The sequence below is a fragment of the Pan troglodytes genome, chromosome 3, assembly GCF_028858775.2.
Source record: "Pan troglodytes isolate AG18354 chromosome 3, NHGRI_mPanTro3-v2.0_pri, whole genome shotgun sequence".
Classification (NCBI taxonomy): Eukaryota; Metazoa; Chordata; class Mammalia; order Primates; family Hominidae; genus Pan; species Pan troglodytes.
Window position 1 is genome coordinate 119447193 of NC_072401.2, and position 240147 is coordinate 119687339.

The following is a 240147-nucleotide window of genomic DNA, read 5'->3' on the forward strand; positions in this document are numbered from 1 at the left end:
GTAGAGGATTAGAACTACTAAGAACCTTGGATTTGATGAGAATTTTTAAAAGAAAACTCTCAAACTAAGATTTAGCCAATCTTCAAATTTTAAAAAGCTATAATTAATAATATAGTAAGTTCAAGTTTGCGTAACTTTTAAGCTAGTGATAGAGTTTGGCTTTGTGTCCCCACCCAAATCTCATCTTGAATTGTAATCCCATAATCCTCATGTGTCATGGGAGGGACGTAATAGAATGACTGGGGCAGTTTCCTCATGCTGTTCTCATGACAGTGAGTGAGTTCTCATGAGATCTGATGGTTTTATAAGTGTCTGGCATTTCCCCTACTGGCGCTCATTCTCTCTCCTGCCACCCCATGAAGAGGTGCCTTCTGCCATGATTGTAAGTTTCCTGAGGCCTCCTCAGCCCCACTGTGAGTCAATTAAACCTCTCTTCTTAATAAATTATCCAGTCTTTGATATTTCTTCATAGCAGAGTGAGAATGGACTAATACAAATCTCATTTGAAAATATTAGCAAAATTACACCATATATATGTACAAATTTAAAAGTTAAGTAATGACCTGAGATGCGTCAGTGAACAAACACAAAAAAATCTAATTTGGGTACCTAAAATAAGCTATATTAATAGCCAATTGTTAGAAATCTGACTTCTTTTATGTTCAGTTATTGAGGTCAAATTTCTGAACACATAAATATGTGGTCTAAATTGACTTTTTAAAAATACTTAAATTTAATGAAAATAATAAATGGGATATTTTCCCTCTTTTATGCCACATGCTGGTTTGATTGGATTTTTATATCACCACCAGATGTTTTAAAGTAATTTGACAAAAACTTTGTCTTATAAACCTAGAAGCCATGACATTTAAATGTCACAAATATTTGCTACAGAGGTCTTCATTTTCAAAATGTTAGATCAAAATACTAAAAAGAAGTATACCAAAATATTAATAGTGGATGTTTTTGAGTGTAAAGTAATGGGTAATATTTCTTCTTCTGTATATGTTGTACTTTCCAAATCACCTATAATAAACATGAATTCTTATTATAGTAAACAGTAAAATAAAACAAATGCTAATTAACAGTACTTATTGTATATTTGGAATAATTCAGCATCATGTGATAGAAAATGCAAAATAACAATGGCTCAAACAAGATAAATGCTTATGTTTAGATGAATACCCTTCAGGAACCTGGATCTCTTTCAGCTCAAGGATTTATCATCTTGAAAATGACACTCCAACTTCTTGATTCAGTAAGGCTGTAGCAGAATTCTAAGCAACAAGATGAAAGAAAACATGAAAAAAGAAAAAGGGCAAAGAGTATGTGCCAGCTGCCTCTGAAGGACTGTATTAGTGCCACGTAACAAATTGCCACAAACTTAGCAACTTAGACAACAGACATTTATTATCTCATAGTTTCCCTAGGTCAGAAGTACAAAAACAGCTTAGCTAGTTACTATGCTTAGGGTTTCATGATGTTGCTATCATGGTGTTGACTGGGCTGCATTACAATCTGGGGTTTTGACTGAGGAAGAATCCATTTCCAAGCTTACTCAAGTTGCTATCAGAATTTATTTTTTGTGGCTGTGGGACTGAAGGCTTCAGGTTCTTGCTGGCTGTTGGCTGGAGGCTTCCCTGATATCCTAGAGTTCACAATTCCTAGAGGCTATCCATTATTTATTAAGGCCTCTTGCAGTTTCTCGCCACATGAGCTTTCCCAATGTGGCCATTTGCTTCATTAAGCCAGAAAGGAGAGCCTCTAGAGTTAGTCTGGTAGCAAGATGAAGTCTTATGTAACATAACATAACATAACATAACATAACATAACATAACATAACATAACATAACGAGTGAAATTCCATCATATTTGTCATATTCTATTAGTTATAAATAAGTCACAGGTCCTGTCAACACTCCAGGGGAGGGTATTTTACAAGTACTGAACAGCAAGGGGTGGGTACCATGGGGGCTTCTCCAGTGTCTGTCTGTCACAAGACAGTTCCCAGAAACAATAGCACAATCCTTCCTCTATAACCCATTGGCTAGAGCTGAGCCATACCTTGTTGGAAAATGTAGTCTTTCTTTCTGCATGGTTACGTGTCCTGTTACAGATGCTATTATTGTAGAGGAAGGGGAGACTAAATATTGAAAGACAACTAACAGACTGCCTTCCAATCAGAGATCTTCCAATCAGAAATTTTGTAGCAATTAGGTGAGATGAACACAACAGCACCTGGTAATCTCAGAGGTGGTCAAATGATGTCCTATGATTGTAGCTACTAAATTTACTACTAGATTTAGCATTATTAATAGAATAGAAACTAAATTTCCTTAAAAAAGAAAAGGGTTTGAATAGAAAATTATGTTCACTTCATTTTTACACTAAAATGTAAGTCTTAGGTAAGACGATTATATCTTATCTTATAGTTAATAGTTTCATTCTTATAAATATGACCAATCTGATAATCCCATATTTTAAAAAATATCATTTATCTACATATCTGTGTGCCAATTTCATAGCATTTTCTCACATGTTTTATTCTCAATTCATTCCTCTGAAGGGTCCATTGTTCTCATTTACTAGGTGAGGTGAAGCAATCAGCCCAAAGTTAAGTAACTGGCAAGTAGCATAGCCAGAGCTGGGCCCCAGGTCATGTAGCTCTACATAGATTCCATTAAACTATGTTGTCGAGAAATTGATTTCATTGAAGAATAAAAATGTGAATATATTAAGCATTTGGACAAATATTTGATGTTGGTCACACTCCAGAAACGTGGCAATATCCAGATAATTGGTGACTTTGCATTTCATCTCTCTCTCTCTGCTTGCTGTGCTTGATGTAACCCCAACCAAAAAAAAAAAAATTGTTGCCCCCCAGCATAGATAGGTATAAATAAAAAATAATTCTATTACCACCCCAAATCCTTTAACCCAGTTTAAATTTGTTTTCTTCTGCTGTAAGTACAAAGCTATTACAAGTTTTAGAACTCTAGAGTGTCTCTGCTAACCTTATACTCCTGCCCTGATCAATAATAGAGTCTAAATTTGTAACTTATATATAATAAAGTCTAAATTCATAACTTATATGTAACACCATAGGCACAAATTACTAGTAGAATCTTTCAAAGATTAATTCTTAAATATACTTTACCTAAAGGGCTTAAGGAAAATAAAATTTCAAGAATTGAATTCATTTGGCCAATCAATATTATTTACCTTTACCTTTTCCAGAGAGCTGAACTTTATCGTGGGAAAGCAATATTAAATGATTATGGTTCCCAATAATTAAAATGAGACTTTGTAGAAAAATATTTTGTGCTTGACCATTAGTTCTTGTAATTTCATTTCATTTAGGTGTTTGAGTGCTTGAGCTCAAGTGTGAGTTTTTCTTATGTTCCAGAATGCAAAAGATGTGGTGCAACACTTCAATTTAGCGCTGTGTGAACAGCGTCTCCATTGTCTATTTCTTCTGTTACTACTAAGGGTACTTGTTTGTGTGTTTGAGGGAGAAAAACCATATGCACAGATTGTTCCATTTTCCAATTAAATTTTCGTGTTTTATACTCACAGTACTCTAATTCTAATTCAAATGTTTGGTGGAGAATTCAGTCAAAAAGCCTCAAGCCTAACAATATTGGATTTGTCAATTCATAATGTACAGGGCATCTCAGTTTTCTTTGTTATTTCTCTTTTTTCTAACAACTTATCATATCACTTTTTCAAAAACATACTTTCAAAGGAGCTAAACTAAGTTAATTCATACAACTCCTACTTCTTGAATATTTATTTTCTTCAACCTCCTGAAATCCAAGGATGGGATATAATGGAAATACATCATTGTAATATGGTAGAGAAAATATTCTGGAGTGTTTATGAAGCCTGTTTTCAGACAAAATGAGAGAGAAATCATCCATTTTATTCTCACAATAAATCTCTCTTGAACTACATGGCATAAGGCCAAGCTATAAAATGATGTTTTAATGTTGCAAACTAGATCAAAGAAACACTTTAATGATATTTGGTCCTGCCTGAATATTACAAGATAGCTTTGAAGAGTCAAAGTGTTCTGCAATCTGATGATTGCTTCTATTTCCCCATTAAGATGGAACAAAACGACAATAATTTCAATAGTTTATGCTAAACTTATAGGTACGAATATGTTTTTAACTACCAAAGAGTCATCACCCAAGGCTTGTAATTAACTACATACCTATGATCAGCACATAAGAGTTTAAAATAGCCTCACATAGGGAAAATAACTATTCTTGAGGAAAACGCATTCAGAATTTAAACAGAAAACAATGTGTAGAGGTAATTTTTGGCTTAGAATTTTTTTTTTATTAAGACAGGATAAAATAAGGTTATTTCCTTCAGCAGGGACAGTGTAAAACACTACCTATTCTACTAAGAAAATAATTTCTTTCTCTTCTTTAGTGTGTTTTAAATGATCATTGATGTGCAAGGCAGTGCCCCTGGAGCAGGGAGAAACACAAAATGAATCGGTAACAGAGGCAGCACTCGAGGTAAGAGTCTGGCATTCATTCTCCCATTTCCAAATTTTGCTATTTTTACCGTGACAAAGGCTGTATATTTTTGAATAAGTCATTTTATTTTCTTTGGTAGTTTGCCTAATTGATTATATGAAAAACTAATTAGAATACTGAATTTACTGTATATTTACCATGATAACTATAAAAGCAGAAAATTAGCTTTGAAAATCAAATAACATATTTAGTAACACACATTCATTTTTATAAACACACATAAAGACACCAGGTTCTTAGTAATGCTCTGGTCCAGGGGTTCTCAAAGTATGGCTTCAGACAAGCCCCATTTGCATCACCTAGGAAATTGCTAAAATGCAGATTCTCAGGCCCTACCTACTGATCTACTGAATCAGAAACTCTGAGGGTGAGGCCAAGCAACCTGTGATTTCATAAGCCCTATAGCGATATTAAGGCACACTAAAGTTTGAGAATCACTGCTCTAATCTAGTATACTAAGCTTTAAAGTGGTGTTTCATAAAAATAAGATGAGACTTTAATACTACTAATTCAGCCTTCATTACTTTTCACAGGAAATGTCTGCAAGGACACTTAGAAGCAGGTGAAATTTATCTTTTTGTGGCTTTAGGGCAGCCAGAAAGGGGCATACCATCTCCTTCCTCCTTCCTCCTTCCTCCCAACCAATCATTTTGCTGAGATTTTTGGTTTTGATGTGTTTTCACTTTGCCACCTCTTGAGACAATCAAAGTTGGAGTACATTTCCTTGGGCTGAGTTAGCAGTTCCTAGCTAGAATACGATTTCTATTAAATCTTCACCCTATTACCTTTAAGCAGCTTAACAGTGTCATTAATTACTATAAAGTCCAGGCTGAAGATTTTTAAAGAAATTGTAATCTTATAGCTTATTAGCTGTTTCAGGTTAGAAATACTAACATGTCCTATATAAATACTTGTACTTTTTAATATTTGTCATAATAGAATAATATATGGCTTTAAACTAGACATTGAAAAATAGAAGAGACCTCTGGAAATTGAAATTAGTTTCCCAAAAGTCTTTTATAATCAGCACCCTCCACATAGAAGCATTTAGATAAAGGACAAAAAACCATCAAAAGATATAAATAATTTTTAACTTATATAAAGCATAAGTTATTAAATCTCTACATCACCATGAGTTGCTATTCAGTGCCTTTGGCCTCAGTGACTAAATACAAGGATGACTTCAATATTAAAAGTACAAGTTTTACTCTTTTTTCTTCTTTTTAATGATTTCTTTTTTCTTTTCTTTTATCTTTTTTTTTTTTTTTTTTGAGATGGAGTCTAGCTCAGCTGCCCAGGCTGGAGTGCGGTGGCACAATCTCGGCTCACTGCAATCACCATCTCCCGGGTTCAAGCTATTCTCCCGTCTCAGCCTCCCGAGTAGCTGGGATTACGGGCACCGCCATCATGCCTGGCTGATTTTGGTATTTTAGTAGAGACAGGGTTTTACTATGTTGGCCAGACTGGTCTTGAACTCCTGACCTCAGGTGATCCGCCCGCGTCGGCCTCCCAAAGTGCTAGGATTACAGGCGTAAGCCACCACGCCCACCCCTTTTTAATGATTTCTATAGGGATGTAATTTACAAGCAGATGCTTCCTTTTGTGTCTGAAGCTGGGATTCTAATAAAAATATTTCATATTGTTTCAAGGCTTCTCAGAGTTTAGCAATAGTTGAGCCTCTTCCATTTTTTGAGATTCTCAGTATTTATGTAAATAGTAATAACAGAAATGCCAAAGGTGGTTACAAAAACTGTAGTATATCCCAAAAGGTTAAACTAAACATAATCAATTGATCCTATTAAAAAAATATTGCACAAGTTCAGTCCAGGCACGGTGGCTCACGCCTGTAATCCTAACACTTTGGGAGGCTGACGCAGGTGGATTACCTGAGCTCAGGAGTTAGAGACCAAGCTGGGCAACACTGTGAAACCCCGTCTCTACTAAAATAGAAAAAATTAGCTGGACATGGTGGCATGTGCCTGTAATCCCAGCTACTTGGGAGGCTGAGACAGGAGAATCGCTTGAACCTGGGAGGCAGACATTGCAGTGAGCCAAGATCGTATCACTGCACTCCAGCCTGGGCAACAGAGTAAGACTCCATCTCAAAAAAAAAAAAAACATATATATATATATATATATATATATGTATATATATATATTGCACAAGTTCATTTGGAGATGACTCTATTTGAAGTGCTTCACAAATGTCTGGCCCTGAATCAGATGGCCTTCTCCACCTCTACTTGGGCACTGCCACAGTGTTAGACTAAATAGGAATACCTCTCTGGAGGAAAATTTTTCGCTGGCCTTAATGTCCCTGGGTTAGGAACAGAAGATTGGAAGGGAGGGCTACAGGGGGCAATGGTTGGCCCTGATGTCTGTCCCTTCTTACCTCTCTGCTGGGCACGCAGCCCAGGAGTGAAAGGAAATATAGGCAACATATCAATCTGCTATTACACTGGCTTAGACGACATATGTGTGCAGATGAGGACTTCTCTAATAGAGGTGTAAGATTTGAGGATCTCATAGGAAAAGACAGCATGACCCTAAGCTGTTTGTAATTCCAGATGGATGGTTGGAAGGAGCAGTAGCTGGTAAAGGTAACAACTCTCCCAAAAGCAATGAGAAATTTGATTATGTCTCCTATCCATCTTAGCTGAAGAAAACCCCAAAATACAGTCATAAGAACAGTAAGTATCTTATTTTGTAGAAGAAGTTTTTCTGGTTTTGTGTTTTTGTGCAGAGGAGGTAGAAAAAGAAAAGAAAAAGTGAATATCATTTCTGAATCTGCCTACATTCCCTGAAACATTTAGGAATTTATGAATTCATGAATCTTGTCTATTCTCTGAAATCTTGTAGAAGAGCCTGACCTCCTACAGCTATATCAATATAAGCGACTGAAGGGCAGAGAGTGGTCCTGCTTTTCTTTTTTCAATATTATTGTATTCCCAGAGCCATTTAGTAGGTGTTCAATAATTTTTTTGATTACTAAAATGATGAATGCATGGCTGCTCGGAAGACAGAGCAGGCTCTCTCTTGGGTAAGGAGTACATAGAAAAATAAATGTGGGTTCTTAAAATTCTTAAAAGGCACAAGACTTCCGGGGAACACTCCAACTAAAAAATAAATAAAACCAATCTAATACATGTTACTTGGCCAAAGAATTCTAGCATCCTGACATTTTTGTGGGCTTCCAGAAGGAGCAATTGGTTCAGTCACATCTGTAACCCCTCCATCACATAGAACAAAAAGGATATATAACTTTCTGACTTTTAAAACACAATTCCAACTAACCCTTTCAGGACGCTGGGTTCTAATTGAAGGTCTTGAACTACGAATCCAAATACCCTGATAAAGTTAATAAACAACCAGAATATTTAATTTCTGTATCATCGTTTGTGTCTCTTTCAGTTTCAATGGACAGCAAATGCAGTCCAAGCTGCCTTAAGACAAAAGTGAATGTGGCCAGTCGCGGTGGCTCAAGTCTGTAATCCCAGCACTTTGGGAGGCCGAGGTGGGCGGATCTCGAGGTCAGTAAATCGAGACCATCCTGGCTTACATGGTGAAACCCCGTCTCTACCAAAATACAAAAAATTATCCGGGCCTGGTGGCGGGCTCCTATAGTCCCAGCTACTCGGGAGGCTGAGGCAGGAGAATGGTGGGAACCCGGGAGACGTAGCTTGCAGTGAGCTGAGATCACGCCACTGCACTCCAGCTTGGGCGACAGAGCGCGACTCCGAATCAAAAAAAAAAAAAAAAGTGAATGTATTTGTTTATGAATGAAAATATCCAGAGATAGAACTTATTTCAGCCACAGCTCGATTCCAAGCTCGAAAATCTCCATCTGGGTTTCACTTTTCTCCAACTCTCAGTTCTGCCTTCCTGAGTATCAGCTTTATTTTCAGACTTCTCATGGAAACACGAGAAGCTCTAAGCTCACATCTTCATTATGCAAAGTCCAGTAGAAGAGAGTCCACTTTCTTAAGAGAGGGAGGGAAAAAAAAAAGTCCCAGAATGGTGGTTTTTGTCTGTTTTTCTCTCTGATTGGCCAGACCTGGGTTACATACCTACCCATGCTACCAGGACAGAAAGCTATCACTGGCCAGACCTGAGCTGTGGGTCTACCAGTGAGTCAGCAGCGGCTGACATCACCTAAAGCAAATGGGCTGCGGGGTGAGATCAAGTGGTTGGATCTTCCAAAATGAACAGGGGTACTGTTTCAACAAGAGTGAGTGCTGGGAAGCAAAACCACAAATGGCCAATACAAAGTATCATTAGTAGACCCCACTTAATACAATTCACATGTTAGTGGAACCAAATGAAATTTTTAAAAATATATATCATTCGATTCACACTTCTAATCAAACTATAGTTCTGGAGAGGGTAACCTCACACCTTGAATCCAAAATATCTCTTCAGTTGCTGGCCTTCCACTTGTCTTCAGGAGCTGAAACACATGGCATTTGAAAAAAACTGGCGAACAGAGGAAACTCTTGCAGCCTCGCAGCCGCCCTGGTCCAGTGCCAACGGCAGGAGCACGACAGGAAGGGACCGCGCGGGTGCGCCCCACCCTTCCAGCGTCGCCTCGGGGACTCGCACCCCTTTCCCTGGCCGCACAAGACGTTTCATCCTTGGCGGCCGCCGCCAACCCGCCGGGAGGGGCGGTCGGAACTGGCAGGCCGGGGCGGAACCCCCGGGGTCTCCTTGTCGAGGCCCGGGCAGCCAGATCCTCAGGGCCGGTCCGGGCGGGAGCCCGGCCGATGGAGGCGGCTCCCGTCCTCAGCTCCCGCTCCCTCCCCTTCCCCGGGGCGGGCGCGCGCGGGCCGGGAGCTGGGAGGCGGCGGCACCCGCCCCGGGAGGCGGTGGCGAGGGCGGCGGAGGCGCGGCCGGGCGGGTCCCAGGGCCGTGGTTCTCCAGCGCAGGAGTCCCCGGCGCACCCGCTGCGCTCGCCCCGCAGCCGCAGCCTGAGCGGCCGAAGTCGCCACCAGCTGTGTCCGCGCAGATCCCGGGCGCGGAGGGGAGAGGTCGCCCGCTTGTCGCCCCCGCCGGACCCCGGGCACCGCGTAGCACCCAAGCGCCACCCGGACGAGGGGCCCTGGGGAGCGGCTGAGGCCGAAGACCCGAGGGAAGGAGGAGCCCGCGGACGGCTGCAGCCCCAGGTAATCTCCATGGAGGACGGGGCCGGTCTCCTCGCCCAGAAACCCGATCCGGGCGCCTTGGAATGCGGACTCCAGAGGCGGCATCTCGACCAGACAAGTTTCTCGCGGCTTGGAATGAGGGAGTCCTGAAACCGACACTCGTTTTATTTAACCAGCTTTTTTCTCCTGTTTTAAATAAGTTTATTTAGACAATGGAAAGAAAAAAACAGCCTCTTGAGTGACTGTGGGTTTGTAAATATAATCCTAAAAGTTTTTCATGGTGTGGTTATTTGCTTGCTCATATTTATTAACCTGTTAACTCTTCCGCTAGTCAGAAAATTGACATGTAAAATATTCTTTGAGGAACGTTACAAGTTTGCTGTTGTATTCGGGCATCCTGTTATTCATCAGCTTAGTTAGCATCTGTCTTCCCCCGAAGTGGTACCAAAGCCGGTCCCTTGGCGACGGGTCTTGCATGTGACACTCTTGCCCTCTAGTGCCTCACCAGCTTGGTAGCAGTTTGATGGCTAATATTAATAAGATGTTACATAACATGAGAGTACTGGGCCAGGACTGGTGTTGCTACCACTTGTAAAGTCAAAAAGCCTGAGCCGATGGTAACGAGTGGTACTGTTTCCGTTTCTTTTCCATCTATTGCAACTTTCTCAAGCATTTTCAGCTCTGAACTTTAATTCCAGGTAAGTGTATTTATTTATTTATACTGTGCATTAATGCCTCACTCATAAATGTAGGGGCTTTTAAGAGATAACAACTTTGCTTTCAAATAATCTAAAAATTTCAAGATTGAACAAGTGCTTCATTTTATTCTTGAAGAAGAAATATAGAGTATTTTGATTAAATTAAGTGAAACAAAGGACTGTCTCATTCAGGGATGATTTTAAAGCTTCCCTTTCATAAGATTATGGTACTAAAGAAATGACCTCTTGTAATTGTTTAAGATATTCACCAACTTATAATGATTCTGAAGTAGATTTGTTTAACAGAACACATGTCTGTTGCCTTGACAGAATTTTGTAAGGAATATCAGAGACTTTAAACTACCTGCCTATCTACACAGTAATGATCCTCAAAAGGCTTTCTATTTGATGCAGTTTATAGACATTATTTAAAACTATACAATTAATAAAATTAAATGGAAATGGAAAGAATCAATCTAGGTATCAAATACAGAAACTTTAAATTTAAAGAAAACAGATATATCTTCTATTTAATATATCCATTTTGTGGGGGCAGGTAAAAGCAAAGTTACATCTTTAAGGGGTTTACTCAGATCCTTTTTCAAATAGTTTTTCTAATAGCTGGATACTGTTTAAGCATCAGAGTTATTTAATGTTGAAAATGTATTAGTATCTATATTCTTTATAAACATATTGAAATATAGCAACATGTAATCTGGAAGAGTTTAGAAGAAACCCCTTCTAGACAATGCAAACAGCTACATTCTTAATACATTTGTATTAAATTAAAATACAAATCAAATATTGAGATGTGTGCAACTGATCTGGGACACACACTTTTTTGTTGTTTTTTTTTTTTTTTGCCCTTAGAAAATTTCATGTTATCAACTACTGAGCAATGCTGTTCACCACCAGAGAGCAGGATGATATGGCAGAGAAACTCTAGAATATCCGATATTCAGCTGAAGGGAATTTTTTTCCCTTTTTCTTCATCCATACCTTCCTATCAATATTATATTTAAGATGGAGATTTCAAATATAAGTTTGAAGGAGGCTCCTTTTTAAAATAGTACTGAACATATAAAGAGGCTTGCCTAAGATAAGCTCTTTTTTTTTCTTTCTCTGGTTAACACAGTATCTACCATTTCTAATTTTGTATTCATTTTTCTTTATCATCTTGATGGTAAAACAGAAGATTTGTTTCTTTGTGTAAATAATGTTAATTTTGAGCTTGTCACATGAGTTAATTTTCTTCGTAGTCTTTAAAATGAAGAATTCTTACATTACTAAAATGTTTTAGATAAAATAAAACTTTTATCTCTTTCTGGAGATATTTGTTATAGTTTAGTTTGGTGGAGTTATATATACCCTCTTTTTAAATTAATTTTCTTGAGAAAAGCATTATTTCTGAACATTGCGGCAAATATTAGAGTAATTTTTGGTGTGACTGAAAAGTTTGTTAAAAAATATATAGTAGAAGAGATAATCAGGCATTGGAGATTCTTTTTCTAAACCATATATTCTGCTAAAGAAGTTATTATAAGCTAAAATGTAAATATGTAATTGTCTACCTGTCATTTCAAAATTTTAAAACTGTAAAGAAATTACAATTTTTTTTCTTTTAATCTTGGGACTCTGATTATATGACTTCCTTGAAACCTGATTGAGTTTCAGCTGCTTTTTGGTGATTAGAGCCTTAAGTGTGCGTTTGTTAAGATGCAAAATATTTTTTTAAACTATATATAAATACTTTGTGATTTATATACACTATAAAATCAGGGAAATTGAATTAAGGATAAAAACACTATTCTCAACTAAATGAATGCCTTGAATTTCTAATTGCTTAACAGTTCTGACAGTAAGGGAAAACAGTAGAAGTTTACTTTCCCTGTGCTGTGTCTATTATAAATGAGCATTCACACTGAAATGCATGAACTCTGAACACCTGTCCAGATTAGGAATGCTGCCAGGCCACAAAAGTAACGACCTACATTATAAAGATAATTAGTCTGAACAATCCTCAAAACTATTTCATGACTGAAGTTTCTCGTAAAGGGGTGATTTTAATATTTCTTGGTTTGTCTGTTTGTTTGTTTATAGTAAAAAACTATACTCTTAGATACCTGGATATCACAGTGAGTGATTTATTCTTTCATGTTACTCTAAACATTTTCATCGATTTCATGTAAGTTACAGGACAAGAAAAAAAAAGTAGTCAGGACCTACTACAATTAATTAATGTCTCTAAGAAATTATTTCCCCAAATCTTCTACAAATTACTGAGGGCTATAATTCTTGATTACCTGTTGCCAAATAAGAGCTTAAAAATCAATTATTGCAGTCCTATCCTAAAACCTTTAAGCATCTCAATTATGGGTATCCATTTTACATGTATTTCATTGCTGAATGTTTTTTTTCATTAAAATATTTGAAAATAACATGAAAGTAGACCTAAATTCTAGGACTGGCTCTGCCAAGACAGGAGTGGCCTTGAACAGCTCCCTTGCTGGCTCTGGGGCTTGGTTTCTTCACCTGAAAAATGAGGATTCCAGAGACCCTTTTTTATCCTGTTTGTTCAACATTTTAGAAATTGATCTGGAGGCCAGGACGAAGACAGATGAGAAAACATCAGTGAATAATACAAAATTTAACTTGGTGATAAGTACTATTGTCTAGATTTCTGCTAGTAGAGATGTTACAGTTTATACTCATAGAATAGTTACCTTGTACCAGGCACTGTTCTACTTTACATATTAATTTTTAGCTCATATAATCTTCACAAAGATTATTTAAGGTAAATATTATTTTTCCTGTTTCACAAATGAGGAAATTGAGGCACTGAGCGGTTACCTACCTGCCTAAGATCACATCCCTGGCAAGTGCTGAAGCTGGTATGCAGTTTGAGTCCGGCTCCAGCACACATTCCTTTAACCGTTATACTACATTGTCTCTCTATAGGTTTCAAATATTTGTTCTTGATATGCCTCTTGATGGAACAGAGGTAATCCATATACCACTCCAACAATTTCCACCACTTCCCTTACATATGAAATACTCATTCATTCACCCAGGAGGTATTTACTAAGCATCTACTTTTGCACCAGGCATAAAGCAGTCCACAGGACAATTAAATGTGGTGCCTTCCCTAGCTAAGTATATACAGTCTAGTTCAGGTGATTTCTTTCTCCTCTTTTGCTACTGCTGTTAGGTTGAGTCTCACTTGTTCTAAAATGTGCCCAAGGTAACAGAAGAATAATTTACCTGACGCCTTTATTGATGTGTCCATAGAATAGAGAGTAATAGAACCTTCAACCTCCTCAAGACTCCCTATATCATATTTTTTCATTATTCGTTTCTACTCTTTTTGCATCATCTTCTCTCTGCAGATTGGCTGTCTTTCCTTATCTGGTTCATGTAACCTGCCCTAAAACATAGCCAACACTGATCTGTAACTTTACATCTAATGGTCCAGGCAACCAATGAGAGGCCAGGTTAACACTCTCTTGTTCCATGAGTCTAATGAAGGACAAAGAAAAGGTTTGGATTAGACCCTAAAAGCTGCATTGTCAGCACTCACATATGTCATATGTGAGCATGTGTGACAGAATATGTCAGCGTATTTTGATGCATGCATTCTGGTCCAATCTTAGAGGGTAAAGGCAGACATTTTCCCCCTTAAGTCATATAGGGCAGAATAAACAGCAAACAGCAGTGGGGTAGTTTTCTTCTCTTGCATCACTGGATGGCATAACACTGAGGGAGGTGAATAAAACATATTCTTCTCTTCATAATTTCTAATACAAAGATGGAGGGAGAATGATAATAGAAAGTCATTTTCCATTTAATGTACCAAACAAAGCTAATGCCCTCAAGTGCAGCTTTTCTCCCATCCATCTTTTAAAAATTGCAGTTCTAGAGACAGAGTGTATTCTTGGTCATACTCCATGTAAATCAGCTTCTTACTTGCCTACCACAGCAGGGTTTAATTAACATGACACAATTTCACACATTCTTTCCCAAAGAAAAGCTTGCCCTTGTCAATTTTTAATATTATTACTAAATTACTTTTAGCAAATCCATGTAACATATTTGAGGCCTCCCACTGCATTTTTCAACATTATAAAATATAGTTTTATAGTTCATTCCTTTTTCAGAAAAAGGAATATTGTCAGGATCTTTTAAATATCTTTCATTTATGTTAGAACCTGAAGCTCTTTAGTTATTAATACTCATTTTCCAGATGGTAATCTTTTTTCACTTTTCTTGTACTGCCAACTTTAACATGATTCTATTTCATTTAGAAATTGATTTTTACTTTGGGATGATGGTGGGTGTTAGTGGAAGAGAAAAGATAGGTTACATTGACAAGCAGGCACTTCCCCTTGCAGATATTGCAATACTTTGCAAAATATATGTTTGTATATATTGAGTTCTTTCACTATGTTATGGAATTGTCTGTGATTCCAAAAACTAAATGCTTCTTCTGCCTTTTGTTAATGGTAAATAATTAATGGTTAATATTTGCTTGGTGGAGTCTTTTTAAAAACAGATGCATTGCAAAGCAACTCTATTCATGCTGAATTCTGAAAAATCTCAGAATGGAAAAAATAAGTAATTGAGTAAATTTCAGTGAAAAGCACATTCTGGATATGCCTGATTTATGGCTCTGATCAAGGTGGTCACTGCTATTCGCAATGTTTATATTATCGCCTTGACTGTTTGAGGCCAGTGTGACTGATGAAGGTAGCTGTTCATAGAAGATGGTTTGACTTAAATACTGCCCTAGTTTGTGAGTGCCAGCTGCTATTTGTAAAATTTAGCAGAGGCCTTTTTTCATTCATTCAACAAATATTCAATGGGCTATTCTCACTTCAAGCACTCTATTAGACATTAAAAATATAGAAGTGAACAGGACAAGTACTTACAGATGCTTCCAAGCTATGGAGAAAAAATGCATAACTAATTATAACAGAAAATCACATAACTAATTATAACTTTGGAACATACTACAGAGGTAAAGTAGAAAGTGATGTGAGAATGTGTAACAGGGAGGCCTGACAGATAAGGGGGATCAGGGAAGACTTTTGTGAGGCAGGGATATTTATACTTAGAACCATAGGATTTGGAAGATGAAACCAGATGGGGAAGTGGAGAAAAAACTTTCAGACAAAGGTAGCAGCATGTGGAAAGACCCTGAGATAGAAAAGAGATTATCTCTTTTGGGAACTGAAAGAGGACCCACTTGCCTGGAACTTAGAAGGGAGAGCATCATCTAACCAGGCCTGAGAGATAAAAGTGGGAAGCATACCACTCAGGGTCTTGTGGGACATGTACAAGAATATGAATTTTAACCAGCAAGTAAAATAAGCAATCACTGACAGGATCTCAGCTGGAAAGAAGTAACAGAGTTCCACTTTGATGCCGCATTGAGAAAATGGTAGAAGGAGCCAAGAACATTTGGTGGTGAGATTAGTTGCTGCAAGTAAAAGAAGGTGTTAAGGATGCACGTAGGTGCTTGTGGGACCATGAGGATGGTTTTAGCGGAAAGATCATAAATTCAGTTTTAGACAGGTTAAGTTTGCTTGTGACATGATTCTAGTGGAGCCAAATAGTGGCTGGAATATAATAAGAAAGGGCACAGTCTATGTGAGTTGTTGTTGCTATTACTTCAAGTTGATAGTTCAATATAAAATCCTAGAGCTTAGAGGAAGGAGGTCTGAGTTACGAATGAACATTCAGAATTTACTAGAGTGTAGATGATAATGAAAACCAAGAAGTATATGAGCTCATCTAAGGAAAGGGGGAGGGGTGAAAAGAAGCCCAAGGACATGGTGCTGGTAATGCCTCTGATTGAGCCTCTTTCTTTCTTTGTTCTAAGATCCATCTGACTTTAGGTCTCTGCACTAAGGGTGGGCTTATGTGCTTCCCACAACTCTACTTAAGCTAAAATGCTTGTAGCTATCCCTTTATGAACCCTTAGTGTACTTTCATTGGTCATCTTCAGGATATTTCCCTCATTTCCTGTGTTATTTCTATTATCATCATCATAGCAGATAAATTTTGTTTGTTCATTGTATGTGCCAAACACTATTATAAGAGTTTGGTTTTTGTTGTTGCTTTTGAGACAGGATTTTACTCTGTCGCCCAGGCTGGAGGGCAGTGGTGTGATCATGGCTCACTGCAGCCTCCACCTCCCAGGCTCAAGCGATCCAACCACTTCAGCCTCCCAAGTAGCTGGGACCACCTGCCACCATGTCCAACTAATTTATATATATATATACACATATATATATATGTGTATATATATATATATGTATATATATATATATAATTTTGTATATTTTTTGTAGAGATGGGGTTTCGCTGTGTTGCCCAGGCTGGTCTCCACCCCTGAGCTCAAGTGATCTGCCCACCTCAGCCTCCCCTCGTGCTGGGATTATAGGGGTGAGCCCCTGCACCCGGCCTCTAAGAGCTTTAACCCTCATTAAAATCCCCTTAGGAGATATCATAGTAGCCCATTTTCTTAGAAGGAAACTGCAGCATCTAAAGATAATAGCTGCCCAATATGCATTTCCTACTTGTTCCTAGCATGGAAGGATCGTGTTGCAGTTATCTTCCCAGGTGTATGGTATCTTTGATGCAGGCTGTTGGAGTTCATATTTCAGTTCTACCTCTACTAGCTGTGACATCATGGGCAGGTTACTTCACCTCTAAAGGGTCCAACACAATTTCAGTACCTATGTAAATGTTTATTAATATTAGCTGCATTACTATTGTTATTCTATATCTTCCCATATCATATTATTTCCTTCAGGGTGCCTTATAGGAAATCTTGATGATGTGTTGACATTTATAACTGATCCAACTTTGTAACTTTCTCGAACCTAACTATTTCAGAATGCCTGTCTAAGTGATTTGTTGATTTTCAAAATTTAAAATACAGTTTCCTGATCAGTCAGCATAGTCCTCATCATAGGTTGAATTCGGAGCAGAATTCAACCACAACTGTCAGTTCTGTACTGCTGATCAAGACAGTTGTGTCTGTGGGAACTCTCTGACATGCAGGCTAGTGTGCTTGTTCTGTACTTATTCAGAGTACCCTACTGACCATGCAAAAGTCTTCAATTTTCTATGTATTTTTGTGCAAGCATTTCAAGAACATATTCATCACTATACTGAAATGTTTACATGTTGATCTTTTTGGCCTTTAAAAGTGTTTTCATCTCATTTCTTTTTGAAAAATTTGAAAAATTACTGGGAAAAAACATGAGCCCTATGCCCTTGGAAATTTCAGTCTAACAAGGAAGACAGACATTAGACAAATAATATTGTTAATAATATTTCATAAGAGTTATGATAAAGTCTCCAAAGGGAGCCTCATCTAAAGGGGAAGAATAGAGTTGGTCAGCAAAGGCTTCCCTGAGGAATTGGGTTTTTGTAGCACATTCAGACGTGCCTGTAACCTGTCAATTCCAAAGATTTTCTTGACATTTTGTATTTGTCTACATCCAACTATGTTATATAACATTGTGATTTTGTTATCTAATCATGTATAACTTAGTCCATCTATCTATCTGAATCTGAAGTGTGCATCACTGAGTCAAGCCAATTTCCCCTCTTAGTTTTATGTTTCTATTATACTGGCATCTTTATCTTCTAGTCCCCAAGACTGCTACCTCCCCCAACCATAATTTAACAGTAAGCATGTTTTTTTCTTCTTTCTTCCCAAATATCTCTCATTTCCATTCTCTCTCAAAACCACCTTAGTCTGGACCTATACCACCTCACACATGGATTACAGCAGCAGCCCCTTAGCTGGGACTGTCTTGACTCTGCCTACTTCTTCACTCTGCACAGTGTGGCATGTTCTCTCTCTGTTCATATTACTGCTGTTCATCATTCTGGGTGTCACTACTACACTAATCATCTGTAAACACTGTCTTTATCAAATCCCTCTGTTCAAATGCACCCAATACTCTTTATTTTCAAGCTCATACTCTTGTACTTCACAATCACTTTCAAGGACATTCATTAATCTGCACCACTCTTTTAATCAAATATTATTTCCATTTTCAACCCCAAACATAGTATCCTATATTTTAGTTAATTTCACTCTGAGCTAAGCACATTGTAACCATTTCATTTCTTCAACCTTGCCAGGGAGTTTTGCCTGGCATGTTGTCCCCATCCTCATATTCAAACCCAGTGCATCATGGCATGTCACTTTCAAGCACCATGTCTCTTAGAAACTGCCACTGACTTTACTAAGCTTCACTAATCTCTCTCTCTCTCTCTCTCTGCCTCTCTCTCTCTCTTCTGAAACCTGTAACAGATAGTCTATACTGCATAAATCACTATTTACTATGTACAACATACTGTTGGCTGCTGTTTCACAAGTCTCATTTCCCTTAATAGAGTCCATTATCTAGGGGAAAGGATTATTCCTAATATCCTAATATACTTCCGTGGTGTCCACAGTATTTACTACAGCACTAATTCCAAAGTAGGTGTTCAGTAAATACCTGATCACTAATTGCATAATGATAAGTATTTTTGGTGGGTGAAGGTTTTTTCTACCATAGATATTATGATATTAAATTTATCCCATGTTGGGATGCTATGATTACATTAACTTAACATTGAATGTAATAGTTATTTGTAACTTCAAAAGATAAGTTAAAGCATTAGAATACAGTAAAAGTGTCAAATTAACCTACAGGTGTAAGATGCCATTGTATTCCATTAATTCCACAAAAAGTCATTGCTCCTGGCACAAGTGGTGCAATGATAGGCAAAAGAAAGGTACTATCTCTACCCTCTTGGAGCTTCCAGGCATACAGAAAGTCTGACTTTAAACAAAATTTTAATTATGGCAATAAGTACAAAGGAGATGCTCTTTTCACAAAGACCATGTATACCCACTGGTCTTACCAAGTTTGGAAAGTCAGAGAAGGCACCACAGGGCAATTGTGGTGAGGAGCTTAATTTTCCATATTCATCCATCTGCATGATGCCTCACAAGTGAAGGGCTCAGGTGAAGTCTGTAACTTTGCCTTTGCCTACTGCTACGGTGCCACCTTCCACAGGAGGAGTGACAGCAACAGGTCAGTCCATCCTGAAGTTTTCAGAGCTAACAGAAACATGGAAGAGAATGGGAAGTAGCTGTCCTTGGATGAGTTTGTAGTATGAATAGAAATCTCTGAGAATCTGCACCAGAGACTGAAGTTGGCATGGCAAAGTGAGATGTGCAATTGAAAAAGGTTTGCAGAAAACAGGAGAATTTTAATGTATGCATTTAAATATGTTAGACCAATTCCTCAGGGACGTGCACTGGAATTTTTTTCTTTAGCTTCAGAAGGAAACTTGAAGAGCTTAATAGAAAAGAAATGTCCTTCAGCATTTTATAATGGCTTACAGAGAAAATAACTTTGATAGATTCCTAATATCTGTCCTAAACAGTGAGAGCAAATACTCTTCACCACTCTGCCTCATCACAGATAAGAATTGTATAAGTTACACGCCTTTCACTTTTGACAAAGGGGACAAATTGTAAAATGCTGCTATCTAAAATGGAAAATGTAGCAATACATTTTATGTCTAGTCAAAAACACCTCACAGGTAAAACTGAAACGTAGAAATGGGAGAATATGAGATTTTGTATTCTGCTGTTATGCTCCAGAATATTATAGTCATAAGAATGTACATAACTGTAAAAGCGCAATTACTTATCAAAATGAAATAACTATAATTACAATGAAAACTCTGTTGTCCAGGTAAATTTTTATTTGCTTAAATATCATCTGTATCTATACCAGAGCATTTAAAAGAGACCTCACATGGCATGCCAAGTTCTCGTCCCCCTTTCTCTGCAGTGTTTGTAAGATTTGTCCCTTCCCTACAATTCTCCCTCACCTATGATGATTAACAGTTTACGACTACATTGTGAGAAATGAGACTGCACTGGCGTGCCAGATCAACTCTGTAAGATTGCTCTATGATATTCTCCATGTTATTAATTCTTGTCCCAGAAAAATCTGTTATGTTATCCCCCTAATCAAGAAAGTTGTGTGTCTCTAACAGAATATCACAGACTGGATAATTTATAAACATTAACAATTTATATGGCTCACAGTTCTGGAGATTTGGAAGTCTAAGAGCATGGTGCTGGCATCTGGTGAGGGCCTTCTTACTGTGTCATCTCATGGTGGAAGGTTGAAGGGCAAGATAGCATGCACAAAGGGGCAAGAGAGCAAGAGCCAGCCAAACTTGCTTTTATGACACTCTTGAGATAAGTAACCTGCTCCCAAGATAATGACATTTATCTATTCATGAGGGCAGACCCCTCATGACCTACTCACTTCTTCTTAGGCCCCACCTCCCAACACTGTTGCATTGGGAATTAAATTTCCAGCACACAAACTTTGGCGGACACATACAAACCATAAGATCTCCCTACAATCTTTCACAACCTCTGTACTCTCAAGTCTTACCATAATCTGGGTTACCCATACATAGTCAAATTTATTTTTTAAGTATTTCTCACTCTTTCCTCCCACTCGTTATTCATCATCCTTACCCAATATTGTGCTCATTCCTGCCTCTGTAACATTCCCTCTATCTCAAATGTCTCTTCAAATTACTCCCATCCTTCAAGGCTCTACCCAAATCCTACTCCACAGTACAGCCTCACCACCCCCTGGAGCATTCCACAGACTCCCCCACTTGCCATGGTCTCTTTCTTCTCTCATCCTGTTATAGTCATTGTCTCTAATCCACAACCCTCACATTATTATCATTCTTGTCACTATCTCTGCTTTATAATTTAGAACATTTTAAATAAATTCAGTCTGCTGAACATTTATATTTTAAATAGCATGAGAGCTACCCCATAAATATTTGAATGCATGACATATATACCCTAAATATTTTAATGAATCAACTACAATATATAATTTAAAAGATAAATAACACATTTATCCTGTAAATAGAATATACTATAAATATCCTACAATTCTATTCTAGAATATTATATCATTCATAAAGATAAACATATTGTTCAAAATATTGTTCATTGTTTATGTCATAGAATTTTGGAAGCAGAATGTTATTCGTGATCATTTATTCTAACTTCATCATTTTACTTGGTACAGAGGCCCAAATGACACAATAAGTAAGAAGCAGATGTGCGATAGACTCTAATCTTATGACAAACACTAAATACAGTATTTTTCACCTGTGCTTGTTGTTGTACCAGCTAGCTTTTAGCCTGCCTTATGTACAGTCACAAGACCTGTCTTAATTTTTTTATGTTCCATTATAATTTCTTGCAAAGTTCCAGGACCATAAAACTCTAATAAGGTTTTGCTCTAAGAAGCACCCAGGAATTCCAGAGGGGGAAGGCAAGATGGCCAACTAGATGCAGCAAAGAAGTGCTACTCCCACGGAGAAAAACCAAGGGTTTGAGTAAATCAACATAATTTGGACAGATCTCTAGAGAGAAAGTGCTTAAAGTAGATGGAGATGCAATGCAGATGCTGAGGCTGAGAAGGGAGAAGGCAGGCACAGGGTACTGGAGGCAGGGCTAGTCCCTGGCCCTCAACAGCTCCGGGGGAATAGGTTCATGATGGGACTGTGGGACTGCCCACCCTCACCATGTGCCTATGGGATCCTGGCTTAGAGGGCCCCGCATCCCCCATGGACACTTGATCTGACAAGGGGATCTGATTGGAGAGTAGATAAAGACAGAGCTTCATCCAGAATGGAACAGGAGCCTTTGTACATGGTGCAGCTCTGGCAGAACATGGTAATAGGCGTCCGTAACCCAGGTCTCTCCATCTCCCTCCAAAAAGCTCTAGCCACAGCTGACCACTAGGCCAGAAGAAAGTAGAGCTGACTTCCCTGTGGAACTGGATCATGTCTGTTCTGCAGGCCTTCCAGCCTGCCAGCCTCTCTCAGGGCCACACCCTAGCAGCCCTGCAGGAACATATGCACAGTACAGCCTCTGCTGCCCAGCCTGGGTGCCTTGCTCCACCTGATTATGTTCCTCGTGGCTTGGGAGCACTTTGGATTCCTCAGAGCACCCAGAATCCAACTCCAAGTACCTGAAGGATGGAGCCCCAATCCCATCCAAGTGCCCGAGGGCTGCAGCAGCCACCTCAGGAATGCCAAGCCAAGTTCTGTGGCTGGCACTCAAGTGGGAGAGGAGCTCACACTCTCAAAGCACTGAGAGGGGTGAGATGCCTATCCATGGGCTGGAGTGGGAGGGGGCATGCCTCCCTCCACAGGATTTGCCAGGAAAGGTTGTCTCCCATCTACCTGCTGCAACTTCGGACCAGGGAGCCCTGCAGCACAGACCACCTAACAAAAGAAATGCAGACACACTGTCAGTGATCAGAGGGACTCCCCCAAGGTCCAAGAGTGGACATGGTGAGGAGGTCACCTCTCTCCCTGCCCACTGCAGAGCACGGCTGCAAATGTGAGAAATACAGAGGAGCCATGCAGCTAGATAAGAGGCTATCTACTGCCCATTACTCTTCAGCATCATCTACTGGATCCCAGCCCAAACTACAATGCCAAAAATATTTTGCTACTATACACCCCTGTGAAACCAAGGGCAAGAATTCAGCCACAAATAAAGGCCCTATAGAGAGGCTTGGGCATGTGAAAACATCCAGAAACAAATCCAACTGAAGTACTCAAATTACGTCATTGTTAAAGAAACACTGGACTTCTTAGATGCGAAAGAATCATGGTAAGACCTCTGGCAATTTAAAAAGTCAGAGTGTCTCCTCATCTCCAGATGAATCCACTAGCTCCCCAGCAGTGGTTCTCAACCAGTCTGAAATGACTGAAATGACAGACATATTATTTAGAATCTGGAAGGCAAGAAAGGTTGAGATTCAGAAGAAAATTGAAACCCAATTCAAGGAATTTATTTATACTATCCAAGAGATGAAATATGAAATATCCATTTTAAAAACGAACTAAACTGAACTACTAGAGCTGAAAAATTCAGTATAATAATTTCATAATACAATTAGAAGTATTAACAGCAGAATAGACCAAACTGGGAAAAGAACTTCAGAGCTTGAAGACTGGCTCTTCGGGCCAACTCAACTCAGACAAAACTAAAGAAAAATAATTGTTAGAAATGAACAAAACCTCTGAGAAATATGGGTTATGTAAAGACACCAAATTTATGATTCATTGGCATTCTTGAGACAGAATAAGCAACTGGGAAAATATATTTGAGTATATTTCCCTAATCACACTAGAGAGGTTGAGTTGCAAATTCAAGAAACACAGAGAACCTAGGCTGCATACTATATGAGATAACCATCCTTAAGGCACACAGTCATCAGATTCACCAAGGTCAATGCAAAAGAAAAAATCTTAAAGGCAGCTAGAGAGAAGAAGGGTCAAGTCATGTACAGAGGGAACCCCATTAAGCTAGCAGCACACCTTTCAGCAGAAACATTACAACCAGAAGAGATTGAGAGCCTATTTTTAGCATTTTTAAAAACAAAATTTCCAACCAAGAACTTCATATGGCACCAAACTAAGCTTCTTGGGAGAAACAGATATAAAATCCTTCTCAGATAAGCAAATGCTGAATGAATTAATTTCAACTAGACCGGCCTTAGAAGAGGTTCTTAGGGAGTGCTGAACATGGAATTGAAAAGCAACACCTGCTACCCCAAAAACACACTTAAGCACACAGCCTGCAGGCACTATAATCCACCTAGACAATCAAGTCTTCATAACAACCAGCTAACAACATGATGACAGGACCAAAATCTCACAGATCCATACTAATCCTGAATGTAAATGAGCTAAATGCCCCACTTAAAAGACACAGAGTGGCAAGCTAGATAAAAAGACAAGACCCAACCATTTGCTGTCTTCATGAGACCAATTTCACATGTAATGGTACCCACAGGCGCAAAGTAAAAGGATGGAGAAAGATCCACCATACAAATGGAAAATATAGAAAGATCAGGAGTGGCTATTCTTATATTAGGTAAAACAAACTTCAAACCAATAAAAATTTAAGAAGACAAAGAAGGGCAATACATAACAATAAAGAGTACAATCCGACAACAAGACTTAACTATCCTAAATATATATACACCCAACATTGGAGCACCTAGATTCATGAAACAAGTTCTTCTTCACCCACAACAAAACTTAGACAACTATACAATAATAATGGGAGATGTCAACACCCCACTCACAATGTTAGACAGATACTCAAGGCAGAAAACTAATAAACTCCGGACTTAAACTTGACACCTGACCAACTAGATCTAATAGATATCTACAGAACTAGTCCACCCAACAACCACAAAATACACATATTTTTCATCTGCACATAAAACATATTCTAAGACTGACCACATGTTTGTTCATGAAGCAAGTCTCAATAAATTTTAACAAACTGAAATCATACCAAGAACATTCACCAACCTCAGTGCAATTTTAAAAATCAATATCAAGAAGGTCTCTCAAAACTACACAATTATATGGAAATTAAATAACTTGCTCCTGAATAACTCCTTGGTGAACATCAAAATTAAGGCAGAAATCAAAAAATTCTTTGAAATTAATGAAGGCAGGGACACAACTTACCAAAATCTCTGGGATGCAGCTAAGTTAGTGTAAAGAAGAAAGATTATAGCATTAAATGCCTTCATCAAGAAGTTAGAAAGATCTCAAATTAACAATCTACCTTTGTACCTAAAGGAACTAAAATAAAGGAACAAACATACCCCCACAGCTGGCAGAAAAAAACAAATAACTAATATTAAAGAAGAATTAAATGAAATTGAGATGCCAAAATCCATATAAAAGACCAATGAAACCAAGAGTTGTTTCTTAGAAAAAAATAAACAAGACCGATAGACCACTAGCTAGAATAACAAAGAAAAATAAAGAGAATATCCAAAAAAGAACAATCAAAAATGACAAAGATAACATTACAACTAATCCCACAGAAATAGAAATATCCTTAAAAATACTATGAATATCTCTACTCACATGAATTAGAAAATCTAGAGGAAATGGATAAATTCCTGGAAACGCAATCTCCCAAAACTGAATCATTAAGAGATTGAAACTCTGAAAAGACCAATATCAAGCTCTGAAATTGAATCAGTAATAATAATAATAATAATAAACCCTACCCACCAAAAAAAGCACTGGAGCAGATGGATTCACAGCCGAATTGTACCAGACATACTAAAATGAACTGGTACCAATCCTACTGAAATTATTCCAAAAAATTGAGGAGAAGGGGCTTCTTCCTCACACATTCTGTGAAGCAAGCATCAGCCTGATACCAAAATCTGGCAGAGACACGATGAAGAAAAAAAACTTAGGCCAATATCTCCGATGAACATAGATGCAGAAATTCTCAACCAAATACTAGGAAAACAAATCCAGCAGCACATCAAAAATTTAATATGCCACAATCAAGTCAGCTTTATTTCTAGGACGCAAGGCTATTTCAACATATGCAAATCAATAAATGTCATTTACCACATAAACAGAATTAAAAGCAAAACCATATGATCATCTCAATAGATGCAGAAAAGCTTTCAATAAAATTCAACATACCTTCATGATAAAAACCCTTAACAGTCTAGGCATTAAAGGAACATATCTTAAAATAATAAGAGACATCTATGACAAACTCACAGCCAATGTCATACTGAACAGGCAAAAGCTGGAACCACTACTCTTGAGAACTGGAACGAGATAAGGATGCCCACCCTCACCACTCCTATAGCACTGGAAGTCCTAGCCAGAGCAATCAGACAAGAGAAAGAAATAAAGCATCCAAATAGAAAAAGAAGTCAAACTATCTCTCTTTGCTGATGATATGATTCTATACCTAGAAAATGCTAAAGATTCTGCCAAAAGGTCCCTAGAACTGATAAATGACTTCAGGAAAGTTTCAGGATACAAAATCAATATACAAAAATCAGTAGTATTCCTATACATATATCAATAATGTTAAAGCTGAGAGTCCAATGAAGAATACAATCCCATGTACAATAGCCACAAATAAAATGAAATATCTAACAATACAGCTAGCCAAGGAGGTAAAAGATCTGTACAAGGAGAACTAAAAAACACTGATGAAATAAATCAAAGACAATACAAATAAATGAAAATACTTTTCATGCTCATGGATTAGAAGAATCAGTATCATTAAAATGGCCATACTGCTTAAAGCAATTTACAGATTTAACACTACTCCTATCATATTACAAATGCTATTTTTAAATAAATATAAAAAAACTGTTCTAAAATTCACATGAACCAAAAAAGAGCCCGAATAGCCAAAGCAATTCTAAGCAAAAAGAACAAAGCCAGAAGCATCAGACTACCTGACTTCAAACTATACTACAAAGCTACAGTAACCCAAACAGCATGGTACTGGTACAAAAGCAGACACATAGACCAATGGAACACAACAGAAAACTCAGAAATAAAGCCACACACCTACAATCATCTGATCTTTGGCAAGGCCAACAAAAGCAAGCAATAGGTAAAGCATTCCCTATTCAGTAAATGGTGCTGTGATAAATGGCTAGCCATATGCAGAAGAATGAAACTGGACCCTTACCTTTTACCATATACAAAAATTAACTCAAGGTAATTTGCCTAGGCTGTAATCCTAAGCAAATTAAGTAAGCAAGTTAATTCAAATGCAGGACATCAAACTATAAAAATTTTAGAAGTAAATCTAAGAAATACTGTTTATGATATCAGCCTTGGCAAAGAATTTTTGGCTAAGTCCCCAAAAGCAATTGCAATGAAAACAAAAGTTGACTAGTGGGACCTAATTAAACTAAAGAGCTTCTGAACAGCAGAAGAAACTATCAGCAGAGTAAACAGACAACCTACAGAATGGGAGAAAATATTCACAAAGTGTGCATCCAACAAAAGTCTAATATCCAGAGTCTACAAGAAACTTAAATCAATAAGAAAGAAACAACCAACCCCCTTTAAAAACAGGCAAAGGACATGAGCAGATGTTTCTTCAAAGAAGCAATCAGGCAAGAGAAAGAAATAAGGCATCTAAATAGAAAAAGAAGTCAAATTATCTCTCTTTGCTGATGATATGATTCTATACCTAGAAAATGCTAAATATCCTGCCAAAATAGTCTCTTTATTAAAAGAAGACATACAAGTAGCCAACAAACATGAAAAAATGTTCATCATCACTAATCATCAGAGAAATGCAAATCAACACCACAGTGAGATATCATCTACACCAGTCAGAATGGCAATTAGTAAGAAGTTAAAAGATAACAGATGCTGGTGAGGCTGCATAGAAAAGGGAATGCTTATCCACTGTTGGTGGGAATGTAAACAAATTCAGCCGCTATGGAAAGAAGTTTGGAGATTTCTGAAAGAACTTAAAACAGAGCTATCACTTGACCACAGATTCCATTACTGGGTATATACCCAAAGGAAAATAAATCATTCTACTAAAAAGATGCATACACTTGTATGTTTATCACAGCACTATTCAAAATAGTAAGATAAACAATCAAACTAGATGCCAATCAAGAGTGAATTGGATAAAGAAAATGTGGTACAAATACACCATGGAATACTATGTGGCCATAAAAAAGAATGAAGTCATGTCTTTTGTAGTAACATGGATGTAACTGGAGGACATAATCCTAAACAAATTAACTCAGGAACAGACAACAAAATGCCACATGTTCTTACTTATAAGTGGGAGCTAAACCCTGAGCACACATGGACATATACACAAGAACAATAGACACTGTGGACTATTAGAGGGAGGAAGAAGGAAGGAGGACATACACGGTGGAAAAACTACCTATTGGGTACTGTGCTTACTGCCTGGGTGACGGGATCCATACCGTAAACGTCAGCATCCCACAGTATCCCCAGGTAGTAAACCTGCATGTGTACCCTCTAAAATAACGGTTGAATTTTTTTAAAAGGAAAAGAATTCCTTAGGTGCCCAGGTAAATCCAAGCATGGCTGTACATTATTTTGGATTTGACTAGCCAGGAAATATGTGTTTGTTTCCCATTAGTTCAACTATCTGAGAAAAAATATTGTTCAGTTGACAGAGATATATACACAGTTTGCTTAACCTTCATGCACTCAAAATACTCTTAACAGTAAATCTGTATCCGTGTGCTGTGATACCAGAGGAAGTGTAATCCTAATAAATGTAGAACACCCAAATAAAAAAAGAAGCACTCATGTTTCTTTCTTATTATTTTTCAAAGTTACTAAATTTTCAAAGGTTACTAAGACTTGAAAGGGATTTCAAATTATTGCACAACAAAGTGTTTCATGAAGCCTCAGTTGTTTTCATTACATTTTTAAAAACATTTTTGGAGTAGTTTTTCACATAATTACTAAACTCCTTCTCAAAAAGCGGAAATAGAATGGTATAGAAAGTGAATCAATAGGTAAATTTGCTCTTCTCCAAGAGTATATGGTTCCCAATGGTCTCACACCAGATTTGCAGAAACCCTGGGAAGTATTTTATTCCTCATATTCATCTTACCACATGACTGTTTTGATTTTTGGAAAATGCTACTATGAAAATATGCAGTTCTAAAATAATTAATTGCATTGTGGGACCATATATGCATTTTGAAAGGGTTATTTTAATGAGAGCAATTATCATAAGGTTGTTTCTCTAATGAATGTAAAATGTGTATACAATGATAAAACTGACTGTGCCATCGACTTTGCAGAAAAGAAAAACATATGTTTTAATTATGGCATAAACATTCAGTACCTGTGATTAAAAACAAACAGCTTGAGTATGTATTACATAATGTATAGCCAGATGGCAAGAAATGGCAGTGTATGACTTAGGTGACCTCTCCGTGGTCTTTGTTGTATAGTATCTACAGAGTTTGATGCAAAGCACAGTGAATATCATGAAATTTTCTGTTAGCCCAAAGTCTTTTTTTTACTAGGAATAGAGGGCTCAATGGACCCCTTTTCCTCTTTCTATCAGTCCCATGTCCTCACACAGATCTGGGAGAAGAAAAGGGAGGGCTTCGAATTTACTATACACCAGTTCATCTGCCAAATACTCTGCCACTTATGCTAGTCAACAAGATAAAAAACTTGTTTATTTTAATGCTGCAAACTGACTGTTTTATATTCTTTTCTATTTTTCAGACTGTATTTTCTGTGAGTCCTGATCAAGTGATACAAATGAGCTGCAATGGTGACATAAACTCTTGACAGAGATTGGAAAAGTAGCTGGAACACCATCTTTTCTTTTAACTTTTTATGGTGCTTCTGTTGGCATAGTTGGGGAAAGCACCTACAACATGAGTTTTATCATGAAGCTTCACAGACACTTTCAAAGAACAGTCATTCTGCTTGCCACTTTTTGTATGGTGAGCATTATCATTTCTGCTTACTACCTGTACAGTGGCTACAAACAGGAAAATGAACTCTCTGAGACGGCTTCAGAAGTTGACTGTGGCGACCTCCAACACCTACCATATCAACTAATGGAAGTGAAAGCAATGAAGCTTTTTGATGCCTCAAGGACAGACCCCACAGTCCTAGTATTTGTAGAGAGCCAGTACTCATCTCTTGGTCAAGACATCATTATGATTCTAGAATCAAGTAGATTCCAGTATCACATTGAAATTGCCCCTGGAAAGGGAGATCTCCCAGTGCTTATAGACAAAATGAAAGGCAAATACATTCTCATTATTTATGAGAATATTTTAAAGTATATAAATATGGATTCCTGGAATCGAAGCCTTCTAGATAAATACTGTGTAGAATATGGTGTGGGTGTCATTGGATTCCACAAAACTAGTGAGAAGAGTGTACAGAGCTTTCAGTTAAAAGGTTTCCCTTTTTCCATATATGGAAATCTTGCAGTAAAAGATTGTTGTATTAATCCTCATTCTCCATTGCTTCGTGTGACCAAATCTTCCAAGCTTGAAAAAGGTTCTTTACCTGGAACTGACTGGACAGTTTTTCAGATTAATCATTCAGCCTATCAACCAGTAATATTTGCCAAAGTAAAGACCCCAGAAAACCTTTCTCCTTCCATCTCTAAAGGTGCTTTTTATGCCACTATTATACATGACCTGGGGCTTCATGATGGAATTCAAAGGGTTCTTTTTGGCAACAACTTGAACTTTTGGCTGCACAAGCTCATCTTCATAGATGCCATCTCCTTCTTATCAGGGAAGAGGCTGACATTGTCCTTGGACAGGTACATTCTTGTGGATATTGATGATATATTTGTGGGAAAAGAGGGAACAAGAATGAACACCAATGATGTAAAGGTAAGGCTCTATTTTCTCAAGTTTCAAAGTTCAGTTCATCTCCCAGCAGGGATACAACTATCCCAGTTTGTACTACAACTGGGTTACCCAGGACATGGGATTTATTGGGAAAGTCTGGGCAATCTAGGATTATCGCTCACCCTAAATCAACTAAGAAGATTATGTATTTCTATCTGAATCAAGAAAAATAAAGATTTTACTAAAAGATTGAGTGTGGCAGGATCCTGAAATGGTTTTCTACATGTATTTACAACTAGAGTAGAAGTCATTTTGTTTAATTACTTTCCAGAAACTATCTACCTCAAAAAAAAAGCTATTACTAATCTCAGACTTAGCTCATTTAAATATGAAATTAAAGTGAATTTGTCTTAATGATAATAAATATTTCCACAAATTTCAAGAATTACAGATCTCATTGTAGCAAGTTCAGATACTTTTGGAAGTCAAATATGCAGTGCATTTTCTCTTATCATATTTTTCTGAAACTGAAAATCAGTACTACTAAATATGAAGATCAATGACTGTATAAGCATATTTATTCACATTTAAACATGAGGATTTAACTTGATTTCAGTGAACACTTCTGACACATATGTGAAGCCAATCATGCCAAATTTAAATTGTATTACATTTCTTATTGTGTAAAACTGCTGCCCTTAAACAGAAAACAATTATTTGAAATAGTTTGTCATTATTATGAGTTGATTGTGTTACATAAACAGCTGATTGTTTACTATTAAAAAATTTTTAAATTAAAGTTATCTACATTTGTCTTAGTTTCCCATTCAAAATGTCATAGGATTCTATCTCTGTTATACTACGTATTGATTTCTCATAAAAGTGAGACTTTTGATACATAGTTTTTATTCTACAGTTTTGACCTTTTGGTAGAATATCTAGAATCAAATCAGAGAGCAAAAAACACATCTTGAAAACTTTGTTCTTTTCTCTAGTCACTAAGCATCTGGCAAATAATAGTAATGTTCATCACACTAGTTAAGTGGGCTAAGAATACCAGAAGGACCATTAAATGTTACTGTAAGAGAGTGTGAAGACTGAAAAGAAAAAAAACTTCCATATTCTTGGCACTATTTTAGTCTCTTCCTTTTAGCTAAACAGAAATTAATAAAGAAGCTGTATTTAAGTTTCCATTAAGTCTTTGTACTTACTTCTGAAAATATAGCTAAATTAAAACCAAGCTGGTAGTTTAAGCATTTATTAGGTGTTTGAAGATTACAAGCAATATATAATTCTTCCATTTTTTTTTCCATTTCAAATGACTTTGGTGAGAAATGTTTTCAATATGAATATATTTCTGAAGTGAAATTGTTTGAAACTGTCAAATATATATTTTTATGGAATTTTAAAATATGGTAAATAAATCCCTGAGTTTTGTATGTAGCCCCCTGTTTCCCCTAATATTATACAAAATACAAAATGCCATTTGTGCTCCAGAAGTTAAGCCAGTTTTCAGGGGTATGAAAAATTAGAGGCTTATTGAACACATTAAAGAAAAATTTGGCATGTCTACTTTATGAACTGCTCATATTTAGATAGAAATATATTTTCTAAACTACCTAAATGCTTTTTTTAAAAATGTGTTTTGAATAATCTGGGTTTTTTAATTACTTCTAAATTGCATCTGTGATTGTGTCTCAAAACACTAATTTACTGCAGTCAATTGCCCTGAGAGTATAAACAGTCATTCATGTATTCATTCTGTAACTAGTTATTAAGCGTGTACTACATGTGAAGCACTTTTTGGAACTTACAGATAGAATCTTGAACTGTAGTCCATTCCATAGAAGAGGGGCAGGGGAGAGTAGAGTCATAGGAAAGCACATTGTGCTGAGCATCTATCCGTTCAGTTCTTGATATGGCTATATCCCATTCCAGGCATAGAGGCAGGCTTTAGGGATACAATGATAAAGTGGGGGTGATAAATAGGTAAATAGCTTGCAACATGGTAAGCACAATAGCAAACATATCGACACAGTTTCATATAAATTATGTTGTGGGAAACACTACAGTGTGTGCTGTGTACCTGTAACTTAAGTATGTACTTAAGTATGTACTTAAGCATGTAGGACAGAGTTCAAAGGCAAGACTAGATTGATGTGATGATTTGGAAAGATGTAGCAGTAATTCAGACAAAGACAGCAATTTCTTGAAACCAGGAAATTGGAGTAAGAATGGAGAAGGAAGGACCAAATTAAGATCTATTTAGGAAGTAAAATTGAACAACTTAGTAATTGGCTGAATGGAGATGAAAGAGAATATAATCATGACATTAGAATTCGTCATGAAAGAGAATATAAGGATGACTTTAGGATTTTTGGCATAGGTTGATAATTGTTGATGATGTCAACAACAATAAGTAAGAGGATCATAGTGAAGATCATTAAAGGTCATAATAAAAATTTCAGTTTTATTAAAGTCCATGTGGGATGCAGAGCATTTCACAGGTAGTTGCCTCACAGGAAAAGTCTGGGTAGGAAATACAGATTTCAAATTCATCATCCTATAGGGAATCATTCACCACATGAAAGTGTGTGAGCTCAGCCAGGGAAAAAATTTAGAGTGATAAGAGAAGATGATCAAATGTAGAATATTGAGGAAAATCATCATTTAGAAGACAAGTAGAGGGAAATATCCCTTGAATAAGAGTTTGAAAGAACAGTCAGAGACCAGGAAGCTGAGATGCTATAGCTTCAGAAAAAGTGTGATCAGCAGTATAAAACCCAACAGCAGGGCCCACTGGGCTAAGGACTGGAGAGTCTCCTTTGGGAAAAGACAAAGATCACTGGGGACTCTTGCATAATCTATGTGAATGGAATGATAGAGACCGAAGCCCATTTGCAGTAAGTTGGAGTCAGGAGTTGACTAAGGGGGTCAAGATGTGAAGAAAGAGAGTGTAGAGCACTCAGTGGAGAAATTTTTGTATGAAGGAAAAAAGAGAAATTATACAGTAGCTAGAGGGTAGACTGGTTCTAGGAAGACCAGCTGTCCTGGTTTGTCCAGGACTGAGAGTATTTGTTGCTAAAATGTAGAGTCCAAGAGTTAGATAGGGTGACCTAACTAAATCAGATAAGGAAGAATAATCAAAAATCATGAGGTCTAAAAAAATCATAAATTTTGTGATTAAGAGTATATAATTAGTATAAATGTTTAAATCAATTATTTTATTTAATTATTACCACTTATGAGCAAATATATTTTCCCTATTTGGAGTATTGGGAAAATTTAAAAGAATGTGAGAAAATCAAAAGTTACATAAACTGTTATGTACAAAATTGGAAGGAGATTGCAAGACATAAATTTTAACTAGCAAACTAATCACTGCATGGATGTTATTTTTTTTCTTATGTGGAATAGAAAATGTGCTTCCTTATTTAATGGGAAGATTTGAATAGCAATGCAATATCAGCTTTACCCACCTAGATGTTGAATAATATGAGTATATTTTAAAGATCCTCAAAGCCACAGAAGAAACTGTGACATGGCACAAAGTGTTTCATTCTTTGTGCCACAAAAATACAAAAAAAAATACAAAAAACAGACCTAAGTTGAGGTCTTTGTTTGTCTAGGAATATGCAAGCTACAAGCCATAGCCTGTAAAGAACCAAAGAAGAAAATTGTTTAGATAATTCAAATATTCCTTTAAAAAGGCAGGACAAATTTCAGTGAAATTGAAGTCAGGAAAAGGTGTGTGTGTGTGTGTGTGTGCACGTATGCATGCAAACGTGTTCCATTGGACTATTGGATGAGTTTTAGTGACGTTCAAAATTTCAAGTTCCTTGTGATCTACAACCTACCCTCAAACTTCCCGACTAAAGGTTTTGGGAGAGAGAAAGTGATGTTTCTCCAATTAAAAAAAGCTTCTACCATTAAAGCATTTTAGTTTTACATGAAAGCACTTCATGACCCAGTTACCACTAATAACCCATATGATCTTTTAGGCGCATTAACTCACTCTTGTTGTAAGATCCATTATACCTTTAGACCTACCATTTCATATAACATTTATCTCCCAAGACATCTGAGAAGTCAAATGAGAAGATTCTGGAAAAGGTGGTCTTTCAGGGTTTTACTGAACTCCTTGCAGTTGAATACTCTCAATGCATAAAAGAGGTTACATATCACTCCCTCCTGCATCTCTCCCTTCCTCTCTCTCTTCGATTTCTGTAATAGGTACACATTCCTTTCAAACTTTGAGAAAATTCCTAACATTCTTCGGAAAATGAAGAACCCGCCCAGTCACATCTGAGCTTACTGAAGAGATAACTGTGGCTCCTCCTGGAGCACCTTGTACTTCTTTCTGGAGGTACTCAACAGCCACTTTCCTTTTTTAACTACCCCAGACCTTTCTCACTATTTTCTTACATTTCAATATACCATAACTTGTCTATTTGTGGATTAGCCCTTAAAAAATCTACATTTTTAACAGAAGAAAGGGAAGTTCTTAAATTTTTAATACAATGTCATGAGTGGCTATATCATTATTTTCCTCTCTAATGGAAGATCCCAGAGTACCTAGAGGAAAGAAAGTGCTGAAAATAGAAGTGGGAAGCTAGAAAACTGTGAAAAATAAGAGGTATCAAGCTCAGAAGACAAACTCGGCTGACTTTTCAGTCTTGCTTGGGGCTGACTGTGGGAAGCTCTAATTGGAATGTAAAGGTGTGCTCTGTGCTGCTTGACTTCACCACGAATATTCACCACCCCAGCTAAGCGGAAGCCAGAGGCTTCATAAAATCACTAAAAAATAACAACATACCAAATATTGGGAGGAGGAGGAAAACACAACTGCAATCAATTATTCTGTCATAAGTACACATAAAAGGGTAGCAAAAATTTCTCCGGACAGTTCACTATTCATGTGCTCTGTATGAATGTCAAGATCTGTACACTGTACATAGTATTAATGTTTTGTCATTTTTCTCCTAAACTCGTATTTCTTGAGTTCCTTTCCATTATATCTGATGTTTCTTATCTCTTATTTACTGATATTCATTTAATTTTATTATGCTATAGAAGCATGTATCTGCTTGATCCCATTACTTCAAATTTGCTAGATTTACTTTATAACTGGATACAGTATGCCTCATGTACTTGACAGGAACATATATTCTCTAATCAAGGTATACCAACACAACCTTGTTAACTACATTTTTCAAATCTATCTTCTTACTGTATTCTTTTTTGGGGGGTGAGGGAATGGAATGGTATCCCTGATGCTACCAAAAGAGTTATGTTTAATTTTCCAACTCTGATGGTTGATTGTAAATATTTCCTTGTTCTGAAAATTATTGCCTTCTATATTTTGAAGCTATGTTAAGTGCACATATTTTGAAATCGTATTTTAATATGTTTTTTCATTCTGTTATCTTTTTAACTTTATTAATGTTGTTTTGCCTTTGTTTTGCTTAATGCTAATACAGCTATACCAGCTTTCTTTTGATTACTATTTGAGAAATATATCTTACTCCTTTTTTATATATTTTTGATCTCTCTCCTGTCTTTGCACTGTAAATTAGCTTTGAAAACAGCTCCTAGGTGAACTTTGCTTTTTGTCTACTCTGTCAATATTTGTCTTTTAATTAACAAGATCAATCTACATATAGTTAATTGGATTATCAATGTATATGGATTTATTTCAGCTACTTTATTTTGTGCTTTATATTTTCCCCACTTGTTATATTTCTTCTCTTCTTTCTCTCTCTTCCTTTTTACCTTCATTTGAATTGTCAGTTTCTTTCTTTTTTTTATCCATTCCTGGTTTAAATGAATGTATTTTATCTCTTTTTTTTTTAGTAGTTTCTCCAAAAATTTAAACACATGCACTAAACAAGTGCCAATATCTTCATACCTCAGTCAAAATGTACAAAGTTCTTTATCTCCAATAATGCTCTCTCTCCTTTGGCGGTTGGGTTATTCTTGTTCTAGATGTTAATGTTGCTGTTTAACACCGGATATTAGGCACTGTTGTTTTTACTACCATCAAAGTTTTATTAGATTTGCCAGATTTCTACTGTTTCCTTTGCCAACCGTTCACCTTTTCTCATCCGATGTGATTCTCAGCTTCTACACCTTACCCCTTTCTGTAAAGAGCAGACAGTCATGCCATTTACACGTAATTTTGATCATGACCCCCCTCTGCTCAAAACCCTCCAGCAACTTCCAGTGTCTTTATCTCTGCTACACGCCCTGCTCCTTTTCCCTCACGCTACTGCAGCCTCTCTAGTATCTTTGCTGTTCCTTGCTCCTGTTTCAGAATTTTGCACTTGCTGTTCTTTCTCCCTAAAGTGTCCTTCCCCCAGATTGGTGCATGGCTCTCTTCTTTGCTTCCTTCAGATCTTTACTCAAATGTTACTTTCTCAGTGAAGTCTTCTCTGACCATTCTCTTTAAAGTTGCAACCTCTAAATCTCCCATCTTTCCCTGAGAGTGTTTTGTTCTGGCACTTATGATCACCAATGATGTGCTGAAACTGGCTCACATTGGCTTACAAGGTCAATTTTGTGCATCTCCTCCTAGCTTTATGGAAGGAGTATTTACACCGTAAAATAGACAAATGCGACAAATCTGGGCTTTTTATTCACACAGACCCAGTTGTTAAAGGCTTCACAGCATGCTACCAGACATACCATGTATTTTACTAATTTATTAGGTTGGTGCAAAAATAATTGTGGTTTTTGCCACTACTTTGTTATTTGGACTATTAAAATGTAAGCTTTATTAGGGCAAGATTTTTTTCATCTATTTTGTTCACTGATGTATCTCCAGCACAGAGAAATGTGCCTGGCTCAGTATATATTTGTTGAATGAATGAATTGCATTCTTTCTGAAGTATATCCTTTAGACATGATAAAAGAAAAACATCAGCTGAATTAAATTTAAAGGAGTTTAATTGAGCAATGAACAATTCATGAATCAGGCAGCCTCCCGAGCCAGAGTAGGTTCAGAGACTCCAGTGCAGCCACATGGTGGAAGAAGATTTATGGACAGAAAAAGGAAAGTGACATACAGAAAACAGAAGTGAGGACAGAAACAGCTGGATTGGTTACAGGTTAGTGTTTGCCTTATTTGAATATAATTTGAACACAACTGACTGGCCAAAACACAGTGATTGGCACAAGTGTAGACTACGGTCTGCTTACACCTCCACTTGTTATAGCTCACAATGTACAGAAAAACCTTTAGGCTGAACTGAAATTATGTAAGGAGGTGGCTTTAGTCCAAACTTTATTTTAAAGACTTCCTTCAATGAGAATCTATTCATGGTAAACCTCAGATTTTATGCATTGTAAATGTCTTTATTTTCCCTCATCCTTAAAAGATAGTTTGGTTGACTTCACAATGCCTAATTAAGTTCCCTCATATATATCCATTGCTGCTCACACTGGGAAGATTGGTCCTCCCTGGAAGTCACCTAAACATTTTTGGTAATAGAATGTCCAGTTCCACTGGTCCCTAATAGTTTTATGATTGTCACAATATTAGGCAATTTGAGACCATTCTTCTCTCCCTCCCTCTCCCTCACTCTCTCTCTTTGTTTGGTGGAATACTTACTTATTTCTACATTTGATATAATGTGATCATATTAAAAATACACAGGAAAATAAATTACTGTCAATATTATTATCACATTCAAATAGCCATAGTGTGCTAGCAACTATACAACTATACAGTTATTTTAAGGAAACAATTTTATAATTTAACATGGGGAAATCATAAAATAGATTAGCAAAGGGAAAAAACATTTCATATTCATATTTACTTTTAATATATTGTATTAAATTTGTTGTTACATTGTGAAATGGAATGTTTCTCTACTATTAAGGAGTGATTTGTTATGCAATGACATTCTAAAAGAATGAGTTATAAATTATTTAAAGAAAGCAAAATGCTGTTACTGAACACATGAATATGTAAACAGGATACTTGGTGACTGATTACATTTTTTAAAGGTCTGATACAGTCTGGGCACAGTGGCTCATGCCTGTAATCCCAGCACTTTGGGAGGCCGAGGTGGTCAGATCACCTGAGGTCAGGAGTTCAAGACCAGCTTGACCAACATGGAGAAACCCCATCTCTACTAAAAATACAAAATTAGCCAGGAGTGGTGGCACACTCCTGTAGTCCCAGCTACTCCGGAGGCTGAGGCAGGAAAATAGCTTGAACCCGGGAGGTGGAGGTTGCAGTGAGCCGAGATCTCACCATTGCACTCCAGCCCCGGCAACAAGAGTGAAACTCCGTTTAAAAAAAAAAAAAAGGTCTGATGCAATGAATCCAACCCACGCATGATACAGGAGGGCTGTCATAAATGGTACCAAAGCTCAACCAGACAATGATGAGTTCTACACACTGTAGTAGCAGAAGAATACAAGAGGCAAATTCAGAACAGAGATTTAGGTTCTAGAGATATTAAGAAAATTATGCACATTTACTCTGTTAAAATAATGTCATAAGATTTCAAAGGATATGCTGATGAATAATGAAACACATTTTTGATAAAGGAAATCAAAAACCTTGGAGAAAATTGTACTATTTGCCAGTTACTGGATTATGTCCTTCTCTTGGTTAAGAGAATTTATTTCTTCTAACATTCCATGTTTCTAGAAAATAAATCAGCATGTAAAAAATCTTTTTTGTATCTCTATGCTGGTGATTTAAACCTGTACAGACTGCAGTAAGTTACTCCCAAAATAGGTAACACTTACTGAGTATGTATGTTGTTTTAAGTGCTTTGCTTCATCATTTAATTATCGTAGAAATCCTATAAAACAAAGATTATAAGCAGCATCATTTTACATAAAGAAACTGAGGCTGATAGATTATGACTAACTTGCCCAAGATCTTACAACTAGTAAGTGGCATTCCTAGAATACAAAATGCAGATCTACCTGGCTCCAAAATCTGAGCTTTTCCACCTCATGTGCTTCACAGTTATGAGCTTAACACAACTGGTGTTAGGTGGAGTCCATAAAAATTTCTTCCTACCAAGCTCCACTTTACGGTAAATTACATCCTATCAGATTCTGTTATAGTTTGATGGGTTGTATCTAAAGCTTTGCCCTAGATTTACCGATAAGTCTGGAACAAAAATTAATATTAGTCACTTCTTGAAATGTCTTGGGCTGAAATAAATTTTGGATGAATTAGAGTGGCATAGTGACAGCATAGTGACAGGCCCTTCTGGCACTCAATCAATTAAAGAACCAAAATTGCCCATAATTCTGATAATCTCACTTTTTCTATCTGTATGTACTCAGATTTTAAAGTCTGTGTGATGTTGTAAAGTGCTTTATGAAGGCATTCCTAACATTTTTTTAAAGCACACAAACAAAATAGAAAAAGTCAAGGAAATTCTGACATATTGTCACTTAGTCTCTGGGAAACATGAATTAGTAGCTAAAGCACTTTTTTATTCTTAACTTTTATAGGCTTCCATGAATAATGAAACTGGAGACTGAAATACAAAATGGATCTTAAAATCATGATGTTAATATAAAATAAATCATGAGATCTACTTGACATAATTTATAAACTGTTTATAACCAAAGAAATATAGCCAACTTATTAAACTTCTAGATAAACTGAAATTTTTAAAATTAAAATTAAAATTTACCTATAAAATACATATTAGAATTTTACCTTAAAAGATTATATGCTTTCTCATTTTAATATTAATAGTTATAATGATTATACAGGATTATTAATAGTTATTAGTTACACCAATTACTAAAATAGCTATGTATGGTTTTCTATTAATGCCAAAGCAAATTACCACCAACTTAGTGTCTTAAAACAACCCAAATCTGTCATTTTGCATTTCTGAAGGTCAGACATCCAACATGGGTCTTACTGAGCTAAGTTCAAGATGTCCACAGGGCTGTGTTCCTTTCTGGAGGCTCTAGGGGAGAACCCATCACCTTGCTTTTTCCATCTTCTAGATTCTGCACACATTGCTTGGCTCATGTTCCCTTCCTTCATCATTAAAGCCAGAAATACTCTCTGTGCCTTATTTCATGGCCACATCTCTCTCAAACTGGAAAAGGTTCTCTGCTTTTAAGGATCCGTATGGCCCACCTGGATAATCCAGAATAATCTCCCCATATCAAAGTCCTTAACTTAATCACATCTGCAAAATCTCTTTTGCCATGTAATGTTCACATTCACAGGTTCCAGGGATTAGGACATGGATTTCTTGGCGGGGGAGGTAAAGGAGATATTATTCTGTGTACCACAAGCTATGCTCTTCAGGTAATCATGCTACAATTCTTACAACGACTCAACTCCCACAAGAAACTCTGCTACTCTACTACTGTTTTCCTCACTGGGAAATGAAATCTTGATGGCATATACATGCTCAAACAATTACTCTAGATCTCTGAGTCGACAGTAGTTAACTAGGGAAAATTAAATTATTGTGCTGTTAAACGCTTCATATCCCTTACACACAGGAGGTTAAACACGGGGGAGCAAGTAACTCTTCCTTCACTTAGATGTCTTAAGAAATGTACCTCACCAAAGATTGCTTGGTTGGAGCAGATGTGTGACTATCATCAATTCACTACTTTAGGAGTTTATAATATCATGTTTCTAGAAGTGCATCAATTATGAGACTAGAGACTGTTTTGAAAGCCAGTTGATTAGGACTACCACATAGTCACCTAAGCACAGTTTACCATTTTCATTGTTACCATTTCATTATACTTTTATTTTTCTATTTTGTTCTCTTTGATTTATGTTTCTGCATCCACCTCAGTTTCAGTGCCCTTATTGTATTGGCCTTTCCCCCTTTGGAATTTCTATTCTAACTACCCCAACCTAAAAACAACAATGGTGTTTTATCTGTTCATCCCTTCTGTCTTTATCTCCCCTGCTTTGATATCCTGGTGCCTGGTGCAGTAATGTACCTTTTTTCCCCCTTCATACATAGATCTTTATTTTATGTAACTACTTGTCTCTATTTTCTTCTCTGACTATATAAACTGAGTAGAATCAGATTTCTGGGAAAGAAAAATATTGCATGTAGAAATTAGACCAACTTGTTGAGGCACTGAACAAAGAGCTATCCCCAAAAATAATAATAATAAGTTCTTCACTATTCTTTTGGATTAAAATATATATTTTATATATAACATATTATATATATTTTATATATATTATATATTATATATTATAAATATTTTATATATAATATTTATATATTATATATAAATATTATATATAATATATTATGTATTTTATATATTTATTATATATATTATATAATATATTTTTATATAATATATTTATTATATATTATATATTTTATATATTATATATAATATTATATATAATATATTATATATGATATATGATATATAATATATTATATATATTTATATATAATATATAATATATATGATATAATATTATATATATAATATATAATATATATTTATATATTATATAATATATTATATATTTTATATTTTATATATTATATATATTATATATAATATTTTACATATTATATATTATATATATTTTATATATTATATATACATTATATATATTTTATATATTATATATACATTATACATAATATTTTATATATTATATATACATTATACATAATATTTTATATATTATATATACATTATACATAATATTTTATATATTATATATACATTATACATAATATTTTATATATTATATATACATTATACATAATATTTTATATATTATATATACATTATACATAATATTTTATATATTATATATACATTATACATAATATTTTATATATTATATATACATTATACATAATATTTTATATATTATATATACATTATATATAATATTTTATATATTTTATATACATTATATATAATATTTTATATATTTTATATACATTATATATAATATTTTATATATTTTATATATATATAGTGCTAGAACAACATACAACAGAGCCATTTTTATCTAAGAATCCTAAGAGACAAAGTAGTTGAGTTCACAGAGAAAGACAACTTACTTGATATTCTTGAATAAATGAATTCAAGTGGTTTTGACAATAAAATGAAGATTAGAGTTGCTGCCAATGGGGTAATGAATAGTTATATCCTGCCAAACTCAGATTTCTGATATGCTGAAAAATACTTCTAGGAAAGTTTGTATAACATTTAACAAAAATTATTTGACAATATTTTCAGGAAAAAGACATTATAATGAAAACCCATTTTAACTCTAGTGTGATTGCTTTAAAAAAGTAAGTTAGGTTAATATTCAAAGGATCTCGACATAATTTGCTAATCTGCTCTAGAAATGCAATAAGTATTTAAAGGAAGTAAAGGGAGAAAATACTTTCCCAGTCTATGTCATTTCTTATGTGATACAGGGACACTGTCATTGCTCTAACTGAGGGGCAAATGAAGAATGGAAAACTAAAGACACATTTTTCCTTCTTGCTAGGACTGTCCTGCTAGAAGCATATCTCCAATAGCATTGTCATTTGCACTTTGCAAGAACTAATTAGCACTCAGTCACCATTCTCAAAGAAGACACAGCTGCTCATTGTATTCAAAAAAGTTATGTTTACCTAAGTGGAATCTATCTTTAAGGATGCCAGTGGCAAGAGGCTGTTCATCAAACTTCAGAATAGTTCAGAGCCTCTGAAGAGGCCTAGGAGGGCCTATGTTCACTGCTCCGTACTTAGAAATTGACACAATGTCAGTGTGGAGGGTGGGGGTGATGGGAGGAAGAGCATCAGGACAAATAGCTAATGCATGCTGGGCTTAAAACCTAGGTGACGGATTGATAGGTGCAGCAAACCACCACGGCACATGTATACCTATATAACAAACCTGCACGTTCTACACATGTATCCTGGAACTTAAAATAAGTAAATAAATAAATAAAAAGAAAAAAGAAAAAAAGAAAAGAAATTGACACAATTTCAGTGCAACATCCTCAAAAGCAAGGAAAGTCTATGAGAGTAATTAATTATCTTTGTTTTCAAGCCATCAGCAGACTTCAGATTGTTTCTCTATTGTAATTGAATGTCTCTAAGGAGCAAAGTTATTACTTAATTAAAACTAATCCTTCTGGTCACTTACATGTGACATAGTCAACGGCTTATACTTGATCTCTTTTTTTTTTTTTTTTTCTGAGGCAGAGTCTCACCATGTTGCCCAGGCTGAACTTGAACTCCCGGGCTCAAGCTCAGCCTTCCAAGTAGTTAAAACCACAGGCCCATGCCAGCACACCCAAGTATACCTGTACTTTTATTGTTGATGAACCTAAAACACAGATATTACTGGGCACCAGTGATGAATCTACTGTTAACTTGTAAATGAACAGAAAGCAAAGTCCTACTGTATTTTTTTTAAAGAAATGGTCCAAGAATTCGTCACTAGTTTCCTCTTAATCATTCTTTTACTCTGTGATGTTCAGATGCATTTAATCACTTATCAATACAAGACAATTTTCATGAGTTTCCAAACCACGGAAAAGCCAAGAAACATCACTTTAAATGTTTGCTTAAAAATGCAGATTCCCCAATTCCACACTCAAAGATTTTTGTCTTGGTAGATCAGGGGGAAGTGAGGGGCCCAGATCACCTAGATGATTCTAATGCAGGTAGTAGAAATGCACATTTGGGGAAACATAGGTTTAAATAGACTACATTTGATATTATTGTAAAATATGAAGACCTGGGTCCTATTATTTTTTCCTGTAGAAAGTATCTTAAAATCATGTTGTATAAAAATATTTAATTTTACATATATAAGCAAATATATAATGGAAAGAGGTCACAATAGAATTAATAGTTTTGTGACTGAGTTTAATCTGATGCTGGAAGAGTTCTTACATTTAGTTATTTTTAACCATGTACCAAGACACTGTGATAATATTTTGGCAAATATGTGTACATGTGAAACTGCCTATGGAGATCAATAGAGTGGATTTTACATGAAGGGACAGAAACAGAAGATTGAAGAAAGTAATTCCAATAAGTGGATGACTTGTTAGTATTGCCTAGTAAGAGGACACTGGATAATTTTGACAAAGTAATGAAAGGTACATTGCTTCTGTGATCTTTCAGGAACCTGTGCATCAGGTCATTCAGAAGAAAGATTCCAGCAGAGAAGGTTATGATCAGGAGGTGTAAGAGTTAGGATAGAGAAATGGGAATTGTTTTCCTAAAGGGGAAGGAACGGAGAGAGAGAGAGGTTAATTATACTTCAGGTTTAATTGAATGTGCTTCTAATGAAATAGCAAATAAATTACAAAAGAGATCTGAGGTTGAATTATACAGGTGGGATAGAGTACCCCATTAGGTGATTTTTTTTAAATGTTAGCAAGAGAAGTAATTTTGAATGAAGAAATTTTACCTTGGGAAGCTTTAAACATTCGCCTTTGAGAAACTACAATTAGAGTGAGCCCTGTTTGGGGTTTTTTGTCTAAATGTCCAAAATGAAAATAAATTTTTATTATTTTAAATATATAAACAATCCACACACTTTGTAATGAAAATAATTAATATAGAAAACTACAAAGAAGAAAGCAAAAAGCAATTCTCTCCTCAGTCTCTCTACACGCTGGATTTAGTCAATCTTTAATGTTTGCAAATCTCATAGGTAAAATTTTTTATTTCATTCATTTTTTAATTCTTATTTGTATTTGTAAGAAAGAGTTAATATGGTCACTTATGTTTATTGTCCATTTGTATTTCCCTTTTGAGAATTGTTTCTTGTCAATCGTTTTCCATTGGAGTGTTTGTTTTTGACCAATCAGTTATTATTTTTCCTCTTATTTCACACTCCATAAATGGAACAGCATGTTCCTTTGTTGTTATTTAACTTTTATGTATTTATATTCCCAGGAAGTTTTAATTATTACAAATTAAGTTTAAAAGGTTTTATTAATATCATAGAGGGGGAAGGCTGATACAACCTCTTTCAAAAGATACCAGGTTGTAGCACCTGGTACAGTGTTCCTGCAGTGAGCAACTTACTGAAATGTGTACTCTCAGAGCTCATTTCTCCCCTGCAAAGATGGCAATGAAATAAGAATGCAGCAAACCTATGAGTGTGAAAGCACTTTACAAATCATAAATCTTTATCTCTGGGTTTGTTTCTTTTCCTGGGATTAGACAATTAGATTTAATCATTGCTAAGGTCTCGACCAGTTCTAACTCTGTGAAATTCTTTAAAACATTACTAAGGAAAGCCCAGCACCAATTGACTTGAGCAGAGTAATTATATGGTGAAATAGGGTGAACAGAACACTGCTTCTGAGAATTAGGATTCCCATCCTTCCTCCACATGGTATGCTTTACATAACAGCCCCAGTGAATGCATGTGTGAGAAGGCTGGTTGGCCTCCCTGACTTCTGGTGAGGCAGAGAATTCCAAGACTCTCTGGTTTCCCTGAATAACATTATCTATCTGTTATATAACTTGTTTAAAATATTCTGTAGGTATTCATATGATTACTCCCTACAGTCTATTATTTTGATACAGTCCATAAGCTTACTTTTAATTTGAAACAAATTTCCCAGCCTGTGGTTCTTATCAAATCCGTCATCTATGTGTTCAACCCTCAATTCTGTAGACCTCAACCATTCTTTTTTTTTTTTTTTTTTTGGTACACTTTAAGTTCTAGGGTACATGTGCACAATGTGCAGGTTTGTTACACATGTATACATGTGCCATGATGCTGTGCTGCACCCATTAACTTGTTATTTACATTAGGTATATCTCCTAATGCTATCCCTCCCCACTCCCCCCACCTCATGACAGGCCCCAGTGTGTGATGTTCCCCTTCCTGTGTCCAAGTGTTCTCATTGTTCAATTCCCACCTATGACTGAGAACATAAGGTGTTTGGTTTTTTGTCCTTGCGATAGCTTGCTGAGAATGATGGTTTCCAGCTTCATCCATGTCCCTACAAAGGACATGAACTTGTTTTTTGTCCTTGCGATAGTTTGCTGAGAATGATGGTTTCCAGCTTCATCCATGTCCCTACAAAGGACATGAACTTATCCTTTTTTATGGCTGCATAGTATTCCATGGTGTATATGTGCCACATTTTCTTAATCCAGTCTATCATTGATGGACATTTGGGTTGGTTCCAAGTCTTTCTATTGTGAATATTGCCACAATAAACATACGTGTGCATGTGTCTTTATAGCAGCATGATTTATAATTGTTGACCTCAACCATTCTTATCTTGACTTTCATATTTTCATATAACTTTTATTTCAGCTTCAAGGGTTCATGTGCAAGTTTGTTATATGGTATAGTGCATGTCACAGGGGTTTGGTGTACAGATTATTTCACCACTCAGGAAATAAGCATAATACCCAATAGTTAGTTTTTTGATCCTCACCCTCCTCCTACCCTCCACCCTCAAGTAGGTGCTGTTGTCTATTGCCTTCTTCTTTGCTTTCATATGTACTCATTGTTTAGCTCCCATTAATAAGTGAGAACATGCAGTATTTGGCTTTCTCTTCCTGCATTAGTTTGCCTAGGATAATGGCCTCCAGCTCCATCCATTGGGGTGTTCTACAAAGGACATGGCCTAGTTCTTTTTCATGGCTGCATGATATTCCATGGCATATATTTACATTTTCTTCATCCAGTCTACTACTTATGGGAATCTAGGTTGATTCCATGTCTTTACTATTGTGAATAGTGCTGCCATGAACATGCACATGCATGTGTCTTTAAGGTAGAACAATTTATATTCCTTTGAGTATAGATCCAATAATACGGTTGCAATGGTAGTTCTATTTTAAGTTATTTGAGAAATTGCCAAACTGCTTTCCACAGTGGCTGAACTAATTCACATTCCCACTAGCACTGTATGTCATCTTTTCAACCTCACCAGCATCTTTTATTTGTTGACTTTTTAAGAATAGCCATTCTGACTGGTGTAAGACGGTATCGCATTGTGGTTTTTATTTGCATTTCTCTAATGATTAGGGATGTTGAACATTTTTTATATGAAGATCAGATGGTTGTAAGTGTGAGGCTTTATTTCTGGGTGCTCTAACCTGTTCCATTGGTTTATATGTCTGTTTTAGTACCAATACCATGCTGTTTGGGTTGCTATAGCCTTTTAGTATTGTTTGAAGTCAGGTAATGTGATACCTCCAGCTTTGTTCTTTTTGCTTAGGATTGCTTTGGCTATTCAGGCACTTTTTTTTGTTTCGTATGATTTTTAGAGTTTTTTTTCTAATTCTGTGAAGAATGTCATTGATAGTTTGATAGAAATAGCACTGAATCTGTAAATTGCTTTGGGCAATATGGCCATTTTAACAATATTGATTCTTCCTATTCATGAGCATGGAATGCTATTCCTTTCTTTGTGTTGTTTTTGGTTTCTTTCAACAGTGTTGTACAATTCTCCTTGTAGAAATCTTTGACCTCCCTAGTTAGCTGTACTCCTAGGTATTTTGGTTTGTGAATGGCTATTGTGAATGGGATTGTGTTCTTGATTTGGCACTCAGCTTTGATGTTGTTGGTGTACAGAAATGCTACTTATTTTTGTACATTGACTTTGTATCTTGAAACTTTGCTGAAGTTGTTCATTAGATCTAGGAGTTTTTAGGCAGATACTGGGTTTTTCTGTATATAAAATTATATCATCTGCAAACAGAAATAGTTTGACTTTCTCTCTTCGTATTTGGATGCCTTTTGTTTCTTTATCTTGCCTGATTTCTCTGGATAGGATTTCCAGAGAATATGTTGAATAGGAGTAGTGACAGTGGGCATCCTTGTTTTGTTCCAATTGTCAAAGGGTATGCTTCCAGCTTTTGCCTGTTCAGTATGATATTGGCTGTGGGTTTGTCACAGATATCCCTTATTATTCTGAGGTATGTTCCTTCAATGCCTAGTCTGTTGACGGTTTTTAACATGAAGGAAGTTGAATTTTATCAAAAGCTTTTCTGCATTAATTGAGATAATCATGTGGTTTTTGTTTTTAATTCTGTTTATGTGATAAAACACATTTATTGATTTACATATATTGAACCAACCTTACATCCCAGGGATAAAACCCACTTGATTGTGATGGATTAGCTTTTTGATGTGCTGCTGTATTTGATTTGCTAATATTTTGTTGAGGATTTTTGCTTCTGTGTTCATCCTGGATATTGGCCTTAAGTTTTCTTTTTTACTGTATCTCTGCCAGGTTTTGGTATCAGAATGATGCTGGTCTCATAAGATAAGTTAAGGAGGAGTCCCTCCTCAATTTTTTGGAATGGTTTCAGTAGGAATGGTACCAGTTCTTCTTTCTATGTCTGGTAGAATTCAGCTGTGAATCCATCTGGTCCTGGGCTTTTCCTGGTTGGTAGGCTTTTTATTACTGATTCAATTTCAGAACTCATTATTGGTCTGTTCGGGGTTTCAATTTCTTCCTCGTTGAATTTTGGGTAGTTGCATGTTTCCAGAAATTTGTCCATTTCTTGTAGGTATTCTAGTTTTTGTGGATAGAGGTGTTCATAATAGCCTCTGAGGGTTTTTTGTATTTCTGTGGAGTCAGTAGTATTATCCACTTTGTGATTTCTGATTCTGCTTATTCGGATCTTCTCTCTTTTTCTCTTTATTTGTCTAGTTAGCTATTGATCTTATTTATTTTTTCAAAAAATTAACTTCTGGTTTTGTTGATCTCTTACGTGCTTTTTTATGTCTCAATTTTATTCAGTTCATTTTTTGCACATCTCAGTTTCATTAATTAAGTTCCAATATTGGTTATTTCTTGTCTTTTGCTACTTTTGCAGTTGGTTTGCTATTGTTTTTCCAGTTCATCTAGGTGTGATGTTACATTTAAGATATTTCTAACTTTTTATGTGATGTTACATTTAAGATATTTCTAACTTTTTATGTGAGCATTTAGTGCTAAAAACTTTCCTCTTAACACTGCTTTAGCTATATCCCAGAGATTCTGGTAGGTTGTATCTTTGTTCTCATTATTTTCAAATAGTTTCCTAATTTCTGACTTAATTTCATTGTTTACAAGAAGTCATTCAGGAGTAGGTTGCTTAATTTTCATGTAATTGTATGGTTTTGAATGATCTTCTTAGTATTGATTTCTATTTTTATTGCCCTGTGATCTGACAGTTTGGTTGGTATGATTTCAGTTTTTTTAAATCTGCTGAGAATTGTTTTATGGCCAATTGCATGGTGATTTTAGACTATATGCCATGTGCAAATGTGAAACATGACGTTCTGTCGGTTTTGGGTGGAAAGTTCTGTAGATATCTATTAGGTCCATTTGGTCAAGTGTCAAGCTTAGGTACTGAATATCTTTGTTAGTTTTCTGCCTCAATGAAGTCTCCCATTATTACTATGTGGTTATCTAGATCCCTCCATAGATCTCTAAGAACTCATTTTGTGAATCTGGGTGCTCTACTGTTAGATGCAAATATATTTAGGATAGTTAACTCCTCTTGAATTGAACCTTTTATCATTATGTAATGCCCTTCTTTGTCATTTTTGATCATTGTTGGTTTAAAGGCTGTTTTGTCTGAAAGAAGGATAACAACTCCTGCTTTTCTTGTTTTCTGTTTGCTTCACAGATCTTTCTCCATCCCTTACTTTGAGGCTGTGGGTGTCACTGCATGTGAGATGTGTCCTTGAAGACTGCATACAGTTGGGTCTTGCTTCTTTATCCAACTTGCCATTCTGTGCCTTTTAATTGGGGAATTTAGCCCATTTATATTCAAGGTTAATATTGATATGTACAAATTTGATCCTCTCATTGTGTTTTTGGTGGGATATTATGCATACATGATTGTGTACTTGCTATATAGTATATTTACATCTGTTTTTGTGGTGGCCAGCAAAAGACTTTCATTTCCATATTTAGCACTCCTTTAAGGACTTCTTTTTTTATTATTATACTTTAAGTTCTAGGGTACATGTACACCACGTGCAGGTTAGTTACATATCTATACCTGTGCCATGTTGGTTTGCTGCACCCATTAACTCATCATTTACATTAGGTATTTCTCTTAATGCTATCCCTTCCCCATCCCCCCACCCCATGACAGGCCCTGATGTGTGATGTTCCCCGCCCTGTGTCCAAGTGTTCTCATTGTTCAATTCCTACCTATGAGTGAGAACATGCGGTGTTTGGTTTTCTGTCCTTGCGATGGTTTGCTCAGAATGATGGTTTCCAGCTTCATCCATGTCACTACAAAGGACATGAACTCATTATTTTTTATGGCATAGTATTCCATGGTGTATATGTGCCACAATTTCTTAATCCAGTCTATCATTGTTGGACATTTGGGTTGGTTCCATGTCTTTGCTATTGTGAATAGTGCCACAGTAAACATACATGTGCAGTGTCTTTATAGTAGCATGATTTATAATCCTTTGGGTATATACCCAGTAATGGGATGGCTGGGTCAAATGATATTTCTAGTTCTAGATCCTTGAGGAATCACCACACTGTCTTCCACAATGGTTGAACTAGTTTACACTCCCACCAACAGTGTAAAAGTGTTCTTATTTCTCCACATCCTCTCCAGCACCTGTTGTTTCCTGACTTTTGAATGATTGCCCTTCTAAGTGGTGTGAGATGGTATCTCATTGTGGTTTTGATTTGCATTTCTCTGATGACCAGTGATGATGAGCATTTTTTCATGTGTCCGTTGGTTGCATAAACGTCTTCTTTTGAAAAGTGTCTGTTCATGTCCTTTGCCCACTTTTTGATGGGGCTGTTTGATTTTTTTTCTTGTAAATTTGTTTAAGTTCTTTGTAGATTCTGGATATTAGCCCTTTGTCAGATGGGTAGATTGCAAAAATTTTCTCCCATTCTGTAGGTTGCCTGTTCACTCTGATGGTAGTTTCTTTTGCTGTGCAGAAGCTCTTTAGTTTAATTAGATCCCATTTGTCTATTTTGGCTTTTGTTGCCATTGCTTTTTGTGTTTTAGTCATGAAGTTAAGGACTTCTTTTAAGGCAGTAACAAATTCCCTTAGTATTTGTTTGTTTGCAAGGGATCTTATTTCTCTTTTGCTTATGATGCTTAGTTTGGCTGGATATGAGTTATTGGTTGGATTTTATTTTCTTTAAGAATACTGAAATGGGCCCCCAATCTTTTCTGGCTTGGAGGGTTTCTTCTGAAAGGTCTGCTGTTAGCCTGATAGGTTTCCCTTTGTGGGTGACCGGCTCCTTCTCTCTAGCTGCCTTTAATGTTTTTTCTTTCATGTCGACTTTGGAGAATATGATGACTATGTGTCTTAGGAATGGTCATCTTGTATAGTATCTCACAGGGGTTCTCTGAATTCCCTGAATTTTAATGTTGGCCTTTCTCACAAGTTTGGGGAAACTTTTGTGGATGATATCCTCAAATATGATTTCTAAGTTGCTCGTTTTCTCTCTGTTTCAGGAATGCCAGTGAGTCATAGATGTGGTCTCTTTACATAATCCCATATTTCTCAGAGGTTTTGTTCATTATTTTTATTATTTTTCCTTTAATTTTATCTGACTGAGTTAATTAGGAAAACCAGTCTTTGAGCTTTGAGATTCTCTTCACAGATTGGTCTATTCTGCTGTTAATACTTTCAACTATATTATGAAATTCTTGCAGCGAGTTTTTCAGCTCTATCAGATCAGTTTGTTTCTTTCTTAAAACGGCTGTTTTATCTTTTGGATCCTGTATTGTTTTGTTGTATTCCTTAGAGTTTTTGGATTCAGTTTCTACTTTCTTTTGAATCTCAATGATCTTCATTCCTATCCATATTCTGAATTCTATGCCTGTTATTTCAGCTATTTCAGCCTGGTTAAGAACCATTTCTGGAAAACTACTTCAGTCGTTTTGAGGTAAGAGGGCACTGGTTTTTTGAGTTATCAGAGTTTGTGCACTCGTTCTTTCTCATCTGTGTGAGCTGATGATCATTTAGTCTTTGATGTTGCTGATGGGGTTTTTGCTTTTATCTTCTTTGATACTCTTTGAGGTTTGATTGTGGTATAAGGTTGGTTCAATTGACTGGCTTCAATTGTGAAAGATTTCAGGGGGCCAAGGCTCAGTTCAGCACTCTTGGGCTACATGCTCTAACTCTGAGGAACTGGTACAGGGCCCTTGGCTTTTTTATCTGGCCTCTTGAGGTAAGGAACCTGCTGCGCAGGAGGGGCCAATGTGTTCTTAGTCCACTGGCCACACTCTGATGGGGGGGTGCCAGCCAAAGTGCTTCACTGGGGCAATGGCAACAGGATCCATACTCATTCACATGTGCCAACAGCTGCATTGGTGCATTGGGGTGCACATGCGTCAGTTGGGGTGGGGTGCCAGCAAAAACCTCTGCCTTACTTTTCACAGATAGAACATACTGGCAAAATATTTTGGTGTTGTATTTTGGGCTGTGGTCCAGTAGATGGCGCTTAAGAGTGTTAGCAGATAGACTCTTGGCGGCATGGCTCTTTGTGCTCTGTGGTAGCAGGGGAGAGATGACACCCTCACCTAATCTGCTCCTGGGTCTTGGAGGAGCCCCCTCCAATCACTGGCTTTATGCCTGCATTTCTTTTCTTGGGTGTTCTGGTCCAGAGAGGTCCCTCAGGCAGGGACCACGTTTGGCAGACAGGTAATATCCTTGCCCAGCTGGCCGTTCGGAGGGAGGTACACCCCATGCCTCCACTGGCCTGTGGCATCTCATCTCTCTCAGTGATCCAAGAGTGAGGGCTCCTCCCTGCTTGGGCACCACCCAAGCCAGCAAGTCTCACTTGGCGATGAGCAGCAGGAGTGGGTGGAGCCCACCTAATCTGCTATCCAAGTACTTCCTGGGGAACATGGGATTGTGCTTGCCTGCCGAGTTCAGGTAGAAGCAGTCTGCTGGGCTGTAAGCTCTAGCAGGCATGGCCCACCTGGCTACAAGTGGCAGGAGTGAGTGGGGTTGCCCGCCCTTCTGTCCAGGTGATTTTCAGGACAACAGAAGATCACTCCCCTTGGACTCAAGAGTTGCCCCTGTAAAACTTCTGGGTGGCTCTGTGCCTCAGTTTAGAAGTGTGGGGGATGGAGCGGGCATGGAGGAGAGCTAGGGGATTTTTTCATTCCCAGTCTTGCACAGGACCCCACGGGGCTCTCACTCACTTGCCTTTTCCCATTTTGGAGAGGTTCTTCTGGCCTCTGCACTCAGCCCAGACAGGCTGGTGCCCAGCTTCACTCCTCTCTGCTCTCTATGTCTCCCTGCTGCCTTGATGGATCCCAATGTGGTTTTTTAGGTGATCAGCTTGTAGGGTCAGTGTTCACCAGTCAGTGAAAATGACACACGTGAACTGCTTCTAGTCTGCCATACTGACCCAAACTCCCCAACTTCCACATTTTTATAGACTGAAAGGCTTCTCATCATTTCATCTTTCTGATTATTTACATTTTCTAGCCAGTTGCATAGGTGAATATAATATTCCTGCTGAAAATAGCTTGAGAGTTAAGATCAGTGGCCGGGCACGGTGGCTCACACCTGTAATCTCAGCACTTTGGAAGGCCGAGGTGGGTGGATCACGAGGTCAGGAGTTCGAGACCAGCCTGGCCAACATGGTGAAACCCTGTCTCTACTAAATACAAAAATTAGTTGGGCGTGGTGGCGGATGCCTGTAATCCCAGCTACTCAGGAAGCTGAAGCAGGAGAATCGTTTGAACCTGAGAGGCGGGGGTTGCAGTGAGCCAAGACTGCACCATTGCACTCCAGCCTGGGCAACAGAGCCAGACTCTGAAAAAAAAAAAAAAATCAGTGTGGGTCCAAATCTCAAGTCTGCCCCTTTCCATTTAAGTAACCCTAGGCAAGTGTTTAACCCACTTCACCATCAGTTTCCCTATCTTTAAAATAAGAATCACACTTACTTCATAGCATGAATGTGAGAATGACACTCTATGTCAAATGCCTAATACAAGTTGGCCCTCAATATTTACACTATTTTTTTTTACTGTGAACATAACATGCACTGGGAGAATATATTTGAGCAGCATTTTGGAAGGAATACTAAAATAAGTAAAATTAATTCTTATAAATGCTTCAGAAGTATAAAGTCAGCTACAAGAAAACTAGACCATTTTTGGCCATTCACTCAAAAAATATTAATTGGTGTCTACTATGTGCCAGGCATTGTTCTAGGAGCTGGTGGTGTAGTGGTAGCCAAAATGAACAAGTCTGCTGGTTACATATATCTTACCTCTAATGAGAGGAAAAAGACAAGAAACACATAAGAACCTGAGCAAATAAAATAATCTTATAGGAATAAGAGAGCTACGAAGAAAATGAAACAGGGCCAGTGGTGGAATATGCCAGGGAGGTTGAGCACAAGGGGAATGCTGATTTAGAGAAGCTGAAAGGGAAATCTTCTCTGGTATAACATGTGAGCTGAGACATGAAAGAGGAGAATAGCCTACAATAAACACAAATACATAAGGTAAGAGAGTTCTATGCAAAAGAAACAGGCCCTATTATGAAACAAGCCTGGTGTAATCGAGAGAGAGAAGAAAAGTCAGTGTGCGTGGAGCACAGTGAATGTGAGGGAGCCCAGGATGACAGGAATTCAGAAAAACAGACAGGAACCAGATTATGTGGGGTCTGGTGGGCCATGGAGAGGAATTTGGATTCTATTCTGATTTCAGGGAGCAGCCATTGGATATCTTTGGCAAGGGAATAATAAGGTCTGATTTAGGTTTTCTTAAAATTATACTGGCTGTCGTATGGAGAATGGACTGTAGAAAAATAATGGAAGGTGAGAGTCCAGGCAGGTGGCTACTGAATTAGACCCAACAAGTGATAGCGGTGGTAATAAAGATGGTGAGAAGTTAACGGGCTTGAGACATATTGAAAATGTAGCTAAAGGAACTTGCTCATAGATGGTATGTGGGAAGCACTAGGAAAGAATAGAATCAAGGATACCTCCTAGGATTTTGGCCTGACAGCAGTGTGTTCCTCCAGTTGGGGAGCCCTAGAGAAGAGACTGTACTGCAGTAGTTGTGAGACATGCACTGTGGACAAACACTAAGTTTGCATCCCCTCTTCATCACCTGATCCTCTGTATCAATTTTCTTTTTGGTAAAATTAGAATCACAGCAGCACTTATTACTTAGATGTGGCTTACGGATTAAATTAATAAACACGTGTAAAGTACTTAAAACAGTACCTGGTGTTAGTTATTATTAAGGGGATGGGGAGGGTGGGAGCAAGAATTCTCTTCTACAGTTGCTACATCTATGATGCCTTTTAGATGTCCAAGTAGAGATGTGCAGGCAATAGGGTATTCGAGTCTAGAGTTCAGAGAGATGTTGGGAGGAAAGATATAAATCAGGAACTCAATAGCATATTGATAGTATTTAAATTCCTGTTACTGGATAAAATCATCTGGGAAAAGACAGTAGAGAAGAGAGTAAAAGAGGATCATCCCTGGGGTATGTCACCATGAAGGTCATGGCCACATATACTTAGATTTCACAGAAATGATTTGAGAGTCTAAATGAATTCTTTATTTCACTCTTTATTTTTAGGGAACATCCTATTCCTAAATTAATTCACGAAAGTCTCATTTGAAGTTCTGGATCACAAACTGCCCTCCATTTTACATTTCACCCATATGTTCTCCCATCAGATTATAGGTCCCTCATGGTGATGTTATGTGCCATATTTTTTTAATGTCCTTCACTCTTCCTAGCACAGAGTAATACACATAGGCTCCCTCAATAAATGTCTGTTGGAATAATTATTTAAAGAAATTATGATGAATAATCTGTGTTTTCCATGGCACCATACGAAGGACTAGCTACTGAGGACATGAATTATTTTGCTCTAAGGAAGAAGATAAACTGAACTCATTTTATCAGGGAGAAAATGTGAACCCTGTGGAAAACCAAAGATGAATCTAGGCTTATAAATAAACTTATCTTCCTAAAACCTATCTTTTTCTACTGCACAAGGAAGGGGTGTAAAGTGAAAAGATAATGAGGCTTTAGACTTAGGCAAACTTGCACTCAAATCTCCCATCTAGGTAAGTTGTGAAGCCAGAACAATTTACTTACGCATGTGAACCCATCTCATCTTTAAAATAGGAATGATAATAATACCTACCTCATGGAGTTTGAAAAGGTCTAAATGAGTTTTGTGATGTGAACAGGGTCAGGTGATGCATGCACATGCAATGTGTGGCATTATAGAAGAAGAACCCTAAAGTTCGAGAACCCATATCTTTTATGGCATAAATTGGATACTCACATATTAGTTTCCTTATCTCTCCTAAAAAATACACTATATTTTTATGCAAGGTTTTTGCACTTATGAATTCATTATGCTCAGGACATAGCTCACAATTATGTGCATATAAAACTCAGTTTATTTTTTAAATGATGCATACAGTGCAAGTGATTGTGTGTGTGTGTGTGCGAGAGAGAGATCTGTTGATACAAAAGTACATTGCAGTATAAAAAATGCACTTAGTTTTACATACATAAATTTACTTCTTTCTTAATGAAAATATGTGTGACAAGATCCTTCATATGTAACAGGAGGGATTTCTTACACTGTAGTAATTTGCTGCTTTTAAACAGACTTAGCAGCATCCAGAGGCAAAGGCTGTTATGGTCTCATTATTTCCTGCCCCCGAGAGGATGAACTGTGCTAATTAAGTACATTTAAAGGGAAAAAATGCCTCTTTGCTGTGTCCCCATTATGCTACTGTCTCTTTACTTCCTGATGCTTGTTACAATTTATTAGCTGTGAATTATACCTGCCAGTAAATTAACCCTTCTTTCTCCACTCAATTTGTCAGATAAAAAAGTTGCATAAAGTTAAAAGCCAGCCAGTTGGCTTCCTGAGAATATAGATATGGAACAATTTCCTGCAGCATTGAGCCTCAGAAGAATTTAACAGCTTTGGTGAATCTGGTACCAATGCTCATTTTCAAGCCAGGAGCAAACACATAAATCATGTTCAGCACAATGTACCTGCCTTTAGAAAGCTGTTTACAGCCATGTATATTTATTAGTTTTCCGTGATTTCAAGCAGTATGTTTTCTTTACCCTCTCCTTTTCCTTGCAAGCACACACACAAATTCCTATCACAAAGTCTCTCTGGTACGTCACAAAACACAGCCTTTGGGGGTGATTATTTTTCCCAAGTATTTTTACATCCTCGTGCCAATGCTTCAGATAGTACCCTAAATTAACTGTATCTTTTGCTGTCCATGGATACTTACAAGTTTCCTTTTGCCACTTGTCAAGAGCAGTGAAGAGTCTTGAGATTTCACTTGCAAACTAACAAGTCACCCTGACATAGTTTCATGGTTGCTGGCAGAAGGTGCAACACTCTTAGATCAAAGAGAAAAGGACTTTATTACTCACAGCATTAGCGTTAGCCAGAGTAGCAGCATGTACTCCAAGTTCTAATTCCTACAGGGTGATGTGAAGAGTGCCAGATGATACCTGCACATACAGTAGGTTGCATTATAGGAGATGAACTCTAAGCTTAGGGAAACCAAATATTTTATAATGGACAGTAAGCCTGAGTGACCTTTGCCACAGAAGTAAATATTGTCTTTTTATGCTGCAAAATAAACAAAATTGTTCTTTACTACAAAGAAAGACACTATCTCTATCTTCCAAGGCTGTTTTTACAGATGTCCTCGAAACAACAGTACAGAGCAAAGGCACTAAGTGTCTCTGCCCACAAGACATGCATAAATGTAAGAGTACTGTATTAGTCTGTTCTCGCATTGCTATGAAGAACTACCTCAGACTGGGTAGTTTATAAAGAAAAGAGGCTTAATTGACTCACCGTTCCATGGGCTGTACAGGAAGCATGGCTGGGGAGGCCTCAGGGAGCTTCTAATTATGGCAGAAGGCAAAGGGGAAGTAGGCACATCTTACATGGCCAGAGAAGGAGTAAGAGAGCGGTAAGGGAGAGGTGCTACAGTTTTAAACAACTAGATCTCATGAGAACTCACCCACAATCACCAGAACAGCAAGCAGGAAATCAACCCCACATGATTCAGTCACCTCCCACCAGGACCTTCCTCCAACACTGGGAATTATAATTTGACATGAGATTTGGGCGGGGACACAAATCCAAACCATATCAAGTACCATGAATTATTTTAAAACACCACTGATGCTTTTTCTTCATGAATGTGTATTACAATTTAATAGTGTTTTCAATACATGAGTTTTTACAGTTAATATGGACTTAGTAACTTGAATACAAAATCCCAAAATCAAGTCTTCTTGCAAAGAATACCCTAAAATCCTTTCTTAAACTAAATGGAAATTCAATTTTTAGTAAATGTACTTAATCGATGTGTAACTCAATTTCCTCACCAGTATAATGAAATAAATATAATACTTAATTCGATTTATTATTGAGTAGATTAAATGAGATAGTCCATGTAGAATGCTTAACACAGAGCCTGGTATTCATTGTGTTCATTTCTCCATAAATGTTAATTTTAATTAGAATTAATTGTCAGTACCCTTTGATGAGAGGTACTTAAAATACCCCCTTCACTAAACCACCACCATTGAGCCCACTTCCAAATGTACCTTGGGAGTGCTGGTTTGCCTTTTGTTGGTATAGAGGCATTCATCAGGAAAGGGTAGAGATACAAGAAAGTAATATTCTTGAAGACTTATTATGTGTTTTTAGTTGACTATGTGACCTAGTGCTTTCATGTATTATTTCATTCCTTCTTAACAGCATTCTCATAAAGAATGCATTATTTTTTAGATGAGTGGACTGAGATTCAGACATTACTGAAGGTCACACCATTTGTAATGGAAAAGCAGGAGTCAAACCCTGTCTCACTCTAGTCTGACTCTGTGCCTTTACAATTTTTAACCATTCAGTCTTATTTTCCTGAACAATCTTTCTATCTTTTGGGACTAACTATGCCTTTGTGACAGAAAATCCTCTCTACTCTGTAGACTCCATTGCCAATGAGAACAATAGGTTCACAGTGGAAAGAGAGATTATGCCTCCACCTGTATTCTTCTAAAAATGATATCCATCTCTTCATTTTTGACCTTTTTTGAGGAAATGACAAGATGTAATTCAGAGGATACAAAGTAGTAGATATGCAGCATGAACAAGTCTAAAGATCTGATGTACCACATGAGAACTATAGCTAATAGAATTGTACTGTATTTTGGATTCCTGCTAAATGAGTAGGTTTTAGCTACTCTTGCTATAAAAACAAAAAAAAAATAGGTAACTATGTGAGATGATTGATATGTTATTTGCTTCACTATAGTAATCATTTTACTATCTATATGTATCCCATAACATCATTTTGTTTATCTTAATTATACACGATAAAATTGATTTTTAAAAAAATAGTATCCACGATGTGTTAGGCCCAAGCAACTTATGGCCCAAATGCCCCTTTTTGTACCAAAGCCTATTTCTGGATCCATAGGCTCAGTCAACATGTTTTTCTCACTCTTTTTGAAAGTATCTGATTCCTAGTTTAGTGTTTCTGAAATCTCTCTCAGGAACTTTAATGACAGTGTGACATCTTTGAGAAATGCAAGCATGACCTCTGTTCTGTCATATGTTGGTTTTACAAGGGACATTACATTAAACAGAAAATATGAAGTGATAATAAGCCTGCAATAATAACAAAATCCTCATTCAGGAAAATGAAAGAACTTGTGTTTTACTTTTAGAGATAGACTCTTACTATTACACTAACACAAACAAATAAAGGTTAAAAACATGCCTTTTTAACTTAGTTCCATAGGAATTTTGTTTCTTACCAACTCTGCCCGAAAGCCAATTAAACATTATTTAAAAACAACTGGAATGGGCCAAGCACAGTGGCTCACGCCTGTAATCCCAGCACTTTGGGAGGCCGAGGTGGGTGGATCATGAGGTCACGAGATCGAGACCATCCTGGCTAACATGGTGAAACCCCGTCTCTACTAAAAATACAAAAACAAAATTAGCCGGGCATGGTGGCAGGCACCTGTAGTCCCAGGTACTCCGGAGGCTGAGGCAGGGAATTGCTTGAACCCAGGAGGCAGAGGTTGCAGTGAGCTAAGATCACGCTATTGCACTCCAGCCTGGGCGACAGAGCGAGACTCCGTAAAAACAACAACAACAACAACAACTGGAATGAAAACCAATATAGGGAAATAATCTTAACATTAGAATCAAGTATGCGGAATTAAGTTTTGTATCTCCTAAAATCTTTATTGACAGTAGCAGACCATATCAAAAGTCTTCTGAAATGCTTCTAGCGCTCTCAAAAATGCTCCACATCAAGAAACTTTTAAAATAAAATAAAATAAATGCCTAGTGGAAGAGTTCAGACAACAGTCCCAAAACTGCCTGAAGACATTCAGAATTCCTCTATAATCTTTATACAGATATTAAGAGAAAAAAAAGTACTAATAGAAATTGTTCTGGTTTGTAATTGCAAGTATAATCACACAGTTCCTGAAAATAATAGATTGATGTTATAATATTGGGCAAGCCAATCAATGAACACAATATGCAGAATGATAAGTGGTGAAAAAATGCTGCAACCTTTTGTTGATAACGCTGCTGAATCCAAACTCCAACCCTTGTTCAAGTTGAACACTCGTTTCATTGTTGGGTAACAATTTTATATATGCTTCTCTTTGGGTTAGGTAGTGGCTTGTTGTTGTTATTTGTTTTTTGCTTGCTTTGCCCTCTTTAAAATTTTTAGAGGAAAAAAACATAACAGATACATAACATGGTCTCATGAGAAAACCAGAACACAAAGCCATGAAATGAAGAATTTCATTCTGTCAACCTGTTTAGCTTTCCCTGGGAGTTCAGTCATCGTATGGGCTTTTATGTGTTCCGCTGAGCATTTACTGAGAACATCAGCCATTATGGGCTGCTGCCTAGCTACGTGGTCATGTCGTTACTTCGCATTTATCTGGAATCCTCTATTCTCTCAACAGACATTTTTATTCTGTTCCATATGACTACCATTGTGAGAAAGCTTTGTTATTTTACTTGAATGAGGCAGTGAGTAGGTCTTTATTTTTTCAGGAACATACTCCTCCCCTGTAGCTGTACCTGAAAATTAGGTGACTTTCTCATAGCTTTTTCAAACCCATAAATCTTTGTCCCTTTCACACAATGTACTTACTTATATTTCAATTTTAGCATCTTGCAATCAAGTCTGATTCCTAGACCTTGTTTAAACTTTGGGCTGTTTTTAATTTATGAATCGTTTTGTAAATTTTTCTTTGCATTGAGTTATAAAATGTAGACTAAAACTCTAGCAATGTAGTAAAATCTTTTCAAAGTTTGTCTTTCATTTATTGATCTGATCCAGATCCTCTTGTGTGCATCACCCTAGAAACCTTCAATTTAATCCATTTTTTTCAGTACCCCTAACATCTTAAAACTTAGTCATTCAGACACCACCCACCCGCCCTCTGACACCTTCTTCCTGATTGAAAGAGGCATTTATGTATATGAGTCACCTCCTGCCAGCTTCACAGGAATTACATAAAAGCAATCTGCCAACCATCTTGGCCTAAGGACAAAAAATCACATTTAGTGTCAAAGTAAAAGTCATTCTTGCCTGTTGGAAAATCACAATAGAGCACTTTAGGACCTTAACTCGCAGGACATCAGGCCTTAATCGACAGTCTATACTACAAATGAGGGAACTCATAAATGCTATGCTTTCATCGGTTTGGGTAAGCTTCTTGGCCTAATAATCCTAAAACCATTTTAAATGCTTTTTGTAGTTGAAAATGAAAGGCTAATTCATATTCAGGAAAGATTATACATATATTAAGGGGAGAATGTGGACTAAGAAATAAACATAATATTAGCAAAACACATTATCTTTCCATGCTAATACAAAAATATTCATGCGGAAAGTTATTTAAAAAGCACCGCTTATGGCAGGAAAGGTGGTTTTACGGTCTAAGAAAAATGAATTGAAAGATTTGCCTAGATAAATTGTTATAACTAGAAATATTGGTCAGGATATTTTTAGTTTTTTTTTTGTTTCTAGACAAGACAGCTTAGACCATATGGAAATATGGGCTTAAATCTCCCATTTAACCTCTTACTGTGTGGGTTTAAGGAAATCTCTTAACATGTCTGAGCTTTGGTTTCCTTAAATGTAAAGTGGTGAAATCGTGCATGCCTTCTCTCTCTTGAGTTGTTTTAAAGATCACATAGATGATATGTGAAAGGACAATGTAACTTTTATGTTTGTGTAATTGCTTATAATTCTCAAAAAGCTTTTACATATCATCTCATTTGAGTTGGCTACTGTTTTTGCAAGATCACTACGAAGGCAGGGAAAATCTTAACTCTTTCTAGCTGATTAAAAGAATACTGGAAGATCCCCTGTATTCCATATCCTTTCCCTTCCCATCAGCACTTCCACCTATACATTCACAGATTCATGGAACCTGAAAGGAAGTCCCATTGTGTTTCTCAGACACACATTTCTCTCAGCTGTGAATATCTCTAATCAGTTCCAGATTATCCTAGGAATTTGAGCCTGGCACAAATCATCACTGTCTACTAGAATTGAAATTTTGGCTGCCAACCTAGAGCTTCTCCCATGTCCATACTTGACATGTATGATTGGGCAGGGGGAGGGAGGATGAGAATGTGTGTCTCTAAAATGCATAAGTCAAACCTTGCATACAAGGTTTTCTCTCTCTGTTACAAAGGACAGCACACAGAAAATTAAAGTACACACTTAAGGCCAGTACAGACTTATGACACTTCTCCCAAGGAGAGACAGTTCCAAGCTCAGAAGTCTAGGTTTTAGTGCATGGGAGGTTGACCTTACCAGTTCTTGAATGGGATAGGTTTCTCCATGTAGAAGCTGTGGAATGTAGTTAGATTCAATTGGAGACTATCTCTCATAACAAGGAAACTCACCATATGAGGGATGTTAGAGGAGAGTTATAACATTGTATCATTTTTTTCTTTCTTTGGTTTCAATTTCCACCTTTATTCAGATGAAGCTGAAAATAAGTGGAACAGTTGGCAATAAAACCTTAGCCACTAACTTGAATTTTTTGTGAAATGCCAGTCAAGTAACAGGAATGACACACATGTAAGTAAGCCCCAGTAGTATCCATTTTTAAAAATATGTACTGTGAATAAAAATAATAGCAATTAGATAACTTTAAATCATATTTTAAAGGATACCGTCTTAATCACTATTCAGAATTTGATGAAAGTAAAATTTTAGGGTTATCTTCAGTTACTCATGTTCAAATAATTTTCTGTGACTAAAACTTTGGTCAAAATAGAAAATGTGTTTTTTCCTAGGACGATCTAAAGGTATTTATTGTGGATGGAAAGAATTACAGAATACAAATAATATGAAACTCAAAATTACATCAACCAAATGCACTTTGTTTTCTTAGCTGACTCAAAATAATGAGTAGCCAAGGTAATATCGGCTGCACATTATACCTTCTCACAGTACCAGGATACCAGAAGAAACAACACTTCACTCCTAGTCTAGTCAGCGCCTTTGCAATTTTTCTTGGAATGACGTTAGCTTTTACATAACCCATAGTAGCAAGCTTGTGAAACAAAGAAACCGCAATTTAGTTTGGGGTAACTCTAAAATGTTTATGTTCAAATTACCAATAAGACTCGTTTTCATGAAGGGTCTTTCTAAAATACACTTTCTAAGCCAGTGTGCGTATTTTCATCCATATTTTCAAACAGAAAAATTAAGAACAAGACGGATAGTAACTTTCTTGACAGTTATGCCTTGGTTGAGAAGTTTAGGTATTAACTCACAGCTTCCATGTCTAGACCGTTGCTGGCTCTCTGATAGTTAATTGCCTCTATTATGATATTATCATTACAGTCCCCTTAAGATAGACAAAAGAAAACTGTAGGTTTCTAGGTCTACTCAATTAAAGCAATTGAGTTTCATAGTTTCAGGAAATGACCAGTTTAACTCCTATCTGGAATTTGTGATATTGGAAACATTTGTGGAAAAGGAACATGTTCTAAAGTATTTTGAAAGTTTCTTAACCAGTTTTTCTCTGAATCATTGTTCTATAGTAAACACAGACATGGATAAAATGAACTCCTAAAGATATAAATTTGGAATTTTAAATTAAGATATAATTTATTTGGTAACAAAATAAGTGGATTTTTAAATCCTCTCTTCCTTAGTAATAGAACATCTATTATGTTCTCCATGGTATGCAGACAGTAATGTAGAACTTAAGGGGTTTATATAGTTACCTAGACAATTTTATCATTTACTACATTTTTTTGAAGTTATCTTTGTAAAGAAAAAAAACTTTTTCCATTAAGGAATATATGTTATCCTGGACTTCTGGTGTCACTAAAAGGTCATTGATTTACATCTGAACTGGGTCACTGAAAGCAAACGACTATGTGGTGGCCTAAATAGGTAAAATCGTGGCATCTTTCCCAGTTTAAGAGTCATCTGACCAATTATAACTCAAAATTTAAATCAAACCTACAAGTTATTATTAGAAGAAATACTGAGATTGGTCTGAGGTTACAACATAAACAAATGTGATCTTAGATATTGGTTAATTATTTCAAAGACTAAAACATTGAAGTTTATGTTTTATGCTTCACCTGTATATACTTGAATGCCCTACACCAATTATACATAAGATCTGGAGTGTATTCCCAACATCTTCCCAAATGAAAGACCTATGAAAAAGTATTTTATAAAAGGTGATATATTTAGAGTGAGAAGGGCTTTATGTAAGGAGGAACACATTATTCATCCTGAGCAGATGAAAAGACATAAACTTTGAGAACAAGGTGAAAGCAGAGGTGATAACTATAAAAGAATATCTTGTCAAAGAAGAAGCCCATGTCAAGCTTACTCCATCATGGAGATAAATGTCAGCCCTGCTTTTGCTCAAAGAGCACACCTAAGAGGAAAAGGCACAAAGGGTTAGAGTGCCAATAGAAAAAGACCACCTGCCACTTACCACAAATGAATAAAACAAATATATATCCATAGTCCATGGGGCAACCATGGCAAAGGACCATCTGATCCTCACGACATTGTCTTAAAGCATTCCTTACATCCCCATTAGGAATAAGAAGCCATTAAAACCACCTATACCTACACCTATATAACTAGCACATTCCTGCTGACAGAGCTTGGAAGGCATTGAGCAGTTCTGCATTTGATCCTACTTTTTTCACAAAGAGGTGAATATCAAATATTTTAAACAGCAAGTTAAAGTTTCAGAGCAAATATAATTTAAAATTTGGTTCTGCTTTGGGAAATCTGTTTAGGAGGCATTTGTAAACAGTTGAAAGGCTCATTCTAAACTGGAATGGATTGCCCCATCCTATCAATGCCCCTGAGATGAATATGAAGTCAGCAATGGGAGTTTTTTAATTCTATGATAATTGGCTGGGAGTTCTTTCACCTTTAATTAAACAAAATATGAATTAATGAACTTTCTTTCTATTTACAGCAGAGGCTTGAAATGGTACAAGTTGGGATAACAATCAAAACAAGATGCTATTTTTTCACTAACAAATAAATACAAAACATGATGTTGAAATCTGCATACTGATATTGATCTAATTATTTATTTTGAACCTGTAATTTTTCATCTTTCTTCACTCGAAGGAAGAAAAAACATCAGGAAAAAAAGGAGCTATTTCTTCTTGGATATATATGTCACACATAAGCAATTTTCAAATGTCTCATGAGCTGGTCTCAGTATTAAAAGAGGCTTCTTTAGTCTAGCAGAATTTCAGACAAAAATTCTAGAGCCTTTATAACATAGAAGAGTTTTATGAAAGGGTCTGATTGGATGAGATGTAAAGAGATAAAATATGTACATAGTTACAATTATATTTTACAAATTAAACAAAAAACTTTTTTTCTTGTTTTGCTTTTTTGGTTTTATGCCTTAACTGGTGAACATTTAAAAATATGCTGTTAGATGAGATCGTGCCACTGCCCTCCAGCCTAGGTGACAGAGAGAGACTCCATCTCAAAAAAAAACAAAAATGCTGTTAGAATATGGACACAAAGAAGAGAACAGTAGATATAGATACCAGATATAGATACTTGAGGGTGAAGAGTGGGAGTAGCGTGAGGATGAAAAACTACCTATTGGGTACCATGCTCATTACCTGGATGATGAAATAATTTGTACCCCATAGCCCCACAGCACACAATTTACCCATGTACAAACCTACACATGTATCCCCTGGACCTAAAATAAAAGTTGGAAAAAAAAATTTAGGGATCATTAGCAGATCATTGCAAAATCTGCTAGGATTTTGCAGATAAACCATAAGATCCCTCGAAAATATTTTTCTTTGTAGAAACCATGTGAGTCTATACAGCAGGGTCTCAGGAGTATGAGGGATAGGCAGTAATATGTTCATCCTCCTGTTTAGTGAGAGAAGCTTCCATGCAACAGTTTGAGAAATTGAGCATGGCAGTTTCGAAGGTATCTTCCAGCTCTAAATCCTTCTTTGTGATAATCATGAGTAATGTGATGCATCCTTACTCTGACCCCAAGCAGAGGATTCTCTACTCAGGTTCTGGTGGCCAAACCTCTCCTGCTTTCACTCACTGAGGGAATGGAAGAGTATTTCTATGAAGGAACTCCTGGGATCTCTACCCTTTCCTGTTACAGTAGCAATATGTTTGTGCCCCGCTATCACCACCACATCTACTGAACTAGAGCCCATATAGACCTAATATTAGTGCCCAAAGTATTGTTGTGTATTTTTTATATTTGTATTATAATTGACTTCATTTTATAATCTCTACTATATTTTTTCTTTTTCTTAATCACTTATATGCAATGTCTATCATATTTATTGTTATACATACTTATGATGACTTTAAATCCTTTTTATAGAATTGGGATATAGCATTAAAATTTTATTGTAATGATTATGTTTCCAGCTATGAGGCTTTAAATATTATGTAGTCCAAAACTTACAACTCTGTGAGGTAGGTATTTTCTTATTTATTTATTTGTTTGTTTATTTATTTATTATACTTTAAGTTCTAGGGTACATGTGTACAATGTGCAGGTTTGTCACATATGCATACATGTGCCATGTTGGTGTGCTGCACCCATTAACTCGTCATTTACATTAGGTATATCTCCTAATGCTATCCCTAAGGTAGGTATTTTCATTATTTTTTTTTTAGAACAAGGAAACTAAGATTCGGGAAAGGCACTTGCCAAGGGGAAAAGTTACTCAGTGTCCTTAGAGCTAGGATTCAAGCCCAGGAAACTTCCCTCTAAAAACCATACTACTAATTATCTTTCTCAAGAACCTTCCAATTAGAATATTGTCAGAAAGTCACAATAAGTTATTTTGGTACTTGATTAGGCATGAAATCTTTGTCAGATAGCAGGCCGTTTCTGATTCTGATTCCTCAAGTCAGCTGGCCTTTTCTCTTTCCTTCTTGAGTCATTATCTTTTTGCTTTTTCTACTGTCCCTTCACTGACCTTCCAAACTTCCAGTCCACCTTCTCTGGAAATATCCTTCCACAATTTTAGTTCCTTTTTTGGCCCCAGAAATGTACCTCAGCTTCAGGTCTAAACTACTCTAAACTTCAGGTCAGAAGCATTAATTAATTTGTTTATTCATTCAATAAATATTTATGAGTGCCTACTACATAGCACTGGGCAAACTGTAGTGAATGGAACACACATGCTCCCTGTTCTCATGTTTCTTATGTTCAATAGGAATAGATAACACTAAACAAGTAAGTATATAGCATAACGTATCAGACACTGGCAGGTGTTGTGGAGAAAATAATGCAGGGCAAAGGAAATAGAGAAGTCTGAGCCTCAGAAAATAGAGAAGTGTTGTTACGTTTATAAGGATGTCCAGGAAAAGCCTGTCTGATAAGGTAATATTTGAGCAGAGACATAAAAGAAATGTGAATATAAAAGTGATGCTCTGAGGAAGAGACTTAGGGGCAGAGAAAAAGAACAGCATGAGCAAAGGCCCAGAAACAGGAATAATCTTGTGTTTCCCTAACAATGAGAAGGGCTGTGCGCTGGAACTGAGTGAGAATGAATGGATTCCTAAAATTGCTTGACTCATCTATAATTCATTCAAGAATGGCATTTGACTTCTAAGATAGCCATTTTCCAGAAAATTTATTTTAGATTATATTAATTTTTTATACATATGTTTATTGCTTCACAGAATAAAAAAGGCTTTTCCCAGATATTATCTCCTTTTCTCCTCAAAACATGCTGCCACTGGATCATGGGTCTAATTTGATTTGATTATCCCAGCAACTGACACAAGACATGATGCATAGTAAGCACTCAATAAATGTATATGGAATTAATTAGTTGATGTATTAATTCTGCGGCACAATTTCTAATTTTTCACCTTTACCATGTTCATTATTGTTGAACATCAGTGATGGGACTATAATTCAGTGAAGCTTCAGAAGCTATAAAGATTTATCTAGCCATTTGCCTGTACCCTAACTTATATATGTATCTAATTTTTGTGCTGATTTACACTTTTTCTGCCTAACTCTTCCATTAAGTTCTTTAACATCTTTCTTCGCAATCAGTTTATGTATATTCCTAACTTATCGTATCTAATCTGCTATATTCTTGGAAACCAGATCACAGGCCTGTTAGACCTATATGTATGTAAAATAAAGTGACTTTTAAGTGAGAGCATGAAACCCTTTCTTAAAGAATAAATTTGCCTTAGTTCATTTGTACTGCTACAACAAAATGCCACAGACTGGGTAATTTATAAATAATAGAAATTTAGTTCTGGGAGCTGGAAATTCCAAGGTCAAGGCACCAGCAGGTTCAGTGTCTAGTAAGGGTTAAGTGTCTCTGCTTCCGAAATGGAACCTTGTTGCTGCATCCTCCAGAGGGGGACAAACACTGTATTTTCACATGGCAGAAGGGATGGGAAGAAGCAAGCCCACTTCCTCAAGCCTTTTTATAAGGTCATTGATCCCAATCATGAGAGCTCCACTGTCATGATTTAATCACCTCCTGAAGGCCTCACTTCTTAATACTACCACACTGGCAATTAAGTTTCAACATATGTATTGTGGGGAACACATTCAGACCATAGCAAAATTCACTAACTTTACTACTTGCTTCCTAACAGCTGTTCTGATCTCATAGGCATTTTGCTTATTTTTGCATCTGCAGTGTAATTCTAGTGGATTAAAGTTGTTAGGCACAGTATACAATTGTGCCTTTCCCCCAACTTGCATCCAAAGAAAATTATAAAGCATTTCATCCCATCAAACGTATAATCTATGGTATAATCTAAAGCCACATTAAGAGGTTATTCATCACACCAAACTGATCTCATTTACCAGAAGTAGCCACAGCTTACAGGTTTGTCTGAGCCCTTCTTTTTCCTCACTGAAGCAAGGGTTCCCAACCAATATTGATGATCTACCCACTTGGTGCAACATGATTGTAAATGTGCCCCTTGTTTTGGGGTACACTTAATGTGTCCTTTCCATAGAAGTCATTATCTCTATTTACCCTTTAGTTACCCTATACAAATTTTCAGTCAAATATTATTCTTTCCTCTTCTGACTAAGAATTTTTTGGCATTACCAGTAATTCATTTATTCTTTCATTCTTTCACCAAGACTCTATTGGGAGCCTACTACATGCCAAGCACTGCTCTGGGCACTGCAGATTTAGCATTGTAGAGGCAGAGGTTACCTTTATTCTGTTAGCTAAATGAATAGCTCTAAGGGTAAGAGCTAAATAGATGGCTATAAATAAAGGTACACCAATAGTAATAGCGATAAATTCTATGAAAAAATAAAGCAGAGAATCCAGGTATAGCGTGATAGGCTGAGCATTTATTTAAAAGAGGGTGGTCACAAAAAATATATAAGCATGTGAAGTGATGGACATGTTAATTAGCTTAATTTCACCATTTCACAAGTACATTTATTAAAACATCACCTTGTACACTATAAATACATGCAATTTTTATTTGTCAATTATACCTTAACAGAGCTGGGTGAAAATTTAAAAAAAAGAAAAAAGAGTGGTCAAGGAAAGCCTCACCAAAGAGGTTATGTGTAAGTGGAGACCTGAAAGAGTAAGGAAGTAAACCACATGAGTATTTGGGGAGAGCATATCCTTAAGAGGAAACAGAAAGACTAAAACCTTGAGGTGTGAACAAACTTGATATGTTCTAGGAGTAGCATAAAGGCAAGTATGTCTAGAGCATAGTGAGTAGGAAAGGAAATGATACAATATAAGGCCTAAGGCAAGGACCAAGATAATGTAAGGATTTTTGAACATCAGTTGTCACTACTTCCCAACGGTTCATTGTGTGTTTGACTTGGTGCTACTTCTGGACAGTTTTCTTAAAGTCAGTGTAAAGAGCATAGGACATGTATTGCAAATAATTTTGGTAGGGTAACTTGCATGATACCATATTAATAAAATTCAGGAGAAAATATGGAGACAACAGTACTCACAGTTGTACATTCTGTTTTTTTTGTGTGTGTGGTTGTTGATGCAGGTGAAATTCACTTATGTAACATTAACTATTTTAAAGTAAACAATTCAGTAGCATTCAGTATATTCACAGTATTGTGCAACTACAACCTCTGTCTAATCCAAAACATTTTCATCGCCCCAAAAGGAACCCATCCTCATTAATCAGTTGCACCCAATTTTCCCTACACTGGCAACCACCAATCTACTCTCTCTATCTATGGCTGTTCATACTCTAGATATTTCTTGTAAATAGAAGCATACAATATGTGGCCATATATGTCTGGCTTCTTTCACTTAGCATAATGTTTTTGAAGTTCATCTATGTTGTAACATGTATCAGTACATAATTTGTTTTCATAGTTGAATAATATTTCATTGTATGTACATAGCCAAATTTGTTTCTCCATTCATCCACAGATGGACATTTCAATTGTTTCTACTTTTTAGCTATCGTGAATAGTACAACCATGAACATGTATGTAGAAGTATTTGTCTGAACACTGTGTTTTGTTCTTGTGGTACATACCTAGAAGAAGAATTGCTAGATCATATGGTAATTCTATGTTTAACTTTTTGAGTACTCACCAAAATGTTTTCCAAAGGGGCCGAACCACATTACAGTCCCACAGCACTCTGATTCTTAAACTACCTCTATATACAGATGCTCCTTGAAATACACTGGGATTATATTCTCATGTATTGAATGCATATCACTTTTACACTATCATAAAGCTGAAAAATCTTTACTTGAACCATCATTAAATCAGGGCTTGTCTGTTCTCTGCAAGCTCTTGCTTCCTCATACCTTATCTTCCCTAGATTGGAGCTGTTTATACTGAGTTATCACACTTTGCCAAAACTGATAACCTGATTAGTTGGTTCTCCCAAACCAGCTGAAATGGACTTTAATTAGAAAAACTAAGAAAGATAAAATTAATAAAAATATAAAGCTAAACTTTAGAAGCTAAAATTCTGTTGTATAATTTCTAACCCAAACTACCCTAGTCATGATATATATAAAAGATAGATGGATAGACAGATAATCTTCTATTGATTCTGTTTCACTAGAGAACCCCAATACATACTCCATTATGGCTAGAGTAGATAGATAGATAGATAGATAGATAGATAGATAGATAGATAGATAGATAGATGATAGATAGATAGACAGTTAGGCAGATGTATTATAAGGAATTGGCTTATGAGGTTATGGAGGCTGAGAAGTCTCAAGATATGCAGGCAGCAAGCTGGAGATCCAGCAGAGCTAAGTGTGTAGTTCCTGTCCAGGTTTGAAAATCTGAGAACCAGGAGAACTGATAGTGTGCATTCCAGTCTAAAATCTGACAGGTTCGATACTCAAGAGTCAATGTTTCAGTTTAAATCTAAAGATAGGAAAAGATCAATGTTCCAGCTCAAGGCAGTCAGGCAGAAGGAGCTCCCTCTTACTTGCAAAATAGTCAGTCTTTTTGTTCTACTTAAGACTTCATGTGATTGGATGAGGGCCACCATCTTTAGAGAAGGCAATCTGCTTTATTCAGTCTACTAATTGAATGTTAGTCTCATCCAAAACATCCTCACAGACACACCCATAATAATGTTTGACCAATTATCTGGGCACCCCATAGCTCATTCAAGTTCTCATGTAATGTTAACCCTCACAGAGTACTTTTGAGCCAGCACAATTTTTAGGACCTCAACTGAATTCAGATGGCCCTTATATAACCCATGTTGTCTAGAGTATTTCTTATTGGAGAATCCACAGTATCTGTTAATTATGAGGCTTATGAAATCATTGACTAGCTGAATTATTTCCTTACTGTGTACCAGTAACTGTACCAAGAAGTGAACACTAAAGATTTCATACTCAAAAGGAAAAACAAGTCATAAATAAATAAATTAGAAACTACCTTGAACTATTTGAAATCAAGGAATAGAACAGTGATTCTTAACAGTGTGGTATAATGTCCCCTATATCAAAATCACCCAGGGTACGTTGCCTTTGCTCAGGATGATTGTTCTGAATCTCTGGGTTAGGACCCGGAAGTCTACATTTTGTTAAGTTTCCCAGATAATCTTTATGTACATAGAAGTTTGAGAAGCACTGATAGGAAATGCTTTTATTTTAGCAATTTTCAGAATAATTTGAAATCAAATGTTTTCTAATTACTTTTTCCAATTTGAATTATGTTGAAATTCTTCACCAAGATTCAAAACAGTTTATGAAAATAAAATAGTAAATAAGTGTTCTACAATGGCCATTTTCAAATCTTTATGAGTTTATTGCCTTACTAGATCAATCAAAATTCATTCATGTTCCCATTCAATAAATACTTACTTTCCCTTCTGTTCTTGACATCATGCTGGGTTTTGGGAATGCAGCAGTGAATAGGATAGACATTGCTCATGGAGTTTATAGTCCAGCTTTAATCTCACATTTTGTTTTTAACACATAACACAAACCTTTTTTTGGAAGGGGGTGGGTTGCTGAACATTCAATTATTGTGGTTTTTTTAAAGTATTTAGCATTTTCATGTCTAGAGCAGAACAGATGCGCTACTTAAGGAGTTTCATACCTCTGCAACTAAAAGGAAATCTGTTTGTTCTGCAATAACAGTAAGTGGATTGAGACACCTCAGTCCCCTCATGTGAAATCTTACAGCTCTGCTTCCTTTTCTGCTTTCCTGTTAAAAGCAAGTATTTTAAATTAAGGTATTAAAATTATGTTTATAGTAATATATAAACATCCCTTTTCCGCACAGTTGAATGAATGAGATTTAACTAATAGTTTCCTAGAGATACTATATAGTAAAAAATAATGAACTATTTTTAACACTTATTTTCTTTTAAAAAGTACATTAGTATTTTGACTAAGCATGTCAACCATAAGCTAAATAGCATATGCATAACAATTTCAAGTGAAAACTTCGTGATGGTAGCACTTACTTAATAGTTTTCTCTTTTCCCCACTAACCTGTCATTATTTGCCAATTTCAGCTCAAGAACTCTTCTGGGAAAATCATTCTTCACCGCTGTAATTTAGAGGTTATATATAATGTATGCTCAAGACCAGTTAAAGTATGTAACAGAAGTAACTCAAGATTGCTCTATAACTCTTTTCTCTGCTTTCACACAAACCTTTGTCCTTACTCTGTTATTACAATAGAAACAATAAAATACATAAGCATTCAGGTGAAGAATGAAAATTCACTAATGTCATTTAGAAAAAATACCAAGAAGGGTTTATATGAAGGATATAAAGCCCTGTGAAGTTACTATAATACAGCTACTTGGATTATCTTCCCATTTAGTGCTGATTAACCCCAAAAGTGTTACGGCTCAATTTAAAAATATAGTTTAAAATTTTAGGCATATGCCTGATGTTTTCATGTGAGTAACAGAAAGTAATGGAACGTGGAATTTTCTGACAGGACAATAAGGACCTTTTAAAGTTGGCAGAATTACAAAGGATTTCATTCACAAAGCTAAAACTCAACTTCTGTGTATTAGGAAAGGATTTAAGACCATATATCCATTTCTCATTTGATCTTCATACAAAACCTGGGAGTTACATATTGTTATTCTTGTTTTCCAAGGGGGAACTGTGATTTGGAAAGGTTCAGTAACTTGTCCAAGCCTCGTATTATTACTGCATAGTAATCAAGTAGCAGAGCCAGAGTCCTAAGTCACTCGGATTTCAATCTGCTGCTGTTCTGCCATGGTCATGTATGTTGGTGAGGCCAAGCACAAGAACTGGGCATTCAGCAGATGGTGGCCTTGGCCTAAGGCAATTTAACAAGATCGAAGATAATCTCTAAGACTCCTCACTGTACTTAGCAAATTCCTAGGTGAAAGCTCATAGAAAACACAGTCCAGCCTTTGGTCTTTAAGACTATTTTAATCTGGCAGGACAAATACAGTTTCTACATTTTTATATGTAGACTTCACATTTAGAATATGGGCAACTGAGAGCTGCGTGATTGTTTTGCCATTAGGAGTGTTAACTAAGTTAGATAATGCAGTGCTATGTCTATAGATTTCTTGTCAAGGGAGTTTAAATACTGTTGCAAAAACTGACTGGGTATTATGCTTCCCACTAGCTTACCCATCTTTCCTGCATTCTGTCTTATTTCCCTGCTGAATGTCAATTGTGTAGGTAGGTCAAATAGTAAAGTTGATCCTGGCCTTATTATTTATTTTCCTCTAAGGGTATCTTTCCTCTAATTGTTCCTGAGGCCCTACTCTAATATTAACCTAATTAACTGTTTTCAGCATATTTCAATGTTTTTCTTGTCTAAGCACAAGTCTTGTATAGTCTTTCCAGTTCTAAACCTGGTCAGAGAGAGACTAAGGTGGTCACTGGAGCACTTCATGGTGCTCCAGTGTCCTGCAGTCCAACTCTGCAGATTGTACAATGAGTAAGTGTTCTTTAATCTGGATGCCAGTGGGTAAACATTACTAGTTTGGCTGGTGTGGTGGCTCATCTTATGTGTGAACGTAACTAAGCTAAGGGATGCCCATATAGCTGCTACAACATGATTTGAGGTGTGTCCGTGGGAGTGTTTCCGGAAGAGATAAGCTTTTGAATTGGTGAGCTAAGTAAAGCAGATGGCCCTCCCCAATGTAGGGGGCATCATCCAATTTACTGAGGGATTGAATAGAACTAAGAGGTGGAGGAATGGCAAATTCACTCTCTCTGCTTGAGCTGAGGCATCCATCTTTATCTGCCTCAGACATAGGCGCTCCTGGCTTCAGGCTTTCAAACTGCCACTTATACCATCACCCACCACCACCACCAATTTCTCAGGCCTTCAGATGCAAACTGAATTATATCACCAGCTTTCTTAGTTCTCCAGCTTGCCTCCACAACCACATGAGCCAAATCCTGTAATAAATGGCCTCCTATATCTATATCCATATCTATTTCCTATCGTCCTGTCTCTGGAAAATCCTAAATAATATAGCTGACTATTCACTGACCAATCTAGTCTTCCCATTCCCCTCATACCTTTAGGCTTTCAAAACTAAAAGTGACAGTTAAATATTGAAAGTGGAAAAAAGAGCATCCTTGTCTTCGTTTCTGGAAGATTATGTCACCACAGTTCTGTCTGCCAGTGATAACAGGGTTCATGTTGTATTCTTGTTGTTTCCATGGACAACAGAAGCAGTGAGCTTTGAAATCCAAAATCCTTGTTAAGTCACCTCTTTAGCTCTTAAATAGCTTTGTGACCAAGGGAAAGCCACTTAAACTATGTAAATCATGTCTACCACTTCTGAAATGGGAATAATAATCTCTAGTATACTAAGTATATCTGATGCCTGGAGGAGGTATGAGTGCGTGTACATGTGTGTGTGTAGATAGACACATAGGCATAGGAGCTTATCATTTGCTGCTTAATTGATTTCATTTACTCTAGCAAATATAGACATTTATATTTCTAAATAGTATATGATTGACTATAAAATATTAACTCTAAAAGTACTGTGCTCAAACAAAAATATTTTTATCTGCTAAAATAGGCCAAAATATAATCTAAGAAGCATAAATAAGAAACAAAAAAATTATCAAGACATTCCACCAAGAATGCCACACGTGTCATCAACACTAACATAAATCTTCATGTAAAACTTCTTTGCAATTACTTTTAATTTCAATTTCTGCCTCTTCATCTATTTGATTTATTCTGCTAACAAAAGTTAGAGAAAATTCAAAGGCTATCATTTTGCTCAGTTCTCAGAACTCAGATTCTTTAAATTAGTTCTGTTTTGTCTTCAACTAGATATTTTAATGCCTGCAAACTTTCTTAGCTTTACAGAATGAAGACTTGAAAAAAAAAAAAACTAAGTTAGTGGGGTAGCATACAGATTAAAATTTGGAAAGATAATTTTGAAATTTTTGTGTTAAATTGTATTTGAAATGCAATTATCGTATAATTAAGTTGCACATTATGTTCCCTTCTAACACTCTGATAAGCATTTTCAAATGTTTTGTTTGCTAAAGGATAAACAATTATTTTCTGCTGCAGAAATGGTTGCTTCATTGCTGTAGCCATGAGTGGCTTAATGATGGAGATGCGTTCTAAAAAATGTGTTGTTAGCCAATTTTGTTGTTGTGCAAACATCACAGAGTATACTTACACAAACCTAGATGGTATACCCTACTACACACCTAGGACCACCAAAATATACATGCTACATTGTTGACTGAAACATCATTATGAGATTCATAACTACATAAATATGTGTTGATACACAGAGCAGTATTTATATTAGTCAAAAAAGTAAACAACTTAAATGTACAACAATAGGATAAAATGGGTAAATAAATTATAGTATACTCATTTGATGCAATATTCTGCATTCATTACAAAATTTGGTTTTGGAAGATTAATGTGATAGGAGAAAGCCCATGATATACTGTCAAATGAAAATTCAAAACTCTGTATTTTTAATCCTGATTGGTATAGCTTTAATTTTTATTTTATGGCACTAATTTACCTATATAACTATATGCCTGCAAATATTATTATATAGGTTTATTTATTGAGAAAAATGGAAAGAAAACACATCATAATACTTTATTAGTGATTTTAATTATTTTTAATTAGAAAAAATGTTATTTTAAAAATAATAATTGATACATGGAATTGTAAATTACCTTCCTATATATAGTACAGTATTTTGGAAAAACTAAAAACAAAAGTCCCATTTTTCAATAATCAAGCCACTTTTGAAGGTAGACATCTATGTTCTTAGGGTTCCTGGATTGGCATTTGAGGAGACCACTAAATTGTGCCTCTTCAGACAATCGTGATTCCTTACCTCCTCCATGACCACAGTACTCTATCAGATGGGTTTTTGCTTGCCCAGAATACATGTGGTTTTCTGTCTGTGGTCGTGGAGCACTGACTTAATTTATTATAATTAGAATTTTAGATATGATCACACCATTTTAGACATGTTGCATATACAGAATAAAGTATAATTTTATATCATTTTCATATTTTGTTCATAGTAATGAGTAGACTACTTCAGTTTAAAATAGAATAATGCTGAATAAAATCATTCTAGTAATGAAGGGTTTAGTGAAAAGGATATGACCTAAGAATATTGCTGGGTACTTAAGCTTTTTACAAGGGTTAGGCCAGTAACAAATATATTTTTAAAAGGTGGGAATAATGGATGAATGTATAATAATGTTCTCATAAACATCTGCAAAATCTGGTTTACAAAAACAACATAAAAGATGACAAATATCACTGTTTATCTTAAGTATATAAAATATCACCTAGAAATAATTTTCCCCTCTTTACCATATATAGGCATAATTAGTATCTGCCATCTGTTTCAATGTATCTTTTATGTGTTTGTGTTTATTTCTAGAATATCAAATAAATAGGTAAAATGGAAATTCAAATCTGCAAATTCAGGGCTAATTTAGTAACTTAAATCATTGTATTCTAGTTGACTAAGAGGTTAGTTCGCAGGAACTTTATTTAGCTTCTAAGGCCTAAGAAGAAGACAGGTTTCTTATATATAGTTTTTCTTATCAAGTTTTGTAAATGTACATTAAAAATGCAATCAAGTATCACAAAGCAAAGTTCGAATTCCAATTAAGTTTGAACAAAAAGAAAGGCAAAAAGAAGGTTCATTTTACCAAATTGTAAGACTTAAAGCACTGAACACACAAAAAAATGTTCAAATAGATTTCGAATCTATATTTTAACCACTGAAAGAAGAAAAATAAGAGACTGAAATGAAGTGAGTAAAATGGAAAAAGAAGAAAGATATGATCTAAGTGGAAGGAAAGATAGGAAGGGTGGGCTAGAATGTTCAACTGGGGAACAAAAGAATTGAGAGAGGAAGAAGGGGAGAAGAAAGAAAGGGAAGATATTATAATTGTCAGCATTATATATATATATTTATACACAAAATGTGTGTGTATTATAATTGTCAGCAGTACAAATATACAGACACTTGTATATGTATACTATATATCTTACACCTAGGTATATCCTTCCCCACACCAGCGTCCAGCATCTGACCTAGAAGTCCCACTTGTAACTTCATCATGTCCAGCTGGCTGGATTCCTCCTCCCCCATCCAAACCGTGCCCCACCTTGTAAGGACCTAACCTGTCCCTGATGACATTGCTGTCAGTTCATTCTTTTGCTCCCATAGTTAGGTGTAGAGATCCACCAACAGGCCTGTCTTCTATTTCCGAGTGTCATCAGGACGCACATATTACATGGTTCAGCTGTGCACACCAAAAAGCTTGCTTATGTTAAGAGAGTAGTGATACCAAAAGAATTAGATAGCTAAATTTCAAAAACTTACCATTGGCTAGATGAGTCTAAATTTGAACCCAGAAGTTCTCTACCTCTGCTTTTAAAATCAGGAAGAATCTCTTGCATTCAGATAAAGCATACGGTCATGGGGTAGTCAATGAATAAAAAACTCTATCTGCTTATGATCCAAAAAGGTTGGGACCATAAACATGATGAGGCAGACCTTCCAGATGTCAGCTTTATAATTAAGAAAATAAGATTCAGTTGTGGGCCCAAATGTATTAAGGAAAGGGAGAAAGAAGATAAGGTGTGATAGAGTAGAAGGAGTGCCTAATTTGGATCTATATCCGTAAGCTAGGATACCACTAATTTCATCTATGAAAGATCATTTACAAATCTAACAGCATTACTTTCTGCCTAGTTGAAGTGAACACGCAACTACCATGTGTGTGTGTATGTGTATGTGAGAGAGAGACAGAGAAGGAGACAGAGAGAGGGAATATAAGAATCAGACTTAAAGATTGAGAAAGAAAAAAGAAGAAAGAAAAGTACATTAAATACTCAGCATGGTAAATATTTTATAGGATATAACAATTAAAACTCTGATTCAAAATAGCTTTACTTATCAGAAGTAGGATATTTTATTAGTCTGTTTTTTAATGAAAGGGCAAATTAGAGATCTACTTTGCTATGATATCTCATTTTGAACAACAATCATTATCTTTTGGGAATCTCAGATTTTGATTTTTAAAACCAAAGACTTGTCTGAGAAATAATCTGTTTCTTTCAACATACATTCTTGCATAGCTTCACTAAAAATGAGTGCCCTTCTTTTGGCAATTGGTGATCTATATGCCTGAAGGGTAAATTGGATATATTTTATGTACTAGATCGTAGTTCTTTTGATACCTACAGAATAAACTCTTTTCATTTAACTTCCTTTTCCAACTGACACTTTTTGCTGATTTATTGCAAGCTAAAGGATAAATAAATGTATGTGTTTCATGTAAACTCAAAAGTATCTCTCTAGTTTTAAAGTGATAAAGAAACTATTTTCCACCATTTAATTCTCACATGTATAAGGAACTGGTTTTATCCTCTGAATGCAAAATGGATATATCTTTTGGAAACTTTTTAATGCCATTCTTTACCTGATACATTTTTTAAATTATGTATTTCAGGCCCTGCTTGATACTCAGAATCTTTTGCGTGCACAAATCACAAATTTTACATTCAACCTGGGATTTTCAGGGAAATTTTACCATACAGGTAAGAAAAAGGGATTAACTGTTCTCATTAAGGCTTCTCTGATCACTCTATTTAAAATTGCACACTTTTCCTGCCCACACTGTCCTACATTCCCTATGTTCCTCCCCAGCATTTTATCATTCAATTCTATTTAACATGCTATTTTTTAATTTTTGTAAAATATTAATGGTTTGAAAGTTTATGGAACTATCTGATGGCCTTTCATTTTTATTGAATTATAATTTACATATATAGAAGTACATAAATAGTAAATGTGATATTCAGTGAATTTTCAACGTGTACACAGCTGTGTAAAGAACAGGCAGATCAAGAAAGAGAACACTTCCAAAATCTCCACTTCTTGTGCCCCTCACAATAACTAACTTCTCTCAAAGAAAAGTAGTATCCTGACTTCTAATATCATGAATTAGTTTTGCTTGGCTTTGAGTGGTATGTAAAAGGAATCATACAGTAAAGATTCATCTGTATCCAGCTCATTTTGTACAATGTTATTTTTGTTTCAGAGATATTACTGTCTATAGGTTATAATTCTTTCCTTTTCCTTGCTGTACAGTATTCCATTGTCTGAACATACAAAATTTACTTGTCTGTTCCATTCAGCTGTAGATGGTTGGGTGTTTCCAGACTTTGAGTTTTTCTGAATAGAAATGTTCATAACTTCCTGTTATGAACATTTTTATACCTGTCCTTCAGGGGACTTGAGTATTCTTTTCTGTTAATCATCAACTAGGAATGGAATTGCTAGTTATGTGGCACACTTATAATTAATTTTAGTAGAAAATGTCAGTTTTTCAAAATGGTTGTACCTGTTTATATTCCCAACAGTATGAGTGTTCCTGTTGCTCTGTATGCTTGCCAGTATTTGATATTGTTTGTCTTTTTAATTTTAGCTTTTCTGGTGAACATGTAGAGATATCATAATAGGGTTTTAATGTACATTTCTCTGAAGAGCAGTAAATGATCTTTGTTCGTATGTTGACTGGCTATTTGGATATCCTCTCTTGAGGAGTATCTGGGTTTTCTGCTTTTACTTAATGATTTGTAGAAATTCTTTCCTTGAAGTTTACAGTTCCATGTGTTCCAAGTACTTTCTCCTGCTGTCTGGCTGTCTCTTAATTTTCCTTATGGCATTTTTAATGAACAAAAATACTTAATTTTAGGTCGTTCAATTTATCATTTTTTTCTTTAATAGTCATTGTTTTCTATCTTATTTAAGAAATCTTTGCATACTACAAGAACATGAATTTTTTTTCTTTTTGAGACAGGATCTTGCTCTGTTGCCCAGGATAGAGTGCAGTGGTGCAAACACAATTCACTGCAGCCTCAACCTCCTAGGCTTAAGAAATCCTCCCACCTCAGCCTTTTGAGTAGCTGGGACTACAGGCCCATGCCACCATGACTGGCGAATTTTTCTTGTAGAGAAGGGGTCTCACTATGTTGCCTAGGCTGGCAATGTATAAATCTGTGATACATCTGGAACTGATTTTTGTGCATATATCAGATAGGGGTCTTTTTTTCATAAAAATATCTAATTGGTTAGCCAGACATGGTGACATGTGCCTGTAGTCCCAGCTACTCAGGAGACTGAGATGGGAGGATAACTTGAGCTCAGGAGGTCTAGGCTGCAGTAAACTATGTTCATGCCACTGCGCTCCAGTCTAAGCAACAGAGCAAGAATCTGTCTCTTAAAAAAAAATCTAATTGGCTGGGTGTGGTGGCTCATGCCTGTAATCCCAGCACTTTGGGAGGCCGAGGCGGGTGGATCGCGAGGTCAGGAGATCGAGATCATCCTGGCTAACACAGTGAAAACCCGTCTCTACTAAAAATACAAAACATTAGCCAGGCATCGTGGCAGGCCCCTGTAGTCCCAGCTACTAGGGAGGCTGAGGCAGGAGAATGGCGTGAACCCAGCAGGCGGAGCTTGCAGTGAGCCGAGATTGCGCCACTGCACTCCAGCCTGGGCTACAGAGCGAGACTCCATCTCAAAATAATAATAATAATCATCATCATCATCATCATCTAATTAGCACCCAGTATTGAAAAGACCATCCTTTCCCACTGCTTCATAGTGTCATTATTATCATAAATTATATGGCCATGTAACTGTGGACTCTCATTCTGAATTTCCCTATTAAATGTGAAAAGAAATCACTCTAAATATTGAGAATAATTAAAAAGTTTTTTCACAACCATAATTAAAATGAGTAAAGATATTTTGACTTGCCTCAGGATAGATAACACAATTTCATGATTGAAAGCATTACTCTGTATTTTTAGATGTTAAAAAAACTGATTACATGTATTGGTATACTCATATAATGGAATACTCTGCAGTCATTAAAAAGAGATAATTTTAAATATAAACCATATAGAAAAAGCTCTCAAGAAACACTGAAAAATCAGTGTACAGTACAGTGATTAGAACATGCTCCCATTTGTATAAAAATACAGAAGATAAAAGCTATACAAAAGTCAAGGTATAGTACAGTGATTAGAATATGTTCTCATTTGTATAAAAATAAAAGAGGAGGTGAAATCTGTACAACTCTATGTATAGAACTCTTGTAGCTTAGAAAACTCAGTTACCAAGTAGTTAAGTAACTTGTGCCATGCAAGATGTCTTAAATAAGATAGAAAAGGCTGACCATTAAAGAAAAAAATGATAAACTGAATGACGCTAAAATTAAGTATTTTTTATATAAGGGCTATTAATACAAGTATAGGATATCTGTGGGAGAATTCATAATAAACTGATAGTAATGGGTAACTATGAATGTATTAGTCAGTTTTCATGCTGCTAATAAACACATACCTGAGACTGGGTAATTTATAAAGAAAAGAGGTTTAAAGGACTCACAGTTCCACATGGCTGGGGAGGCCTCACAATCATGGCGGAAGATGAAGGAAGAGCAAAGGGGTGTCTTACATGGCAGCAGGCAAGAGGGCTTGGTAACTTAATGCAGGGTAACTCCCATTTATAAAACCATAAAATCTCGTGAGACTTCTCATTCACTATCATGAGAACAGTATGGGGGAACCTCCCCCATGATTCAATTATCTCCAACCAGCCCCAGCCTTGACACATGGGGATTATTACAACTCAAGGTGAGATTTGGGTGGGGACACAGAGCCAAACCATATCAGTGAAGAAGAGAATTTGAGAATCAAACAAGAGAGATGAAAAGAAGAGTTACTTTTTACTAAATTTTTTCTGAGCCTTTGCATTTTATAACATATATGTGTGTTAGATCTAAATGATTAAACACATAAGTAATTTTTTAAAGTGATATCATATTTAAGCAAGTTTATCAGTTTTCTACAATTGCAAATGCTTTTCAAATTTTTCATTTGATAATATGAGCAAGAGTTACTTTGTATGTATTTGATGAGTACCTTCAAGGGTTTTATAAACATATCATGCTGAGAATTCTATCTATATACTACTAACATCAATATAATCTCTATATGCACATAAACAACATAAATAGTAATTTTATTTTTAGATAGAAGCATACTGTATTTCTAGAGTAAGTCAATTTCCATTTGTTTCCATGGAAGTTAGAGAGCCATGAGACTTGACTATAGTATTTTCCTATTGTAAAATTGTGTAATGAATACAATATGTATAATCATACAACTACATATAACTTTCACCTACCAATTTGAAAATTGTGTAGGTTTTAAGAATAACTTTAACATAAGAAGCTTGGAAGCTTTTATTCCCCTGAATTTCTTAGATCAATATATAAAATACACATTTTCTGTGATTATTTTAAATATTAACAACTGGGAACCTCATGATTATGTTTGACTTTGTTTTATGATTCAGTGAGTTGGTTCTTATTGTAACCTCAAAAATAAAAACATAATTAGATATCTATTTTAAATCTTTTGCTTACAGGAAAGTTCTTCTACCTTGGCAATAGATATGTGAAGTGAGAACTTTCTCTTTATGTGCAGAGGTTTAGTTCATCTTTCTAGTGAAGTTAGACTCATAGCATAACTAACTTTCACAATGGAGAGCTCCAAGAGCTTAAGGAAACAGAAGACTGCCCATAACCTCTTCCTAAACTTCTGAGTTAGGATATCCTAACTTCAGGATGATTATCTTAGATTCTTTGACATCCATTGAATAAAGGAAAATTATCATATGGATGAAAAACCACCATGGCAAAATTAGGGTGAAATATGTGGTGTGTTTAGGGGGAGAGGGAGAGAGTAGGAAGAGACATCACAGCAAAACCAGGACAGCCCAGATTTGCTCAAGAAATACAAGAAAACACTCCTGGCAACTCCATTATTTTTTTGCCCCTCATTGAATACTGGGGAATGATGCTAGCCAATTCATGTCATTCCTTCTCATCTCTGCAAGGTTTGTCCTCTTTCTTTACTTGGGCACTTCCCACAGCTCATAATAAGAGTATCCTCTCCCTAAGTGAGAGAAAGTACAACACAGATGGAAACAGAGGCCAAGGTTTGAAAGGGTCTTGTTAGCTGTGTATAATATGAGAGTTTCCACAAAACTTAGCCAGGGTTGTCTAAGACCAGTTAAATCATTTTTTAGAGGGAAAAGATACAAAATTTAATATTTGATCTTTCAAAAATTAGATGGGATAAAAAGTAATTGAATTATATTGTCTTCCTTTCTAAATGAAGAAATTGCTATTCCTTTTTCTATAAAAAAAATTCTATCCATTTTACTCAGTCTTGAAGGGAAAAAGAAAAGTGGCATTGTCATAACAGTAATACTTTATGTCAGAAGAGAGCTTTATCTTGTTTGATTTATTTTAATTTTTGAAGGGTATGTGCATTTATGTGAGAAATAAAGGGGTAAAACATAAAAATCATAGTTCCCTTTTAGTGCTTTGTTAAACACTTTTCATGTACTTTTTCACTGAATCCTAGAAGTTAAAGAATGTGTTAACTTGTTTTCTAGATAAGAACATAGAAACTTAAAGGCACCCAAGGTCACATAGCTTGTGAAGTGTCAAAAAATAGTCTTAACTCATCCTTGACTAGGGAAGCTGAATGGCAAAAGATTCTCCTTATTTATAGATTTGTTAGCTTTTTATGTTTCCCCAAATCACTGAGATCCAGTAGTACCTGTACATTCTAATTATATTATAGAATAAATTAACAATGAGAAGAGCAATGTTATATTGAATGAATAAATGCTGATCTTATTTCTAGACTCAACGTTTGGCCAGTGAATGATAGTTAAGGGCCCTGAATTTGGAGTTGCTCAATCTGAGTTAGAACTCAGAATTTCAATTCAGGCTCTGTCTCAAACCTCTCAGTGAGATGGAACAAGTTACTTCACCTCTCCAAATGTCAATTCCCTTATCTGTAAAATGAAGTTAGCAGCAGCACTCACCTCATGAGGTTGTTTTGAGAATTAAGTGAAATGATGTTTGTAAAGTACTCAACACAGTGCTTGACATAACAACACAACATAAACTCTCAATCAATGATGATTTTAAATATAATATCAGAATAGCAAATACTACAGATAAAATAGTGTAGAGAAGTTATTTAAATAAATATATTAAAAAATAAATTATAGTTTGCAATAACTTCATAAGATTTCAGCATAGTTTTGTGATAAGTTAAGAAATGGCACTTAACACTGTAGAAAAGAGTTTGGAAATTTCTCAAAGAACTTAAAACAGAACTAATATTCAACCCAGCAATGCCATTATTGGATATTATCATATATCCAAAGAAAGAAAATCATTATACCAAAAAGACACATGTACTCACATGTTCACTACAGCACTATTCACACTAGCAAAGACATGGAATAAACCTAGGTGTCCATCAATGGTGGATTGGATGAAAAAAATCTGATACATGTACTCCATGGAATACTACACAGCCATTAAAAAAGGAATGAAATCATGTCCTTTGCAGCAACATGGATGCAGCTGGAGGCCATTATCCTAAGTAAATCGATGCAAGAGCAGAAAACCAAATACCACATGTTCTCATTTATAAGTGAGAACTAAACATCGAGTACTCATAGTCATAGAGATGGCAACAGTAGACACTGGGGACTAATGGCAGACAGGGCAGGAGAAGAGTAAAGGTTGAAAAACTACCTGTTGTGTACTATGCTCACTATCTGAGTGATAGGATCTTTCATATCCCAAACCTCAGCATCATGCAATATGCCCAGGTAACAAACCTGCATGTCCCCCCGAATCTAAAATAAAAGTTGAAAATAAAATAAAATACATATAATCTGCATCTTCCCAGAAAAAGGAAATGGCACTTAGAATTGAGGAATTGGACTTCTTGTTCTTCTTTCTTCCTCCAGTTCTGACAAAGGTGGGCAAAGTGGGGAAGCAAAGAGTGGGCAAGAGGCCACGACAGTCCAACCAAATGTAATTAACCCATAGTTAATTACACTTCAACTAATTTTTAATCATGATTTTTTTTTTTTTTTTTTTGAGATGGAGTCTCGCTCTGTCGCCCAGGCTGGAGTGTAGCGACGCCATCTTAGCTCACTGCAAGCTCTGCCTCCCGGGTTAACGCCATTCTCCTGCCTCAGCCTCCTGAGTAGCTGGGACTACAGGTGCCCACCACCACGCCCGGCAAAATTTTTTTTGTATTTTTAGTAGAGATGGGATTTCACCATCCCATCTGAACTGAGATAAATATGTCAGAAGGCAGATATCATTTGTCTAACTCTTGCATGATTCAAATATATGAATATTTTAGTCACAGATTTCACCATGATATTCAGGAAAGGACAACAAATGCCTGAGCTATCTTTTTAGCCAGGATGGTCTTGATCTCCTGACCTCTTGATCTGCCCGCCTCAGCCTCCCAAAGTGCTGGGATTACAGGCATGAGCCACCATGCCCGGCCCATAATTTTTAAAGTAATAAGCAACAGACATTTGTTTTCAATGCAATTCTAATGTAAAACATTCTCAAAGTAGGATTAAAAGAAATCAGATAAGACAAATCTATAAAGAGAAGACATAAAATTGTGCCTAATATGAACTGAGATAAATATGTCAGAAGGCAGATATCATTTGTCTAACTCTTGCATGATTCAAATATATGAATATTTTAGTCACAGATTTCACCATGATATTCAGGAAAGGACAACAAATGCCTGAGCTATCTTTTCAAAGAACCCTGAGATCTGCTGCTCTGTTCTGATAAATAATATTTGAGCAGAGGCAAACTAAAAAAACATGAATAAAGGGAAGATGACAGGAAAGCTGCAAGGAAAGATAAGAATTATAGGCAACAGGGAATAGAGCTTAAAAGCAGTGGGAGAGGAGACTTCTCATAAACTAGGGAATATCAGCTCACTGACATTGCAGGGTATGTGGAAATCAGGAATGAGTTGATTTCTGGGAAACTCCAAGAGACTCTGCTTGCTCTCAATGTGAGAAAATAAAATGGCAACAAATAACTGACACTAATACAGTGTCCTGGAGACTACAAAATGTTAAGCAACAGGGGAGTATCTTGGTTAGAAGCAGAGATGTTTAAATGCAGGGAAACTAAATGACATCATTCTTATGTCAAGCAAAACGTGTTTAAGATCACCAGTCACACCTACAAAATGCTTCTTTACAAAGGTCACCTTATTTATCACCTCGAATTTAGAAGGACCCAAGAACCTGCTATGGTTGGGATCATCAGAGTTTCTAAACCCCTGAATCCATCTTCCTATTTTTCTTGCCTTTCTCACTATGAAGCTTCCCTGAGCCATAAGATAACCACTCAGAAGCGCCAAGAATGCTGGTGACTCATTCATTAATCAGGCCAATGAGTTAATATAATGATTTGGTCAGTTGTTGAACATAATGTCACCTCTGCCACATAGCACCTGTGAAAACTACCTTCTCCTTTCATGTAGTATTATAATGAGGAAAAAAAAACTCAAGGAGCCATGCAAGGAAACACAAGAAGAACAGAAGTAGGAAATACAGGAGGAAAAGAAAGGGGTATTATAAGTTACCCAATATTGCCAGAATTATGTATACACTACCTCCCCCCAAAAATAAAATAGGTACTGCTGTCCATCTCTTTACCTACATGAATACAGACATTAAAGAGGTCATGTGACTTGGCCACACAACTCAAATATGTTGGAACCTAAAAATAAACTAAAACCTTCTGACTCCAAAGGCTACACTTGTTCTACTATACAATGGTAACATAAGTGTATATGAAGAAGAAAAAAATAAAGAAAATAAAACATTAGATTTAAATATGTAATCTTTGTACGTAGTGGAGAGGAAGTTCCTTCATATCAGTAGAGTACTTAAGCATGTGAAAGTGAAACTGAAGACTGCCCTTGTTGAATGATTATGCTATTCCACTCACTCTATAGCACTTAATCTTTGTTTCTTCTGTATACATTTGAATGACCATGAAATCTCATAGTATGCCTTTATCTCTAGTAAAGGTTTTCAATGCCCACCAAATCACAGGACCTGATTCTTTTCCTGCCAATAGGCTCTGCCTCCCTTCTTTGGGAAACTGAATGAACAATGTTAACAGGAACTGGGTTTAGTTGACTGGTCCAGGGTAGCAGTCCATTCTCCATCTTTAGCCTGTAGGGCTCTAATAAAACAAATCACATCAGAGCTGCCATTGAAAATATGGGAGGAGATTTTTCTCCACACAAAAAGGACATCATAGGAAGAACCCACTACTCAGGGAGCTTATTGGATTCAATGTTGTGGCTAAAATTCAAGTGTGGCTGCATAATTTTGTAATGACTAGTATTATGATATTCCAGGACAGTAGTGAGCACCTTATACTGCTCTTATTTTATGCTATAGTAAAGAAGATATGCCTAGGGAAGTACAAAAAGGACTCTTAGCCCCTTCAAATAAGGTAAAAGAACAGTGAAATTTCCCACAGTCAACTGAACTGCAGGCCAAGGAAAATGGGAGGAAATAAAATGAGTTCAAGTATGAAACCACCGAGAAACAACAACAGGGCTGACCCTTAAGGAAAAAAGAGTTTCATGATGCAAAATCTTCTTCCAACAACTTGAGAGAAAGGACAAGCATATGGAACACAAGTGTACCACCAAGGAGCAGCTTGGATTGTTTTGATAGTGGTGACCATGATTTCACCACTTCACAACTTCTGTCCATCACCTTCACCCTTTCTTCTTTTTTATCCTTCAGTTTTCCCTAATTTTCTCAACAACGATTTCCACATTTCCTTCTTTTCTCTTTCTTATGTGTCAGTTTTCACCAAATACTGAGTAACTTCTTCCCAGACCTAAGGAGGAACCCGAATAAAAGAATTATTTTGTTGTATACACAGCCCATGTCACAATGACCTACTACTACTGAGGCTGTGACACATATTCCTTGCTCATATTTCCTCAATTACATTTCCTACTTATCCCCCATTCTCTCCAGACTATAAATTGCACAAAAATGCTGAAAGTTGAGTTCTAATATCCTTGGGAATGGTTATATATTTCCATCTTGCAGTGATTTCATATCCATGTCTCATGTTTAATAACATTTAAGAGTTTTACATGGTCTCTGATTATTTCCTGATTAACAGATTTTCCTTGATACATTTGGGTTTAAAGCCTTATACGTAAAACAGAATAAATGATGGCTTCTAAATACATATATGAGAAAAGATTAAATAGATAAGTAGATTGATTGATCATAGATCAGTGTAACTGGAATTAATTGGATAATATTTTCCCCCCCTAAAGGAACTGAAGAGGAAGATGAAGGAGATGACTGTCTGTTGGGGTCTGTGGATGAGTTCTGGTGGTTTCCTCACATGTGGAGCCATATGCAGCCCCACCTCTTCCACAATGAGTCATCTTTGGTGGAGCAGATGATTCTCAACAAAAAATTTGCCTTAGTAAGTAACTCACTTTGTTGCATTGAAGTAGTGTACACTGATTGGAGAAATGAAAAGATTCTTACATTGTGGCATAATTGCGCTTTTCAGTGGCTTTTCCATATGATCATTTGGAATATTTTGGTATTGCCGCCTTTCAGTATGTGGCTCTTGAGTTTGTATTGAGTGCTCACCACTATGCTTAATGTTTTGAAGGATCTAATTTGAGAGGGACCTCACAAAATACAAGATTTATTATGACATTATGGTCAGAGCACCTAAGACATGGCTCCTGTCCAGAAGGAGTTTCCTGCTGCACTGAGAAGGCAGAAATATGCATGTTAAACAATTCCCCAACAAAATGAAATACTTTTTCAAGACCTAATGACAAACCTTACAGCCACAAAACCCACAGTTCAAAGAAATAAGTATCACTGGGAGTAGCCCAAGATGGATTCTTCTGGAAATGAGATTTTAGATACGTCCTGAAATAAGAATAAATCTTGGGGATCAGGATTAACTGAAATGAAATGAGGCTGAGGGAAAAGAGCAGGTAGGAGACCATAATGACCGTATGAGGTAATAAAGACTCAATCTAAACAGTTAAAAGCATTGCAAACATATATGCTGTATGGATGGAACATTTGTTTGGCTGAAGCAAGGTACACCATGTAATACTGAAGGGTTTATATTCAGGACAGGGAAATTTATAGTAAAAGTTTAAATAAGCACATTATGAAGAAAAATGTGCTTGTGATCAGAGAGAGTACCGAGGTACACTTACATGGAATGGTTTTCTACACCAACTGTTAGAACTAAGAAGTTTCAGTTGGTTCTCACAGTACCTTACTCAAATATATACAAGACAAGGTTAGAATGTATACACTATATTTTTTTTCTTGAGGATATACAAGACCAAATACTTTATGGTGGCATCAGGGGCCCATATTTGTCTTTTAGCTTCAATCTACTCCCCCAAATAAACAAATAGCTTCAGGTGCACCTTTGCCACATATTGATATTTTGTCAAGAAAGCAAGAATAGTGCTCCTCCACGCTGATATTGTGAAAATGTTTTGATGGTATATGCAAACTGCTGTGAGAAGGAGAGTCATCTTTTTTCCTAAAAAAATAAACAAACAATAAGCAGCATGTAAAATTGGTAAAACGGCCCCAGAATTTGTAACAGAAAGTGCTAAAACTCATATCTCAAAACAGCAGACATTAATTCTGTCATTTTCAGAAATCTAGACTGTTGATATTGACAATGTTAATCACTAATAAATTATGTGGGGAAAAAATTACTTTGTGGTTTACTTCTAAATCTGTTGAGAAAAAGAGAAAGGGATTTGTGAGAGACGAAAATACGTAAATACACTAAAGTAAAGCACCAGTAAAAGATAAGATACTGAGAAGTGAGGAGTGAAATTGTTGTTGTTGTTGTTGCTGTTTTGATAGCTTTCCAAAAATAATGTACCAAAGCAGCTTTGATAAAAGACATGTCATTCACTGTTATATCTGCTGAAACTAGAATAGTATCTAGAAATTACTTGAGCGAATCAATGAATGCCAATATTATGTTTATGTTTAAAACATTTGCAGATATTTGGAAGTACATACCCTAAGAATATACTTAGGCTGGGTGCAGTGGCTCATGCCTGTAATCCCAGCACTTTGGGAGGCCGAGGTGGGCGGATCACGAGGTCAGGAGATCGAGACCATCCTGGCTAACATGGTGAAACCCTGTCTCTACTAAAAAATACAAACAATTAGCCGGGTGTGGTGGCGGGCGCCAGTAGTCCCAGCTACTCAGGAAGCTGAGGCAGGAGAATGGTACGAACCCAGGAGGTGGAGCTTGCAGTGAGCTGAGATTGCACCACTGCACTCCAGCCTGGGCGACACAGCCAGACTCCCTCTTAAAAAAAGAAAAAAAAAAAAAGAATAGACTTAATACATATGCTAGAACAGGCATGCACAGGAGTTACATGCATTTTTTAGAAGTCCCAACTAAAAAGTATCATGCATAAAAGAATAATTCAAAAACAATATCTGGTCATTCTTAACCACCTAAGTGTTAAGCAAAGCAGATTTCTTAGAAGCGTCATTCCTAACTACATGTTGGCAATTCAAATTATTGTTTTTGAAGCAGAAGAGAGTAGTTGTAATAGATCTTCAAAAATAAGAACAAATATATTATTTAGTGTTTAATCAAATCCAGGACAAGTAGAATTTATTTTGTTGCAAGAGGATAGATATGAAAAAAGACTGAATCCAGAACCAGTCCCTCCCCAGCCATAACAATATGAAAGAGCACATATAAATAAGGCATTTGGGAACAGCAATTAGCATATAACACTCAATAGATGGCAGCTGCTGTTTTTATCATTATATCTAGTATCATAAAATTGCCATCTTTAATTTTTGCCTAGGCTCCTGAGGTGTTTGGACTGACAGGTAAGAGGGACAAAAATCCTTAAGTTTAAAAGTTTACTTTGTATTGGGGTGGCATTTGTTTAATGTGAATTTTACCCAATTTCTAAATATGTGTTAACTCTTTTACTTTCCATTAAGCATTAGGGTTACAAAACTGCATTGTTTCTGACTTTAAAGATATAATAAGAAAAGATCAAGGGTTTCCAATTTTAACATATTTTTATTATTTCTTTTAATTCTCAAAATTAACCCGGAATTGTAGGTCTATTTATTTTCCCATTATAGATGAAGCAACTGAGAATCAGAGAAATGCAGTGACTTATTCATGATTATAAAACTCACTAGCAGTATAATTAAGATCAGAAATCTTAATGCTGCATAAATTGCAGTGTTAGGTCTTCTAATGTGGCATAAAGTGTGCCCCCCCGCCCCGAGGCTTCCTCCCTAGCCTCCCAACCCAATTCACAGGTGTGAATCAAGATTTCTTTTCTGCTGGTAATCCAAGGGAATATCTGGTTATGCTGGTAATATAAAGGAAATGGAGAACTTGAGGTGGAACTCACAGGGCAACTTTTCCCTCGGATTCCCTGAAGTTCCCTAATATAGGCAGAGTCTCTAAAATGTTGGAGGGGGTCGAAGGGGTAGGGGAGACAAAAAGCTAAATCTGAGGAAATTTCCACTTGACCAAATATCACTTCTCATGTATAGTTACAGAATCCACTTTAATTCAATGAAAAGTACTCTGGAGAAAATTCTACTTCAACTCACTAGATGGAACAAGCAAATGTTTAACCTGTGCTAATATGGCATTTCTAAATTGGGTTATATCCTGCTCTTCTCCACCAGCTTGGAGGCTCTTGATTTTAAAATGAGTGTTGGTATTTCCCAATGAAAAAAGTGAAAAAACATGCAAAGAAGCAGTGGGCTGTCTTGGGAGCAAATAGGTGTTCAAACAAGAATGGAGGTCATGGATGCAATATTCAAATGGGTAATTGCGTTAGAGGACATTTAAAGTACCCTTCCAGCTAAGAGAATTTCCGAGACTGTGATCTAAAACTTTTGGGTTTCGGCCTTTGCTATCATCATTTACAGTCACATAGCTGCTGTTTTCATTGAGTTTTAACAAATACATCTTATCTATTATCCTTTTGCACAATGTGGACACATCTGACTCACAAACAAATTTGATGTCTATTTTAATTTGTCTTTGAAAGCTCTAACAGTTTATTATGAAAGGTCAAGTAAATCCTTTAAGCAAACTTGCATTTGATGATTACACCCATCAGGAAATGCAGCTTTAGAGGTTGAATGGAAAAAATTTTTAGTTACCAAATATAGGATAATTCAGGGGTTAAACTGCAATTTCAACAGGGGATTTTTTTTTGAAAGGTACAAATTCTGAGACAAAGATTAAATGTATCATTAATAATGACCTACCACAAAATTTAAAATATCAACTGTACAGTGTGTAAAATAGAATAACATATCATTAGAAAGGTAAAATAGTATTCTAGTTAAACCTCAAAAAAGTCTTCAATAGTATATACTCTCAATTGAAGAACTGTATCTAAATTTTGGAAAATGGTGGTGGTTAAATTTTTAATGATAAAATAGTTAATAGATATTTCTATCATAGAACTCTGCCAATATCAGATGATACTTAATGCTTTTACAGACAATACTATTAAAAGTAGTAGTAGTAGAACAATGTTCCTGATAACATAAAATCTTACTGAAGATTGAACTTCTAATTGTATCATCATCATTCTTTTAAATGGTGTCCTTTTTGCCTCTCTTTTCCAAGTGCAGCAGAACCTGTTAATTTACATTAGCTGGAATGTCTATTGTCAATTATAAAACTTTTTAGATTAGTGAGCATGTTAACTTTTCCAATATGGAAATAAAGATTATAGTATCAAAATGTAATTTAAAATATATTGAAAGACTTGCTGGCTTAAGGAATATATGATGATCTTTTAATTAGTTTGCTTGCCAGCTAGAGAATGAATGAATACTACCACTTTTATTTCAGTGATGCACTTTATAAAAAGGCATATGAGATTTTCCTTTTATTGACATTGAACACAAAGTATAATTCTAGGTGTCCTAATAGAGAATTCCAGTCAGGTTGCAAAGAGTCCACTCAGCTGGTAGGCCACTTTAGAGTAATTCAAGCAGCACAGTTTAGAAAGACATTGGCCATTGTTCAGAGCAAAATGACCAATATGATGAAGTCTATAATTTACTTCATAAAATGAATAGCTGAAGGAAATTCAAGAAGGCAAGAGGTAAAAGAGAAGACTAAGGGTTATATTATCAGGGCTACTATTCAACTAAGAGTACTGGTATGGCCATGCCAGTTATTACAATGTTGAAATGTGACAATACTTTACCCCTATCCTGCTACCACATCAGATTCTTCCCCAAGGTGTCCCAAATCTCCCCCATTACTCAGGAACTAAAGGGGCCTGGCCCAGAAAGAGTCTCCAGCACCGATCTCCAGCTGTCCAGCTGGCAGCAGTTCTGATTGGTCAGTGGCATGGCATGCTGGTTGGTAGATATTTTTCGTTATCATTCCAGAAGATAATCAGTCAGTCTTAAGATTTAGAAGAGACTAGAATCAGTATATTTATAAGGAAAGGTATGGAAGTCATATAGATTTAAGAAGTAGAGTTCTTCTAATCTAGATAAGTTATGTATAGAGAATGGTGCTTGACATCTAGTAGGTAGTAGATGTTTGCTAAATAAAAATAAAAGTAAACATTTCTTCTAGCTCTTAAGATTCTATCATTACTGTATTAAAATGTAGGTTTTATTATTATACAGGTATGATGAGTCCAGTAGATCAGGAGACGACTGCCATTGAAAAGATTAGTTTGTTATTCACAGTTACCAAGAGAGGGAGTGTGCCATGGATGCAGGGCCACAAGGGGAAGCACCAGGGTTGCTCAGGAGGCAGAGGGAGCAGGGGGGAAATGTGGGCAAGAGCCTTTACTGTGGTTTCTGCGGGAAAGGTAAGGCAAGACAGGGTAAGCAGGCTCAGGATTGGCTACTTTGAATAATTTCAGTATGCTCTGAGGTGTAAGAGCTGTCTTTAGTCATCTAATACTTGGATCTGGGGTGACTAGATCAAAGAGATAGTTGCTCAACATATGAGAGTCTGATAAAGGAAGCAGAGGAGGGTAGGAGCTCTGAATTGCTTGATTTACATTTGAGAGTGCTCTCAGGGTGGTGTTTGCTATCTCTTGGAATTTGACTAGCCTGAGAACAGCAATCTCTCCAGGGTCAGCAAGGCCCAGATATCAAAGCATCAGAAATACAGAAAATAAAGAGGCATGATGCTTTCTCCCGGTTATGTATCTTGAAGCAATTCCACAGGTTTTCAAAGCCCCTCATCATCCCAGCTGTCATATTCATACAATTTCTAATTTGTAATTCTTATATCCCCCAATCTGAACATTATTGTCCACTGATGTGGTGTTATCAAAGCAGAAAATGGTAAAATATTTTTTCTTTCATATGCACTTTACTTCTATTAATGTAGCCAAAGATCACATTACATTTTTACACCATCATATCACACCTGTGTCTGCCCGACCCTCTGTCCATGAGCCGTTTATTAAACCTTCAAGTATTTATTTTTATCCAGTTGATTTTTTAAACTAAATGCTAGCCTTGGAATTACAATTGTCCCTTTAATATTCCATATTTGTTATATGTTCAGTGTTTTAGTATATCAACCTCCTGCTAAAGACTGACTCTGTTATTTAAAATGCTTTATATCTTTCCTAGCTTTGTGTAATCCCCTATATTTTACAAGTATGACTTTTGCATCTTCAAGTTATTAGTATTGTTGAACATATTAATATGGTTAGAGATTTGTGGTAGAGCAATACATATCCTTTAGCTGTGTTCCCTTGGTATATTTCTAGCAATTGTTTCACATCTATTTTTTCACCAGAATAGTTTAAAATCTGTTTTTCTAAATTGAAACATATCTAATTATTTTTAGAATTATATATTTTAAGTATCTTGAACTCCAAGATAACACTGTCATCTACTCCTAAGTTCTAGCACCTCCACATAGGTGGCAGAATCACAGAACATTAGAGAAGGAGTGTTTAGGATGAAGACAAGCAGGGGAAAATTGGATGTAAGTAGACATACTGGATTACTAATAAATTAACCAAAGAATAGGAAATAAAACCCAGCTTTAACTAAACCAGTGGAAGCGGGATCATAAAGAAGTGAGATGTGAAAAGTATTTCTGACATAGATTCAATAAGGTTTTAATCAGATGGATGATGAGGAAGCATAAGAGAATAACAGGTCAAAAATAACATCAGGGTTTAAGCCTCCCACTTTTCTATCTGTGTGTAACTCTTTAAACTTTTTGCAAATGTGAACTGCTGCTTTTTCTTTAGAAGTTCTGTATTTCACCTACATGAGGATACCCCCTCTTACCCATATCTACAGTACTGCAAAATGTATTCTCATTTGGATATATCATTTGAACTTTTGAAAGTGGTTTTGATTGGAATTCTTTTCTTTGTAAATTCCTGTCCAGATTACCTTCTTTTCCATCCTATGGGAAGACTCCATACTCTCTAACAAGATAGACATTGTAGAAAGAATTCCTCAATTCCTTTCCCTTTTTCCTCTAACAGAAATACTAGATTTCATCTTCAACACATTTATCTGGTAACCTAAACGATTTCATAAAAAGAAAGATAAATTTAGCACATGTACTGCATGAAAATAGTGCCTTACTGTCCAAATTTATGTGGACACAAAATGAACTAACAGGCTTTATGAATTCTCCTAGAAACTCATACTAGTGGGCTGGAGTCAGATGTGGGTATGAGGGTGGGGGAGGTCTATTTCCAGATCCATTCCTGCTGCTCCCGAATTTTCACTGCTCTTTCCTTTTACGCCTTTCATTTACTTAAGATGGAGGGGGCACTTGCATTCTGAGAGGTGGTTATAAACATGGCAGAGATGGAAGTGATGGCAGAAGAAGAAGTAAGAGTCAATTTCACATGAGTGCTAACCTTGGCTCCGCTTTGGCATTTTTGTGTCTCCCACTCCATGTTCCCACGCATTTAACAATTTCTTTCAGTTTTTTTTTTCTTTTGTACCAGCTCCTGCTCCTTTTCAAAATTTTCCATCTCTACTTCACTTCCAAATTTTCAGCCCACACCTAGATTATTGCAGCAGCCTCCAAACTAGTCTCCCCAATTTCCCGTTTTTTTCCTTTAATTTTTGCTCAGATCAGGAAACGTGAAACTTGAAATTCTGTGATTCTGTTTCCGCTGCATGAAACAGAACCTTACGGTTCAGTGAGAAAGATTCTTGACTCTCTTAAGGAAATGTAGGAAGATAAATTGTTGAGCTCCAAAATATTTACTAGACATTGCGCTTAGGGCTTTCCATAAATCCTCGGTTAATTCTCCCAACCACCTGTGAGGTTGCTTATTCTCGTATTGAAAATGAAGAAAGCAAGGCTTAGAGAGCTTATATAAATTTTCCAGTGAAAGCTGGAGAAAGGGTTTTATCTCAGGTCTGTCTAATTCCAAAGCCCATGTAACAACCATGGTTTGTAAAATTAACAAGTAGCCATGCCATTGATACTGTTATTGCTGTTACACAGATCTCATAATCAAAATGTTATTACTTCTTTAAGGAATTATATTTTTACACAAATTCAGAATACAATCTGACTTTTTACAATGTTTTTCTCCTAAAGAGCTGTCTATAGGATTTATGTAGTTTCTTGTGTTTGCGATCTCAGTGCTGCAAGCATTACTGTCCTGGTGGCTTTTATAAATACCAGAGAGTATACGGTGGTTATAACAAAAATCAATATCAACTTTTTATGCTTTCAGAAATATTAAACTTCACTTAAAATTAGTACTATGTAGACTTCAAGATTCCTAATCAACCTTGCATATTTTCAGAGAGATTAAATGTGTGTGCAAGTACTCTGAGAATTTGAGGCTGTCCTGGATTATTTATAGCTTTCTTACCTCTCAAAGACCCCAAAGGTCCACATAAACTTCAAACTCTGAGAAAGCTGAATTAAACCAAACTTTCAATTCCTCCATTATGAATCCAGATAATTTTCTTTTCAGTTATTTTGCTACAGCATAAAAGGTAAGGCTTCATAAATTCTTTTTTTTACATTTCTATAAACCTTTTCTCGTGTTTACTTGAATACACCCCAGCAATTCAAAAATACCAACCTGGGCTGTGCAAAGTACAAGTGTTTACATGATTCTTTTGAGTATTCTCACAAAAGCGCATCCTTTAGTGCTATGTTTACTTATGAGACACTCAACAAAGATATGACAACACTTCAAAAATTCTGGAGGGAACTCTAAGAGAGGAAAACAACATGCTCAGTTAAATGAAAATGTACTTGAAATAAATGTTATAATTGTTAGGGAAGACTGGGAGAAAATCTCTCACTCTCCCCCAAATATTTCTTTTCTCAAAGGTTACAAGTGAAAATGAAAATTAAAGCCAAGTATGCTACCTTTTATAGCCCTTTTTCAGTATTGGTACTACATTTTTAGCTTAACTTTTGTTACTGGAATTTCTTACTACGTTTGGCTTACAAAATGTCATTCCATTTCTTGAAATAATTTAGCTGCTAACTTGGGATAATACTTAAAGAGGAATATGTGGTGTTAAGAAGGGGTTTTTGCTTATGTTATTTCTACAGCTCTATCAAATTTATGGTACACCAGAGGTATTCCTTCCCTCCCACTTTATATGTAATATCTAATATGTATAATAGAAGAAATGTATATTGTTTAGTAAGACTTTGTTTTTAGACATGATTGATAATGACAATGTATCTTCTTTGAGGAATGTCTGCTCTGAAATAAGCACTCTGAATTGTTTGAGAATGGAAGTAATGGTGAGAGGAGTCTTAGTTTACCTTGGTTTTTTTGTTTTGCTTGTTTTTGTTTCCCCCAAATAAAGAATACTGTTAACTAAATAAAAGAAAATGAAATGGCATTTGACCAATAACTTTGTTTATATCCTTCATGCTGGACAACTCTGTGAGATCATTAGTTTTATTACCCTTACTTGGCAAATGAGGGAATTGAGGCACGGTGAATTTGCATAACCTGCCAGGGTCCTGGGACCAATGAAGAGAAGCACTGAGATTGAGCCGGGGACTCAAATCTGTGTTCTCCTAAATCTGTATTCTCTTCATGATAGTATCCTACTCTCTATCCCTAGGATTCCTGGTACAAGGATAATTTCATTGTCATGGGTTTGGCTATTTTGAGATATTGAAAGAATAAGACTCTTTTCTCACTGTATACTAAATTAAACACCATACACTCATCTCTTTTCCGGAGATGAGTAACTCCAGAGTGATAAGGTGACACTTCTGTTTTATAAGTTGCTATAATGCCATTCAGTTTTACAAGATCTCATTATTAACACCTTTAACACTTTTATCCAAAGACTTTTGTTACTTTTATTTTATAGCCATATTTTTTGCTATCTTGTGAGACAAAGAATATCTCCTTCCTCGGGTTTCTGGATCCATAGGAATATCACTACCCAGAGAGACTCACCTAAACCTCAAGTTCCAGATATTTTTATGAGGGTTTCATTATATAGGCATGTTTGATTGTATTATTGGCCACATGACTGAACTCAATTTCCAACTCCTCTCGCCTACCCTAAGATCAGGCTGATATCACCTGGCTCAAAGCTCTCATTCTCTAATTACATGGTGGGACTTCCTGGCATGACTAACCTTCATCCTGAGTCATCTTGTTAGCATAAACTCAAATATAATTTCAGGGTCTCACCATAAATAACAAAGACATTTCTATCACTCAGGAAATTCCACAGAGTTAGGAGTTATCTCCCAGGAATCAGGGATAAGGAAGACCAGACAAATTCTTTATTAATACAACAGCTGCCAACAGGGGATGATTCTTGAACCCTTAAAACAAATCTACTAAAAACAACATTGTCATCACAGAAATTTTTTCACATACCACCCAGCAAACCAAAATTTATATTATAAATCAGGGAGCACCATGTAAGAAAACTAGAGAAATAGTTAGTGGTCAAATCTATAAATATTAACCAAATTTATGTAACTGTGTCTATCATATTTTAGGAGATTATTCCATCCTTCAGTATGTAGAAAGAAAATTGTATATGGGAGTTTAAGTTTGTTCATGGATTAAAAATAGTACATTCGTATTTAGCATCTGAATATAAAATCATTTCTAAAACCACAAAGATTATGTCAAAGAAACACAGAATTATAAACCTGGACTTTAGTGACTACTTGTACAACCCCTTTATTTTACAATTTTTTAGAAAATGAAAAATCAGATTCCTGTGCTTAAGGTAATTAATTCTTTAAAGATTTTCCATTTCAAACCATACCAGAAATATTATCATTTATCACAGGAACATAGTCTAATATTTAATAATCTTTGCATGTAGTACCAAATCTAAATTCCCTAATCTAATGATCCTGACTTGCCTTATTTTGTTGTAGGCTAAGAAGACAGTCAGCTTCCTTTGAATAGCAACTTTACATATATTGGGCCACTCTGCCAACAGCCATACCATTTCTTACTTTCTTCCAGTGATTGCGGCTACTACAGGACTCCTTCCGCAGGTGCCAGAGGTTCCACAGGTTCTTATAAGCTGAATTGTGGTTGTAGCCCATCAGTGTCACCTTAGGAAAACAAATCGTCATTAGAAGCTTGAAAATGCTTCACAAATTCAAATAATTATATAATTTTGACTATAATCATCCTGTTGTGCTATCAAATAGTACATATTATTCATGCTTTCTAATTATATTTTGTGCTCATTAATCATGCCCACCTCCCCTGCAACATCTACTATCCTACCGAGTTTCTGGTAGCCATCCTTCGACTCTCTATCTCCACGTGTTCAATTGTTTCGAGTTTTATATACCACAAATAAGTGAGAACATGTGATGTTTGTCTTTCTGTGTCTTGGTTATTTCACTTAACATAATGACCTCCACTTCCATCTATATTGTTGCAGGTAACTGAATCCCATTCTTTTTTATGGCTGAATAGTACACCACTGTGTACTATTATACTGTGTGTATGTATGTGTGTGTATATATATATATATACCTCATAATATACCTCACTTTCTTTATCTATTCATCTGTTAATAAACACTGGTTGCTTCCAAATCCTGGCTATTGTAAACAGTGCTGCAACGAACATGAGAGTGCAGATATCTCTTTGATACACTGATTTCCTTTCTTTTGGGTATATACTCAGCAGTGGGATTGCTGGATCATATGGTAGTTCTAATTCTAGTTTTTTGAGAAACCTCCAAACTGTTCTTCATAGTGGTTGTACTAATTTACATCCCCACCAACAGCGTATAACGGTTTTCTTTTCTCCACATCTCTCCAGCATTTGTTGTTGCCTGTCTTTTTGGAGAAAAGCCATTTTAACTGGGGTGAGATGACATCTCATTATAGTTTTGATTTGCATTTCTCTGATGATCAGTGATGTTGAGCACCTTTTCATATGCCTGTTTGCCATTTGTATGTATTCTTTTGAGAAATGTCTATTCAAGCCCTTTGTCCATTAGTTATTCAGATTACGAGATTTTTTACAATAGAGTTGTTTGAGTTTCTTATATATTCTGGTTATTAATCTCTTGTCAGATGGGGAGTTTGCAAATATTTTCTCCCATTCTGTGGGTTGTCTCTTCACTTTGTTGAATGTTTTGTTTGCTGTGTAGAAGCATTTTAACTCGATGTGATCCCATCTGTCCATTTTTTGTTGGTTGCCTGTGCTTGTGGGGTATTACCCAAGAAATTTTTGCCAAGACCAATGTCTTGGAGAGCTTCCCCCATGTTTTCTTATAGTAGTTTCATAGTTTGAGGTCTTATGTTTAAGTCTTTAATATATTGATTTGATTTTTGTATATGGTGATAGACAGGGGTTCAGCTTAATTTTTCTGCATATGGAAATCTAGTTTTTCAAGCACCATTTGTTGAAGAGATTGTCCTTTCTCCAATGTATGTTCTTGGCACCTTTGTCAAAAATGAGTTCACTGTAGGTGTATTAATTTGTTGCTGGGTTCTTTGTTCTATTCCATTGGTCTATGTATCTGCCTATATGCCAGTAGCATGCTGTTTTGGTTACCATAACTCCTTAGTATAACGTGAAATCAGGTAATGTGATTCTTCCAATTTTGTTCTTTTTGTTCAGGATAGCTTTGGCTATTCTGGATCTTCTGTGGTTCCATATAAATTTTTGGATTATATTGTATATTTTGTGAAAAATATCATTGGCATTTTGATAAAGATTTCATTGAATCTGTAGATTGCTTTGTTTAGTATGGACATTTTAACAATATTGATTCTTCTCATCCATGAACATAGAATATCTTTTTATTTTTTTGGTGTACTCTTTAATGTCTTTCATCAGTGTTTTATAGTTTTCATTGTAGAGATCTTTCACTTTTTGGTTAATTCCTAGGTAGTTAATTTTATTTGTGGCTACTATAAATGAGATTACATTTTGACTTGTTTTTTACATTGTTCACCATTGGCATATAGAAATGCTATTTATTGGCTTTTGTATGTTGATCTTGTATCTTGAATTTTACTGAACTTGTTTATCAGTTCTAATAGTTTTTTGGTGGAGTCTTTAGGTTTTTCCAAATATAAGATTATATCATTTGGAAACAAGGATAATTTAACTGTTTCTTTTCCAGCTTGAATGTCCTTCATTTCTTTCTCTTTTCTGATTGCTCTAGCTACGACTTCCAGTGCTATGTTGAATAACAGTGGTGACAGTGGGCATCCTTGTTGTCTTCCAGATCTTAGAGGAAAGCCTTTCAGTTTTTCCCAATTCAGTATGACACCAGCTTTGGGTCTGTCATAGATGGATTTTATTATGGTGAGGTATGTACCTTCTATACCAAGTTTGTTGAGGGTTTTTTATCATGAAGGGATGTTCAATTTTATCAAATGCTTTTTCAGCATGAATTGAAATGATTGTATGATTTTTGTCCTTCATTCTGTTGATATGATGTATCATATTGATTGATTTGTGTATATTGAACCATCCTCACATCCCAAGGACAAGTCTCACTTGGTCATGATAAACGATCTTTTTAATGTATTGTTGGATTTGGATTGTTAGAATTTTATTGAGAATTTTTGCATCAGGATTCATCACAGATGTTGGCCTGTAGTTTTCTTTTTTTGATGTGTCTTTATCTGGTTTCAGTATCAGGATAATACTGGCCTCATAGAATGAGCTTAGAAGTATTCCCTCCTCCTCTATATTTTGGAATAGTTTCAGTAGGATTGCTGTTAGTTCTTCTTTAAATGTTTGGTAGAAATCAGCAGTGTAGCCATCAAGTCCTAGGTGTTTCTTTACTGGGAGACGTTTTATTATGTCTTCAATCTTATTACTTATTATTGGTCTTTTCAAGTTTTGGATTTCTTCATGGTTCAATTTTGGTAGGTTGTATGTGCCAAGGAATTTATTCATTTCCTGTAAATTTTCCAATTTGTTGGCATATAGTTGCTGATAGTAGCCACTACTGATCCTTTGAATTTCGGCAGTATCAGTTGTAGTGTTTCCTTTTTCATATCTGATTTTATTTATTTGGGTCCTCATCCTTTTTTTTCTTTGTTAATCTGGCTAATGGTTTGCTGATTTTGTTTATCTTAGAAAAATCCTTTTTGTTTCATTGACTTTTTTGTATTGTTTTCTTCATTTCAATTTCGTTTACTTCTGCTTTGATCTTTATTATTTCTTTTCTCCTATTATTTTTGGGTTCAGTTTGCACTTGCTTTTCTAGTTCTTTAAGATGCATTGTTAGATTATTTATTTGAAGGTTTTTTCTTTTTTGATGTAGGCACTTACAGCTATAAACTTTCCTCTTAGTGCTGTTTTTGCTGTATCCCATAGGTTTTGGTATGTTATGTTTCCATTATCATTTCTTTTCCAGAAAGTTTTTCAATTTCCATCTTAATTTTTTCATTGACTCACTGATCATTCAAGAGCATATTGTTTAATTTCCACTGAGTTTGTATAGTTTCCAAAATTCCTCTTGTTGATTTCTAGTTTTATTCCATTGTTGTCAGAGAAGACGTTTGATATTGTTTAGATTTGTGTAAATGTTTTAATACTTGTTTTATGACCTAACATATGGTCTATCCTTGAAAATGATCCATGTGCTGAGAAAAAGAATGTGTATTCTGTAGCCTTTGGTTGAAATGTTCCATAAATATATATTAGATTCATTTGTTGTATAGTGCTGATTAAGTCCAATATTTTTTCTTGAGTTCCTGTCTGGGACATCTGTCCAATGTTGAAAGTGGAGTGTTGAAATCTCCAGCTATTATTGTACTGGGGTCTCTCTCTCTCTTTAGCTCTAATAATATTTTTTTATATAGCTGTGTGCTCCAGAGTTGGGTGCATATATATTTTAAATTGTTATATACTATTACTGGGTTGACTCCTTTATCATTATATAGTGACCTTCTTTGTCTCTTCTCACAGTGTTTGTTTTCAAATCTATTTTGTTTGATATAAGGATAACTACTCCTGTTCATTTTTTGTTTCAATTGGCATGGAATATCTTTTCACATCCTTTTATTTTCAGTCTATGTGTATCTTTATAAGTGAAGTGTGTTTCTTGTGGGCAACAGATCATAGAGTCCTGTATTTTCATCCATTTGGCCACTCTGTGTCTTTTGATCAGAGAGTTTAGTTCACTTATATTTAATGTGATTATTTACGTGTAGAAACTTACTCCTGCCACTTCGTTATTTGTTTTCTGGTTGTTTTGGGGTCTTCTCTCTTTTCTTTTCTTCCTTCCTGTCTTCCTTTCAGTGAAGATAATTTTCTCTTGTGCTTTAACTTCTTGCTTGTTTCTGTTGTGTTTTTTGATTTCAGGCTATCATGAGACTAGTAAATACTGTCTTGTAACTCATTATTTTAAACTGAAGACAACTTAACACTGATTGCATAAACACAGAAAGAAAACTCTACACTTTAATTTCATCAACTCACTTTTTAATTTTTTGTTGTTCCTTATGTCTTGTTGTACTGTTTATATCTTGAAAAGTTTTTGTAGTTATTACTTTTGATTGGTTCATCATTTAGTCTTTCTACTTAAGATAAGAGAAGTTTACACACCACCATTACAATGTTATCATAGTCTGTGTTTCTCTGTGTGCCTACTATTACCAGTGTACCAGTATTTTTACCTTCAGACAATTTCTTCTTGCTCATTAATATCATTTTCTTTCAGATTGAAAAACTCCCTTTAGCATTTCTTATAAGACAGGTCTGGTGTTGATGAAATTCCTCAGCTTTTGTTTGTCTGGGAAAGTCTTTATTTCTCCTTCATGCTTGAAGAATATTTCCACCAGATATACTATTCTAGCATAAAAGTTCTTTTCCTTCAGCACTTTAAACATGCCTTGCCACCCTCTCCTGGCCTGTCAGGCTTCCACTGAAAAGTCTGCTTTCAGATGTATTGGAGGTCCATTGAATGTTATTTGTTACTTTTCTCTTGCTGCATTTAGGATTCTGTCTTTGTCTTTGACTCTTGGGAGTTTGATTATTAGATGCCTTGAGTTAGTCTTCTTTGAGTTAATCTGCTTGGTGCTCCATAACCTTCTTGTACTCGAATGTTGATCTCTTTCTCCAGGTTTGGGAGGTTTTCTGTTATTCCTTTGAATAAACTTTTTACCCTTATCTGTTTCTCTACTTCTTCTTTAAAACCAATATCTCTGAGATTTGCCCTTTGGAGGCTATTTTCTAGATCTTATAGGTGTGCTATGTTGTTTTGGTTTGGTTTGGTTTGGTTTTCTTTTGTCTCTTATGACTGTGTATTTTCAAATAGGCTGTCTTCAAGTTCACTGATTCTTTCTTCTGCTTGATCAATTCTGCTATTAAGTGACTCTGATGCATTCTTCAGTATGTCAATTGCATTTTTCAACTCTCGAATTTCTGCTTGGTTCTTTCTCATTATTTCAATCTCTTTGTAAAATTAATCTGATAGAATTCTGAATTCCTTATCTCCGTTAATCTTGAATTTCTTTGAGTTTCCTCAAAATGGCCATTTTGAATTCTCTGTCTGAAAGGTCACACATCCTTATTTCTCCAGTATTGGTCTCTGATGCCTTATTTAGTTCATTTGGTGAGGTCATTTTCCTGGATCATCTTGATGCTTGTAGATGTTCATCTGTGTCTGGGCATTGAATAGTTAGGTATTTACTATAGACTTTGCAGTCTGGGCTTGTTTGTGCTTGTCCTTGCGAAGGCTTTTCAGATGTTTGAAGCTGCTTGGTTCCCAAGCCCAATATCACTGTGTTCCTTGCAGACTCGTAGAGGTACCATCTTGGTGATCTTGGAGAAGATCTAGAAGAAGGCTCTGGATTAATAGGCAGAGATTCTTGTTCATTTCCCTTAGTTTCTCCCAAACAGAGTCTCTTTCTCTGTGCTGAGCTGCCTGGAACTGGGATTATGATGATGCAAACACCCCTATGGCCACTATAACTGGGACTGCACTGGGTCAGGCCTAAAGACTCAGTCAGCACAGCACTGAGTCTTGTCCAAGGCCCACTATAACTACTACCTGGCTACCACCTATGTTCACTCAAGGCCCTAGGCCACTACAATCAGCAGGTGGCAAAGCCAGCCAAGTTTGTGTCCTTCCCTTCAGAGCGGCAAGTTCCTCCAGGCCCCAGGCAGGTCCAGAGATGCTGTCTGGGAGCCAAGGATTAGAGTGAAAAACATTAGAAATTTGCCTGACATTCTGTTCTACTATGGCTAAGCTAGTACTAAAACCATACTATAAAGTACTTCCTGCTCTTCCTTCCCCTTTCCACAGGGAGAAGAGCCTCTCCCTCTGAGCACCACCACCAGCAGCCCTTGGGCAGGGTTCTGTCAGGCCACCGGCAATTTTCACTTAAGCCCAAGGGTTCTTCTGTCAGCTTGTGGTGAATGCTGCCTGGCCTGGGATTCACCCTCTGCACAGTGGGTTCCCCTCTGACCCACAGAAGGTCCGGAAATGCTGTTCAAGAGCCTAGGCCTGGACTCAGAGACCCCGAGAGCCTGCTTGTTGCTCTACCCCACTGTGGCCAAGCTGGTACATAAGGTGCAAAACAAAGTCCCCTTTACTTTTCCCTATGCTTTTCTCAAGCAGGAGTCTTTCACCATAGTCACCACTGCTGGGAATGTGCTGGGTCACACATGTAGTAAGTGCGTCCCAAGTGCCCAAGGCTCACAGCATACTCCCTGGCTATCATTGATGGTTATTCAGGGCCCGAGGGCTCTTTAATCAGCAGGTGATAAATCCTTCCAAGACTGGATCTTTCTCTTCAAGACAATGGGTTCCCTTTTGTCCTAGAGTATGGCAAGAAATATTCTCTCCAGGAGCTAGGGCCTGGAATGGGGGCCTCATGACTGCCTGGTGCCCTCTCCTACTGTGGCTGAGCCGGTATCCAAGATGCAAGACAACGTCCTCTTTACTCTTTGCTCTCCTCGCCTTAAACAGAAGGAAGGACGCACTTTCATTGCTGTAAGTTGCACTTCCTGGGATTGGGGGAGGAGTGGCGCAAGCAATCCTTTAGCTGCTCTGGCTAGTGTCTCCCTAGGTCACATGCCACCCTAGTCTACTGGCTCTAATCCCAATCCAGCACTAGGAGTTGCCTAGGAATTGAAGTCCTTGTGTGCTAGACTGTCTTTCAAGTTTACCAAGGACCTTAGAGCATGTTGGCCCATGGTGGCAAGACTTGACAAGAAACTCAAGCTCTAACTGATGACATGCATAACTTCCCCTTGGCTAAGTCTGGTCCAAATGATCCCTCCATGTGTGAGCAAAGCCTGAGCAGAGCATGGATTTGCTCTCTGCTATGACAGGGTAGTACTGAGTTCAATGTAAAGTCCCCCAGTCACTGTGCTCTCCCTCCCCCACATACATAGACCCTCCGCACTTCATGGCCACTGCCGGGAGATAGGGGAAAGGTGGCATTGGCGATTCAAGACTGTCTCTCCAACCCTCCTCAATGCCATTTTCATTAACTTTTATGAAGATAAAACGAGGTACTGCGATTGCTTACCTGATTTTTTGTTTTTCTGATGGTGCTTTTCTGTATGCAGATAGTTGTTAAAATTTGGCCTTCCTGCAGGGGGTACAAATGGTATAGGGTTCTATTCTGCCATTTTGCTCTGCCCTCGTAATTTTTAACTGCAGTCTAAAAAATGCTTTCAAGTATTATTTACATAGATATTAAAATTTCCCTGATAGTTACCATATGTTTATTCTTCAGACGAACAGGCAGTGTAATGAAGATGATTGAGAAAGTGAAAATTGGAATGAGAAGGAGGTAGTCAGAATCAGATCATACTTTTTCACTAGTATTTGTTGAGTACTTGCCATTGGCAAGACACTGAGTATATCGCAGTGGATAAAATGGAACCTAAATTTCATGAAGCTTATTGTTTAATGAAAAAGAGAGATATTACATAAATGTCTTTTCTATGCAAAAAAATACATGCTTACAAACTGTGCTGTGTACTATGAAAAACCAAGGAAAGCTACTAAGAGAAGTTTTAATGTCGACTTCATTTAGATTGGCACTTGTCAGTAAAGTCTTCTCCGAAGATATGACAGAATAAATCACCTTCAGATTTATCCAGGTGAAGATTTGGAGTAGAAACATTTCAGGGGAAGAAACCACATATAGGAAGATGCTGAGGTAGAAAAGTGCTTGGTGAGTTTCAGGGAAAGTTTCATGTGACTAAAATTCAGTGAAGGATGGAGGGTGGCGCAAGATAAGGCTAGACAAAGAAGCAAGGATCATATGCAGCGCTTGCGATCATGCTAAGAATTTTGTAATTTAAGTGGAAAGGGAAATCAGGGAAAGATTTTGAGTAGACAGTCACATAATCATATTTGTATCTTTTAAATATTACTTTGCAGGGAATGTATTGGAAGGAAGCAAGAGAGGGAATGGGATTCTATGCCAAAAGGCAATGGGATAAGATGGTAGATTCGACTAGGGTGATGATAATGACAGAATTGAAGAAAAGTAGCTAAATTTAAGATACATACCAGAGATAGTACTGATAGGACATGACAGTGGACTAAATTTAGAAAAGAGGAATGAGGAGGTGTCAAAACTATCTATCTTTCAACACAGCAACTTGTTGGTTGATGGTGTCATTTAATGACATGGAGAAACCCTGCAGAAAGAGAATATCTGGTAGGGCTGAGATGTGGAAATCATGAGTTCAACTATTAAGACTATTAATTCCACTTGTGATCCAAATACTTCATTTACATTTTATAGTTACATAGCCAGATTCCTCAGTGTTTTTGAACCATGTCCCCCACTAGAAAAATCTTAACATAGATTTCAGAGTTCCTAGATCTAAGATGCTACTTTCAATCAAGGATCAATGAAAAGACTAATTAGAATTAACTTTTAAGGTAGACTTTTTGCCACAGATTAAAAAATAATATGTGCTTAATCTCAAATCGAACAATCCAGAGGAGAGTAATCAGCCAAAAATTTAGCTTGATGGCTAAAGCTTTTAAAACCTGATAGTCTGCCTTCCAGATCACACTACCTGCAATCTTAACCCAAACTTTTCTATACAATAACGTTTCAGGTGTTCTCTCTGGTGATGAATGCAAATTTGGGAGCAAATTTATGTTGCCTTCTTCTAAAATGAATTTAAAAGCAGCCCCCTACTAACTGAATGACTCACAAGCTGGAACTACTCGGCAGTGGCTGAGCATATTTGGAGGAATCAGAAGAGAAGCAGGCTTAGGAAGGGGTAGTGGGGTAGAAGTCAGAGTTCACCACAGGAGTCTCATGAGAAAGAATCCCAAAATCTACAGTGAAAGTAGAAAATACAGTCTATCTCTTTCAGTGGAAAATAGGTGGCCCAGTAGTTTCATAATTTCCACATTATACTTGAGTGGTAGGATCATAGCATCTAAAAACAATAGAGGGAGGGTAGTAATGACAACAATAATTTTAAAAATCCATTAAATGCATATCATGTTTCCAGAACTATACTATCTTCCAAAATTACCTCTGAACCCCTTTGAGGTAATGCCCTTATGACTAGCATTTTAGAGAACAGGAAACAAGGCTTAGAGCTCATAGGTCATTTGCCAAAAGCCATGCAGTTGGTGAATGAGAGCATGAACAGCCAGATATGTCTGATTCCAGAAGCGATGTTTTCTGCTACTATGCCACACTGCACCAGCACACAAATAAAAGATGAAACTAAAAAACCCATTTAGTCAGGTGTGCTGGTGTGCATTTGTAGTCCTAACTACTGCAGGAGGATTGCTTGAGCCCAGGAGGTCGAGGATGCAGTAAGCTATGATCACCACCACTGTACACCAGCCTGGGAAACAGTGAGACCCCGTCTCAATAAATTAACTAATTAATTAAAAATTGCAGTAGTTTTTAGTGTTAAAGATAGGGAAAAAAAGTAAAAACTGTATATACATTGGTTGCCAAATATTTTTAAATCCAAAATAAGGGAAATGTCTCTGCTATGCTGGGCCATCCTTTCATGCCATGTGGGTTCTGAAGACACAGCTGACTACTCGCCGTTATTGAAAACTACCTTGAGCTTTTGAACAGCATAATTTCTTACAAATTTGCAGATACTTGAATTTTATAACATAGCTCTTGTCATTGTGTATTTCTTCCCATACTCTTCAAAAAGTTGTTAACCTCCTCAGCATCACATAACATTTCCATGTAACAAACCTGCACATGCACCCCTGTATCTAAAAGTTGAAATTTAAAATAAAAGAATACTATTTAACAACCACCAGAAATAATAAAGTTACTTCACCACATTTTTTAAAGTTGTTAACCTATAATTCATTTTTTAATGTTTGTGATATGAATTCATTTTTCTTCATCTGGTCTTTATCACCATACCCCTAGCCCTCAATCACTTTAGTTGAACACAAATTATGTGTTGATAAGGGATGTCTAGTGGGAAAAAATTACTTTAGTTTGAGTTTTTAAAAACCAGTAAGAAAAAAGCAATGAGATATTTCAATTCAATTTTTAGTGGAGTTCTAAATATGATGGTTACGTAGTTATGGTAATTTCTGCAAATGATGCAAATAAAATGAAGAATATGAAACTTTACCTCTCACCCTTCAGAAACACAGGAATGGCCCACTCAACCTCCAATACCACCTATCCTCTTTCTCACAGTAGCAAGATAGTGGCTCCCGTTTTTGGCATCCTCAACTACAGCTGACGGAACTGAGTTTTGAACAATAAACAGAGTTTACGAGATAAGAAAAGGGCATTCCAATTGAGGAAGACAGTGTGTACAGTATACAGCAATGACATGAAGGAAATCATCAGAAATTGGGGCGATGAGTGCTGATAGAAGATGAGGCTATATAGGTAGGTTGGGACCAAATTTTGAGGGCCTTTTATGCTGTATCAAGGAATTTGAACAAGTATTTAGGTAATGGCAAACCATTGTCAAGCTGTTTTCTTTCTGCATTCAGGCACTTCATATACTTTCTTCCCCTCCTGTTCTTATTTAGGTTTAAAAACAAAGCTAACCATACCTCTAACTTTTTCCATATCAGTTGGCTGCATATTTCTGCAATTTAAACCATTTAGCAGCCTGATACTATGATTCTGTGTATGTGAAACTGTTATTTGGCATGAAGACAGTCATTAATTTAAAAGAACCTATTTGAGTGGAATTTTTGAAGATTTTTTCCAAGCAATTGAAAAATATAAACAGAAAAATAAAAAATAATTTTGGAGAAAAAAATACCTGTCAACTACTGAAGCCATGAGTGTTCTATTTCTAAAAGACACATTTCATTTTGTATTACTGTGTAATTTTCCTCTATGCCTTTTTTTTTTAACTGGAGTCATTTTATGTACAAGAGCTTGACTTCAAATCAACTAAGTTCCCAGAATATTTGGCTGTTTCAGTACCTTCAACTTTCACTATAAGGGCTTCTACTTCAAAAAAAATTACTCTGTTGAATTTTACCACATTATCCAATCAAAAGTGTGTGCTTCTCCTAAGGCAGGGAACGTTGTTACTGCTGGCCCACATGCTGAAAGGACAACAGAAATGTGGAAAACTTGGTAGAAACTGTAGAGCAGACAAAATAAAATCTTAACAGCAGCCTAATGAACTTGGAAGGTGTTCTGTTCCTCTAATAAACATTGGTTTTATTTTGCGGGAAGTGCTTAGTTTTGTTTGTAATAAGTGTCTAACATTTAACTTGTTGACGTATGGGCAATAGGAAAACAGGTGGCTATGACAAGGATGTGCAAAATAGAGGCTCTTTCAAATTATTCATTAAAATCACTAGATCTGTCTCACCACCCCTCAAACACAGATGCATCAACATAAAGACTGGTGAAATGGCTAACAGGCTTCATGACGTCTAGAGGTGTTAATACTTATATCACTTTAATTTTACCACACAATTAAGTAATGATGCATTTAAATATATATATTTACAGTACATTTGAAAATCTTACTGTAAAAATAGGATCAAGATAAATCTTTACACGCTCCAATTAACATTTGCTTGGTCTTAGGAGCACGGCATTCCAACGGACATGGGCTACGCTGTGGCCCCTCACCATTCGGGCGTCTACCCTGTACATGTTCAGCTTTACGAGGCCTGGAAGAAGGTCTGGAATATTAAAATCACCAGCACTGAAGAATATCCACATCTGAAGCCAGCTAGATACCGGAGGGGTTTTATCCACAAAAACATCATGGTGAGCTTCCTCCAGTATGCATAGGGTACAACTAATTCTGCAAGATTTCATTCCTCACTTGAAGAAAGAAAAACACAAATGTTAGAAGCATAAATGTAGGAAAAGCTCCATGCTGCAGGAAGCATATTTGTCATATCTAAGCAGAAAATGTTTTAATTAAAATCACTTCTTTTCAATTCTTCAAATATAACTGAAAAAGGTTTTGTTACTGACATTACCACTGGTAAGCAGGCACTGATGTTAAAATACTAAAAAAAAATTACATTTAACTTGCAGATAATTTTTAGTAGACATCACTTCTTCAAAATGTTATTCAGTATGAAAAACTAACACCAACTCTGTCTATATTAACCATGCTGCTCTTTGACAAGCCAGTCAAACTGTGTTCTTCTATTTACCATGCCAGGCTAAAAAAGAACTCAACCATTTGCAGCCAGAAGCCACATGTGAAGCCCTGCATAATCATTCACATATAATAATATAGAGCAAAAATGACAGGTGATGCTAATTAAATCATTTGCATACACCATCTAATTCTATCCTGGGCTTCTCTGTTTTGTTTTTTACAATTTCAGCAAATGTATATTGTCAAAATATGCTACTACCTCTCAAAGTAAGCAATTAAATCCTAATTTATTCCCAAATCAGAAAATCCTAAGAAAGTCCTGGTAAAGCTAGGAATGGGCCTCCTAATTTAGAATCACACACTGGGAAGAAACACCACAGAAGAACACTATGTGATGAGCCACCGTAACACTCTGTTGAACTGAGATGTCTGAAGAGATGTCTACCCTTTAGAATTAGGTTATAACTGACTTCTTTTCAGAGAGTTTTTCAATGTCTGCAAAAATTACAGAGTGGATAGACATATAGCTTAGATCATCTCCCATCTTGACTTTTCCCTCAATAAAAACTGTTGTAAATGCTAGACGGGGACATAATGGCCACATTTTATCCCAATCTGCCCTTCCTCTGTACTGAAAATGAACCTACTGTGGCTCAAGCTGCCAGAATTCTGACCAGAGGGAGTTTAGAAGACCTGGGATATATTTTTTCATTTCTCCTGAAAACACATTTTATCTGTATTATAAATGCATGAATCATGCAGGTAATCAAGGCTCTAACAGATTTCCTGTTTTGATGGAACTGTCCCTGTGGGTCTGCTTTTGCAGCAATCTGTGGAAACCTATATTTGGCTTGTGGGCTCTTGGATGAGAGTTTCCAAGTGGGAAATGTTCAGCAGACAGTTGATTACACAATAAGCGAGAGAAAATAAGACTAGGAGCCATCCAAATAGAGAAGCAAGTAGAGACCACAGGAGCCAATATGCCCTCCTAGGGAGAGAATGCATCTAGAAATAGGGAACTGAGGAGTGAACTTTAGATCACACTCTTATTTTGCTGTATGAGAGCAACTTTTTTCTGATGATCCATTCCCAAATCCAACTCAAAAGGTCTCATTATCTTCCCTTCGAACCAGCTATTGATTGTGCCATTATCCTTAATTCAGTTCTGTAATTCAAACATCATTCTATCCCCCCACCACCACTTCCAATCAGTGTCTATATTTCATCAATAATTCCTTTATATCTTTTTTATTTCCTTTCCCACTGCCACCATCTTAATTTACTTCCTTGACTTTCATGTGTGAACCTGGTGCTGCTTCCTACTTTATCTATTTACAGGTTCCATCCACCACCTCACTGCAGTCTATCCCATAGACAGTGCCAACCTTTTAATCTTTCTAAAATGCTGCCTTTATCCTGGCCTTCCTAACCTTGATTAGTTCCAGTTGCTTCCATATCCCCTAATGTGCCCTTCAGGTACCTGAAAACCATCTGGACTGTCTACCTTTCTATTTCCTATTTCCCTATGGCTGAAGCACACTCACTCCAACCAAACCCCATAATAGTATTGCTGTTACCATGCCTGTGTCATTCTTTCCACCTTGAGAGACTTTCTGGCCACTATCTACCTATTTTTATTCCCTTTATTCTTTAATATCAAGTCCCATATCTTAAATAATTGAAAACAAAGCATCTTAGTATATAGCAACTCAATACCTAACTCATACCTACAGGGATCTTATTCTCCTCTGAATTCCTACAACACATCATTTTGTATTTTCATCAGGAACATAAACACCAATTACACTTTAAGCTGTTTGAGCCCTAACCAAAGTCTCCGGACCCCTAGTTTTATTGCATTTTCAACTGAGTCATTTTCCTTCAGCCAAGACCTGATGGAAACCAGCACTCTCTACTCTAATCTCTGGTTGTTGAATATGACTCTCTGGAAAGAACCAGTATATTAGTCCATTCTCACATTGCTATGAGTAAATACCCAAGACTGGGTAATTTATAAAGGAAAGAGGTTTAATGGACTCACAGTTCAGCATGGCTGGGGAGACCTCAAGAAACTTACAATCATGGCGGAAGGCAAAGGGGAAGCAAAGCACCTTCTTCACAAAGCAACAGGAAGGAGAAGTGCAGAGCAAACAGGGAAGAGCCCCTTATAAAATCATCAGGTCTTGTGAGAACTCACTCGCTATCACAAGAACAGCATGTGGGAAACTGTCCCCATGATTCAGTTACCTCCACCTGGTCTCTCCCTTGACATATGAGTATTATGGGGATTACAATTTAAGATGAGATTTGAGTGAGGACACAAACCCTAACCATATCAGCCAGAGACCTCTAAAAAATTAGACTACACATCCTATCTACTTACTGTTTTTAATGGAAATGCCCATTGGTAGAGACTCATTAATCCGGCTGTAAACCCTCTAAGTGGTCTTTATTGGTATCTCCCCAGAAGTATTTGTTGGCAGTTGCTCCTGAATGAGCCTTAGGTACAGGATATTGGCTTCAGTCCACATTGGCCAAGATTCTTGTTGATCATGGCTTTCATAATAAACTCCCAGCTATTTTCAGCAGCAATAGGGTTCCCAGGGGTTCATCGGCATCTCAAAGCTTGACTTTGATACTGTTACATTCCCAGAACCAATTCTAGGGGGCAGTCCACAGCAGAATGCCTAAAAATGTTTCTCATCCTTTCCGTAGCATAAGAAAGCTGTTTCAAGGAACATGCTCATCATTCGGTGCCACTGCATTTATGGAGCAAGGCAGTGGAATATGACCCTTATCACACCCCTGATCATCTCCTTAGCCTCCTGTAGTGGTCTACTGACTCCCCTAGGGCTCTCTATGGGGTTCATACCCTCAGCAGGAGTAGTGCTCCTGCAGTTGCAGGGTAAAGCTTGCCACTTCCTCTTCACTGCATTGAAATTCAAATAATTTGAGAAATAGACAAAATTCAAATATCTTTTTGCTTCTCTCTTCGTTTTGCACAGAATCAGCTAGGCAATCAAGTCCCAAAGATGGCTCTGTATATATCCTATAATTTTCCAAGCAAAATATTCAAACTGAACCCTAGAAGTGATTCAGTCATAGTCATACACTTTTAAAATGTTAAATGCCATTTAACACGTGAGCATTTTATTATTTAGCTTTTGGGTCTTTCCCATTACCCCGATATAGCTTAAATCCTTCAAGAGTAGAAAACATATATCTTTCTGTTCTCTCACATGGGCTGGCATGGAACTAGGATATGGATCTAGTATTCTAGCATAAAACTAACTCCATGCAACATATTAACATACAGTCCATAGCTAGTTCCACTAGCACTTAACTAAATCTATTCTGTGGGCTAGCATAGAGTTTAGAATAAATATTTGTTAAATAAATGAATAAATAATATATAAAGTATTTATTCCAAATGCTTTCCAAATTCAAAATTTCATTTTTAATTTCCAAATATTACATTTATAATAGTTGTTAGGAAATATATTTAATGCCATTAGAATGCATTTGCATTTAGTTGTTTTTTGTTATTATTTTTGTGTATAGATAGGATCATGAGGATGCATAATGCTTTTAAACATAGACATCATCAGAGCTAATATTTTATACCTAAACAGAAGTTTTTGAACTATTTTATTAAGATAAAATAGCTTCTAAGGATATAACTTCTACCAACTTACCAAAATAAATAGGATATATAGAGTTTTTATTTATGCAGATATACTGATTGAGCTGTCTGTCCAAGGACTAGATTATACAATAGGTTGTATTATATAACCAGTATTATATAATACTATCCAAGGGCTAGATGAAAATTTATTTTAATACACATTCAAACTAAAATAAAAAATAAAAATAAAATAAAATAAAATAAAAACACTAGTATATTTCTACAGGGTTGCAAAACATGGGAAGTCCTGGACAGGTAATATTTTGAAAGCATTTACTGAACCAAATGTGCTTTAAGACTCAAGACATAGAACATGAAGATTGATTTACTTAGGACAATAAGCAGAAGACCTGCCCCTATATGATTTTGTAACATTTGTAGCTCTCTGAAGTATACTCATTAATGTTCTGCTACTTCAAATGTATAGTGACAAACACAGGTCACCATGAAGTCATTGTAAAATATTCTGCTTAAGGCTTTATTATCTTGCACAACTTTAATTCACACCTTCTTTTATAATTGCAAAAGGCTATAAAAATTTGAAAAACCTTATCACGAGTGTATATAATTGAAGCAGATAATATATATACAAAGGATGAAGAGAAGACCTCTTACTAAATGACCTTTTATCATTTTGTTGTTACACTTTCTAAAAGTAACAAACCAAGTGAATAATCTCTTTCTTACAGTAGGAACTGGCAGGCTTCACACTTAGAATCTGAGGTAATTACTATAGCCTGCAGTAGTCCTTTCAGACGAGAACAGATACTGTGATTTGTGTCTCAAATATTCATTCTAATTTAAAATGTCATTCCCTAAGAAGCACATTGAGTTGATAACTGACTTCATTTTCTAATGCATGGCAGAATTTGGCAGAAAATATTTTCTTAAAATTATTGCCTATTAAGATTACAGTATAGCACAGACAATCCAGTACTTTTTTTAAAGTCTCATTTTTACTTCTTTTTTTTTAATCTCTTAAGATGCTAGAACCTACTAGGCTTCATAAAAGAAGTACTCACTTTGATATTTAAAACAGACAAGTAGCTAAAATAACACAACACCTATTTTAGTTTTAAAATATTTCTTCAACATTCTTCACTATTCCTTCCATATTAACATCACCTTCCCTTGCCTAGAGTATGATAGATTGTCCAGGCCCTAGTTAGACCTGAATAATTCACTAGCTTGTGCATCATCTTGCGTGAGCAAAAAGCTAAGTTTCAACAAATTGATTGAAAAAAAAAAGCTTTTCCTTACTTTTTTCATTTTTCCTTCAGGTTCTCCCAAGACAAACCTGTGGGCTTTTCACTCACACCATTTTCTACAAAGAATATCCAGGGGGTCCTAAAGAGCTGGATAAGAGTATCCAAGGAGGAGAACTTTTCTTCACTGTCGTCCTCAACCCTGTAAGTACTTTATTCTCCAAATAAATAGTGAAAAATGATAGGGCTGGCAAAAATTACCCTGGCAAAGAGGCTAGGGATTGGGCAGTCATCAGCCAAGCCAATATGAAGTTCTAGCTCTGAAACAGTAGTAAAAACTAAATGGAACCACATCTAGAAATGGGAACAAACCAATTCTACAAGTAGCAGTAACATGAGGAACTCATGGCAGAACCAGGGAAGTGCTCCAGCGGATCCTCCTTTGCATTGCAAAGTGATCAGAAGCTTTCACGGAGAATAAAATTTTTCACCTGTAAAACTCTCCTATTTCCACGGGGAACCATTTTTTTTTCCATTTAGACAACAGTTACCTCTATTATTATTTTTATTTTACTATTTAAAGTTAACGTAGAAGCAAAATAGTAGAGGAATTAGGTAAGCAAATCTAGTTATATTTTCTACTTCATGTTAGATTCGTCTTGCTAGGTCATAGGCTGAAGCAGAGCAGGCCTTTTTTTTTTTTTTTTTTGAGATGGAGTCTCACTCTGTCACTCAGGCTCGAGTGCAGTGGCGCGATCTCGGCTCACTGCAAGCTCCGCCTCCCGGGTTCACGCCATTCTCCTGCCTCAGCCTCCCGAGTAGCTGGGACCACAGGCGCCTGCCACCACACCGGGCTAATTTTTTGTATTTTTAGTGGAGACGGGGCTTCACTGTGTTAGCCAGGATGGTCTCAATCTCCTGACCTTGTGATCTGCCTGCCTCAGCCTCCGAAAGTGCTGGGATTACAGGCGTGAGCCACCGCGCGTGGCCGGGCTACTCTTTTACTTCTTCATACTTGTGTGTCAGCTCCACAATGAACCATTTGCATATATTTCTGCTTGAGGCAAGTATTAGAAAGTTGTGTAGAGAAAGAACAAATGGAAAGTTTATGTTAATCTTGGACACTAATTGGACTAACTGAGCAAATTCCTTAACAAACCTCGCTATTTTTCAGGCCTTTATGAATGATATTTGGCAATTTTATGTCTTGAGGAGGAGATTCATAAGAATAAAGGTGGCAGGTTGGGGGAGCCGCACAAAACTTGTTCTTTCCTGATTCAGAAAACTTTCAGTAGACAATTACTTTCAGAAAAAAATCCCTAGACTCAAAATAAATGACAAATCTTGTCAGATGCCACAAGACAGACAAGGAACCCAAAGCTAACGTTATCTGGCACACCAACTCTAATATTGGAAGCAATTCTACTCACCTGGAAACAAAAGGTTAAGAAGCCCACATCTGGATTCAGCCCACATCTAGCCGGAGGCTGGACTACTATAATTAGTTAGTGATGTCTGTCTTGGAGAACAGAGTAAGGAGTAGTGGCATGTTTCCCATGAATTCTCCATCCTGAAATTAAGTGCTTGGACAAAGTTTGTATTGAAACTAAGGAAGATCCAGATGCAGTAAGGCATGCCAGTAATTTAGCAGATGACATTTTTTATTAGGCCAGGATGGAAATGAGAAAACCTTGATGGAATCAAAGTATACATTAGCTGCAGGAAAGTCATGAATTTTAATTATAGTGGATTTGAAAGATAGCCATTGTAAGTTTAAGTAATACCCCAGGCCTCAATTAGAAGTGCCATTTTCTGAGAATGCCAAGTGAGGTTATCGTTTACTATAAAAAGATAGATGTGTATTGGAAACATGGCACTTAAATACATTCACATACATTTGAGCTGAAAACGAAAATATAAACAGGACTTTAATTAATGAGGGTTTTAAGTTTTTCCCATATGTCAACATAATATCAAGGTGCTATACTAACTTACCAGTACTGGGGTGAGAAAGGGTTACAATAAGGTGCCCCTCAGAGTTAAACTGGAAAGATCACAGCAAAGGTAAAAAAACCGTTAAACAGAATAACTCTCTGGCCTGAAATGTTCTAATGTTACCAAAATATTTGTCATGTAAAAGAAAGAAGTATCAATCAAGTGAATTTAACAAAATAGAGAATTACAAAGACAAATGTTAGCACTGTCTGGGGGAGAGAAAACTTTGGTCATCTCTAAATGAGCTTTTCCAATGTCACAGGCCTGGACAACTCTCACGTAAGCTGGATGCAGGGGTTTTGATTAATAGACTTTGAAGTTTAGATCCATTTGGGGGAGGTGGACCTAGCAGGCTATCTGAGCCTGGAACCATTGAGATTTCCATTTTTCTAATTCTACTTTTCCTGATTCTAAACCCAACTGATGACTTCCTCATTATGGTTTACTTTCCCACGTAGATCCTACTATAGGAAAAGAATATGTTAATCATAGGAACTTGTACTCTCTGGGACAATAATTTGCAATATAATTTTATAAGTTTTATTTTAATTGATCAATACTTCCCATGTAACCGGACTACCTGGAAAGAGCCCTCTAATTGTATAGACAGTAATTGAAGAGTATTTCAGTTCCTCTCTAATTTATAATTACCCATTTTAAACTAATAGATGGTATCCTGCTTTTATTCATTGGTTTCATGAACTTTTGCTAATCTGATTCTGCCCCAGAAAAAAACTGACTCTCTCTGCAAGTGTACTGAATCAGGTTTTGGAGCCTGTCGGTCAGAAACAGACCTCAGAGTGTTCGTTGATTCAGGATGGTAATGAGAGTTACCTCATGATATACCATGGGAGAGAGCCACTGGAAGTACCCCAGAGTCACTGCTAGCAACACACAGGCATGAGATTTCTACACAAACATGTAATATACCTAGATACAAACATTCTTGATCAATTTACAATTATACAGAGTACTCATATATATTTTCAAAAATTGTGAGATTCTATTTACTTTAGATACTTATATAAAATAATATGTAGAAGGGTACTAAGAACTGAAACTTATGAAGATAACAAAAAGGATTAATTGGCAATGACTGCATCTGCCCTCAATAAATAAAACTCTATATATGACGTATATACTTAGACAAAAGGAACTAGTAAGACTATAGTGTTCATTTTAACAAGTTTCCAGTTCCACCTATCTTAGGAAGATGCAGTAATAGTTAATTAATATGCTGATTGGAAAAGTTCTGGCTTAGACAGGTTTGTACTTCTTGTGGGAACCATATTATCATCTCATATGCACTAAACAAAAATGTCACTTTTTTGCTTCAGTGTTCTTATCTCTAATCACAAGATGTTATGAGTCTTTGCTTATGCACTTGTTGAATAAATAGACTCCAGGTATTGAGTCATTAACAACTATAGATATAGAACACTTTGCCTCCCTTCAACATGTTTGATAATAAAGTCAGTGCTTACCTATTAATCCAAAAAAGCAGCTGTGGATTGCCACAAGATTCATGCCAATGGGCCGGGCGCAGTGGCTCACGCCTGTAATCCCAGCACTTTGGGAGGCCGAGGTGGGCAGCTCATGAGGTCAGGAGATCAAGACCATCCTGGCTAACACGGTGAAACCCTGTCTCTACTAAAAATACAAAAAATTAGCCAGGCGTGGTGGCAGGCGCCTGTAGTCCCAGCTACTCAGGAGGCTGAGGTAGGAGAATCACTAGAACCCAGGAGGCAGAGGTTGCAGTGAGCCAAGATCACGCCACTGCACTCCAGCCTGGGCGACAGAGCGAGACTCTGTCTCAAAAAAATGCACGCCGATACTACACTTGCTTGGAATTCAGGTAAAGCAAATCCCTGACCATGTAACAACATTGTGCCTCCTTCATCAAACCATTAACCATCCCACAGAACCATTAGCTAACCCCTTTATGCACACATTTTATTAAATGCTTTTTGTCTCTCTGTTTCTCAATTTGATATAGCATACTTCCACCATACCCTACATACCCTCCTACTCAAATCCCTAAAAGTTAAATCTAAATTGTGTTTCTCTTATTATAAACATGGATGTGAATAGAGTGAATATCTTAAACTAGGATTAACACATAGATTGATTACGACTAAAATAAAAAAAAAACAGAATTCACTCAAGAAGAAAGCCTTTAAAAAAAGAAATTAACCCACATTGAAATTGAAAAAAAAATACTGTAATTTTATATGTGTATGTGCTTTTCTCTAAAATTCTTCTGAAAGGAAATAATACATTGACCTAATGGGAAGTTTTATGTTTCTTTTTTTGTTCGCTAGTTCTGGAACACATTCTAATAACAGGAGACCCTTCGCTGAAAAATAAATGAATGATAATAACTTTAGACCTAGAAAAGTAATTCCTGGTCTAACGTTTAAGTCTTTAATCCATCTTGAATTGATTTTTGTATAAGGTGTAAGGAAGGGATCCAGTTTCAGCTTTCTACATATGGCTAGCCAGTTTTCCCAGCACCATTTATTAAATAGGGAATCCTTTCCCCATTGCTTGTTTTTCTCAGGTTTGTCAAAGATCAGATAGTTGTAGATATGCAGCATTATTTCTGAGGGCTCTGTTCTGTTCCATTGATCTATATCTCTGTTTTGGTACCAGTACCATGCTATTTTGGTTACTGTAGCCTTGTAGTATAGTTTGAAGTCAGGCAGTGTGGTGCCTCCAGCTTTGTTCTTTTGGCTTAGGATTGACTTGGCGATGTGGGCTCTTTTTTGGTTCCATATGAACTTTAAAGTAGTTTTTTCCAATTCTGTGAAGAAAGTCATTGGTAGTTTGATGGGGATGGCACTGAATCTCTAAATTACCTTGCGCAGTATGGCCATTTTCACGATATTGATTCTTCCTACCCAAGAGCATGGAATGTTCTTCCATTTGTTTGTATCCTCTTTTATTTCCTTGAGCAGTGGTTTGTAGTTCTCCTTGAAGAGGTCCTTCACATCCCTTGTAAGTTGGATTCCGAGGTATTTTATTCTCTTTGAAGCAACTGTGAATGGGAGTTCACTCATTATTTGGCTCTCTGTTTGTCTGTTGTTGGTGTATAAGAATGCTTGTGATTTTTGTACATTGATTTTGTATCCTGAGACTTTGCTGAAGTTGCTTATCAACTTAAGGAGATTTTGGGCTGAGACAATGGGGTTTTCTAGATATACAATCATGTCGTCTGCAAACAGGGACAATTTGACTTCCTCTTTTCCTAACTGAATACCCTTTACTTCCTTCTCCTGCCTAATTGCCCTGGCCAGAACTTCCAACACTATGTTGAATAGGAGTGGTGAAAGAGGGCATCCCTGTCTTGTGCCAATTTTTAAAGGGAATGCTTCCACTTTTTGCCCATTCAGTATGATATTGGCTGTGGGTTTGTCATAGATAGCTCTTATTATTTTGAGATATGTCCCATCAATACCTAATTTATTGAGAGTTTTTAGCATGAAGCGTTGTTGAATTTTGTCAAAGGCCTTATCTGCATCTATTGAGATAATCATGTGGTTTTTGTCTTTGGTTCTGTTTATATGCCGGATTACATTTATTGATTTGCGTATATTGAACCAGCCTTGCATCCCAGGGATGAAGCCCACTTGATCATGGTGGAAAAGCTTTTTGATGTGCTGCTGGATTCTGTTTGCCAGTATTTTATTGAGGATTTTTGCATCAATGTTCATCAAGGATATTGGTCTAAAATACTCTTTTTTGGATGTGTCTCTGCCCGGCTTTGGTATCAGCATGATGCTGGCCTCATACCATAAAAACCCTAGAAGAAAACCTAGGCATTACCATTCAGGACATAAGCACAGGCAAGGACTTCATGTCTAAAACACCAAAAGCAATGGCAACAAAAGACAAAATTGACAAATGGGATCTAATTAAACTCAAGAGCTTCTGCACAGCAAAAGAAACTACCATCAGAGTGAACAAGCAACCTACAAAATGGGAGAAAATTTTCACAACCTACTCATCTGACAAAGGGCTAATATCCAGAATCTACAATTAACTCAAACAAATTTACAAGAAAAAAACAAACAACCCCATCAAAAAGTGGGCAAAGGACATGAACAGACACTTCTCAAAAGAAGACATTTATGCAGCCAAAAAACACATGAAAAAATGCTCACCATCACTGGCCATCAGAGAAATGCAAATCAAAACCACAATGAGATACCATCTCACACCAGTTAGAATGGCAATCATTCAAAAGTCAGGAAACAGCAGGTGCTGGAGAGGATGTGGAGAAACTGGAACACTTTTACACTGTTGGTGGGACTGTAAACTAGTTCAACCATTGTGGAAGTCAGTGTGGCGATTCCTCAAGGATCTAGAAGTAGAAATACCATTTGACCCAGCCATCCCATTACTGGGTATACACCCAAAGGACTATAAATCATACTGCTATAAAGACACATGCACACGTATGTTTATTGCGGCATTATTCACAATAGCAAAGACTTGGAACCAACCCAAATGTCCAACAATGATAGACTGGATTAAGAAAATGTCGCACATATACACCATGGAATACTATGCAGCCATAAAAAATGATGAGTTCATGTCCTTTGTAGGGACATGGATGAAATTGGAAATCATCATTCTCAGTAAACTATCGCAAGAACAAAAAACCAAACACCGCATATTCTCACTCATAGGTGGGAATTGAACAATGAGAACACATGGACACAGGAAGGGGAACATTATACTCTGAGGACTGTTGTGGGGTGGAGTGAGAGGGGAGGGATGGCATTGGGAGATATACCTAACGCTAGATGACGAGTTAGTGGGTGCAGCGCACCAGCATGGTACATGTATACATATATAACTAACCTGCATATTGTGCACATGTACCCTAAAACTTAAAGTATAATAATAATAATAATAAAAAGAAATATTAAAAAACAACAACAAAATAAAATAAAATAAAAGTAATTCCTGAACATGCATAATAGTGAGTACTGCCTGAGATGCTTGAATTTTAGAAATCAAACTTAATGCATCAGAATCTCTAGGGTTGACCTAGGGGCTCTACATACTCACCATGTGCTTTAGGTAAATGTTAGGATCAGGCAAATAGAGAAATTGCCGAGGAAGAAAATGGAGAAGTAATTTTGGTAATCAAAGATTACCAAAAACTGTTATAGAAATTGTAAACCTAGAATCAAGGTTTCAGAATGGAAAATGACTCCAAATCTGCAATAGAACTTTAAAAAACAGTAAGAATTAATGTTTTCCTAAGTGACCAGAGAACTCTACCTTAAACTGGATTTTAAAATAGTGTTTACTGCTGTTCATCCTAAAAACTTAGTGTAGGGGTCACCTTCCTCAGGAAACTTTTTCTACTCTGATTTAGAGGCCCCTCCTGCGTTTCTATAGCATCCTCTGCAGACTCTTTCAAAGTATTTATTATCCTGCATCATAATTGTGGGTTGTATTAGCCTGTACGCTTGTGGTTGTAGAGAATGTGTCTGTCATTTCCAAAACTATCCCAGTGTCTAAACATAATACCTTTTACCTAGTTTTTTATTTTGCATATATTTGTTAAGGAAAAGAAATTAACTTTTCTAATGACCTGATTTAAAAAGAAAAATGAATCTATTAATAAAAGGAAATCCGAGTCCTCGTAAGAAAATTCTCAAATCAAAAGCATAAGGAAAACCTGTTTCCTGAATTCAATGGGGCTGAATTATGTATCGTTGTGTTCTGTTCTTTACACATGTATTTGTCTTCCTGTATAGAGACTCATTTGTGTTGAGTTGATATAGTTTAAAGACTAGAGGCTCATTCAAGTTACCTCAGGTAATGGGACTCCAGAAAGTAATATTACTTCAAGTAATGTGGGACTCCAGAAAGCTACACATTCAGGAATCATAGGACCTAGAGGGTGTTCTGAGTCCAAGGTAGCTGTAAGGTCCATAAAAATGAGAATTGCTTTAAAACTTATGAATTGTTTATTATTGAAATTTTTCATTTAATTTTTCTGGACCACAGTTGACAATTGGTAACCAAAACCCTGGAAAAGGGGCCTACTGTAAATATTTTTCTGATGAGGTCGCTTTACTTACAATAGAAATAAAACTTTAAACAAGGTAAAGAAAAAAATGAGAAATGCTAATATTAATCTTGCCTTAGTGCTTTATTTTGAACCCAACAGATGCTTTTCACATGTCTAACTTTCTCTTTTCTGTACTCCTGACTAAATTAATATTCCTTCAAAAAAAGTGCTGCTTGTTTACGGTTTCTGCAGTAGTTAATTAATCTTACAAATGGCCCAATATGAATGCATCAGATATTCTCCATATCAAGATTCAGCTCCAGTTCTAACTGCTGACTGCCTCGTCCGCTGGATTCTCAGGTCGAATTTCCAAGCAAGGGAATTCACTTGCTTCAGCTCACCTTTCTGAGTCAGCCCATATCAGTCCTGGCCTTCTGTGAAATGTCCATTCTTGGTTCATATCCCCACATGCCCCCCACTTCTAAACTATGACTGAGCAACGGCTGCCTGAGAACCATCCTTCCAGCAAAGGCTTGCAAAGGCAGGTGCGATGGCAGCTATCTATCTTGATCTGAATCCTGTGAGAACAGTCATTATGGTTTCTAGCCAATCCCACAGATTTGGGAGTAAACTGAACCTCTTTGGAGAGGCTCAAAAGATTCATTTTGAAGCTTGCAAAGTCTAAGTAGAATAAGTAGCTCTCTTAGATAGGACCAGCTAATTTTATCATTTTATTATATGTATTGCTCCATACCCACTTGGAATGCAAGTTCCAATAGGCATTTATATCTTGTGTTTTGTTTACTCTAAACCTCAACACTAGAAAGAGTTCTGGCATTATAAGGTACTTAAAAAATATTTTATAAATGAATGAATGAACTTAAATGTCCAAAAGGGAGAAGCGGAGTGGCCAGTAGCAAAATAAATTATGTTCACCCTTATGTAATAAAATACATTATGTAATAAAATACGCTATATAATAAGGTACATTCAGGCATTTAAAACATGTTGTGTAATAATTTTGGCTGGGTGTGGTGGCTCATGCCTTTAATACCAGCACTTTGGGATGCCAAAGCGGGTGGATCACCTGAGTTCAGGAGTTCCCTGACCAGCCTGGCCAACACTGTGAAACCCAGTCTATACTAAAAATACAAAAATTAGCCGGGCGTGGTGGTGCATGCCTGTAATCCCAGCTACTTGGGAGGCTGAGGCAGGAGAATTGCTTGAACCCGGGAGGCGGAGGTTGCAGTGAGCCGAGATTGCACCACTGCACTCCAGCCTGGGCGACAGAGAGAGACTCCGTCTAAAATAATAATAATAATAATTTTAATGATGTGAAATATTCATGATCTTCTCAATGGGAAAAATAAATTACAAGAAAATGAGATATGAGTATGGAAATAAACTAGAAAGAACTCAGCAGATTGTTAGCAGTAGTTATCCTAGATCACACAATTGAAGATGATTTCCATTATCTTCCTCTAATTTTTATAAAATATCTATAGTGAACACCTATTAGTGTTATAACCAGAAACTTTATACACATGTACACACACAGAGACACAACACACACAGAGTTACACAATAAATGCTACACTAAAAATAATAATAATCACTTAATAGTGATGTACATAAAATGGAATTATTTTGTGTTGTTGGTATATCAGGAATAGAATTTCTATTTACTCAGTTCCAATTGTTCTGTATCTGTAAGTCACATATGTTGCCTAACACCTGCCCCACAGTGTGATTGTTTGTGTGTGCATCTTTTCTACTGTATAATGGGGCATTCTTATTACAGAGGTAATCTGTGTGTGTTTCATCTTTGTGCTTTCTTCCATTGTGTCTAGATCAATGTTTGAATCTAATAAGAGGTTGCTAAATGTATTTTAATGATTGACTAAACGCATGAAGAGTTATATTTCAGGGGCATGACTTGCTTTAAGGTATATCCAAATGTGAATAGCAAGCCTAGTTTTAATAAAACTACATTTGGCAGAGTCTCTGCTTGCAAGTAAATGAAATTTAGACTTCAGAAAATGTTTGAATGGCCCTAAATCTTTAGCAGGTTTTCATAAGTGATGATGAAATTTACCTGACACAGAACAAAGGACTATTAAACTGGAAAAGACCAGGAAGGTTATCTTTCAATCTTTTAATTTTTGATGGAGAACTAGAATTCCAAAAAGATTATTTAGTTCACTGCAGGTCACTTCTATAGTATTCCGACCAGAACTCTGTTCTTCCTGACTCTCAGTTCACCGCTTCACCCGCTACAACACACTGTTTCTGCACGCCTGGCTAAATTGGTCTTGACGTGATGTACATTCCTTCTTAATATGAGTCAGTGACCTGGTACTGGGAAAATCTGTGAGTGGTTTAACATGTCAGGCTATTGTCTAAGAAAAAGCAAACCATCTCCATGTATGGTTAAAAAGCAAAAAAATAGTGCTTTTGAGAAAAGCTGTAATAAGCACTTGCAGTTAAGGAAAAATGTCTAATGTACTTTTAAAGAACTACGAATAAAGAACTATGTTCTCTTTATCTTAATACACTGTATTGATATTACTTATAAAATGGTAAGACTTTTAAATTTATAAAGCCAAAACATTTTATTTCATCTTTTTGCTATCCTCCATACTAGCCCTATTTTTCTATTATTAATGTTCTTCATCACTAACTGTGGTGTTAGATATAGCAGGTCCTTAAATAATGTTGTTTCATTTAATATCATTTAGTTATAATGTTGATAAGGAAAACATCAGTTCCCATCCAGGGCCAATCTGTGTGTAGTTTGCACATTCACCCCATGTCTATGTGGGTTTTTTCCTGATACTCTGGTTTCTTCCTACATCCCAAAAATGTGCACATCAGGTTAATTGTCCTGTATAAATTGTGATGGAATACCATATTGTCCAGGGTTGGTTCTTGCCTTGTGCCCTGAACTGCCAGGATAGGCCCTGGCCCCCAAGCAATCCTAAACTGGAATAACTGGGTAAATGATTATCTTACTTGTTTTTATTAATCTTTCCTAAATATATGTAGAGCTAACATTTATTTCAATGTTTAATATTAAAGTTCTTTGGTTCCTATTTAGAAGCTGGGTGATGTTTTGGGGGCCAGAAATATGTCATAGGAAATTAACTCTTGTTTAGATTATTTAACCAATGGTAAAACTGGTTTTGTTATATGTCATTTGGTTTACAGTTTCAGTTTCCAAGAACCTACCAATAACATTAAGTGAGAACTTACTGTAATTACTTGTCACTCTGAGATTAAGAAAACCACAAGAAAGCATGATTAAGTTGTGCTTTTTATTTGACCTCCATAGTTAAGAAAAATAGGAGTTTTTGGAATGGATATTATCTTAAAATGTAAGAAAATAGATATTAAATTGGAGAAATGAATATTATGTTATTCTTTGTTTAATCCTTTGATGGTTTCCCATAGCAATCAATGACACCCAGTAGCAAAGATTTTAATTCCTACATACTAAATACAAAGTGCTCAGATTTTAATTCCTAAATCCTATTTCTAGCATTCAGGATAGACAGAAAATTTCTTCACTTGAAAAAAATCAAATCTGGCTCCTGTCCACTTTTCTCATCCTTTTTTTCAATAATTTCTTATATGCACCTTTCACTCCACCCATACAGAATAAGTCATAGTACCTTGAACAAAACTTTGTACTATCTCACTCTATGTCTTAAAGTGCTATCACCTCAAGCTGGAATGCCCTCCTGCAAATTTGAACTCATACATCATTTTTTTAAAGAAGACATCCCCAACCCTCCAGCTTGATTTCTAAGGTTTCTCCTCTGTGTTCTCATGGTACTCAGGCATAACCCAATTATAATTTGCCTACAGTCCTATAATCAATTATCTTTACCTTCCAGTAATTTTTGACTTCCTTGATGGAAGACATCATGCCTTATTCTACTTTACATTCACAGTACACTGCAAAAGTTTTGGCACACAGTAGGTTCTAAATAAAAGACAATGTGTTTCCCATGACTTCCCATGACTACATACATACTATCTTTGGAATTTGAAAGAAATTTGGTTGCCTTGGAAGTACCTCACCACAGAATTCACTTGATTACAGAGGGTTTGAGTAACTGGGTTTTTATTGTCTCCCAACATGGCATCCTACTGAAGTCATTGAGTTTATGAGAATATGCTCAGTTTCACTCATAATAAGAAAAATGCAAAGTAAGATTATATTGAGACACTATTTCTTACCTACCAGATTAACAAAAATTCAAATGATTGCTAAGATATTCTGTTAGCAAGTCTGTGGGAAAACAGGTACTCTCATACATCCTAGTGCGTAAGTAAATGGTACAACCCTAATGGAAGAAATTTAACAACATCTAACAAATCTACATAGCACTTGCTCTTTGCTGCAGAAATCCTACCTTTAGGACTCTACCTTAAAGAAGGAATTACCACAAAGTCAATTTTTTAATGAACAATCTGAGTGCAAACCATTTTTTCAGTTATTCATTACCGGATTATTTGTACATCAAATAGTGGGAACAACCTAAACATCCATCCATAAGAGACTAGTTAAAAAAATCTGTGGTATAGCCATACAAGAGACTACTATACAAATAAAATTAAGAAGATTTTGATGTGCTGTGATTTCCACAATATATTAAGGGAGGAAAAAGTGGGCAATCTGAATACATATTGATATTTACCTACTTGTACAAAAAGAAATACAGGAAAAACACACCAAAAATAATAAAAGTGTTTTGTTAATTATTAATAGAAATTTTAAAAATTTAAATTATTAATAAAAAGAAAACTACATTTAAAATGGGGGGATGGTGGGATGAGAGCAGAAAAGTAAGGGAGTGAGTGGGAGAAACACTTCACTAAGTACATTTTTTACACAGTTTTGTTTTTGTTTTTTTTTTTTTCTGAGACAGAGTCTCACTCTGTTACCAAGGCTGGAGTGCTGTGGCGTGATCTCAGCTCACTGCCTCCGCCTCCCAGGTTGCAGCGATTCTCCTGCCTCAGCCTCCCAAGTAGTTAGGACTACAGGTAGGTGCCACCATGCCCAGCTAATTTTTTGTATTTTTAGTAGAGACAGGGTCTCACTGTGTTAGCCAGGATGGTCTTGATCTCCTGACCTCATGATCCACCCACCTCAACCTCCTAAAGTGCTGGGATTGCAGGCATGAGCCACCTAGCCCAGCCTATAGCTTTGATTTTGAACCATGAAATGTTTTACATATAGTCAAAATAATAAATGAAAAGGATGAGGGAGAGAGAAGCAAACCTGAAAATTGAAGACAAATGAACAAATAAACCTAACATGGATGTATATGTAATATATTACACAAAATAATTAATTAAAATAATTTTGAGTACAGTATTCTAACTGCATACGTTTAGTGAAATATAGGACAAAAGTCTGCATGGAAAATATAAACTTTATTAATAAATTTTTGTTGAATTATGAAACATTTCTCATGTATTGTCAGATAGAAAAAAATAAATGAATATATTGATGCTGTTGGGAACTGAGTTTTCGCCGTAAAACAAAGAATAAAAATATGGAAAGAAGGATAATAAGAGAGAATTAGAGTATTTAAATTTGAAATGAGGAGATTAATAAGAACTTAAGGTTTCCTACCTCTATCTAGAATCAATGACACTTAGTAGCAAAGAGCTCAGCTAGTGCTCAAACTTTAATTTCCAAATACTATTTCTCCCCAAAAGTAAGTGGGCTTTTTGGAGAAAAGGCTAAATTCAAGTCAGATACATGGAAAGTACAAATTGAGTCTGGAACACCTTGTATCAGAAAAAAGGGAAACAGTCACTCAAAGACTAACAAGCTTGTATTAAACAGGACAGAAATCAGCTAAAAGTGCTCTTGATATGAGATAATTTTAGCATCAAAAAAATGGAGGTTATAGACATACTCAAAGTATGAAAAAAGAAGGAGAGTTCTTCTGTAGAAAAGAACACCAGTGCCAGCTGATGAATTCAGGTAGAATGATGGAATTCAAAGATCATCATTTTGCAGACACCAATGAAAACAATTGATTGAAAAAAGAAACATCAATAGTTGCTGAAACTTTTGGGTGAAAGATTACACAGCCTTAAGGTTTAATTCCATAGATTACTTATTAATTACAAAGAGAAAAATCATTCTTTACAATAGAGAAATCTGACAGTTTCTTACTGTACCCAAGTGATCAGACTTAACATCACCAAAGGTGGAGTAACTTAACAAGATAAGCTGATATTATGCACCTCCTGTGATTCAATACAAAATAAAGTAGGGTGACATCAGCAAAATGATGAAATAGAAAGTCCCATATCCTCCTTCCTTCCATAGAGTCATCAACTGAACAACAATACATGAATTAATTCCCTTTGTGAAAAATCCAGAAACAAATTAAGACACTGCTGGACCCCAGGCAAGCACAAAACCAGCTGCATAGAGGCCAGTAAAAAAATTCACAACACTCACTTGCCATAGTCCCTTTCACTGACTCAGCAGACAGCAACTGGAAGAAAACTCCCAGCTTCTAGCTTCTCCCACAGTCCCATAGGAGGAAAAGACTTGGCTTGTACATTTTTGTACATTGAAAATTTAGGCTTTTGGCAGGGGACAGAGGGGCAGAAGGGTGGGTGGATGGTTGCCCGAGAAACTAGTTTTTATCTTATCTGTCTCCAAGTGCTGACAGGACCCAACATATTCTAGAAGCCAGGGACTGCTGACAACAAAAGACAGCTTGGCAGCTTATAGCAGCTCCAGAGAACACCAGAAGGAGTAATAGATTACAAGGTCTTGGAAGAAAATCAACCAGTAAATCCCTCTAATTGAGAATTTACACACACAAGTCTATTGCAGATGTATCCACAGACTAGAGGTGAGAGGACCTCAGAATCTCTTACCTGGCTGATTGGTGAAGGTTTGTTCCTATACAAAGCCTGTTTTTTACAGAGTGAGAGAGGAAGCTATTTTTTGAAATGCACAGACCACAACAAAAGGTAACAAGGCACATTAAGAAAAAGGAAAATATAGACCAATCCAAGGAACAAAATAAGTCTCCAGAAACCAACTTAATGAAATGGAGAGATTAAATTACCTGACGAGAATTCAAAATAATCATCATAAAGATGTTCAATAAACTCAGGAGAAAAATGGATGAACAAAGTGAGAATTTCAACAAAGAAATAGAAAATATTAAAAATGGAATCAAATAGAAATCTCAGACCTGAAGAATAAAATAACTGAAGTGAAAAAATCACTACCTAGTTTTAATAGCAAACATGATTAAGCTGAAGAAAGAATCAGGGAACTTGAAGATAAGTCATTTGAAATTGCCCAGGGAGCAAAATAAAATAAAACAAAATAAACAGTGAAGAAAGTCTAAGGGACTTAGGAAACAACATCAAGTTTGCAAATATTTGTATTATGGGAGTCTCAAAAAGAGAAGAAAGAGAGAACAATGCAGAAAGCTTATTCGAAGAAATAATGGCCAAAACTTCCCAAATACGGAAAAGGAAGTAGAGATCCAAGTTCAAGAAGGCCAACAAACTCCAACTAGGAAGAACTCAAAGATAACCACACCAGAAAAGGTTATAATAAAAATGCCAAAATTCAAAGGATTTTAAAAGCAGAAAAAGAAAACTGATTCATCACATAAAAGGGAGCCTCCATAACACCATGAGGAGATATCTAGCAGAAACCTTTCAGGACAAAATGGAGAAGGGAGATATATTCAAAATGCTGAAAGAAAAAATAATTGCCAACTGAGAATACTATAGCCTGCAAAATTGTCCTTCAATAATGAAGGAGGAGCTTCTGCACAACAACAAAACTATCAACAGAGTAAATAGACAGCCTACAAAATGGAAGAAAATATTTGCAAACTATACATCTGACAAAGGTCCAATAGCCAGCATCTATAAGGAACTTAAACAAATTTACAAGAAAAAAAAAACAACTTTATTTAAAAAGTGAGCAAGGGACATGAACAGACACTTTTCAAAAGAAGACATACATGTGGCCAATAAGCATATTAAAAAAGCTCAGCATCACTGATCATTAGAAAAATGTAAATCGCTTCATTTCATTCATTTCATCTTCCATCACTGATATCCTTTCTTCCAGTTGATCGCATCAGCTCCTGAGGCTTCTGCATTCTTCACGTAGTTCTCGAGCCTTGGCTTTCAGCTCCATGAGCTCCTTTAAGCACTTCTCTGTATTGGTTATTCTAGTTATACATTCGTCTAAATTTTTTTCAAAGTTTTTAACTTCTTTGCCTTTGGTTTGAATTTCCTCCTGTAGCTCAGAGTAGTTTGATCGTCTGAAGCCTTCTTCTCTCAACTCGTCAAAGTCATTCTCCGTCCAGCTTTGTTCCATTGCTGGTGAGGAACTGCGTTCCTTTGGAGGAGGAGAGGTGCTCTGCTTTTTAGAGTTTCCAGTTTTTCTGCTCTGTTTTTCCCCCATCTTCGTGGTTTTATCTACTTTTGGTCTTTGATGATGGTGATGTACAGATGGGTTTTTGGTGTGGATGTCCTTTCTGTTTGTTAGTTTTCCTTCTAACAGACAGGACCCTCAGCTAGAGGTCTGTTGGAGTTTGCTAGAGGTCCACTCCAGACCCTGTTTGCCTGGGTATCCACAGCGGCAGCTGCAGAACAGCAGATTTTCATGAACTGCGAATGCTGCTGTCTGATCGTTCCTCTGGAAGCTTTGTCTCAGAGGAGTACCCGGCCATGTGAGGTGTCAGTCTGCCCCTACTGGGGGGTGCCTCCCAGTTAGGCTGCTCGGGGGTCGGGGTCAGGGACCCACTTCAGGAGGCAGTCTACCCGTTCTCAGATCTCCAGCTGCGTGCTGGGAGAACCACTGCTCTCTTCAAAGCTGTCAGACAGGGACATTTAAGTCTGCAGAGGTTACTGCTGTCTTTCTGTTTGTCTGTGCCCTGCCCCCAGAGGTGGAGCCTACAGAGGCAGGCAGGTCTCCTTGAGCTGTGGTGGGCTCCACCCAGTTCGAGTTTCCCGGCTGCTTTGTTTACCTAAGCAAGCCTGGGCGATGGCGGGCGCCTCTCCCCCAGCCTCGCTGCCGCCTTGCAGTGTGATCTCAGACTGCTTTGCTAGCAATCAGCGAGACTCCATGGGTGTAGGACCCTCCGAGCCATGTGAGGGATATAATCTCCTGGTGCGCCGTTTTTTAAGCCCGTCGGAAAAGCGCAGTATTAGGGTGGGAGTGACCTGATTTTCCAGGTGCCATCTGTCAACCCTTTCTTTGACTAGGAAAGGGAACTCCCTGATCCCTTGTGCTTCCCGAGTGAGGCAATGCCTCGCCCTGCTTCGGCTCGCACACGGTGCACTGCACCCACTGTCCTGCGCCCACTGTCTGGCACTACCTAGTGAGATGAACCCGGCACCTCAGATGAAATGCAGAAATCACCCGTCTTCTGCGTCGCTCACGCTGGGAGCTGTAGACCGGAGCTGTTCCTATTCAGCCATCTTGGGTAAAATACCTAGGAACCCAGCTTACAAGGGACGTGAAGGACCTCTTCAAGGAGAACTACAAACCACTGCACAATGAAATAAAAGAGGATACAAAGAAATGGAAGAACATTCCATGCTCATGGGTAGGAAGAATCGATATCATGAAAATGGCCATACTGCCCAAGGTAATTTACAGATTCAATGCCATCCCCATCAAGCTACCAATGACTTTCTTCACAGAATTGGAAAAAACTACTTTAAAGTTCATATGGAACCAAAAAAGAGCCCGCATTGCCAAGTCAATCCTAAGCCAAAAGAACAAAGCTGGAGGCATCACGCTACCTGACTTCAAACTATACTACAAGGCTACAGTAACCAAAACAGCATGGTACTGGTACCAAAACAGAGATACAGATCAATGGAACAGAACAGAGCCCTCAGAAATAATGCCGCATATCTACAACTATCTGATCTTTGACAAACCTGAGAAAAACAAGCAATGGGGAAAGGATTCCCTATTTAATAAATGGTGCTGGGAAAACTGGCTAGCCATATGGAGAAAGCTGAAACTGGATCCCTTCCTTACACCTTATACAAAAATCAATTCAAGATGGATTAAAGACTATAATGTTAGACCTAAAACCATAAAAACCCTAGAAGAAAACCTAGGCATTACCATTCAGGACATAGGCATGGGCAAGGACTTCATGTCTAAAACACCAAAAGCAATGGCAACAAAAGACAAAATTGACAAATGGGATCTAATTAAACTCAAGAGCTTCTGCACAGCAAAAGAAACTACCATGAGAGTGAACAGGCAACCTACAAAATGGGAGAAAATTTTCACAACCTACTCATCTGACAAAGGGCTAATATCCAGAATCTACAATTAACTCAAACAAATTTACAAGAAAAAAACAAACAACCCCATCAAAAAGTGGGCAAAGGACATGAACAGACACTTCTCAAAAGAAGACATTTATGCAGCCAAAAAACACATGAAAAAATGCTCACCATCACTGGCCATCAGAGAAATGCAAATCAAAACCACAATGAGATACCATCTCACACCAGTTAGAATGGCAATCATTCAAAAGTCAGGAAACAACAGGTGCTGGAGAGGATGTGGAGAAATAGGAACACTTTTACACTGTTGGTGGGACTGTAAACTAGTTCAACCATTGTGGAAGTCAATGTGGCGATTCCTCAGGGATCTAGAACTAGAAATACCATTTGACCCAGCCATCCCATTACTGGGTATATACCCAAAGGACTATAAATCATGCTGCTATAAAGACACATGCACACGTATGTTTACTGTGGCTCTGTTCACAATAGCAAAGACTTGGAACCAACCCAAATGTCCAATAATGATAGACTGGATTAAGAAAATGTCGCACATATACACCATGGAATACTATGCAGCCATAAAAAATGATGAGTTCATGTCCTTTGTAGGGACATGGATGAAATTGGAAATCATCATTCTCAGTAAACTATCGCAAGAACAAAAAACCAAACACCGCATATTCTCACTCATAGGTGGGAATTGAACAATGAGAACACATGGACACAGGAAGGGGAACATTACACTCTGGGGACTGTTGTGGGGTCGGGGGAGAGGGGAGGGATAGCATTAGGAGATATACCTAATGCTAAATGACGAGTTAATGGGTGCAGCACACCAGCATGGCACATGTATACATATGTAACTAACCTGCACATTGTGCACATGTACCCTAAAACTTAAAGTATAATAATAATAAAATAAAATAAAAAAAGAAAAATGTAAATCAAAACCACAGTGAGATACATAACAGTCAGAATGGCTATTACTAAAAAGTCAAAAAATAACAGATGCTGGTGAGGTTGCAGAGAAAAGGGAATGCTTGTACACTGTTGGTGGTAATGTAAATTAGTTCAACCATTGTGGAAAGCAGTTTGGCAATTCCTCAAACAGCTAAAAACAGAACTACCATTTGATCCAGCAATCCCATTACTAGATACATACCCAAAGGAATATAAATTGTTCTATCATAAACACACATGCATATGTTTGTTGCAGCACTATTCACAATAGCAGACATGGAACCAGCCTAAATGCCCATCAGTGGTAGGCTGGATAAAGAAAATGTGGTACATATACACCATGGAATACAATGCAGCCATAGAAAGAACAAAATCACATCCTTTGCAAGAACATGGATGGAGCTAGAGGCCATTATCCTTAGCAAGCTACCACAGGAACAGAAAACCAAATACCACATGTTCTCACTTATAAGTGGGAACTAAATGATGAGAACACATGGACACAAAGAGGGGAACAACAGACACTTGGGCTGACCACAGGGTTGAGGATGGGAGGAGGGAGAAGAACAGAAAAAATAACTCTTGGGTACCAGTCTTGGGTACGTGGGTGATGAAATAATCTGTACATCTAACCGCTGTGACATGACAGTACCTATATAAGAAAGCTGCACGTGTAACCCTGAATCTAAAATTAAAAGTTAGAAGAAATAAAGACCTAGATAAGCAAATACTGAGGGAGTTTATTACCACTATATCGCCTTTACAAGAAATGCTAAAAGGAGTCCTTCAAGTTGAAATGAAAACACCCTAGGCAGCAGCAGAAATTATTATGAGACCATAAAGCTCACTGGTAAAGGTAAATATACAGAAAAATAGATAATACTGTAATAGTTTAGTGGCTGTGTATAAATCACCTTTAATTCTGATACTCAAGTTAAAAGGCAAAAGTATAAAAAACACTATAACTATATGACAATAATAAAAAGGGCAAGGGAGGTGAAAGAATAGAGTTTTATATCCAATTGAAGTTAAAGTTGTTATCAGCTTAAAATATCAACTTTATATTTGTTACAACTATAAGATGTTTTATGTAAGCCCCACAGTACCACAAAGAAAATACTTTTTAAAAACTACCAAATAAATGAGAAAGAAATCAAAGCCTATCACTACAAAAATCAACAAAACACAAAGGAAGACAGCAAGAGAAGAAAAGATGGACAGAAAAGCCTCAAGACAAAACAATTAACAAATGGTAATAGTAAGTGCTTCCCTATCAGTAGTTACATTAAATGTAAATAAATTAAACTCCTCAATCAAAATGGATATAGTAGCTGAATGGATAACAAAAACAAGATCCAGCTACATGTTGTCTACAGAACACTAGCTTTAGATTTAAAGACACTCACAGGCTGAAAGTGAAAGCATGGAAAATTTATTCCATCCAAATGTTAACCGAGAGAGCAAAAGTAGCCATATTCATATCAGAAAAAATGGACTTTAAGTCCAAAACTATCACAAAAAAAAAGAAGGACATAATCTAGTGATTAAAAAGTCAATTAACCAGGAAGATATAACAATTATAAATATAAACGCATGCAAATTCAAAGCACCCAAATATGTGTAATAACCATTGAGATAACTGAAGGGAGAAATAGACAGTAACACAATAATAGTAGAAGATAGCATCCTACTTTCAACAATAGAACACTTAGACCAAAAATCAATAAGAAAACAATACTTGAACAACACTATAGACCAAATTGACCTGGCCAACTGATACAGAACATTTTACTCAACAGCAGCAGAATGCACATGCTTCTCAAACACACACAAAATACATTCCAGGATAGATTACATGTTGGATCACAAAATAAGTCTCTTTTCAGAACATTGATATCATACCAAGTATCAATTCCTACCACAGGGAATGAAACTAAAAATCAATAGCAGAAGGAAAAATGGGAAATTAACAAATATGTGGAAATTAAATAAAACACTCTTCAATAACAATTTAGGTACAAGAAAAAAATCAAAAGAGAAATTTAAAAATACCTTGATATAAGTAAAAACAAAACACCTACCAAAACTTATGGAATGCAACAAAAGCAGTACTATGAGGGAAGTTTATAGTGATAAATGTCTACATTTTTAAAAACAGAAAGAATTAAAATAAATAATTTAATTCTACCTCAGGGAAACTCAAGAAACTAGAAAAAAAAGAGTAAACTAAACTCAAAATTAGTAGAAAGGAAACAATAAAGATTAGAGCAAAAATAAATGAAATAGAAAATATAAAAATAAGAGAAAAAATCAATGAAATTGGTTTTTTGAAATGATTAACATCATTGGCAAACCTTTAGTTACTAACAAAAAAGGAAGAAGACTCAAATAAATAAAATTGGAAATGAAAGAGAAGACATTACAACTGATCACTGGAATAAAGATGATCATAATAGTCTATAATGTACAATTATACACTGATAAATTGGAATAACCTAGAAAAAATAGATATATTTCTAAACACATACAACCCCCAAGACTTCATCTTGAAGAAATAGAAAATCTGAGCAGGCTTGTAACTAGTAAGGAGACTGAGTCACTAACCAAAAGCCTTCCAACAAAGAAACTTCCAGGAACAGATGTCTTTACTGGTGAATTATATCAAACATTTAAAGAACTAATGCCAATCCTTATCAAACTCTCCAAAAAAATGGAATAGAAGGGAACTCTTCCAAACTCAGTCTATGAGGTCAGCAATAGCCTGATACCAAAGCCAGACAAATATACTATGAGAAGAGAAACTATAGGACAATATTCTTGATGAACATAGATACAAAAATCCTCAAAAAAATAGTGCAAACTAAATTCAACAGCACATTAAAAGGTTATACACCATGACTAAGTGGCATTGATTCTTGGGATGCAAGGATGTTTCCACATACAAAAATCAGTTAATGTAATATACCAAAATAACATAATTAAGGATAAAAATGTTATGATCATCCCAATAGATACAGAAAAATTGTTTGACAAAATGCAATATGATTTCATGATAAAAACTTGCAACAAAGTAGGAATAAAAGGAAATTACCTCAACATAATAAAAGCCATATATGAAAAACCCCACAAGTAACCTCATTCTTCATGGTAAAAACCTGAAAACTTGCGTGAGGAACAAGGCAAGGACGCCCACTGTGATCATTTCTATTCAACATTGTACTGGAAGTACTAGCCATAGCAGTTAGGCAAGAAAAAAAAAAAAGACATCCAAATTGTAAATAAAAGAGTAAAATTATCTCTGTTTGGAAATGACATGATCTTATATTTAGAAAACCCTAAAGATTTCACACAGAAACATACACATGCAGGCACACATGCATGCACACACACAAAAACAACTGTTAGAATTAACAGTTCCAGGATACAAAATCAACATACAAAAATGAGTTATGTTTCACTAACCACAAACTATCCAAAAAGAAAATTAAGAAAATAATCCCATTTATAATAGCATAAAAAAGAATAAAATACGTAGAAATAAACTGTCCCAAGTCAGTAAGCAACTTGTACACTGAAAACTGCAAAATATTCCCAGAAGAAATTAAAGAAGATACAAATAAATGGAAAGATACTCCATGGTCATAGATTGGAAGGTTAATATTATTAAAATGTCCATACTACTCAAAGTAATCTACAGATTAAATGCAAACCTCATCAAAATCCCAGTGGCATTTTTTACCGAAATAGAAAAAACAATCCTAAAATTCACATGGAACCACAAAGGGCCCCAAAAAGCCAAAACAATTTTGAGACAGGAGAACAAAGCTGGAAGCATCCTACTTCCTGATTTGAAAATATATTACAAAGATATAGTAATTAAAGCAGTATGGTGATGTTACAAAGATAGACACATAGACCAATGGAACAGAATACAGAGCCCAGAAATAAATCTATGCATATGTTGTCAACTGACCTTTGACAAGGGCATCAAGAATACCCAATGAGGAAAAGATGGTCTCTTCCACAAATGGGGTTGAGAAAACTGAATATTCACATATAAAAAATTAAAATGGACCCTTATCATACACCATACACAAAAATCTATTTAAAATGGATTAAAGACTTAAAAGTAAGACCTGACACTGTAAAATATTCCAATAAAAACATAAAGGAAAAACTTCATTACATTAGTCTTGGCAATGATTCTTGAATATGACACCAAAAGCACATGCCACAAAAGCAAAAATAGACAAGTGGTGGAATTACATCAAATTAAAAAGCTTCTGCACATTAAAAAAAATAAAATAACCAACTGAGGGAAAATGCAACCTATGGAATGGGAGAAAATACCCTCATATTGTATGTCTAATAAGGAGTTAATATTCAAAATATAAAAGGAACTGCTACAACTCAATAGCAAAAAACAAAAACAAATAATCCAATTAGAAAATAAACAAAGAACTTGAATAGTCCTTTCTCCAAAGACGACATGACCAACAGGCATATGAAAAGAAATTATAGGTCAATGCTCCTGATGAATATAGATGTTTAAAAAAGTCACTAATCATCAATTTTTATATAAATTCATATATATAAATATAAGTAAGTGCTAGTGAGAATGTAGAGAAATTTACATACATACAAAAGTCACTAATCTCATATATATACACACAAGTGCTAGTGAGAATGTGGAGAAATTAGAACTCTTGTACACAGTTGGTAAGAATGTAAAATGGTACAGCTGCTATGGAAAACTATGGAGGTTCCTCAAAAAATTAAAAATAGAACTACCATATGATTCAACAATTTGACTTCCGGGTATACATCCAAAAAAACTGAAATTGGGATCTTGAAGAGATACATGCACTCTCATATTCACTGCAGTATTATTCACACAGCCAAGATGAGGAAACAACCTAAATGTCCATCAATCGGCAAATGGGTAAAAAACATAGTATATTCATACAATAAAATGTTATTCAGCCTTGAAAAGAACAGGGAAATCCTGCTATGTGTGACAACATGGATCAACATTGAGGACATTATGCTAAGTGAAATAAGTCAGTCACAGAAGAACAAATACTGCTTGATTCCACTTAACATGAGATATCTGAAACAGTCGAACTCATAAAAGCAGATAGTAGATTTATGATTGCCAGGAGCTTGGGGAGGGTTCAATGGATATAAATTTTCAATTATGCAAGATGAATACCCTCTAGAGATCCAGTGTACAACACACACACCTATAATTAACAATACTGTACTGTATATTTCAATTTTTAAGAGGGTAAATTTCATGTTATATTGTTGTATTTTTTTACCACAATTTTTAAAAAGAAAAAAAGAAAGAACTTTTAAAATATCTTTTTGTATTCTTAATCTAATGAAGAAATAATCAGACAAATGCAAACACTGATATATTCTATAAAACAAATAGTCTGGACTTTTCTAAAAAGGACAATATAGTGTTTTTTAAAAATAGGAAGAAAGAGGATTATTCTAGCTTAAAAGAAACTAAAAGGCATAATAATGTAATGTAATTTATAAGCCTAAGCTTTCATTGGATCTGGAATTTTTAAAAATATACATCTATAAAAGTCACTTTTAAGTTATTTTTTAGCCCGAAAATAAAGAGGCTTAAAAAAACATTAATCATTTTACAATCTCTCATGATTTCTGTAGGTCAGAAATCAGAAAAAGCTGAAGTGGGCCAGGCACAGTGGCTCACGCCTGTAATCCTAGCACTTTGTGAGGCTGAGGCAGGTGGATCACCTGAGGTCAGGAGTTTGAAACTAGCCTGGCCAACACGGCAAAACCCCGTCTTTACTAAAAATAAAAGAATTAGCCTGGCATGGTGGCTGGTGCCTGTAATCCCAGCTACTCAGGAGGCTGAGGCACAAGAATCGCTTGAACCCAGGAGGCGGAGGTTGCAGTCAGCCAAGATCAGGCCACTGCACTCCAGCCTGGGTGACAGAGCAAGACTCCATCTCAAAAAAAAAAAAAAAAAAAAAAAGAGAGCTGAACTGGGTGATCCTGGCTCCAGGTTTCTCATAAGGTTGCAGTCAGATGGTAACTAGAGCTGGAAAACCAGGTGGCAGTGACTAGAGCATCTGTGAGCTGGTGGGCATCTCTTCATGTAGTCCCAGGGCTTTTCCATGTGATCTTTACCAGGGGGCTTATCTGGGTCTCTTCCCAGAACAATCAGACAGCTTTAAGGCTCCATCAAGTGTTGCAGCAAGTAAGGCAGAAGCAGAATTGCCTTGGATTCAGAAGTCACAGCATCACTTTTGCTGTCACAAAAGCCTGCCCACATTCAAACACAGAATAAATAAATTATCTCTCTTTATAGGAGACTGACAACATTCTGGAAGAAAGAGAAATTGTGGTAGTCATTTTTGGAAAATAGAATTTACCACAGACAACAATGAGGCAATTGGGGAAATTTAAATCTGGACTGTATAATAGATGATACTGAATTAATAACCAGTTTTCTTAGGTGTGATGATGAGATTCAGTTATATAAAAAATGTACTTATTCTTACATGATACATGCCAAAAGATTTAATGGCAGTGTCTTGATATCTGCAACTTGTTTTCAAATGATTCAGCAAAATAAAAAATAGAGAGACCGGGCACCGTGGCTCACGCCTGTAATCCCAGCACTTTGGGAGGCAGACCCAGCACTTTGGGAGACAGAGGTGGGCAGATCACGAGGTCAGGAGTTCGAGACCAGCCTGGCCAATATGGTGAAACCCCATCTCTACTAAAAATACAAAAAATTAGCCAGGTGTGGTGGTGCACACCTGCAGTCCCAGCTACTTGGGAGGCTGAGGCAGAAGAATCGCTTGAATCCAGGTGGTGGAGATTGCAGTGAGCCAAGATCGCACCACTGCACTCCAGCCTGGGCGACAGAGTGAGATCCCATCTCAAAAAAAGAAACAAAGAAAAAATAAGTGTGGTGAACTGTAAGTAATCAGAGAATAGGTAAAGGTTACACAGATGTTCACTCTACTAATTATTTGCCTTTTCTATAGATTTAGGATATTTTTCTCAATTAAATGAAGAGAAAGTAAAATATAAGTCAGATAGCATTATTTTTCTGCTCACAACCCTCCAATCTTCTCTCTTCGGAGTAGAAGGCAGGCTGCTTACCAAGGCCTGCAAGATCCTGTGTGATTCCCAAAGCTTACCTCTCTGATTTCATCTCCAGGCAAAGGAAACAGCAAGTACAAAACCCCCATGAGTGTGCTTGGGGTGTTTTAGAAACAGCAAGTTGTTTACAATTTCCTACTTTTAATTGATGTTTCAAATATCTTCTACTTAAACCTTTGTGTACACTTCTTAAAGAATTCCTATTTTGACCTCAAGTCCCTGCCTACTCATTTCTTTCTTTGTAGTAGAAACTTCAGCCCTAAAAGAACTCAGTCAAAGCCAAATCATTTCTCACTACCCCCAAAAAGGCCTACAAATTTGGGCCAGGAGAGGCAATCCTGGCAAGGAAATTTTTTTTAAAAGGTCCCAGTTACACTCAAATTGGGAGTTTCACTAAATTGATATCCCCCTTAGGATGCTTAATGCTCAGCTTCAATCTTACCTCCAGGGCATATGATATTGTATCATATCTGAGATTTAGATTGCTGAGGCATTTCCTATCATAACTCAGTAGGTTCTTAAGATTTTACTTTGCAGAGTTTAATCCACTGGGGGTTTTTTGTCTGGTTGCTTAGGCTAATGCTGCTTGGTGTTCTGAGCGACCTCACTTCCCTGTGGCCCTAGAGTGTGGGGTGACCTGTTGCAGATGTTAGTAATTTCCTATCTTGGGTGGAGGCCCTCACAGAAGCTTTATTTGCATATGAGTGTATTTGCCCCTGATGTTTTGGTCTTGGATGTCAGCGGAATTGTCCGTCCTTCTGAAGGTCATACAATACCGCTTTCCAGGGAGGTATTATAACACAGATAATTGAATAATTGGGCCCTCTCTGTTTTCCAAAAGGAGTGGGTTTGCCACATCTTTTCTTGCAAACTAGCAAACCTAGGGTTAAGTAGGGCTTGTTGGTAAATGTAGCGTGTCAGGAGCTCACAGCCAGATATGAGCCAGTAAGCAACGTAGGTGTCCTGGGATGACAAAGGAGGAACATACACACCTCAGTTGTCTTGCTGATTCTACTCTGTGCTTCCATGTCCCCTTCTGTAAAAATGTCAATAACACTACAATAATAATAGAGGTCTCTCTTATGAGAAATTGGTTATTTAGTAGACATTAGAAATCAAGGTTTCAAAAAGTATTATCAGGCCATCTCAATGCTCATTGCAGTTGGCATCAGTAAAGTGAACATGGTCAAGGTGATATTCTCTAACTATAGTAAAATAAAGGGCTGAGGCATTCATTTGGTGTAAATAGGACAAACGCCAGGGAGGCTTGGCCAGGTGTCTTTTGTAGTAAAATTGGGATTCTGAGATTGCGTTTTCCAACTTGGCAACAGCCTTAAACATCTTGGTATCCTTTAATGTTATGATTCCACTTCTAGGGATGTCTCCTAAGGAAAGAGTGCTAAATAGAGAAAAAGTGTAAATTGTAATGGCGACAGAAAATAGAAACAACCTGAATGTCCAACTGAAGGGAAAATGTGTAAATAAATCATATTCACTTTATAGATGATTGTACAGACTTAAAAATTTATGCTTATGAATAATTTGGTGATAACATGAGGTATGAGAGATATGTATAAAAAGAATACAAAATTATACATAAATGGCAAAGTTTTAAAACAAAATGTCATTAAAATAACAAAAAGATATGGATCTTTGAATGTTGAGGATTGGGCATATTTTTCTTTCTGCTCTTCCGTATTTTTTAATCTTTCTTTAATGATTTTATGTCACTTTTTCTAACAAGAAGGATAAAGCACTGATTAAAAGTGCTAAGATGAGTTCTTAGCAAAGAATGATTATTCCTATCTAATTATGTATTAACATTTATATGAATCATACTAACATTATATGACTCATTTTAAGATAATATATTAAGAGGTTCATTAAAATGATACTTTTTGAGTATATAAGGAATCTTTTTCTTCACATTTCAAAACATTAACTCTTTCTAAAAGTCCATAGTGTGAGAGGTAAAACACTAATAATATGTAAACTATCAGCAATTGTACTTCTCGCCGTAACAACTGTATGGATTGCAGACAAGAACAAGGAAATAAATAAGAAAGTCCCCTTGAGAAGGGAGAGAAGACAAAAGGAATCTACTTTGTTCCAGGCAATGTGCTACATGCTTTCATAAATGACCTTATTTAATCCTCACAACAACTCTACGAGGCATATGTGTGTGTGTGTGTGTGTGTGTGTGTATATATATGATAAAATAAGATATATACACATCTTATTTTACCCTAGCAGCAATTCTGTTAGATGAGGAAACTGAAAATTCTAATAGATGAAGAAACTGAGATTCAAAGAAGTTGCATAATTGGACCAAAGGAAAACAACTAAGAAACAAGTCCACATTCTTTCCACTGTCATTGTGCTTTGTTGATAGACTACCCCTGGCCCACGCTCATAGCCTTAGATAGCCTCATTTTTAAACAGAATTTGGTCACACTTCTTAGTCTGGTTTCTTATCCTAAGGGATGCAGTATACACAAACATTAGAACATGACAGAAAGAAGAGAAGGAATGCTAGAGCAATAGCAATGGGGAATGAAAGCTGACAAAAGAGTAAACCACCAAAACAATAAAACAAAAACAAAACTCAACCCTATTAAAAAGCAGCCCAGGAACTCAAAAAGCATAGCTATATAGCAGTATGGAACTATTTTATGACAGAATATACAACTCTATGTCATGCTGAGGTAATTATCATATTCAGTACTTTATTTTCCATATACTCTGTATGTACACACTCTGTATACAGTATGTATACGTATTAGGAGGAATGTAATATATAAAAATTTTTTGAACAATGGGTATTGCCACTCTTTCCTTTAAGGGTTCTGGCTTGATGAAGTTTTGTTCATTGGTTTGTCTTGCTTTGCTATTGTAATACATAGAATTCCAGTAGAAGATCTACAAACACAAGCTGATTCTTAAACTGAGAAAGCAATATCCAGAGTCAGAACTTGCTTTTTGCTTATCTACCTAACTAAAAGCTGAAGAATAAATGAAGCAGTGACTGGTTATTGATACACTTTGCAACATTTCACTAGGACAACTTAAAACTGGAATTGAAGCATCAACTGAAGATTTCTGTGCAACTGTGGTTTAAATTGAATGCTGCGCTTTGTATAAACATAATTTTTGTGGTTTAACTTTAGGCTGTTCTCTGCGGTCTTCCCATATAATGGGAATGCGTCAGAAGCACAGCTTCGTTTCCTGTGTAGGCTGGAAACTGTTAACTGCAAAGTTTGGAGACAGTCTCAGAGAGCTCACTGCCATATGTTAAACTAAACTTGATATGAAAAATCATATCAGTTTCCAGTTTCCCAGAACATTAAAAAGAAAAATAAAAAAGGAGCTCAAGCTTCATAAATATAAAAAGCATCTGTCTGCACAGGAAATTCTACTCTGTTATTTTGCAAATGATCCCTACTTATATTTACAAGAGAAATCAGATCTGATGAACTATATGGAAGTAACACATTATTTTGTTCAAAATTTTGAAATATATATTTATAATTCTGTACAGCTGGCTGGACTGTGAACTAACTATCGTTGTACAGAGATCTCAACAGTGCTGCCCAGCATGATCTTAAAGCATGTATGTTTCCAAGTGAAAGGTGATGGAATATTTTGACAGCATGCTGCTAACTTAAACATTTTTGTTTAATGTAATTTTTGTGTCTAAGTGCTCCCAACCACCATTTCCAAGACAAGAAGACTCATGAGCATTCAGAAAACATTTGGCACTGTTTCATTTTAATTTTTTACTTCTCCTTGACTCTTTGAGCCTAGAAAGAATTTTCTCTGTAGTTGCTCACCCAGGTACAAGTGTCCTTGAGTTAATCTTCGGTAGCTCATTTTAGAATCCGACTGTGACTAAAGTCGGATTCTGTGACTGCCTTCTTGCCTGCCTCTCCACTGTCACCTATAATTTTGTCACTTCTTTTGCTCTGAACCAGCTTGCTATGCTAAAATCCATCCCTTCCTTTCACATTTTATAATCCTCATAAGATTAACAGCCAAAATCCATGACCAGAACTCTGACCACGTACAGTCTACAGAGGACTTCATGTTACCTTGATAATACCCCGTATTTTACCAGCAACCATCTCTCAGACTTGACTATAACCTTCTGGTGTACCTCATCAATTCAATGCTCCAGTGTTTATCCTTGATTTCATTGTTTTCTTGCCTCACGGAGGTACCTAGAGATTTTTTCCAACAGAATCTTTCTGCCTTTTTCACTTAATAGCCTATCTATGCCAGTATTCCCAAGTAAACTCCCTTTAACTGTAAAGCCATTAATTTTTTCTTCTGATTTCTTCTTTTCTCTTTCCCACCTTTGTCTTGCCCAGTTTTTACTTATTTTCATTCCTCTAGTAACTTAGGCCTCCTCTTACTCTCAGTTCCTTTTATTACCATTATTTTCTCTAAAATCAGATTAATATCATATATTAATAATAATTAGTCATCCATCACTAAGTAGTGCCCACATTTACTAACTTCTCTGACTTAAAAGTTGCTGTCTTATCTATGTTCTTTTCTTTCCTAGACAACACTTTGGAATAGTATCTTTTCTCCCCCTACCTTATCACAAGAAGATTAAAATGACTCTTCTAGGTAACAATTACACCTACCCTCTCTTATCTCGCACACTGGGAGGCACACGCCATGGGCCCTCCTTGATAGAGGTGAAGCTAAACCATATCCTTGTGGCAACTTATAAAAACCTCAATTGTGTGGTTTGCCTCTGCCTGTTCCTGAGGGCATGCAGACATAACGAACTTCTCTCTCAGCCTGGACCTGTGCTGGAAAAGAGTTTGACGCCCACTAAAACAGGCATTTCACTGTGAATTAGAAAGCCTCTGGAGAAGAGACTTTATGTAAATGTGTGTTCTCAGTGTGGAATTGTTCTTCTATGTTTACAATTGTTTGTGTGTCTTTTTCTCTGTGCCAAATTTCAGGTGACTGGAGACTGATTAGCTGGTCTGTGCTATCCTCACTCCACTTTAGCCAACACATTGCACATTCTTACCTCCAAAGTGGCAAAAAATGCAAATGTGTATCATTATGCTTTATTAGCTTTAGTAAAAAGTTTGCCATATTAAAGGTTAAAATTTTTGGCAATTTTTTGTACTCCTCGAGTATCTAATTATTTAGATTAAAATAATTATATAATTATTCTAGTTACCTTTCTTGAATTTAAGTCTTAAAAAAAACCCTGCAAGCAAACATTTACCTACGTAACAAACCTGCACATCTTGCACATGTACCCCAGAACTTAAAATTTTTAAAAAAACCTGCAAGCAAACCTATCCCCTACATATTTTCTCATACTTCATCCATACATTTAACATTATAAATTCTTTTAACTGTTTCTTCTTAAATTACTTTGCACTATGCCTTCATAACATTATATGCAGATAGAAAGTTGCATATTATTATGACCAAAGGTCATTTATTATCTAATCTTTCATCTTGGTGTTGATGATGGTCAGCTCATTAAATTGTTCTTCTCAACCTGGGAGAATTAAGCCCTAATGCTCTTATGAATCCATTGCACGTGATGAGTTCACTTCTCTAGCTTTGTACCCTTGTTGTGAGAATTATGAAAATAGGCAGTTGAATTATTTTCTCCATAATAATATAGAGAAATAATAATACAGAGAATGTGGAATGTTCTCAAAAACTGGTTAAGAAAGGCTACATTAAGAAATATTTATTAAACTTCTAATATGAGACACCCACTACCCTAATTGATAGAACAAAAAAGCTTTGTAAGCCATAACCCTTTCTCTTAAAGAATTTACATTTTACTTTATGAGATATGAAATAATCTGATGAAAGATCTGGAAAATAATCAATGGAATTTGAGATTGAATTATGCAGCATCAACTTGAAATTTGAAAGTAAAAAAAACTATGTGAACTTCATCAATAATAGAGGTCTTCAAGGAGAAGGTAGATTTAAGTTGAAACCTTAATTTAGATTTAAATGAAAATTGAAAACAGACAATGAATTATCTATGAATTGTGAGGAAGTGGAGGCATTCAGGACAAGGAAGAGGAAACCCATAAGACAGTAATAAGCAAATCAGGTGATAGAACCAAGAGTCACAAGCAAATCATTTAAATAATCCAAATATCAAATTTCTTAACTATTAAAAAAATAGGGAAAATGTCAGTCTCACAGGGTTGTGGCAAAGAACAAGTTTGTGAAGATAATGTATGTGAAGGTACTGGGAAATATAGAGACAGTAAGGGCTCCTGGTAAATAGGATAGGATTCTTAGGATAAAGACAGCTTAGGAAGGTTTTTGCCATTTGCCTCTTTCTCATTAAAATGGCATGCAGATTATTCAGCATCCTCTATGCTGTACAGCATGAATTATTTCTAGAAGATTAATCACCAAATCAAATGCAAAAGCATCCTTCTACCAAGTTTTTTCTTGTCTTTGATGAAATCACTTGGTTCACTGCTTTTATCAGTTTTCATTTGGATAATATTTAAAATGCTCTTTTATCCCAATTTGAATACCCTCAATCAATGTCAGCCTCTTTTAATTTGGTTTAAGATTACAGGAAAACATCATGACCCTATAGATTTTTCTACCACAACTATTAAGAACAATGGAGCCAGACATATTTTAACAACAAAAGAACATGAATGGAGTTTGCCTTTTGACTTATCATTTAAGTCCTGGGTTTCGGATCATGATAAATATTTCAGAATGGGGTAATCCTGGATCATGATTATAAAGTATATCAAGGCTGCAACACAAGTGCTGCTGGGATTTTTTAAAGGGAAACATTCTTATGAGTCTTGAAGTCTCAATGAAGAATGGAAGATTTGAATGAGTTTTCCTGGATGATCATGATTCGGTTAGGTGAAGGAGTGGAGAAGGCAACAATCTGCAGGAAGAATAATCCTGGAATGTTTAGAAAATCCAGGAGGGGCTTTACTGAAATGGAAACCTAATACTGGAGAACAATGAGAAATAAAGTTGGATAGTTACAGTTAAGTTGAATGAGTAACTAATTCAGTCACCACACACACCCTATTTTAATTTCTTAAGCATATTCTGAGGGTCTCAAGGACCCACAGGAAAAAAAAAAGCATAAGTCCTTTTAAAAATTGTATTATATCTACGACATCCATATAACAAGGCTGAAATTAGAATCTGGATGTGTTATTTTAATATTTTTAATTGTGATAAAATACACATAATGTAAAATTTATCATCTTAATTATTTTTAAGTACAGAACTCAGTAGTGTCAAGCACATTCACATTGTTGTGACACAGGTCTCCAAAACATTTTCATATTGCAAATCTGCAACTCTATATCCATCAAACAGCAATTCCGTATTCCTCCTGCCCCGAATCCTTAGCAACTACTATTCTGTTTTATGTCTCTATAAACTTGACTATTCCAGGTACCTCACTTAAGTGGAACCAAACAGTATTTTTCTTATTGTTACTGGCTTATTTCACTTAGCATAATATCCTCAAGGTTCATTGATATTATCGCATGTGTCAGAATTTTCTTCCTTTTTAAGACTGAGTAATATTCCATTGTATGTATATATCACATTTGGTGTATTCATTCATTCATTCATTCATTGATGAACACTTAAATTGCTTCCAGCTTGTGGCCATTGTGAATAAAAGCTGCAGTGAACATGGGTGTACAAACATCTCTTCAAGACCCTGTTTTCAGTTGTTTTAGGTATATACCCAGAAGCAGAATTGCTGGATCATATGGTAATTCTATCTTCAATTTTTTGAAGAATCATTATACTGTTTTCCATAGCAGCTATACCACTATACATTCCCACCATCAGTGCACAGGGATTCCAACTTTCCCACAACCTTGCCAACACATTATTTCCTGTTGCTTTGATAGTAGCTATCCTAATAAGTTTGAGATTATTTTAGTATTGTCAAATATTGTGATTTATCCTACTTGCAAGCTAAAAGTTGGCCAGCTACAATTCATGGATGCTGGAAGAAGGCATGAGGTTAAATATAAAGGACAGCAATAGCAATAGCCAGAATATCAGATATATTACCTAAGAGGAACTCCAACTTTAGAGAACCCAAATCTCACATAATAGGCAATAAACCTGTCTGACTTTTGCCCTAGAAAGAGTAATAATTTTTATTATGGTGGACAATAGACAAACCTGACCTTTGCCCTGGGGGGAGACACTATTTCTGTCTTCCAAGGCTGTTTACTTTACAAATATCTTTAAAAAGATAGTCCAGGGAAAAAAAGGCAGTCAGTATATTTGCTTGTAAGATTTACCTAAATGAGAGACCCACTGAAAGCGTGCCATAATGAGTAACTTCACATATTTTTAACATTAGTACTGCATAAGAAAACATTTATTCCTTTAAATCAGATATGAATAGTAATCTATAAATTGAGGTTTGCAAAAATTAGGCTTTTTAAATTAAATTACATCATAATGCAAGCCCTCATTCTGCCATAATTACTAGAAATCTAACTTCAGTTATCTGATCAATGGTGAGAATTTGGAAGTGGTAAGGGAGGGAAGGAAGGTGGAGGTCCACTCCCAATTAAACTTTTTTAAAAACTAGAAAAGTTTTAGCGTCTGGAAAATGAAGTAATATCCTGTAGCCTTAAACCTATTATTGTGTTTAATATATATGTATCTTTGGCTTAAATGAGCAAGACTAATAAAATCCAGAAACAGCCTCATTGTTTTTCCTGTGCCCATCCCTGTAAGCCAATCTGTAGGGCTAGTTCCTCCCATCTCCCCAGAAAAAAAACTCAAGTAAGCCTCAACATTTTTTGGTTATTCTCAGATACTAAAAAGTTCTCCAGTCACTTTAGTTGTGAATAAGTCTCAATTTAGTAAGTAATGTATCCAATATTATATAATAATCAAAGTACTAAATGTAATTTAAGGTTGAAAGTTTTAACCCCTGCCCTCATCCTACAGCTCTACTTTACTACAAGGAAGGCTCTTCAATGGGAAAATGAGGATGATAGACTTTGTCTCTATTTCCTACCTTACGCCTCCAGTTAACATGGTTCTTAACACATCTAGGGTGAAAATAGAGGGGGAGTGGAGGAAGAGGAGAGGTAAGAGCCAAAGAAATAGGGTTTGTTTTTTTTTAACCTTTATTTTAGATTCAGGGGATATATGTACAAGTTTGTTAACTGGGTGTATTTCCTGATGCTGAAGTTTGGGGTTCAAATGATCCCATCAACCAGGTACTGAGAATAGGACCCAACAGCTAGTTTGTCAACTCTTGCCTCTCTCCCTTCCTCCCCTCTCTAGCAGTCCCCAGTGTCTACTGCTGCCATCTTTATGACCATGAGTATCCAACGTTTAGCTTCCACTTATAAGTGAGAATATGTGGTATTTGGTTTTCTGTTCCTGCATTAATTCACGTAGGATAATAGCCTCCAGCTGCATCTATGTTGCTGCAAAGGATATGATTTCATTGCTTTTCATGGCTGTGTAATATTCTGTGGTGTCCCTCTTTGAGTGATACAAAGAAGTACACAGATCAACTTAGGAGACAATTCAGTAGCCTGTTCAAAATAACCCACTAAATGCCAGGAAGTAACAGTTTGGAGACAAATTTGGTTAGATAGGTGACTTTTCAATTTAGCTTTGGTTTAATCTTGAGTCTTCTCAGAGCCTAGATAAAAGCCTAAGAAGAAAGCACCACAGGATTGGGTCATGTAGTGCATCTACAGTGTACCTAGTTGTACAGACATTTTCTAGAGGCTGGTGGGTGACCTAAGGTCAAGTAGCCCATTTCTTGACCAGCTTATACTTTTACAGTCATCTTATTTTTCAGTGATGAACACTCTAATATCTCCTAAGTGCCCTCACCTAACCACACAGGAAAAAGAGGAAAGAAACGAAATACCTGTGAATTCCAACAGCCAGAGTTTGTGTCCCCTGCAGTAATAACCATTTACTGTAACCACTGTCAGTTACCTTTAAAACTACAGCTCTTCCCAATGACTCATCAGGCAAAGTGCCACCTCATAGCACAAACTAATCCTTGGTACCCAAAATGCCAAAGAAATCAGATATCTCAATGTAAAGGAGAGCAAAGCTTCAGACTTGAGGGGAACCTACTCACGATTCTCAGGGCTCCATGAGGAAGACAGAGTACTCCAAAAAAGAAATCAGTGGCACCTTCCCTGTGTTGTTCCTCAAAGCGTATCAGAGTCACCAGAAGTCTCCTTTAGGTCTCTTCAGGTAGCCACGAGAACTCTATTCCCTCTTAGTAATTTCCCATCTCCTGACCACCAAATGAAGGAGGTAGGGGCTAGAAGAGAAACGTATCAAGAATGCAAGGAAACTGGATGGAAGATAAACGATAGTTAAAAGGAAGAAGGAGGAGCAGGAAATGGAAAGAACAGATCTGAGAGGAGCCAGTTTGAGATCTTGTTTTCCAAAAAGGCCAGGGAAGTTCCACATTATCTTCAGCAAAAATAATGCTGACAAGAAAGGAAGCAAACAGAAGGGCTGAGCATTTAGTTAGCATGAGTTTGAGAAGCTTCAATTAACTGAGACGCTCCCATGGGAGAAGCAAGATCCAATACAGAGACCAGAGAGGCCTTAAATAAATTATACCCTGAATATCAACTTCCAATTAAGCTCACTTCTGACCATAGAGCTCTTTTAAATATCTTTTCAAAAATTACCAGATTTCGGCTGGGACAAACAGCAAATATTCTTGGCTCTATTTTCTCCCATTAAGCCAACAATATTGAACTAATCTTATTTACCAGAGATTCACCTAAGTCACATGAAAGTGAAAAACATTTGGGTTTGTTACTATATTTTCAGCAGTTTTAGGTATATTTAGTTAATATGAGTGTCCATTTATCTATAAGGCAATTTGAAACTCATTTAAGGGATTCAACAAATAAAATAAACCAAAATTTTAAACCAAAGGTATACCTAATAGGTGACTCAGGACAAAAATTAATAAGCCTTTTATGATTTAACCAAGGATTCACAAGTCATCTCTGCAGAGGTACAAAAATGCAGCCCTCTCAAGGTCCAGAGCCACTTCCCAAAGACAGCCAAAAGAGAAAAAGATTCAGACAATGCTTTGAGAGCTGGCAATAGTAGGTATGCTAGCTACACATGGGGTTCAAGCCACATTTTTGTCTGGCCATATTTTGGGGGCCAGACCACTTTTCAGTTGGTTCATCATGGAAGCAGGCCCAATAAAATGCATGTCCTGACAGGCAGGAAGCCAAGCCAAGTTCTCGGGACACGAATTGAAACAAACAGGAAAACAAAAGCTGTTCATGGGAGGGAAGGATTAGTAACAAATTGGTACCCCAAGACCAAAAGCCACAATTCAAACATTTTTCGTATAGTGACTCAAACCAATACTACTATGGAAAGTTCAATTCCAGAGACTAAGACAGCAAAGACTTTCATTGCCACAGGTAGTAATGACAGTATTTATGTAAATGGTATCTCCAGTCTCCCACAAAAAATCTGGGATGCCTCCAGTCACAAATACAGTAATCTGTGACAACAGGCAAACGATACTGGGATGGGAGTTTCCCTTTACTAACCAAGCAATGAGGACAAGGACTTCTTATAAGACAAACTCCCCTGAGAATTGAAATGATCAAAGGAAACCTCTGGGTTCTAGGCCATCCAGCTGGCTGCCTGACACAAGCCAACACTTTGCACTTTCCTAAAATGGAATAGAGAGAATGTCTTCAATGGTCACAAAGCCAAGATCTCAGGATATAAAACAAAAGAGAATCTCAGGATATAAGACAAAAGGAGAATCTCATCCAGTTTTTGACTCAGTTACCTACAGCAAAGTTAGTTTAACTAAACAGAAGTCTGGTAAGAACTACGAACCCACCAGCCTGTCAGGCCAGTTTGAGCAACAACCTTAGAAAGCCTATGCCTGTGCTCCTTGCCCTGTGATTCTGCTGTTTATGATAAACAATACAAAAGACACACAACAGAAAACAAGGCAGCATCTCTGCAAGGGAAGGGATCAGAAAATAAGACTACTCATACCAAACAAACAAACAAACAAACAATCACTAGATTCACTATACCCAGCAACTCGTACATATGGATGATTTTCTCCTGCTAACCTGAATTTTGGAAAGAAGAGATGAGAAAATTTTACCTTCTATTCTCCACCAGACGACACTACAGGCAGAGATCCAGAAGGGCTGTCCTTGGAAAACAATGTTTACCATTTCTTTGCTGGCTTTTCATCTGTTGTTCCAGAATCTCATCTGCAGGCTCTGGAGCAAGTCAAGTGTCCCAGCTGCCCCACATTGGGCACCAGAACTATAGGAATAATTGACTAAATCACTGGGCACATGATTGAGCTCGGTTTCCAGCCCTTCTCTTCTTTCTCATCCTTCTGAGGATTCAAGGATACTGGTGATATCATTTGATTCAAAGCTCCACCAGTCTAATCAAATGGTCGGTCTTTCTGGCAGGGCCTATCCCCATCCCAAATCATTTCATTAGTATAAGCTATCTAGGGCCCCACCATGAATCATCTCACTAGTATAAGCTATCTGGACCCACCATGAATAACAAAGAACTCCTATCATTTGGGAAATTTCAGAGAACTAGTTTTCCTCTCAAGAACTAGAGACAAACACTAATCAAATTCTCCATTACACAACAATCTTCAAGTGGATGAATGACCAAAGGTTTTTTACCACCTCCCTTGCAAGACAAGTGGTTCAGGATCTCACTCTGGAATTCAGGATAATTGCTATTGTCTTCTGGCCTCGGATGAAAACTCAGTCTAAAACATATTTACATATGTTGCATATTTACATCCTCTTAATCGTAAATTGGCTAAGCCTGCATGACTGCAGAAGGGCCAGCAGATCTGTGGCTTCTATGTGCGTCAGGCTGGGAAAAGGGCACCTTGACTAAGTTTGGAAACCCAGAAATCTTGGCTGTAGCCTGCACAGATGTACCACAGGGGCACTCACTCAAATGCAAAGTCCTACCACTCACTCACGGTGCTAGAAGGGTGGCTCAGGCCACCCCTCACTCACAGAACTCCTGTTCCAATTTTAGTTTTACAGAGTCTCACTTCTCTCTCCTCTTCTTACCTAGCAAAATAATGTCAAAAAACTAGATGTAAGGAGAATGCAGTTGACAAAACAGTTTAAAGAATCATTTCGTTGCACATGACACTGAAGAACAAAATGAAATCATTTCTTTAAAAAGTATTCATCCTCTGCCATGGTTAATCTTACGTGTCAGTTTGGTAAGGCCATGGTACTCAGATATTTGTTCAAATATTATTCTAGGTGTTTCTATGCAGGTATTTCTTTAGATGAGATAACATTTAAATCAGTAGCCTATGAGTAAAGCAGATTACCCTCCATAATGTGGGTGGGCCTCATCCAAATACTTAAAAGCCTTAATAGAAAAAGACTGACCTCCCCAGAAGAGGAAATTCTCCCAGCAGATTGTGCTTGGACTCAAACTGCAACTCTTCTCTGTGTCTCCAGCCCTGCAAATCTGGGGCTTACCAAGTCTCTATAGTCACAAGCCAATTCCTCAAAATAAATCTCTGTCTGTCTGTCTCTCATTTTCTCTCTGTCTCCCTTTGTCTCTCTCTCTCTCTCTCTACACACACACACACACACACACACATTCTCTGTCTCTGTTGGTTCTGTTTCTCTAGAGAACCCTAAGACATTTTTAATATTGTATAACAATATGCAATATTAAGTATACATAATTTATTAGTAGAAATGTGCTTTCATTCTATGCATCAAAGGAATACTCTGTACTATGTACTTACTTGCTGTAAGCATGTTTGTGGTCTGCATTTTCACATGTGCCCTCTGACTATGAAAGCTGCATAATTACAAACTATCTCCAGGCCTTTCCATTTTCCATGAAGTGGCTTTTTCTTTATTACTTACCTTTTATTTCTGCATTCCTACCCAACTGGCAAATAAATTGAGGCACAAATGAATAAGACTTTCTACTTTAATTTAAGGATAATAAATATGAGTCACTAAATTTTTGTACAACATATCCTATTAGTTTCTTATATTTCGTTAAGAGACACCAATGCTAAAGAGACATGTAACAGGGAATAGCTGTTTAATAACATCAAAGAATGTTAAAATATAATTGAAATATGATGGGTACATATGCTACTGTATATTTTTTAAATGTCTATTGAATTTCAAAGAAATATTTGATATATGTTACCATTAATTATTTAATATGGAAGAAAGCATTTTACTTCATGTTGTGTGTATATACAAACTAAACACATTTTTAATTGTCTATGCATTTAAATTATTTATGAACATAAGGGAAGCTTACCAAATTTAGTTCACTTTAACAGGAAATCAAATGCACTGGTGTAATAAAATTTGTGATGATAAATGCTTGTAAATTAAAGCCAATAAGTATAAGATAAAGTGGTAATCTAATAATATGTATATTATACATTTATTATAAATTATATATATTAATTTTATAACATACATATGATATATGTAGATATCATTAAAAGAAAAACCTTAGACAAATTAAATTTAACAGTTTAATTGAGCAAAGAACAATTTGCAAATCAGGCAGCCTCTTGAGCCAGGGTACATTCAGAGAGATTCCAGTGCAGCCACATGGTTGAAGATTTATGGACAGAAAAAGGAAAGTGATGTACAGAACATGGAAGTGGGGTACAGAAACAGCCAGATTGGTTGGTTACAGTTCAGCATTTGCCTAATTTGGACATGGCTTGAATAGTTGGCTACCTTTCATTGGCCAAAACTCAGTGATTGACACAAGAATGGGTTTATTTATTTACATCTCCATTTAGGTTATAGTTCACTATGTATAGAGAACCCTTTAGGCTGCACTTAAAGTATGTAAGGAGGCATATGCTTTATGCTAAACTTAACAATTCCCCTCTAAAATTAAGAGGATGACCAAAACTTTAGTCATTGATGTCACTATTACCATCATAATTTTACTTATTTGGTCTTGAAACCCAGTGGGAAAACAGTGGGTTTTGTAAAGTAGAAACAAGCACTTCAGGTTATTTTTTGGGTAACGGTCAGAGGAGAGGGTACCTCCTTGTTTTGGAATCTTCTGCTTACAGGAGAAAAACAAAATCTGGTCTGTTTTAGGACCTATCTACTTCCTTAAAGTTTCAGTTTGATTGTGTCATATTTAGCATGAGTGACTCCATTTTAGTTTGGTCTGGTCTGCTGGGGCCTACTGTACAAACTCAGTCTAAAACAATGGCTCCCATAATTTTCTTTAAAAAAATTCCTCCATTTTGATTAACTTCTCTGTATTAGTCAGAGTTCTCTAGAGGGACAGAACTAATAAGATAGATGCATATAAAAAGGGAAGTTTATTAAGCAGTATTAATGCACATGATCACAAGGTCTCACAATAGGCCGTCTGCAAGCCAAGGAGCAAGGAAGCCAGTTTGAGTCCCAAAGCTGAAGGACTTGGAGTCTAATGTTCGAGGACAGGAGGCATCCAGCACAGAAAAAAATGTAGGCTGAGAGGCTAAGCCAGTCTGATCTCTCCACGTTCTTCTGCCTGCTTTTATTCTGATCACATTGGCAGCTGATTAGATTGTGCCCACTCAGATTAAAGTGGGTCTGCCTTTCCCAGCCCACTGACTTAAATGTTAATCTCCTTTGGCAACACCTTCACAGACACACCCAGGATCAATACTTTGCATCCTTCAATCCAGTCAAGTTGACACTCAGTATTAACCATCACATTCTCACTTAGGTAACGGTGTGACAAAACTTAGGGCCTTAGTGCCACTTCAGTTACCATCATTTTGGGTTTCTAGTTTCAGCACATCATTCATAAGTCATCATGTCCTCATGGTCACACATTTCTTTAAGCTTTTGTCATTACAGTTCAGGAGAGACCATTTGACATTCTTGAGATGGCTGCATGCAAACATTCAAAACTTTTTAAAGAAAACAGCACATGAGGGAGACTACTATTATGACCATGAGGAGGATAATACCAAGAGTTTGGAGTATGCTTTTTAGCCAGGGTCCCCATGAACCAATCCAACTACAATTAAATAGATCAAAGAATTAGCTAGACAAAGAGTCTACTCATTTCAACCAGGTAGCCTGTTCATTAATCCCCTAGAAATGAATCTCTATAATACCCAATGTATTCCTTCACGTACAACTAGAAGTACCAGCAACTATACAGATACTTCTGTTTAGCCAGCAAGTAATCTAGAGCAATTCAATTATTCAGCATAACTTTCACAAGAGAATTTTAAGTCTGTTGTGTAGCCAGAGCTTTTGCAGTAGAATCTGCTACAGAGCCTATCATGAGGGATAAATTTCTACTCATTGCCTCATTTACTCCCAGCCACAGAAAGAGCGATCTAACAAATGATATCCATCCAGAAGAGAGAAGATCTTCTGTAAAGGATTTCTTTAATCCATGATGTACCTTAAGAGGAGTGGACCAATGTTCTGTTTTTGATTGACTATGAAGGAACAAGGCTAACATTTGTTGTTCGTATTGGTCCTTCATCTTTCATCTCTCAAGGCATAAGGTTGTCCATGTGGAAGTTTGGCTGTGAAATCTTCCACAAATAAAAGTATACCCCAAGAGTGCACACAAGAGACCCCCTTTTTAGCTCTATTGTTGTTAGAGACATAAGCAAGAAAAAATGAGAGATAAGAGTCTCATAACAGCAGACAATTCTTGATCCATGATCTTGGGAAAAAGCCATCCACATCAATGATGCCATCTTCTTGGGGAGAAACCTCCCTGGTTAGCTTTACCTTAAGAGTTCCAATGGGCATACATTTCCAAGACTGTGGAACGACCCTTCTCAGTTGTGAGATTATGAAGCCAAGACTCAAGTTCCCAAAGTTTTGCTGCAGTGTGGATGGCAAGAGCAATCTTTCTCTGATGTTGCTCCCAGAAGACCCAGTCTTCATATTCTAGATTATTAAGGGGTTGATTGTCCTCAGTCAGTGGACCATAAAAAGCTTTCTTTAACTGGTGAAAATACACTTTGGCCTAATGAGCTACTGTTACAACATCAGCCCTCTTGCCTAGGAAAGCTTTTATACAACCAGAAAACATACATTGAAAATGAAAATTGAATGAAATCCCTCTATAAATGTTTAAATGACCCATCAGGTAACAGAAATGTACCTGAAGTTTAGATTATCTTCCTAGGAATATGGGTTTAACAAACCAAACATTGATCATAAACTATTTTAGCAATTTAGGACAGTTACACCACCTAAAAATATCATTAATATATGATATATTTATTATATATTATTAATATATAATATATTAATTATTTATATATTAATTTAGATTCCTTTATCATTTCCATGATGAATCATGGATTGTACAGCTTTTAATAATGAAAACTTTAAAGACTCAGAAAAGACAAAGCAGCCATCTAGGTTCTCCCTGAGTCCACATTTAACATTGGACTTATGTCCTCTTAAATCCAGTTGTTTCTCCGATTTAGGTGCAGAGCACTGATAACTAATAGGCTATCGCAGATAATTTGACTTGCACCATGGAGTTTATTCAAATTGCATATCTAAACAGTAGTGGCTGATTTAGCATGAAAATCTGAGAAAGTATTTTCTTGATATTCAATTAATTTTTGTCTTGCTTGGGTTAGCAGTTTTAAAAACCAGTCAGTTTCTCATTAGATTTCTGGGAATTCTTATCCAGGCTTCATAATATGATCCAAAAGTTATCACAAACCTATATCCAAGAGTGCTTACCAGGGTGCTTTGAATCCTTTCATGAACCTCCTTAAAAACACAGTACCCTAAGATTCTATGTGCTTGTGAAGTTTTCAAAAACTGCATCAGAATTAAGCAATTAACTGTAGAAATGACTTTAAATGGTCATAGTCAAAGACAATTGACAAGGAAATTTGGTTATTTCTTTGACCTATAAAATAACTTCACATAATAACCATAACTGTGTAGCATATACTGAGATATATTAGAATTTTAGAAATTTGATATAATTTTAGAACATATATTAATAATATATTCATTAAAATATAACTTTTTTTGAGATAAGTCTCACTCTGTTACCCAGACTAGAGTGCAGTGCCACAATCTTGGCTCACTGCAACCTCTGCATCCCAGGCTCAAGTGACCCTCCCACCCCAGCTTCCCAAGTAGCTGGGACCACAGGTACACGCCAGCATGCCTGGCTAAGTTTTTGTATTTTTAGTAGAGATGGGGTTTGCCCATGTTGCCCAGGCTGGTCTTGAACTCCTGAGCTCAGGTGCTCTGCCTGTCTCAGCCTCTCAAAGTGCTGGGATTACAGGCATGAGCCACAGCATCCAGCCAATAACTTGAAGAAAGTTAAACATTTCTTATTTGTCACTGCTTCCCATGTAATTCAACATGTCAAATAATCCTATTTATGTCTTTTTTGGATGTTTCAGGAGCCCTCTGTAGCATCCCAAAATTGAAGGTCAAAAAACACAATACTGAAGCTGAAATTTGATTTGGGGAAGCCTGTCAAATATGTCAAAGGTTTAAAATACTTAACACAAATATGATTACAAGTAACCATAAAATAATAGTCATTTATTTAGCCAATGTAATAATTAAAAGATTTTTTAAAACCAAAACCTTTACTCTTTGATAGAGGAGACTCAGTTTTCCAACCAAACGACCTAAGAAAGATAGCATGAGACAGAATGTCTCTCCTCTCTTCCATTTTTTATAGTTTACTCAAAGGCGAACAAAGATATTTTACTGTCATTTATTAATACTCCATTGAAATTTTCCTCAAAAGAGAAAACCAAATTTTATTTTTAGATTACTGTATTATCAATGCTAACGCTAATTGTAATAAAACTTATAACTAAATCTATGAAATTTGTCATCTTTCGACCACACAAGATTTCCATAGGTCTTTTATGTTTTACATTTTTCCCCAACTTCCTAGGTTTATGTAATTTTGCCTATTTTTTAGTCCTTCAATTTGAAATGTTTAAATAACTTCAAACTAGATTAAAAATTTTTTAAATACACATTTTATGTCTTTATTACTTTCCTCATCAAAAGCATATCTTGCTTTTGTTTATACATTCTGTGTACAGAATTGTTTCATATCTAGTAGTAGTAATATAATTATATATAAACTCTAATTTAACTATTAGAACCCTAATTTATAGTGAAAACTCTGAAAGTAATTTTGAACTGTTTTATATCAGTATTTACAAATAAAAACCATTTTATAATTTTTTTCAAAAGATGGTTCAAGTTATTGTTTTTTAACAGACCTAAATATATTTAGCTTTTCTGTACAATATAAAAAAAGTCAAGGTATATAAAATTAAACTCATGTTTAATAAGTAATATTTCAGTTTTTAACTTACAAATGATTCAGATATTTTATGTCTATGTATTAATTAATTTAGCATAGTATGACTTTAAGATTCGAAATGACTGAAATAAATTTTGAAACTATGACACAGGTACCTTCCCTAATGTCTTCCCCAGTCATCTTGGGTCCCAAGTAGCCATGTGGCATCCAGGAGGACTATGAAGGGTAGGGCCTGTCTGAGTCCTGAATTTGCATACCAGGTATAGAGGTCAGGACAGAAGACAGAGCTGTGAAGACTATACCTGGAGAATCTAACCACTCCCGAAATAACCAGGAGGCAAAGCTGGGGCAGGGAAGAAAGGGCCATATTGGGTTTGACTTTGCTGCATAGTTGCTGGTCTAGGCACTGAAAACATGTCTCCAGACCTCACCATGGCCACCTATGCAGACCCCCAAACCCAGAGGCTCTGAACCAAAACATAAGCTCCACAGTCAAATCAAGCAAGTATCAAATTATATTCAATTGTATTTTGAAGTCATTCCTATTTTACCAAGAATTTTAAAACAAGTTTTATTTATCAAATATTATCACATACGCATAATACATATAGACCTACAAACACACAGACAGAAGCAGATTTTATACCTTTCTTAAAGGATTCTCATTTGCCAGTTTTTAAAGAGTTTTTCTTTTCCCCATTCAGCCTATCAATCTTCCAATTACCTATTTTGTCACCCTAAGCCATTGTTAACTAGGCAACAAATTTGCATTTCTAAAGGGAAAACTCTTAGGTGAAGCAAGAAAATTTCTATTTCAAAAGCACAGAGCTAACACTTTAGGCCTAAATACAGTACCATTTGCTCAAACCAAGGGGAAAGTGGTGTAAGTAAAAGTTAAGTTAGATAAGACGGCCAGAAAAGCACCTTAAACAGATATATGACTTGTGCAAATTAAAACAATGGGAAGAGTTTCTAATGTACACAGGCAGACATCTTACAAATGGAGATTTCCTTTATAGGTGTTAATTTCTTTTACAAAAGGGTTTCAGGAAAGCCAGTTAAATTCCAGAAAGGTGTATTCCAGTTTGATAGGTGGTGATCTTTTAAACTTAGCTATTGTTTCTTAGCTAAAATTACTGAGTTCAGGATGGAGTCCATTAAGGAATAGAGCAAAGAAAGCATTCTCTAGGCCTGGACTCAGCATGGATGGGTCTGAAAAAGCAAGGCTACTTTTCCCAAGGGCCTACTTAATTTTTGTGGGTATATAGTAGGTGTATATGGGGTACAAGAGATGTATTGAAACAGGAATGCAATGTGTAATAATTACATAATGGAAAATGGGAATTGCATCCCCTCAAGCATTTGTGTAAAAAACAATTCAATTATGCCCTTTTAGTAATTTAAAAACATACAATTAAAATATTATTGACTATTGTCACCTTGCTGTACTATCAAATACTAGGTCTTATTCATTAATTCTAAATATTTTTTATACACATTTACCATCCCCACCACCCCGCAGAACCCCCTAATACTCTCCCCAGGCTCTGGTAACCATCCTTCTACTCTTTATCTGCATGGGTTCAATTGCTTTGAGTTTTAGATACCACAACTAAGTGAGAACATATGATGTTTGTCATTCTGTGCCTGGCTTATTTCACAAAAAATAATGACCTCCAGTTCTATCTATGCTGTTAAAAATGACTGAATCTCAATCTTTTTTATGGCTGAATAGTACACCATTGTGTATAACTCCCACATTTTCTTTATCCATTCATCTGTTGATGGACACTTGGGTTGCCTCCAAATCTTGGCTATTGTGGACAGTGCTGCCACAAACACAGCAGTCCAGATATCTCTTTGTTATACTGATTATCTTTCTCTGGGTATATACTCAGCAGTAGGATTGCTGAATCATACGGTAAGCCTATTTTAAGTTTTCTGAGGAATCTCCAAACTGTTCTCCACAGTAGTTGTACTAATTTACATTCCCACCAATAATGTATGAGGGTTCTCTTTTCTCCAGTTCCTCACCAGCATTTATTATTGACTGTCTTTTGGATATAAGCCATTTTAACTAGGGTCAGATAATATCTCACTGTAGTTTTGATTTGCACTTCTCTGATGATCAATGATGTTGAGCACTTTTTCATATGCCTATTTGCTGTTTCTATACCTTCCTTTGAGAAATGTCTTTTCAAATCCTTTGCACATTTTTTATCAAATTATTATATTTTTTCCTACAGTGCTGTTTGAGCTACTTATACATTCTGCTTATTAATCCCTTGTCAGATGGGGAGTTTACAAATATTTTCTCCCATTCTGTGGGTAGTCTCTTCACTTTGTTGATTGTTTCCTTCACTGTGCAGAAGCTTTTTAGCTTGATGTGATCCCATTTGTCTATTTTTGGTTGGTTGCCTGTGCTTGTGGGGTATTACTCAAGAAATTTTGCCCAGATCAATGTCTTAGAGAGTTCCCCAATGTTTTCTTGTAGTAGTTTCATAGTTTGAGGTCTCAGGTTTAAGTCTTCAATCCATTTTGATTTGATTTTTTTATGTGGCGAGAGATAGGCATCTAGTTTCATTCTTCTGCATATGGATATCCAGTATTTCCAGCACTATTTATTGAAGAGATTGTCTTTTCCCCAGTGTATGTTCTTGACACCTTTGTCAAAAATGAGTTTACTGTAGGTGTATGAATTTGTTTCTGGGTTCTCTATTCTGTTTCATTGATGTATTTGTCTGTTTTAATGCCAACAACATGCTGTTTTGGTTACTACAGATCTGTAGTATAATTTGTTTTTTGTGGGTTTTTTTGTTTTTGTTTTTATTGTTTCCACTTTATTGCTCTAGCATGGAACTTCAGGCAAGCCTGGACCTTCATCAACATGCAAAGAAGAGGCTGAGGGGGTTTGGGGACACAACCTGGCTGAGAGGGAAAACTGACAGGGGAAATACCAGAACGGGGGACAGGGGGTGGTCACCATGACACCAGGAGACAGCATCAGCCATGCCATCTGGGGTGAGGAAGGGAACAGAGAAGAAATGGTGTTTCTTCCCATGTCCCTAACACCCACATGGAGGCCACATTTGGAAATGGACTGGGAGAGGGAAAGGATGAGGAAAACAGCTGCCCAGGAGTCTCCTTCTCCACCCTGGGTTCATATCAGACCCCATCCCTACCACTTGCCTCTTCTACCCCTGGAAAATGGACCTAACAAACAGAAGGAGCAAAATAAATTAACACTCTAATGAGCATGTATGGATGGACATATGTTCATGTGCAATGGGGGAAGGGAAGAGGGGGTGACACCACCTAAAATGATTCCCCACCTCAATCTCCCAGCCTACTCCTTTCCCCCTTCCCCCTAAAGCCACCATCCAACCAGATAGAAAAATAAAGGTCTAATTCACTCAAAATTCTTCAGTTTTTACAAAACTAACAGGGCAGAGTAGGGAGATGGGGGGCAGGCAGCCACAGGAGTAGGGCTGGTGGAGAGGGGCTATGCTTCTGTCTCCACTTGAGACTGGCTCTCTGTGGTGTTGCTCTTCTGCTCCTCCATCTCTGTGTCAGTGGGATTGTCTCCTGAGGAAGCCTCTGCCTTGGCCTTGTTCTCTTCCTCAGCCAGCCTCTCAAACGTGTTGGCGTACAGCGTCTTCTCCCAGGCAAGCTGCCTGCAGATCTGCTGCTGGCACACAGCCAGCTGGGCCTTGGCGACTTCGTTGTTGGGGTAGAGCTGCAAGACCTTCTGGAAGTCAGCCTGTGCCAGTTCAAAGTCATTCACAGCCAGGTGGGCCTCTCCCCAATGGAAGAGGCCCTTCTCGTTGTTGCTGCCCAGTTCCAGGGCCTTGTTACAGCTTTCAGTGGCAGCAGAGAAGGCCTGTAGTTTCAGATGACACATGGCCAGGTTGAGGTAAGAGGCCAGTTGAAGGGCCTGTGCCTTCTGTGTTTCCTCATTGGAAAAACTAGACTCATATTCTACCCAGGACACAATCCTCTTATATTATAGTAAAGCTTGCTTGTATTTGCCTTCCTTGAAGTACACAGTGTCCCACTCTTTCACTGTGGTGCTCTGCTCCAGCTTCTCTTCTGAATTCATCTCCCAAGACTCCTTGGTCTTTTCAAAACTCTTGAGGTGTAATTCATATTTCAGCTAGGCATTTGGTGGGATTTGGAACTTTTCCTTCCCAACACTGCCAAAAGCATAGCTGGGTTTGAGGTACACAATGGAATGTTCTCCTTTCTACATGCACTGAATGGCCCTCTCCAGACCATAAGGCAGATCCAGATTCTCCTGATGTTCAAAGAGCTAGTCCTTGTAGCACCCTTCCAGTGCAATCTCCATGATAGCACCCTCATTGGGCCTGGGATAGCCTTCACCGCAAGTCTGTAATTCTGTAGATGATTCCGCCATCTTCTTCTTCCGTCAGATCTTCTCCCTTAAACTCAAACAACTCCACCTCAAACACGAGTGTGGCATTGGGGAGATCTTTGGAGGACTGCCTGCTGCACCGAAGGCATATTCTGGTTTGCAGGTGATATGGCACACCTCCCCTGCCTTCATGGCTGCTATGGCGATGTCCCAAGCCTTGTTGACCTCCCCTTTTCCCAGGTCAAAGGAGAATTTGTCCTTGTGATCCAGACTGGGGTCAAAGTTTGTGCCATCTAACAGCCAGCCAGTGTAGTGGACAAAGATTCAGTCCCCAGTCATGGGCATCTCTGTACCTGTGCCCTCTCTCGATGACCTTCAGCATGCCTTCCTCCTGTTTGGGCTAATGTCCACTCCCTCCATGGGCAGAGGCGCCGACTGTGTCCCATTCTCGGTCTCCTTCATCTCCTCAACTGTCATCTCCACGCAGCGCAACCTTTCTGGGAGCTGGCACCGGCACCAGCATACTCTGAGCCAAAGGCAGGGGTGCTACCTTCAGGGTGTGCAGGAGGCCAGGTGCTATGGTGCTGACTGTGGACAACATGGAGGCTGGAGCACCTCTGCCAGTCTGTAGTATGATTTGAAGTCAGATAATGTGATTCTCTCCAGTTTTGTTCTTTTTGCTCAGGATAGCTTTGACTATTCTGGATCTTTTGTTGTACCATGTAAATTTTAGGATAGTTTTTTATTATTAATATTTCTGTGAAGAATGTCATTGGTATTTTGAAAGGGACTGCAATGAATATGTAGATTGCTTTGGGTGATATTGACATTTTAACAAAATTGATTCTTCCCATCCATGAACATGGAATGTATTTCTCTTTTTTGGTGTCCTCTTCAATCTCTTTTATCAGTGTTTTATAGTTTTCATTGTAGAGATCATTTCTTTGGTTAAATCCTAGGTGATATGGTTTGGCTGTGTCCCTACCCAAATCTCACCTTGAATTGTAATAGTCTCCACTTGTCAAGGGTGGGGCCAGGTGGAGATAATTGTATAATGGGGGCAGTTCCCCCATACTGTTCTCATGGTAGTGAATAAGTCTCATGGGATCTAATAGTTTTATAAATGGGAGTTCCCCTGTACAAGCTGTCTTGCCTGCCACCATGTAAGACATGCCTTTGCTTCTTCTTTGCCTTCTGCCATGATTGTGAGGCCTTCCCAGCCTTGTGGAACTGTAAGTCCATTAAACCTTTTTCCTTTATAATTTACCCAGTCTGGGGTATGACTTTATTAGCTGCATGAGAACAGACTAATATGCTACATATCTAATTTTCTTTGTGGCTATTATAATTAGGATTACTTTCTTGATTTCTTTTTCACACTGTTCACTATTAGCATATACAAATGCTACTGATTTTTGTATGTTGGTTTTGTATCCTGCAACTTTACAAAATTTATCAGTTCTAATAGTTTTTTGGTGGCGTCTTTGGGTTTTCCCAAATATAAGATACCATCTGCAAACAAGGATAACGTGACTTCTTCCTTTCCAGTTGGATGCCCTTTATTTCTTCCTCTTGTCTGATTGCTGTAGCTAGGACTTCTAGTACTATGTTGAATAACAGTGGTGAAAGTGGGCATCCTTGTCATGATCCAGATGGGAGAGGGAAGGTTTTCAGGTTTTCCCCATTCAGTATGGTTTTAGCTATGGGTCTGTCACATATGGTTTTAATTATGTTAAGGTATGTTCCTTCTATACGCAGTTTTTTGAGGGTTTTTCATGAAGGGATGTTGAATTGTATCAAATGCTTTTTTAACATCTACTGACATGATCATATGGGTTTGTCCATCATTCTATTGATATGATGTATCACATTGATTGATTTGTGTATGTTGGAACATCCTTGCAAGCCAGAGATAAATCCCACTTGGTCATGATGAATGACCTTTTTTACCATATTAGTGAATTTGGTTTGCTAATACCTTGTTGAGGCCTTTTGCATCAAGATTCATCAGAGATACTGGCCTGTAGTTTTCTTTTTTTGATGTGTCTATGTCTGGTTTTGGTATCAGAGTAATACTGGCTTCATAGTATGTGCTGGGAAGTATTCCCTCCTCCTCTACTTTTTCAGAATTGTTTCAGTAGGATTGCTATTAGTTCTTTTTTAAATGTTTAGCATAATTCAGTATTGAAGTCATTGGGTCCTGGGCTTTTATTTACAGGGAGATTTTTAATTACAACTTCAATCATGTTACTTGTTATTGGTCTGTTCAAGTTTTGGATTTCTTCATGGTTCAATCTTGGTAGGTTGTATGCATCTAGGAATTTGCCCATTTCTTCTAGATTTTCCAATTTTTTGGCATATAGTTGCTCACAGTAGCCAGAAATTATCATATGAATTTCTGCATTATCAGTTATAATATCTCCTTTTTCATTTCTGATTTTACATATTTGGATCTTCTTTTTTTTTCTTAGGCAAGCTAAAAGTTTCTCAATTTTCTTTATCTTTAAAAAAACTTTTCGATTCATTGATCTTTTGTATTGTCTTCTTCATTTCAATTTGATTTATTTCTGCTCTGATCTTTATTATTCCTTTCCTTCTACTAATTTTGGATTTGGTTTGCTCTTGCTTTTCTACTTCTTTGAGGTGCATCCTTAGGTTGTTTATTTGAAGTTTTTTTTTTTAATGTCAGCACTTATAGCTATAAGCTTCCCTATTAGTACTGCTTTTGCTGTATTCCATATCACAAAATGGTATGTTGTGTTTCCATTATCATTTTTTCCAAGAAATTTTTCAATTTCCATCTTAATTTCTTCATTTACCCACTGGTTGTTCAGGGGCATATTGTTTACTTTCCATGTGTTTGTATAGTTTTCAAAATTCCTCTTGTTATTGATTTCTAGTTTTATTCCATTGTGGTCAGAGAATGTGCTTGATATGATTAACATTTTTTTGAATGTTTTAAGACTTGTTTTGTGACCTAACATATGATCTGTCCTTCAGAATAATCTATATGCTGGGAAAAAGAATGTGTATTCTGCAGTATTTGAAGGGAATGTTCTGTAACTATCTATTAGATCCATTTGGTCTATAGTGTAGATTAAGTCTGATGTTTCTTTGTTGATTTTCTGTCTAGAAGATTGATGCAGTGTTGAAAGTGGGATGTTGAAATCTCCAGCTATTATTATATTGGGGTCTACTTCTCTCTTTAGCTCTAATAATATTTTCTTTATACATCTAGGTGCTCCAGCATTCAGTGCATATATATTTAAAATCGTTATATCCTCTTGCTGAATTGAACCCCTTATCATTATATAGTGACCTTCTTTGTCTATTCTTACAGTTTTTGTCTTGAAATCTATTTTGTCTGATATGGATATAGCTGCTTCTGCTCTTTTTTGGTTTCCATGGACTTGGAATATCTTTTTCCATCCCTTTATTTTCCATGTGTGTTTTATAGGTGAAGTCTGTTTCTTGTGGGCAACAGATCATTGGGTCTCAGTTTTTGGGGGGTTTTTTTGGTGTGTTTTGTTTTGTTTTTTGTTTTTTTTTTTTTTGGTTTTTGGTTTTTTTTTTTTTTTTTTTTTTTTGAGATAGAGTCTCACTCTGTCACCAGGCTGGAGTACGGTGGCACGATCTCGGCTTGATTCTCCTGCCTCAGCCTCCTGAGTAGCTGAGACTACAGACACGCACCACCACGCCCAGCTAATTTTTGTATTTTTAGTAGAGACAGGGTTTCACCATGTTGGCCAGGATGGTCTTGATCTCTTGACCAAGTGATATGCCCACCTCAGCCTCCCAAAGTGCTGGGATTACAGGCGTGAGCCACCACACCTGGCCTCATTGTTTTTTTATTCCTTCAGCTACTCTGTGTCCTTTGAAGAACTGTGTCCATTTACATTCAATTTATAGATAAGTAAGGACTTACCCCTGCCATTTTGTGATTTGTTTTCTGGCTGTTTTGTGGTCTTCTCTTCCTTCTTTCTTTCCTTCATGTCTTTCTTTTTGCGAAGGTAATTTTCATTGGTGATATGATTTAGTTAGTTGCTTTTTATTTTTAGTGTCTCCATTGTATGTTTTTTGATTTGAGGGTATCATGAAGCTTGCAAATACTACGTTATAACCCATTATTTTAAGCTGATAATAACACTGTTTGCATAAACAAACTAACAAAAAGAAAATTTACAAAGACTTCCTGCATTAACTTTGTGCCCCTGCTTTAAGTTTTTGTTACTATTTATATCTTATTGTAATATGTCTTGAAAAGTTGTTGTAGTTACTATGTTTGATTGGTAAGTCATTTAGTCTTTCTCCTTAAATAACAGTAGTTTACACACCACATTTACAGTGCTATAATATTCTGTTTTTCTGCAGACTATTACTAGTGGATTTTGTACCTTCAGGTGATTATTTATTGCTCATTAATGTCCTTTTCTTTCTTATTAAAGTACTCCCTTTAGCATTTCTTGTAAAAAAAAAGTCTGATGTTGATGAAATCCCTCAACTTTTTTTTTGTCTAGGGAAGTCTTTATTTTTTCTTCATTCTTGAAGGATATTTTCACCAGATATACTATTCTAGCATAAAAGTTCTCTTCCCTTCAGCACTTTAAATATGTCATTCCACTCTCTCTTGGCCTGTAAGGTTTCCACTGAAAAGGCTGCCACTAGATGTGTTGGAGCTCCATTATTTGTTTCTTTTCTCTTGCTGCTTTTTGGAACCTTTTTTTATCCTTGACCTTTGCAAGTTGAATTACCAGATGCCTTGAGTTAGTCTTCTTTGCATGAAATCTGCTTGGTGTTCTGTAACCTTCTTGTACTTGGATACTGATATCTTTCTCTAGGTTTAGGAAGCTCTCTGTTATTATCCCTTTGAATAAAGTTTCTATGCATATCTCTTTCTCTACATACTCTTTAAAGCCAATAACTCTTAGATTTACCCTTTTGAGGCTATTTTCTAGATCCTGTAGGCATGCTTCATGGTTTTTTATTCTTTTTGCTTTTGTCTCCTCTGACTGTATTTTCAAATAGCCTGTTTTCAAGCTTGCTGATTCTTTTTTCTGCTTGATCAACTCTGCTATTGAACGAGTCTGATGATTTCTTCAGCATGCCAGCTGCATTTTTCAACTCCAGAATTTCTGCCTGATCCTTTTTAATTATTTTAATCTCTTTGTCAAATTCATCTGATAGAATCCTGAATTTCTTCTCTGTGTTATCTTGAATTTCTTTGGGTTTCCTCAAACAGCTATTTTGAGTTCTCTGTCTGAAAGGTCACATATCCCTGTTTCTCCAGGCTGGGTTTCTGGTGCCTTATTTAGTTTATTCATTGAAGTCATGTTTTCCTGGATTGTCTGGATACTTGTAGGTGTTCATTTGTGTCTGGCCATTGAAGAGTTAGGTATTTATTGTAGTCTTTGCAGTCTGGGCTCTTTATACCCATTCTTCCTGGGAAGGCTTTCCAGATATTCAAAAGGACTTGGGTGTTATGATCTAAGCTATATCTGCTTTAGAGAGGACCCCCCAAGACCAGTAACACTATGATTCTTGCAGACTCATAGAGGTACTGCCTTGATAGTCTTGGACAAGATCCAGAAGAATTATCTGGATTACTGGAGACTCTGGTTCTCTTCCTTTACTTTGTCCCAGTCTCTCTCTGTGCTGAGCCACCTGGAGCTAGAGGTGGAATGACACAAGCACCCCTGTAGCCATCACCCCTAGAACTGTGCTGGGTCAGACCTGAAACCAGCAAAGCACTGGGTCTTCCCCAAGCCCTGCTGTAACCACTCTTTGGCTACCAGCTATGTTCATTCAAGGCCCTGAAGATCTGCAATTAGCTGGTGACAGAGCCAGCCAGGCCTGTGTTCTTCCCTTGAGGGTGATGAGTTTCTCCAAGCCCAAGCTCCAGGAGGGTCCAGAGGTGCCATTCAGGAGCCAGAAACTAGAGTCAAAAATCTTAGAAGTCTACCTGGTGTTCTATTGTACTGTGGCTAAGCTGGCACTCAAACCACAAGATGCAGCTTTGGACAGTATGGCCATTTTTACGAAACTGATTCTTCCAATTCATCGGCATGGAATGTTTCCCCATTTATGTCATCTCTGATCTCCTTCTGCAATGTTTTGTAGTTCTCTTTGTAGAGATCTTTCGCCTCCTTGGCTACCTGTATTCCTAGATATTTCATTTTCTTTTGGCTATTGTAAATGGGATTATGTTCTTGATTTCACTCTCAGCCTGGACTTTGTTGGCATATAGAAAATGCTACTGATTTTTATACAATGATTTTGTAACCTGAAACTTTACTAAAGGTGTTTATCTATTCTAGGAGACTATTGGCAAAGTCTTTAGGATTTTCTAGGTATAGAACTATGTTATCAGCAAACAGGGAGAGTTTGACTTCCTTTCCTATTTGGATGCCTTTTATTTCTTTCTCTTGCCTGATTGTTCCAGCTATGACTTCCAGTACTGTGTTGAACATGAGTGGTAAGAGTGTGCATCTTGGTTCTGTTCCAGTTCTCAAAGGGAATGCTTCAAGCTATTGTCCACTTAGTATGATGTTGGCTGTGGGTTTGTCATAGATGGCTCTTATTATTTTGAAGTATGTTCCTTCATTGCCTAGTCTGTTGAGGGTTTTTAACATGAAGGGATGTTGGATTTCATCAAAAGCTTTTTCTGCATCTATTGAGAAGATAATTTCATTTTTGCTTTTGATTCTGCTTATGTAGTGAATCACATTTATTCATTTGCATATGTTGAACCAGCCTTGCATTCCAGGAATAAAGTTTACTTGATCATGTTTTACTAACTTTTCAATATGCTGCTGGATTTGATTTTCTAGTATTTTGTTGAGGATTTTCATGTCTATATTCATGAGAGATATTGGTCTAAAGTTTCCTTTTTTAATTGTGTCTCTGCCAGATTTGGGTACCAGGCTGATGCTGGCTTCATAGAATATATTAGAAAGGAACCCCTCCTCTTTGATTTTTTGAATAATTTCAGTAGGATTGGTATCAGTTCTTTGTATGTCTGGTAGAATTCAGCTGTGAATCCATCTGAGCCAGGGCTTTTTTTGGTTAGTAGGTTCTTAATTACTGATTCAATTTCAGAAGTCGATAGTGGTCTATTCAGGTTTTCAATCTCTTCCTGATTCAGTCTTGGAAGATTGTGTCCTTCCAGGAATTTACCCACTTCCTCTAGATTTTCTAATTTGTGTGCATAGGGTTGTGAGCCCTCATTTTCAACTGCACTTCTTCAAGTGCAGTGTTGTTTCTTTGGAATGTTCCATTGTAATTTTAAATTACCTTTAGTAAGATTTTGCTATTTCTAAAAGTGTTTGCTGTTTCCAGAACCTAATACTTACACATGTAAGTGTGGGCATAATCAGAAGATACATTACTCAGTTCTTAAGAAAATAAGGATCCCATTTTTATATTGAATCTTAGCTTTAATTCTCAGATCCTCTTAATCAACTTAGCCAATAATTTTTTCCTACCTCAGCACACAAGAAAAACAAAGGAGGTAGAACACAAAAATCGCTATAAATTTCCAAAACCAAAGTTTGCATCCCCTGAAATATTGCCATTTTCTACTGGTTTCTGCCTGAACCATTCAGACATAAGAGGCCTGTAACTAGATCCAAGCCAGTTAATTATCAGATTCTGGACCCAATTCAGTTTTTTTGTGACTTCCAAACCTAGTTTCGATCAGAAATTTGCTCAAACAAACTCAGAAAGCTCAAAACACAAATATGTGGAGCTTTGAATTCTGAGAGAGAACTTACCATCATCCCCAGTTGCTGTGAAAGAGCAATGGACACAATGGGCCCTGCAGGTACCTCGCTTGGTCACTTGATGCTCCTGGGGGTCACTGGAAGCTCTAATTCAGATCCCACTTCTGACACTATCTGTTTAAAAAAAAAAAAAAGCCTTAGACAAATTAAACTTCACAGAGTTTAACTGAGCAAAGAATGATCTGTGAATCTGGCATCTGGCAGCCTCCTTAGCCAGAGTAAGCTCAGAGAGACTCCAGTGCAGCCACGTGGTGGAAGATTTACGGTCACAAAAAGGAAAGTGACATACAGAAAATGGAAGTGAGGTACACAAACAGCCACATTGGTTACAGCTCAACATTTGCCTTATTTGAACGTGTTTTGAACAGTTGGCTGCCTCTGACTGGCCAAAACTTGGTGACTGGCACAAGAGTAGGTTACTGTCTATTTAAACTTCCATTGAGGTTACTGTTCACTATGTACAGAGAAATCTTTATGCCAAACTTAAAGTATGTAAGGAAGCAACTTTAGGATAAACTTGATTTAACAATATTACATGTGAATATGTGTATATACACATGTGTCTTTGTGAATATAAATATAAATCTATCTATATATATTCTCTAAGATATTGGCACTTCTAATAAAGTGGTTATTAAATAATATTTAGAGATAAAAACAATGAATTTGATTAGTTTAGAAAGCAGAGAAAGTTAACAGAGCAATTCTAACACAAATATAGTTGCTTATCATATTCAGTGTGAAATTAGTCAACAAACCCATGATTTTCTTAGTATTCACTCACTCTATACCTGTGTACAAGTAATTGGCTTATTATATTAAAGTTGCTTTTTACTTCATTTTATGTTAACTCTAAAAAACTGTTAATTGTGGAGTTTTTAAATGTTCAATTTCTTTTCATTTTAATAATAATATTGTTAATGTTATCATTGCTTCTATTTTCTATGTGCTTAACATTTCTCTAGAGTTGAGCAGGCCTTATCTTCCACTTTATAGTGACAGTAAATTCATTTGTGAATGGGGAAGATTTTCATTTATGCAGATGGGCTTGAGATAGACAAATAGATACTCAAAGAGAACAACAGAGAAATACACAAGAATATACACAATATTTATACTAATTTATCATCTATTTACAGAATGATAGACATTGCCATTGAGTTCATATGCTAGATACATTGAGTTTATCTATTTATATATCATTTAAAAAACAGAATGGAAATCTTCCTATATACAGTAAACCTTTCCCTGCCCTCTAAATCAGGATATTCCACCCATAATTTGCTTATCTCATTGTGCTCTAATACATTGACACTCACAGAGTATAGGACAGTTGTATCTACATTAGATGGTTCCAGTTAGTGATGCTAATGTTCTTGTTCAGCTTTTCATAGGTGTTTATTTCTTCAACTTTAGAGATAGAGTTCAAGATATTAGTCATTTCTTGCTGCTATTCTCTGCCAGATAAGTCAATGTAGTACAATGTGAGAGTCTAGGCTTTGCATCCAGATAGACCTGAGTTTAAATCCTGATCAACTCTTTACTAGTTATATGGCTTGTCTGACTGTAAAGTGGAGATGATAATATCCACCTCCATAAGGTTCTTCTTATAGGTGATGACAGTACAAATATACAGTACTGGCCACCTATTGGGCTTTCTTTTTTTTTTTTTTTTTTTTTTGAGACGGAGTCTCGCTCTGTCACCCAGGCTGGAGTGCAGTGCCGCGATCTCGGCTCACTGCAAGCTCTGCCTCCCAGGTTCACACCCTTCTCCTGCCTCAGCCTCCCGAGTAGCTGGGATTACAGGAGCCCGCCACCACGCCCAGCTAATTTTTTGTATTTTTAGTAGAGACAGGGTTTCACCGTGTTAGCCAGGATGGTCTCGATCTCCTGACCTCGTGATCCGCCCACCTCGGCCTCCCAAAGTTGGGCTTTCAATAGATATGTGTCTCTTGCCACTACCCTCTACAACACCCACAACACCCAACACCCACCCACATTCATCCCCTTTTCATGCTTTCCTTCCTGTCATCTGTGAACTGGGCAACTACATAACGAAGAAGATTTGAATTACATCTAAACCAAAATCCAGTTATTATAATAGAAGTATTTATTTATTCTGAGTGTACACTATTTATTAGCAAAACAAAGAACATAAGCCTAAAGGCTAACCTATTTGGACCTTTAGGTAGGTAATATTTGAGATGGTCCTTGAAAGTTGATAGGATTTAGGCTGAAAGACATATGTAGAGAAGCATTCTGTACAGAGGAAACTGTTTCAGGCCTAAAGCACAGCATAGAACAAGGAATGATTCAATTTATCTGGAATATAGGGTGTATGTGGTAGAAGATAAAACTCAAGAATGAATATAGGCCTGTTTTGTCAAGGATTCTGAGCACCAGGTTAAGAAGTTTAATTTCATGGAAAATAGGAGTTACTGATATTTCCTAAGCAAAGGACTTTTGTTTTAGGAGGATTTCTCTGTGTTAACATTTGGGATATATTAGTGCTGGGAGAAACAAAAGTGAGGAGGTCATTTAGAAAGTTATTAGAGTGGTTCAAGCAAAAAGTAACAAAGCCTAACTCTCACACATTACTAGTGGTAATGTAAGTCAGTACAATCTCTATGACAGGCAACTTGGCAATCTCTACCAACATTACAAACGCACATACCATTTTCCTTAGCCATTCCACTTCTAAGAATTTATCCTCAGATATATTTTCGAATGAGTGAAGTGATGCATATACCAAGTTATTCATAATAGCATAAAACCTTAATAAGAACTTGAATAACTTACAGCACATTCACAGTAACAGAATTACAGCATATATATATATATATATATATATAATAAGAATGGGGAAGTCCCTTATGTACTGATTAAGACAATCTCTAAGATGTATTAAATTTTTAAAAATTAATATATTAAATTGTGTAGCATTTGCTTCCATCTGTGTTTTAAAAATAAAAGAAAATTCTGGAAAAATACACACACACACACACACACACACACACACACACACAAATTATATCGGTGGCTTCTTGTTGAATATTAAAAGAAATAAGGCCTAAAGTCAAAGTGGTACCTATAATATTGGAGAGATAACTTATTAGAAGTTGATAGTGGGGGAAAATTTATAAAGAAAGAATATGGACTTAGAAGAACAGAAATTTGTAGAAAGCCTAGTATTGAATAGTATTATGCCATGTTATGGCATGAAGCAGATGAGTGTAGATTTGCGTGCTTTAAGCAGAAAGAAAATTTAAGAAATCACGTTTGCAGAATATAATTGTCATCCCAATTTTGCCAAACAGGCACCAAAATGCTTGGAGATTTATTGTTTCACCCAAAGTCACACAAGTGATGACACAGTAAAAACAAAAAACTTCTTTCAAAGTTTTATCTAAAGCTCCAATGGCTTTAGATATTTAGACAAGTATAGACAATTGCCTTCACAGCTGGAAGTGCCCTCTTCCTCCCTCACCAGTTACCCATGTACCTTCCCTAACAAGGTGAATTTTCTTATTCAGCAGGAAATATTCCCTAGACATTAGTGTTTAATGAAACCATTTATTAAAATCCGTGTAATTCTTTCAAAATTCTAACATATCCGAGGCTTGCCTGATTCTGATAATAATATTCAAGCAAAGATTTTTAGAAAATTTTCTTTAAGTCAGTATGAAATTTTGACATTTAGTCAAGATTGAATCTATGGTTCAGATTTCATAACCTCATTAAGTCTCCTTGTGCCTCTTATGTGCAGTTCTGGGTACTTACTATTATGTGGAAGGGTTAACATTTTTAGAAAGGAAACATTTATAAACCCTAGTTCTTTTTAACAAGCTGATTTAGCTAGTTCCTAAGATAATTTACTTTCAGAAAGTATAACCCTTTACTACATAACAGTATTAACTTATAGATTGATTTATCTATCAATAAGTTATTTAAGGGAGTTATAATTTAAAGCAATAACAAAAAATAATACACCAAATGTGAATCTACCACTGCAAAATTTTTAATAGATACATGGTTTAGTTACAGTCTTTTATGAACTTCTCACCTTTTATCCCCAGAGTTAGAAACTTCTATCAGGGTATTATTCTCACTGCAGCTGAAACAGCCCTCCAGATGCCAGCAGCTTTGGCAGTAGGTGTCCTCTAGTGCTGACTCATAAAGGTTTGAAATTTTTTATATTTCTGGTCTTTCCCCCATCTCTGCAGAGATGCCTTTCTAGGTATTTTGCTTTTAATTAAGTCTTTATACAGTACCTTAGCTGACTCTTGTATCTGGGTCAGTCTTCTCATCCCTGCAAAGCCCTGGAAAAACTACTTCACTTAGGTTATCTTTGTGCCAAACTTTACTTCTTAAAATTTCTTATTTCAATCAAAACAGATGTGGCTTGCATAGGCCCAGTCAAGCCCTAGTATATTCTCTCTAATAAAGGAACAGTTCATGGGTGACTTTGTTAATACTTAGCAAGTGTTCATTCTTTAGCATTGTTCTTTTTGTCCTTTGAGTCTTTACTCTCTACTTAAAGAACTGGGTTTCTGAACCAAATTAGTACTCTCAAAATTTGTCAACACTTCACAAACCCCTTCATTAGAGGGGCTGTCTTAAAATAAATAAATTTTTTAAAACTGTAAATGTTTGAATATTTAGAAACTTAACAACAATTAATCACTAGCTTTTTCAAACCCAGCATTTTTAAATCACAAAATAAATATATTTGTTTGGTATTTTGATAACCCTCTCCCCCCAGAGTGAATTCAGCCTTATGAGCAAATATAGTTAATTGAAACCTCCTAGTAGTGAAGCTGATCTTTGTGATTACCTAAATTTAATTCATTCACATATGAGCCAAAATCAAATTTTCATGTAGGTCAATTTTCTCGAAAGTTTTTGAAGTTAAACACATTTAGAGATGTTTAATTTAATGCTCTTCCTATATCTATTATATTGTGGAGGGAGTGATTTAAAACAAAGAAGCAAAATGCTTCCTGCTGGAAAATAAAGATGTTTTCATTGCAAAATTAATATAACCTTTGTGCTATGCTGCTGCTTAAAAAAGGATGTCTATTAATTAATCATTTTTAAATCTATCATAAGAAGTAACTGTATTCATTATTCTGTCACTTTCTAACGCTAAAGGAAGAAGAACAGCTGTTGTCTGGCCTCTAACTAACTGCAATGGGGTCTTTCAGAATAATACAGAAAGAACATTAGAACAGCATGAGCAAGATACACAATTCAAAATTAATCGAAAATTGGTGATCTGAGAACTGGAGATGTTCTCATGACATGTAAATATTTGTTCAGCAGCTAAAGTAATAGCAATGCATTAAACCAATAGAATTACTTTTGACACCTAACAGAAATGTTAATTGATCATCAATCTTTAGCTCGTAATAAAAGGGCTGAACTTGCAGTTCTGAAAGTATAGCCAGAAAAATTATGTGAGAGACATAAATGTTATAAAAAAGACAAACTGCTCCAAGCTAAATTGCTTTAAATTACATTGACCTCATCACTGTACCTTTGAAACCTGTCCCTAATTGAGAGCAATTGATTTACCCTTCCAACTTTCCTTTAAAGCCTATCAGATCCCAAATTCTAAATGTTAAGAACCCTTTGCCAAAGTATTCTGCAATTGAGCTTTCCTTTGAGATTCTTAAGTGATGACTAAGGCACGAGCCAGGTAGAAAAACAGTACTCAGTGAATTTAAACCTTAAAAATTAAGGTGACATCTTTTGTCTCCCCCTGGAGAAGGTGATAAAGTGAAAGAAATTTTTAGCATAAGACCATTGTAATTACACAAAAACATGAAAGATAATAGACACCAAAATGAGCTGTGAGGGGACAAACATGCCAAAATTTCTAACACCTACGCACACCCAGAATAAAAATGTCAAGTTCCTGGAAATTAAGGAGGATTTGTGGGGAGGATTTTTGGAAAGAGTTGTGCTGTGTGTTGAGCATGATCCCACCACCCTCTATCCATGGGAGAACAGAGGGGTCATTGCCTGCTCTGCTGCTCAGCTGAGCTCTGGCTTGAGGGTCACTGAGACCATCAGAGAGCTTGAGAGGTGTTCCCTGCAGGAGGGGGACACAGTAGGTTGTTGTCTGCCTTACAACTAATAAATCCAAAGTATGAGAGAGAGATTGGCTAAAGTGGTATCAGAAGAAGAAATAACCACATATAAGAATTATGTGCCCTTTTTTCCAAAGACAGATCAAAGGCTCCCAAATCCCAGGGCCCAAATGTGCAACTCTTAAAAGGAATATTAGCCTAGGATCCTTTTAAAAGGGACCCTGCTGGACCGGGCACGGTGTTTCACACCTGTAATCTCAGCACTTTGGGAGGCCAAGGCAGGTGGATCACGAGGTCAAGAGATTGAGACCATCCTGGCCAACATGGTGAAACCCCGTCTCTACTAAAAATACAAAAATTAGCTGGGTGTGGTGGCACGTGCCTGTAGTCCCAGCTACTCAGAAGGCTGAGGTAGGAGAATCACTTGAACCCGGGAGGCAGAGGTTGCAGTGAGCCTAGATTGCACCACTGCACTCCAGCCTGGTGACAAAGTGAGACTCCATCTCAAAAAAAAAAAAAAAAAAAGCGAGGGGACCCTGCTCAAGAGGGTTCCTGATAAAAGACTAGGGGAGTCACTGGCTACCAAAGGAAGTTGTACTGATGGGGCCCAGAAGTGATGACTCCAAAGATCTCAGATGATTTTAAACATATGCATATGACAGTATCAGTTGAGTAATAATTCCCTGCATCCTTTTCACTCCTTCATCTCCATGTCCCAGATACTAAGGGATCAGAAACCTCAGTAAGCAAGTAGAGTAAAATCACCCACTGGAGAACAGAGCATTGATCAGACTTTCTTCCCAGCCTCTCTTGCAAATTCCCTCCTGCACCAGGTCTCAGGAGGATGAGAGGAGCAGATTTAATATTGCAACAAGTTTGGAATTTTTATTGTTCTTTGAACCAAAAGATTTAAACTACTAAATCAAGACTTAAAGCTACATGGCAACTTTCTGTCACCTAAGAGATTAGGGAGGCCATTCTGCAAGGGAAAACTACCCACACTGAACAAATTTTAAAGGGACAGTGGGAAAAAGAAGTAAGATTGCTTTAGTAATAATATCCCATGAATCCTAATTATTTAACATATGAGCTACATAATTATTTTTAAGATTATTTCATTTATTTTATATTCAGATTTTTATACCATGAATATACATAGAAATATAAAATTTCTAAGAATGAAATAAAAAGATTTTTAAATGTCTTGCTAATCACAATAGCCTCACATTATGATTAACAGATGTAAATCCATATTTCAAATACTCTTCTTCAAACTTTTGAAATTTGGGAGCCTACTATTGTTAAATGTGATTATATCATCACTGTTTTCATCGCATTAGGGGCTGACAAGGGTTCAGACTAGAAGGAGCACAGGGGTTGGCTCTGGCACTTTCCTTTCCTTCACTTGCGCTTTCATTATTATTAACAGCATTCACTATGAACCATGGTTTCTTATAATCTTTTTAAGGCACTTGGACTTTTTGTGATGGTTAGCCTAATTAAAGCTAGAAAGTACAATCCGTAAATCTGTGTAACTAGGCTCTCATAAACTGCCATGTACAATAATACACTGCAAGTAAAGTGAACAATGTGCCTGTGTCAAGGAGTCCCCTTGAGGAACTCCTTCTCTTCCCTCAGGCTTGCCCACATCCCAGAAGAGGGCTTAGTGAGAAACTTCAGAAGGCAATGACTCAAAGCCCCTCACTTTTATGGACCCCTTCCACAGCTTGTTTGGGACCACTGTTTCTTTCCATTCCACTTTCCCTTGTATCAAACATCCCCTTAGGACAGGTAGGGTTGGAATAGCAGCGGGCATCTTTTTGGATCTAATTAGAAGAGGGATACAGTTAGTTGGGTTCACAATGCAAATAAAGCATTTGGAATTTGTATGATGACCTGATGAAAAAACATGCCACAATGTGCATTTTATTAATTGTTTTTTATAAATAAAGCAGATAGAGGCAGCTACAGTCTGGATTAAAAGTAGAGAAAGGCCAGGCCTCATGCCTGAAATCCCATCACTTAGTGGTGGCAAGGTGGGCAGAGAGCTTGAGCAGCCCAGAAGTTTGAGACCAGCCTGAGCAACATGGCGAAACCCCATTTCTACAAAAAAATACAATAATTAGCCAGGCATGGCTGTATGCACCTGTGGTCCCAGCTACTGGTGAGGCTAAGATGGATTGGTAAATTGAGCCCAGGAGGCTGAGGCTGCAGTGAGCTGTGATGGAGACGTTGAACTCCAGCCTGGGTGGCAAAGCAAGGCCTTGTTTTTCATTCATTCTTTTATAAATAAATAAGAAATTATTATATCCAATATAATGTTTGATAATATCATACAACATAGCATCAAGAGTATGCTATGACCATTTGCAGCAGAACAATCCTACACCTTTAAAGTCTACCTGATTTGGACATTTTTTAAAAAAGGATGAAGGATTTTCTGAATGGCTGACTTATTTTTTCTATACATGAGGAAAGAACCAAATGAGCTCCAAAGTATAAGTATACTCACATGCCTTCCTCAGAATAGATCAAATAATTATAACAGGTTAGCCTTGGGTGCAAGAATTTCAAGACAAGTCAAAATATCATATTTTACCCAATCTCAGGTAACATGGATTTCTTGGGTACTTAACTATGTTGTCAGACACTATATTGAACTTTTAGCATGTATTATCTCATTGAATCCTCACATGTAATTCATCTGGAGCTGTTAAAGCTAACATTTGCTCCCCTATAGTCTGATGAAAGACTATTTTTCTACCTTCCTTATTAGTCTCTTCACATTTGGTTTCTTTTTCATCTGCAGTTCATTATTGATTGCAAGCTAAATCGTCAAAGCTAACACAATTTCCAAATAATGCTTCCCAGCCAGCAAGAATCATGCAAAATGAAAAGCAGTGATTTGACATGAAGAGGACAATTTTTCTCACAGCTCGAACATAAATTGTCACCATTCATGAACTCCAGTAGACTGCTCTTCCTTTATGATTTGTTCTTATTCATGCCCCAGGTGAACAGGAATAAAGCCCAGGGCACTGAGCCAGTGTGCTGAACCCAAGACAGGTGGCACAATAAGATACTAGCCTTTAAAATATGCATTCGGTTGGAACCTGCAATTTCATCCACTTCTAAAAATTTTTCCCAGGAATATAGTCAGATACCAACTAAGATGTATCAATGATGATGACCAATCCAGTGTTGTTTACAACAATAAAAATTATGAGCAAACTAAAGGACCAAGAGTAGAAAACTGACTAAGGACATTGTGATAATTAATAAGATAAATTACTATTTAGCCATTAAATATATATATATACACATTTTAAAGTATTTTTAACAATGTATTAAAATGCTAAAGATATATTGCTAAGCAGCAAACACTATGCATCAAGTTATACCATACATTAACATACACATACAAAAGTTTATATAAAAATAATTTATACATAATTTATAATATATACTTTTTTATATAAATCCTATATATAAGATTTTTAAATATGAAAACAATTCAGAATTTTTTTCTTTTTTGACATTTTCTGTTTTTTGCCTTGACTGTATAATTTTTAAAAGCAAAAAGATCACTTATGATATAGACTTCAATTCAACAAATACTTTTCAGTAGCCTATTATGTAATTAAATTAAGTTTAACAAACATTTCTTTAATGAACCATACACATGACTGTAGATATAATAAAGAGTACAACCTGGTCCCTAATCTTGATGAGCTCACAGTTTAGCAAGAGGAACGTATAACAAGTCAAAACAACTAATCCTAATAGTTGTTATGAGAGAGCAGTGGAGATACAAAGAGGAAGTAGTCACCTCAAACTGGAAAAGCAATGGTAGGTAAAGAGACAGGAAGGTATTCCAGGTAGAATAAAAAACATCTACCAATGTATGCAGTCATGCACACTGGAATGGAAAGTAAAAGCAAGTAAGTGGGAAAATATGAAGATGAAGAAGAAGGTAGGGGCATTATCATGATGGACTCTTGAAGCATTAAGGCACAGACTCTACGCCTGCACCAGCCACATGTGAATTGAATTCTTGAAATGTGGCTAATCCTAATTGAGATGTACTGTAAATATAAAATACCACACCAGATTTTGAAGACTTTGTATTTAAAAATGAGAAATAACTCATTAATAATTTTTATGTTGATTACATGCTGAAATGACATTTTTGTGTACATTGAGTTAAATTAAGTATATTATTTAAATTAATTTTATTCAATTATTATTATTTTTCATAATGTGGCTACTAAACATATATTTTAAATTATACACATGACTCACAGTATGTATCTATTGGACAGCATTGTTCTAGAGGATAGATTAGAGGAACACAGTTCTGGAAGGAGGAAGACCAGTTAGAAAGCTTTTAAAGAACCCAGGTAAGATTCAATGAAAGATTAAACCAGGCAAGTGCAAACAGGGATAGAGAGGATCCGTTGGAGTTATAAAAGAGAGTGCATTGACAAAACAAGTCCAGTTCAATAAGAAATGAGGATCTGGTAAGTGTCTGGAATGCCCTCAGTTTTTTGGCTTGATAACCATAGGAACAGTAGTAACCTTAGGGAAAATAAGGAATACAAAAGGAAGACCAGATCTGTCTGTAAAGATTCATTCATTCAAATATTATTTATTGAGCATCTACCATGTGCTAGTTATTATTTAGCTGGTTAGGTGCTAGGAAACTAGCAGTGATGAAGCAGATGAGGTCCCTGCTCTCCTGGAGCTTACTTACACTCTATTACAAGCACATAATGAGCTCAATTTAGCCATGTTTAAAGTGAGATGACTACGGCACATTCAGATAAAAATGTCAACTAGACATTTAAGTATAAAATTTAGGAGAAAGACAGGAATGGTAGTTTGAGATCTGGGGATCGTTGTGGTGATTCCACCTAGAGACAGCATGTAAAAAACAAAACCCTGAAAAACACTAGCTATCTAAAGGTAATGTGGAGAAGGAAGAATCAGTGAAAAATATAGATAGAGGAGAACTAGGAGAAAACAGTGTCAAAAAAGCCAAGGAAGAATAAAATTTTAAGTGTGGTCAACCATGTTCAATGGAGTAGACTGGTTAACCCAATGACTACCAAGTATCCATATGTAGCTACGAGGCTATTGCTTACCTTTCGGAAGGCATTTTTCATGGGATGGTGGGGACAAAACCCAAGTCACAAATGGCTGAAACATGATTGGAGGTGAGGAGTAAAGTCAGCACCTGAGTACTGTTCCTTTGAAGAACTTGGCTGGGTAGGACAGTGGCTAGAAAAGATAAAATCTCAAGAGAGAGCCTAAGATGAGAGAGATTGAAATATGTTTTCGGGTATGAGGGAAGGACCAGTGGAGAGGACTGAAAATAGAGGAAAACAGAGGAATATGTGATAGACTAAGATCACATGGGAGTTGAAAGCAGATGCGATGAAAAGCACTGGGGGATATATTAGTCTTGAGTACAAAATGGAACACCTTTGCTTGACACTCCAGGTGTCAGGAGGAATTTTTAAAAGACAAATGTGTAGAAAGAAGGACTTGAAAGAGTTCCTGCCTGATGACCAGCACTCCCTGTTAATTAGGGGATGATTAGGGAAAGTAGGGAGAGTGGAAACTGAACAGAAGGCCTCCAGAGAGGGATGAAAGTTTAAAATAGCTGCTGAAGGGAACAGAAGAGCAAGGTGACAATGAATAAATAAGAAGAATATCCAGTAGTACTAAGGATTCCATTGAGATTGGGGACTATATGCTTATGCGCTATGAATAGCTCCTATTGTGTGTTTGTTCTCTAATTGTGCTGAAGAGTCCATATGTGGAAGTGAACTAATTAAATGGAAGAACTGGCCCAAAGTCTCATATTTGCAGAGCATTGAAAGCAGAAAGATGATTTGGGAATCTGAGGGTAATCGTAGCAGAGAAGTTCAAACCATTGCAGATAGAATCTTGCCTGGTAGAAGAAGTGATCAGAAGCACATTGATTGATGCAGGAAAAAAATAAGAGGGTTAAGAGGTTGGAAGGCTGTCCTGATAAGGCTGGTGAGCTGCTAGAAAGAAACTGTAAATAAGAAATGATGTTTCTCCAAAATAACAATAATATATCAACAATAATAAATAGCTCTTCATTATTAAGCAATTACTATGTGGCAGGCAGTGTATTAAAATTTTTTTAACTTTACATTTAATTGTAATGACAACCCTGTGAGGTAATTACTATTATTATATCCTTTTTGTTTTCTTTTAAACAAGTAAATTAAAGTACTGAGAGTTTAAATAACTTGCTAAGACTGTAGAGCCAGTAGGTGGTGGAGCCCTCTTTCTTAATCACTGTACAGGCCAAAGGCAAAGACATAAAGATATAGTTTATTTAAAAAGGAGTAAGGTTTCATGGAAAACAGAGGGAAATGGACAGTAAGAAAATAAGTGGAGACTAGAGAAGCAGAGTTCAGAAAGAAGAGTACACAGTGAATGGAGATAAAGTTAGAGGAGACAAGAATAAATCATTGAGGAGGCCCACAATTTTAATGGTGCTAAAAGATTACCAGAATGAGTGGCATTGAAAAAATAACTGACCCTAGACTTTTTCAGCTTTACAAATAAGATTACTGGAGCCAGCTCAAAGCACATACAATATATTACAGACAGTTCAGAGAATAAAGTTGAAAGGCCCATGCCAGCCCCCAAGGAACTTACAATCTAGAGATGAATAAAACAAGTATGTTTAAAAAGCACAAAACAAGCCAGGATAAGAAAATGTCAGAAAGACAAAACTAGGGGCTTTAGGGCTTGCATTTTTAAAAACATTGCATTTGCCTTGAGAGATATGAAACAGTGGACATGACACTCTTGAATACATAAAATTGAGCTAAGTAGCAAAGTGAGGCAGCGTATTTACAGAGAGAAGAAACCATATAAACGAAGCCGTGGAGAGGCAAGTCCAAGGAATATTGTAGATCAACAACCAAGACAAGTTGGCTGGTTTGCCCTGAGCACAGAAGGGGTACAGAAGGGAAGACTGGAAAGATAAACTGGGACCATGTAGTGCCTTAGGTTGACACACTGAACTTTATTCAACTCAAAAGCTAATGAGGCACTATGAGAGGGCCCGAGTCAGGGAATTATAGTATAGGAAGTTCAGGCCCAGAGCATCATTAGAATATCCTTTCTGCTCAGAATTTTATACTTATTTTTCAGAATGAGACGTGCTCATGTGATGGAGTACTATCTTGAGAGTGATGGAACTCATGCATTTTCCACGATGATAAAAATGAAACTTCTGGAGTTTGTTCATTGCCCTATATAAAAATAAACTGGTTTCCTTACTTTTTCTGTAAAGAGTGTTTCTGGTCTGGGGATCTAAGTCAAGGAGAAAGAAGAACATGAAGTAAATTACAGTACACTCTTCCTTTGCCACATAGCCCTTAAAATGTCATGAAATAAAGCAAAAGTGAATGTGAAAGGCAGCCTTTTAAATAGAGAACTCATAAGTTAACATGCATCTGAGAGGTACATGGAGAAATGAAAAATTTTGCTTTGGTAAAAAACAGGATTGACAAATAGACACAATAAAAAATGATAAAGGGGATATCACCACTGACCCCACAGAAATAAAAACTATCATCAGAGAATACTATAAACACCTCTACACAAATAAACTAGAAAATCTACAAGAAATGGATAAATTCCTGGACACATACACCCTCCCAAGACTAAACCAGGAAGAAGACGAATCCCTGAATAGACCAATAACAAGTTCTGAAATTGAGGCAGTAATTAATAGCCTACCAACCAAAAAAAAGCCCAAGACCAGAGTCACAGCCGAATTCTACCAGAGGTAAAAAGAGGAGCTGGTATCTTTCCTTCTGAAACTATTCCAAACAATTGAAAAGAAGGGACTCCTCCCTAACTCATTTTATAAGATCAGCATCATCCTGATACCAAAACTTGGCAGAGACAAAACAAAAAAAGAAAACTTCAAGCCAATATCCCTGATGAACATCGACATGAAAATCCTCAGTAAAATACTGACAAACCAGATCCAGCAGCACATCAAAAAGCTTATCCACCACAATCAAGTTGGCTTCATCCCTGGGATTCAAGGCTGGTTCAACATATGAAAATCAATAAATGTAATCCATCACATAAACAGAACAAATGACAAAAACCACATGATTATCTCAATAGATGCAGAAAAGGCCTTCAATAAAATTCAACATCCCTTTATGTTAAAAACTCTCAATAAATGAGGTATTTATGGACTATACCTCAAAATAATGAGAGCTATTTATGACAAACCCACAGCCAATATCATACTGAATGGGCAAAAGCTAGAAGCATTCCCTTGAAAATTGGCTCAAGACAAGGATGGCCTCTTTCACCACTGCTATTCAACATAGTATTGGAAGTTCGGCCCAGGGCAATCAGCCAATAGAAAGAAATAAAGGGTATTCAGATAGGAAGAGAGGAAGTCAAATTGTCTCTGTTTGTAGATGGCATGATTCTATACTTAGAAAACCCCATCGTCTCAGCCCCAAACTCGTTAAGCTGATAAGTAACTTCAGCAAAGTCTCAGGATACAAAATCAATGTGCAAAAAAATCAGAAGCAATCCTATACATCAACAATAGACAAGCAGAGAGCCAAATCATGAATGAACTCCCATTCACAATTGCTACAAAGAGAATAAAATACCTAGGAATACAACTTACAACAAAGGACCTCTTCAAGGAGAACTACAAACCACTACTCAAGGAAATCAGAGGGGACACAAGCAAATGGAAAAACATTCCATCCTCATGGATAGGAAGAATCAATATCATTAAAATGGCCATACTGCCCAAAGTAATTTATAGATTCAATGCTATTCCCTTCAAACTACTATTGACATTCTTCACAGAATTAGAAAAAGAAATGAATTAAAATTTCATATGGAACCAAAAAAGAGCCCATATAGCCAAGACAATCCTAAGCAAAAAGAACAATGCTGGAGGCATCATGCTACCTGACTGCAAACTATATTACAAGGCCACAGTAACAAAACAGCATGGTACTAGTACCAAAACGGACATATAGACCAATGGAACAGAACAGCGACCTCAGAAATAACACCATACATCTACAACCATCTGATTATCAACACAACTGACAAAAACAAACAATGGGGAAAGGATTCTCTATTTAATAAATGGTGCTGGAAAAACTGGCTAGCCATATGCAGAAAACAGAAACTGGACTCCTTCCTTATACCTTATACAAAACTCAAGATCGATTAAAGACTTAAGTGTAAAATCCAAAACCATAAAAACCCTAGAAGAAAACCTAGGCAATACCACTCAGGACATAGGCATGAGCAAAGACTTCATGACTAAAACACCAAAAGCAATGGCAACAAAAGCTAAAATTGACAAATGGGATTATAATTAAACTAAAGAGCTTCTGCACAGCAAAAGAAACTATCATCAGAGTGAACAGGCAACCTACAGAATGCAAGAAAATTTTTGCAGTAAATCCACTACAAGGAATTTAAACAAATTTACAAGGAAAAAACAAACATCATCATCAAAAAATTGGCAAAGGATATGAACAGACACTTCTCAAAAGAAAACTTTTATGTGGCCAACGAACATACAAAAAAAAGCTCAACATCACTGATCATTAGAGAAATGCAAATCAAAACCATAATGAGATACCATCTCACACTGGTGAGGTTGTGAAGAAATAGGAACACTTTTACACTGTTGGTAGGAATGTAAATTAGTTCAACCATTGTGGAAGACAGTGTGGCAATTCCTCAAAGATCTAGAACCAGAAATACCAATGGGATTGCTGGGTATATACCCACAGGAGTATAAATCATTCTACTATAAAGACAAATGAACACGTATGTTTACTGCAGCACTATTTAAAATAGCAGACACATGGAACCAACCCAAATGCCCAACAATGATAGACTAGATAAAGAAAATGTGGTACATATAAACCATGGGATACTATACAGCCATAAAAAGGAATGAGATCATGTCCTTGGCAAGGACATGAAGCTGGAAGCCATCATCTTCAGCAAACTAACACAGGAAGAGAAAACCAAACACCGCATGTTCTCACTCATAAGAGGTAGTTGAACAATGAGAACACATGGACACAGGGAGGGGAACAACACACTGAGGCCAGTTAGGAGATGGGGGGCTAGGGGAGGGAGAGCATTAGGGCAAATAGCTAATGTATATGGGGCTTAAAACCTAGATGACGGGTTGATAGGCAGCAAACCACCATGGCAAACGTATACCTAGGTAACAAACCTACACGTTCTGCACTTGTATCCCGGAACTTAAAGTAAAATTAAAAAAATAAAATAAACAGGATTGAAGGGAATTAGGAGCCAAATTCACATGTCTGTATGAACCAGTTCTCTTTTTAGCAATCTTCTGAACGTCACCACACATCTGTCAGCAGTACAGAAGCCCTCAAAAGTCATGGCCAAGGGCACTTACCAAGCTGTTTTTTGTACTAAGGACAACTCTAAGTGTAGGACATTGAAATATATTTATGAACTTAATAAAACATGCTTGCTTTTAAAATGTGTTTAAAAAGGACTACTACAAAGCAACCAATGGGTTTGATAACCTGAGTTAGATCTTTCCTATATGAATAAAATATATATTTCTATGGAAAATAAAAGTTCCTCTGGGAGAACTGGGTCTAGCCAGGCTTTCTCAAACTGTATTCCAATGATCCCTGCATCAAGACCACTAGGGATTATTAAAATGCAGGTATCAGGGCCTCCTCCAGACCTAAAAATCAGAATCTCTGAGTATAAAGACTGGTGATCAGAATGTTTTAAAACTTCCCAGTTGATTTGTATATATCATAAACCTTTTGAACCTATGGTCACCCAGAAGCATACTAAAGCAAAACAAAACTGGTTGGCTGAGAGAAAGAGTTTGCTGTAAACTCTCTTCTACCTTCTGAATTCTGACTCTTTTCATGAACAAAACTTAAAAGAATGAGCAGCATATTTATATTTGCACCCTGAGAATGAAGCAGAGCATCTGGCAAATAGCAGAATAATCAGAAAAATATTTGTGGATTTAAACTGAGCAGCGTGGTCATGAAAGGCATAGTTTATAATAAATAACATACTTTTTTTCACATCCACATTTCCTCTCCTCTTCCCAGCCTTCTCTAAAGAAAGAGAATACTTACTGCAATGTCAACAGTGTTTGCACCAGGACCTGTATTTTGCTTTTTATTCTCGGTAGTGAGCCATGCATCCCCCATACCTAGAGCTTAGTAGATTCACGGGGTTGATGCTAGAAAGTATAGATAAAGCTTCCCACACTTTTCTCTTAGTTACACTTTGACAAACAGTATCTGTTTCCTCTCTCATAAATACTAATGTATGTGGTATTTGACATTTACCTTTTCCCTTTTTACAGAAAAAAAAATCACAGATAACCATCTGGCTATACACATCTATATCTCACAGACTAGGAAGAATTTTTTCAGTTGTTAATCATATAAGCATTATGCCTTTGGCAGTTTCAAATGATGTGAGTTTTAAGCAGCTAAACAGTCCTTTTGGTGACAACTAATTACTCATAGTGTGTTTATAGCAAAAATTGTTTTATAAATGCAATTGTCACTTCTATTGACACTTTCCATCTCATTGGAATCTACAAGTATAATAAAAATAATTTATTTTGATCAATTCCATCTAAAAAAAAAACAAAAATAAAACCTCAGTCCTGAAGTACTCTTAAAATTGTAAAAGTATCATCTTTAGGAAAAGACTAATATCTACTTCTCCTGAACTAGCAGCCTTTTCAAGCCTTTTCTTTGTTTCTTTCTATGCTGTACAGAAATTGTTGTCAGGTGAGGAATTGCCAAGAAGTGAAATGACATTATAAATGTCATAGGTCAGTACACAGGTAAGGAAGAAAGACTGTCTAGAAAGCAAGCTAACTTTTTAACCAAAACATTCTTGTTATATATCTGTTTTTGTCAATTATGTTCCTTAATGTGCATACCTTCCTAAGAAAAAAGTAACAAAGAAAGAGAGGTTACATGTTCAGCAAAAGATATGCAATATTCCATGTCTATAGAAAATATTGTGATTCATGAAAAAAAAAGTTCAAAAAGAAATTGAAATGTATTATGCCTGACAAATTATACTCCCTTATGGCCTTTAGGGGCACAAAACAAATCTCAGGCTTGAGTACAGAGTCTAAAAGGGTCATAAGGTGACATGCGTTACAAAAGCATTAAACCGTCCTTTAGCTTATGGTGCACCTTGCATTATATTAAAGTGGGAATATAAAAATAGAATTGAACATTTGGGAAAAGTTCCACGCTTGGAGGCTAAGTAGGTTTTCTTTTACAGGACTAAGTTCAACACCTTATAAGTATCACCTTAATTCTTCCAAGTCAGGTTCAGTTTCATGAAAAGCAATGTTCTTTACTAGCTCATAACTCATTTTGGGTTCCATCTGTCTTTATTAGAAAGAGTGGCATTTTTTTACTTTCCATAGTCATGCAGGTAGAGAGTAGCTCTCTGCTTTAATTGTCAGAATAAAATGTTTTCTGAGGTTAAAAAGTGAATTCAAAGGGATTTCGAATGTATTAGTATCATGAGGTTATATAGTATCTGTATTTCCCATTTTCTGTCCCATGCAGATATTATTCAAGTGAAATATGACACATATAGACTTACTGACAAATCTTTCATAAAAATAAAGCAAGAAATTTGAACTTACTAACCAGGTTAAAAATACACATTTTTAAAATTGTATTTAAAAAAATTTTTAGGAGAAAGGTGACCAGAAGTATCATTTTTCTACCTTATTAAGCTACACTGAAAAACGTGGCATGTAAAACAAATGAGTAAAGACCACCTCCAACGACATTAGAAAAAAACTTCCAAATTTAAGAATGATTTTCATAAGTTTCTCAATCACCTAATGTTCTGATAAATTTTACAGGAGAAAAAGAGGAAATTTAAGTCACAGAATTGAAGTTGCTGCTATTAAAAAATAACCAGAAGATTTAAGTTTTAAAGTCTCATTTTTTAAGAAAGACCCAAAATGGTAAAAGGCTTAGTTCCCAATTCCATGACTGCATTGGTCTGCTGGTACAGACAGCTATTTTAAATCACTCACAAAATAATTTGTTTGTAAAAGTTCAAAGATTTAATATATGTTCAGGCAGAGTGAATAGAAATGCAAATATTCTTGATCACAATGAAGCTTTTTATGTAAAAGCCTGCAGGATTTGTTCCATAGGATATTACTACTTCCTCTTATTCATAGTTGTTAAGTAATTACATTTTTCTTATTTATTGTGTTAAATATTAATATAACTTTTTCTCTCATCTCTGTCACATTACCTCAATGAATTTTCTTGAATATTTCTTTCAGCCTCTTAATGAATGACCTATTAAATTCATTATTATGATTATAGTAAACCATTGTTACTATTCATTCACATGACATTATATATTTTAGGAAAGTACTATTATCACATGAATTATTTTATGATCTTTTTTATAGCAGCATAAACGTCACAATGGCTTTCTTTGCCATTAAAAATCTCATGCAGAAGAATTCATTTGTCAACACTAACCAGCAAAAATTATCTGCATTCACTTAAAGCTACAAATACCCATTCTATGTCTACATCCCAGACCAATGCAGTCTAACCTGCAGAGTTCAAATTCATTTTATTATAAAAAGTTTCCTGCACTTGCTGTGATTGTCTTTCAATGCATGGATTCAATCTAGGTCGGGTGCTTCCATAGGAAGAGTCCATTTTATCTAGCCAAGCATTAAAGATTTTTCTTAAAGGAGATGTTTTATATTGGGAATAATGGAACTAAGGAATGTGAAAAAGGGCTTGAGAAATATACAGGTTGTTATTCAGCATCAGTCTTATTGCACCAACATGGGTATACGGCAGCTATTGATGTTGAATGTATTTTTTTGTTATGAAATATAAGAAAATTTCAGGGAAAAAATGCTCAAGTCTTGCTGATAACACATCCTCCAGTATGTATTAATATAATGAGGGTTTGAGGGACATGTCCCAAATCCAAAAACACGCCATCAATTGAAACCCTGTGCAGACTACTTAAGGAAAAAAACTAGCATGGCTGTGATTATACTGCCCTCTAGTGTCAAAATAAATGTTATTTACACTGAAGTTCATTTGCTTTTTTCAGATCAGCATTTTCATGACCCATTTGTCCAACTATGGGAATGACCGACTGGGATTATATACATTTGTTAATCTGGCCAACTTTGTGAAGAGCTGGACCAACCTGCGACTTCAGACTCTGCCTCCAGTACAACTGGCCCACAAGTATTTTGAGCTGTTTCCTGATCAGAAAGACCCTCTCTGGCAGGTAAAATTAATTAAATAATTGATATAACCAGTTAATTCCAGGAACATAATTCTGTGAGATATCCCAAATTTGAAAAGTGAAGGCACCTGAAAAAAACCTGCACTTTGGAAATTTTAGTAAATTTGAGAAACTACTCCTTCCTAAACTGTAGTTGTATATCATTGCTACATATTGCACCCAATTCCCTGTTCCCTTGCGCATTGGAAATTATGGGATTCGGAAAGTTCAGTGACAGATTCAATGAATATAACGTCTTCAATCAGGAGTGAGAGATAAATCTACAGGTTGCAATAGGCTGAAAGAGTAGAAGATGGTAAACAGGTCGTTTGTTAGACAGGTAGCCTTTGAACACATCCCCATATCTCTAATGACTAAACCATATTAAAGGATCTCTGAGAAGAGTTCAGAACTGACATCTGCCTTCTGAACCACGAGGTACACCAACAGCCACTGAATGTGGACAGCTTTCAAAAGTATTAATTGGGGATTAATATGGGGGAAAGCATTTCATGGGAAAATCACTGAGCTTCTTAAGATAAATGCCACATGAATACAGCATATTCAGATGACTCTGGGGGTAACCTAGATTTCAAAGCATAGACTCTTATGTATCATAGAATTGCAGGAACAACTTTGAATTTAAATTGTCCACTCCATGATCTGTGAAAAATAATAATCTTGGCAAATAATTACATATTGCTTATTATATGTCAGACGGGGCACTTGACACATGTTAACTCATTTAATCCTCACAACTACCTTAAGTGGTAGGTACAGTTATGATTTGCATTTTACAGATGAAGAAACTGAAGCACAGAAAGGCTGAGTCAATTAAGCAAGGTCACACAGCTCGTGTGTTGCAGAGCAGGAATCAGTTGTAGGCCATCTGGCTCCAAAAGTTGTACTTCTTAATCACTGTTCTAAACGCTACTAAAGTTACAGACAGAGCTGATGGTAAAACAATAACAATCATCAGAAGTAGAACTCAGTAACTTTTTACCACAGATTGAAGTTGTTAACTCTGAACTTTATACTCAATGCATTCAGCTTTCAACCGTAAGTTAATTACCTCCTGAGCACACACAGATGACTCCAAGAGACATAACTGCATATTTGGCAGGTTAAAGTTGGTGGTTGTGGACTTATGACTGCATATTACTTTTCCGTTGTTTTAACAAGCATCTTTTCATTTTAACCACCACGAAACATCACCAAATGTTAGCCAATGGAAAGACATGCAATTTTCCTGCTAATTCAACCTTACTTTTAAACTGAAATCATTATTTCAGGTGACAAGTTTTAAACTGTTTTTTTTTTTTTCAGAAGAACAGCCAAAAAGAATACTCTCACTTTACTCTTAACATCTGTTGCTTATTAAAAATAAGCAGAAGTCTTATTTAACTTCACATACCTATGGTATTAATTGACTAGAAATAAAAAAGTGGTACTGTTTGCCCATTCCTGAAATAATATTGAAGGGTACTGTAATTCTTCCTCCTTTTCTACATAATATATACTTTGTTCTTAAAATGAAGGGTGTTCTAAATAGGACTTGTGCAGTGGATGTTGGTGTTAAATATTATAGACCAAAAGCAGAATCCCTAAGGTAGTAATTCACCCTAATTATTCCCTTTTGCTAAAACTTAGGACTTTCTAGCATCATAGTCTATAAAGTTACATTTTTAGATATACATTTATCAACCTTTGACGGCAGCTGAGACGTATCTGCTGTCTCTTTAGATAGTAGTATTTTGGCCAGATCCCTATCCCTTTGAAGCACAGCTGGAAAGCTCAAAGTTGCTTAGAATAAAGATCTGACAACTTACATTTCAGTTATGTATTGAATACTGAGTGTATCATCTTTTAGGTTAGCAGGAAGCATAATCTCTGCCCAGTAAGCTAACTATTAAAAAAAATAGAACTGCTAGTAGCCAATTAAACTCTTCATGCTATGAGACTGTTTACCCAAAGTGGAAATACTGCCTCTCTCCAGCCTGCTCTGTAGACTCTCAACCTCAACATGGAAGGGATTTATTCAGAACTTCCATGATGCCACTTCAGGGCTTTCATTTTTTTAAAAGAGTCTATTTTTTATCCTAGCGTTTCCTGGTATACTTTTAAAGAACACAAGTTGGAAAAGCTGGCACACAATGGACACATTCATGAAAAAAAATACATCTCTATGTTCTTCTCCCATTTAGAATCCTTGCGATGACAAACGCCACAGAGACATTTGGTCTAAAGAAAAAACTTGTGATCGCTTACCAAAATTCTTGGTAATAGGACCCCAGAAAACTGGTGAGAACTTTTTATGTTATGATTAACGAGTGTAAAATTTCTGATGACTAGACAATGAGATCTTGTCACAATAAGTTCGTAAACTTCCCATAACTGCTAATGAATGAATAACATGTTTTTCTCTGACCTAATTTTCATTTAGCTCAGTAATATACCTAAATGCTTATCGAAGTGTTTTTTAAGTGAAGGGAATAAAACAGATGTCACACTGTTCAAATATCCAGCAGTCAATTTGGTGGCACATGTTGTTGTTTTTTTTTTTTTTGTCCCCAAATGTTTTAATTGAAAAGTATTGTAATTAACACTTCTAAAATCAAAGCTGATCACTGACAGGATTGTATCAAAAGTCAAGAGGGACACAGATAAGTACCTATAACTCTTTATAATAAATCCCTTCTAGAAAAATAGTCCCTTAGGCTGCCATTTTCCTAATATTGTTTATTTGTAAACTATTTCTTGCAGAGATGACTATTTTTTAAAAGTCTAAAAGATATTTCACAAGCAGAATTCCTAGACATACACAAAACTTTGTGCTAAGAAAGGTATTTATTCATACCCAGGAGAAATCTTTTGCACTTTTTCTTAAATTGATGTGCAATTTTTTTCACCATAAACTTCTTTATCACCATAAATTATTTTTTTTTTTTTTGAGACGGAGTCTCGCTCTGTCACCCAGGCTGGAGTGCAGTGGCATGATCTCGGCTCACTGCAAACTCCGCCTCCCGGGTTCACGCCATTCTCCTGCCTCAGCCTCCCGAGTAGCTGGGGCTACAGGCGCCTGCCACCACGCCCGGCTAATTTTTTTGTATTTTTAGTAGAGACAGGGTTTCACTGTGTTAGCCAGGATGGTCTCGATCTCCTGACCTCGTGATCCGCCCGCCTCGGCCTCCCAAAGTGCTGGGATTACAGGCGTGAGCCACTGCACCCGGTCTATAAACTTCTTGTTTCTAAGAATCAGTATTAAAATGAAGCCTCATGGAAGCTTTAAACTACCAGACATTCATGCTATATCCTGCATGATAAATTATTTGGGGCCCTTGGTTACTGGCTTCACAGAAAACAGCCTTTACAATCATATTGCTTGCTAAGGAGAATACATTCCCTCTCCTCATTGATCCAGAAATAACTGAGGAAAATTCTGTGCAATGTACACAGGGAGTTCAGCATGTTCATTTTTTTCCTTAATGTCATTTGCAGATATCAATCTGAAAACAATAATAAACATGACAAATACTTACATTTTTCTTGTCCTTATTTATTTCACTTGTCCTTATCTATCTAAAGTCAAAAGGCAACTAGGAAAACATTTAAACTAAACTCTCTTCAGTGAACTCCCAGTCATCACATAACCTTGTCAAGACTGATAACATCCCAAAGGCTTGGTAGCATTTTGCTTTAGAAAGTCCTGCAGGATTTGCTTCCTCTCGTGTTGTGCTGGATATGCAGACATTTTGATATCATGGTTAGATGGCAGAATTATTACTTGTCCTCTTAAACTGAATTGGGTTTCCAAATGTTTGTTACAATTTGGATATGGCATTTGTCGTTGGAAAAGACCTTTTATAGAAATTGATTCTTTTTTATAGAAATTGATTTTTCCCAGTTTTGTTGAATATAATTTACATGCAATAAAATCCACCCATTTTAAATGTACAATTAGCTGAATTTTGAACATTGCACACAGTTATGTCCACCACCACATTCAAAATACAGAACAGTTGTTAGCCTAAAAAAATTTCTCCTTGTTCCTTTGCAGTCTATCCCCCCCGATCCCCACCACATCCCCAGCCACAAGCAACTACTTTGTACCACTACAGTTTTGCCTTTTCTAGAACTTCACATAAATGGAAGCGTGTAGTGTGTAGTCTTTTGTAACTGACATCTTTCATTTAGCATAATACTTTTGAGATTCATGTTGCTGTATATATCCATATTTTGTGAAATTGATTTTTTAATTAAAGTAGTTTCTCATATCAGTTACATGAGAATTAAATAGCTTCATTTTTAACTGTACTTTTGTCAAAAGTATTTTTCTGGGCCAGGCGCGGTGGCTCATGCCTGTAATCCCAGCACTTTGGGAGACCAAGGCGGGTGGATCACCTGAGGTCAGGAGTTCGACACCACCCTGACCAATACGGTGAAAACCCGTCACTACTAAAAATACAAAAACTAGCCAGGCGTGGTGGCGTGCACCTGTAGTCCCAGGTACTCAGGAGGCTGAGACAGGAGAATTGCTTGAACCTGGGAGGCAGATGTTGCAGTAAGCCAAGATCGCATCACTGCACTCCAGCCTGGACAACAGAGTGGACTCCATCTCAAAAAATAAAAAGTATTTTTCTGGATAATTTTGCAGATTTCTAGTTATCTGGATATTCAAATATTTTTCAGTGTTGAGGCTGACAAAAATATAAAACCGAAGATTTATAGATGGTTATTTAAATGTGTGTCTATGATTATGTAGTTGAGTTATCACTGACAAAATATATATGCAGGACAGTTTATTCAGACCCAAGAATATGTACAGGTAAAGACAGAATTCAGAAACCACAACTTAACAATTTTTTAACACTTATAAATTCATTATGCCTTTTACTGACTATGCAAAATAATTAGATTACATCCATTTTTTCTGTTTGTCTAATTAATGCTGGTCATGAAAGGCCATTAAAAGTGAACAAATGTATTTAATACAATTCTTAAAAATAAGATTCAGAAAAGAATGTTTTCAGTTGATCTAAGAAAGGAATTAATCTCTCTGCTTTTTTTCTCACATTATAATGGCAATACTTATTTCCAAAAAGATATTTTTAACTTTAAAAATGCCTCATGCATTTTTCTGTATTATATCTCATGTATGTAATTGAGATTCAAATGTATTTAATGTATTTTTTATTGTAATTCTAAGTTATATCTCAATAAAGTTTTTATCTGGAAAAATGCCTTTTAAATATTGAGATATGGCACTCTTTAGGTGATTTCACCTAGGTTACCTCGCTAATCCTCATAAAACACTGATAGCTAAGTATTTTCTTCCCCACTACACAGATGGAAAAACTAAGACTCAAGAGAGGTTAAATAATTTTTGTTCAAATTCACACAGCTGGTAAGTACAAGAATAAAAATCTTGGTCCTAGAATTTACCTGACTTCAAAAAACATGCTCTTTCTACTTTACTGTGGATTTCATGTAATGGAGCTTTTTTCCTCCAATAAATTTTAGATATTGCTTCATAGTTATTCTAAGTCAGTGATTCTCAAGGGTGGTTGCCAGAGCAGCAACATAAGCATCACCAGAAAACTTATTAGAAGTGCAGGCCAGGCACGGTGGCTCACGCCTGTAATCCCAGCACTTTGGGAGGCCGAGGCGGGCAGATCATGAGAGGTCAGGAGATCGAGACCATCCTGGCTAACACGGTGAAATCCCGTCTCCACTAAAAATACAAAAATTTAGCCGGGTGTGGTGGCGGGCGCCTGTAGTCCCAGCTACTCGAGAGGCTGAGGAAGGAGAATGGCGTGAACCCGGCGGGCGGAGCTTGCAGTGAGCCGAGATCACGCCGCTGCACTCTAGCCTGGGCGACAGAGCGAGACTCCGTTTCAAAAAAAAAAAAAAAAGAAGTGAAATTCTTGGGTTATAACAAAGACTTACCGAATCAGAGATACTGGGATAGGGCTGTGCTGTGTTTTAACAAGCCCCCAGATGAATCTGATACATGCTAGTTAGAGGGCCACTGTTTTAAGGCAAGCTTGTGAAGCACATTTTCACTTTGTATATCATAGATTACTGTTTTATTCCCTATAATGATCTATGATTACAGACAAACTGTTCATTGTTTGGCTCAGATATAATCTAGGAAGACTACCTCTTTCAATTCATTTTTTAAGACAATATTGCTGTTGACAGAGTTATTTTAACAATTTTTCTATTGTATAGATATGGTAGATGTAAGTAAATATTAAAGAAAGCTTAATTTATAAATACTTAAATAGTATTTATTTACTTAAATATTGCCATATTTGTACCATTTAAGTAAATAAACACTAAAATACTACCTTACTTCCATATTAATACTATTTAAGGGCTGGGCACAGTGGCTCATGCCTGTGATCCCAGCACTTTGGGAGGCTGAGGTGGGCGGATCACCTGAGGTCAGGAGTTCGAGACCAGCCTGGCCAACATGGTGAAACCCCGTCTCTACTAAAAATACAAAAATTAGCTGGGCATGGTGGCAGGCACCTGTAATCCCAGCTGCTTGTGAGGCTGAGGCATGAGAATCGCTTGAGCCCAGGAGGCAGAGGTTGCAGTGAGCCCAGATCGTGCCACTGCACTCCAGCCTGGGCAACAGAGCAAGACTCCATCTAAAAAAAATAATAATAATAATAATAATACTATTTAAGTAAATACTAGCATATTAATGCTATTTAAGTAAATACTATACTATCATATTAATACTATTTATACTACTATTATTTAATTAGTACTATTAATAATACCATATTAATACCATTTAAGTAAATAAATACTAAAGAAAGCTTACCTGAAAAATAAGAAAATTCAAAGTTTTGTACAAATGGCAACATGACATAATTACTAAGCATAATTAGAGTAATTTCTCCAAGTGAGAGAAATATTATAAGGCCATGTCTTGTTACTATTGCTAGCTATTGACTTGGAATATAATTATCAAGTCCTGCTCCACAGATTGTATAACAGTGTAAATAATAGTATATTTCTCTCTTAGGAGTAGCCAATATATAGAAATACTTTTATATTATGATCCTTTAAACACAGTCACAGTTACAAGTATTAAATACATGGCTAAATCTTTGACAAACTGAACCCAAACTGCCTTACTTTCTCTTGTACCAATCTGACTAAGCTACACCCTTTATCTCCTCATTTAGTCTTATAAAACCCTAACTGTACAGTTTATGACACTGCTCACTTTTTGAAAAATAGTCACAAATATATATACGTACCTGTGATACACCATTCTCTTCCCTAGTAAATGCAAATTCTATAAGTTATGTCGCTAAGAAAGGGCACCATTTTTTTTTCCAATTTAGCAATTTAAACAATTTTTGACACTACTAAGTACATTGAAGCTTAAGCAAACTTGTGGAAAGATTAAATTCTGTCTTGAGTTTAATTAGCTTTCATAGGCCTCTGGAAGAACTTAATATGAGAACCCAAGTATTGATTTTGGTAATGTAATATGTTAAATAATAATATATTTCATTTATATAGGGCCTTATTACCGTCAAAATGTCTTCAAGTACATGTTCTTTCATTCTCAGAGAAAATCTATGAAATAAGTAGGCAGGTGATTTTCCATTAAGAAAGCTGAGACAGGTCAGGAGAGGTGACTCACTCCTGTAATCCCAGCACTTTAGGAGGCCAAGGTGGAAGGATTGCATGAGCTCAAGTGTTCAAGACTAGCCTGAGCAACACAGTGAGACCTCATTTCTACTAAAAATTTTTAAAAAATTAAAAATTAGCCCGGCACAGTGGTGCATCTCTGTAGTCACAGCTACTTGGGAGGCTCAGACAGGAGGATCCCACGAGCCTGGTGTCGAGGTTGTAGTGAGCCATGATTGCACCACCACACTCCAGCCTGGGCAATATAGTAAGATGCTGAAAAAAAAAGAAAGAAAGAGAGAGAAAGAAGGAAAGAAGGAAAGAAAGAAAAGAAAAGAAAAGAAAGAAAGAAAGAAAGAAAGAAAAAAGATAAAAAGAAAACTGAGACAAACAGAAGCTAAAAGACAAAGTCACAGACAAATCAGTCATTGAGCTGAGATTGAAAGCCAGTTCTCTCAATCCCTGCAACAGGCCTCTTTTCACACCACACTATCTCCATTTTTTAGAACCTGCTTCTATTAAACTGTCGATTATCTATTCAATTTATTTCCAGCAGTAGTTGTAATAAATCTGTTTGGATCATTCTAATATTTATTAATGACTTTAAAGTGTTGATCATAGGAAATTGTGTTTTCATTTAATTAATTTCTGAACCTCTATTGTCTTTCTAGGTACCACTGCTTTGTATTTGTTCCTGGTTATGCATCCTTCCATCCTTAGTAACTCCCCCAGCCCAAAAACCTTTGAGGAGGTACAGTTCTTTAATAGAAATAACTACCACAGGGGGATTGATTGGTAAGATGGGTTATTAGTATAAATCTAAAAGTATATGTACTGTGCACAGTATAAACTTAGCACTAATATTTAGAAACATCTAAGTTTGTAGTCACAAATAAAATTTAACCTCTGTGCCTTGGAAATTGATTGAATATCATAAAGGGGCTCAGAAATTTTTCAGAACAAACTCTTCTCAGTTTATAGAGACTTGTTATACCAAGAGGATCACATGTAATTTCAATTGGCATTAATTTTCTTTGATGGTAATTATAGATATTAAGTCAGAAGAATAGCATAATATTCAGAAATTTAATTCCTTTCTACTCGTAAGGAAAAAAAATTTTCATACATTTTTCTTCTTGTGCACTTTTTATGAAGTGATGCTACAGCCAACATATGTAATTTTCTATTTTCTTTGTCACATAAAAGGAAAAATAAATAAATAAACCTAGAAATGTTTGTATATTACATGAGTAATCAAAGCTATAAAAAAAACTATCAACAATACACAGAATTTAATTCTTGCCTTTGAATCAAAATTAGAAATATATCAACCATCTGAACAAACACTTAAAAACTAAAAATGTCAGAATACACAAAATACAGTAATGTAGTAGAGATAGATGGTACAAACTAACATGTTAACCATAAAATGTCTCTGAAGGTCTTGCTATGAAGGTATAATGCTGAACAGAGGGTGGTATAAAGGAGTGAATTATAATAATTCTGCAGCATAAATATATTTTGCATGTATTTTAGCATAGTCATATATATCTCTTGTCAAACTGCATGATCTCAATTTTATAATTATCAGCCCCCTGAGGAGCTGCTTATGAGAAGTCCGAATGGAAAGGAAAAGAAATGGATTGAGTATAATTTGAGCACCTACTAGGATTTACATATATTCTAATTGTTATATATTTCACTGCCAATTTTTCAGTTCAGGGTTTGATATTGATTAATTGTGTGGTGTTACATAACAGCTGGAAAATCAAGAAACCATCGACAGTGGCCAGGCACAGTGGCTCACATGTGTAATCCCAGCATTTTGGGAGGCTAAAGTGGGTGGATCACATGAAGTCAGGAGTTTGAGACTAGCCTGGGCAACATAGCAAGACCCCATCTCTAACAAAAATACAAGAATTAGCCAGGCATGGTGGTGTACACCTGTGGTCTCAGCTAATTTGGGAGGCTGAGATGGGAGGATAACCTGAGCCCATGGAGGTTGAGGCTGCAATGAGCTGTGATTGCACTACTGCACTCCAGCCTGAGTGACAGAGTGAGACCTTCTCTCAAAAAAAGAAAAGAAAGAAACCATCGACTACTTCAGCTGTATTTGATCACTGACTCAAATATACATGCCAGTATATAATTATAGAATAAAATGATATTAACATCAGGACTAAAAGGACTGAATAAAAACTGCTTTGGAGGTGGACAGGAATGTATTAGTATTACATTCCTGTCAATAATTGGATTCCCTAGGATGTTTTTTCAAAGAACATATTTTTGAAAAATTTATGGTAAAAAATTATTGCAACAGTTATTCTTAATTTTTTACCATGAATTTTACAAAAATATATTTTGATCATCATGTGGCTAGGTACTCTAATAGGAACAAAAAGTCCAGCTGGGCACACTGGCTCACACCTGTAATCCCAGCACTTTGGGAGGCTGAGGCAGGCAGATCACCTGAGCTCAGGAGTTCCAGACCAGCCTGGCCAACATGGCAAAACCCCGTCTCTACTAAAAATACAAAAATTAGCTGGGCTTGTTGGCAGGTGCCTGTAATTCCAGCTACTCAGGAGGTTGAAGCAGGAGAATCACTTGAACCTGGGAGGCAGAGGTTGCAATGAGTCAAGATCATGCCATTGTACTCCAGCCTGGGTGACAGAAGGAGACTCCATCAAAAAAAAAAAGAAAAAAAAGGAAGGAAGGAAGGAAGGAAGAAGGAAGGAAGGAAAGAAGGAAGGAAGGAAGGAAGGACTGACTCAGGGTTGACCCAAATAACAAATAAATGTGGAGTATTGCAAAAAAATCCCATTTTTCAGGTAAAAGAAAATGCTGAAGTTTTATGTTTTATAGAAGTAGAAAAACTTAAGGGAGGCAGGCATTTGCTTTTAACCCTGAATTGTTAAAAACACTCCAGTTTGTTCACTAATTCTTTGAATAACCTGAATTTACATTCTATAAATGTGAGCCTATTTGTGGAGCTTCAAGGTCTCATACTAAAAATATGAACCTTTTATTTACTTCTCTATTCATCGAACATCTTTCAAATGCCTGTAAGTGCCAGCCACTACGCTAGAAAAATGCGGACATATAGGCAAACAAGAGCTGTGCCCTGCCCTCTCCATGAGCCCCTGGGGCCTGGCAAAATCAACACGTTATAGGTCCAAGATCCAGACTTGCTTGAGGAGGTTTTCAAAGCCTAAACTGTTCCAGATACAAAAGACTTCTAGGAAGGTATGGCAGGTTTAAGAAGCTAAAATTTCTGCTCTTTTGTGTGATTTTTGAAGCCTTTTTCAGAACAAGCAAGTTTGAGTCAAGCTTGGACCAAATAAGATACCACTAGACACTTGAAATAATCTTAGCACTCCTGGAACCAGTGTGAGCTTCTACATAAGAAGCATCCTGAAAGTTGGCACTCTCCGTAAATAGAATGTACACCAGGACAAATAGCACATCAAACCTTCCAGAAATTTTTGTATATCTCTTTCTCCCTAAAAGGGTGCCAGAATTACATATCACCAACAAGCCAATTCCAGACAACATAAAAGGATTTCTTTACTGCTCTGAATCTCAAGATATCACTGTGTTGCACCAGCTAAGCTTTGCAATATGTTAACAACTGGAATCCTACCAGAAGCTTTATCATGTTCGAGGATATGATCTCAGTCAAAAATCTATGAACATCTCATGTGATCTTTTGGTCAAAAGAAAACAAGACACTGTAAAAAAAACAGGTCATTGCATGAATATTAATGACTTTTTTATTCAGTAATTATTGAACTACCTTGTCTTGGTAGCCCAGTGTGATAATGGCTTATGAATTAAAGGGGGTGGCAATGGAGGCTGAGAATCCCTAGAAGCTATATTTTTACAGTCACTCTAAAAAATCCCTTTTCCTCTAAAGGATGTTCCTTAGTGCTTCAGAAATATTTCTTATCATATGCTGAATTAGTTACATTTGACAACTTTTATTCAGGTGGAACATTAAATAAAATTCTACATTTCAGTGCTTGAACCTATAGATATCCCTGTGTTCATTCTGCTGGTAATTTGAATTCTCTCTACCCATGAGGATATAGAATATGACCTTGGGAAATTTGTTAGAGTTTTATATTTGGAATGTACATACTTTTTAAACTTCTCTTACAATTATTCTAAAGAGGAACATAAGTGGCTCTATATGAGAAAAATTAAGCAAATAAGCAATATTTATACCAGATATACTCTGCATCTTTCACACTATGTGATTAAACGTAACACCGGCACAATACATTTGTAGAAAAGAAATTATTTCACTTGCAATAAAGTAGAAAATATTTTCTCTAAATCCTTTTAAAATGTCTGAACTGAACATATCGTCTGTTTTAATACAATTTTCTTTTTGAGTACTTGAATTTTTCTCTGTACAGTGTTTCTACATTGAGACACATTTGATATAGTTAGGTCGATCACTGTTGCAGTTTGATCACTCTGTGTCTACATTTTTGTTATCGCTTATATTTTTTCCTGATATTAAGCAAAACATAAAGAAAATGTACTTAGAAAAACATCTTCCAAACACATTATTAGTGTTCTAGATATTTTTCTCTTCCTAACTATGGAGGACAAATGCTGTAAAGAAAAAGCCTTTTATTTAGGAAACACATGAATTTGTGGGACACTTTTAACATCTTTGGTCACCAGAATGAGTATAAACCAGAATCTTATTTTGAGAAAAATATTCCTTTTCTAGGTATATGGATTTCTTCCCAGTCCCATCTAATGTCACTACCGACTTTTTGTTTGAGAAGAGTGCCAATTACTTCCACTCAGAGGAAGCCCCTAAAAGAGCTGCTTCTCTGGTTCCCAAAGCCAAGATTATCACCATTCTCATTGACCCTTCAGACCGAGCATACTCCTGGTACCAGGTAAGGAAAATGCAAATAAAATCCAACAGGGAGAAGTGGAGTATGGACAATGGAGCATTGTTTTTAGCAATACCCACTACCTCAGGTTTTCACAAAAGAGATTTGCTAGTTGTTTGATATCTACAGAAAAATGGACAAGTTTTTCTTGATTTCCATTGAGAAATTTCCTCCACTAAGTTTTTGTTCTTATTTTATTAACTTAATCAATTAATTTAATAAAATGTATTAATGCAATAAAAGAAACTAAATTAAAATATAACAAAATATTATGTACTTTTTTATATCTCTGCTTCTGTATATCTGCATTTTAAGGTAATAATTTAAAATCATTATTTTTTCATCTAATACTTGTGTACTCTGTAAAGAGTCAGATTGCAACAAGTTCAGACATTGAGGGTTATACAGTCTCCGTTGCAACTCTACCATTGTATTTCAAAAGCAGCCATAGACAATATGTAAATGCATAAGCATTCCTGTGCTCCAATAAAACTTTACTGAATAGGCAGTAGGCCATAGATTGCTGACCCTGGCTCTAAAACAGCTTAAATAGCTACCTGTACTAAAGAAACAGCTTAGTGGCAAAACTAATATATATAAGAATCTTTAGGCTGGGCGTGGTGGCTCATGCCTGTAATCCAAGCATTTTGGAAGGTGGGAAGATTGTTTGAGCCCAGGAGTTCAGGTGGGAAGACTGTTTGAGCCCAGGAGTTCAAGACCAGCCTGGGCAACATAGGGAGACTCTGTCTCTACAAATAAAGAAAATTAGCCAGGCATGGTGGCACACATATGTGGTCCCAGCTACTTGGAAGGCTAAAGTGGGAGGATTGCCTGAGCCTGGGAGGTTGGGGCTGCAGTGAGCTGTGACTGCAGCATGTACTGTGCAGAGGGAGACTCTGTCAAAAGAAGAGAGAGAGAGAGAGAGAAAAGAAAGAAAAGAAAGAAAGAAAGAAAGGAGAAAGAAAGAAGAAAAAAAGAAAATTCTACATCCCTGAGAGCCTAACATGTCTAAATGTTTCTTGTATACTCATTGCCATTGTTTTCTGATGTTGGTTAGAACCTTGCACAGAAACGATCACTTTGAAATAATTTAACAAACTCTAGTAATAATATATATGTCAAATACACTTTTAATAAATCATTGCAAATAGGAAACAATCTTTTAAAACTTGTTTCGGTGATAATTTAACCACCAGTTGGAAGGGTTTAATATGAAGCAGTCAAAATTAACATTAGAACACAGTAAAATTAATAGAGTCAATGTCTTTAGTCTCTAGGACCCTTAGTTCTCATTTCTCAGTTTTGTAACTTAAAAAATGCTTTCCTACTGTTCATGTGTTTATCCGTTCATCAAGTAATTTTAATGACTACCATGTGCAAAGTTTTGTTCTAAGTGTGATTTGAAAAATAAATTTGATGCTATACTTGAAATTGCTTTCAGCCTAATTGGAGAAATATGTATAAACAAGCATATAAATTAGAAAGTAATAAGCGACTGACATACAGACTCCTTCGGAATGACAAAGCCCACCTGACAAAGACCACCTGGGAAAGGCTGTCGCAGAGAAGCCCAAATACCAGAACTATGGGGCACTTTCTTAAATAAGGGAAAGATACATAAGGGGATACATTTAGGCAAAATTAAAATGAAGAAGTGTTTTCATAGGTGCAAAGCAGAGCTGTGTAAAGGAGTTATCATCAGGTCAGTGCTGAAAAGCAGACTGAGGGTCCTATTTTCTTGGAAACGAAAATGTTAAGACAAACGTGGAATGTTCTATGTACAAAAACCTCTAATCTGAAATCTGCAAATAGGCTGGATATATGACTGCTTCCCTGTGTTAAAGTGACCCACATAGCTTAGATCCTCCCTACAAGAGTGGGATGTTCCATTCTTATTGATTTGATTTAAAACAGCTAAGTTCTTGACAATCATAATATTAGAGAATAAAGTTGCTCATTACTGAGTCCTTTTGCTACTTAACAAAAGCAGTTTTTGAAGTTCACAAGAGGAAGAACAGATTGTTGGAAAAGGTTTTGTGGCAGGAACATAGTAGGGAAAGGTCATAAAAGCAGATGAAATCTTAGGGATTTTGATAATAATCTGAAAAATAGCGAGTGGAGACATCCTGGAAAGCTAAGATCCATAAAAATCCACCATTCTATACTAATCATTCACGCCAAACCTGAAGCCATCTTTTAAATCAAAACATACAGCAAATTGCAAATTGCCTGATTTGATTTTCCAACTTTTACCTTTTCCACCAAGTATCTGGAGAAAAGAGAAATAAGCCTTAATTGACTCCAAGAAAAAGAAGAAAATTGGAGCTTGGCAACCACTTAGTCCCTGAAAAATAGAGAATTTACAGAAAAAGAAGGCTTTAAGGCTGCAAGCTAACAAAATGTCCTAAATATTACAAATAAATCACAGTGACAAAATGCAGGCCTTAACAAAGTCTAGTAGAGTTTGTAGTCCAGTGATTTGAATCTCAATTGCAGAAAATTTGCTATTCAACTAGATGAGGTAAACATCCACAAACTCACCACTAAGCCTGAATATTTATTGGCCAATTTAAAGAAAAGGTGATTTCCTCAAACCCATGGGCCTAAGCCTGAGCCATTATGAAACACTTTCCTATTTGGATTGCTGCTTTCTGCATTTTCTGCACAATAAATGATTCTGATTCACCGCAAAGGTTACCATTAGATAAAATAATCTTGGCTTTTAGATACCAGGGAATGTATGATAAAAGCTGTGGGTTTCAGATAATGTACATGTCAGACTTTCTAGTACTTTCTTCATTTAAAAGAGCTGATAGGCCTTTTCTAATCTAAAACTGCATTACTAGATGGAGCAAAACTATTTGGCACAAGTAGTAGGGTGCTTCTCTATTATAGATATTCACTGGACACTATAAATGGTTTGCTTATGAGCTGGAAAGAGGGCATTAACACAGCTTTCAAAAGTTTACTTTCACAATAAAATACATACACTAAGGAAACAACTCAGTAATGCTGGTGAAGGAATCCTATCGATAGGAATTCAACTTCTACCAGATAAATTCTCAAAAATTTACTCCCATAAGTATCATAACTTTAAATCCTGATGCTCCAAGCCAACATTTTCTTCCTTTACTAATTTCAAAATAGATAACTCTCCAGCAGTGAGGCACTTCTTTCTTTAGCTTTGAGACTTGTCACAAAGATTGGTTTTTAATTATTTATGCCTATGGTTCAGATTAGTTTAATTATCCACCTTTTCATCATAGCATCAGCGATCACATGAAGACCCTGCAGCTCTGAAGTTTAGCTTCTACGAAGTGATCTCAGCAGGGCCCCGTGCACCCTCGGAGCTCAGAGCCTTGCAGAAGAGATGTTTGGTCCCGGGGTGGTATGCCAGCCACATCGAGAGATGGCTTGTTTATTTCCCCCCATTTCAGGTATGGAGTAATAAGGATTTACATCATGTTAGAATCTCATTAAGTTGATGACTTTGCCTTAAGGTTAAGAAAATTTTCAATTGTTAAACTATTACTAGTTTTTCCTCTTTAGTTGTAAATAATGAGGCTATGGCAAAGAGAAATAGGCAGAAGTAGAAAAACCTTAATTTTCTAAGAGTATTTCAGGATAATTCTCCCTGCTCTATTTGCTGTGCGTACCTTTCCTGATTGTAAAAAGCTTTGAAAGCTTTAGATCCGATTCTTATCCTGAGAATAAAGTTTGAAAGAGAACCTCTTAACCAAACAAGACAAATAATGTTTTGCTTAATTAAGTGCCATTATTTCCTTTTTGAACCACCTTGCTGAATTTTTGATAAGTCCTATGTTTTTCTCAGCCCCTTGAATTTCTTCCGCCTGGCATCAACCTAGATTGCAAAATCAGCCCCTCATGGGATCATGTAAGCAATCCAGACACATCAGACATGGTATATACCTGTGAGTCTAGAGCCATGCTTTCCAGTATGACAGCCACTACCACATATGGCTATTTTAATTTATATTAAAATCAAATAAAATGAAAAGTTCAGTTCCTCGGTTGCTTTAGCCACATTTTAAGTGTTCAATAGCTAAATGTTAGACCCAGCAGCTATAGAACATGTTCATCATCACAGAAAGTTCTATTGAACAGTGCTGGTCTAGGCTAAACAGAAATATCAGAGAAGAGGTATGGATAGACAAGACCTGCTTTGCAGGCTTTGTGGCCTTTAATCCTGGTCTCCTCTCATCTTGCTGGGTCCACCCTCCTTGGCATAACAAGCAACTTCTTCTCCTTAGTTTCTTGAGGAACTTTGTCCATGTTCAAGTTTCCTGAGAGTCTAACCTTATTCTCCATATGGATTATCGAAATATTTCTTCAAACCTGACAGTGCTATTCCTGAAAGGAATCATGAGGAATGACATGTTCTCTGTCAGATTACATCTGAGTTTATTATAACCTTTCTTCTTTTCTATTGTACTTTCCAGCTTGAATGACAGGATCACTGCTTTGTCTGTTTTGAAAGTTGGTTTCCATTTGTGATTTTCTAGTCACTTTTCTAAGCTCTCTTGGTCTTTCAACTGCCTTTTTTGTTTTCATAGTGTGACTTCTCAGACTGCAAACCTGAGTGTACTTAATTGGTGTGATTTATTTCTTATTCCACGTCATTAATGAGGATGACCTGGATTCTATCTAACACCAATGCATGCAATTCTGCGCAGGACAGTGTCTCTCACTGAATGAGTTTAGAGTGCAGAAATTTTTCATTATACAGTTTACATGTCTTTTTTCAATGTGCATTTTTTTATTTGATAATTTAGTTGCTAATTATTGATGGGCAACAACTAAGAACTGATCCTGCTACAGTGATGGATGAAGTACAGAAGTTTCTAGGAGTCTTGCCTCATTATAATTACTCAGAAGCTTTAACGTAAGTTTATATTCTAATTAGTTTATTGACATTTCAGCAGAGAATTGATTTCAAAGAAATTGCAGTTTGGTCATACAACTGTCAGGTTACTTGTTCCTTATATACTGGTTATTTTTCAATTTGACATTAACCACGAAAAAAAAAAAAATTTCAACAGTGTGACACAGAAATGTCCTAAATCCTGTGTTAATTCCTAATTGTACAAAGATTTCCCTGAAAGGAAAGTAGAGAAATAAAACAGTGGTAAATCTTAAAACAAACCACAAACCTTAAAAGAAGTTATCTGAAATAAGTTCGTAAAGCCTGAGCCTATTTAACAGGCAATATGGGGCTTCTTGGAAGTATGAACAGGTGAGTAACTAGGTAGTTTAGGAACTGACTCTTCTCTCATTTGTGTAATTTTCAGAAACAATGTCATACAGCAAGAAATAGTCCATAGGTGATTGAATAAGCAGAGAGAGATGTACTATTATCGCTCCTAAACAAACGTCCTTTTTTATTTTTTCATCTTTGTCTTTATCCACTATTTGACCCTGTCATCTCTGCTTCAGAGTCCTCAGCAGTTAAAGCACTGGTTTGATTTTTCTGTTTGTTTGTATGGTTTTTTGCTAGTTTCCTCCGATTTTCTTAGGTAACTGACTCTGTAAGGTCCATGACCAGGGACCAGTAAGGAACTAGGGCTGAAGAAGGCAGTCACTCTCGGAGGTGTGCCCATGCCTGAGACTGAGTGCTGTGTCCTAGGTGCCTCTCTTACCTCACCCTAGTGCTGACTCTGGGCTTCACTTAGCATTTTTGAAGAAGACCTCTATCTTACTGCATCCATTTAGAATAGTTGGCAATCAGATTTAGGGGAATTATATTTGTTCCTACCACATGTGTAGAGCAACTGGAAGATACTGAGTTGGATTGGGTCATGGACCTGACTCACACCGTAAGTTGGTTTTTTTTTAATTACATGGACTGAGCCTTAAAAAAAACTGAAAAAGACTATCATGGAATTTTTCCCTTGTGTTTTTCAGTATAAAACTCAGTTCCACAGATCGAGTAGTTTTCCCTTTTTTTGTACTCTTTAATATCAATTTAGAAAGTGAGAGGCAGGTTTCCTTTACCTTTCAACAAACTTTGCAGGAAAAAAAAAGATTAGCAGAAAAACATCAAATACTGCTTATATCTCCTACAAATCAAATATAGAGACACGTAAGGGAGGCATTTTGCTGTAGAGGACAAAGGAGTAGGTGGAACTCTGCAGTTTTGAGCTTCCTTCCTAAGAGTCATTTATACTTTGCTGTTATTATTAACCTTCTGACCTCTGTGTTTTCTATACTATGAGTACTGTCAGAGTTTTGTATAGCTTAGTTCAAGTACTAACACAGACACTGGCCTTAGGTATTTAACATTCAACTTGACCTTAAAGAAAGCTGAGTGATTTCAGTTTGCACTTAAAAATTCAAGACCATTTTCTGTTCTGTATCTTTTTAAGCATCTCTTGGAAAAGAAAGCTTTTATTTTCTAAACAGTTTTCTATTTCAAATTAGGTTATCTGTGGGTCTTTTTTATAGAGTATGTAGCAAAGCATTGTATTTCAGAAAAAAAGAAGTACAGTATTCTATAAAGACAGAGTTGCTTTTTCTTATGGGATGGTCCTTGACCTGCATGCTGTGTATTTGTCCCCTCTGCAGCCAGCTCAGCAGCAAGCTTTTTATTCATCTCCACTGCTGAGAAAAGGCAGTGTAAACTTAAGAGAATATCAAAGCAACATACTATATACAAAGAACCGTAGTCCGTTTGCACCTGGGCTGTATCTAGCTAAAATTACTGATTATATGATTCTCTAACCTGGTTGGGGGCTCAGTGGGTGAAATAGCAAGATAAGATATGGGTAGTCCCTGAAACCACAGTTTCTATTCCAGCAGTGCCACCCAGGCTCTCACCCTGCAGGTGGAGATACTGTGTTTCCATTCCATTTCTTTTTATATTTTCTTGTCAATCATCAATTGGCCTGACATACCTTGTAAAACCTGGCAGTGCACTAGTTGTAGAATATTTGGAAGTTTCATGTCATTGTCTTGGGTCTAAATTGATCATCCTTCACCCTATGCCCTTTGTAGTTGTTTATCTGAAACCTGTCTTCACAATTTAGTTACTCCTGTTAGAGTAACTATACTGATAGCTGTTTCTGTAGTGCTTTGGAAATATTGAGGATGACTAGAGGTACAAAATATATATCGTCAGAAATGCCATTTATACCAGTTTGTATACTTTGTACACTTTGGTATTGCTTCTTATTTTTTCTTCTTATTTTCCTGCTGGTGATAATGACGACTATCTCATTGGTGCTTAAAAATTTTTTTTTCTCATTGGAAGTCCTCTAAGGATATAGTAAACTGTAAACCAATATGAATTCTCAACTAACTACATAAATCTAGTGCTTTGCATGTAGTAGAATAAATGAATGAAGCAAGGTCTATACAAATGTTTTGCTATGCAATCTTGGCGTGAAAGAGTACTCCAATTTAAGATATCTCTAAACTTATTATCTTCCATATAGCAAATTTCAGCATCAAAACTATTTTCAAGAAGAATCACAATAAGCCCCCAATGTCAAGATTGTTGTTTATTCTTTTCCACAAGTGCTAAAGAAAGCATTCAAGACTTTTAAAGATATACAAAGTCACTGAAGAATCTGTGATGTCTTAAAATGACTTATTACTGTTATCATGGGTGTTAAATGACATATTTAATGTTAAATAATCTGATTTTCTCAGTGATTGTGTGAATGAAATAAGCAAAATAAGCTTTAAAAATATAAATAAGAACCTTCTCATTCAATCAAGTAAATTATAATTTACAACTCTTGTTCCACATACCCTTAATCCCTAAATGGGATTAATATATTAACATTAGTTTTTGTGTTACATGTTATATAGTGTTTTGAAGCAATCATTTGAAATAAGACAGGAAAAACAATGCTTAGCATGGAATTGTACTAATTTGTATACACTAAAATGAAAAATATGAACTTTTAGTTTTGCCATGAATACATCTATTCACAATAATACCTAGCCATCAATGCCAATGACAGATGTCTTCATGTTTAGAAATACTAGTTAGCTAAATACCTGAACCTGGCATCTTTATGTCTCAGTCAGTTAACCTATTTGTCAAGATGAATGAAACCAGACTATGTTCTATGAATTTTTAGTATTAATTTACTTTGAAAATGTCAATAAATGGACAATGAGAAGTTGAAAGCCGAGAGTTGAGTATAGTTGTTTGTTTGTTTTGTGGACAGAGGTTAGCTAAGTCACAAAGGACTGAAGCTGCTTCAAAATTCAGAAGGACTTCAATAGCTTTTAATATAACTTCCTTGGCAACGAAATTTATATTGCCTGGGAATTGTTTTCCTACCCACTGTAGATAAATTTTAGTACAAATGTACTACACTAAAACTTTCTTATTAGCAAATTATAGTAGCCACAGTAACTAAAATCTGCTGGTTCTCTGGATGGCATGAAAGAACACCTAGAAATGCTGAGTAGGGAAAAGAAAAAAATAGTCTATTCTAATTTCTTATTATAAATTTTTAAGTGGTTGTAACAGTTCAAAATAAATAAACATTTATATGTCCTATATATCTCTCTCTCTTCATAAAAACACAATGTGATACGTAAAATTAGCTCCATTTTTTCAGATTAAAAAAAACTGGGGCACAGGAAAGTTAAGCCAAAGGTCACTCAGCAAGTAAGTTGAGGAGGCAGGATTGAAACTCAATCAGTTATCTCTGGAACCTACATTGCCAACCTGTTAAGCTCTTCATATTGGCACAGGATGTTAGAACCACAGAAAAACAATACTGTGAATTTTTAATAGTGAATAGCATATTCACAGGAAGTGCTTCCTTAAAAAGAACTAGAGCCTTAAAATGAGCTATGGAAGTTGTTTCAGATTTTATTATGAATAAAATCCATTTCCAGGTGCACTGGATGTCACTTTTCTTCATAAATATGTAATCATAAAGATATGCAAATTAAAATAACATTGAAATACCACTACATACCCATTAAAATGGCTATAATCCAAAAGACAATACCAATTTACTGTATTAGTCCATTCTCACGCTGCTATGAAGAAATGCCCCAGACTGGGTAATTTATAAAGAAGCAAGATTTAGGCTGGGTGGGGTGTCTCACACCTGTAATCCCAGCACTTTGCAAGGCCGTGGCAGATGGGTCACCTGAGGTCAGGAGTTCGAGACCAGCCTGGCCAACATGGAGAAACTTGTCTCTACTAAAAACTCAAAAAATTAGTTGGGCATGGTGACAGGCACCTGTAGTCCCAGCTACTTGGGAGGCTGAGGCAGGAGAATCACTTGAACCTGGGAGGCGGAGGTTGCAGTGAGCCAAGATTGCACCATTGCACTCCAACCTGGGCAACAAGAGCAAAACTCCATCAAAAAAAAGAGAGAAAGAAAGAAAAAGAAAAGAGGTTTAATTGACTCACAGTTTTACATGGCTGGGAAGGCCTCAGGAAACTTACAGTTATGGCAGAAACCAACTCTTCACAAGGAGGCAGAAGAGAGAATGAATACCAGCAGCGGAAATGCCAGATGCTTATAAAACCATCAGATCTTATGAGAACTTACTATCACAAGAGAAACTGCCCCAATGATTCAATTACCTCCAGCTGGTCCCGCCCTTGACACGTGGGGATTATTACAATCCAAGGTGAGATTTGGTGCGGACACAGAGCCAAACCATATCACAAATGTTGGCAAATATGTGGAGAAACTAGAATCCTCATATACTGCTAATGATAATGCATAATATATGGCCACTTTGGAAAGCAGTTTTGCAGTTTCTTAAAAACTAAACAGAATCTCACTCAACAATCCAATTTCACTTCTAGGAATCTACCCCAGAATAAATGAAAACCTAAGTCCATAAAAGCTAGTAAGGGAATGATAGCATTATTCATAATAGCTAAAAACTAGAAACAATACAAATGTTCTTCAACTGGTGCATGGCTTTGTTATATCCACACACCAGGGGGGTTTTAAAAAAAAAAAAAAAGGAATGTCCAGAAAAGAGACAAATGTAGAGTTAGAAAAGGTTTATCTGGGCCGGGCATGGTGACTCATTGCTGTAATCCCAGCACTTTGGGAGGCCGAGGCAGGCAGATCACCCGAGGTCAGGAGTTCGAGACCAGCTTGGCCAACGTGGTGAAACCCCAGTTCTACTAAAAACACAAAAATTAGCTGGGCATGGTGGCGCAGGCTTTTAATCCCAGCTACTCCGGAGGCTGAGGCAGGAGAATTGCTTGAACCCAGGAGGTGGAGGTTGCAGTGAGCCAAGATCGCGCCACTGCAATCCAGCCTGGGCGACATGAGTGAAACTCTGTCTAAAAAAAAAAAGAAAGAAAGAAAGAAAGACTTTATCTGGAACTAGGGATGACAGCAGGGATTGACTGCAATGGGCTGCAAAAATATGGGTTTTGGAAGGATAGTGGAAATGTTCTAAAACTGGATTGTGGTGATAATTGTACAACTATATAAACTTGCTAAATAGCTGAATTGTATATTTAACAATATGTAAATAATACCTAAAAAAAGTTGTTAAAATAAAATACATATCAGTAAAATGATTCCTTAAATCATAAACGTGTTTGCCAAAAGAGAACTGATTTTAAAAAACTGCAATGCCTATCCTATATTAGTAATATCTAAATGATGGTATTTTGATTTTGAAATTTACTGAATTGCTATTTTCAATTCAGTATTCACCCATAGAAATGGTTTTTCGATGTAAAGGCATTTCAGATATACTTTAGTCTTCTAAGTGTAATCTGAATGTTTTGTACAATTAACCTGCACGAGGGTAGAAATAAAGTCATGTTTTCATTAATATAAAAATGTCAGCCAGGCACTGTGGCTCACGCCTGTAATTCTAACACTTTAAGAGGCCGAGGCGGGTGGATCACCTGAGGTCAGGAGTTCGAGACCAGCCTAACCAATATGGTGGAACCCCATCTCTACTAAAAATACAAAAATTAGCCAGGCGTGGTGGCGCACACCTGTAACCCCAGCAACTCGGGAGGCTGAGGCAGGAGAATTGCTTGAATCCAGCAGGTTGAGGTTGCAGTGAGCCAAGATCACACCACTTCACTCCAGCCTGGGTGAAAGAGCAAAACTCCATCTCAAAAAAAAGAAAAAAAAAGTCACTGTTTAGAGGCTGAATCATTGGAGAATCTTGGTGCCCCTGCCCACAAGTCTTTTACAGTTATTTCTAAATATCCCAGATGATATTCCACACAAGCTTTAGAACCATTCTTACCCATTCTTGTTTTACTCTTTAAATCAACAAAATGCTATTGAATAATTATGTGCATGACTCTGGAGACACAATGATGAACAAAGTATCCCCACCTCCAGGTTAGGGTAGCCCTAGAAGCGGACACTAAACAATATATGAACACTTCCTCCAAAATGTTCACTGCCTGAAGGCCTTGAAAGGAGGGCCCCAGCCATGACAATGGTTGCCAGTGCTTACATAAAAAGATTGTTTCCTTGCTGTTCCACCAGACTTCAGAGAAACACTGCCGCTTTCTGAATAGATGTGGGGAGATTTTCTCCATCTTCTATTACACTTCTTCATTTGGGCTCTGAAATAGTATTACTTGTGTCCCAAACTCATAAGACCTTCAATGAACAGCAGTCCCTTCATCTATGATGGTTCTCTATGAATGACCAGACCCAGTCCCTCAGGCCATTGGGTAAATAAACATGCTTTCCCTTCTAGCTTCTCCTTCTCATTTTCATCCTGACACACTTATACCATTGCCTATGAGGGTATGCACACAGATGCCTAGGCTAGGTGCCAGCTACACACACAGCTTTTCTCAGTGAAGCCCAGCATGACACCTGCTGCATAAGATCTAATTAATTAGCCAACATAAAAGAAAAACCTATTTTTCTTTTGATTCTTAATTTTAGCATGTGTGGAGCTCAGTGCTTCTTAGAAAAACTTTCTCTCAGAAGACTACTCATTTTAATACACAGCATATGTATGTTCCAGTTACGTTATCTACAGCAAGGTATATTAGCAAAAAGTAATAGCTGCTCTGGATTCTGAATTTTCATCACTTGAATACTTAAAATGAGTCAGAATTCAATTTTGGAAAATTGCTGATAGCAAAATGTTAATGAAAAATATTACATCAATCACAGACTTCCAGAAATGTTGTATTAAAGTTTCCCAAAGGCTTTCATGTACAGATTATTTAAATAATACAGTCTTTATTAATGATCTCTTTGTAATTCTGAATATAGCACTAATTTATTCAGTTGCCTTACCGATTCAAACAAGACCATAAACAGCATGAAAACATAAAATGTTGTGTCCTGATCTGACACAATTGCTTTAATAATGATGAGAAACAGGCTTTACATAAATGGAAAGTGATTATTCTCTCTAATACACAAAGTCATACAGAGGCAGAAATCTAGGTTTGTATTCTTTTCATAGGGCTAGAGTTATAAATTCTACAAGATTAACTACATATAGACTACAGCCCCACATACACACACACACACACACACACACACATTAGATCACACTATCATTTTAAGTGCTTTGTTAATGTATAATTTACATATAATCACCCATTGTAATTGTGCAGTTCAATGAATACAAATGTATACAGTTGTATGTACCACCAGAATCAAGATATAGAACAAAAAGGTATAATCCAAAAAGTTTAATCATGCTCCGCTGTAGTCAACACTTTCTACTCAACTTGACCCCTAGGAATCATCAAGCTACTTTCTTTCACTTAGCATAATGATTTTGAGTTTCCTCTATGTTGCTACATCTATCAGGAGTCAATTCTTTTTTATTGTTATATATTACTCCATTTTATGGATGTACCACAATTTGTTTATCCTTTCACCAGTTGATGGACATGAGTAATTTGTATTTTTTGGCTATCACGAACAAAGCTACTGTGAACAGTTGTGTGGACATACATTTGCATTGCATTCGAGTAAAAACCTAGAAATGGGGTTGGTGGGTCATATAGTAGTTATGTATTTTAATTTCTAAGAAACTTTACAAAGAGGCTGTAATATTTTTAATTTCTACCAACAATTCTATTTGTTCCATGTCTTTGCCAACACGGGATATTTTTAAAATCAGTCATTCTACTGAGTGTACAGTGCTATTTCATTTGTAATTTTAATTTGTATTTCCTTAATGATGAATGATGTTCAGCAAATTTTCATTTGTTCATTGACCATTCATATGTGTTCTTTGGTGAGGTGTCTGTTCCAATCTTTTTTTTTTTTTTGAGATGGAGTTTTGCTCTTGTTGCCCAGGCTGGAGTGCAATGGCACAAACTCGGCTCACCGCAACCTCTGCCCCCCAGGTTCAAGTGATTCGCCTGCCTCAGCCTCCTGAGTAGCTGGGATTACAGGCATGCAGCACCATGCCCGGCTAATTTTGTATCTTTAGTAGAGACAGGGTTTCTCCATGTTGGTCAGGCTGGTCTTGAACTCCTGACCTCAGCTGATCCGCCCACCTCAGCCTCCCGAAGTGCTGAGATTATAGGCGTCAGCCATTGCACCCAGCCTGTTCCAATCTTTTATGCAGTTTTTATTGATATTTTTATCTTTTATAGTGAGTTATATATTCCAAATACAAGTTCTGTATTAGATATATTTTTTTACAAATGTTTTATCCCAGTCTGTGGTTTCCCTTTTCATTTTCTTGTGTCTTTATGAGAGCAAAATTTTACATTTTGATAAATTCAAAATTATCATTATTTTTCCCTTATGGTTCATCCTAAGAAATCTTTGCCTAACCCAAGGTTGCAAAATTTTCTGGTTTTTTTCCCTATGTTTTCTTTCAGAATTTTTATAATTTTAGCTATAAATTTTTTATTTATTTATTTATGTATTATTTTTATTTTATTTTATTTTTTTTGAGACGGAGTCTTGCTCTGTCACCCAGGCTGGAGTGCAGTGGCACAATCTCGGCTCACTGCAAGCTCCGCCTCCCGGGTTCACGCCATTCTCTTGCCTCAGCCTCCCAAGTAGCTGGGACTACAGGCGCCTGCCACCACGCCCGGCTAATTTTTTGTATTTTTAGTAGAGATGGGGTTTCACTGTGTTAGCCAGGATGGTCTTGATCTCCTGACCTCGTGATCCGCCTGCCTCGGCCTTATAATTTTAGCTATAAATTTTTAAGTTTTCAGCTTAAATTTTTATAGTTTAGGTTTAGCTCAATAATACATTTCAAGTTAATTTTTACATACAACATGAGGTAAGGGTCAATGTTCAGCTTTTTCATATAGATATCCAATTTTTCTTGTGAAATTTAAAGGACTAATCCTTTCCCATTGACTTACCTTGGCAGCCATTTTTTGAAAATCAGTTGACTGTAGATGTGTAGATTTATTTCTGAACTCTTCATTTTGTTCCATCGATCCATTGGTCCACTGATGCCAACACCATACAATCTTCATTACTGTAGAATTAGAGTAAATCTTGAAATTAAATAGTAGGAGATCTCCAACTTTGCTCTTTGTTTTCAAATTGTTTTAGCTTGTCTACTTCCTTTACATTTTTATATGTACTTCAGAATAATTTTCTGTTTCTACTTAAAATATAGTCCACTGGAGTTTTGATAGGAATCATACTGAATCTATAGATAAATTTGGAGAGACTTGGTATTTTAAAAGTATCTAGTCTTCTGATTTATGAGCATGGTATAGCTCCCTTTTTTTCTAAAACTTAACAAAGTTTTGTAGTTTTAAGTGTGCAGCCATTGCACATATTTTTTGTAAACTGTCACCCTAGATATTTCAGGTTTTCACATTATAATTTTAAGCAAAGTGTTAGAAGTAGCATTCCTAGAAGTAGAACAGATTAAAGGCAAAAGAAAAACGTTATCTGAAATAATTCTAATTGAGAAGAAAAATGGCAATATAATTATTGAATAACAAAAGCTATGTAAAGGAATTATCATTGCTATTACATTCACTTTTATATCTGAGCATACAAATTAGTGCTTTATTTACAGTGAATAATAATATAAAACCTACTTGGAGACCAGTAAAAAAGAAAAGGCCCTAAACCGAAAGTCAGCAGGCCTAGACTTGAGTCATGACTTGAATATTGAAGAAGTGTATAGTACAAGGTAAATAAACCTTGACAAACATTTTCTCCCTTCTCATTTTGTGTTCAACTAATACTTGGCAAATGTTTACAAGAGCCAAACAGTATGCTAAATGCTATAAAATGGGAAGAATCCTTCACAGCATATCCTTAAGTGTTAGAATGAAACCTCAAATGAGAAAGAGTTATATGAAATATTTTGGTAAGATAAAATGTATATTTTAATGTGCTATTATTATTTACTATAATTATGGCATAAAAAGTTCATTTAGGCTGGGCATAGTGGCTCACGCCTGTAATCCCAGCACTTTGGGAGGCTGAGACAGGCGGATCACCTGAGGTCAGGAGTTTGAGACCAGCCTGACTAACATGGAGAAACTCTGTCTCTACTAAAAATACAAAAATTAGCTGCGCATGATGGCACATGCCTGTAATTCTAGCTACTCGGGAAGCTGAGGGAGGAGAATCACTTGAACCCGGGAGGTGGAGGTTGCGGCGAGCCGAGATTGCACCATTGCACTCCAGCCTGGGCAACAAGACCAAGACTCCTTCTCAAAAAAGAAAAAGAAAAAAGAAAAAAATTCATTTGTAGGTGCTATTACTTTAATACAGAGCTCATACCAAAAGAAGAAAGTAGCTCTGAAAAAAATTAAATGGATTATAGCTAGAGAATCCTAAAAGTAATCACTCCATGATACACTGAAACCTTTTCTCTTCTATTACCTTCTAGTTGTATGATACAAGTAGCATCTAAATCCATAGACATGGAAGAAGACTGACTTCTTTTTAAACCCTACAAAGAAAAAGAATGACTTGTTTTTAAACCCAAAAAAAAATTTGAATATTTATGCATTTTTTCCTTCCAGATGAAGGAAGTAGCCTTATTAATTTCTATTAATAGGAGATGTGCTGACAATTTTTCTGTTAGGAACCTGGCAAACTCACAAATATGACAGATGAACTCAGAATTTAGAAGTATGCCAAAAGACTTTATGCAAAGGAATATAGTAAAAAAGAATTCAGTTTCTCTGGTTATAGATTGTTATCCAAATAAAATATTTATGTATTGGTCACTATATCATATGTATTGGTCACCATATCATATAAATTGGTTGAAAAATGATTTTCTGGTTTTTCTGTGTGTATTTTTTTTTTTTAGGTTTGATTCTCATAAAGGTTTCTGGTGTCAGTTACTGGAAGAAGGTAAAACAAAATGCCTTGGAAAGAGCAAAGGAAGAAAATACCCTCCAATGGATTCTGATGTAAGCATAGAGCTTAAAAATACAAACTAAATCAGCAAAATGGTAACCAATAATATCATCTACTTTCTTAAAAAACTAGTTAAAGTCAAAATTCAGCCTTTCTAAAAACTAAAAGTGCCATTTCAATTTCAGTACAGGTAGGTTGCTTATTTTGATTTTACCCACAATATATTATTACCTGTCATGCAAGAATAAAGGAAAACAATAGAATTCAACATTCTGAATAAGAACAAAGAGATAATATCTTATTCCAAAAAGAATGATACCTGCACAAAAATTTTAGTATAAATGTTAACTGAAACCAAGACAGGAAATATATCCATTGGAAAGTGAAAATAGGACCAAGATTTCTATTTTTGGCCGAGTGTGGCGGCTCATGCCTGTAATCTCAGCACTTTGGAAGGCCGACGTGGGTGGGTCACTTGAGGTCAGGAGTTCGAGACCAGCCTGGCCAACATGATAAAACCCCATCTCTACTAAAAATACAAAAAAAGATTAGCTGGGCATGGTGGCAGGCACCTGTAATCCCAACTACTCAGGAGGCTGAGGCAGGAGGATCGCTTGAACCTGGGAGGCGGAGGTCACAGTGAGCCCAGATTGCACCATTGCGCTCCAGCCTGGGCAGCAAGAGTGAAACTCCAACTCAAAAAAAAAAAAAATTCTATTTTTTTTCACTGCCTGAGTCATTCTGTTGTAGTAAGTGTGCCCTGGGCAGTAATGTAAGTTACTGATATAATATACTAAGTTTTGAGCTGTTAATATGCTAATAAAACGAAAGAAGCAATGTATTTCCCAACATCTAACATACTAGCAGATAATTTAGGCTTTAGGGAATGTAGACACACACTTTGCAGTATGTATTCAGCACTTCCTGTTTATTCTGTTCAGAATGGAGACATGGTGATCACTTAATGCTACAGTTTTCTCCATTTCTATACCGCACATTTTTACTTTAATGCTTACTTGACATATATTAAGATTTACTAATAATATTTTTATTTATTATCTGTCTAGTTAGTAGTTTCAATATAAGCATGCAAGTAGATTTTGATTTGTAAATTTTTTTTAGATCTCAGAAATTAAAATATGATTTGGGATTTTTCCCCTACAATTAATACATTACATTAACTGAGAACCCTAAGATGGTCTGAGGATCCTAAGGTGGGCTAAACTTATTAGAATACTTTAACAAAACCTTGAGGACTACTTTTTGTGCCTTGCCTGATAGATGCAGGGTCTGTCCTCAATAAACTCATAATTAAATCATATACGGAAGAGAGAGAGAGTTTCTGTTATTTTGATAAACAAACTGCATTTTCAGAACTCCAATTTTCTGTGGCTGATTAAAATATACCTTCAGAGCACTTTGAAAACAACCCTTCTTTTCCCAAAAGAAATTGACATACAATTTCTATAGTATTTCAAGAAAGTAATATAAAATATATCATATGCATTTATGTCAAAGCTATTTCCCTATAAATTTATTAAAGCTAAAATGTTTAAGAGACACTGCAGAATATCTTTCTTAGCATTTTGTTTTACTCTGGTCTAACACAGACCTTATTAAATTTGGAGGTAGAGAAAGATAAGAAAAACACAACTTTTCAGGATATCCTTTCTTCTCAACAAGGTTACTGAGTAATCCATATTGGGTTTATTTAAGGGAGTGGCTGATTTTGTGAAAATAATGTCCACAAAGCAGGTAAGAGTAAAGAGGTCTTCACAGAGGTAATGAAAATACAAATGTGTAGGAGGGATTAGAGTGGGCAGTACTGTCACCACACCTTTTGCCTCTTCCTAGTAAGAAAAATGCCAGTACCCAAGACTGTCAGTAAAATATCATAGCATGTGCTAAATAAATAGTCCATATGCTTAATACAAATTTTAATCCAGATCTGGTATACTTGGTACTTATTTCAACGTAGTCAAAGTGTATGAAATGTAATAAACAAAATAAAATGTACTTTTCTCTCCTCCTCTCCACTTAGAGCAGGACATTTCTGTCAAGCTACTATCGAGATCACAACGTGGAACTCTCAAAGCTGCTGCACAAACTGGGTCAGCCTCTGCCATCCTGGCTGAGACAGGAGCTGCAGAAAGTAAGATAGCACTGAGAGAAAACTTGAGACTTCATCATCCATGTAGAACACACCTTTTCCAAAGCTTCCAGAAGCTACCAAAAGGCAGTTGAAAAATATACCTCTTCAAATGAGAAAAAAGAACAGTTTCTTCCATGTGCTGGCATGTGGATGATTAGAAAAAAAGAAAAAGTATGTGTTACAAGCCTTGAGGCCTGTGGCCTTTCTCTTAACCCATATCTGAGCCTGTGGGATTATTGTAGACTACTGTGCACTCATGTGGAAGTCAATTGCAACCAACATAAATATCAAACACAAATGCAGAACTGTTCCATTTCATAGTAATATTTACACTTTTATATATCAACTAAGATTGTGTCTCTGTAGGTTTTTAGACCACTGTTTGCCTGTACGATGTTTTCTTATTATTTTATTCTATAAAGTGTCCTATGAAACAAGAAGCAAAATAAACATCACAATGTAGCATAAAATGTCAAAAGCATAACACCCATGAAAAGTGCTTGCCAAAATTTAAATCCACTTAAGTATTTAGAAATAATTGTAAATTATAATTTGTGCTAGATCAGAGTGGAAAAGTTATATATGAGTGTTATCTGCACCAAAAAAAAATAAGTGCTATAGCAAAAGTGATTTTTTCATATACATAGTCTAGTGAATATATGTAAAAATTACTAACTCTTCCATCACAACGTAATTGTTATACTGAAATATATACTGTAAAGCTGTTGGATGGTAAATAGAAACACATCAAGTACACCAAAACAGTAAATAACAATGTAAAGTGTACTGACTGAATCCTCTAAAAGGGAGAAATTGTAGGGGTCTAAAAACATATCATCGAGAATTCTATGTCCACTTGCTGTAAGCTGTGAATCTATCCCAGTAGTCCTCACTAGTTCTACAGAAATGCATGCCTAGAGTCTGAGGTATGTGTCATCTCCAGAAACAGGTTGACTTTTAAATGTGAATAGCTATTTTTAATGCTCCCCAAAACAAAACCTATTAAACTAAAACTAAAAACAGTTTCCCTAGATGATGTGGTTAGGCTATTTACATTTAGGTTATTAAAAAATTGCATTTTCCCAGATAGTTCAAAATAAAATTATGTAATGTAGTAGAGATTTATAACAAAAAACAAATTAATATATTATTTGTAATCTAATGTTTGCAATGATACTTTTGATATATGGCAAAGAAACATAAGCAGAGCAGAGGCCCATTTTTGAAAATATTTCACCCATCACTCTGGTGGAAGTAACAGATCATAGGTACAGTTAAGGATTAGCTACTAAATTAAATGCAGGAAGTACAAAGATGAGCAAGTCATGCTCTTGAAATATATTTACATTTCAATTGTAAATAATACATATGGTTAATAAAGTTTCCAAAAAAGAAAAGAATACATCATACTTATTTTCCTGTTAATATTTACTTAATTTTTTTTTTGAGAGGGGGACAGAGTCTCACTATGTCACCCAGGCTGGAGTGCAATGGTGTGATCTCAGCTCACTGCAACCTCCGCCTCCTGGCTTCAAGTGTTTCTCCTGCCTCAGCCTCCTGAGGAGCTGGGATTACAGCCATGCACCACCACGCCCGGGTAATTTTTGTATTTTTAGTAGTGACAGGGTTTCACCATGTTGGCTAGGCTAATCTTGAACTCCTGACCTCATGATCCACCCACCGCGGCCTCTCAAAGTGCTGAGATTACAAGCGTGAGCCACCATGCCCTGACTACTTAATTTTTAAATGTACTGTACATATACATAAAATTTAAGTAGCAAATTAATTCCCTGCTATGATTATAAGCCTTTATAAAATATTATCAAAGGTATGATTAGAAAAAAATGGGAGGAAAACCCATAGTAAAAATATTTTCATTGTCATTTTAATGGGTAAAACTATCAATTACTAATTAGAAAACAAATTGTGAGATCCACTTACTATAAATTTTTAACTGTACATTATAATTACTTTTTTAAAGTTTCATGTACCTAAAGCATATGCTAATTTTTAAATATACTATTAGCAGAAAAAATTGGAAAAATCACCAATTTTTAAGACTCTTGACTCTAAAAGCAAAATCAAAGTCATTTGGACAAATATGGGAAACACAGTCTTCATGCTTACTGCTGTCTCTTTTATAGCAGCAGATGCCAGACATGCTAGGAAAATTACTATAGTCTTCCATCTCCACCAACTTAAGAAAACTGGCTTAGGAAGGTTAAACATAATGAGAATAGGCCTCAGCAGTTATATACAGTGTCATGTTTTCATTTGGCAACAACATTTATTCTAATAAAAAAAGAAGAGAAAAACTGATACATTTATGCTTTAATGGTAAGATGTACATTTGAACTGCTAAGCAAAGCTGCTAATGGCATATTTTGTTTAGGTAAATCAAGTTGACTGAACACCTCATCCTTTTAAGTAGATGTCAAAAACATACTCCGTGTTTGTATAAAGACAGGAGAAAAAGGAAGAGATCTTACCAAAATTTATTCATTCACAAGTACATGTATTACGCTAGCTAGAGCAGCAAACCTGTGAAAGGATTTTTGACCACTCAATGTGTCTTGAAGACAGCATCAAATTCTAGAGGACATGCATACTTTCCACATTATATACTCCAACTGGTTAATATGCTAATCTGAAAGTAACATAAATACATATGAGAGAATAATGAGAGATAATCTGATTTAAAACTAGCTTTGTATAGAATTCCCTTTTTCATTGTTTAAAATATGAAACTTCCTCAGGAAGAAATGAAATGGTTATTTCAATGTTTATAGCTGTAATATTCTTGTCATTCACATTGAATGAAAATTACTGGAAACATTTTTTTCTCTGAGTTTTTTAAAATAAAAAACCTGGATATAATTCTGATAGTAGCATGGTACCTCATATGTACAACAATAAACTGATAGGAAAATGAAGAGTTTGGACCTGGTGATTTTAGGTAATCAGTAGGTATTTTATTGTTTTGGCCTGGGGGTGAGTGGGAGGTGGTTACGGAACATAGATACTACTAACATAATTCAAAATGAAGAGATAGAAAATTTTCAAGTAGGATATATATCTATCCTATATTTATAAAACCTTTCACAGATCCTTCTCCTCCTAAATTTATATGTTACTTGTAGTGAATTTTTTTTTAGTTCTAATAAATATAATGCAGTTTCTAGGTCATTTATGGGACCCTAGAATAAGAGAATAAGAGAATCACACAGCTGTTACTAAATGGACTTCAGAACAGGAATGATTATAGCATTTCTTACCCCCAGTATTCTGTTCTGCTCCATACCAATGAGCCCATTTCTTTCCTCAGAGTTTAAAAGGTGTTCATCTCTCTTTTCTAAAAATCTGGCAAAACAATCTCTGCAAAAAAAGGAGGGAGGGGGGATTCGGGGAGTTTAAATTTAGCCATTTATCTTCATTCTCCACAAATTTTCTTTTCTCTCTTCCAATCCCTTTCTTTTCTAGACATCAGCTTTTCACATGTTGCAACCCACCCTATCTCGGGGCACCAGCTGAATACCCCACAGGCTTGCCTCCCACAGACACAGCTCACTGATTGAGCTGGGACATCTCATCTCATCTTCTGCCTTCAGACTGTGATTTACAGCATTGGCTTCCCTGTTCCTCAGGCTTTCAGTCTCAGATTGGATTACACCGTTAACCACCCAGTCTCCAACTTGCACAGCAGATTATGAGACTTCTCAGCCTTATTAATTCGGCTTTTTTGGAGAACTCTAAGACACACAGTTTCACTTAGATTCCATCTCCCCAAAAATCTGCAATCTACTTTGAGTAGGCCTTTCACCAATGGCCAAGGATACCTAACAAAATTTGAGGGCCACTTCTCCCCAAACCAGTGCTGCTACCAGTTCTTGCCATTTATTGTCCCTAATTTGTTATCTATAAAAGTTCTCTATATACTCAGTGCTCTTAATAAATGTTACAGCGTAAAATTTATTCATTTATTTGTTAGTACTGAAACTAATAAATAAGTTGAACCTCCTTCCATTAATCCTGTAACTATCCTCATCTTTAAGTATCTATCACTTCTCAGTCTATTTCCAAAAGTTATAAATACAAAAATTAATAAATCACTAAAGTTGGAATTAGTTATATGCTCACCATTTCCTCTGGAGCATCTCTTAGAGAAAGAGGAATCATGAATAGTATCAGTAAGTTAAAAAAGACATTCACTTGCCAGAGTCAAGTCAAGTATCTCTTTTACTATACTATAGTCAGAGCTCTCCAGAGAAATAGAACTAGGGGCAGATACATATACATATATATATATACATATAAGCACATATATACACACATATAAGCATATAAATATATATATATATATATACACACACACACATACATACGTATATAAAGACTCATTATAAGGTATTGGCTTAAATGATTTTAGAGGATGCAAAGGCCCATGATCTGTCATCTGCAAGTTGGAGACCCAGGAAAGTCAGAGGTGTAGTTCAAAAGCTTAAGAGCCAGAGAGCCAATAATGTTGCAGTCTGGGTTTGAAGGCCTAAAAACCAGGAGCACTGAGGACAGAAGAAGTTCAATGTTCAGCTCAAGCGGCCAGGCAGTTAACTGGACCTTCCTCCACCTTCTCATTCTATTCATGCCCTTAATGGATCGCATGATGCCCAACAACACTGGGGAGGGTAATCTGCTTAACTCAGTCTACCAATTGAAATGCTAATCTTATCCAGAAACACCATCATAGCCACACCCAGAAATAATGTCTCACCAGCTATCTAGGTACCCTGTGACCCAGTCAAAGTTGACACATAAAATTAATCATCACATTTACTTAGCAATCCCTTTCAAGGAAGTCAAACCACATTTTACAAATTAAATGCTCACAGCATAAGGTCTCCAAGATATTGTTAGAAAGAATGTATTTGCCCACATTTTACCATACAGAAAAGTGAATTACACTGAATAAAATGTGAGATAGTTCGAAAGCACCCAGAATCTGTGACAAATCTTACAAAACTGTCTACATTAAGCTGCTTCTTGGTTTTGAGGGAATACATTAAGTGTAGGAAATGCCTGCTGTCTACATTTCTGATGCCAAAATGCTCTATTTCAAATCAGTAACTGAAATGGAAACCAGACCTTGCTCTTAAATATTATACATAATTTATACAGTTGGACCAAAGAAAATGAGCCTTCTCTATTTGATAAATAATATTCTGAATCTAAATTTTTTTCAATTTCAACCACATTAAACAGAAATGCAAGCTCAACATGCTATATACTCCTAGTGCTTTAGTGTATCATTTCAGAACTTACTGTAAATCCTTCAAAGCAAACAAAACTTTTAAAAGCCCACAAAACAAATATACTATCAAAAATAAAGCTTGCTTCACATATAAATGAATAAATTGACAAATTTTTAATAATTTAAAGATTATAATTTTAAAAACAATAAAAAGCTATGAAAATATAATATTGATAAATTCTCCCTCCCACTTGTGATCATCCTGAGAAAACCATACTGTTTTCATTCCCAGTTAATTACAGGGATGTCCTCAGTGCAATCAGAATAGCAAAAAAGATAGATTGGACTATAATTGAACATTTGTTCTTTACTAAGTAACATTGGGTAGGTGACTTTTCTGATCTCAATTTACACATCTGTCAATGGAAGTCACATGTGATCACTGGTAAGGAGGGGGAATGCTTTTCTCCCTGCTTTGTTTAACATGTTCCAGTAGATAAATTATTGTAACATGTGATTCTGTCTCTGATCTACTCTCCCATAGAGGAGGAACCAATGAATTATCTAAGTGGTAAAACTGGAAGCAGAAATTCCGCTTGAATAGCTCAACCTATCTCCCTCACTTCTCTTTGGGATCTACCTGCAAAGATAAGCCACCCTGGTCCTCTTGGCCTGTGTTAAGTTTAGCAGACACTGACGTTTATTTAAAGCCACAAACAAAACCAAAAGAAGAGCTAAAAACAAAAATAAAAACACAAATACATGCTCAAAAATTAGGAAGATAAGCAAGAATGTGAGAAACAGTAATATAAATGAGCTAAATGTCTCCCCCTCATGTGGGGAGCCAACAGATACTGCTTAAAGTTGAAAAATTAATAAAGGTAAAAGCGTAATTGGAATTATGAAGATAATCAGCAGAGCTTAAACAAATGGTAAAAGCAAGTTGCCTTTGATAAGTGGGACCAGAGTGCTGGACCTGGGAAAAGTATTTAAATTTTTATTTCCAAATGCATTAATTGCTGTACTTGTATAACAACAATAATTTGTCATTTTAAAGATCAAGACTGTAAATATTCAGGACAAACTGTGTCCAGAAGGAGGACCACAGAAGCAAGAAATCTAAGCAGCATCAGATACTGGATATTATCCAAGAGATTAACTAATAAACAGGACCTCTGCTATGGTGTAGTGTCAGCACTACAGTACAAGAGTTTCAAAATATATCCTGTGGATCTTGAGCAGACCTCAGTCCTCTTCAGGGGGTCTGCAAGGTCAAAACGATTTTTATAATAATGTGAATTCATTATATGCCTTCGTCATTGTGTTGATATTGATACTAACGGTGCAATAACAATAATGGGTAAAACTGCTGGTGCTTTAGCATAAATCAAGCCAGTAGAATTAATCTGTACTATTGTATTCATCATCATCACACACTCATTTTTTAAAACAGTGTCACTTATGATTTGACAAAGCAGTAAAATTATTGATATTATTACATTTCCACACTACAGTATATGCTTTTTAATCTTCCGTGTGACAAAATGTGAAGTGTGCCTGAAGCATGTCTGCTACATACTGAAGTAGGTGGTTGTCTTGAAAAAAAAGCCCTTGAGCAGCTGTTTGAGTTGCAAGTGGAACTAGCCACTTTATTCATGGAACATCCTTTTTACTTGAAAGAATGACAGAGAATTATGGTTATTCAGACTTGAGCAATTGGCAAATGTTTTCTTAAAACTGAACGAAGTGAGCCTCTCACTTCAACAAAAAACAATTGACAGTATTTCTTGCCAATTATAAAATTTCAGCTTTCAAGTAAAAATTAGAATTTTGTACAACTTGTATTGCTACCATGAGCTTCACAGCATACTCATATTTAAAGATCTTTCTGATGAGATTGGTGGTGATATTAAAAAACGTAATTTTCTAACATTATATAATAAAAGGTGTCAATGTTTGAAAGATCAGCATAACTCAGTAAACCATTTTCCAAAAAAGCAATGCATGAGGTCACAAAACACATATACATAGTATACACAGTATACATATACATAGCATAATCGTTATAATAGTGAAAGGTCTATTCTCAGAGTAAGATAAACCAGTAGATTTTAATGTAGCACAGTATGAACAGTTCATTGATTTATTTCAGATTCCACATTGCAAAAATATCCTTTAAGACAATAGCACTTGTCAATTTTGAATGTAGTATCAAAGAAAAATATCCACAATTATCTGAAAAGGCTATAAATATATACTTTCTTTTCCCACATATGGGTATATAAATATATACTTTCCTTTCCCATACACATAAGGGTATGAGGCCAGATTTTCTTCATATACTTCAACAAAACAACCTATCAAAATAAATTGAATGCAGAAATAGATAGGAAAATCCAATCTCTATTAAGCCAAACATTAAAGAAATTTACCAAAATGTAACACAATGCCATTCTTCTCATTTTCTTTTGTTTTGGGAAACATAGCTATTTTTTCTTTAAAACTATAGCTTTATTATGGGTTTGTTCTTGTTATTTTTTAATGTTTTTTGATTTCTCCATTTTAATTTCTAATAAATTAAATATTAAAAACTATAACTCTATATTATCTATATAGTTATCTATAATATTGATAAATTTATCTATAATATTGATAAATATAATGCTTTTGTTTTATAAACAAAAGCCGTTTGGGGTTCTCAACAATGTTTAAGAATGTAAAAGGATCCCCAGACTAAAAAGTATGAGAGCCATTGGCATGGGAGTTGGAAGTAACTTAAGTAGCTAAAGCCAAGATTTACACCATAAACAATAGGCTAGAAAGAAAATAAGTGGGAAGCCAGACTACACCTCCTCTCCACCACCTTCCCACTCTACTCCCAGAATGGAGTTGCCTGGCTAGAGATGAAGGAATACTGCAAAAAGGAAAAGAGAGGTAAATTCAAGTTTGGGTTTCTTCTCCTCCTGCCTTCCTCCTCGACACCAAGCTGAGCCCTAAAAATGGAGGATGAGAGATCTTTAAGTCTGAGGATCAAACAGTAGAGAAAGCTGTGCCCTACTTTCCATTTAAAACTCTGCAAAGCAGCAACCTCCTCCGTGTACTCTGCCCACCAATGGTGAAGGCCCTCCCTCCAAGCAGTAGAGATAGCTCATGGTATCCTAGGTATAAATACATAGGTTTGCACAAGCTCCACAGTGGCACAGGAGAACACATAAAAGTTCCATTTCTCCAGATAAGCTGCAGGAATCACCAAGAACAGCCTTTTAAATCCAAAGGGACCTGGCAGCTGGGACAAAGACGGCATTGAATAACCTGCACAGATTGATGACTACGGGCCATGAAAGGAGCCTAGACCGTGGAATCTAGAGATCACTTTACAAAGACTGAACCTGTTGAGGTTCATCCAATGCCAGCAGAGGAGAGATGATGGCTGAGAACAGATGTTACCCTACCACTTCATGTCCACTGCCATGACCACCTTTGGAAGAAATGGAGAGAACAATCTTGACTTTGGGTTTTCCTAAAAGATATTTTAAAATCATATCTTGAATGGGGACAATTATTAAAAACTAAAGAAAGCTCTATTTTGGACAGGTTGTGAATTATGGGATTTTTACGCACTACATAAGCATTACATTTCAGGTCCAATTAGCAACAATGGATACTCAGGGAAAAAGGGCACTCAGCTAGGGTTTGAGGTTAGTGATAGGCTCTGCCTCAGTTAAGATGATCCAGTGTACACACAGTGATGTAGTCAGGGTTGAGTCTGCAGGTGAGGTACATCTGTGGATTACCATCTTCCTCCAAAAAACCTATTCCATTCTTGTGGTAGACACACTCTAAGAGTGATGATGCCTTTATATGATCCTATCTCCTTGAGTGTAGGCAAGAACTGTGAATACTATAGGATAGTGAATCCCTTGGTTAGCAAACCCCACATTTGATCTGTCAAGAAATCCTGTTGGCTCAATCTTCACTTCTATCCAAAACCAACCACTTCTCACCAAATCCAGGGCTGCCACCTCATTCTAAGATGCCATAATCAGCTGGGCACGGTGGCTCACACCTGTAATCCCAGCTCTTTGGGAGGCCAAGGCGAGTGGATCACAACGTCAGGAGATTGAGACCATCCTGGCCAACATGGTGAAAGCCCATCTCTACTAAAATTCAAAATAAAAAATTAGCCGGGTGCGGTGACACACACCTGTAATCCCAGCTACTCAGGAGGCTGAGGCAGGGGACTCACTTGAACCCAGGAGGCGGAAGTTGCAGTGAGTCAAGATCGCGCCACTGCACTCCAACATGGCGACAGAGCAAAACTGTGTCTCAAAAAAAAAAAAAAAAAAGATGCCATAATCTTTATCCTGGTTATCCTCCCTACTTCCAGGTATCTATACTACAATCCGCTATCAACCCAACATCCAGGGTAATCCTGAGAGGTGACAGCATGCTGGCAGCCCTCACTCGCTTTCGGCGCCTCCTCAGCCTCGGCGCCCATGGGCCTCGGCGCCCATTCTGGCCGCGCTGAGGAGCCTTTCAGCCTGCCGCTGCACTGTGGAAGCCCCTTTCTGGGCTGGCTGAGGCCGGAGCCGGCTCCCTCAGCTTGCCGGGAGGTGTGGAGGGAGAGGCGCGGGCGGGAACCTGGCCCGCGCGCGGCGCTTGCGCGCCAGCGCGAGTTCCGGGTGGGCGTGGGCTCCGCGGGCACCGCACTCGGAGCGGCTTGGCCAGCCAGCCGGCCCCGCCGGCCCCGGGCATTGAGGGGCTTAGCACCCGGGCCAGCAGCTGCGGAGGGTGCGCCGGGTCCCCCAGCAGTGCCGGCCCACCAGCGCTGCGCTCGATTTCTTGCTTGGCCTTACCTGCCTCTCCGCGGGGCAGGGCTCGGGACCTGCAGCCACCCATGCCTGCGCCTCCCCCGACTTGGGCTCCTGCGCGGCGGGAGCCTCCCCAACGAGCGCCGCCCCCTGCTCCACCGCGCCCAGTCCCATCGACCGCCCAAGGGCTGAGGAGTACGGGCGCACTACGCGGGACTGGCAGGCAGCTCCACCTGCGGTCCAGGTACAGGATCCACTGGGTGAAGTCAGCTGGACTCCTGAGTCTAGTGGGGACTTGGAGAACCTTTCTGTCTAGCTAAGGGATTGTAAATACACCAATCAGCGCCCTGTGTCTAGCTCAAGGTTTGTAAACACACCAATCAGCACCCTGTGTCTAGCTCAAGGTTTGTAAACACACCAATCAGCACCCTGTGTCTAGCTCAAGGTTTGTAAATGCACCAGTCAGCACCCTGTCAAAACGGACCAATCAGCTCTCTGTAAAACAGACCAATCAGCTCTCTGTAAAATGGACCAATCAGCAGGATGTGAGTGGGGCCAGATAAGGGAATAAAAGCAGACTGCCCTAGCCAGCAGTGGCAACCTGCTCGTTTGGGTCTTCTTCCACGCTGTGGAAGCTTTGTTCTTTTGCTCTTTGCAGTTACTCTTACTGCTGCTCACTCTTTGGGTCCACACTGTGTTTATGAGCTGTAACTCTCACCATGAAGGTCTGCAGCTTCACTCCTGAAACCAGCGAGACCACGAACCCACCAGAAGGAAAAAACAAGCTGCGAGACCAGGAAGAAACTCCGAACACATCCGAACATCAGAAGGAACAAATTCTGCACAAGCTGCCTTTAAGAACTGTAACACCCACCGGGAGGGTCCGTGGCTTTGTTCTTGAAGTCAGTGAGACCAAGAACCCACCAATTCCGGACATAATCCTTTTACAAATTAAATCAAAGCACTTTAATTCCTGCAATAGCTCTACTTTTTATGCTACGGTCCTTATAGTGGCCTGCAAGGCCTTACATGATGTGGTATTCATCACCTTTCTAACCGCAGCTCCTCTTTTCAAACTCTCATTCTGCAACAGTTGCACTGGCTCCCTTGCTGACTATCTTATTTAAGACATTCATGTTAACATGCCCACAAATATCAATGTGGCTAACTTCTACACTGTAGTTCAGTCTTTGCTCAGATGTCGTTTTCTCAATAAGGCCTACCCTGACAACCTTACATAAAATTTCACCCCTTCCTCCCTTCCCTGACTCCTGATTCCTATTACTCCGAACTAATCTTTTTTGAACCATAGCACTTAAAATCTTGTAACTAATTCTGTAGTTTACCAATTTTATTAGATCTTTTGTCTTCTCCTACTTGAATAAGCTTCTCGAAAGCAAACTATTTGTCTTTTCTTTCATCAGTATATCCCCACATCGATGGGTCTAGTCTCTGAAATAATAAGTGCTCAATAAATACTTGTTGAATTAATTTAACAATAAGTAACTGGAAAAG

The 240147-nt window shown here is 36.5% G+C and overlaps 1 protein-coding gene across 3 annotated transcripts; it reads left to right on the plus strand.

Annotated features, from left to right (window-relative positions):
- Positions 1 to 29729: 29729 nt before the first annotated feature.
- Positions 29730 to 232544, plus strand: NDST3 (N-deacetylase and N-sulfotransferase 3). Of its 3 annotated transcripts, none has more exons than XM_001147455.6 (13): positions 29730 to 30716; positions 80659 to 80746; positions 90461 to 90615; positions 113671 to 113856; positions 119168 to 119296; positions 197396 to 197578; positions 199780 to 199876; positions 205903 to 206026; positions 209973 to 210147; positions 213411 to 213581; positions 214938 to 215047; positions 226375 to 226477; positions 228466 to 232544. In XM_001147455.6, the coding sequence occupies exons 1-13, from the start codon at positions 29736 to 29738 to the stop codon at positions 228583 to 228585; spliced, it is 2622 nt and encodes an 873-aa protein (XP_001147455.1). In that variant the 5' UTR covers positions 29730 to 29735; the 3' UTR covers positions 228586 to 232544. The 3 variants fall into 3 exon arrangements, with proteins under 3 accessions (XP_001147455.1, XP_009446466.1, XP_016807596.1); XM_009448191.4 differs by having other exon boundaries at positions 228471 to 232544; XM_016952107.3 differs by lacking the exons at positions 214938 to 215047; positions 228466 to 232544 and having other exon boundaries at positions 226375 to 226465.
- Positions 232545 to 240147: the final 7603 nt, after the last annotated feature.

What these genes read in the sequence shown, in the direction of transcription:
- NDST3 (XM_009448191.4), top strand. Translation starts at nt 29,736, where the DNA reads ATGAGTTTTATCATGAAGCTTCACAGACACTTTCAAAGAACAGTCATT. An exon ending in TCAACAAAAAATTTGCCTTA is followed by an intron (nt 90,616 to 113,670) that starts GTAAGTAACTCA and finishes GCTTGGTCTTAG; the next exon opens with GAGCACGGCATTCCAACGGA. An exon ending in AATAGGACCCCAGAAAACTG is followed by an intron (nt 199,877 to 205,902) that starts GTGAGAACTTTT and finishes TTGTCTTTCTAG; the next exon opens with GTACCACTGCTTTGTATTTG.